Here is a 288,358-nt window from a genome sequence, read left to right as displayed (position 1 = left end):
TATCTTCTTAAATGAAGAATTATTAGACACAAAAAAAGTTTAATACGTAATATTTAAATGAGTAATACAAATATGTAGTTATATAGCTACAAAACATATACATAAGTAAAGGATAAAATGACTTTAGTAAGCGTGACCTAAAAATATGGGTTTATTACGCATCGGTTAGAAAAAAAATCGGGGATTACTTAAAATAAAAATCCATTAAACAAGGTTAACCTAAATAAAACTTTTTGCATTGTCTATAGGTGAATGTCTAAGTCTAAATCTTAATTCTCATCGAATCCCTGAAACGTCACCCTCATCCAATTCCTTTTGTAATTTATAAATTCTAATATTTCATTGGGTCAACCCGCTCGTTATTCGCTGCGCAGAATCAAAAAAAAAACCCCTTCACAAATCAATAATTCACATTACGTTACAAATTATGAAAAATTAAATTTTTTTGTATTATTTCTTATGGAACTCGTCAATGCATAGTTTGCAGCTCCACGAACCTTCAGGTGGTGTAATAAGTGGCGGCGAAAGGCAATACATATGATAACCCCTGTCGCAATCATCGCAGAAAAGTAACTGGTCATCATTGTCTGAGGTTCCACAAATAGAACAGTATTTGCATTCAATACATTGCCATCTATAGCGTTTTACTGATATTATCATGTTTTCTGTAAACTGAAGGCATGATGGATGACCAGAACGACCACAGTCTGAGCATGAAACTAGCTCTTCCGGCATACTAGTTTTTTTGTTTTCACGCTGATCACCAAGACAGAAATCGCAGTAAGGAGATGGTTGAGCCACTTCGCGCTCTGTTCGTGTTTTGACCTTTTTTGGGCTAGCACCTGTGGCTGCAGCGTTATTATTTGTTGAATATATAGGAGGGGTGCAAACAACATTGGTCGTTCCTGCTAAGTTTAGGCCAATTCCTGTTATTCCAGCCATCGTTGCTAACGGAATAGAGTCATTGGAAGCCCCAGCATCGCTCGACGCCTTTTCATAAGATGACGCTGGAATGACTAGTGCTGATTGTGAAGTGTCATCGTTTGGAGGAACAGGTGACGCTGAATTGGAATGCGTTGCATAAAGACCTGTGGCAGCTGCTGCGGCTGCGGCAGTGCTTGCAGCATGAGCTACGGCTGCAGCTGCCGCTGCAGCAGCTGCAGATGTATTCGCACCGTTTCCACATCCACGACGTCTGCGATCCGATTCTCCCTCGATGCCATTTCTACGTCGATTTCCTAAATATAATATAAAACAATATATTGAAAACAGTAAAAAATATTTTAATTTATCATCACCTTTGCGGCCACGTTTTGGTGTACTTTCTGCGTGTGAATTGGACCGACGCGGTCGAGTCCCTCTCTTGCGTTTCCCCCTGCTTGTGTATGACTCGTCAAAATCATTATCTGAATCGAAATCATCATCATAATCATCACCATGATGATAATGTGATACATCCATTTCTTCATGAAACCATTCTTTTTCCGCATTTACATGGGAATCCTTACTATCATTGTCTCCGGACGCTCCCAAAGAGTTTCCATCAGCAGCCACGATTACTAAAAATTATTATTTACGAAACTACTAAATTAACATACATATATAATATTTAATTCAAATTAATGTTTACCGCAATAAATATTATTATTTTTATTTTTTAATGAGTTATTAGGAAGTAAATGAGATCGTCGAGAAACAATTTACATATTTACATTTATTAAACATGAAAAAATTCTTAAATAACCATAAGTTTAATAAAAAAAAGATTGATGCACTTTAACAGTCAATACGTAAATGCGTAGTATATTTTTGTTAATTTTAATTATATGTCGATTTAGGGGTGAAAAAGCCGTGAAGGTGAAAAGCCGTGTCGATTTAGGTGAAAAAAAACACGGGAGCAAGTAACTTTTACTTTTTTCGGAAACAAGTAATTCACTTCAAAAAGCAAACACCGGGGCCTGCTTGATGGTATTTAAATATTTTGTAATATGTAAATAATGACAAATTGATAGAAATATTACAAGCACCTTAGATGTAAAGAAATTATTTTACCTGCGCTCTCCATTTGATGAAGATCTCGAGTCCCCACAGCGACAGGTGCTGCTGGATGGTGGTGGTGATGCTGGTGTTGATGATGAATGTGCTGATGGGGCTCCCGATATTGATAAGCTCGATAGCTCTGATTTGAGTTAAGCAAATATTGGCGTTTGGGCTTTCGCCATCGTGATGATGGGTACGTGTATATCTGCCCATGGCGAAATCCTGGCATACGCTGTTTTTTTTTCATAAAAAGGGCACAGTGTGTTTGCGCTACTCCAGTTTGGGGGTCCAAAAAAGGCATGCGAAGTCGTCGTTCAATGCATAACCGGGTATTAAAGTTTTCGCTGTTTTCTAAAATTTCCTTGTATTTTTCCTTATCATTTAGAAAGCTTTGAATCTTTTCAAAATTTCCAATATTTACTACCATCGTTTTCTCAAATTCAGACGAAGAAGCCATATTGTTGCAGACAGTATACATATGTAAATATGTATGTATGAAAGAATCGACTAATAACAATTCAGCAACAATTATTTTCAAAGTTTGCAGTTTGCAAAGTTTTTTTTAAAACGATTAAAAAGTTTTGTTATTTTTATTAAACAAATCATGACTGTTTAATTAGAAACGAACCTGAAATTAAAATCCTAGTCTGTATGTTGATGAAAAAAAGTATCGTTTTAATTGGTTTGCCTGTATTCTACATTTTCCACCCTTAGATTGGTAAGTCAAGTTACCGTCATTTGTTGATCCGTCGTATAGGAATTAAGAATTGTTTGCGGTATAGCGTAGTACTCATCGAAAAACATGATTGACGAATATTTTCAAGTTACGCACTACAGTCATACCGAATTTGAATGTTAATTTGAACATTGACAATGTTGGAAACAGCTGATTTAAATAGATCTTTTATTATCAGAGAAGTCCTTTATTGTTTTTGTATCTATTTGTATCTAAATCCAATAGATGTCATTAATAATGATTTTTAATCACTTTTTTATGGAAACAAAATTTGGTTTGTCCCACAAATATAAAATGACGAGAAGAAATTCTACTTATTCGACTATATGTATCTATAATTTTTAAGTCATCGAATTCATTAACTTGACCTTCGAAAACATTAGAATTTATTTTCTACATTATTAATACAACAAAAAAACACAAAATTGTTTTGCAATCTTATTACTGACCCTGTCAAACGGGATTAAAATTAAAATAAACGAAAAGATTAAAATTTTTAATCTTTTACTAAGGCCCTGTATACGTTCGTTGGTACTGGTTGACATGCCCATATAAATTTCCGGAATTTTTTTCGTTCTGAGTACGGGGTGACGATAAGCCCCTCGAAAATGTTTTTCACCTATTTGCATCTCGCTCAATCCCATAGCTGAAAAAAAGTAATTGAAGATCTGAGTCAGTGGTGGGAAAACTCTTGTTTTCCAAAACTCTTGCAAAGGCTCGAAAATTCGGCCGCAGCTCTGCCGGCACATTGAGAGCTCTGCCGGAACTCTAATTTCTTAAATTCTCAGCCCAAAACTTAAGCAAAATATACTTTCACTGAAATGTTCTCAAAGTATTAAGAGGAAAAAGTTTTCTCTATAGTAAATATAGAAAAGGAAGCGTCTACTTTCATTTATTGAAGAAATAATGGTAAAAAAAAACTTTCTTTACAAAAATACAAAAATACAAATAGACACTACTTAAGTGCGCATTAAAACTTTTAAATTTGCAAAAAACGAAATAAAGAAACTTTGTTTTTACTCAGTGAATTACCTGCTCTCTTTTTTTTTGCTGCCTACGCACTCACTCAAATTTTAAGAATGTTTGCGTTTCGCACACCACTGATCTAAGTTAAAATTTTTATTAAAAAAAAAAAATTCAAGGTGCGAAAAAGTAAATTTTGATTAAATATTAGCTGTTAAAATCGCCAAAATTAACGCTTTTCAAACTTAATGTGTTCACATATTCTATTTCAAGAGTTTTAGACCTAAAGCATAGTACTGAGTTGACGAAAATCCGCTGTTGAAATTCTGATAGCGATTTTGCACTTTATTCAACTACCGAGCTAGTGTGACCAAAAAAATGAAGAAATAAGGTAATACTGAACAGCTGTTGTTTGTAAACAAAAAACAATTAAGCAAAAATGAATTCAAAACGATTGGATGTTGGTGTTTTGTTTATGTATTTCGCCGCTAAGGAGCTGATTAAGAAATAGAAAACTGGGTCTAAATCAAAATCCAAATCAATTGCCCCTTGTGGGTCAAGTCCCATATTATGGGCTTCGTCTTGACCACAGAAATTAATTTTAATTTGTCCTGGCGCGTCGAAAATTTTTCGGGCCGACTATTTTTTTGTTTGGTCAATTGACCCTCCATGTCACACCTATAGAAATAAATTGAAATATTTCTTTTAACTCCCCGAGAGCAGCTGTTTATTGTTTTTGATCCGGCAACACGATTAAAATCGATAACAAAAATTTTCGTCAACTCAGTACCCGCAAAATCTAGAAGGCAAAAATGTCTTCTTCTTTCCTTTTTTACACCGTTTTTTTTTTTATATGGAGTTTGACAGCTGTCACTCGTTGTACAGCGGATTTTCGTCAACTCAGTACTATGCTTAATGTGGTACTCAGATTATATTGTTTGAAAAAATATTATTGAAAATACATGACGAGCCAAACGGTGTATTCTCTGTTGTGTGAATTTTTTTGAATTTAATCCGAGTTACGTCTCTTAAATTACTTTAAACGTTAAGCACCATTTAAATTAAAAAATAGGCAAAATAGGAATATTTATTTTCTGTAAAACGCACCTTATAGTAACAGAAAGCACAATAAATTGAGCGTAAACAACGCATAATATCTTCGCATGAAATAGCCAATGAGGTGGGCTGGACACCATCACCAACAGCCTAAACATTTAACGATCATAGAACCAGGTCTTCTATGAGAGCTAGACAGAACTATCTCTACAGAGCTTGAGTGATAGGCATATATAAAAGCTCGCACAAAGCGAACAATATAATTTTAAACAGAACCGAGAATAGCGCATCTCCGAATTAAAAAAAAAAACAGACAATAAAAAACACAGTTTACAGTATTTTCCAAAAAATAACCTTAAAGAGTACTGCTAGGCGAGCCAAACTTAAATAAGTTTGTAGTGTAGTTATTAAATCAGTTGGTGTAATAAGACTTTTGGAGTAGTTGGTGTAGTACGAAGGCTACTTTTAATGCAGACCTCCGCCATCCTTTGAGTTTTCTGAAGCCTTTCCCTACACAAAGAGTCCCCGCAGAACAAGGTAGGTCCAATGACCGTCGTGTAAAGCCATCTTACAATTTTCGGAGACTCATCCCATTGCTCCCCATGACCTTACGACAGGTGTACAGCGCGATAGCTGCTGCTCTATCCATGGTGTTGTGCTTCTAGTCCAGTTTCCTGTCTAGCGTAATTCCGAGGTACTTGGAATTACCACTAAGTGTAACAGTTGCCCCTGATAGCTTTGGAAGTATTATAGCTTTGGTAGTTTGTACTTTGTAGTGATTAGGACAATTCCTATCTGAAATTTCCTCTCCTTTTACCCCTCCCCTCCTTTTGGAGTGCCTCCCCTAAAAAATATTTGAATAGACTCTACTCCTAGTGTCGCCTCGACGGGCGTGTCTTGGGTCTCTCCAAACTTGTTTTACGTGGCGTGTTCGACACTGAAGGGGTTACAACCACGGCACTCGAATATACCTACAAGAGGCATATGGGCACGAATGGTACGCCTGCCAGCGCCCCAGAATATAAGCCATAGCTGTGTACATAGCGACCAGCCTGGTACCTTTAAAGTATGTGCTTGTCGGGCAGCATACTCTGGATAAGAGGCGACGTGTATATATCACCTGTACTGATTTATGGGACACAGCACCCGAGTTGTACAACGCAACTCCACGTCGGTTTCGAAGACTCTTCCCGCGATATGGCGGCCTACCTCAATGGTAATGCTAGGACACTATCCAACCCGTGGCACCGAAGTTTGTAGGCTCGGTGACCCATTCCTTTAGTTCTGACAAGCTCGGATGGGGCGCCCTGCCATCTTAGTCGCCTTCTACGACAAGCCATGGCGAACTGTGGCAAAGTTCTTCGCCGCTAGTCACACGGCACGAAAAGACCTGCTCTGCCAGTCCGAGGGCGGAAACCCCAGTCATCGCACGGAATCATCTGATCATTTGATCATAAAAAAGTTCATGCGTTCGCTGACCGTGATGCCAAGGTATCAGCAGCTGCGTACGTATGGGAGACTTGCTCCTGAAGATCTCACACACGGGGTGCGTGCGAAAGACCTTTTCAGCAGCACTATTACCGTCTTGCCGTCTATTAACGTCATTATGGAAATGATGACACCTATTTCCGTACCCCTTTTCCGTACCCCTTTCTGGGGACATGTGTTTTTTTTTATACTTTGTTTTATTAATCTCAACAACAATTAACATACTTAACATAAATATTACCATAGTAATAAGGGGGGGGGGGGGGAGGTGTTTGTTCATGGATGATGGATAGTGGGGGCTTGAGAGCGGGTGTGTGTGTGGGGAAACCTACAGGTTAGCTGGGAAAATATCAAAACGCTAGGTGAGTAACAAAAGTTTTTTAAGCAGAATTCTGAAGGAAAGGGCCAGGAAAAGACACCGGCGAGCGAAAAGTACCCTTGGCGACCCAGAAGTATCAAGTGAAGCACAATCACGCGTTAACAATCCTTGATCAGCAACACACCTCGATCAGTCCCTAAACCTGCACGGAACCGGAGCAGGCTCAAGCCGCAGCATCAGATACGTGTGCGTGATTTGGGCCTCGTGTCTACCTATCCTCACATTGGCCATTGGGGAAGCTAAATTCTTATGTTCGTCCATAGTGACGATACTTAATAACAACATCAACCACCACAACAAGAAAGAGCGTACCGAAGCGGAAGAAGAACTAAGTATAACTTAAATAAGAACTTAAGAAAATAAGTAGAACTGAATACTTAATTTTTTTTTTTGGCTTAGTTTAAAGGCTTTGTTGTATTAAACCAGTACCAACCGCCTCAAGATTTGCACCAGGTTACACCGTTCCTTGACGCTACCCTGATACCAGTCTGGTATCTCCATGAAGCTCCATGCAGCTGACCTTACGCTATAGGTTTTTGGGGATAAGCCCATATTTGGATCTCCTATCAATGACTCCAATGAGTGTTCGGCCCTTTGTGACCTCGGCGAAAGATCTGTTAGCCGGCTGTGGGTCGGCCATGTATAAGTCGGATTTTTCTTTGCCTGGTGCGCTCCACCTTTTCCCAACCTCTGCCTATTCGCACTCTGCGCGATCTCTTTTCTAGAATTGCTAACTCCTGCCGGCTTTATCGGCTCTAGCCACACTCTAGCCTTTGTCGGTTAAAAATGGGTCCAAATTTCCTTTGCCCATCTTATAATCTCGGCTTGGTCCGGGATGAATTCCGCCGATGGTTTCACCCTCTTTAAAATTAAGGCTTCTCTCCTTCTATCCTTATGGGAGCATTTGCCTTGCGTCTAGGAAGACATTGCCGGAGGTTTTTCTTTAGAGGCCCCCCTCTTGGTAGAGAGGTTGACTTTCAAGTCTTCTGTGAAACGCCGTTCGGTGTTCCCATCGCTAGCCCCGCTTTGGAGGAAGATGCCCAGCGTGTACTGCCTCTTGATGTTGTCCCTTTGTGGGGAGCTTCGACATCCCAGCGACTTCTTGGCCTTTGACAACCCTGGAGTCTTGGATCATTGATCCCATTTTCGGACTTTTTAAGGGAGTTGCGATCTCTCGGCATATGCACTTCCACCTTGGATTGGGGTAATTTGAGGATGGGAATGTTTTTCTCTCCGCCCGCCTACAATAAGCCAGCATCCATGGCAAGACATGACCTGTTTCCAGCAGCCCTCGCGTATAGTGTATAGTCGCACTCCCAGCAGTGTACACAGTTAAGGCCAGCAATTACTTGCGCTTTGGTGCCCTTGTTGAACCCATTAGCTGATCTGAACCAATTTGTCTTTATTTTCTAAACTGCGTATCCATTCACATCCACAATAACTTTTTTCTAAATTGTGTTATGCGAAAACATCGGCAATATTTTGCCTGCCATACTTCATAATTCTGTTTTTGCCAATACTATTCAATCGATTCTTTTTACAATGTCGAAACCTTGTAAAGGAAAGTCTTCGCTGGAAAGAGTCCAAGTTTCGGCAAAACATAGAAAATTTGCAGAACAAATAATAAGGTCGTTGAAAATATCTTCGCAACGGCTTCGAAGAGACTCAACATTATTGTAATATAGGGAGATTTCTTTATCTCTGCTGACCAAAATCTCATAATGCGTAGCAAAAACATTTCCTCTCTTAACTTTTGAAGTTCGTCTTGGGCATTTGGAGGTCCAAATTTTGTTGCAATGCATGTGCATAATATTGTCTTTATTAGTAGTTGAGGGTCTCAAGCCCCACAGTCTTGACCGGTCGTGCCCCACAGTCTTAACAAGGTCGTGTTGGCGACCAAAGGTCATCATTGGAAGCTAACCGAGGAGTCTAATCAATTGAAGTTCTTCATCTTCAGGGCTTTTTATCGCATTATTATGCCAAAGCTATAAAATCTTCGTCTAAAAATTAGGAGGCTAGTTCTTCCGCATCCGCCGGATTCTGATCTCCTCTATCCTCTTTCAAATGTTAGAGAACTCTTTCAAATCCATAGCATCAAACACATAATAGTTCGTTTTTATTAGCTTAATAGATTCATGATGAATTCTGAATGTGTTTTCAATTTCGTTGGAAAGAAGGTCAGTTTCTTCATTTCGCCAAGGATAGAAGAGCAATAGCTCTCGGATTTTCGAATATTTAATCGTAATGAGAAGAGGTAATGCCAAACCGAACCCAAATTATAATCAGAGGATGCCTGCGTTTCTTAACGTTTCTTAACCACACAAATTCATTATTCTACTTCCACTTGATTTGCTTTATCATATTCTCCCTTATGGATCGTACATCCCGCTTCACAAATAGAATATGATCAGAATATGATGAAGTGCTAAATCTGCTAAGCAAATTTCATCCAACAGCTTATGCCTTTGCACATTTCGGGCAAGAATAAAAAACGCTTTAAAAAATATCCACCGAGTTGTTTAGAAGTCTCTTTAATTCTTCATATGAGTGAGCCAATCAAACTAGTTTTTTTACCTGGATGGCAAGTGTTTATAAAAATAGTACAATATTTTTCCCTTGCCCCAGACATACGCAAACGCAAAATATAATAAGCTGCTTTTTGGACCGACATTTCTTTAGCGTTTTTTAACGAAGCAACTTCGATACTAGCTCTAGCTCTCATATTAGCTCTGTGTAAGCCGAGAATATCTCTATTATAAACATTGAGCAGTCGCTCAAAAAAATTATCTGTGAGGGAAAAATTTGTGGTTTTTTTCAATCTGAAACTTAAGGCTAGTTTTTAGTCTTAAAAAGTATCAAGGGGGGACAGAAAATAGTTAAAATTATTATATATTCTATTTATATAAATGTTGGGAAATGGTGGTCGTTTTCCTCTGCCATTTTGTTTTTCACCACGCGCAGCGAGTCGCAACGATCTTCTTGTACGTCGGTTCACTTCAGAGGGCTATTCTTGATTGCCTTCCTCCTCCTTTTCCTCCTTTCCATTATTGCGTCACGCTCAGCAGGGCTTTACTCTCCTTTCCCACCGCGCTCTCATTCACAAAGCTTGTCTCTCTTCATTGGCAATGCTTATTTATTTCGTCTTAGACTATACAGTTAAGTTATAATTAATCAGTAAATACGGTATTTGAAATTAAATCTAACTTGTCTCCGACATAAATATATATTTATATATATATATACATTATAAATAAATATATATTTTTATATTTTTGTATATAATTATTATAGTTATTTGGGAAAAAACCAAATTGTCGAATCATAGCATCAACTTTATTTTTCTTTGCTACGCAATGAGCTGGTGCAGACCAAAATCCTTTCAGGATGTGAAAAGCATCCGTCAACAAATAATTTATCCCGCGCATTGCCAGAGCTAACCGTTTTGGACTTCCTGCGTAAAGCAACGTAAATATTGCTTAAATATTATTTTTTATATACTGTTTAATAATATTTATACACTATACAAGTCAATGGCGGCGATTTTTTTATGACGAATTCGATGACAAGCCTCCACATACGAGAAACTGGGTGAGTAATCTTGTTGTCGTAGCTCCAAAGCCGCTCTTCTTTCATAAGTGACAGAGTCCAGTTCCTGCCCGGCAACTTATCCTAGGTGAAGTGGGCAGCGACGAAGACGGTCTATCGCAACTCGCTTCCAATCCTCTATCTTTCCGGGGATGGCCTGAAAGCTATTGAACATAACGACTATTTGTCTGTGAAGCAGACCATTGAAATTAACTGAAAGAATTCTTTCATCCCTTCTATGTTAAATCCAGATCAGAGCTGGAGTGGGCCGATCTGATAAGGTCAACAGAGCTGATAAAGGATAAAAAAAATAATTTTTGTACATAAATGCAGAAAAATCAATATAAGCAAAGATTAATTTGCATGTGACAAACATGACTTGTCCCACTGTGCGCTCAAGAACCGTACCGGAATTGAAGAACATATATCACTGTGGAAGGCAGTACACAAGGTACGGATTACACAAGGTAGCGCAAGGCGCTAAGGCTACAGAACACAAGGTAACGCAAGCCTTAGCGTGGGCTTAAAAACCCTATATAGCCGCAAAATTAAAAATTGGCTGTGTGCGCCGGATTTGAATGAATCCTTTACCAATCAAAAGGTATATCTCTAATTTACTAATTAAAAAAAAAACGTTTTGACATTTTTCAGTTTGGGAGGAATTTGCGTAAATGTGAAATGATTTTAATTTACTAAATTGGGACTATTTGGGACATTGACAAAAATATCCCGAAAAAATATTTTTCTCTAATACCATTCTAGTTTGGAAAACGCGTCAATTGACACCTTAATAATCAAACCGACTCGTTTAGAATTTATTCAATAAAACTATACATATTTTCTTCTTTCAAAATTAAACCTAAAACCTTAAACCTGTGTGTTTTTTGTTGGTCAGTTGGTAATCCTGAAATATATTGGAGATGTTAGTTAATAACATTCGTTTAAAAGTTGAGCAAAGTTCTCAAATGATGCATAACTTTATAACTATAAGGCTCTCCAGACATGCTTTCTATAATATCTTTATAATATCTTTTTTAATAGATACAACAAACGTGTAAATTGAAAAAAAGAATACACTGAAATTAAATTTTTTTAAATTACGTTTCGTTTTGGAGATAGTCCTTGAGAATCAGTTTTGGTACATTGCTTATATCTGCGACAACTCTTAAAGTCAAAATGCAGTCCTATAAGTTGAGTTACCATAGGCCATGTTAAGAAACGGACACATGTACATACATTAGACACATACGTGCATATATATATTGTGTGCTCAAGTAAGATTAAAAATGTTGTGTTTTAGAGTTTGTGCTTGTACTGGAAGTGTTTTTGTCAACTGTGTTAATCGGCTATCAGAAGGAGGGTAATTTTCATCTTCTATATATCTGTAATTGGTGTATTTTAGATGTTGGGATGAGTTGGTATTTTCTATGGATTGTATTTTTGGCAAATTGATCGTTGTACTATAACTATAACCTATAGCTGCCATATAACTGGTTAAATAATTATATTCTATAATTTGATTGGTGCGATCAATTTGCATGTAAAGATATACATTTGTTAACCCTGTTACCTCCCCCGCGTAGAAGTGCACCAGGTCGGAAGTAAACTGTACGTCTGTAGCGGGCTCAAAAAAAGACGCAGCAGATTAAAAGGGGCTAAATGGATTAACGGCGGGATTGGTTGTTACATTTTTTCTCAATTCTGTCATTTATTCAAAATATAGGCAACACGTGAGTTGTGTGTATGATATGGATGTTGCGACGTCACTAATACTGGATGGAACTGGAACTGAGGGGACGTATTTCGTTGAAGTCCGGGAAGACGTAAAGAAAGTTTAAAAGAATTTTAGTTAACTAAACCAAAAATCTGGGGTAGCTCAAGATAAGCGAAAATATGCTGAACTAATAAAAGCTATAGACAAGCTTAATCTTATAAAAAATATGTGATAAAACAAAACTGGTCATAATTTTTTTCAACAAATAAGAGCAACGTTGAAGAGCAAAGATCAAAAGAATTACCATTATATCAAAGAACCGGCTTCTACTCTTTCTTTTTAACACGCGACACCGAAATAGAAAGACCCCCCCTCCAATGGCGGAAACCAATTTTACATCAACAACAAGCAGTGCTACAATTTCAGCAACCGCAGCGACAAATACTGCAATACGAAATACCGCGACGTCAACGGCGAGTACAAAAACGACAACTTCGGAAAGTGCTAAAGCGGTTCCGGGTACAAGGTCAAGGTAGACTTTGAGCCAGATATCAGAACGTTAAAGAATACCAACCAATCTACAAGCTACAATACCTCGAAGAATCACTGTGGAAAAGACATAAACGCAACGGTGCAGTAAGAGAAACTATGGCATACTGCACACTTCGGGCTGTCTGTATGGTCTGCGGGGACGCTCACAACTCAGCTTACTGCACTACAAACGAGGAAGATGTTACCTTAAAAAAATGTAAAAACTGCGACCCAGGAAAACCAAACATCAAAAAGAAAGCTATGATGTTTACCCTCCAACAAGGTATAATGGTGTTAATTTTATTCATGAAAACGACCATGCAAACACTTGTTCCAAACCACAACATGGTTATACAGTTGCTCGTGGCAAAACAGTTCAATTCTATCCAGGCTTTACGAATATCAAAGTGCAAACTTAATGGCGTTTAACGGCATAAACTAGAATTGTTGCAATTCCCGTACGAAAACCATATTGATGTTATTGCTAGTGATGGAAACGCATCTTACAAGCAAATAAAACATTCAAATAAGGCTATACAATCCACCGCACAGATCAACCGGATGCTAAAGCCCACGTCGAAACCGAAGTTCTAATCAGAGAACGCATCCATTTTCAGAAAAGGTTTGAAAAAAACTTCCTGCAGGCCACATCGCTACAAATTCACTCAGGTAATGGAAGCCTTTATGAACTTCTTAATTCACTTGGAGATCACCGCATAAGATTACAATGTAAAACATATCCACTGGGGATCACTTCTCGAGATTCCCAAATAAAGGCAATTTTACAATGCATTTATAAATATGAGAAATGAACTGAACTATTTTTCCCCTGGAACCGCCACATACTGCCTAACATACCCCCGAACGCTCTACGAAAGCCCAGATCTACTTGCTATCAAAATAACCTAAAACTAAAAAAGCTAAAAATGTGATTCCGACATCGACTACACTACGAGCGCCCTGGAAGAAGTATTCGTTGCGGCAACTAAAATCTCTATTCCTCAAGGGAAGAAATTAGACCCAAACAAATACTATAAATCCAACAGGTTGTGCGAGAAATGAGCCGCACGCATCCTGATTTGCAAAACGGAAGATGACCAGCTTCAAAGCAACGCCATAAGGTAGGCACCCGCTCAATCAATCAGGCTCTTCAGCAACAGGAAGAAAATGCAAATCTGCAGTACATTCAAAGTACAGAGTATCCCCTGTGGAGGGCGACCACCCTGATTAGAAACTCCTAGGTATGCTGGGCACGCAGAGATCAAAACAGAGCTGAAACATTCGCTATACATGTTGGCCGATTGCTTGAATCGGTTTTCAATAACTCCGGGCCCGTTATCCAGGTCTCTTGCTGTGTTTCGCCAAACGTCTCTTGTTTGGTAGCTCTGTCTGCTAAATGCAGATTCGAAGCGATCCATCGCCATTTCTTAACCAGAGTTTTTTTTCTTGAATTTCGGCTACTTTCATCACGAACTGGTGAAAGTCGCGGTGTCCATAGTTTTAAGTCCGACCAGTGTGTGACGATGTCGATTCGCAGGTTGCGCTCAAGGGTGCTCATCATGTTGTGGCCTAATTGTGCCTCCCATAAGCTTGCAACTTTGTAATCCCTTACCAGGCGCAAATAGCAGACTGCAGAATATTTTTGCTCGCTGGCGTCTAAAAATCTGTGAAGCCCAATTTGACATGGCTCCGATGTGGCTGGGAAAAATCATCTAGGTACCTCAAAAGTCCTTAACTGTTTTAAAATGGTTTTCCATTGGCGCCATTCTTTCTTAATTTCTTCGGATAGCTCCTATTCCCATTTAATATTTAGCCACCATTTACGCTGAAAAAGTAGCCCAATCGACTGGCATAATAAAAATCCTTATGGATCGAAGATCGACATAAGGACTTGTAGAACTTCTCGATTGTTGGGGACAGAGTTTTCTTGACGTAGGTTTCGACTGATGTAAACACATTGGCACTGCATGGCCTTGTATTCTCAGTCTTTGGAATACATCTTTAACAGTAGTTAATTCTGGGTTCTATTGATTAGTGTATAGACTGCTTGCGCTTTGTCGTACTGTAAGGGGGTAGCCATTGCGACTTAACGTGTTTGTTTGCTGTACTGTTGACCATAATGCTGAATGGTGCAATATCGCTGCAACCCTTTTTCTTAGTGTCGTCTTCGTCGCCGTCACAACTCGAAGTGCTCAACTCGATCTAGCTCTAAAGGGACGCGTCGCCTTTGCTTGGCTTTATCGCACACTAGGTAATCCGCAGGTAACAAAGTTTTTATGAAATGTTTTAAGAAAAACTTCGTCTTTGTCTGAAATGTTCATCTTTTTCTTGCTTGCTATCTTCACATTCTTCTTCCTTCTCGCGGTAGCTTTCTCTAGACGACTTATTCTTATAAGCTGTTACAAAATTTATCGATAAGGTTGTATGCGCATTTTAACATTTATCAACACTTGTCTCAAAATTAAAATCTGACGCTAAATCTATGACGGTGGTAACTGCTATTTTTCTCGTATCAGAAACTTTCGACCTAGTTTGGCTAAATGGAGTCATGCAAAACATGAAACCCATTTCTAAAAATTCAAACAAAAAGGCACTTGAGTCTTTAGTAGCTTCAGTAGCCAAATCCGAGCAACCAACCAACTCACTGATAATCTTACAGTAGTGGAAAGGTGGCTGTCTGGGTGGCGTAATAACATAAACGAACAGAAGTGTTAACATGTAACGTTTCTTTTAATATATAAAAACCCCCTCCGCTTGCACTAAGCAGTTTGGAGATCCCCCAAGATAACGAAGTTACCTGTTACTGTTTTTTCTAATCATCCGAATTTTCTTGCTCAGGGATTGTTAGTCTTGCAGAAAAAAGAAATAAAATGTAATACCAAAATTAAAAAATACCAATAACAAAATTTTTATTTTATTATTAATTTTTTGTTAATTTTATCACATATAAAATAAAATATTTTGTTTTATATTTATATGTATATAATATAGGAGTTTCACATTTACCTTGTTCCAAATCGCTGCATCATAGTCGTTTTTTTGTCAATATCAAAATCATCCCTGATCAGAGGTTCAACAATATAAGCCGTCCCTTTACCACAATGATTATCATATAAATTTGATTTGTAAAACTAATTAAATTCGGAGAACAATGAACTCAGATGTAGACCCTAACCATTCAATCCGCCGGAATTTACGTCAAAGGCAGAGAAAAAAGGGCGATTGTATCGATGATCCAATATCCGATTTGGAAAAGAATAAACGTAAAGGAAAGAGGAAAGGTCTTTATTATGGAAAATACAGTGCCTATGACGAGTACGGAAATATTAGAAGCAATGGATTGGATGTTTGTAAGAAAAAATACAAAATGTATATTAGATAATTTGAGTTAAAAGGAAGAAACATTCAAAAAAAAAGTCGCCCTGTTATTAAAAAAACACCAACGCCATAAAATATCAATTCCATAAATCAGTAATATGGGAGCTATAGGCAGTTCCGACCTTCGTATGCATGTCTGTAAATATATGTATGTACAATGCGCGTAAAGGAAAGTAGAATGTGTAAGGTTAATAGCTTTTTATACCCTTGCAGAGGGTATTATAATTTTGGTCAAAAGTGTGCAACGCAGTGAAGGAGACATCTCCGACCCCATAAAGTGTATATATTCTTGGTCAGGATCACCTCCTGAGTTGATATGAGCATGTCCGTCTGTCCTTCTGTCTGTCTGTTTCTACGCGAACTAGTCTCTCAGTTTTAAAGGTATCGTCTTGAAACTTTGCACACACCCTTCTTTCCTTTGCACGCAGTATATAAGTCGGATCGGCCGACTATATCCTATAGCTCCCATATAACTGATTGATCGGAAATGGTATAACTCCGGTGTTTTTAGCGTTAGAGAGTTCAAATTTTACATGAGAGCTATTTTTGGCCAAAGAATACGACATGCAAAATTTTGTAAGAACCGGCCGACTATATCCTATAGCTGCCATATAACTGAACGATCGGAAATGTTTTTTGGTAGAAATACCAACTTTGGTATTTTTAAAGATAGAAGTTAGTCCCATATAACTGAACGACCAGAAATGGTATTTGGTAAAAATACCCACTTTGGTGTTCTTGAAGATAGAAGTTTGGAATTTTTTTTAGATTTTGTGTTGTAATGAATTGGTTATTGCGATTTTAGCAATATATATCGGGTTTTAACTGCAAGCGTATATCAACTTCGGCTCCAATCGAAGTTTCCTTTCCTTTTTTGTTTAAATAACCTTTTTGTACTGACATTTAAGAAATTCGTACTTTTCGGAAGCGGGAGGGGCGTGGCAAAATTTAAAAAAAAACTTGAACATCGTGAGCATTGTAGGAGTATTATGTATTATACATACATACATAATACATACATACTTATGTACATATTATGTATAACCAAAGATGATCAATACGTACATACATAGGACATTAGGGCTTGAAACGGTCAACTCTATTCGTTGAACTTGTTGGTGAGGGGGGAACGGACATGCATACGATTCTATTTTTAGAACTTTTTACATGTATGTTTCACTGCTCGCACGACGGCGTAAAAATGTTTTGGCTTCCAAATTTTGTTTCGAATCATTTTTTTCAATTATTTTTTTATTTAAAGTTCAGTCTAACAATTAATAAAGAGTTAAGGTTTTGAGTATTTATTGAACTCCGTTGTTTTCTCAACAGAGTAGCCGAGATTGCCAAGACAAAATATTTTTTTTTTTTTTTTGTTATAGCAGGATAACGCTTATTTAAAACTGTCCTTTAGGGACTACCATTAAATGTTATCACATGAGCTTCACTTATAGATAATTTTACATATTAATATTGGAGGACTAAATTAGAGTAGTAAGTTAGCTTAGCTTATGGTATTTAAAGATTATGGTAAGGATATCCAGGGAGGTCCAGCGGGTGCGTCCTTTTTAGTCTTCTGCGCTGCTCGCTGTTGCCAACAGGTTCGGGTGAATATGGAGCCTCTGCATGTAGCGTGCGCTGCTTCTTTGGATCTCGTCCTTGACCCAAGGAAATTGAGAACCTCGTGGATGGTGCGATTGTCATGATAGACGTGGGCCCCAGTGGCGATTCGAAGGGCTGTATTTTCAAACGTTTGTATAGTTCGGACAAAAAATAAAAATTAAAAATAATGGTTAAATAAAAAATCTTTCTAACCAAATAACACGCCAGAACACGCCTTAAAATAACAATTAAAACAAAAAAAATTGCAAGTTGCATAACTTTAGTGCAGTGGTCGGCACGGCCCTATCCCGAGGGCATAGGAAATTTCTCTGCCCGAGCTCTGCCACACACATACAGTATAAATGTCTGAAACGTCATGCTCACAGCCTTCTTTCTGCTATTCGTTACTAACACTAATGCATTAAAACAGAGGTCGGCACGGCCCTATCTCGGGGGCATAGGAAATTTCTCTGCCGAGCTCTGCCACACACACACAGTATAAATGTGTGAAACGTCATGATCAAAGCCTACTTTCTGCTATTCGTTACTAACACTAATGCGGTAAAATCATATGAATGTATTGGGGTGCCGACCACTGCATTGAAATCATATCAATGTATTGGGGTGCCGACCACTGCTTTAGTGTTTTTTTTGTGAGTTTTGAGTTGAGTTTTTTTTCCTAACTCTAACACAACATTATTTTCAGAAAGATCAGCCGGCTATGTCCTATACCTGCCATATTACTGAACGATTTTAGTAGCGACACATGGATGCCAAAACATTTTTATGGCTGCCAAACGATTTATACGGCTAATTTAAATCTGGTAACCAAAAAGCATCCAAATCGGTCAAACTTTTAGAGTTATAGACATTTATATACCGATTCCTAAACTAATGTGTAAAAATGTTGCCACGCAATCTACACCTACAAATCAAAATTCCAATGGGACAATTTTTATATGTTTTATTTTATTTTAAGAGCAGATATACCGATAAATAAGAGAAGATATTTTAATTATTAATATTATAGATTATTTAATTATTAAAAATGAGTTTTATAATGTTCCTAATAGTTGGATTGCCCATTACAAACTGATTTTATCATTTCAATATTCTTATACACTGCTCGCCACTTGAATAGAACACCTCTAGACTAAATTTTCTAAAGTTAATTGCTGCCAAACAAAGCCATCTAGGAATAAAATTTGTAAGTATAGAACAAAATTGTTCAAAAAATAAGTAACAAATTTTGGAGTCTTCATTTTGCACCACTTTAATAGGACTTAAACTAAAAATCATTTCAGAATTTTCCACCTCCTTTCGGATGTAATTATGACTTGAAGTAGAATATATTAACATATTTTATAATAAAAAAAAAAGTTTTTAATAGTGTGTTTGATATTAAAAACTTGATTTGATAGCTGCATTAAGCTTTGAATATTGCTGTCCGGATCCATATATGTACTTGATGAGCCATCCTCACACATTCTCAATGATATTCAAGTCCGATGAATATGGTGGCCACATTAATAATTCCATGTCTGTTGGCTAGTTTTATACGATTTAACAACCATGGCCGTATGTATGGGGGCATTATTTTGTTAATAAATCAATTGTAGATTTCCAAAAAGGGTTTGGAAGTGTGGAAAGACCTCTTTCAATATACCATTATTGCAAAATGCATTTATAGTAATTTCTTAAACACAACAATTTAAGAAATTTCTTAAACACAACATTAGGTGGGGAATAGTGTTAACTCGTAAAAAAACTTTTAAAAAGGTCCCATTTTTATAATTTTGATAAAAGTGAAATGATTTGTGAAATGATCACTAAATATTGGGGGATGATGGGCATTGAAGTAATTGAATTTGATGAAATTAATGCATTTATTAAATTGAAGAAATGGAAACTTATATGGTAAAAATTTTTAAATGTTGAATACGTGACGATTGACCTCAACCATTTCAGTCCCACATTTCGTTCAAAAGTTATTAAAGAAATACCGTTTTTTTCTTTATGAAAATTTGTCGACATTGTCCATATGTTTGTGGCTTCGTGGGTTGCTTAACTTTGTCTTTAAAAATGAAAATACATAATTTGAAGACTAATTTTAACCAATTGTTATACCCTTGCAGAGGGTATTACAATTTGGCTTAAAAGTGTGCAACGCAGTGAAGGGGATATATAATCGACCCTATAAAGTATATTCCTATATTTTTTATCAGGATTACCTCCTGAATTGATGTAAGCATGTCCTTTGCACGCAGTATATAAGTCGGAACGGCTGAGATCGGCCGACTATATCCTATAGCTGCCATATAACTGAACGATCGAAAATGGTTTTTAGTAGATATATCAACTTTGGTATTTTTGAAGATAGAAGCTTTGGACTTTTTATACCCTTGCAGAGGGTATTATAATTTTGTCCAAAAGTGTGCAACGCAGTGAAGGAGACATCTCCGACCCTATAAAGTATATATATTCTTGATCAGGATCACCTCCTGAGTTGATATGAGCATGTCTGTCTGTCCGTCTGTCCGTCTGTCCTTCTGTCTGTCTGTTTCTACGCGAACTAGTCTCTCAGTTTTAAAGCTATCGACTTGAAACTTTGCAAACACCCTTCTATCCCTTGCACGCAGTATAAAGTCGGAACGACCGGGATCGGCCGACTATATCCTATAGCTGCCATATAACTGATTGATCGGAAATGGTATGACTTTGGTTTTTTTTAGAGTTAGAGAGTTCAAATTTGACATGAGAGCTATTTTTGGCAAAATAATACGACATGCCAAATTTCATAAGGATCGGCCGACTATATCCTATAGCTGCCATATAACTGATTGATCGGAAATGGTATAACTTTGATGTTTTTAGAGTTAGAGAGTTCAAATTTTACTTGAGAGATACGTTAGGCAAAATAATACGACATGCCAAATTTCATCGGCCGACTATGTTCTATAGCTGCCATATAACTAAACGATCGGAAATAACCTAACTTTCGTGTTTTTGAAGATAGAAAGCTGGAATTTAGTACAAATTCTACTTTTGGTGAGTTGATCCAACCTACCAAATTCCATTAGGATCGGCCGACTATATCATATAGCTGGCATATAGCTGAACGATCGGAAATGACCCAACTTTTGTGTTTTTGAAGATAGAAAGCTGGAAAGATTATATTTTTGGTCAGTTGATACAACCTACCAAATTTCATAAGGATCGGCCAACTATATCCGATGTTTGCGATATATATCCGGTTTTAGCTGCAAGGGTATATAAACTTCGGCTCCGCCCGAAGTTAGCTTTCCTTTCTTGTTTTTAGATATTTTATTGTAATTAATTGGTTTTATTATGATATTCTCATAAGGAGTGGTTAACTATATCCGATGTTTGCGATATATATCAAGTTTTTATCAACTTTGGTTCCGCCCGAAGTAGCTGCGTTGCATCTCACTGAGAATACCCTATTGTAGAGGTATGATTCCAGTAGCTTGTGGGTGTATGTTGTTAAATACGTTTTAATTTTGTGCATGAGTCCAATGAGCCAAACTCGGTCGAAAGCTTGAGATACGTCGAGGAAAATAGCGCTGCAGTATCCTCGCTGTTCGAAGGCTGAGCGTATTTCGGATGTTACGGATGGTTTCGGACGGATTTCGGACGGATGGTTCCGTGGTATCTTCGGAAGCCAAATTGGTGTGGCAGTGTGTGGCAGTTCTGGGGCCTGTTGAGCGCTTTGAGAGTTAGGCTGAATTGGAATTTCCCTTCCAGATCGTAGAGCATCGGCATGGGAGAAGCTGTTGGTGGTGTTAAGTGGACCGAATGAGGACCTCGCAGCTTTGGCGAAGAAGACGTCTGGCGTAGTTTTTGACGCAATGTACGCATTCTGTGGATTTTAGTTGCGCGTTGCGGTCGCTCGACGCATGCGACTCTTTAACTCCTTGTACACCATATATCCTCTATAGTTTTCCGTATGGTTGCCTCCGCAGTTTCCACATTTCTTCACGATACTGTCCTAGTTTGTAGTGCAGTAAGCGGAGTTTTGGGCGTCTCTGCATACTGCAGTATGACCTGGTGTGTCCATACTCTTGGCAATAAGTGCATTTCACTGGACCGTTGCGTTTATGTGGCTCTTCAACAGTGATTCTCCGATCCAAAGGATATGCAGCTTGTAGATTGGGTGGGTTTCGTTCTTCTTCAGCGACCTGCTTTCTGGCTCGATCTCGACCTTGAAGAGGGGTTGTGGCTTATTATATTTATTTAGAATGTTAATAACATTCTTGGCGGCAAAGCCCTTTTCTTTAAGGGCGGTTTTTATTTCCGCGGCAGTAACATCGGGTTCGATTCACTTTACTAACACTTGTAGGCCCTTACTGCTTTTCAGCTGGTACGGGTAATAGTTTTTCTGACCACTGTCCAGATAATTGGATACGATTCGGAAGTGCTCTTCAGTCTTGGTTTGTACCTTTGTTTCATGGATGTTCCCTTTGATAAGCGGGACAACATGAAAGTTGTCACCGTTCCCGATCAACGCCGCAATTCGGATAACCAGGGCACTCGAGCTTTTCTCCCTGATATAAATTGGAGGGGGCTTGGGTTATTTTGCGGTGTCTTGGGCTGGTTGGTTTTCCTCAACCTCCGCCAGTAGGGCAAATCTGTTACTAGTGGATCTGTCTCGATCTTCAGGACACGGTTAATTGTTGTTTCATTGCCTGCCGGATTACTCTGCGGGCTAAGCTTGTGCCTTATTAGGATGTAGCGACCCATTCCAGTCTGTGTGGCCGGGGCCGCTCTGGCACTTTCCGAAGTTGTTGTTTTTGTACTCGCTGTAGTTGTTGACGTCGCGGTACATTGAATTGCAGTGGTTGTCGCTGTGATTAAAGAAATTGTAGCACTGCTACTTTTTGGTGCGAAATTTGTTTCCGATATAAAGACCGTGTCCTTTGGGAAGCTTGAAGCTTGGGAGTTTTTTTTGTATTTTTTATTGTAATAATTTGGTTATATTATGATATTCTCATAAGGATCGGCAGACTATATTTAATGTTTGCGATATATTTCCGGCCTTAACTGCAAGGGTCCGAAGATAGCTTTTATTTAATATTAAAATTTTTTTAAATTCTGTAAGTAATACGTTAAAGAATTAAAAAAATTTTGTATTGAAAAACTTAACCTTAAAGCCAATGAAGCTATCTAAACATGCCAACATCAGTTGGAGGCGCTTTTTAAGTATCAAGATATCGTTAAAAAGTAAGAAAAAGTAAATAGACAGAAATAAAAGTTGTTTTCAATAGTCCTTGAGATGACCATTTTTTGATATATCTTTCATATCTCGGACAATCTGGTTTCTAAAAACCAAATCATGACGGTACATAAACATGTTCGGTTTCAATTGATTTTTTTTAGTTTCGACATAAAATAAACAATATAATAAACCCTGTCTGCATTTATTAATTTTAAATAAGAAGTTCTCTGTAAGAAAGTTGTATGGGCGGTGCGCTTAGTGGACTCCAAAATTAGTATTTTGGAGTGACATCCGAGCTCGTCCCCGGTGTTTTACTTTGTCAAGACGTTCAAGAGACGATTCAAAATATTAGCAAATGTGGCAAGCATAAATTTTTTTAAGCGCCTAAAAGTAAAAAAGTTTTGCGGTGGCCACATCTTTTGTCCACAAATGCTATAGCTGTATCTCTTATTGTTCATGAGATCCACGCCTTCATACGGACAAAGGAACGATAGCCACGTTCCTGAACGATAGCCACGTTCCTGAACGATAGCCACGATAGCCACGGCTGTTGTGGCGTCGGCTGTTGTTGCTGATCAAAAATAGAAGTATATACTTTATGTCAGTAAGTTTATAAGGTCGAAGATGAATGTTACCTCTATGTTACATACATTCACACGAATACAATATACATAATATACATAAATAATATTTTAATAATATAATATTAAAATATTATAATAAGTATTAAAATTGTTATATTGCTATTAGTATTATTTTTTATTATTTTTATAGTTTTTTTATTTTTAATATATTAAATATTTAATAATAATAATATTTAATATTATTTATATTTTATTATCATTAATATTATTATATATTTTCGGTACGTTGATGAAAAAATGATAAAATATGTATTTATAATATACTTATTATTATTCATTTCAGGTGACTGCATGAATGAAGAATGTGAAGGTTGTTGGTACGAATGCCGCAATTGTGGCTCTCTCAAATGCGGCCCTCAATGTAGAACAAATCGAAAGTTTTTTTATGAAGGCATTATATACGATGGAAAGGACTTATCTTTAATTAATAAATACTGCGGTTCAAAATAAATAACGGCTTTGAATTAGAATGAAAACACCGCCGTTGAACTTGAAAAAGTTGTTTTTAATAATTATTCGAAAGTACTCTTTTGTTTCTAAATTTCCGTGCATTTTGACGTCGAGCTGTCGATATATAGGGAATGTCACCACAGTCATTTAAACAAGAAAGGACGACTATAGTTGCGATTCTTAACTGCATATATGCCAATACTTTTTAAACTGACCCTGCGAAATAGTTTTAGTTTCGGGGGCTGGAGTGGACAAGAAAAAATTCTAACCCAAAGTTGATCTAAGTGGACAAACAGGAATATTCGCGCGAAATCGATTAGTTTTTCTCTTTAAGTAGCCGAAATCCATGCGCTCAAAAATTTATCAATACAGTATGGAAATTTGAATATAAACAATTATAAACCTTTTCTAAATTTTTTCACATACCATTTATTTATTTATTATTTATACATTCGATTATGTTTAAATAAATTATAATTTGGTTAAGATCTTTTGAGCATTATTTCTTTATAGATTTTTTCAGGTAACGCTCAACGCTCAATACAAGGGTATATTGTATTCGTGTGAATGTATGTAGCATAGAGAAAGACTAGGAGAAGTAAAAATCAGCCGCTGCAATAAAGGTGCAGTGGAACAATAACACAGTGTGACAAAAAAAAATTGGAGGAACTTTTGAAGAGACCTAGTAGGAATGGTTTATTAGGTCGAATATAGTATAAACCCGTATTTAAAATTTTTCTAACACCCTAAAAATCTTGATTTATTTAGAAAAACCGGTTTTCGGGACTTTTAAGCTCTTAAAAATTCCTAAGTGCGTAATTTTAAACCGATTTTAAAATTTTTGACGTTTTTCAATGGTTAAATGTTGCAGCTTTTGAAAAAAGTAGATAAAAATATCTTTAATTTATTTCAACAAAAAGGATAAAATTTATCCACAAGAAACTGATATTTTTGAAATTTTGTCGTGTTTTTTGGACTTTGACGCCATTTTTTCGGTAAAACTTCCAAGAAATGGTATCATTTTTGACACATATCAATATTGTCTCGTTAATTCTGAATAAAACGAGACCAATTTCCCCAATAGCTATAACTGCTTTTGACATGCTGCTTGAAACATGCTACAGTGCACTATGGGGAATTTGGCCGATTTCATGGTATTAATTAATAACTTTTAAACTAAGTAAGATTTTTCGAAACGGTTTTTTTATTATTGTCATAGACACCGATAGGAATGTTTTTAGAAAAATGGGCGTGTCTCCGCCCCTTCCCTGACGAAATATTATTTGTTAACTTTTAAACTAAACAAGATTTTTCGAAACGCTTTTTTTTATTAGGCTTATGAAGATCGTTGGAAATATTTTTTGGTAAAATGGGCGTGGTTCCGCCCTCCCATTTGGATAAATTAATCAATAACTTTTTAAACAAATAAGATTTTTCAAAACGTTTTTTTTTATTATTCGCCCTCCCAGGACTAGAAACAATTTTTTTTATTTCATATAAAAAAATTGATAAAGTGAAAACCAAATAATACACTAATAAGTTAATAAAATATTTTCATTCTCAAGGTCTTCGTCAGACATAAAATAAAAATCGTCAATTTCATCTCCAATTTTCTCATTTTGATCCTGGCCTTCAAAATTGCACAATAAAAGGCTTAAAACTTCTGAAGGAAGTTCCATACTTTTACGCTTCCGAATTTGTTTCATAGAGTTCGTTGAAGAAATAACAGGATCAGAAGTATCTAAGGCTCTGTTGAAAACATCCATGAAATTATTAACACGACTATGCTTCCGTGCGTGATGCAGTCTATCTGCTTTATAAATTTTTATACCCTTGCAGAGGGTATTATAATTTTGTCCAAAAGTGTGCAACGCAGTGAAGGAGACATCTCCGACCCTATAAAGTATATATATTCTTGATCAGGATCACCTCCTGAGTTGATATGAGCATGTCCGTCTGTCCGTCTGTCCGTCTGTCCGTCTGTCTGTCCGTCTGTCTGTCTGTCCGTTTCTACGCGAACTAGTCTCTCAGTTTTAAAGCTATCGTCCTGAAACTTTGCACACACCCTTCTTTCCTTTGCACGCAGTATATAAGTCGGAACGGCCGGGATCGGCCGACTATATCCTATAGCTGCCATATAACTGATTGATCGGAAATGGTATAACTTTTGTGTTTTTAGAGTTAGAGAGTTCAAATTTGACATGACAGCTATTTTTGGCAAAACATTATGACATGCCAAATTTCGTAAGGATCGGCCGACTATATCCTATAGCTGTCATATAACTGAACGATCGGAAATGACCCAACTTTCGTGTTTTTGAAGATAGAAAGCTGGAACTTGGTACAGATTATATTCTTAATCAGTTAATCCGACCTACCAAATTTCATAACGATCGGCCGACTATATCTTATAGCTGCCATATAACTGAACGATCAGAAATGGTTTTTGGTAGAAATACCAACTTTGGTATTTTTGAAGATAGAAGCTTGAGACTTTTTTTAGATTTTGTATTGTAATAAATTGGATTATATATTCCTATTCTCATAAGGATCGGCCTACTATATCCGATGTTTGCGATATATATCCGGTTTTAGCTGCAAGGGTATATCAACTTCGGCTCCGCCCGAAGTTAGCTTTGCTTTCTTGTTTTGCGTGCTTCCGACGCTTCTTCTCCGAAATAGCCAACGGGAAGTATTGTATTTTCCAAATTTTGCCTTGAGTGGACAATAATTTTGTGAAAAGTTGCCGTCATTGGCAACCATGGATAACAATCCATAATTTGTTCCCTAGTTTTAAAACAAAATTGTTCAAATGAAGCAAATTAATATAACTTAAATTCCGAATTTGCAGCCAATTTGCAAACTTCTTCTCAAAATATTTTCTATTTTTTTTCACTATTTATTTTCTTGCATATCTTCCATTTATCATTTATATTTAAGTTTCTACTTATTTTGCTCGAAATAAAATCAAGAATTGATCTTTCTTGGTTTGAGTTATCCGTCTCCTTACGCCATACTTCAACAAGCTCCGCGTTCGAAAACTCGAAGACACCTGACAAAAAACGAAATAACGCAGATTGTGCGCATTTTTGCACATTGAGACAAATTGCCTTTTATTCATAATTAATGGCTCTACGACATAGATCAAACTTACACTGTTGCAACGATATGTTTTTTTTTGTAAGTCTAGGTAAAGTTAATTTTTTTTTAAAAAATTACTCTTTAGACCTGTTTTAAAATTGGCTAAATATTATTAAGACAGGCACATAGCAAAATATTAGTAAACCCAACATATAATACAAGCCAGTATGATTGTTTTCCATCATAAATTGAATTAATAACTTGTTTAACTTTTAAGTATCGCACTTTCAAAGTAGCTAACCAAAAACTGCCTCTTCTCAAACACGTGCCTTTTGGCTGCAACAGCTGACTTTAACAGTGCGAAGCTTTAAAAAGGCACTGTTTAGGCATGAGGCAAGGGCACTGGATACCGCTATGTCTTTTCCATTTTGAAGAGCCTTTATGCCCTCCAAAAAATGCACACGCTGAACTAGTCGCAATAACAGCTGTGTTCCAGATTTTATATCGCTTGCCGTAACACCGCTGTGGTGAATTCGTTGAGAGAACTTGTATACGTAAGCAAATACCCTCTGCAGTGCTGGAAACGAATTAGCGTACTTAGAAACCACTGTTATATCCACGTACGGAGACTGAATGAGCAGGACCCTTGCACGTAACTCCAGGGTTGATCTCTCAGATGGGACCGCGGGTGGCCACGCCTCTTGGGATCCAATGAGAAACGGAGGACCGTGAGACCACAGCTTATTCCCAACCAAATCATTGGGGAGAGCACCACGCGACAGGATATCTGCTGGGTTCAAAGAAGTGGGAACATACCGCCACTCCATTTCTCTAGTTAGCTTCTGAATGGTCGAAACTCGATTAACGACGAAAAAATTAAACCGAGAGGGTTCTTCTCGAATCCAAGACAGAGCCACAGCAGAATCGCACCAGCAAAAATACTTTCCAACGTAGACCTTCAACTGCTCTACTTCCGACATAAGTCGAGCCAACAACTCGGCTCCCGATAACTCCAGCTTCGGCACCGTAACAGTCTTTAACGGCGCAACTCGGGACTTCGAACAGAGTAAACGCATGCCCCATACGCCTCAATGCTGGCGTCACAGAATCCATGGACCTCCACCTCGGATTTCGATGTTAGCACCCATCTAAGGAATTCGGCGCGCTGCGTACTAACAAAGCTGCTACAAATCATATACCAGTCGCAGTGAAGAGCTTGAGGAAGACTTTCATCCTAGGACAACTTCTCACGGCACAGTTTCTCGAGAAAGATCTTTGCCTTTGAAATTACAGGACCAACAAGGCCTAAGGGGTCATAAAGCCGAGCGACTGAAGAAAGCACAATGCGCCTAGTGGGCTTTGAGATTAACTGAATCCCCTCAAAAGAAAATAGCAAGCGGTCAGTTGCAGGATCCCAAGCAAGACCCAGTGTTTTTGTGAAGTTACTGCCATCATCAAACCTTAGGAAAGACTCCCGAGCTTCTTCAGGCACCTTATCCAGCACGTCAGCAACATTGGAGCACCACTTCCTTAACCGAAAATGGCCTTGGCAAGGATCGCGGATGTTTGCTGCATTATGCTAATAGCTTCATCTATAGAGTCGCCTCCGGAAAGCAGATCATCCACATAAAAGTCGCGACGCAGAATTTCGGCCCCCTTTGGAAACATTAATTGCTCATCATCTGCCAACTGATGCATTGTCCGAACTGCTAAAAATGAGGCATGCTTCGTTCCATAGGTGACCGTTTCCAGCTTAAAAACCTGTAACTCATCCTGGGTGGAATCCCGCCAAAGAATACACTGAAGATAGCTGTCCTCAGGAAAAACCCTGACGCAACGATACATTTTACAAATATCTCCAGTAATGGCCACCCGATGGCATCGGAACCTAAAGAGAATATGTAGTAACTTTGGGCCAGACATCAACACGTCATTCAATGAATATCCAGAAGTGGTGATAGCATATCCATCAAAAACCACCCTGAGCTTGGTTGTTGAACTGTCCTCCTTTAAAACACAATGGTGTGGAAGAAAGTATTGACCAGTGACGCTCGCATCAGAAGGAACTGGAGACATGTGACCCAACTCCAAATATTCCTTTATGAAGGCAGCATATTGCTCCTTTAATTGAGGACGGCGACAGAGCTTCCTTTCGAGGGAAAGAAATCGCCGAACGGCTTGGGGGTACGACTCTCCCAGCAGCTTAGAAACGCATTTTAACGGAAGCCTCACAGCGTAAGCCGGAATCCAGCCGAGCAACATGTTGCACGAAATGCGCATCGCAATCTAGCTCTTCCTTCGTCCGCTTCACAATAGGCTCGGAGCAGTCTTCGATTTCCCAAAACCGGCGGAGCAGAGAATCGAGCTGATCATCCAGCATTATTGCGCTCTCCGGAACATCCTTGTGGGCAGTGGAAACGAGTGATCTTCTCTGGACATGTGAACAGCCTGCAGCAATGGCAGGCCGGCTGAGAGCTTAATTTGCCCAACACACAACAGCTCATAAAACAGACTGGCTCCGATAAGAAGGTCGATGCGCTGTGGGCGGAAAAATTCAGGATCAGCCAAAGAAAGATTGCCAGGAATATTCCAGCTGGAGACATCCAAACTGAAGCTAGGCTGCAGGTCCGTGATATTGGCGGCGATGACGGTGTTAACCAGGGCCGAGTACTCGGAACAGTGGGAACGTAGGAGAACATCAACAGAGAATCCATCTGTCGCAAAGCCGGTATCTCCAATACCAGACACCGCCATGAATGATTTGTACCTCCGGAGCTGCAGCTGACTTGCCAGACGGGAATTGATCACGTGCACCTGAGATCCAGAATCCAACAGAGCTCGGCATGGAACAAGGGATCCAGCGCGACTACGAACAAAAATGTTCGCTGTAGCACGCAGCGATATATCGCCGCTGTGACCTTGAGCAACTAGTGCATTAGCAGTGGACGGCGAAGAGGCTACAGGCTCGGCGACCTCGGTTATGGCTGACGTGGGAGGACCAACCAAAGGCTGGCCGCTAGATGCCGGCGGCTCCAGGAAATGCAGCAGGCTGTGATGCCTCCTTCCACAACTGCGACAACTAGCAGCGAGGCACTCACGCATGAGATGGCCCGTTTGCAGACACTTCCGACAAAGACCGAGTCGCCTGGCCTCACCAAGGCGAATCTCAGGGGGCATTGATAGAAATCGGGGGCATCCAGACATTATATGGGACCATCCACCGCATAGAGCACAGGTAGAGGGAAGCGAATTAGTAACAATAAAGGATGATCTACTATTATTTGCACTTCGACGCCTTCCCACATGAGCGCCCGGGGCGTATGCAGCCATGGCCACGTCCATAGCCTCCAGCGTCCTACACCGCTGTTCCAAAAATTCGGCCATCGACTCCCAAGTAGGGATGGCGTCTGAACCTGAGGAGTTTTGACTCCTCCCACTTGGCCTGGGTAGCTGGGTCCAACCTTTGAAGCAGAACTTGGACGATGATGCAGCTGGCGATCTGAACTGAAGTACCCAAATTCTGTAAGGCTCGCATATGGGCATTGAATTTGTCCGAAAGACCTCGAAGAGCTGCTATTGAGCCACTTTCCAATAGACTGAGGCCCAGAATCTGGTTCACGTGTGCCTGAAATATTAAGCGACGGTTATTAAATCGTTTCTCCAATAAATTCAGCGCAACATCATAGTTCTCGTCGGAGACTTCCAAGGAACGAACTGCTTCGAAAGCGGACTCCCGAAGGCAAGATCGCAACCTTTGCAACTGTTCCACCTTACTAATACGAGGATTGCTGCCGACGATGGTAGAGAAGATCGAGTAAAATTCAGCGCATTCCGAGTATCCATCGCTGAACGTAGGGAGCGGCAAAGGAGGCAGCACTTGAAAACTTTGACCTAACCCTGGGTCAGCCTGCATGGTGGACATTCCGTTGGCAAGGGTGGAGTGGGCAGCAATTCGAGATGAGCGAAGCGTCTTCTCGTGCTCAATTTCCGCCTGCATCGTCGCTACGAGCTCCGAAACAGTCCATCGAAGGTCACTGCTGATCTGCAAAATCGCTGAACATGGTGGCTATCTGACCATGTCGCACGTGTAGCATGGCATCATCCACCTTGGAAATAGGCTGAAGAGCTCCTTGGATCCTCTGTAAGTCCTGGAGAATACCCAGGGCCTTGCACTTTAAAATAGCACTCCGGGTTGGAGTGGGTGCCCCTGTGACGGCGCCGCTGGAGTTCATGATTTATTATATTGAGTTCCGAACGACCCGAAATAAATTTTATTTGCTCGCGGCGAACACGATCTGTCCACTGTGCGCTCAGAACCGTAGCGGAATTGTGGAATGTATATATATATGAAGCTAGAAGGCTATGCGCGGGCGAATGCACTTGCGTTGTGGATTGTAAATATGTATGTGTGCTTGTGAACTAACGCTTATGTTTATGCCTGTATGTATGTATAATATAATAATATATTATAATTTGTTTATTAATGTAAACAAACTTATTAGCCACGTATGATAATTTTTCACATAACACTGTTTACAAAATTGTTTTGTTTTGTTTTAGTAATTTTTTTATGTGTATATAAATATATTAACGATCACGTCGGGGTTCACCAATGTTTGGTCATTGATGATTTTCAATGCCAGTAAAAAAAAATTAGAATTTAATTAAGTTCAACGTTATAAACTTTATTCAGGCCGCATATGAAATTAGGATTTATGAACAATATGGGAAATCCAATTTAGGATGCGAGCGCAGTAAGAAGACGAACGAGAGTAGCGCCAACCTTCCAGAATAGGCTGAGAGGATGCTCGCTAACTTTAAACGCCGAATTAGCAAAGCCGAGCGGCCGAAAGAGAGTCGGCTTGCGACCAACAAAACATCAGTTACTAATTAATTATTATGTTTAAATTAGTTGCTTGCGGCTTGACCCGACATTCTCCCCCCAGTTGGGGCTTCTACTCCAACTTCATCCTTAAGGGGCAAAAGGCACAGCTTAGTCAATGCTCGCTTGGTAATTCCAGATGAGGTTTTTATCACCGCCACTCGAAAGATACCATCCCGATCAGGGATTAGCTCCATTATTCTCGCAAGCGGCCATTTCATCGGAAGTAAATTCTCGTCCTTTACTAGCACCACATCATTGGGGCCAAGGCAGGACCGGAGGCGCGCTGCTGGAGAAGGCTTAGGTACTCCTCCTTCCATCGGGACCAGAAAGACTGCTGCAGGAAAGACACGCGCTGCCAGCTGTCCAACCGGTTGAAGTTCAGCTTTGAAGCTGACTGACGGACCACCAGTTAAAAAATGAGCCGGGGTCAGAACATCAAGGTCTGCAGGATTTTCTGAAAGAGACAATAAGGGTCGTGAATTTATAACAGCCCCAATATGGCACAGCAGCGTTCGCAGCTCCTCGAATCCAAGAACTGCAGATCCGACAGCTCGGTAAAAATGGTGCTTGGCGGTTTTAACAGCCGCTTCCCACAGATCACCGAAATGCGGAGATCGAGGAGAATTAAAATGCCAATCGATGGACTCCATAGAGCAAAACTCCAGCAGTGCCCGTTGATGCTTTTCGCTTAGAAATAATCGGCGCAGCTCCTTTAGCTCGTTTTTGGCTCCAACAAAGTTGGTTGCGTTGTCAGATTAAATATGTTGAGGCCTTTGCGGGTGCATATAAACCGCTTCAAAGCCTGAAAAAAAGACATTATGGACAGATCCCTTACAAGCTCCAGGTGGACGGCTTTGGTAGCAAAACAAATGAAAATGCTAATGTAACATTTTACTGGAGCCTTATTACGCACTTCCGGCTTATAATAGAACGGTCCACAAAAATCCACACCAGTGACTCCGAAGACCTGGAGACCACACCAACTCTTTGCTCCGGGAGATCAGCCATAATGTGCTCCAACAGCCGAGGTTTAGTCCGGAAGCATCGGATGCATTTGTGTAATGCCTTTGTCACGGTTTTTCTCCCCCCAATTGGCCAATATTGGGACCGAATAAATGCCAACAGTGCGCGAGGTCCGGTATGTAAATTTCGCTTATGGAAGTCAACAATTATAGCCTGCGTAACTGGATGGCTTCTTGGAAGTTTAACTGGATGCTGACTATCAAAATCCAACGACGAATTTTTTAGCCGACCGTCTACGCGCAACAGTCCAAATTTGTCCAAGAAGGGAGAGGATGAGGCAAGGGCACTGGATACCGCTATGTCTTTTCCATTTTGAAGAGCCTTTATGTCCTCCCAAAAATGCACACGCTGAACTAGTCGCAATAACAGCTGTGTTCCAGATTTTATATCGCTTGCCGTAACACCGCTGTGGTGAATTCGTTGAGAGAACTTGTATACATAAGCAAAAACTCTCTGCAGTGCTGGAAACTAATTAGCGTACTTAGAAACCGCTGTTATATCCACGTACGGAGACTGAATGAGCAGGACCCTTGCACGTAACTCCAGGGTTGATCTCTCAGATGGGACCTTGGGTGGCCACGCCTCTTGGGATCCAATGAGAAACGGAGGACCGTGAGACCACAGCTTATTCCCCACCAATTCATTGGGAAGAGCACCACGCAACAGGATATCTGCTGGGTTCAAAGAAGTGGGAACATACCGCCACTCCATATCTCTAGTTAGCTTTTGAATGGTCGAAACTCGATTGGCGACGAAAACATTCAACCGAGATGGTTCTTCTCGAATCCAAGACAGAGCCACAGCAGAATCGCACCAGCAAAAATACTTTCCAACGTAGACCTTCAACTGCTCTACTTCCGACATAAGTCGAGCCAACAACTCGGCTCCCGATAACTCCAGCTTCGGCACCGTAACAGTCTTTAACGGCGCAACTCGGGACTTCGAACAGAGTAAATAGCTTGCAGATCCTGCGCCCTTGGACACGACATAAACGCATGCCCCATACGCCTCAATGCTGGCGTCACAGAATCAATGGACCTCCACCTCGGATTTCGATGTTAGCACCCATCTAGGGAATTCGGCGCGCTGCGTACTAACAAAGCTGCTACAAATTATATTCCAATTGCAGTGAAGAGCTTGAGGAAGACACTCATCCCAGGACAATTTCTCACGGCACATTTTCTCGAGAAAGATCTATAATACTATCGTGTTATAGCGGTAAGATCAAGTAAGCCAAAATAATATCTGTACGAAGTTTCATCTTTCTGTCTTCAAAAACACGAAAGTTGGGTCATTTCCAGTTATATGGCAGCTACAAGTTATAGTCGACCGATCCACATAAAATTTGGTGATCGTATTATTTTGTCAAAAACAGCATTCGTACAAGATCCGAACTCTCAAACTCTAACACCAAAGTTATACCATTTCCGATCAATCAGTTATATGGCAGCTATAGGATTTAGTCGGTCGTTCCCGTCCGTTCCGAAAGGAAAGAAGGGTGTGTGCAAAGTTTCAAGTTGATAGCTTTAAAACTGAGAGACTAGTTTGCGTAGAAACAGACAGACGGACAGACAGTCAGACGGACATGCTCATATCAACTCAGAGGTGGTCATGACCAAGAATATATATACTTTATAGGGAGATGTCTCCTTTACTGCGTTGTACACTTTTGGCCAAAATTATAATACCCTCTTCAAGGGTATAAAAATGTATCACAATATTTTAAAAATATATTATTCTTTTTTTATTTTACCTAAATATATACAATGTATACATACATATGTTCTATTTCAATTTTTGCATATATATCGACAATGTACTGATGAAACAACTGACGACATTTCAATATATAATTGTCATCGGTCCTCCGAACCATTAATCGGTATGAGTAAAAGTTCATCGCGCTGCACTTTTTATTCGTTTCTACACCATTGACTGGATCTACCATCCTCACATTGAAATGATATCCATCGGCACCATCCTAGAAGATGAGTGGATACTGCAAAGCATCGTAACAACGGTGAGTTTCTGCGACGTTTACCAATAGATCGTTTCGTCGATGGAGAACAATATCTCGAGGTTTGAACTGATCCCCGATTATGACAATTGCCACTTCGTCTATAGTTGGAGCATTGTATCTCCTGATATGTTCTCCAGCAGGCGTTTTGTCTGCATGAATGACAATTTTATGGGTATACGAAGGCATCAGATAGATTGCTGTTTTGAACAAACGCACCAAATGGTTCCGTTCGTTAAAAAGCTTCTGTAGCTGCGAAATAATTCTTCAGCGAGGTATTGATTCCATAACGTGCATCGACTTCAGCTCCATCATCACCAATGAAGTACATTTGAAGAAATTTGTGTTCGCTGTCTGAGAACGGAAGCAGGGAACCGGCTTTGTGATAGATTTGTCCTTTGATTTTAAAAGTTGGCATGAATTGCACCAAATGACGTCATTTGGAAGCAAGAGTTGTATTTCCTAATGTTCGACAGGAAATGCTTCGATTCAGCAGTAGATCCAGCTAATAGAGAGTGCAGAGGCTCTGGTGGTGCTTCAAGTTGAGGCAATTTCACTTACCCGGAAGCGCAACACAATCCTTTTGGTTCGTTGTTGAATTTGAGAGCCTGACAGTGTGTGCAGACCTGATTCATCCGACCAGTAACGACATTGCGATTCGAGCTGTAATCAACAGTTGGAATATATCAGAATGCAAGACGATTGTATTGCAGGTTTCGATCTGTTGCAAGCTGTAAACGCGCTTCAGCTACCCTTGCCCTGTCGCGTTCATTATTTTGAGACCGAATCAAATCGATTGCTGCAGAACGCGACTGCCTAACTCTCAATCGTGTTCGCTCAAGCCTAGCTGCTCGCGTTTCTGCTGTCTCCGCGTTGTGCATCCGCATGGCTCTCAGCCGCTCAGTCTCTCGAATGGAGGCCCGCTCTTCGTCAGTCCTATTCGAAATGTTACGTCTTTTTGCTTTTGTATTGCGAGTAAGACGACCAAAATTCGACTTCTGAGTGGCATGACTTCGTTTCTAATGACTTCGTTTCTGACATTTTGACATTTTCATTTGACATTTTCTTCTTAGCTGTCTGTCTAAATAGAAAAGTAGGGGCACGGGGAAACGCGAAAAAAACTGATATATTCGCAAACGCAGATAAGCTATCAACATCAAAAGTAGACATAAACCGAGCTGGAACCTCAACGCATTTCTTAGCTTAAATATTAAAATCTCCTAATAACTAATTTGCCATTATTTTCTAGGATGTGCATCCTTTCCACGTCCGACATTACTTCATTACGAAATCGTGCTATAGGAAACGTTGATTTTCTATAAACATCTATAAAGGATGTATTATGATATTTGAAGGCAATTGATTGCTAGATAGTTCGTGAGCTCGAAGACTTTAGATTTGTCTCATACAAAAAAACTACATTTACGGCAATATATACTCCATAATTACATTTTTGCCAATACGTAATCGATTGCGATCAATTCTTCTTATTATGTAGAAACTCTGTAAAAAAAGTCTTCGCTGCGAAGAGTCCAAGTTTCGACAAGACAAAGAAAATTTCCAGAACAAATAATAGGGTCGTTAAAAATTTCTTCGCGATGCCTTCAAAGAGACCTTGCCTTCAACATTATGGTAATAAAGGGAATTGTCTTCGTTTCTATTAACCACAAACTCAAAATGCGTAGTCAAAAACTTTTCGACTCTTAACTTTTGGACATTGGAGCTCCAAATCTTGTTGGAAAAACAAAGTCACCTAGTACAATAGGAAAAGTCCTGATTCCCTAGTGGCTCTGCTGAATCAAACATATAGCGAAGCTGACTTGATGCCTCTTTTAAGGTGCACGGCGACTTTGCTAAAAGTTGCTCCTTGGCTTTTGTGGATGATCATAGCCTAAGCCGGAACAATTGGAAATTTGTTTTCGGTCAACAAAAACATGCTCGTATTTTCCACATCAAAAAACTCGAAAGGCTTCCAATATTGGAGTCCATTCGGGATCGGGACTGTTCCGAACTTTTGATCTAGCTATAGTGCAACCGTGGGTTGAATAAATTGCAAAAATCCAAAGTCGCTTTACTAAAATTGATCTAAACAATGATCAATTTGCATCAGCCGACCAGTTGCTCCATTTACATGTCCGTTTTTTGTGGGTATATTGGCGGTTACCATATAATAGTGGTTGTTTTGAGATGAAGAACATTTGGAAAACCCTGTTTTTCAGATGTCATATTTTAAGGGGTCACGCCACCCTGAAATTTTCAAAAAATCGATTTTTTTTTTTTTACTTAATTTAAAAGACTATATTCTTACGCGTATTTTAAGACGTCCCCGAAGACAATATCTTGATAATTATGGAAGTTATGTTTATTTGAAGGCGGCACTGCAGGAGGGCACCTAAGACACTTGTTTTTCTTCTTTTGCGTTTTTCTCGAAACTACTTTTTTCAAGACGGTGGGCATGATAACTCAAAAACTGTTCAACCGATTGACTTGAAAATTGAAACACATCTTCTTACATAGATTTTCCACAGAGTGACGTAGGATTTTTTTGATCCAATGGATAGAAATTTTTTTATGCAATTTTTAGTACGAAATTTTTTGCCCAAAACATTGAGTCAAGTTTTGAAGTGCTCTCATTTGCGTAATTTTTCTTCTTTTCTAAAACGGCTACGTCACTCTGTTCCAAATTTATCACTTTTTAAAAAAAAATGTTGTTTACTTTTTTCTGATGAAAATTGACACGTGAATCATGCCCACCATCAAGGAGCACTCCGGAAAAACCCATGATCGCCGATGTTCATATCTCCGCCATTTTGAATTGAAAACAAATTTTTTTTTAGAATTTATAAAGCTCATTAGTTGTATTAAATAGAAATAAAAGTGGAAAAATCCTATCTCAACTAGTTTAGTCACAAGAAATTCCTGAAAAACCGTCCCGTTTCCACGCGGTCAGGGTGGCGTAACCCCTTAAGCATATCTTAACGTGTTTTCTTTGTTTCGTGCAGTAGAAACCAACTCTTCTAAATTTTAATTGTTAACTTCTTCGTTAGAAGAAAATAATAAATGACATCACCAAAAGGTTCGCTGGGTGAAACAACTCTTTTTTTATGGAGCTTTTTTATTTGCAACTGTCATGCAAGCCACAGATAAATGGTTTAGAGTTTGAGCATAAGCATCGTCGCCTTTGTGACGCATTATTTCGGTGTGCTAAAAATATTTAATGCTATTTCCTGCTAAAACGCTTTTAAACGCTAAGGATAAATTGTCCTCTCTGAAAAAATCCAACTATTTCCAACTGCCACCAAAACTTAAGTCAGGACTTCGGAAAATTTGATGAAGACGTTGCACAGTGGTCGATTTGGCCTCGCTAGCGGCATTTAATTATGATTTTCAAATTTAAATAAACGTTAATATAAGCTTACCTATCGATAATATAAACATTGATTAGATGCTAATTGATATTTTCTAAGCTCATCAATAAGCTGATGATCAGCTGTGAACTGTCAAAGTCAACATATGTTTCAGCAGTTGATATATACAATTTTGGCACCCTTTTAGTTATTGGTTGCATATTTGAATAAATAGTGCAATTTACGATTATTCTAGTGCAATTTTGGTTTTTAACAACTATTAAGGTGTCAGTATATGACGTGTATCAGTATACTGACGTGTCAGTATATGTGTTACTTATAAATTGTAGTGGATTTCGAGTGTATTAACAATGTGCGGAATAGAGCGCACACCAGTCTTTCGTGAAGTAGAACTTAACAGATTCACCTGGGCTCACCCTGGTTGTCCGAAATGTCAAAAAGGAAGTGCGTCGTCCTGCGTATCTACAAGTAATTTCACTTTTTAGGAAGAATGTAAGTGTCGAAGCGCGCACTTTTCTTAGTATGGCACGGCGAAGCGATCCCTACTAAAAAGTTCTTCGAAATGCATTTGCATTAGAAGAAGTTTGTAGAAAATATGATTGTAACGAAAAGCAGCTTTGCAAAATTGGGAAAAAACTTCTATTAAAAAACAATTTTAATAGAAGGCTTGTCCAGTAGTGGAAGAAATGCGATATAAATAAGGCAGCGTTTGAAAAATTAATAAAGAATGGCTAGACACGCCTCAGGTATTGATGGAAAGATCACCATTTAGAAATGTTGGACGCCCAGAGAAAGGTATTTCAGAGTGTTGCAGAATAACTCAAATCAACAAACTATCAGGCATTTCGGAGAAAGTCTCGACGGATGCATTGTTGTTGGCTGCAAGTAGCCGCTTGTATAAAGACGGAAATACATCAAGAATTGTGTCGAAGCTAAATGCTGATGAGAGGCTTACCGGGGATATTATAAGAACTGAAAGTACGGTCGGTACTGGAAGTACTAACAATGGAAACACTGCACGAAGATTTTTTCAGCAACCAAATTTAGCTGCGCGCATAACAAGAGTAACCAAATTGTAATATTCCGATTTAGTGTTGTCCTGCGAGCATTGTCCTGTGGACCCTATTTAAACACCAATGCATTCGGATCGTACGCTATGAAAACTGCCGCATTTTTTGTTAATAAATACAAAAATTTTAATTTTTTTAAATTTAATTTTAATTTTAAAATTTAATTAACGAAGGGAAGAACCCTAATTGGAGTCCTGGACAAGGGTTCCAAAGATGGGCTCATCCCCAAGGACCTTTGGCGACGAGTGGTTAACGAGTTGCATGGACGCTTCGTGGAGGAGATGCTACAGAGCCGAGGACCCCCACCCGAATGCGAAGACGCAAGATGGTATCAGGGTAGCGACAAGGTAATTGCCTGCCAAGTCGCGCGATCGGTAGAGACCTACAAGCGAATGGTAGCATCGCTTGGAGAGGTCTACCCCGGGGCTAAGCTGGTGGCGGTTGACTGGGGGGAGATCCCAAGTAAGCCGAGGGCGCGAGTGTGACTCACAGAAAAGCCAGCCGACCCTAAGACCATCCTGACAATGCTTAGGATGTGCAATCCGACGCTTCCCACGGCGGACTGGAGTGTCGCAAAGGTCGAGGAGGCGGTAGAACTGTGTATTTACTTGAGTCCCTGCATGCACCATAAGCTGGTCTATCGTCTGATCATCCGGCTTCATCTGCATGCAGGAATAAACATTTGTAACGTTTTAAATATAATTATAATTAAATTAATTATAATTTAATAGATTTATAATTTATAAAAATAATTATAATAATATAATTAAATATAAATTCGTTTTATTTTACTGGCATTGAAAACCCTCAATGACCAAACACTCGGTTTTGAATGGGTTTACACCAAGTCCATTCCTAACTGCCCATGTTGAGAGAACCCTAAGTTTGTCCGTCATGCGGTCCCAGAGAAGAAAAATTTCCCAGAGAAGTCAATTGCGACATCATCCGCATAAGCAATAACTTTGAACCACCACCTTCTAGGGATCGTAGTAGGCTATTAACCGTCATGTTCCACAGTAGGGGTTAGAGTAAGCTTCCCTGCGGAGTGCCTCTTCTGTCGTATCTATGAATAGATTCTCCTCCTAGTGACGCCTCAACAGTCCTGTTTACCAGGATCTGCTTTATAAGGCGCACGGATTCATCGTCTATTCCTAGTCCCGTCAGCGCATTGATTATCAATGTTGTTGAGGTAGGATGCATGGTAGGATGTCGTTGAACGCACCTTATATGTCTAGACAAGCTATGAGTACGTATTCCATGTCACTAATTGCCTTTTCGACAAAAGTAGTGATCTCGTGGAGTGCCGTCTCCGTGGATCGGCCCTTCCTATACGCATGCTGTGATCCCGAGATATCATCTGGGTTAATGGTAAGATTAATGTGGAGGCTAATTAGTCTCTCCATTGTCTTGAGAAAGAAGGACGACAGGCTTATAGGTCTGAAGTCCTTAGGGGTGCAGTGCAATGGTTTTCCCGCTTTGGGTACGAATACGACCTTCGTCCGCAACAACATTGCGGGTACGATGCCTTTTTGAAAATTGCTGAGAAAGCTTTCCTGACCCAAGACCTAAGAGTGTTTCTCTAGGACTCCCCATTTAACAATCTTGTCAGCTAGGAAGTCAGAGTAAAGAGTAATGTCAAGTTCTTCCCTTCTGTTCTTGACTATGAAGATGGGTTCTGTACCTCTATTATCCACCAGAAGATAAGAGCCGAGGATAAAATCGAAGATTGACCCACCCCTCGCGTTGGCATCGCAACCTATGATCAGGACGATCCTGTGCTTCCTGCTATTTTCCACCAACTGTTTGAGTAGCGGGTGCAGGAGGAGAGCCTCCTGGTCGTGGCACATATACGCCAAACACACCCTTAAAAGGCTATTTGGGCTCTCTATGGCTGCGGCTACGTTGTCTTCATTACTGAAATTGGGTAGCAAAAAGAGGTGCAGATTCGGCTCGCCTTTTACCTGTTGTATCGGCTTTGCAGAGCCTATACTCAGACGCCCCCAACCCACGAATCCTCTCCAAGGATCCAGGGTTCCTGGATGAGGGCCACATCAGCTCCACTCTCGGCGAGGTAGAGTAGGATGCCAGCTGACGCTGATTTACTGTGATGGAGGTTTATCTGCAAGATTGTCAGGGACATTCTTACAATTCTCCACCACAGTAACTTCTGCCTCCGTCTCGGAGCCCAGCAGAGAGTCCTCCTCCATTCCGACTCCACTAAGTGCCCTCGCCAAGTCGCTCTCCTCTGAGGTGTACCCTTCCAGGATGTCCTCCTCCTCATCTGACATTCCTTCCGGGTGCCCCTCTTCGGTCGGCTTCTCCAAGTCTGGCTTTTGTGCGTCTGCCTCCAGCCCGGTAACTTCTGTTTTGCTCTTCGCATCGGATTTATAAATACGGACCGTCACATGCTCAAATCCATACTTTAACCGGTGCTCCTACCTTTCCAGGGCTTTCACGGTCCCCTCGTTGAGTGTGAGGACGACCTGCCTCCGCAGTTCTACCGCCTCCTCGAGCTTTGCGACACTCCAGTCCGCCGTGGGAAGCGTCGGATTGCACATCCTAAGCATTGTCAGGATGGTCTTAGGGTCGGCTGGCTTTTCTGTGAGTCACACTCGCGCCCTCGGCTTACTTGGGATCTCCCCCCAGTCAACCGCCACCAGCTTAGACCCGGGGTAGACCTCTCCAAGCGATGCTACCATTCGCTTGTAGGTCTCTACCGATCGCGCGACTTCGCAGGCAATTACCTTGTCGCTACCCTGATACCATCCTGCGTCTTCGCATTCTGGTGGGGGTCCTCGGCTCTGTAGCATCTCCTCCACGAAGCGTCCATGCAACTCGTTAACCACTCGTCGCCAAAGGTCCTTGGGGATGAGCCCATCTTTGGAACCCTTGTCCAGGACTCCAATTAGGGTTCTTCCCTTCGTCACTTCGGCGAACGAGCGTTCTTGCCTTTTCACGCTTTGCGCGATCTCCTTGGCAGGATCTGACCCAGCACGATTTATGGGATTCAGCCTTTTCCGGTTGGAAGTCCTCCCTTGTCCACTTAACAATCTCGGCCTGGTCCGGGTTGGCTTCGGGCGATGGGTCCGCCCTCATTAAAATGAAGGCTGCTCTTCTCCTATCTTTATAAGAGCACTTTCGCTACGTCGAGTGAGACGCTCCAGGACCAATGTTCGCCTTAGGGGCCCCGCCGGTCTTCCTCTCCACGCCGTTTGGTTGTCCCATGGCTAGCCCCGCTTGGCGCGTCCCGCGTTTGGGTCCGGCTTTAATTAGTTGAGCCGGGACAATGCCATTTGGGCCTGGGGATTTGAAAGGCTTGAAGCTGTTTATCGCCCAGCTGAGATACCTGTCACTCAATAGGTATTCGAGTTGGTTAGGGAGGGAGGGGCTGACTCCCTGTCTCTGCGTTTCCAGGATTGTTTCTTCTAGAGAGCATCCCGGGAAATGTGCCTCTGTGAGAGTCTCTAGGGTTTCTTTGCTGGACGTTGACCAGTTACCTTCCGAGATTTTAATGTATCCTACGTTTGGTGCAGTTGTTGCGAGGACCTTTCAGAGTCGGGTGGCCTCTGATGTTTGTTGTATGTTCGTGCAGAACTTGGTCGAGGCATTCCTTTTTGCCCTACGCAGTTCTTTGTTGTACTGCCTAAGGTTCGCTTTGTACGTCTCCCAGGCTGTCTCCGTATTCTCCTTACTGGCGAAATTAAAGGCTTTGCGGGCCCTGGTCTTAAATGCGCAAGTTTTTGCGACGACTATGGCGGTTCCTTTGACTTGCTACTGCCCGATCTGCTTTTCGGACAATCTTTATTGAATAGCCTGGCGCATGCCGCCGTTAGCGTATCCACCATGGCATCCAGGATGCCTATTACCCACCAGAAGATTAGAGTCTAGGATAAAATCGAAGATTGACTAGCCCCTCTCGGTCGTGTCAGTGCTTCCCCACTGATAATGATGGGCGTTGGCATCGCAACCTAAGATCAGGTCGATCTTGTGCTTCCTGCTATTTTTCACCAGCTGTTTGAGTAGAGGGTGCAGGGGGAGTACCTCTTGGTCGTGGCACAAATACGCCGAACACACCCTTAAAGGGCCCTTTGGGCTCTCTATGGCTGCGGCTACGTGGTCCTCATTACTGAAATTGGGTAGCAAAAAGAGGTTAAGGTTCTTTTTTGCGAGTATGCAGGTTCGCCTTTTACCGCCTTTGTTGTATCGGCTTTACAGAGCCTATACTCCGACGCCCTCAACCCACGAATCCTGTCTCCAAGGATCCACGGTTCCTGGATGAGGGCCACATCAGCTCCACTCTCGGCGAGATAGAATAGGAGGGAAGCTGACGCCGATTTACTGTGATGGAGGTTTATCCTCCTCCAGATGTTGCCCTTCTGTGGAGGGCTTCTCCATCGCTGCAACTTCTTGGCTTTTGAGGGCCTTGGACTTTGACGGTTTTTAGGGAGTTTGGTTCTCCGCTTTGGTTTTATTTGGTTAGGTAGTATTTATGTTTTGGTTCCACAAGTAGTTGGGAAGGGGTTCGTCCATCATGACATAGCCCGCTTGTCACGATAAGCCTGGTTAAAACTGGGAGGTCGGCCGGTCCCCCTGAGTTCGCATATTAGGTAATAACCTTACCAGGACCTGTTACCAGCCGCTCTCTCGTGGAGAGGCTGACGGCCCTAAGTGGATTCTTGATTTTCAGTTTCTTTAGGTGTGGAGCATTATCGATGACAGGACGCTTGATTGTCAAATTAACGTCACATTTTTGTGCGATTTTTGTTTTTGTTTGTCACATTATAAGTCGCTTTTCCGCGCACTTGTCCAGTAAGCACACTGTAAATGCGGCCCTTCAAGTTTTTGCCCTCATATCCTGACTATTTAAAAATTGGTTACCTTGTGACGGGTCCTGTAGTTTTTTGTTGCTATTTTCGCAATAGGCCAGAAATCTTGTAGGCTTGAATTTTTCCTTTCCCCGCCTCGGATAATGAAGTGCCACGCCCCATTTTAATTTTTATTTACTTTTTAAATAATAATAAATTATTTACTTTTTCTCGCCTTATGCCGAATCCTCTTTTGATGATGTCAGGAGCCACCTGTTAAACCATCTTAAGGTAGCTCCTAATGAAATACCTTTTTTTTAAGTTTACCTTTAAACATAAGCGTTCTATATTAGAGGTCTGCATGATTGCACTCAAAATTTTCGGTTATTTGAGTACAATAAGTTTAAGTCGCAATTGAGCGTGCCAAACCATTTCAACAAAGTGAATTGCGGATTGGTAAGGGTTGTTTTCGTTGTATGTGAAATGAGTGAAATTCAAACCAATGTGGAATGGATAGAATGAGTGAATGCAGAGTAAATGCTTCGAGTACTCGGATAAAATTTTGGCATTCTCGTCATTCATGGAAGGTAGAGCAGAAGCTAAAACTAGTTGCACATTTTTTTGTATACCTGCAAGCAGCTACCTGCAAAGAGCCTTTTCAGATGCTAGAAATTTAATTTCTGAAAAGCGATGTATTATTGCTAACAATGCAGATACAATAAAAAAAATTATGTTTTTGCATTCTGTTATAAAAAATTAAATAAATGACATATATATGTATATACATATTATAATTAATCCATGCCTTTATATTTTTCTATTTCTTGTATTGAAAAGCAACACAAAAACAAAAACAAAAAATAAATTTGACGTCACAAATGCGACGCACAACTAACCGAGTACTCGGTTACAAAACTCATTTGGTTATTGCGTCGCCGTTCGGATAGAGTAAATTTTTTACTCATGCCTTTACCACATTTGCCAAATCCGTTTTACTCAATGTCTCACTCAGTCAGTCAGAACTTTGAGTGAGAGTGCCAAATGCTGCTTTGACTGTATTAATGCAGACCTCTATTCTATATCTTCTTTTAAAATAGTCCTACCTGATTCCTATCACGAAAAATTCCTACCTCCTAATTCCTACCTTGGTACATTCCTCCTAATTCCATTGGTACCCAGCTGAATAGTATGAAAGAAAAAAAATCACAATAAAGAATTAAATAAAATCATTGGAATAAAGTACATTGAACCAAATATTGTAATAACATATAAGAAGTATAGAATTCACTACTTCAAAAGCTATAAACGAAAATAAAATTGTATTATCAAGCTCGAGAACGCTGGCTTGATGTTTTTCGCGAAAGCCGAATTGATGTGTGATACGTATGATACAGGTTAGAGGAAATTTTCAAAAAGTGTCGATAGACACAAAATATCGGTATGAGGAGGTGAGCGTGTGGTCTTTTCCAGGTTTTGCTACCATTATGATAATTCATTTTCCACCTCTTTGGGAAGCAGCTTAGACTTGGCGTTGAACAGCTAGAATACCTATTGTACCAACAGCGCATAGTGGAAGTTTGAAAAGCATATTTGAAGTTATTTTATTGCTTGTGTGTGTCCGTATTCCTGGAAATTTGCGCACAGGACTGGGCCATTGAGTTTTTGCGGCTCTTTAACCGTGATACTGCATTGCAATAGATACTGGAGATTGTAGATGGGATGGACATCGTTTTTCAGAGTCGCCCCAGAGTCAGGTACATGTTTCACTTAAATGAGAGGTTGCGGTTGTTTGTTTTGTATGTTTGAAACGGTAAAAACCTTTATCTTTTAGTGCCCGACAACTTGTTGTCCTTTCCTACTTTTTGCTGGTTGGTATAGTAGTTATTTTTCTTGGCGTCTAAGATATCCTTCAAGTTTCAAAAGTTTTCTTCGCTTTTGACTTGGACCTTTTTTCGCTTTATATTCGAGAGAAAAAAACCAACAACCTTGTAAGTAATAATATTCGATAGAAAAGCTCTAACAACCATGTTAATAATAATATTAAGAATAATGTTGGAGTTTTTCTCTCGAATATAAAGCGCAGGCGGTCCTCTTTTTTTTTAGTCTGTATCCATGACTGTAATAGGGATTTCGTCGGACGTGTCAGCCAGAAAATTTCAAATAAATTTGCAGTGTTAGAGTTTTTCACAGTTCCTGAAGGAAGCCGGGTGTCCTGTTAACTTAGTTTTCTGTTAATGTTTATATAGCGACCCATTCCAGTCTGTATGGTCGAATCTTGCTTTTTACTTGAAGCATTTGTCAGTGCTGCGCTAGCTGGAGTCGTTAAATCCGCTGGAAAAGCAGGTAGAACGATCGACAGAACCGGGCATACAGAAGAAAACTGATGATGTTGTCGTGGCATTTACTGGACTTTGTTACCGAAAGGCCAGGAAGAGGGGAAATTCATTTATCGCTTACCTGATCGCGGTAGATCTGCAGAAGCTTTTGTTGTTGCTGCTTCGACTGTCGTTACGAAAAAGAAGTATGCATTGCTTAACAGCGAAAGCCGACGAAATTCCTTTTATATCACGTTTTAATTATTGCGAGTGCCAGTGCTATATCTGATACAGACCTACATATATATTCTTTATAAATATTATATATAAATAATCATGTTTTATAAACTATTGGTATGTATTTAATATTTTGGTTTGATTTATGTTTATCATAAATAAATATTTAATAGTAGAGTGCCATTGCTGGAAGTAATGGGGACTATGCTAATTTGTTGAGCCGTTATTAATGGTAATGTTACGCATGTTGCTATTATTATCAGTTTCAATATTCAAATCAGAACTTTAAATGTACCTGATATAACAAGATAAATGGCGATTTTTTGAATTTAGTAAAATTTAGTTTGATGTTTTATTATTGTGTGACCCTTATTAGTCTCCTCCCAGTTTTTTTTATTTTTTTGTTTTAATATTTCGGTCTTTTTAAACTTACGCTTTGGCTTACGTTTCATATCTTTTTCAACTTTTGTAAAATTTAAATCTAAATAATATGATTCCCATTTTTTATTATTTTATCAATTTTTTCTTTGTTGTACATTATAATGGGTTTCAAACCAAGAACATGAAAGAACGGCTATAGTCGAGTTTCCCGACTATATATCTGGTACTCATCTCTTCCACCCACAATTTAACTAACGTATAAAGTTTTAACTTTAACGGTACGGATTCTCCGCAACAAATTTGGTTGCATACTTTTGCGCTTGGGCAAAACAACAACAATAAACCTACGGCCATACTACCGATTCAGTAGGAAATCAGTCTAAAAAGTCTATAACTTCTCTAAAAACTATCCGATTTGGTTGCTTTTTGATTTGTAGATGTAGATTAGCCATTGGAACAGTGCGGCATCAAAACATTTTCCAAAAACATTAAGGAATTGGCGTAACATCCAATTTTTACCTTGGGTGCGGGAGTAGGTGTGTCAAAAGTTTGAAAGGGCACTAAAATAGTGTATTTTAAAGAAAGCTTTTCTAGCAACAATTCTATGGAGAAATGGAACCTATGGAGAAATCTTGTTCCAAACCCATTTTTTGTTTCAAGAAAATTTTTCTCAGTGGAAACATTTTTTTCTTATGTTTGGGCTGTCAAATGAACTGAAATGGGAGCAAATGAGGGAGCTTCTAAAAAAATTTGAGTGCTCCCTCTGTGTGTCACTGTGTCAGCAGCGTTGCGGCAGAATTTCCGACTCGATGCACGCGAGCTATGGAAAATTAAAGTTTGCCCCCACTGTGATAAACATAGGTGGCTTTCTCAATATTTATTAATAAATTTATGATTATTAATGACTACTTCCTTTTAAGCGAACGGTCGGGTTTTTTTTTTGGCACTGCGTTTATAATAAGTAAAGCCGAAACTTCCGTTTTAACTTAAACCGCATCGCTTCGCGCAATAGAGATTATTGTGTCTATTTCTGCACTTTTGCTTTGCGGACTCCAATCGCTCTCCCCAAAGCTCCCGTTTCGGCTCCTATTGGGCATAGTGGTTCAAGGCACAGTGTTTTTAAACTTTTTATGTAGTTTTTATATTTTTGATTATTTAAAAGTAATTTAAGGTGTTATATACAGTTGTACCGCGAATAAAAATTGGAATTTTAACGGTTTTTTTTTGACCCCATAGAAAATACCTATGAAAAATGTTTTACCGACGTTGTTTAGTACATGTTTCTGGGTACTTAATTAAATTTTTTCATAAAAAAATATTACATAACAAAAATGTTATAGCCGAATTCCCGGATCGTCTTTTTTCCATGGTGTCTTGCGGTGGACATGATTTCTCGAAAACGGTTCATCCGAAATCCAAAATTCAAAAAAGTTTAGTTAGTATATTGTATTGTCTAGTCCGTGAATGAGGGATTTTTAAAAATTTTGATTAAAAAAAAATGGCGACGTTTTTAACAAAAAATGTAATTTTTCAAGGTATAAGATTTTCGTTTTTTGTGCTTTAAAAAAGGAGTTTTCAAAAAAATGCACTCGTTCACGGACTAGCTAATATCATAATAAATAAGTGGTCAAAATTTGGTGTTGATCGGATTAGTAGTTTTTTAGTAATCGTGTACACCGCAAAGGTAATTTCCCAAAAAAAAGATTCTGAGATAATTGCGTTTAAAATTTCCAGTTTGTTTAAGTTTGATGTGCAGGTAGTGTGCTATAAATAGCTATAACTTCGGTTTTAATGCTCCGATCGTTATGAATTTTTGTGAGAGTATTCTCAACAGTATATACTTAAAGAATATGCAATAAAAAGGTTAGTCACTAATGAAAAGAGTAAATAGTAACGGGCTATGATTACTGCCTTGAGGAACGCCATGTAAAATGTATATTTTTAAATAAGACTCTTTGTGCCCTTCCATCTAAGTAGCTGGAGATCCACGTTAGGGGGTCTGTAGGAAATCCGAGCATATTCAGTTTACTCAACAAGAGTGAGTGATTGACTCACTTTAATAAAAATAAAATGCTTTACTTTAGTCTGTATAAATTATATCCCTTACGAAATCGGTTTGATATTCCTTAGGAAAGCCATCTATGACAAAGGATGTCAACTCCAATAACTTCGTTGTGGTGGAGCGACGCTAAATAAAGCCATTCTGACAAGAAGAGATGATCCAAGAGCAAAAGTGTTGCAGATGGGGAGTAAATAATTTATCAAATAACTTTGGACTTGCCGACTTTGGATGCCTCCGTAATTGTCAGCATCGGACTTTTTCCTTTTTGTAAGGGAATTATATAAGATTCCTTCCACTTTGGGGGAATAATAGAGGTTTCATAGATAAGTTGAAAAGTCTTAGAAGAGGTTTGCACAGAGCCCTGGCACAGTATTTAAGCACACAGCGTAGTACTCCATCGGAAAGATACATGTTTACGCTTTGTGATTACCAAATTATAAAACTGCATCGGATCCTGAATAAATTGTATCCGGCAGCGGCGAATATAATTCCTGTAACATTCAGCGTTATATACGGTAAAATTTGACCAAGCTAGTAGATATCTTGAGAAATCAATACTACTGCAAGTTTTTTTATATTTTAGTAAGAGCCAATTTTTGGTTTTTTTTTTTTATGTTAGTGAGGAACCTTGTAAACCTAGGAGGATTTGTTGAAGCGGACGGATATTTCCATGGCACACAGAAGTCAAAAAATGTATTTAAAGTACATTAAATTTTTCTAAGGTGACATTAAGATCGGTGCATGCCAGAATATCAGACCAATCATAAGTATCGATAAGGCTATTAAGGTTGTGGAAATCAGCTTTATGGAAGCAGCGAATCTTATTTGCCACGCATGGGGGCATCTGACCGATACCAGGAATGGTTTCGATTGAGAGCTCCAGCGTGGGGTGATATGGATCCTCTGGGGTTAAAAGGGGGAAAGCGCTGGAGAGAGCGGTACCATCGGGATCAGATACAAAGCATAAGTCTAAAAGCCGATATAACGAATTTCTATCATGGTTAATTTGACCTTGGGACATGTCAAACATGCTCGCGGTGAAGTCATGGTGAGTGATAAGTGATAAAGATGGTGAGGTATCGACGTTGGACCACTTTAATTCTGGGATATTAAAGTCGCTCACAGCGACGAGCTGGTCACGATCAGCCATAAGATCAAAAACGGATTGAATAGCGGACAAATGCTGCCAATATGTGGGCGGTTCATTCGAAAGCGGTATTATGAACATGTAATGTATAAAGATTTCGCGGACGAAAATGATTTTTATGCAAATAAATTCTATGTCACCAAACTCTTGTGATTTCACCTCTTCAGAAGCGAGAGGGGAGTCTACCGAAATGAGGACTCCACCCCCCCTTCGCTGAGGTCGATCACGTCTAAAAGTGGTGTACTTGGAAAAACTTCGGAGCTAAAGATCTCCTGCTTTAACTAAGTCTGTAAAGGCTATAATATAGGATGCAAAGAAAGAACTATCAGAATATAGTTTGGGGAGTTTGCTACGTAGCCCCTAGTATTATGATAGGTAAGTGTTAGTGAAGAAACTAGTTTTTTGTATTAGTGGATAAAGAAGAGGTGGAAGGTTGGCCAGTGGTTCTAATATGGCGAAATTTCACACGTGCGCCTTACATAACTATAATTAAATTTCGCTATGTTCTCCACCTTTATATCGGCTTTAGTTTTGGCTTTGGCTTCAATCTCTGAAGTATTAGGGGCAAGCCGAGAAACAAATATATGTTTCGATGGAGGAATCACCTGTAATGGTTGTGGTGTCGCAGGTAAGAGAACTGCAGCATCAGCCAGTGCCGGTGGTCCGGACTGTGGAATACCCTTTTGGGTGACCCTGACTGGGGTTTCATTTACTAGGACCTGTGGTATCACTCGAAGGGCAATGAAAAAAATGAGTCTGCTCTATGGCACGCCAAAAGCGATGCATATAAATACAAGCATATGCGTAATAATGCATGCCTCACGCATTTGTGTGTCCTGTCTTCGTATTTCAGGCTCTACTAAATTTAACGGTTTTTTATATGTAGAACTGTCCATTCGAAGAAAGTTTTTTAAACCCATAGGAGACGTTTCATGCAACTCCTTTAAAAGCTTCGTATGGTGAACCAATATTTATCATAAACGCAGTGCGCACAAAAAAAACATGACCGTTCGCTTAAGAGGAAGAGAGAGAAGTGAGAGAAGAGAAGTAAGAAGTAATAAAAGAAGTAAGAAGAAGAGGGAAGTAATAAATTAAATCTAGATAATAATTCAGCAAACACTGTACTATTTTCAAGAGTATTACGTTATCTAATAGCAACCGTAATTCATATATCCCTAGGAAGATGTGATATATCAAGTCCAACTGAATTAAAACAAGCAGCTTAAGCTGTAGGTCTTTCTGATTATAAAAAACCTAAAAAAAAACTCTCAAGTTTTGATAATAAGTTAATCAATAGTTTCACCATCTGCTATTTATAATACTTATCAGTCTAATACCAATCAATGGGACAGAAATCCATATTCCAATCCAAATGAAACAATCAATGGGAATCAAAATTCTAATTATCGTGGTTCAAATATTGCGCTCACATTTTCGTTGTAGATTTTAAATCCACTCGTGTGCTAGCGATTTTTTGTTTCACTCTAAATTGTTCGGCTCGTGTTCAGCATAATGAATTCGGTCGCTACTCATTCGGTTCATTCATTTTTTATACCCTTGCAGAGGGTATTATAATTTTCAAATCAGGGTATTATAGGAGGGTATTATAATTTTCATTTTCAAATCTGACATGAGAGCTATTTTTGGCAACACATTACGACATGCCAAATTTCATAAGGATCGGCCGACTATATCTTATAGCTGCTATATAACTGAACGATCGGAAATGACCCAACTTTCGTGTTTTTGAAGATAGAAAGCTGGAACTTGGTACAGATTATATTTTTGGTCAGTTAATCCGACCTACGGATTTCATTAGGATCGGCCGACTATATCCTATAGCTGCCATGTAACTGAACGATCGGAAATGGTATTTGGTAGAAATATCAACTTTCGTATTTTTGAAGATAGAAGCTTGGAACTTTTTTTTAGATTTTTCATTGTAATTAATTGGTTTTATTATGATGTAATCATAAGGATCGGCCAACTATATCCGATGTTTGCGATATATATCCGGTTTTAACTGCAAGGGTATATAAACTTCGGCTCCGCCCGAAGTTAGCTTTCCTTTCTTGTTTGAACTAGAATAGCACTCAACTCAAAAAAAATCAACTCGCACATTTCATCTGCACAGATGGAAGAAGTGGCTCGTGCATCAATTAGTGCATCAGCTAGCATTTCTGCATTCATCATAAAGCTTAGCGGCCCAGACGATCGAGGGGTAAAGGACAGGAAAGAGATATTATAGAGTAGAGACTATTGGCTAAGGGATAGAGTGCTAAAGTTTATAGTCCTTCTATTGGGAAAATAAAAATTTAAGCATCCCCATTGATCAGGTTATGTAGAAAAGCCAGGGACCGTAATTGTTATAATTTTTAAAATACAAATTTTTTTAAAATAAAAATTTTAACATAAAAATTGTTTGTTTCTTTTTATGACAAAAATTAAAATATAACTCTTATTTTCAATTTTTATAATAATAATAAAGAATAAGAATTATTTTTCAATTTTCATAAAAAAAAAACAAAAATAAACATTATGATTCAATTTTTATTAAAAAGATTGAAAATAAATGTTACGATTCAATTTTTATTATAAAAATTGAAAATAAAAATTGAGTGCGAATAACTTCTGAACCGAGTGGACTATTAAAAAACTGAGAAAAGCTACACCCAGCATTGTTCTACGACAAGTGAAGGTTGGTAAGTTTATTAGTGGGAGTCTGCTACTGTGTGATAGAAGATGAAGCTTTGCATCCCAGTTAAGACCTCTATGTGCAAAAAACCAAGGAAACCTTCAGCCGTATTAACCATTTTAGAAATTTAGTTGACAAATTCATGTTTGGAGTCTAATAGAATGCCAAGATCATTATTCTGAGTACATTTTTCTAAGGCAATCCCAGAAAGAAAAAAGACAAGCTTGCATTTTGATCCGCTAAACACCATTTTTAAAAATTTTCGAGATTGGACTTAAGATTGCATTGGGCAGAGACGAATTTGTACTGAAGACAAAGCTTAACATCATCTGCGTACATAAGAACTATAGATCTAGAACTAGAAGAGTAAACAGATCAAGCGGGAATGTATATTTTTAAATCAGATTCTTTGTGTTCTTTCATCTAAGTGGATGGAGATCCATGTTGAAGGTCTGTAATTTAGAGATGCCTCTGCAGTTGGCAGCATAGGACTATTTTCCGTTTTCATGTACGGGAATTAAGAAAATTAATTCCAAAGGAGGTTTCCAAAGATAAGTTGAAACGTCTATGTAGAGGTTTGCACGGATCAAAAATTTCTGGTACCTGGCACAGTATTTTAGCAAAACCCGAATAAACGGGTTTGACCCGTAGAAGATCAGAAAATAAGCTATTCTCGGAGAAAGTCGGACAGAAAATAAAATTTTTAAACACAAGAAGATGAGAAGAGAAGAAGAGGGCGGAGCCGAAGTTGATATACCCTTGCAGTTAAACCCGTATATAAATCGCCAAACTCGGATATAGTTGGCCGATCCTTATGATAATATGAATATCACCTTATGAATATAACCAATTAATTACAAAACACAATCTAAAAAAAGTCCCAAACTTTTATCTTCAAGAACACCAAAGTTGGTATTTTTACCCAACTTTGACCTGAAATTTGTCAGGTCGGATAAACTAACCAAATATAGAACTACTAGCAGTACCCTGCCACGTTTCGCTGTGGCATACTGTGGTTGCACGCATAAGAAATAAGTCAAACAAAAAAGTATAATTTTCAAATTAATTTAATTTTGTAATACTTGTGGGTATACAATATTCTTCGTTTCTCCATTCTCCGCGTAAATATAAAGATTATTTGGTTTTCCGACACTGGAACACGCAACATATAATTGTCCGTGTGAAAAACAATCTTCATCCAAATCCAAACCGCAAAACTCCAGAGATTGACCTTGAGTTTTATTTATGGTCGTTGCGAACGCCAAACGAATGGGAAACTGCAATCTCTTGAACTGGAACGGTGTATCAGTCGGGAACATAGGATCCTAGGAACCTTTAAAAGAACCACTTATGATCGTTGCTTCCACAAGGTTGTTCATCAATTTCTTGACTGCGAGTCGCGTACCGTTGCAGAGTTTCGGCTGATTCATATTCCGGAGCATGATAATCGGCACACCTATTTTTAATTTCAATATGTGTGGTGGCATTCCAGGCAGATCAAGTGAGTTTAGAAACTCCGTAGGGTAATTAACTGCTTCCTCTGCCTCCACAACCGTGTCTATCGACTTATATGTAATTTCGTCAGTTTCTATGCTGGATTGGATTACATGATTGAGCTGGTAGACATCTTTCTTCTTGGCAGCGAGAACCGCTCGTCCACTGAGCCAATCGTGATTCCTATAATTTATTCTGATATCGGGGAACACTTTTTGGATAAGTCCTTCCTTCGATGTAACTAAATTACAGAAATTTTCGGGCAATGCTATTTTTTTCGACGTCTCATTGACTGGCAGCTTTCCGTCGATTGTATTGCAGGTTTCGATCTGTTGCAAACTGTAAACGCGCTTCAGCTACCCATGCCCTGTCGCGTTCATTATTTTGAGACCGAATCAAATCGATTGCTGCAGAACGCGACTGCCTAACTCTCAATCGTGTTCGCTCTAGCTTAGCTGCTCGCGTTTCTGCTGTCTCCGCATTGTGCATCCGCATGGCTCTCAGCCGCTCAGTCTCTCGAATGGAGGCCCGCTCTTCGTCAGTCCTATTCGAAATGTTACGTCTTTTTGCTTTTGTATTGCGAGTAAGACGACCAAAATAACGACGAGGGACGACGGGAAAATAAGACGACGAGGGAGATAAGCATCATTAATAAGCATCATAAAGCATCATTTTTCTGGAGCGGATGGGCGATATCATGCGTGAATCTGTATATTCACTTGCCGTACCCGGACGTGTTTCTTCGATCGCTCTTGCCAGTTTGCAATTATTTTCGATCATGAACTCAAGCTTTCTCCTTCTGCGAAAAGTTGAATAATAACAATTAATCCCTAAAAATAAATTCGACTTAATAAGTTCATTGAACTATTTATTTCCAATTTATACATTTAATCGGTTAAAGTTATCTCTGTTGCGCTTTAACTATATTCTCCAACATAAGTCTCTCCGAGCTGTACTCTCCGGACGTAACCCGTTACATTCATAGTTACTGTGGAGTTTGTTGTTCTTCACGACGCCGAACCTTCGTTGCACATCTCTTTTGTAACGTCATCTCTTACATCCGATCTGATCGTCCACTCTCGGCTACAGAGTGCTTCAGAGAGCCTAAATTCTTTACACGCTATTACAGTGGTCCGCATTCCGTCAAAAAGAAGCCAAAAATGAGTCTTACTTGCACAGCAAAAAAATGTGAATTTGGTGCAACCATCACGGGTGACTCATACCTGTCTTGTTGGCTCTGCAATAACTGCTCACATATTAAATGTGCTGGAGGAGGACACAATGGACGGATAAGTGACCTTATCAACAAGAAAATTGGCCTGACATGGTCTTGCATCGCTTGTAGAGAAATTGAGTCAGAGATGCGGACTTTTATGAAACAGACGAGAAATGGTTTCCTAGATGCCCGCAAGCAATTCTCGGCCCTTAATGAGCAATTCCTCGCTCTTGAAACTCAATTCCTTGGGCTAAAGTTGTTAAGTGAATCCCCCAGACGAAAAATTCCGAACAACAACCTGCTGACTTCTAAATTATTGAATACCCCTACATCCCATGCTGTACAAGTCGATGAATTTTCAACACCAAACATTTTACCGTCGCCTACTAGTCTACCTACTTATGCTGTTCCGGTACCAAGGGACTTGATGAGCCTTCCTTCAGGGCACTCTAATATTCATCCCTTGCAAGAAGCGATCAGCGTACCAAGTACAAATCTCGAGCCACCTCTCATCTTGGAGCCTCCATCGTTGGACATCGTTGGACAACCCCCATCGTTGGACAACCTACCCTCTGCTCTAGCTGTGATGTCTCCAAGGCCTCTGGTTGGTGTGGCGCCTGAAGTTAGATCTTCTGGACTTACGCTGAGGGCGGTTGCTCCTCGTAAGGCCATTTTTGTCTCTCGGCTTATGCCGGATGCTACTGTTGATGATGTCAAGAGTCACCTGTTAAACCATCTTAAGGTAGCTCCTAATGAAATAGATGTTTTTAAGTTTAACTTTAAGCATAAGCGTTCTATATCTTCTTTTAAAATAGTTCTACCTGATTCCTACCTAAAAAGCACTTGATCCTGTAGCTTGGCCTGACCACAATATCGTTCATGAATTCCTAGCAAAAGACGCTCAGAATCCTATCCCTGCAGAAACTGCTTCAAAAAACTGAATAACATAGTATTTTCCTGCTGCTATCAAAACGTTAGAAGTATTCTGGGTAAGCTGAGCCAGTTTTTTACAAAGAGTGCTTCTTTTGATTTTGATGCTATCGTGCTTACTGAAACTTGGCTTAACTCCTCTGTCTCCGATTATGAAATTCTTGTTTCCAATTTCATAGTGTTTCGATTGGATCGTCCAACTTTTGCAGGTGGTGTCCTCATTGCTGTTACTAATGAGTACCCTTCTGAAATTATTCCTTTCACGAACGAGTTCGGAATTGAGTTCATTGCGGTGATTTAACTGGCTCGTCTCATATTTTCCTGACCTGTTCCTACATTCCTCCCATGGCTGAAGATATTGTGTACTTTCACCATCTTGATGCCATTAGGTCTGTTTTTTCATTGGCCAAGGACCGTGATTTAATCCATGGGAGATTGCAACCTTCCCATCATTTCCTGGATCCCGTCTGAGGTAGACAATTCCTTGCTTTCCAGTTGTCATAACGACTTTATTGATGGCTTAACCGATCTTGCCCTGCTCCAAATTAATCCAATTCATAACACGCATGGCAGATTTCTGGACCTTATTTTTTCCAATGTGTCATCCTCTGTGACAGTCATTCGGTCCACTATCGCTTCCTGAAGACTTTCACCACCCTACACTATTAGCATTGGTGTTAATTTATGTGCCTCACAATGATGCTTGCTTTAATGCTTAACCTCGTTTCAAATGCTTCAGAAAGACTGATTTTATGGCCCTTCGGAATCATTTAGCTGAAATCGATTGGAATGTTCTTTCATCTATAAACACAATTGAAGCAGCTACGGATTCGTTTTACGAAATAATTAATAATGCCTTGAACAAATTTGTTCCGGCAGTCCCAGTATCATTGTCTACAAAACCACCTTGCTATAATAAACACCTTTCTCGTCTTAAGAACAGGAAATCCAGAGCTTACAAAAAGTTTCTTAAGTCAGGATCGATGTGCCACCAGTCAAACATTCTATCTGTTCGCAACCAGTTTATTAATCTCAACGATATACTCTATAAGCATTATATCAGGAATTGTAAAGTAAACTTTCGTAATGATCCAAGCTCCTTATACTCTTTTGTCAATATGAAACGTAAATCAAATCTTTTTCCTCCTTCCCTATCATATAAAAATATTTCACATTCTTCTGAGCAAGGTATTGCTAATTTCTTTGTGTCATTTTTTTAAACCCCCTATTCGTCCGATTCATATAACCACAATTCTTCTTATCCTTATAAATTACCACATATAAACAACATTCACTTTACAAAATTTCGAATTCAGGATCTGTTCGAAGCTCTTTCAACAATAGTTATATCATTCTCTGCTGGTCCTGACAATGTTCCTAGCTGTGTTCTAAGGTACTGTTCTGATATCCTTTGCTTTCCTCTCACTATCTTATTTATCTTATCCTTGGAGCTGGCATGTCTCCCCAAGAGATGGAATGAATCTTTTATTATTCCGCTTCATAAGAAAGGCTCTAAAGCACTTATTGAGAACTACCGGGGGATTGCTAAGCTATCTGCGATTCCCAAACTGCTTGAGAAACTGGTTACTTTCCAACTGCAACATTTTTGTAAAAGTATTATTTCCACTTCACAGCATGGTTTTGTCAAACATCGCTCTACCACGACTAACCTTCTTGAATTCACTTCGTTTATCCACAGAGGTTTTCTGAGCCGCATGCAAACTGATGTGGTGTACACTGACTTTAGTAAAGCGTTTGACTCTGTGAACCACCATCTCCTCCTTCATAAGCTGTGTCTTTTGGGGTTTTCTCCTCATATAGTACAGTGGTTGACCTCTTATCTATCGAACCGCACGCAGCGTGTTTTGTTTAAAAACAGTTCATCACAGATTATAAATGTTTCATCTGGTGTCCCACAAGGTAGTCACTTAGGACCTCTTCTGTTTGTTCTTTTTGTCAACGATTTACCTAGTGTTATAAACTATGCTACTACATTTATGTATGCTGATGATGTCAAGTTATGTCTTTCTTTCTCAGACCATTTCCTTCATAGACACTTGCAACTAGACCTTAACGAAGTCTTCTTGTGGTGCTCAAACAATCTCCTTTTGCTTAACTGCTCTAAGTGTAAGGTTATGACGTTCAATCGCAGTGTGCCTCACATCGTTTCGTACTCTCTTGGGAATAACGTCTTAGATCGTGTTTTCCTAATTAACGATCTTGGAGTAATTTTTGACAATAAGTTGTCCTTCAACGACCACATATCACTAAAAGTCAATAAAGCCAGAGGCGTGCTAGCTTTTATCAAACGTTGGTCTAAAGAATTTGATGATCCTTTCACAACTAAAACTCTATACGTATCGTTGGTTCGTCCTATCTTGGAATACTGTTCTAGCGTTTGGAGTCCGCAATTCTTTGTTCACCAAAGGAGGATTGAATCAGTCCAAAAGCAGTTTCTGCTATTTGCGTTAAAAGGCTTAAGCTGGGATACTGCCACTTCCCTCCCGTCGTACAATTGCCGGTTAAAACTACTAAACCTACCTCCTTTAAAAGAGCGCCGTACTTGTGCTGGGGTTATGCTGCTTCATGTGCTTATTCTTGGACAGGTTGACTCACAAGTACTTCTTGAAAAATTAATGTTTTCTGTGCCTAATAGAGTAACTAGATCATTTCGACCCCTTTGGTTACCGATTTCTAGATCTAATTTTGCGGAACACGATCCATTCCGCGTTATCTGTAAAAATTATAACTCGTTATCCCATTTAATGTCCCCTGAACTATCCCTAGATGTAATTAAATCCAAAATTATGGAATATCTTTTAACTTAATTTATCCTTACTCTTAGTTATAATAATATAGAAATAACAGTTCATTGTTAATAAATAAATAAATAAAATTTCTGTAGTTCTGGAGACCCTACATTGCTCTCTCATTGCTACCAGATCGCAGTGATCCCTGCAATTCAGCCTACACGTTGCTAAGGGAACTTAATTCTTTCTTTTTGCGTCCTAGTTCTTTCTCCGGGAGAAACCGTCAAGGGTTTAGAGTGCCACTTGTTTCACAATTTGAAATTGTTCTTGTTATTTCACAAAATCACAAGAAACACAAATTGTTTCTTGATTGCCAATAAGTGCTTCCCCAATAGCTATAACTTCTGCTTGAAACATGCTACAGTGGTCAGCGAGTCTGAAGGACTCATTGAGACACAGCCGCTCGCAGTGATAACCGCCACCTGGCCATTCAACTTTGAACCGTCTGTGTAAATATGAAGGGAGCCGGCTGGTCCCGGGATTTGTATGGCCTATTCCTCCCTCGTTGGAATAGATACCTTATATTTTAAGGTGGGATGATCGACAGGTATGCAGTTGTCTGTAGCCCCCGTTGGCATGCAATGATGTAGGTCCAACTTGGTATGTCCATAGTCGGTCCTTTTCCATATGCTCGTCTATTAACCGCCACGTTCCACAAGAGGAAGGAGAGTACCCTTCCTTGCGGAGTGCCTCTCCTGACGAATTTTTTAATAGACTGTCCTCCTAGTGTCGCCTCAACGTCGTCAACCCGTAAATTCACACCTTAAGTGTCGCCCTGTGTATTAGTTATCAATTGGCTTACCTAATTCCATTGCTCCTTTGAGATACACATAAAATTAACAAACTGCTCCGGAGCTAGTAGTGACCCAACGCTGGTACGATACCTCCTACAGTTGCATAGAATGTTCTTTGGGCCCTCGTCTGCTCCTGGGTAGTTTGGACACTCAGGGCTTTTATCATGTCCGAATCTGTGGAAGTATTTTCTGTACCTCCCGTCGCCTGAAATAAACTGGGAAAGTTGATAGCTTACCTGACCATTGTCTCTTCCGATCCAATCCTGGATGCTGGGGATTAGCCTGTGCGTCTACGTACTTTTGGTTGTTGAGTCCCACCTCTCCTGCCATGTGGATAATGTCGCTTGTCGGGCTGACCTCTTGATGGCCTCCCGGGATGAGTTCCGTCCCCGTTGTTGATTGGATGCGTAGATTTCATCCACTTCATTAGCCAGAATATCGATTGGGGTCATTCCGGCTAAAACGAGGGCGGTTCTGTTTCTGGCTATAAGGCCTTGCTATAAGGCGTCTCCTGCCGTTCTTTGGGCCTCCCACGTTTGGCAGCATTCTTGAGAGTGCTCCGTGAATCTTGCTACTCGGCGTGCGATCCGTATGACATTCTGTTGTTCTGCATTACCCCTAGCTATTTAATTGCCTCCTTTGACGTATTGGAGCAGTTGCCCATCTGGATAACAATTTCATCCACCTTTATCCTGTTCCTGAATAGAGCCGCCTCCGTTTTATGAGCTGTCAGGTTCAGTCCGGGGTCAGAAATCCGTGTTGATATTGGTCTTTACGGTCTTGGTCTTGGTTTCCATGTCCCTTATTTCCTTGGCCACCACGAGCAGGGCCAGGTGGTCAACGAAGCAAATAAGTTTGCAGACAATTTCTAGGAGACATATGGGCCTGTATCATGATGGGTCGTCTGGTGCTTTGTTCCCTTACGGCAGCAGAATGTTTTGCCTCTTCCCTTTTTTTGGAAAAGTGCCGTGCTGGATACACTTGTTGAATGTCCCAGCGAAGACCTCCGCTTTCTCCTGCATGGCTTGCCTGAGGACGGCATTTGGCACTTCGTCTGGTATTGGAGTTTTTCTAGTTTTTCTTCGTCCTTAACTGGCCTGAACGCCTCCTCATCGTCAGCTGGTATAATTTCCCTTTTTGGCGTGTGCCTCGGGAGCAGAGACTCCTTAGTAAGGAAGGGGATGTTGACCCTTTCTTGCTTTTTTATCTTTCTCATGACGACGTTGTAGGCTGCACCCTATGGCTCCACCTCCGCCTCGTCACTGATTTTTCTAAAACATTCGCGTTTGCTGGCTTTTATAGCCAGTATCAGGGCCCTCTTTGTTGCCTTGAACTCATCCGTTCTGGTGGTCAGTTCCTCTGTGCCTCTTCCCCTTTCAAAACTTCTTCTTGCACGTTTCCATGTCCTAAGACTCCTGTCTCCAAGGATCAAGGGTTCCTGGATAAGGGCCACAACAGCTCCTCTCTCGGCTAGGTGGAGTAGGAGGGCAGCTGACACCGCCTTCATTTGGGGGAGGCTTATTGTCAGGAAAATCCTTAAGATTCTCTACCGCAGTAAGCTCTGCCTTCCTCCCGGAGCTCAGCAGAGAGTCCTCCTCGATTCCGACGCGTCCCGTTGTTCTTTTCCATAATGTCCGCCTCCTTATCCGATATTCCTTCCGGGTGCCTCTCCTAGCTTGAATTGTATACCCCGACCGTAACGTGTTCAAAGCCGTTCTTTATCCGGTGCCCCGTCTCCTCCAGGATCTTCGTAGCCTCGATATTCAGAGTTAGGACAACCCGCCCCCACAGTGACGACTCTCCATTCCGCCATGGGAAGCGTCAGGTTGCACATCTTCAGCATCGCCAGGATGGTGTTAGAGTCGGCCGGGTTTTCGGTGAGCCATACATGCGCCTTCGGCTTGCTTGGGATCTCAGCCTAATCAACCGCCTCCAGCTTTTCACCAGAGTAAACTTCTCCAAGCGAGGCTATCATTCGCTTGTATAGTTCTACCTAACGCATGTTATCACCTTGACGCTACTCTGATACCATCCTGCGTCTTTGTATTCTTCACCTTTCGTCAAAGGTCCATATTAATCAGTCCATCCTTGGATCCCCCGTCCAGGACTCCAATGAGCGGACTTCTTCTCGCTTAGGACGCTCCTTCTTTCGTAGGCTTCTGCCTTTTGGCACTCTGACCGAATTCTTGGTAGAGCCTACTCCAGCCTAGTGCTGCCAGAATCTCTGGAGCAAAAATTGCTAGAATTTCAAAAAAAAGTTGCCAAAAAATGCTAAAAAAAAAAAACTTGAAAACTTCCAACAAAAATGCTAAATTATCAAAATTTTTATTTTTTATGTAATTAAGAAAATCAAGCTAAATGTGGCTTTTAAAAACATAAATTATATTTCTTTATGAAAGGAAAATTTCAATTAACATAAACGTACTTAAATACTATATTATATTATATTAACAATATTATATTAACATTCCCAGGAATTTCTAATCAAGTATTTCTAAGGAAGAGTGTAATTACGACAGCATTTTTCGTGTCTGCGTAGTCCGTACCTGTTAAAAATAATGCAGTTTATTAATTAATTTTATAAATTAATTTTATAATTAAGTTTTTAATTAAGTTTATAAATTAATTTTGTATAAAACATACCTTATATAAGTCGTTTAATGTTTGCGACAATCGCACTCACGTGCTTGGCGCAAAAAGCTTGGCGAAAATTCTGTATTTATAATAGGCAAAATAGGCACTATGGGAATCTAAGGAATCCTTGCGAATCCACTCTTTAAATTCAGTATCCTGTAGTCAGGCATCGCGGAAATTTTGTTTATAAACTTTTGGCATCTTTTATACCCAAAAAAAATGTAAGGATGACTAAACGTTCTCAAATTATTCATACTTCACTAAGTGAAGTACCAGATTTGATATCTTTGTCAATTTTTTTTTTATCAAAAATTGCTCTGTCAATGCAAAATTGTGTAAAAATGATGAGAATTTTAAAGAAAATAAAAATTGCTAAAGTTGCTAAAACAAAAAGAAAATTGCTAGAATTTAGATAAGTTGCAAACTTATAAACAAGTTGCCAGAAATAGCAACTAAATTGCTAAACTGGCAGCACTGCTCCAGCCTGGTTTTTTGGCTTCAGCCTCACTCCCGCCTTTCCCGTCTTTCTCCCCGCCGCACAGTGTGGGAAAATCAAAATTTAGCGGGATTTAATTGTTTCGATATTTATTTGAATGAAATACATTATTTTTTAACTTAAACGTTAGTTTTTATCAATTTTATTTTATTATTACATTATGTTATATTATATTTTATACAAAATTATTATATTGGAGTCATATGGAAAATTAAAATTTAATCCAAAACAACTAAAACTAAAAAAAAATAATTATAAAACAATAAAAAGTATTTATTAATTTGCGATTCGTAGGGCCAATAATACTAAAACGTCGTGTTCTAGTGGACTCTGACTTTTTTTGGGAACATTTCGCAAGCTGGCAAGGAATGGATCCGAAGATACTAACAATCTATTCATAAGATCTGTGTTGGTATCTATTCTTGATGTTTTCCGGGTGAACATTTCCCGGTATCTTCTCACATCCTTATTCCTTGCCTCTTGAGCTTATTCTGATAGCTGTCCAATTGGGAGAATGCATGAGGCTATGACATCTTTTCCATGGTATAAAACTTTATGGACAGACGAGCATGTTGTACCAAGAGTATTCTTTAAGGTACAATTTCCTGGTTTCCTTTGTGTATTCATTAAATGCAGCTAAATTTATAGGAAACCCTGACCCTAAAGTTTCTAAAATTATGTGGAACTTGTGAATAAGTTCCAGATTAAGACCTGTTATCTCAGCAGTAATCTTGGAATTTCTGAAAAAACGTCTTGCGGTATTCCCGTCATTTGTGTTTCCTGCCTGTGGGGTTGGGACGTCTATCAATAAACCTAGTTTCTCTTTGAATTTATTTTGAATAAATTCCTTTCTGGCTTTCACCTGTTGTTGTATTTCGAAACCTCTGGCTTGCCATACTTTTACATCAAGCCTATACGCTACATGAAGTAAACATTCCATGAATCTAATCCATGAATGCAGAGGAGATAATCTAAAGCTCATGGCTTGATCATTTAAAGGCTTATTTAAAATTAATTCGGGCCTGTTCATTTCCGAAGGCTTGGCGCCACATATGTAACATGTTTGAGTTGACGCTACGTTAGATAAAGCACTGCAAATTTTGCCGTCTATCATGGTCAGCATAAACACTGGTTTCACCATTACATAGAAATTGTCTACTTTAATTTTAACAGGTTGAAGCATTTCAATTTCTTTTTTCACCAAAGTCACTTCTTCGTTTATCAACTCTGTGGTTTCTTTTTTAAAGTTCAGCCTAATTGGGCGGCAGTATCTTGTAGATGAAGGTGCTGGATTTTGCCAAACTATGATTTTTTTACCTCCATTAGCATTATAATTCATTTGAATGGGCACCATACAAGTGCTAAATAAGTTTTCATTGATGATGAAAATTTCTGTTTATACTTTTTCTGCTGCGCTCCAACCCCATTTTATTAACAACGATAGCTCCTTTCCACCCATTTTAAGCTGTTCTATTGAGTTCAGTGCTTCTCTTTGAGCTAGGCATAATCGCTGGATAGTATTATCAACCAAGGATTGAACCTTACATGCTACTAAGGACTCTGTTACTGTCACTTCAGCATAACATTTTTTTTTACACTCCTTAATTTTATCATAGGAAGGCAAAAGATTTTTAACGATTTTATTAATTCTTTGACGTGTTGTGTCATATTGATGAACCGATAAATTGGCATCTAGAATCATACCCAACGCTTCTTCAGTAGGTATAGATGATTCAGTAAAATTTTGATTTTGAACATTTTTTATTTGGGTTCCTTTATTTTGAGAATCCAATGTCAATTCTTTAACCATTGCAGCAGAGTTGCGTTGACCTTCCTTAAATAGGTTAACCTGGTTTGCAACTGCAATTTCTTCAGGGCTAGTGAAATCAATAAGATCTTGTACCTTTCTTCGTTTGGTGCGATCGCAGCAATCCTCGAATTTTTTTTGTGGTCTCCCAGGCTTAGATGAAAGATAAATTTCTTGCAATACCGTGTATGGTAAATTCAAATTACTATTCAACCAGATTTTATTTTTTTTTAAAAACCTTTCCTCATAACGATAGCATTGATTCCATTTTATTTCAAATTGTAAACGCAGATTTTTTAGAAAAGCCTTTAAGTCTTTTTTAGAGCCTTCAGAAAATGTAACTAAACGATGATTATTCAAAAAAAAATCACAAACCGCATCCAAACGCTTGTTTTTATCACTTGCAATCCAAATATCATAAATTTGTTTTTTCGGTAGTTCGGTAGACATTTTGAAAAATAAAAAAAAATGCTGCAAAAATACGCACGATGTTTCAACTGAATGTGAAAGCCAGCACTGCAATCTACTTATACTGAAAGTTTTGAGCTCAAACTTTAATAAGAAACAAAATTTGTTCTCCTCTCAACACAAAAGTCAATTGAAAATAACCAACGAAAAAGATCTGTTGCTTAGATAAGGATTGGGCTTAAAGTACCGTTTAAATAAAGCTCTAATTTTGTTTATCGTACCTTAACGAAACTATGAACAAAAGAAAAGCAGAAAAAAACAATTCGATTTCGAACTTCGCAGAATATCAGTACTTGAATAAAGCGGAATTTCACTGTTCTCCAAAGAGTGAGAAACAGATTTCGCTAAGTACCGTCTTTTAATTTTTTTATTTTATTTCTAGTGCGACGACTAGAAAAATAGTTTATATAATAATTATATACATTTAATAAGGCATTAAAAAAAAATTATTCGTGCGAATTTGGTGAAAGTTGAAAAATTTACTTTTGTACAGTTAAATTGTAAGATTCCCACACTGTGCGCCGGTTGGAAGTCGGGCAGGATCTCTCTTGCCCACCTTTTGATCTTAGCCTGGTCCGGGTTGGCTTCTGCCGATGGGTCCGCCCCCATGAGAATGTCTCCTGTTTTTGTAGGAGCTTTTGCGATGCGTCGACTGAGACAAGGAGTAAGACCAGAGGGTTTGACTTGGGGGCCCCGCCGGTTGGTATAGAGATTAACCCTAAGGATCTTCCTCTCTACGCCTATCGGTGGTCCCATGGCTAGCCCGGCTTTAAAGGAAGGCTTGTCGCCTTAGCACCATCCCCCGCTCTTGCGCGTCCCGCCTCCGGATGTTGCCCCTCTGAGCATGATTAAAACTGGAAGGCATATTAGCGTCCGACCCCCCCTCGGATACGCATCCTTTGGCATATGCTGTTCCACCTTGAATTGGGGTAATTTATGGAAGGAAGTGTTCTTTCCCCCCGTCCGGCTATAATTATCCAGCATCCTCGGCAGAGACATAAACTGACCGGGACCTGTTACCAGCCGCCCTCACGTGAACACAGTTACGCTGCACACAGTTACGGCAAGAAATTGCTTGCGTGTAGGTCCCCCTGTTGTACCCGTTATCTGACGACCCAGCCCCACTATACTATTAGTAATATTTTGTTGTTAAGACTCGTAAAATTATTATTAGTTTCAAAATTAAGAAAAGATTCAATAAATAAAAGCAATGTTAAAAAAAAATTTTTTCCCATCTTGGGTCACATTTCTGAGTTAAATCATGCGTGCTGGTCAAACGATTAGTTACTGAATGGCTCCTTGGCTGATTTCATTTTGATTTGGGAGTTGGTTTGGTTTTGTATTTGTGGATTAAGTTTTCAACGCCATTGCCATTATTATAAAATATAATGGTAAACACATTATATCACCATCAAATTTTAAATGCATGAATAAATGGCTCATGCTGCTGTCAGACAAGGGTTGTCTTACTGCATCTGATGTAGATGCTGATTCACCTTCCATTTTATTATTTCTGTTTGGTCATTGAGAATTTTCAAGGATTGTAAAATAAAAACCAAATTGGATTAAATGGAAACGTTATAAATCTTTATTTTGTCTTTAATAATAAGAGTGGCGCCATCCTTCAAAACTAGGCTGAGCGGATGCTCGCTGGCTTTGGATGCCGAATCAGTTGAAGCCGAGCGGCCGAACGGGAGTCGGCTTGCGACCAACAATGCCTAACTTATTAATTAATTATTTGAATTTGCAACTAGGTCCTTGACCCGAAAATTTCTTTTTGGCTTCTTTAAAGAAGGGCGATGTTATATATTTGTGTTTGTTTTTTGTGTTTGCAACGCAAAAGACTCCAGAAATGGGGATGAAATGAAAAGTCGGGGGCGTCTTCAATAATTTCCAAAAGAAGCGCGTTCAGCTTTATTGGCTGCGTACATCGAATTAAAAACTTAACTTAGAAAGAAAACAGGCAACGGTAATAGAAAAGAATACGATCAATGACGACCGACGATGGAGCGAGAGCGCAAAGAGGGGCGAGCGCGGATGCGCTCTTCAGCGCGGGTGCGCTCTTCAATGCTGGTGCGCTCTTCAGCGCGGGTGCGCTCTTAAAGTTGCGGCACAACGGCCCCTCACGTAAACATCCTCCCCCCCCTTGCAATCGCTCGGGTTGCAACAGAGGGCGTACACGGGTCGATGAAGGCCCCCGTGTCGAAGATCCGGGTCCCGGTGTTGTCGCTGTTCCGGTTCAGCAGCGACGATAGGGTGGGCGCAGCGACTGCGTCCTGCGAGGGCCCTCGAGGAGAGGCGGAAAATTGCCTAGGCGCGGATGACGTGGCGGACGGGCGGTGGACGGCACCCGATGGGTGGCGGACGAATGCAGTGGAGCACTTGACGGCTGCCAGCCAGTGGCGGAAAAATGCCGAGGAGTTGCCGACGAGCGCCGGGAAGTCGATGGCCGTGGATCGGCTTGTGAGTGCCGGAAAATGGCGGACGCAGGGCGAGAAGCACCCGAAACGCGCGGGGAGTTGGCGGATGACGGCCGACGAGAGGGCGAGACACCCCGTGTACTGTCTCCCGTGGCCGGTGACCGGTGCTCCTTGGTCCCGGGGTGCAGCAGCGTGTGGTGATCCTGACCACACGTCTTATAGCCGTCCCCACGCCGACAGGATCCGTCGGAGTGCTCGTGGGCCAGGCAGCTCGAGCAATAGCGGTTCACGAGAACCGCTCGGAGCCGCTCCTCGGCACTAAGGCGTAGGAAGCGCCGACACTTCTTCAACGGATGGATCCCATTGCAGACTCGGCATCGGTAGGATTGTATACCTCGAGTACATCTGCTCTCCAGTGACTGGGCGTTGCGTGGGCGTGGCGACATCGTGCTGAATATGATCTTGGAATCCAATGAGTCACTGAGGCTGCGAGCAACTCGTGCGGAAAAAACAGACACGCTGCGGGGGTTAGCTGGAGACAATGGGCCTGTCAGCACCCATCCAAAAATGGTCTCCTGACCGAGAAGCGACCCGCAGATGTTAGCCTTGGAATTACAGAGGAGAATGGACGGAAGAATGTCAGCTCCTAATAACACATCGATTTGGGAGCTCTCAAAAAAGTTGGGGTCCGCCAGGGGCATGTCGGGCAGCCCCTTGAGAAGATCTCGCGAAAACGGATATGATGGCAGATTTCCTGCCAACTGCGGAAGAACGTAAGCCGCTGTCTCTAATTGTAGCCCGGGTCTAGACGGCGACCGAATGGAAAAATGGCACAATTTAGTAGACTGCGCGGAAATGGTCTGATTGAGGCCGGAAACTTGGGCTTGAATCGTCTTGAAGGGAGGCTTGACGAGGTTGAACAGTCGTTCCGTTATGAACGTCGCTTCGGAGCCTGAGTCTATCAGTGCTCGTGCCTGGACGGTGCACCCCAAATGGCACACGTTGATAAGGGCCGTTCCCAGTAGGACGGCTCCTGACCCGGAAGCGAAACACACCTGCACATTCGACTGATCCTCTGAGCCGTTTGTTGACGTAGGCGGACTTGGAGCGGTAAGCTGCGTAGGCGGACTTGGAGCGGTTGCGAATGGATTGCCGCGGTGCAAGAGGGTGTGGTGTCTGCTGTGGCATGTGAAGCAGGTATGGGCGCTCGTGCAGTCTCGCTGCTGGTGCCCTCGGGCAAAACAGTTTAAACACAACTGCTTTCTCCTTATGTAGTCAGAGCGCCCATTTACATCCATTTCTAGGAAACGCGGACATAAGCGAATGGGGTGGTCCTCCCTCGAACAGAGATCGCAGCCCTTTTGGCCCGGAACCACTCGAGTCTCGTATGAAGTGAGCCTCCGAGCAGGGGCAGTAGGAAGTCCCGAACTTGGCGGAAATTGCACAGAGCCACTAGGCCTGACGTCGTCGATGGCCTCCAGAGTGCGATGGCGCTCTATCAGGAAGTTATCTAATTCCTTCCATGTTGGAATCTCGGCCTTATTATGTACGGATTGCTCCCACATAGAAAGTGTGACTTTGGGGAGCTTTGACGAAATCATAAATACAAGGAGACAGTCCCAAGCCTCAACATTAACGGAGGACATTTCTAGGGCTGTCAGACAACTCTGAATGGTAGCTTGCAGCTCCTTTAGCGCGACCCCGGACTCTTGAGAAATAGCCTGGATGTTGAAAAGGATCTTCAACTGGCTGTTGACCAATAGCCGCCGGTTCTCAAAGCGGTCTGAGAGGCTTTGCCATGCGGCGACAAACCCCTCATGGGTAAGCGGAGCCTTGGAAACAATGGCGTGGGCGTCACCACTTGTTTTGGACAGTAAGTGGAACAACCTCTCTGCCGGGGTGAGCCGCGAGTTTTGGATGTAAATGGCCGTAAACAAGTCTCTGAAGGTGGGCCACCGAAGATAATCACCCGCGAAGACCTCGGTATCCACCGGAGGTAACCGGCAGCCTGTAGACGCGGGCGTGTGGACATTGACGGGAGCCTGAGTGGATTGGGAAGCAATTTTCTCCCGAAGCTGGGCAATGCATCTCGAATAGACGGAGTAACAGTAGCTGTACTTCGCTTCCAGCACTGTCGAGGCGGCCGCATTGTCGTCGGACACGGCTAGCAAATCGGAGCAGCTCTCATAGCTCTTCTCCACCTTCTCCCATAGTGCCCGAATTTGGTCCCGATGGACTTCGCACATGTATTGGGAGCCTATTTCCGTTTCTGGGGCGCCCGAAGTACTTATGTTAGCCTCAAATTGGATAATTCGATCTGTTGTGGCGATTAACTTTTTCAACGCCACTTCGACCGCACTTGGAGCCATTTTTGCAACGGAGTGAGTCTGCCTCTGTGAAGGACCGGGGGTTGTATTGACGGATTCGTCACTCCTTGCCCTTGGACTGGCACTGGTAGCCTTAGGCGTCCGCGGAGATGCGGATTGAGATCTGTCCAAACGGATGGCTGGGATCGAACGCGGCTTTTTGTCGTCTCCCGTGGGCATTCTCAGCTTGTCGACTGGTGCCTCGTACGAAGTGGTGGCCGGTCGCACTAATGTGATGAGAACGGTGAGATCGCGGATGAAAGGCAATTACAAGGAGCAAGTGCGAACTAGTGGCGCCGACGTGGAAAGGAAAGTCGTGTGCGGCACGATTCGAATATGGAAAGAAAAACTTCAGGCACCAGAAAAAACCCAAAAGGAGACGAGGTTTGCTCGGATTGTAGGCGGATGTTGCCAGATGCGGAGTAGAAGCAGCGTTAGGAAAATGACGGAACGGAAAATGGACAAGGACCGGAAAATTCGTGATCGTTCGGAAAAATAATTGATGACTGTCTATATATGAATGTATATTTCGACCAGTATGGCTCGTACGTAAATATTTAATTACTAACTATGTTCGAATTTGCGGAGCCGGAAAGGTGGACTTGACCTTGGCTTGGATTGAACACAGAGAAAAAAATAAATAATTAATTTTTGCCTAATTGTCGGATTTAATTATTATGGAAACAGACAGGTGGAGTTGAAAATTTCAATTTTTAATCAATGGAGGTTAAGTAACCCGAAGCTGGAACGGTGGAATTGAAACCGCGGCTAGGTTCAGAAAGAAGATCGACAATTAAAATATTTAATTATAATTTTTTTTCGATAATTAAATTTTCGACTTTAATTATTGAGTGGCCGGAAAGGTGAATTAAAAACCCTGGCCCTTTGCTCGGACGGAAAATACGAATTAAATAAATTTTTGTAGTTATAATTATAAATAAATAAATTTATAATTAATTGATTTTTTTTTTTTTAATTTGTTCGCTTATATATTTCTTGAAATTGGAGGCAGAATGTTGAGAAATATATGGGCATGCATGCAAGTAGGTCAAGGGTATGTGGGGCATATGATGGCACAGTGGAACGTCGATAAGTGGACTGTATAGGTTAAATTTTATCGGTTATATATTTCCTGAAATTGGAGGCAGAAAATATATGGACATGCATGCAGGTACGGATATATGTAAGGGCATGTAGGCATATGTTGGCACAGTGGAGCTTTGATAAGTGGACTGTATAATTGGGGGAACAGGAAAAGTTATGTGGTGTAAAAAATGACACTGATTGAGGAAGATAAAAACAAATATTACGACAGCGGCGGACGGTTCGGTGAATTTGGAAATTCCGAAACTAATTCACACCGGTGACCAATATTAATTATGCCTTCTTTTTATCACCACACAATTTCACTGTTCACTTGCGAATTTTTCGCGGATTAATGCACCAAAAAACAAGAAAGGAAAGCTAACTTCGGGCGGAGCCGAAGTTTATATACCCTTGCAGTTAAAACCGGATATATATCGCAAACATCGGATATAGTTGGCCGATCCTTATGAGAATATGATAATATTACCCAATTTATTATAATACAAAAACCAAACCTAAAATTGTCCCAAACTTCTATCTTCAAAAACACAAGAGTTGGGTCATTTCCGATCGTTCAGTTATATAGCAGCTATAGGATAGAGTCGGCCGATCCTAATGAAATTTGGTAGGTTGGATCATCTGGCCAAAAATATAATCTGTATTAAGTTTCAGCTTTCTATCTTCAAAAACACGAAAGTTGGGTCATTTCCGATCGTTCAGTTATATGGCAGCTATAAGATATAGTCGGCCGATCCTTATGAAATTTGGCATGGTTTGCCAAAAATAGCTCTCTTGTCAAATTTGAACTCTCGAACTCTAAAAACACTAAAGTTATACCATTTCCGATCAATCAGTTATATGGCAGCTATAGGATATAGTCGGCCGATCCGGGCCGTTCCGACTTATATACTGCGTGCAAAGAAGGAAGGGTGTGTGCAAAGTTTCAAGACGATAGCTTCATAACTGAGAGACTAGTTCGCGTAGAAACGGACAGACGGACAGACAGACGGACAGACGAACAGACGGACAGACGGACATGCTCATATCAACTCAGGAGGTGATCCTGATCAAGAATATATATACTTTATAGGGTCGGAGATGTCTCCTTCACTGCGTTTCACACTTTTGGACAAAATTATAATACCCTCTGCAAGGGTATAAATATGTATGTGCGTATGTATGTATGTGGATGCACATATGCCTCGACCGTTGGCAAGCGAATGGATAACGGAGAGGCCGAAAACGGCGAGGAATATGGGCAGCACACAAAACGGAGACGGATGGAAAAATTTGCAGAATTTTAAAATTATTATAGATTATTAGAAAATCTCAACCTGCCGTTGTGTCGGAGAACTCGGACTTGGAGTTGACACGGAGGGAAAAACAATCTTGCAGCAGTGTGAACGAAATTGAATGTTCGGATCACTGCTGAAGACCGGCAGAGAGGTGGAGACGGAAAAATGTACTTATCTTTTGGCGGAACAATGCCGAGAACTGCTGGCAGAAGAAAATCCAGTAATTATCCGGCTCGAAGGACCAATGTTTGTAGGGGGGCGTTGTTTCCGCAAAAGACTCCAGAAATGGGGATGAAATGAAAAGTCGGGGGCGTCTTCAATAATTTCCAAAAAAGCGCGTTCAGCTTTATTGGCTGCGTACATCGAATTAAAAACTTAACTTAGAAAGAAAACAGGCAACGGTAATAGAAAAGAATACGATCAATGACGACCGACGAAGAAGCGAGAGCGCAAAGAGGGGCGAGCGCGGATGGGCTCTTCAGCGCGGGTGCGCTCTTCAATGCTGGTGCGCTCTTCAGCGCGGGTGCGCTCTTAAAGTTGCGGCACAACGGCCCCTCACGTAAACAGTGTTTTATTAACTTATGTTGGGCTCACTTGTTTCAAAGTGATTTGTTTAATTCAGCCCGGTCGGCACAGCCCTATCCCGAGGGTATAGGAAATTTCTCTGCCCGAGCTCTGCCACACACATACAGTATAAATGTGTGAAACGTCACGCTTGCAGCCTACTTTCTGCTATTCGTTACTAATACTAATACGTCAAAAACATATCAACGTATTGCGGTGCCGACCACTGGTTTAATTGTTTGTTTTAATTAACATTACAAATCCTCATTCGTGATTTTACTAATGTTTTGTTTTCAAATCATTTGTAGATTCGTTTTGCTGATACAAGATCGCGGTATTTTATTTTCCCAAATTACAATAATTCCATCCTACCGACAGCGCAATTTTCGTATTTTAATTCCCGATAAAATGAAAATATTAAAATTAAGATTTTAAAAAATTTAGAGTTTTATAATGTTCTTAATAGTTGGATTGCCAAAAACAAAGTGATTTTATGATTTGTACGGGCACTATTAACAACACTGTCGTCATCATTCGCTGTTGTGAACCCTTCCAAGTTTTAACTCTATATTTACAATCGAGGTATTTGTTGTTCTACAGGCCTGCCGATTCGCTTCCAAATCCTAAGGGAAATTTGCCATTTGCTCGGAAAGCCTTTCCCCTACTTCTGCTCTGGAGAACCACAGGCACTCAGACCCAACAATATTCGAAATATAGAAGATTATCGCTAAATACAAAACAAAGATAATTACCATTGTTTGGGCTCCTAGCCACCAAGAAATTCTTTGAAACAAACACGCCGACGTGGCTGCCCGATACATGAACACGGCACAAACTATCCGATTTTTCCCCACTAACACCAAAGATATCAAAAGGCTTGCTTTGCCACTGAACAAAAGCAACTAATGGATTGGAGTGTCTATAACAGTGGGGGGCAAACTCTCAATTTCCATATTCCGCGTGCATAGGGTCGGAAATTCTGTCACAGCACTGCCGGCACACTGACAGTGTAAACACTTTAAAAGCTTTCTCATTTGCTCTCATTTTGACTCATTTGACAGCCCAAACATTACCAAAAAATAGTTCCACTGAGAAAATTTTCTCAGAAATTGGGTTGGAAGTTTTCTCCATAGAAAATAAAGGTAGGGAAGCGTAGTTTTTCAGTTGTTTAAGATATGTTGCTAGCAAATCTTTCTTTAAAATAAAATACACTATTTTAGTGCTCATTTTTGAATTAACGAAAAATGAAATAAAAAACTACGTTTTTTTCGCTCATTCAATGCTCTGCTCTCTATGTTTTTGGCTGCTATGCATACACTCAAATTTTTAACATGTGTATGTTTTGCCCCCCACTGGTCTATAACCACAGATACAAATCCATAAACCCATCCCGCGAAACAACCTTACTTCCTCCTGAAATTAGCAAACACGAGTGCACACTACACACCCGTCTACGTATAGGACACATCCAGGAAACTCACGAACACCTTCTACAAGATTGCGCTCGACCGGCATGCCAGTTCTCTCCATCGATCATCTGTTAGACTCCTGTCCGATATTCGAAAGTTCTCTGTGTAACTGTGCAGTCAGAGTCATCTCTGGCTTCCGTACAATATCCGAGGATGTGGCCCTAGCTATCGCGGGTACCTTCCCAGTTAAAAAACTCGCAAAGGCAAGCCAAATTGTATACCTCCATAAAGGGAAACTGAACATACAAGATCATTCCAGACGTCGAACTATGATCAAAACAAAGCATGGCGAGGTAAATTTTACCTTGAAAAAATTCCTAAACGGTATTACCTGTTTCAGCTACCTGCATAAAATTGTAACCGAGCGGACTCCTATTGCTTCTGCTGTGGCGTCAATAAAAGGGCGAAGCATGTCCCGGTTGTCTGCGCACGATTCCGCGATAGCAGGGAACGACTTAGGTTGACCTTCGAGGACGCTGTCTGTTGGGAAAATTTATGCTGCGTTGTGACAATTTTAATGCCGGAGAGGAGAGTCTGGAGAGGTCGAAAGCGAACGAGCCTACCGAAGAGCGCTGAATCGATAAAGGCTCTACTATAACGAAGACACGCTAAATTTTAACCCAGGTGAAGCAATGCTTAGTGGCATACCGGTAGGTGGCTTTGGTTAAAATTGTTTTTCTTCCCCTTACACCGTACATCCCCAAAACTACCATGATAATTTTTTACTTATCCAATTAAAACGTTTTTTAATATTGAACAACAAAAAACATTTCGAATATTAATGAAAAAATTCTTATCAGGTTCGCTTGCATTACTTGTCGGTTGTTCCTAATGCTTACGGTATCCAAGGAACAAGCATCTCCACCCGACAGGTTTAGGTTTTTTTCATGGGGGGAGATATGAGGCACTCCAAATTTAATGTTATAAATTTTAATTACCTATTATGACAATTATTAATTACAGATAATATACGCACATATACAGAAATAGATGCTACTTCAAAAATGTAAACATTCTTTTTCAGTGTTTTTTCGATAACTCTTCAATAAGTTCCTCAGTTGTGATTCCGATATGATGAAGAAGTGCTAGAGCAGCCAAACCATTCAAACGGTTCTAGAATTACAAAGAAATTGATAAAAATATGTAATTGTACTTTCGCAATCGAGCCGATGGGATGAAGGAATCACTGAAGACTTGAAATCACAACGATCGTTAGTCACAGTCACATATCTGTATATTTTATACGGATTAATATACCGTTGTTCTAAGTCAGTATTATTTTATATCACGACTCCTTCACCGTAATGAAAATCAAAAGTACCAGAAAATAAAAAAAAATTTTTTTTATCGTATTTCTCTGAATTTTTTCTATCCATTTCAAACTCAAAAACGTTTTTTTTTGGAATGGATGAGAGGCTGGCAATGTAGCTAATATTTTGAGCATCATATAAATGTTTGAATTGACTTCTGGACAATCATTCAGTTCTTCGGGAGAAAAATCACAGGAAGATATTTCCCGCTGCTCGAGCATTTTATGGGCGAGAATATTTAAATCTGTTTTAATTTACAGTCGTCAAAATAATAATTACTCTTTTATGATTAAAAAATTATATAACCTGCCACTTTTAGATAATTGCACAGACCGCCATAGATACAGAGATCTTCATATGAGTTTATGTTTTCTGGACGCCCTATCTAAGCCACTGCCACCCGACTTTTGAATAGGTTTGTGTCCAATATGTTGGAAAACAGCGTAATTTTTTACTGAAGATGAAAAGATGAATTGAAAGCCCAATTGCGTAAACATCTCAAAACTTTTGCCATAAAACATATCAAAATTCAAGGTAAATGTATGAAGCAGGCTGGAGTACGTTGGTGTATGGTGTTTGGTATTTGGTAAAAATACCCACTTTGGTTTTTTTTTTAAGGTAGATTTATTTATTGTAATAAATTGGTTATATTACGATATTCTCATAATCATTGGCCAACTTTATCCGGTTTATATCCGGACATATATACCCGGTTTTAACTGCAAGGGTATATTAACTTCAGCTCCGCCCTAAGTTAGCTTTCCTTTTTGTTAGTTCTGATGTTCTGTCCATGGGAACAAAGATTTTTTCCAAATCGACTGAATAAAGTTCGTACCACACTACCATTCTCATTGTTCTAAGACTTTCGTGGTTGTGCCATGGCTAGTGAGAACAGCTACATAAATGCTAGAATTATGGGTATTGGTGACAGACATCCCCTTTTGCGTTGTATAGGCCTACTGGTGACGTTCAATGAACGCTTGTTATTGATTCCTTCTGGAAACAGGGAAGATAACTGGTCACTGGTCTTTTGAAAATTCCAGATTAAGTTTTGATGTCGACTACCCGGACGAAATTGTTGGGTCCAGGATACGTTTCGATAACTCGTCCCAAAAGCATAATCAGTACAAGTACATTTCTTTTCTTATGAGGACTAGCAATCCCTTTTTGATATTTTGAGATGCAAGTTATCCAACCCCTAAATACAGGCCACTTATGGCTTTTATAAACAATATCTTCAATCTCTGCATTTGCCTTTGGCTTGATCTTTGGCTCAATTATCCAACCCATAAATCCAGGCCATTTATGGCTTTCCACTTATGAATTTTATAAACAATATTTTCAAACTCTGCATTTGCCTTCGGCTTTGTCTTTGGCTCTGAGGTCCGATCTCGGTTCCCCATAAACAAATCAAATCAAAAGTAAACATCAGCTTCCCTCCGAAGCCCAATCAATTACGCCTTTTGCGTTTCAAGTACCCACCAAATTGCATCGATCAGCTTAATCGAATTTCACAATAAGATGCGACAGTTTCGTCTTAAGCCTCTAATCTAAACACAACTGATGGCCGAGGTTCTTTGGATCAGATTTAGAATTAAGAAGGCAGTCCCTTTTTGACCGAGACCGCGAACGGTTGACAAAAAATATTTAAGAGAAATCAAAAGTGTCTTGTAATAATTACGTTTAATAAATAAAGGTTTAACACCAAGTTGTAAAATTAAAAAATGAAACTGACATTTTTTTAATTCACCGAACTACAAACAATTTAACTTGCATGCTTCCATTGGAGAAGACTTTGCAGCTCTTTTGCTGCAATAAAATTTGTAGCATTATTGCAATACGCATTTTCCTCGACGTCAGAAGAAGCGGCGGAGAGCGGCCAGAAAGGTATCTGTGGTGATATCACTTACCAACACTAAATAAACCACCTTTTTAGAGAAACAACAAAAAACTGCGATGTATACCGTGTCCGGTCGTTTGCCTCGAATTTTGTGATGAATCCATATAGGACCATTATAGACTATGCCAGTATTGAAGAATGGACGATCCTGCGTGGCCCTTTCGGCGGTTAGATTTCCCATGATTTGGCTCATAAATTTCGGCTTAACTCTGCTGCATGGTACGCAGTTGTGGATAAGGCATCTTGCCATTTTTTTTTGTCATAGACGATCCAATATTGTTGACGAACCATGCAACTAAAGCTGGGGCACCAAAATATACGTTGTTATAAGCAAACACTAATCTAGAATGCTTGTTAAGAGGAGCCCTAAATAAATAGGTCTTACTCCAATGAGCTCCTTATGGAAACTGATTTTCTTCGTCAAAGTTCTCTTATAAGTACGATACATGAGAATCTTAAATCTATGTAAAACTACTTGTCAACGCACTGCACGCTGACCTGCTATGCGACCCTTTCTCAAGTGCGATAAGCGCACCACTTATGTATGTGTTTATGTTAGGCTGCAGGATCCCATGATGGGGGCCAGCGATACAAGAGTACTTTTTTTTCTACGGTTTTGTATTGTTTTAACTTTTTGAGTTCTGCATTGCATTGTTAAATTCAATCTGCTGAATTGTGCGCTGGATGATTCGCCTAGGCAAAGAGCTTTCGATAGCGCCCTGTTAGATTTATACCAGAATCGGACCATATATGTAACAATCCTTTGCAATATGTGGAACGAGTTCCTGTGCTAGCATACAAAAATTTGTATGAGTTTTGCCATACTTGCACTCGTGATTTTGTGCCTGTGTGTCTTAAGAGCAAAACACCCAGGTATTTGAGCTTGTGTCGCTTGTGCAGATCATACCTGCCACACTTAATTATTTAATTATTTTTGTATTCCAATGCGACACATTAAGGTGACTTGTAAGAAAAAAAGATCGTAAGCCAAATAAAATCCTTTTTTCTTTTTCTTTCTAACTACCTAAGCGTCTAGACTTGGTGCCATATAGGCAGTAACTCAAAAAGGCACGGGTACCTAGAACATACACAAGTAAAAACAAGAAAGGAAAGCTAACTTCGGGCGGAGCCGAAGTTTATATACCCTTGCAGTTAAAACCGGATATATATCGCAAACATCGGATATAGTTGGCCGATCCTTATGATTACATCATAATAAAACCAATTAATTACAATAAAAAATCTAAAAAAAAGTTCCAAGCTTCTATCTTCAAAAATACGAAAGTTGATATTTCTACCAAGTACCATTTCCGATCGTTCAGTTATATGGCAGCTATAGGATATAGTCGGCCGATCCTAATGAAATTTGGTAGGTCGGATCAACTGGCCAATAATAGAATCTGTATTAAGTTTTAGCTTTCTATCTTCAAAAACACGAAAGTTAGGTCATTTCCGATCGTTCAGTTATATGGCAGCTATAAGATATAGTCGGCCGATCCTTATGAAATTTGGCATGGTTTGCCAAAAATAGCTCTCTTGTCAAATTTGAACTCTCTAACTCTAAAAACACTAAAGTTATACCATTTCCGATCAATCAGTTATATGGCAGCTATAGGATATAGTCGGCCGATCCGGGCCGATCCGGGCCGTTCCGACTTATATACTGCGTGCAAAGGAAAGAAGGGTGTGTGCAAAGTTTCAAGACGATAGCTTCAAAACTGAGAGACTAGTTCGCGTAGAAACGGACAGACAGACAGACGGACAGACAGACGGACAGACGAACAGACGGACAGACGGACATGCTCATATCAACTCAGGAGGTGATCCTGATCAAGAATATATATACTTAATAGGGTCGGAGATGTCTCCATCACTGCGTTGCACACTTTTGGACAAAATTATAATACCCTCTGCAAGGGTATAACAACCAGTGTTTGAAAAGCTACGCTACTCGCGTAGTTTACGCAATGAGTAGTTTACGCGAGTAAACTAGCGTAGCGTAAAAGCGTAGCCTTTCGTTTTGCTATTGCTACGGCTGTCACTTTTTCCGAGAGCGGGAGCAGAGCCGTAGCAAAAAAACGAAAATTGTCTGCTCTGCTCTGCTCTGCTCTCGCTCTCGCTCTCGATTTTTGGCTACGCGGAGCACAGAATATATTTTTATGCTATTGCAATAGCTACAGCTGCTATTACTTGCGCTCGTGACCCAAAAGTAGATCGGGCAGTAGCAAGTCAAAGAAATCAACATGGTGGTCGCAAACACTTCCGCCCTTTAAGACCAAGACCCGCAAGGCCTTTAGTTTCGTCAGTATCCTGGAAATACAGAAGTAGCCTGGGAGGCGTACAAAACGGATCTCAAGCAGTACAATAAAGAACTGCGAGGGCAAAAAGGAATGCCTGTACCAAGTCCTGTACGAACTGTACATTCAACAGACATCGGAGGCCTCCAGACTCAGGAGGATCCTCGCAACAACAGCTCCCCCCTCCCAAACCAACTCGAACACCTATTGAGTAATAGGTATAGGATAGGTTGAGTATATCTCAGCTGGACGATAAACAGCTTTAAACCCTTTAAATCCCCAGGCCCAGATGGCATTCTCCCGACACAATATATATTAAAACCGGCGGTCAAGGCCATCATGGAACACTGGTTAATAGGAGCACACGCGGCTAGACTTGCGGTGCCACCCTATGATTACTGCAAGAGCTGCGGGGATGTAGAAGAGGAAGAGACAGTCGCACACCTCTGTGTTATTGCCCTACTCTGGGGCGCAGCCGACTCAAATTCCTGGGTGCAGCAGCACTAATGGACCTAACAGACCTCGTGGAGATCGCTCCACGCAGATTGCTTTCATCCGGAAAGCTGAATGGGACCGCGAGCCGCCGCAGGAAAGATAGTACTCCCTCGGGCACATTAGTAGATAGGAGGGGAGAGGTCCCTTTGTAGGACGTCTTGCCTGTGTGGTATCAAGTGGATGGGGTCTCAACCTAACCTATCCTATAGCTACAGCTATGAACTTTTCGGAGCAGAGCAGAGCATACAATTTTAGTTTTTCGGCTACGGCTCTGCTCCCGCTCTTGGAAAAAGTGACAGCGGTAGCAATAGCAGAGTAATATTTATATGCATCTCGCTGCTACAGAGTAGTAAATACAAACCCTGAAAAAAACAAAACCTTTTCCTAAGATCGTTTTATGATCTTCTTTTTGTGCTTTGCTATCCACCCATCCGTTTTTTGTATGTGCCTCCGATCCACAATCAAGAATCTTACCGAGTAAAAAAAAGGCATGCACCCAAAATCATGGGTGTTTGTACACACCCGCACTTTTTTGCTTGGTAAATACTTATACCCCAAACTTCGTGCATGAATGACACTCGGATGCCTAAATTACTCTGTGTTTGTGGTGTGTACTCATTGTGCGAGTCGCATGCTGCCGTTCTCTTATGTGTATTTCTTGGTTAACTGGAACCTTTCCATCAAATATGTGCCTTGGGATGTGCAATTTGTTCAATGCTTGAAGGTCGGAACGATCATTTCATTTCATGTCGCTCACAGTATTTTTCTAAGGTACTTCCTGCAGCAAGTCAGCATTGTTGGAGCACCATTTTCGAATCTTGAAGCCATGTGGACGTAATATTTTGTTGAGTTCCCTTTGGATTTTCACTGCTTTTGCGACTGAAATAGCACCCGTCAATCGTCTACATAGAAGGCGTTTTCGAGTGCTGTCGATTGCTAGACGGAATCGTTTTCCTGTTACCGGATTGCTAGATGATTTAGGCATTTTGTTACCAGGAATGGGGCTATTTTCGTGCCGTAGGTGACTATTTTAAGTCTGTAGTTTCTAAAGTCTTCCGATCTAAAGTTTCTCCAAATTTGAGTAGATTAAATTGATCATCCGGGTTGATCCATACTTGGCGGTACATCTTCTTTATGTCCGATTGAGTTCTAGACTTTATTCTTCCTGCGACAATTCATCAAAGTTTTGTAATTTGGAGCATGGGACCATCTCTTCAAATTTTTTTTTATTTGGAGGGAGTAACGAATAGTAGTGTTCGGTTTTTATTAGTAGATCAATTCTTCCAGGTTTGTCGAACTGGGGATCTGCTAATGCACACTCATTGGGTATTTCTGACTTGCAATGAACAAGTGATTGAGCTGTTTGGTCAGCTGGTTATACAGAGTTTCTTTTAGTTTCCTAAAATAGACCCCAGTTGGTGATATTGAGCTTGTAAGTAAGAAAGGCAAGACAACCAGGAACGCATCCATTTGGATAAGTTGATGCCTAGTTCCTAGTTCCAAGCATGTAAATAGTTTTCCTCGTTTGGCTCAATATCAGCCTCTCCTCATGGTCAGCGCAGACTTGAGGTACCACATTTTCTTCACCGTTGGCATGTTAGTTTTATGAACCATGCAGGAAATTAGATCGTGGAATTGCTTCCACTTCCTTACATCCCCGTCAAACTTTGAAATATTTATCCGGGCTATTTGAACATCACTGTGATTCAGCGACAGGGGCGTTCTGCACCTCTGCTTGTAGCTTAAAGTATGCCTGCTAAATGTATCCACTGTCTATTTGATCTTTATATTTCTCGTAGACTGTCAGGTGGATTTCCTGGACTTGACTCTATAACAATTTGCGAATGTCGCTAGGGGAATCCTCGGATGCCTTGAACTCTCGTAGTGCGCCTCTTACAGACTCTTCTAGTTCTCCTTACCGACGACATAATCCTGCTTATCTTTTGTCCATGTGGATAAAGGTGCGGGATTGCTCCTGACACTGACCTTTGACTCATGCTTTTCTTTGAAGATGTCGTAATATTTATCGAAGGTGTTCCGGAGGTCCTCCACAAATCTAAGGTAGCATTTGGTTCTGGCCGTTTCTAGGAAAACTGTATAATTTTTTAGAAATAAGTCCCAAGCTTCTTCAAATACTTTTAGTCGGTCGAGTTTTGGACTTTTGGTCGAGTTTATTTCAATTTTGGTAGGTTTGTCTAAAATGGTCGCTTTTATGGTGGCTATTGGTGTTGATGGATTGGTACCATTGGCTACAGTGTATTATGTTTTGGTTTTTTCTTGCCTTGAGTTCAGATTTGAGTTGGCTTTTTATATCTGTAGGATTTACATTTAATGTCAAGATTAGTGGGCTTTTGTTGGTCGACTCTGGTTGGCCAGGAATCCAAATTAATTTGATTTTTTGGGCTGACTGGGTTATTAATGATCTTATCTTATAATTAATTATAATTATACTTTCGATAGCTTCGAGAATGGCGATGTCTTCGGCTGTGAGAGAAGAGAAATATGGTGGCAGGATACCACATTTTAGGATGTTTGTTTCCGTTGTAATGGCGTATGTTATAATGTCGGTTATTTTTGATTCGTCAGTGAATATAAAGTTGTGTGATTTAAGGTTTGATATTGTGGCTTCGTAAAGTTTCTGGAATATTTCTTTTGGTGTGTTGTTTTTTTATGTAATCGTATACTTGTGTCTATAAGAGGTTCAAGAGGTTGCTGACAGAGGTTTATTATACAGTCTATAATTGGTACAGACTTCTTTTTAAGTTTACTTTGTTTTACAAATTGGTGTAGTGTCGTGTCTTTGAAATAAATGAGGTTTTTACTTAGTTTGGTTGTTTACAGATCTCGTTTTAATTATATTGGGGGAATATTGGCTTCTTGTAGGAGGTTATTTGTTGGAGTAGAGCGGAAGGCTCCGAGAGCCAGGCGAAGAGCAGAGTCTAGGGGCGGTTTTATTTTGTTTAGTGTGGTTTTGGGCGCGTGCCCTTATAGGAATAGGCCATATTCTATTTTTGCGACAAAAATAGCTTGTACCACGTTGATTTATGGTATGTAATGCAGTTAAACTTGAGACTGGATAGGCATTTTATTATATTTTGTTTTTTGTGAAGTGCAGGTATAAGTTTATCTATGTGTGTGTTCCATTTTTTATTTTCTGTCTATATTTATTCATAAGATTTTTAACGAGCTTACTGTGGGTTTTGCATACTATGGAATGCTACGACACAGGTGCAGTTGTGTTTTTTGCAAATGTGAAGATGTTGACACTTTGATAGGGATAGGGCTGCCCCAAAATATGAACTATGATCATATGAATATATGAAATATAAACCAGTTCTCTAAGTCATTTAAAAGGTTACCTAGGCTAAAGTTAATTTTTTCTTTTTATTAAAGTTAATTATGAGAAAATAGTCATCAGCGTATTCATAAAATTTGATTTCCTTTTGCAAAGATATTACATTAGACAATTTATTAAAAGCTATGAGGAATAGTATAACGGGATCCTTGAGGGATTCCATTGAATATGGGTAGTGAGTTGGATCTGTGTTGACCGACACGTATAATAATTTTTCTACTAAGCATGAAATTTCTGACGTAATTTATTATTTTCGGCCCTGTTTTTCATTCCTGAAGTTGGCCAAATATGGAATGCACACCTATTTGGTCGCAGGCTTTTGAAAAATCAAAGAGTGACGAGTGAGCTGTTCTAGTGTGACTTTGATATGAGAAAGACTACGTAAAGTAGACTGTCCGAAGTCGATTTGCCTTTTTTAAATCCAAATTGTTTTTTGTTTAGCAGAATATTGTATATTACAAACCACCAAAGTCTTTTGACTATGATTTTATCTAATGTTTTTGCTAGGCAACAGTTGAGGGAGATGGGTCTGTAAGAGGGTGTTTTGCTCAGGATGGGAATTATAAGGCTAGTTTTTTAGGCTTGTGGTATGTGAGTATCGAATATTTTGTTAATTAGGACTATTATTCTGTGTAGTATTGGAGCTATTTTTTATCATTTGGTAGGAGATTCTGTTGAGTCCTGGGGCAGATCCTTTGAGGGTTTGTAGTGCTGACGCTAGTTCGAGGTTTCAAATATGTAAATGTCTATGGTTTGAGCTGATGGGGAGGGTGTGTAACCTGTCTACTGTCTGTCTACTCTACTGAGAGTCTACTGTATTGTTTCTGTATTTGTTGTTTCGAAATTATTTTGGGAAATTCACGTAGTCTGACAAGTTTGTAAAATGTTTAGCGAGGATATTGGGAATTTCGTTATTAGTTGTAGTTACTTTGTTGTTGTCTGGGTTTGTTATGGCGTGGATTTGCTTAACTGGGTTAAGTCCGCAGAAGCGTCTTACTACTCTGTCAAATAAGTATCCGGAAATTTGAAATAAAACACAAACAAGTTATCAATCATCCAAATTTATTATACCCCCTTCAAAATAGGCCCCTTCTGAGGCAACACACTTCTTCCAACGAACAATCCAATCATCGAAACACTTTTTAAAACTATATTCTGGGATGGCCTTCAGTTCTCGTTGCGAATTAGTTTTGATGTCTTCAATGCTCCCAAAACGGTTTCCACGAAGTGGTAATTTGAGTTTTGAAAACAGGAAAAAGTCACACGGGGCCATATCTGGAGAGTACGGTGGTTGTTCGATGATATTTGTTGAATTTTTGTTCAAAAACTCGTTCTTAATGATCGTTTTGTGCGCTGGTGCCTTATCGTGGTGCAAAATCCAACTGTGGTTCCGCCACAAATCTGGTCTTTTGCGACGAACATTCTCTGTCAAACGCTTCATAACGCAAAGATAATATTCTTTATTGACGGTTTGGTCCTCCGGTAAGAATTCCGAATGAACAACACCAGGAATATCGAAAAAAAAAGGTCGGTCGAGTTTTGGACTTTTGGTCGAGTTTATTTCAATTTTGGTAGGTTTGTCTAAAATGGTCGCTTTTATGGTGGCTATTGGTGTTGATGGATTGGTACCATTGGCTACAGTGTATTATGTTTTGGTTTTTTCTTGCCTTGAGTTCAGATTTGAGTTGGCTTTTTATATCTGTAGGATTTACATTTAAAGTCAAGATTAGTGGGCTTTTGTTGGTCGACTCTGGTTGGCCAGGAATCCAAATTAATTTGATTTTTTGGGCTGACTGGGTTATTAATGATCTTATTTTATAATTAATTATAATTATACTTTCGATAGCTTCGAGAATGGCGATGTCTTCGGCTGTGAGAGAAGAGAAATATGGTGGCAGGATACCACATTTTAGGATGTTTGTTTCCGTTGTAATGGCGTATGTTATAATGTCGGTTATTTTTGATTCGTCAGTGAATATAAAGTTGTGTGATTTAAGGTTTGATATTGTGGCTTCGTAAAGTTTCTGGAATATTTCTTTTGGTGTGTTGTTTTTTTATGTAATCGTATACTTGTGTCTATAAGAGGTTCAAGAGGTTGCTGACAGAGGTTTATTATACAGTCTATAATTGGTACAGACTTCTTTTTAAGTTTACTTTGTTTTACAAATTGGTGTAGTGTCGTGTCTTTGAAATAAATGAGGTTTTTACTTAGTTTGGTTGTTTACAGATCTCGTTTTAATTATATTGGGGGAATATTGGCTTCTTGTAGGAGGTTATTTGTTGGAGTAGAGCGGAAGGCTCCGAGAGCCAGGCGAAGAGCAGAGTCTAGGGGCGGTTTTATTTTGTTTAGTGTGGTTTTGGGCGCGTGCCCTTATAGGAATAGGCCATATTCTATTTTTGCGACAAAAATAGCTTGTACCACGTTGATTTATGGTATGTAATGCAGTTAAACTTGAGACTGGATAGGCATTTTATTATATTTTGTTTTTTGTGAAGTGCAGGTATAAGTTTATCTATGTGTGTGTTCCATTTTTTATTTGCTGTCTATATTTATTCATAAGATTTTTAACGAGCTTACTGTGGGTTTTGCATACTATGGAATGCTACGACACAGGTGCAGTTGTGTTTTTTGCAAATGTGAAGATGTTGACACTTTGATAGGGATAGGGCTGCCCCAAAATATGAACTATGATCATATGAATATATGAAATATAAACCAGTTCTCTAAGTCATTTAAAAGGTTACCTAGGCTAAAGTTAATTTTTTCTTTTTATTAAAGTTAATTATGAGAAAATAGTCATCAGCGTATTCATAAAATTTGATTTCCTTTTGCAAAGATATTACATTAGACAATTTATTAAAAGCTATGAGGAATAGTATAGCGGGATCCTTGAGGGATTCCATTGAATATGGGTAGTGAGTTGGATCTGTGTTGACCGACACGTATAATAATTTTTCTACTAAGCATGAAATTTCTGACGTAATTTATTATTTTCGGCCCTGTTTTTCATTCCTGAAGTTGGCCAAATATGGAATGCACACCTATTTGGTCGCAGGCTTTTGAAAAATCAAAGAGTGACGAGTGAGCTGTGCTAGTGTGACTTTGATATGAGAAAGACTACGTAAAGTAGACTGTCCGAAGTCGATTTGCCTTTTTTAGATCCAAATTGTTTTTTGTTTAGCAGAATATTGTATATTACAAACCACCAAAGTCTTTTGACTATGATTTTATCTAATGTTTTTGCTAGGCAACAGTTGAGGGAGATGGGTCTGTAAGAGGGTGTTTTGCTCAGGATGGGAATTATAAGGCTAGTTTTTTAGGCTTGTGGTATGTGAGTATCGAATATTTTGTTAATTAGGACTATTATTCTGTGTAGTATTGGAGCTATTTTTTATCATTTGGTAGGAGATTCTGTTGAGTCCTGGGGCAGATCCTTTGAGGGTTTGTAGTGCTGACGCTAGTTCGAGGTTTCAAATATGTAAATGTCTATGGTTTGAGCTGATGGGGAGGGTGTGTAACCTGTCTACTGTCTGTCTACTCTACTGAGAGTCTACTGTATTGTTTCTGTATTTGTTGTTTCGAAATTATTTTGGGAAATTCACGTAGTCTGACAAGTTTGAAAAATGTTTAGCGAGGATATTGGGAATTTCGTTATTAGTTGTAGTTACTTTGTTGTTGTCTGGGTTTGTTATGGCGTGGATTTGCTTAACTGGGTTAAGTCCGCAGAAGCGTCTTACTTCTCTGTCAAATAAGTATCCGGAAATTTGAAATAAAACACAAACAAGTTATCAATCATCCAAATTTATTATACCCCCTTCAAAATAGGCCCCTTCTGAGGCAACACACTTCTTCCAACGAACAATCCAATCATCGAAACACTTTTTAAAACTATATTCTGGGATGGCCTTCAGTTCTCGTTGCGAATTAGTTTTGATGTCTTCAATGCTCCCAAAACGGTTTCCACGAAGTGGTAATTTGAGTTTTGAAAACAGGAAAAAGTCACACGGGGCCATATCTGGAGAGTACGGTGGTTGTTCGATGATATTTGTTGAATTTTTGTTCAAAAACTCGTTCTTAATGATCGTTTTGTGCGCTGGTGCCTTATCGTGGTGCAAAATCCAACTGTGGTTCCGCCACAAATCTGGTCTTTTGCGACGAACATTCTCTGTCAAACGCTTCATAACGCAAAGATAATATTCTTTATTGACGGTTTGGTCCTCCGGTAAGAATTCCGAATGAACAACACCAGGAATATCGAAAAAAAACGGTCAGCATCACCTTGATTTTCGATTTGCTTTGGCGTGGTTTTTCGGTTTCGGCTCTTCTTCGGAGCGCCGTTCTGATGATTGTTGACTAGTTTGCATGTCGTACTAGAAAACCCATGTCTTGTCACCAGTTATGATGCGTTTGATGAACGTTGGATCGGAATTTACGCTTTCAAGCATGTCTTTAGCCACCTTACTGCGATTCACTTTTTGAAGAAAATTCTGATCTTTTGGCACCAATCGCGCTGCGACTTTCCGCATACCCAAAACATCAACAAAATTGTGACGAGCGGTCTCATGAGACATGTTCATTTCTTGGGCTATCTATCGCAAACTATAATGACGATTTTCGAGCACCATTTCCTTTATTTTGTCGACATTTTCTTCAGTTGAAGAGATCGAAGGCCGTCCTGAACGTGGCAAATCGTTCACTTCTTCTCGCCCCTCTTTGGACGATTTATACCAACCGTAAACTTGAGCTTTCGGCATGGTTGAATCACCAAATGTTTTTTTTAACATTTCAGACGTTTTGGCACAAGAAATTTCGTTGGAAACACAAAATTTCACACAAACTTTTTGTTCGATATTTTTTTCCATAGTAAAAATGGCAACGCATACAAAAGGTTGACTTGTTGCTAATGGCGCAGTGAGCAAAACTAAATAACACATAGCAATAAAAAATGACAGAATTGTGGCTGACAGTGGTGCCAACCTGGGGAAAAAATTTTATCGAAATATTCTCAGCGGGAAAATTTGCGCTATATAAAATGATTTTCTTAACTTAAGCTGGTTTTTTATTTAAATATTGGGAAGGTGTAAAGTTTTCGTTTATATTATGGGTAAGTGTATTATACTTTTCCCAATAAGCCTCTTTTAATTTAAAAACTGGTCTATTGTATTTTGGTGGGTCCGTTGTTTGGATTAAATAAATAATTATGGGGAAATGGTCCATGGAGATCATTAAGAATTTCCCACTTGGCGTGGGGGGCAAGCGATGCTGTGCAGAGAGTAAGGTCTATGTGTGTGTATGTGTTTTGTGTGGAGAAGTGTGTGGAAGATTTGTCATTTAAAAAAAATAGTTGTGTGTTGTAAGTCCCCCGTGATTAGGGTGTTTGTTGGGTTCTAAAAGTGTTTTGAAGTGATTGGCTTGTGATGATTTTGTTTGGGGAGATGTAAGTTGAAAATATGTTTAAATTTAAATTAGTGTGTATGTGTATTGCTAGTGCTTCAAGGCTGTTTGGGATGTTAATTGTAGTATGTTGGATTGATTAATGTATAGTAGGCTACGCCTCCAAATCTGTAGGTTGCAATATTTGTTAGTAGAATAAAGTTGATTGGGGTTGGTATATTGTTAATGACACGTATGTGTGTTTCTTGTAGTTATATTATATGTGGGGAGTATTTTTTAATTAGTATGAGTAAGTTGTTGTAGTTATTCATATAACCTTTTATGTTCCATTGGATTGTGATAAGTGAAATTCTATAGATATATTTCTGTGATTCTATAGATATATATATAAGTATTTTTAATAAGCTTGACTTTAGGGTGGAGTAAAGAAAACTGATTAGGTTTTTTAGTTTTAATTAGAACATTTGTCATGATGGACGAACCTTTTCCCGCCTACTCGTGGGACCAAAACATGAATACTACCTTACCAAATAAAAATCAAAGCGGAGAACGGAACGCCCTAAAAAAGTCCGGAAATCCGGTCAAACTAAAAGGCCCTCACAAACTAGAAGCTTAGGAGTTGCTGAGATGGAGAAGCCCCCCACAGAGGGGCAACATCAGGAAGCGGGCTGCACCGGTGCGGAGGAGGTTGCCAAGGCTTCTTTTTCCAAAGCGGGGCTAGCCATGGGAGCACCGAACAGCGTGGAGAGGAAGACACCAGCGTCAACCTCTAAACCAACCGGCGGGGCCCCTAAGGCGAACCCTGGTCGGGGAGCGTCTCACTCGACGCAGCGAAAGTGCTCTTATAAAGATAGGAGAAGATTGAAAAGATTTGCTGTCGCTGTGGTTAGTGTGTTTGTTTCTATTACTATTTTTGTCTTTTTGTTTGGGGGGCTTAAAGCTGGCACCTAGGGTGTTAGACTTATCCTTGGGAAATATTCTTTTTTTTTAGGTCTCCCGTGAGTTCTGATGTATGAGGTGTAATCTTTGATGTATGAGGTAAGTGTAGTCTGTGTCCATTTCTTCTATGCCCTGAGTGTGGCAATGCTGGTGCTTTTTAGGTTGGTTTAATGGTGTTGTTGAATTGGTTGGTCCGGACGTGATTGTCTTTTGGGGGTTGGTGTCTCGGGGTTCAGGTGTAGTGAGTAAATTTTGATGTTGCAGTATGGTTTTGGTTGGGTTTGATTTTGGTGGTTGGGTGTTTGTTGTGTTTAGAGTAGTGGCGCTTGTAAGTGTTTTAGCGTAGGTTCCTCGTATTTGGTAGTCATGTCGTTCAAAGTATATGCGTTGGGCGGTTTTATGGTCGACTTTTTCTTTTGTTCTTATAGCTGCCAGCTTCTGTTGTTTTAAAAAGGTTGGGTATTTTCGGTTTTGCGATTTCTAGGTTATTTTTACAGTTTAAACAGTTTTTTTTTCATTGGAACATATATCTCCAACGTTTGTGAGTTTCGCGTCTAAATAGTTTGCACTTGATTCTGTACTTTTGCATATGATTGTTGGGTGTCCGAATCGAAGGCATTTTTTGCATCGAAGTGTTAGTGGTATATAGTCTCTTACGCGGACAGATTCGTAAGCAATTCTTATTTTTTCTGGAAGCTTGGTGGTTTTGAATGTAATTATGACTACGCCAGTTTCAACCAATGTGTTGTCCACAAGGTTGGTGTTGTTTTGCCTTTTTATTATTTTCCTGACTTCGGTAACTTTTTGTGATTTTAGTTCTTGCAGGATTGTGGCTTCGTCGATGTATCGTAGTTCGTTGCAATAAATTATTCCTTTTCAGAAGCTCAATGTCTTGTGTTCGGTTGCTGTTACTTCCATGTCTTCAATTTTGGTTAGTTTTAGGAGTTTTCTGCCTTGTAGCTCGTTTTTTGTTTTAATCAAAATTGATCCGTCTCTGAGGTTTTTCAGTGATTAAATTTCTCCTCCGCATGCATAATAGACTGATTTTTCTGATTGATTCGGACGCTAATATGCGAACTCTGGGGGACCGGCCGACCTCCCAGCTTTAACCAGGCTTATCGTGCCAAGCGGGCTATGTCATGATGGACGAACCCCTTTTCGCCTACTCGTGGGACCAAAACATGAATACTACCTTACCAAATAAAAACCAAAGCGGAGGACGGAACTCCCTAAATAAGTCCAGGAATGGGGTCAGTGACCCGTCAAACTATAAGGCCCTCAAAAGCCTAGGAGTTGCTGAGATGGAGAAGCCCCCCACAGAGGGGCAACATCTGAAGGCGGGCTGCGCCAAACGGCGTGAAGACACCAGCGTCAACCTCTAAACCAACTGGCTGGGCCCCTAAGGCGAACCCTGGTCGGGGAGCGTCTCACTCGACGCAGCTAAAGTGCTCTTTTAAAGATAGGAGAAGAGCAGCCTTCATTTTAATGAGGGCGGACCGAAGCCAACCCGGACCAGGCCGAGATTATTAAGTGGGCAAGGGAGGACTTCCAACCGGAAAAGGCGGGTGTGAGGCTGGATCCCAAAAATCGTGCTGGGTCAGATCCTGCCAAGGAGATCGCGCAAAGCGTGAAAAGGCAAGAAGAGGAAGGCCAAGCCGCAGCCGTCCAACCGCTCGTTCGCCGAAGTGACGAAGGGAAGAACCCTAATTGGAGTCCTGGACAAGGGTTCCAAAGATGGGCTCATCCCCAAGGACCTTTGGCGACGAGTGGTTAACGAGTTGCATGGACGCTTCGTGGAGGAGATGCTACAGAGCCGAGGACCCCCACCAGAATGCGAAGACGCAGGATGCTTTCAGGGTAGCGACAAGGTAATTGCCTAAGAAGTCGCGCGATCGGTAGAGACCTACAAGCGAATGGTAGCATCGCTTGGAGAGGTCTACCCCGGGGCTAAGCTGGTGGCGGTTAACTGGGGGGAGATCCCAAGTAAGCCGAGGGCGCGAGTGTGACTCACAGAAAAGCCAGCCGACCCTAAGACCATCCTGACAATGCTTAGGATGTGCAATCCGACGCTTCCCACGGCGGACTGGAGAGTCGCAAAGGTCGAGGAGGCGGTAGAAATGCGGAGGCAGGTCGTCCTCACACTCAACGAGGGGACCGTGAAAGCCCTGGAAAGGTAGGAGCACCGGTTAAAGTATGGATTTGAGCATGTGACGGTCCGTATTTATAAATCCGATGCGAAGAGCAAAACAGAAGGTACCGGGCTGGAGGCAGACGCACAAAAGCCAGACTTGGAGAAGCCGACCGAAGAGGGGCACCCGGAAGGAATGTCAGATGAGGAGGAGGACATCCTGGAAGGGTACACCTCAGAGGAGAGCGACTTGGCGAGGGCACTTAGTGGAGTCGGAATGGAGGAGGACTCTCTGCTGGGCTCCGAGACGGAGGCAGAAGTTACTGTGGTGGAGAATTGTAAGAATGTCCCTGACAATCTTGCAGATAAACCTCCATCACAGTAAATCAGCGTCAGCTGGCATCCAACTCCACCTCGCCGACAGTGGAGCTGATGTGGCCCTCATCCAGGAACCCTGGATCCTTGGAGAGGATTCTTGGGTTGGGGGCGTCGGAATTTAGGCTCTGCAAAGCCGATAATACAGGTAAAAGGCGAGCCTGCATCCTCGCAAAAAAGAACCTTAACCTCTTTTTGCTACACAATTTCAGCAATGAAGACCACGTAGCCGCAGCCATAGAGAGCCCAAATGGCCCTCTAAGGATATGTTGGGCGTATATGGGCCACGACCAGGAGGCCCTTCCCCGCACCCGCTAATCAAACAGCTGGTGGAAGACAGCAGGAAGCACAAGATCGACCTGATCATAGGTTGCGATGCTAACGCCCATCATCATTAGTGGGGAAGCATTGACACGAACGAGAGGGGTGAGTCAATCTTCGATTTTATCCTAGGCTCCAATCTTTTGGTGGGTAAAAGGGGTACAGAACCCACTTTCATAGTCAAGAACAGAAGGGAAGTACTTGACGTCACTCTTTACTCTGAATCCCTAGCAGACAGGATTGTTAGTTGGGGAGTCCTAGAGAAACACTCTTTCTCGGACCACCGATACATAGAATTAGTGGTCAATTTAGAGAACTTTAATCAACTAACAGTACGCAATCCAAGAAAAGCGAACTGGGAGCTAAACAAGAAAAAACTAGAAAGATCCTTGGGGAAACCTCCAACAAGGGACGTTGACAGTAGGAAAGTCCTGGATGCCATGTTGGACACAATAACGGCGGCGTGCGACAGGCCTTTCAATAAAGATTGTCCGAAAAGAAGATCGGGTAGTAGCAAGTCAAAGAAACCGCCATAGTGGTCGCAAACACTTGCGACATTTAAAGCCAGGACCCTCCCTCCATAACCAACTCGAATAGCTATTGAGTGACAAGTATCTCATCTGGGCGATAAACAGCTTCAAGCCCTTCAGATCCCCAGGCCTAACTAATCAGGCTCAACTAATCAAAGTCGGACCCAAGGTAAGGTCTAGGGTCAGGAAAGCTTTCTCAGCAATCCGTACGCCTATAAAGCAGATCCTGGTAAACAGGACTGTTGAGGCCTCATTAGGAGTCGAATCTATTCATAGATACTTCAGAAGACTCCGCAAGAAGGCGTACTCTCACCCCTACTGTGGAACGTTGCGGTTAATAGCCTACTGCGATCCCTAGAAGTTGGTGGTTGCAAAGCTATTGCTTATGCGGATGATGTCGCAATTAACTTCTCATGTCCGCATGACGGACAAACTTAGGGTCCTCTCAACATGGGCAGTTAGGAATGAACTAGGTGTAAGCCCATCCAAAACCGAGCTTGTCCTCTTTACCAGGAAGTACAAAGTACCAAGTTTAATGCTTCCAAAACTATCAGGAGAAACACTCTCCCTCAGCGGTAGCGCCAAGTACCTAGGGATTATGCTAGACCAGAGACTGGACTGGAAGTCAAACACCAGGGATAGAGCTAACAAGGCAACAATCGCGCTCTATACTTGCAGGAAAGCCATTGGCCTTAAATGGGAAATGTCTCCAAAGATAGTCAGATGGCGGTCATAATACCCATCCTTTTCTGGTGGTGGTCTGGTGGCCTGCTCTCACAACCTCCACAATTAGAGAGAAACTTAGGAAAACGCAAAGGATCGCGGAGGTCTGTATCACAGGCAGCCTACGTACCACACCGACGGATGCCCTAGACTTCATACTCGACTTATTACCGGTAGAGATAATGGGGGTCAAGATAGCCACGCTATCGGCAATCAGGCTACGAGAGACGGGCACATGGAAATGGTCTGACTATAGACATACCAAGTTAGTTCTACACCACTGCACGCCAACGGGGTCTACAGACTACTGCGTACCTGTCGATCATCCCACCTTAAATTACAAGGTCTACATTCCAACAAGGGAGGAATGGGCCACACAAATCCCGGGACCAGCCGGTTCCCTCCATATCTACACAGACGGTTCAAAATTGAATGGCCAGGTGGGAGGCGGTTTCCATTGCGAACGGCTGTGTCTAAATGAGTACTTCAGACTCCCCGACCCCTGTAGTGTTTTCCAAGCAGAAGTAATAGCTATCGGAGAAGCACTCAGATCCCCAGCACTTTTCAGACAGTCAAGCGGCCCTCAAAACCTTTGACGGATTTTCCTCCAACTCCAGGACAGTAAAAGACTGCCGCAGATCTCTTAACGAGATGGCAGAGCAGCATCCACCTCATATGGGTGCCCGGGCATAGGGACCACGAGGGTAATTGCGCCGCCGACGAACTGGCAAGAGCAGGTACTACCAATCCTCTCCTACCGGAGAAGGAACCAGTAGGTATCCCCTTAGCTACGTGTAGGCTAAAATGCAGGGATCACTTTGACCGCGCATCACTGAGGAAATGGAGAAATCTCCAAAACTGCAGGAACTCCCGCATGATATGGCCCATCCGATCTAGGAAGAAGTCAATGATGCTTATCGAGCTTAATAGGCAGGACTGTAGTCTTGCGATCAAGGCCATTACCGGTCATTGGTTAATAGGATCACACGCGGCTAAACTAGCGGTGCCACATTATGACTACTGCAGGAGCTGTGGGGACGAAGAAGAGGAAGAGACAGTCGCACACCTCCTGTGTCAATGCCCTGCGCTGGGGCGCATCCGACTCAAATTCTTGGGCGCAGCAATACTCACAGACCTAACGACCTCGCGGAGGTCACTCCACACAGACTCGTAGCTTTCATCCGAAAATCGGGATGGGACTGCGAGCCGCCGCAGGAAGGATAGAACACCGTTGGGCACATAAGTAATGGGAAGGGAGAGGTCCTCTTGTAGGATCCTTGCCTGTGCGGTATCACAAGGAGCCCCAGCGGCTCAAGTGGATGGGGGTCAGACCCGGCCCCTCATCGCCGCCTCAACCTAACCTAACTTTAGTCTAGAAGGAAACAATTAGGGTGTATACCAGAGGTCGGCACGGCCCTATCTCGGGGCATAGGAAATTTCTCTGCCCGAGCTCTGCCACACACACACAGTATAAATGTGTGAAACGTCATGCTCACAGCCTACTTTCTGCTATTCGTTACTAACACTAATGCTGTTTTTTTTTATATACTTTGTTTTATTAATCTCAACAACAATTAACATACTTAATATAACCATAATAATAATAATAAGGGGGGGGGGGGGGGAAAGGTGGTTGTTTATGGATGATGGATAGTGAGGGCTTGAGAGCGGGCGGGACGACCGCTAGGCATTGCTTCGCCCGCCACAGGCCCCAACTCTCCACCCTACCGCCTCTCCTGCTCGATGCTCCTGAGCCTCTGCATTAAAGCTGCAGCAAAAGTTGCTACTGCGTCCCACAGCATCTGGTTCTCCAGCATTACCTCCACTAGGTTTCCCGGGTGGATTGATCGGCCCGCCGTCGTCTCCAGTCGGTGGCGCTCTCGTGCAAACCGGCGGCACTCAAAGACAACGTGCCTGACGTCCTCGATTATCGAACTCCCGCACTCCGGGCACCAATCATCCTCCGTGTGGCCAAAACGCTGCCGGAAGCAGCCATGTCCACTCAGGACCTGGGTCAGGTAAAAGTCGACCTGCCCGTGGCTTTGCAGCACCCACCTTCTAAGGTTAGGAATGAGGGTGTGTGTCCATCGTCCCTTCGTCGACGCGTCCCAGCAATCCTGCCAGGCTGTGAGCGACCTCTCCTTGGCGTCCTTCTTTGCAGCTGTATTGGGGGTGCCGCCGGCACCCTCATTGCAAGCACGGGTTTCCTTTAGCTCCTTGAGCTCACGAGCGCGCTCCTTCAGCGGGACCATCCCCGCAATGACCAGAATGGCGTCGTCGGAGACTGTCCTGAAGCCGGACGCGACTCTTATAGCACCCAGCCTGTACACTGCATCTACCCCTCTCATGTAGCTGGGCGTATTCATCGCCTCAGCCCAGATGGGTGCTGCATACAAAATTTGCGCCGAGGCAACGCTCACGAGGAGCCTTCTCCTGTTCTGCTTGGGTCCTCTGGTGTTTAGAAGGATCCTGGCAAGGCCTCTGGTAGTGGCTGCAGCCTTGCCCTGGATATAATCAAGGTGCTCGCGGAAGGAGAGCCGGGCGTCGATCATCACGCCCAGGTACTTTATGGCCCGCTGGGAGGTTATGGCTATACCACCAACTCGGATTGTCGCCGTTTCCAGCACCTTGCGGCTGCTGACCAGCACCGCTTCGGTCTTTTGCGGGGCTAGGCTTAGACCGGCATTTTGGAGCCACAACTCCATTGTCTCGATAGCCTTGTTCGCCGCTCTCTCCGCTTCCTCCCTGTGCTTGGCCACTATCACCAACGCTACGTCGTCTGCGAAGCCGACGACGTCGCATCCCGCTGGGAGCTGCAGCCTCAGGATTCCGTCGTACATGGTGTTCCACAGCAGCGGTCCTAGGACCGATCCTTGGGGCACCCCCGCCGTAACGTTGTAGGACTCCGTGCCCATGTCCGTGTCGATCAGTAGCACTCTGCAGCTAAAGTAGCTACTGACGACGTTCATCATTGCACTGGGAACGTTGAACCGCCGTAGGGCTGCCAATGTTTTGCTCCAGTCCGCCGTGTTGAAGGCGTTCCTGATGTCCAGGGTGACTATCAGGCAGTATTGCTTGGAGCCACCTTTCCACCTGGTTCCCGCTATTGCGTTGCGAGCAATGCCGACCACCTCTGCTATGGCATCCACCGTTGACCTTCCCTTCCGGAACCCATACTGCTTGGGGGACAGCCCTCCCGCCTCCTCTATGGCAGCTTCGAGCCTCACCGCGATCACCCTCTCGAAGACCTTGCCCGTAGTGTCCAGCAGGCAGATCGGCCTATAGGACGACGCCTCCTCCCTTGGTTTCCCTGGTTTGAGGAGCAGCAGGAGCTTCTGTACCTTCCACCTGGTGGGAAAAGTGCCTTCGCGGATACATTTATTGTAGAGCTCCGCAAAGCTGCCCGGCTGCAGAGCTAGAGCCAGCTTCAGGGCTCGGTTAGGAACCGAGTCCGGGCCGGGTGCTTTGTTCGGGGCCAGGCCTCTCCCTATGGCCAGTACTTCCTCTTCCGTTACCTCCTCAGTCGCTTCATTGTCTGCTGGGGGGGTGGGAAGCTGGGTGACCTGGTTGCCGGCTGGAAACAGTGCTTGCACTATGGTCCTAAGCACGTTCGGGTCCGTGGGGCAGCCTCTTCACCACTATCCGGTACGCGTTGCCCCATGGATTTTCCTCCGCTGAGTCACACAACTCCAGGAAGCATTTCCTTTTACTATCTCGGATGGCCACCTTCAATGCTTTGCGACGGTCCTTGAAGGCATGATGCCGCTCCTCAAAGGCGTCGTTGCCTCTCGCTCGCTGCATAAGCCTCCTTGCTCTCACGCACTCAGCTCGGATGGAGCCAATCTCCTCGCTCCACCAGTAAACAGGAGCGTGGTTTCTGCGGTAGCGGCTTCTCCGCTGCATGCTCGCCATGCTCGGACGTCAGAACGGCCTCTGATGTCAATTCCTAGGCAGTCCATCATGCGCTCAAACTCAATGGTGGTTAGGCTAGGTGCCATGTAGCAGCTGTACAGCCATGCCCCACCTATCCGAGCCCTTACAAATCCCTCCGCACTATGCACTGAGTGCATTGTCGCGCCGGTTGCGCCGCAGCTCCAGATGGCGGCCTTCCCCGATAGGTCAACTGCCCAGCGGTTGTCTGAGCCAGTCCTATGGGGCTCGCTTAGGAGCGCTATGTCCGCCTTCGTCTCCCTCGCCGTCTGCGACAGCACATCTTGGGCCGCCCTACAGTGGTTCAGGTTCAGCTGAAGCACTAACATCCTGTCGTCCTAGGTCCACCTCCTTTCGCTGACATGGGGCAACTTCTGCTTCCAGTCTGATGCCTCACATCCTTCCGGCCCTTATCTTCGCACGAGAAGCATCGAGGGTCCTTTTTGCAGGTGGCCGCCCTGTGGTCCGAGTCTCCGCAGCGGAAGCAACAGCCGCTTCTGTTCTTCGAGCTCTTGCAAGCGCTTGCGATGTGCCCCATCCCAAGACACCTGTAGCAGCGAGCCACGGCCTCCTTTTCCCTCATATGGCATACTGTCCACCCAACCTTCACCTTGCCCACAGCAATGATGGCCTTGGCAAGGCTCGCGGGGAAAGCCACGATAGCGGTCTGCGACTCGCCATAACTGCTTCTCAGCTTCTTTACTTTTAAGACGCCTTGGTCCACCGCTGCCTGCTGCGCGATAGCCGCGATGATGTCCTCTGAAGTAGCTAGTGCGTCGAGTCCTCTTAGCTCGACGAGTGACTCCTTGGTCTCCTCCGAGTACGCCCGCACCTCTGCCTTGCTCCCTAGGACCTCCTCGATGCAACCTTTGAGGGCCTGTGTGGAGCTCTCCTTCTTCCTGGCCAATTCCAGTAGCAGTCCGCCCTTGGCTGTCTTCCTCACTTTCTTGACGCAAGGGCCAAGGTCGTCTAGCTTCCCGTCCTCCCTGCGAGTTACCATGCTTAGGATCTGACTGTACGTCATGCCTGCAGCTTGGATTACTATGGCGTCGGGTCTGGCTCGTCTCCTCTCGGGATTTCTAGGCTTGGCCTTCGTCCATTCAGACGTTCTCCTGCTTGCTTCGCCGTCGCTTCCTTTGTCGGCAGCCGGGTTTGCAACTGCTGGCTTGGGCCTTGCCGCCGTGTTGGCCGTTGCTACTTTGGCCCCCGAGTCCCGGTGTGCACTCTTGGGGCCCGTGCTGTTAGGGATGCTGCCGGTCTCCACAGCCTGGTCCTGGGTCCAGACCCCCGTCGGAAGGGTCTGCTGCTCCTTCTCCGCGGTATCGATGCCGGCCCTCTCGCATCTGGGGCACACTGGCTTGGGCATGATGGCCGGTCGCGCATGCTCCTCCGGAACACTTCCGACCAGAATGGAGTGGATGTCCTTCAATCTGGTTATCAGGCTCCTTTGCATTGCGGAAATATGCCTCTTATTTTTTTCTGTGACCCACGATAGCAGCTCGTTCACTATCGTGCCCAGCTCCGTCAGGCATTCTTCGCTTTTTGCCGGTGGGCTGCCAGCCTTATTTTTCTTCGGGGGAGCCGCCCTCTGGTCCTTGTCCGGGCTAAGCATCTCCCGTGGCCTCTTTGGCGTTTCCTTCTCTACCGCTGCTGGGCTGCCAGTGCCGGTTGAGCTGCCAGCCTGTGGCGCGAATAGCGGCGAGCGCCGCATTTTGTTGCTCTTTTTGAACGGGTCACCCGTTTTGGCACTCTTTAGCTCTTCTGCACTTGTAGTGTTCCTTTCCAGGGCGCCCAAGTGAGGCACCGCCTTGTCAGGTATGATTGGGATGTTATTTAGGGCCTTCAGAATCCTTGCCCTAGCCGTGGTCTCTCCCACGGGTGGATTTCCACTTCTGTATTTGCGTTGTTTAACATCATTCTTCAGGTTGTGCTTTTTATACCTACAGCCAGGTTTGCATTTTATACCTTCTGACAGGAATGAGGATCGCTGCCGGCCACTGTGGCTCAGACGCAGACCCCGTAGCCGCCCAATATGGGTCAGGGAATCCTGTAAAGAGCAGTGCCGCGCCAGCCCGGCGAGATACTTGCTCGGAATCTTCGTCGATTTTAAAGGAGCGTTCGACAATGTTGATTGCGCTTTTAGCGCGTATGTGGATGACCTGCTGCTCCTTGTCGAAGAAAAATCCCGAGCAGTGCTGCGAAAAAAAAGAAGCGCAACTGATGTCCATCGTTGGCGCGTGGGGTACGGAAATTAATGTCACCATTTGCACCAGTAAGACGGTAATAAACCCCATGTGTGAGATCTGCAGGAGCAAGTCTTCCATGCATATCGCATTTTTGCATCAGCGAATGAACATTGGTTGACTGGAGGTGCTGCGAGTTGACTGGGGCTTCAGACTTCGCGCAAGGCGGACCATTTATGACGGACTCATGGTGCCCTGTCCACTATTTGGAGATTCGGTGTGGTATGTCGTTACGACGCGAAAAATTGTATCCGACTTCTTGTCTGCCAGAGGCTCGGTATGCCGAACAGTGCCAACCCTGGCACTGCAGGTGCTTGCTGGAGCCCCGTCTTTTGATTTGGCTGCTATAAAATATAAGGGTTCCAATTATGCCACATAGGCACGATCGTTAATCTCAGACCTCTTGTCAATTTCCGAAATTCCCGCTGACCTAGATGTGCTAACTTCGGTTCATTTTCTAAGTGGCAGCCCTCCTTCAACATTCATCGAACCGGACCTTGCGCCCCTTGGCTTTAGCCGTCTGGTTTGGTGGCAGAGAAGCTCCTTTTTGCAAAAAGTGTTCTGGTTACCTTGGAAGGAATGTCTCACTTTGTTGCAGCAGCGTTCCAAATGGATCACCCCTGGCCCCGTAGTGTCTGTTGGTGACATAGTCCTGGTGAAGGATGAAAATCTACCCCCCATGAAGTGGCCTATAACGACAAAACGTGCTGAGTCAAGTTTGTGTCTGCCCCTCAAGGACTCTATTGAAGGGCCAGCCTTCAACGGGGGAGGATGTCTTGCCAAGCTGCCAAAAAAAAGGACGAATAGTCTAAAAGATTTTAAATACGGATAAGCAGTATCGGGCTTATTAGAAGTTTCTATTTTGTTTTGTTTCTCCCAACTTCGTATGCGCTTTGCGGATATTTGTAGCGCAAGTTACATTGTACGCATGGTCACTTCCTTGTGTATTCGGCGCTGATTTGGCTGCAGATTTTAAGTTAATACCCCCTAGAAAATATTGAAAATTAAACTGCAACGTTTTTATTTATTCGGCCGCAATTCAAAACCATTAATTTTGTAACAAAATGTATTAAACTTCATTCATTAATTTACTTTCTAATTACTTCAGGTTTGTTTATATTGGATAAGTTATAATTGTTAACTTTTGAATGGGCCGGCTTGAATCCCTCGTAGTTTGTACCTTCCTCTTGTCTTCTTTCTTTGTGTTTTTGGTTTTTTTTTTTACTCTTTTGGCTAAGAGTAAGTGGTCTAAGGCCACCAATTTTCATCTTTCCGCAGCCAATCGGGACCAAACCACAACAGGTCATTCCTGGCTTGCTGGATAAGACCCCTTTAAATGCAATCGGCTCAAGGGCGCTCTAGACGTTTATGTGTAGGCGAATCGGGACGAGTTTTTTTAGAAAACTTGTAGCGTTGATTTGGAGGACTGTTCAGAGGTGGTCTCCAGAGAGAGTCCGACCGCCCAAGAGGAGTAGAGTGTATAAAAATGAGACGAGCGAAGAAGAACCCGTGGCAGGACGGTTCTGAAGTGAATTCCAGGGGCTACGAGTCCAGTTGGCCCATTCACGACCACGACAGGTAAACTTTCCATTAAGTGGAAACAAACAGGGCTAGCGAGCGCCTTAATCTAATTCGCCATGAACAAGCGTTATCCTGCGAGACAAGGTTAGGTTGACTGGTTTAGGCCGGTTAGGCCTTGTCCGGCTTTCAGGGACCAAGACAGCGGATCCTCCCCAGCGTATGCCTGGGCGGTGAGCCTATTGGAAGCCAACCCGGATTAGGTGCCGACCATCAAAATGGGATTAGTCAGTAGAACCACCACCAGGGCTCGAACAGAAACAGCAACGAAAGTAACCATCGACTGCGACGAAGCAGCAGCAGCGACCACAGCAACCGGAGTGGCCATCAACCCGAAGCGAGTAACGCAACGGCGGCAGAGGCACCCAGCGCCATCGAAGTGCCATCGAAGTGAGCCACGACCCGAACTGGCAGCCAAGCTCGAAGATAGCAGATCCTCCCTGGCGTACGCTTGGCCGGTGTGCTTAATGCTGAGGATCTATATCATCCCACTCTTGCGGTTTTATTAAAAACCAATACTTCTATCGACCATAAGTCTCCACTTAAAACTCAGACAGTTCGTTTGTTCTTTTTTTTTTTTTTTTTTTACTTTTATTTCTTGATTCTTCTCTTTGCGAGACTAACAAGAGGTGTATCAAATCTTATATTTTTAACTTAACTAACAGTCATATTGACTGATACGGAGTTAGACGGCCCTAAAAATCGATTGCTGGGTTGGGAGGTCGTTGCGTCTAAGGCGGGATACGCTAGAAACCCGAGTCAATCCCCGAGCGAGAAAATTTGGGTGCGAAGACAGTTTTTCTTTGTATGACTCTTTTTGCTTCTGGATTTCGTCTTTCACTGCGAGGATGCCCAGATCCCGGTGGATGTTTTCGTTGCGAACATACCAAGGTGCCCCTGTGATAGTTCTCAGGATTTTTGATTGTGCGCGCTGTATGATGTCTATGTTGCTGCTGCTCGCGTTCCCCCACAGCTGGGAGCCATACGTCCAGATTGGCTTTAGGACTGAATTGTACAGTAGTAACTTGTAGTCTAGGCACAGTGGCGATCGTGAGTTTATGATCCAGTGGAGGCTGCTGGCTTTCAGTTTTAGATGCATCTCTTTGCATTCGATGTGCTTACGCCAGGTAAGTCGTCTATCAAGGTGAACGCCAAGGTACGTTACGTCGTTAGCTTGAGGGATCTGCATACCGTTTAGTAAAAGCGGAGGGCATGTTTGTCTATTAAGAGTAAACGTTATATGTTTACACTTTTGTTCGTTTATTTTAATGCGCCAGTCGGACAGCCACCTTTCCACTATTGTGAGATGATTAGCCAGTTGGGTTGTTGCCTGCGTTGGGCATCTGGAGCGACTAAGGATAGCGGTATCATCGGCGAACGTTGACGTTGTTAGTTGTGCGCTCGTAGGAATATCCGCAGTATACAAAACATATAGACACGGCACGAGTGCGCTTCCCTGTGGAACTCCAGCTTCGATGGTGTAGTCGCCCGAAGTAGCTGCGTTGCATCTCACTGAGAATACCCTATTGAAGAGGTATGATTCCAGTAGCTTGTGGGTGTATGTTGGCAAATACGTTTTAATTTTGTGCATGAGTCCGATGAGCCAAACTCGGTCGAAAGCTTGAGATACGTCGAGGAAAATAGCGCTGCAGTATTCTCGTTGTTCGAAGGCTGAGCGTATTTCGGATGTTAATCTGTTCACTTGTTCGATGGTTCCATGGTTTCTTCGAAAGCCAAATTGGTGTGCCGGGATGATATTGCAAGCTTCCAAATGTGGTATTATGCGAGTTAACAAGCATTTTTCAAACAGTTTAGACAAACAAGATAGAAGGCTTATTGGTCTGTATGATGACGGAATTGTGTGGTCTTTTCCAGGCTTCGGAATCATTATAATAATGGATTTCTTCCACTTTTTTGGGAAATAGCCAAGATTAATGATTCCATTAAATAGTTTGCAGACGACCTCTATAGCGCATTTTGGAAGTTCGATCAGCATCTTTGGGGTCAATAGGTCACCACCGGGAGCTTTTTTTGGTTTTAGCCCTCTTATGACTTTTTCGATTTCGTTCGGCCGGAATGGAGGTGCGGCTGGCTGAGGGGAGGACTCTGGCTGAATTACTGGCAGGAGGAATGAATTTGAGGCTGGGTTTGGCTGGAAGACACTTTGGAGATGTGTGGCGAATGTTTCAGCTCGGTCTTCGTTGCTGCGAGCCCAGCATCCCGAAGAGTTTCTTATCGGGGTGGTCGTTTCAATTGGGGCACTAAGATTTGGGTGGGCCCTCCACAGGGGGTACTTTGTGCTTGTTGGCGAGAGATTCTGGATGTACCTCAGCTGTGCATTTTCTTCCTGTTGGTGAAGAGCCTGGTCGAGTGATCGGGTTGCTTCCTTAAGGCGTTGTTTTGAAGCTGGTGATCTGCTGTTTTGCCAATCACGACGCGTGCGCCTCTTTTCTCGCACGAGCTGTTCGATTTGCTGATTAGATTTGAAGTGTTTGTTTCGGTCTACTTCTTTCCTATGAGGAGTAGAGATTTTAGCTGCCGCAACGAGTACTTCTTCCAGGGCGCTCGTAGTGTAGTCGATGTCCGATTCCATGTTAAAATCCGGGGCGAGTTCTATGTGGGCACTCACGTACTTTTTGTATTTTAGCCAGTTTGTTTTTGTCGTCGTCAGACTGAAGGGGTGTTCGGTTATTTCTGGGCTTTGAAGAAGCGTTAGAAGCACAGGCGAGTGGTCTGATGATAAGTCCGAGACTGCTTTGGCACTTATTAGATTGCGAGGTATGTTTTTTGTCACTGCAAAATCAATAAGGTCTGGGAGCTTTCGTGAGTCTGTTGGCCAGTATGTGGGACTTCCAGGGGAAACGTAGTCCAGTTTATTTTTCACATTTATAATTGCATTGTACAATTGTCTTCCTTTGGGAGTCACTAGACGTGATCCCCAGTGCGTATGTTTGGCGTTGTAGTCTCCTGCGGCTATAAATCGATCCCCAAGTGAATTGTAGAAGTCCATAAATTGTCCTTCCGAGATTGAGAAGCGAGGAGGGCAGTAAACGGCAGCAATTGAAAGGATTCCGTTGCTTGACTGAATTTGTATCGATGTGGCCTGCAAGAAGTTTGTTGCAAACCGTTGGTGGTGTTTAGTGGACCGAATGAGGATCTCGCAGCTTTGGCGAAGAAGACGTCTGGCGTGGTTTTTGACGAAACGTACGCATTCTGTGGATTTTGGTTGCGCGTTGCGGTCGCTTGACGCATGCGACTCTTTAACTCCTTATACACAATACATCCTCTATAGTTTGCCGTATGGCTGCCTCCGCAGTTTCCACATTTCTTCACGGTACTGTTCGTTTGTTCTGTAATGAAACTTTATTTTCGGAATTAGATCCCATCTACTAGCATGTGAAGAAAAAAATATTGCCTTCCATAAATTTTAAATCAATTTAAATTTACTCCCTATTGACTCCTGCGAGCCATGGAACTATCCGTCAGTCGCAAGAAATCCTCCTGGTATACAAGGCACTATTAATTTTAAAAAACATTAAAATTAAATTTTTAAATAAACATATCAAAACCAGCTGTACAATTAGTAACTCAAGATACTTAGTAGCTCGGTCTTACTTCACCATGAATAACTCGGAATGTTATAAAAGTTGTATTCGCAGCTGCTGGATTCAGTTTACTCAGGATCCGAAGCAGTTTTATAACTTTGTAAATACTAAGCGTAAACATGTAACTTTTCCACTTCTGCTTACGTTTGCGACCTTACGTTGCGAATTCATCTGCGACCTCCATTCAGGCTATTTTTGATATATTCTCAAAATTTTGTTGAACAACATACTCTCCACTTAAAATTACAGATCAGCCGTACGCATACAACATTCAATCAGATAATCTTATTTTCTGTTCGTTTTTCTGTTCTCTGTCCGAGAATAGCTTATAATCTGATATTCTCAGGGTCAAACCCATTTATTCGCCAGGCAGCGATGTCTTCATCTGTGTGCTGTATTCTAAAATACTGTGGCAGAGCTCTGTGCAAACCTCTTCATAGACTTTTTAACTTATCTTTGGAAACCATTTTCGATTTTCGAAACGATTTTCCCCTTAAGTGGAAGGAATCTTTCATAATTTCATTACATAAACAAGAAAGTAAAGCTAACTTCGGGCGGAGCCGAAGTTTATATACCCTTGCAGTTAAAACCGGATATATATCGCAAACATCGGATATAGTTGGCCGATCCTTATGGGAATAGGAATATATAATCCAAATTATTACAATACAAAATCTAAAAAAAGTCCAAACTTCTATCTTAAAAAATACGAAAGTTGATATTTTTACCAAATACCATTTCCGATCGTTCAGTTATATGGCAGCTATAAGATATAGTCGGCCGATCGTTATGAAATTTGGTAGGTCGGATCAACTGACCAAAAATATAATCTGTACCAAGTTCCAGGTTTCTATCTTTAAAATCACGAAAGTTGGGTCATTTCCGATCGTTCAGTTATATGGCAGCTATAGGATATAGTCGGCCGATCCGGGCCATTCCGACTTATATACTGCGTGCAAAGGAAAGAAGGGTGCGTGCAAAGGAAAGAAGGGTGTGTGCAAAGTTTCAAGACGATAGCTTTAAAACTGAGAGACTAGTTTGCGTAGAAACAGACAGACGGACAGACGGACATGCTCATATCAACTCAGGAGGTGATCCTGATCAAGAACATATATACTTTATAGGGTCGGAGATGTCTCCTTCACTGCGTTGCACACTTTTGACCAAAATTATAATACCCTCTGCAAGGGTATAAAAAGGGGAAAAGTCGGTTGCTGCCGGATGACATCCTTTGTCACTTTTGAAAGGGATTTCAAACTTATGCTATTTACACAGACTGTAACAAAGCATTTGATTAAGTCAATCACTCGTTCTTGTTGAGTAAACTGAATATGCTGGTATTTCCTACAGACCTCATAACGTGAATCTCCAGCTACATAGATGGCAGAACACACATAGTCTTATTTGATATATACATTCTCGCTTGGTCCGTGCTAAACTTGGAGTCTCACAAGAAAGTCATCTTGGCCCGTTACTGTTTAGTCTCTTTATTAATAACTTGCCCCTGTTTTGACCCTGTTTTGATAAATTCCCTAATACTTATGTATGCAGATGATAATAAGCTTTGTCTTCAATACAAATTCGCTTCTGCCCAATGCAAACATCAGTTCGATCTCAAAACATTTTCAAAAATAGTGTGAGGAGATTAAGTCTTTCCCACACGCCAAGACACGTGACCTGGTGCAAAGTCAAGAAAGAGTAGTTGAGGGAATGCGAAAGCTGTAAGACACCGGTCAAGCGCAGGATGTATTACAATGGTAGGCACGGGCGGATGGGGGTAAAGCAAAACCAACGGGAGTGTGGAAAGCTGGATTAAAAGCAGAAGCAGAATATAGAAGAATTAACGTATATAAGGAGGCACATTAGAATTAATCATAAAGATTTTTTATTAGAAAGCTTAGAGGACCGCCTTTGGAGAGTCCGACATTCAAGTGTTAGAGCGTTTCTAAATGTAGCTGGTAGTTTGAGCTAAAGGACGCCCGCTGAAGTGTCCAACGACCCAAGAGGAGTAGAGAGTACAAGTGAAAAAAGGACCAGTATCCTGACTAAGACAGGTAACTTTGCCACGAAGCGAGTAAACGGGCAAGTCTGGCGGCCTTACTGACTCCTGAATCGCGATGAACAGGCGTGATCCTGCGAGACAAGGTTAGGCCGACTTGTGAACTCGAGCCCAGCCAAGAAACCGATCGGGGACACCCCGGTCACCAGCCAAGAGACTCCTGATCTCTTGACTAGCACTCCTCTTGACTAGCGGTAACTCCCTGGTGTAGCGGAGGCGCGACGTCTAGTCGTTGCTGGCTATACGCGCAATACGCGCGGACGAAAGCCCTCGTGCCCATATCGGATATACATAATTGATCGATCCGTATAGGAATTTAAGTATCAGATCAATGTAAATTGATTGATAGTATCGAGCAGGGGTGCTCAACGCCTATACACTGAGTGCACTTTTGTTTTTGTAGATGCTCTGTGCTTATGGCTGGTGCGCCCATAAGCACCGTGCATATGGGCTTCGATTACCATGCGAAACAAAAACAATTTTGCTTGTTTCTTCATTACATCTCTATCCGTCGTCACGCTTCGCTGAACGCAGTGTATTTTGTTTTTGTTTTTTCCTCGAGCACATGCACTGGAACTTATTCTTCTGTCTGCTTTGGCTTTTGATTTATTTCGTGGGACTAAATAATAATAATCTGGAAGCTCAATTAAAATTTTAAACCACTAAAATTAATATAAATATTGAATCTTTTTTAAGCCAAATATAAAAAAAAAAAAAATAAATAAATATTTAAAACTGCTTTTTTTTCTCTCAGTGCACAGTTGCGCCCCAACTCTAAAGCGCCGCTACATATGTACACGTTTCCTTGTGTCTGTGTTAGTAAACGCACTGCCATAAGACGAATTTGAGCACCCCTGGTATCGAGTATCGATTCAATTAGAATTGGATAAAATGACTTAAATCAGCATGCATGAAATTCCAAACCTTTTAAAAGATTATGGAGAAGATGATTTTTAACATGGAGAAGCATTCCATTCGAAATTAATGAAAAAAAAAATACATAAAATTTGTCCTTCTTTCAAATAAGACAAGAAAGGACAAATGTCATCAATGTTCCCCCATTCAAATCCCCCATCAACAAATGTTCCCCCATCTGTAAAAAATTCTTTTGACAAAATAATAGGAAAAAACTTTAAAGCCTTCGCTGATCCAAATGAGGCTTAAGAAATTTTCTAAAGAAATATAAACAGAATATTGGAAATGGCTAGTGCACCAATCATTGCACCAGATAGCATTCCTGCATTCATCACAAAGCTTAGAGTCCAAGACGACCGAGGGCGCTCGGAAAATGAGTTATTAACTAAATAGAAAAGTCAGAATAATATCTAAGAAGGATTCCAGGCCTTTTAATGTCTACAGGAGGTATATTTCACTTACGAGGTTCTTCTGAGGGAAAGATCTCAAAGTCGAGTTCTTGACTCTCACCTATAAAAAAATTGTCAACCAATTCCACGTGAGATGGAGGAAGGTGGCTGCAGGCATTACCATTATGTTCTCTTTTGACGGCGACACTGCATATCCTAGACAAGGACTAGCAGATACGGCCTGGATGTAAATCTGAAAAAACAACTTTTTTGGAAGGGCAGAGAGTAAAGTTTAGCTACATAATTGTCGCGAACATCCAACTTCATAGTGGAAAGGTTATCGTCCTTCACCAGCTCCACATCGTTGGTTTCAACGGTAGGGCCGCAGGTACGCAATTTAGAGGTTTGCTGAATAAAGTTCAAGCACTCCTGCTTCCATCAGGCCCAGAAAAACTGCTGCAGAAAAATCCCGTGTTGCCATACCTGCCTTTCTATCTTCAAAAACACGAAGGTTGGGTCATTTCCGATTGTTCAGTTATATGGCAGGTATAGGATAAAGTCGGTCAATCCTAATGAAATTTAATATGTCGTATTTACTAAAAACAGCACTCATGGAAAATCTGAACTCTCTAACTCTAATACAATGGGGGAAATATTCTGATTTTTAAGTTTGGGCTGGCAAATGAGTCCAATGAGATAAAATGAAAGAGCTTCTGAAAAAATTTGAGATTGCTCACACTGTCCATTGACACGGCACCCTGCCGGCAGTGATGCAGTAGAATTTGCGACCCTGTGCTCACCCCTTCTAAAACCAGTGGTTTCAATAAACTGATTAATCGGAAATGGTATAACTTTGGTGTTTTTTACAGTAAGAGAGTACAAATTTTGAATGAGAGCTATTTTGGCAAAATTACTCGACCTACCAAATTTTATATCGTTCGGCCGACTATATGTTATAGCTGTTTCTTAAACCGCAAATGAACGATCGTAAATGGTTTTTGGTAGAAATACCAACCTTTGTATTTTTGAAGATAGAAGCTTGGGGCAAACATCCGATGTTTGCGATATATATCCGGGTTTAACTGCAAGGGCATATCAACTTCGGCTCCGAAAGAAGTTAGCTTTCCTTTCTTGTTTAAATTATTTCCATATTGCCCTTGCAAAAAAAAATTAACTGTTTTATTTATTTTAATTTTTATTGTATTTTATAAGAACGTATATAAATGGTAATTACAGCCAAGGATGCCAAGCTGGGTCCATTCGACACAGATTATCGATGTTTGTTGCAGATTGTATAAGCATAGATATTTTTTTATTTTCAATACTATCAAAATATGAAATTTTATTGAACCGTGCCATTATTATATCCACGGCAGAATTAACTACGTTTATAGTACGGTCCATAGAATTTCCTTCACTGTAGCGTTCTTCTATTCCATCTGCCAGTTTAGTTTCTCTTAATCCTTTTTTTTGCAAGGCTATAAATTCATCTCTTAAAATAGTTTGTAGTATGGAACAAAGCTTATAATTTGGTTGAATAAAACACCGCGCTGTAGCTACAATTGCTGCCGATAGGGGTCCAGATATTCCAATAGGTGTAATGAATTCATCAATATTTGGAGTTAGACGAAATGGAACAGGGCGACGTTGATTAAGCTGACCTTTATCATCATTTACATCAAACTTAAAATAGGAAACATTCATAAGTCCGGAATCCTGATGAAGGTAAATCATATCGGTGTTAAGGCGTGTTAAATTTAACGCATGCTCACAAAGATAAGCCAATGCCAATTGCAGCGTAAGCTGAAAAAAAAATCATGAGAGTAAGTAAGTATTACTTCTATTCGATTAAAAATATTAATAATAATAATAAGATTAGTTAACAGGTCTAATTACTGAATATAAAATATTTGGTGCATTTGGTAAACATTTTGTATATATAATATATTTTTGTACTAGCTGACCCGGCAAACGTTGTTTTGCCATTAGATGACTTTATAATTTCTGTACAAAATTTACTCAGTTCTAGACTTACGCATTATAAAGTCATCTGGAGTTGGTTAACTGTGAACCATGAGGGAATACAAAAATAAGAAAAGGCAAACATTATTTTTAAGTTATTATTTGATTGTAATTCAGCAAGTCAATCTCTTAGCGCTATAGCGGGACCAATATTTTTTGTGACGATAGCGTGATTATCGCTTTGTAATTGGTGCATATGTGCATATATTTTCAACAATTAATTGTGCTCGTTTAATAGAGCATCTAGCTCGCTGACGATACGTCTGGCATAAAATGAATCGAGGATATTATAATCACAACGTGCATTCACGCGATTGGCAAGTGCGCTTCCGGAATTCTCGCCGCCCATAAAGTAGATTTTTAAGAATTTATGTGGATCGCAGATAAACTTGGCCTCTGATTTTGAATGTAGAATTGTAATGTTGACCATTTGCATTTGTGTTTTGAACTATTTCTGTTGCTCCGAACGATGTCATTTGAAAGCATGAATTGAATGTTCGAATTGACTTCAGGAACACGTTAGAATCTGGATCCGTGCCGATAAGTAAGCCGTTCAATGGTTCAGGAGGTATTTCAATTTCTGATAGTTGCACTACATAGGTTTTTTTTGCTGGATTTGTTCTTCGGTTCTTTCGGATCTTCTATTTTGCATGTTTGGAGATCTACTTCTATCACGGTTCAAATCACTGAACCGTTTACTTGCCATTCCTTTGCGTTGTAGGGGGGCGTTGGTTCCGCAAAAGATTCCAGGAGTAGAAATGTTGAATAAAAAGTCGGGGGCGTCTTCCAGTGGATATAACGCGGTCAGCTTTATTGGGCTGCTTACATCGAATTAATTGCTTAAAAACTAGTGCAAAAAGTAATAGAAAAACTACGATCGACGACGGCCGGCGAAGGAGCGAGAGCGCAAAGAGGGGCGAGCGCGGATGCGCTCTTCAGCGCGGGTGCGCTCTTCAGTGCTGGTGCGCTCTTCAGCGCGGGTGCGCTCTTAAAGCTGCGGCACACCGGCCCCTCACGTAAACATCCTCCCCCCCTTGCAATCGCTCGGGTTGCAACATATCCCTCGTCGCTAGCTATGCGTCACTGCAGCTAGAGGGCGTGCACGGTCGATGAAGGCCCCCGTGTCGAAAATCCGGGTCCCGATGTTGACACTGTTCCGTCTCAGCAGCGACGATAGGGTGGGCGCAGCGAGCGCGTCCTGCGGGGGCCCTCGAGGAGAGGCGGAAAGTTGCCTAGGCGCGGATGACGCGGGCGGAAGAGCGGTGGACGGCACCCGATGAGTGGCGGACGAAAGCAGTGGAGCGCTTGACGACTGCCAGCCAGTGGCGGAAGAATGCCGAGGAGTTGCCGACGAGCGCCGGGAAGTCGATGGCCGTGGATCGGCTTGTGAGTGCCGGAAAATGGCGGACGCAGGGCGAGAAGCACCCGAACCGCGCCGGGAGTTGGCGGATGACGGCCGACGAGAGAGCGAGACACCAGGTGTACTGTCTCCCGTGGGCGGTGTACGGTGCTCCTTGGTCCCGGGGTGCAGCAGCGTGTGGTGATCCTGACCACACGTCTTACAGCCGTCCCCACGCCGACAGGATCCGTCGGAGTGCTCGTGGGCCAGGCAGCTCGAGCAATAGCGGTTCACGAGCACCACTCGGAGCCGCTCCTCGGCACTAAGGCGTAGGAAGCGCCGACACTTCTTCAACGGATGACTCCCATTGCAGACTCGGCATCGGTAGGATAGTGTACCTCGAGTACATCTGCTTTCCAGTGACGGGGCGTTGCGTGGGCGTGGCGACATCGTGCTGAATATGACCTTGGAATCTAGAATTAGACCCGGACCAGTCGGATCATCAGCTGATTGCCACCGTGCAGCGTGATGCGATGTGTAAATCGAAGAAGGAGTCGTAACAGAATTATGCTCGCATCCGGAATCGAAACCCTGAACCAGTGAGTCACCGAGGCTGCGGGCAACTCGTGCGGAAAAAACAGACACGCTGCGGGGGTTGGCTGGAGATAATGGGCCTGTCAGCACCCATCCGAAAATGGTCTCCTGACCGAGAAGCGACCCGCAGATATTAGCCTTGGAATTACCGAGGAGAATGGACGGAAGAATGTCAGCTCCTAATAACACATCGACTTGGGAGCTCTCAAAGAAGTTGGGGTCCGCCAGGGTAATATTGGGCAGCCCCTTGAAACGATCTCGCGAAATCGGATATGATGGCAGATTTCCTGCCAACTGCGGAAGAACGTAAGCCGCAGTCTCTAATTGTAGCCCGGGTCTTGACGGCGACCGAATAGAGAAATGGCACAATTTAGTAGACTGCGCGGAAATGGTTTGATTAAGGCCGGAAACTTGGGCTTGAATCGTCTTGAAGGGAGGCTTGACGAGGTTGAACAGTCGCTCCGTTATGAACGTCGCTTCGGAGCCTGAGTCTATCAGTGCTCGTGCTTGGACGGTGCACCCCAAATGGCACACGTTGATAAGGGCCGTGCCCAGTAGGACGGCTCCTGACCCGGAAGCGAAACACACCTGCACATTCGACTGATCCTCGGAGCCGTTTGTTGACGTAGGCGGACTTGGAGCGGTAAGCTGCGTAGGCGGACTTGGAGCGGTTGCGAATGGATTGCCGCGGTGCAAGAGGGTGTGGTGTCTGCTGTGGCATGTGGAGCAGGTATGAGCGCTCGTGCAGTCTCGTTGCTGGTGCCCTCGGGCAAAACAGTTTAAACATAACTGCTTCCTCCTTATGTAGTCAGAGCGACCATTTACATCCATTTCTAGGAAACGCGGACATAAGCGAATGGGGTGGTCCTCCCTCGAACAGAGATCGCAGCTCTTTTGGCCCGGAACCACTCGAGTCTCGTATGAAGTGAGCCTCCGAGCAGGGGCAGTAGGAAGTCCCGACCTTGGCGGAAATTGCACGGAGCCACTAGGCCTGACGTCGTCGATGGCCTCCAGAGTGCGATGGCGCTCTGTCAGGAAGTTATCTAATTCCTTCCATGTTGGAATCTCGGCCTTATTATGTACGGATTGCTGCCACATGGAAAGTGTGACTTTAGGGAGCTTTGACGAAATCATAAATACCAGGAGACAGTCCCAAGCCTCAACATTTATGGCGGACATTGCTAGGGCTGTCAGACAACTCTGAATGGTGGCTTGCAGCTCCTTCAGCGCGACCCCGGACTCTTGTGAAATAGCCTGGAGGTTGAAAAGGATTTTCAACTGGCTATTGACCAGTAGCCGCCGGTTCTCAAAGCGGTCTGTGAGGCTTTGCCAAGCGACGGCAAACCCCTCATGGGTAAGGGGAGCCTTGGAAACAATAGCGTGGGCGTCACCACTTGTTTTGGACAACAAGTGGAACAACCGCTCTACCGGGGTGAGCCGCGAGTTTTGAATGTAAATGGCCGTGAACAAGTCTCGGAAGGTGGGCCACCGAAGATAATCACCCGCGAAGACCTCGGTATCCACCGGAGGTAACCGGCAGCCTGTAGACGCGGGCGTGTGAACGTTGACGGAAGCCGGAGTGGTATGGGAAGCAATTCTCTCTCGAAGCTGGGCAATACACCTCGAATAGACGGAGTAGCAGTAGCTGTACTTTGATTCCAGCACTGTCGAGATGGCCGCATTGTCGTCGGACTCAGCTAGCAAATCGGAGCAGCTCTCATAGCTTTTCTCCACCTTCTCCCACAGTGCCCGAATTTGGTCCCGGTGGACTTCGCACATGTATTGGGAGCCCACTTCCGTTTCTCTGGCGGCCGGAGTATTTATGTTGGCCTCAAATTGGCTAACTCGATCTGAAGTGGCGATGAACTTCTTCAGCGCCACGTCGACCGCACTTTGAGCCATTTTTGCAACGGAACGAGTCTGCCTCTGTGAAGGACCGGAGCTCGTGTTGACGGATTCGTCACTCTTCGCCCTTGGAATGGCACTGTACGCCTTAGGCTTTAAAAGAGGCGTCCGCGGAGAAGCGGATCGAGATCTCTCCAAACGGATGGTTGGGATCGGACGTGGCTTTTGGTCGTCTCCCGTGGGCATTCTCAGACACCAATTCGCTGATCAGCGCTTGTCGAATGACTTGCGCAATAGGTGGCTCGTACGAAGCGGTAGCCGGTCACTAATGTGATGAGCCCGGTGAGATCTCGGACGAAATGCGATTGCAAAGCCAAGTGGGAATTATTAGCGCCGATGTCGAGAGGAACGTCGGAAACGGCACAATTCGGATGTGGGAGAAACTTCAGGAAGCCAAAAAACCCAGATGGGCCAAGGTTTGTCGAGATTCTAGGCGGATGTTGCCAGATGCAGAGTAGGAGTAAGGTTAGGAAAAATGCCGGAGCGGAAAATGGAAAAGGACCGGAAAATTCGTGCTCGTTCGGAAAAATAATTGATGACTGTCGATATATGTATATTTCGACCAGTATGGCTCGTACGTAAATATTTAATTCCTAACTATTTTCGAATTTGCGAAATTTAACACAGAGAGAAAATAAATAATTAATTTTTGCCTAATTGTCGGATTTAATTATTTTGGAAACAGACTGGTGGAGTTGAGAATTTCAATTTTTAATCAATGGCGGTTAAGTAACCCGAAGCTGGAACGGTGGAATTGAAACCGCGGCTAGGTCCAGAAAGCCGATTGACAATTAAATTATTTAATTATAATTTTTTTCTCTTTCGATAATTAAATTTTTGACCTTAATTATTGAGTGGCCGGAAAGGGAAATTAAAAAACTTTGGCCCTTTGCTCGGACGGAAAAATACGAATTAAATAAATTTTGTAGTTATAAATATAAATAAATAAATTTATAATCAATTGATTTTTTTTTTTTTATTTGTTTGGTTATATATTTCCTGGAACTGGAGGCAGAAAATATTGAGAAATATATGGGCATACATGCAAGTAGGGCAAGGGCATGTGGGCATACGATGGTACAGTGGAACGTCGAGAAGTGGACTGTATGGTTAAATTTTATCGGTTATATATTTCCTGGAATTGAAGGCAGAAAATATATGGACATGCATGCAGGTACGGATATATGTAAGGGCATGTGGGCATATGTTGGCACAGTGGAGCTTTGATAAGTGGACTGTATAATTGGGGGAACAGAAAAGTTATGTGGTGTAAAAAATGACACTGATTGAGGAAGATAAAAACAAATATTACGACAGCGGCGGACTGTTCGGTGAATTTGGAAATTCCGGAACTAATTCACACCGGTGGCCAATATTAATTATGCCTTCTTTTTGTCACCACACAATTTCACTGTTCACTTGCGAATTTTTCGCGGATTAATTGCACCATAAAAATATGTATGTGCGTATGTATGTATGCGGATGCACATATGCCTCGACCGTTGGCAAGCGAATGGATAACGGAGAGGCCGAAAACGGCGAGGAATATGGGCAGCACACAAAACGGAGACGGATAGAAAAATTTGCCGAATTTTAAGATTATTATAAATTATTAGAAAATCTCAACCTGCCGTTGTGTCGGAAAACTCGGACTTGGAGTTGACACGGAGGGAAAAACAATCTTGCAGCAGTGTGAACGAAATTTAATGTTCGGATCACTGCTGAAGACCGGCAGAGAGATGGGGACGGAAAAATGTACTTATCTTTTGGCGGAACAATGCCGAGAACTGCTGGCAGAAGAAAATCCAGTATTTATCCGGCTCGAAGGACCAATGTTTTGTAGGGGGGCGTTGGTTCCGCAAAAGATTCCAGGAGTAGAAATGTTGAATAAAAAGTCGGGGGCGTCTTCCAGTGGATATAACGCGGTCAGCTTTATTGGGCTGCTTACATCGAATTAATTGCTTAAAAACTAGTGCAAAAAGTAATAGAAAAACTACGATCGACTACGGCCGGCGAAGGAGCGAGAGCGCAAAGAGGGGCGAGCGCGGATGCGCTCTTCAGCGCGGGTGCGCTCTTCAGTGCTGGTGCGCTCTTCAGCGCGGGTGCGCTCTTAAAGCTGCGGCACACCGGCCCCTCACGTAAACACTTTCCATTGCTCACTGTACAAAACACTCATAAATAGAATTAATGTATTAACTTAATAATGAAAGAATTTTGCCCCAGTTTAAATTGAGTTAAAATGCTATGGTAGCGTGAGTTTGTCAGTGTGATGAGGTAATAACTCACTTTATATGCGATTTTTTGGTATGCCGAACAGGAAAAAAAATAGATTTTGGCGGATTCTCAGACCTACTCAATACTCAGAAAACTACTCGAAAACTGGGACACGAAAATTGTACATATATAGATTTTTTATATTCTAAGGAAATCTCGCTATATTAAAGTAAAAAATTTATATTTTTCATAAATCAGATTCTCCATACAAACCACTGCCACTTCCTCGAATTCCTTTTCCTTTTCTTTAATTTTACTTTAAGTAGCCCCATATGCCTGTTTTGAGTGATGACCAAATCACGAATAACACAGCGACAAAAAAAGTGGAGGAACTTTTAACGTGACATAGTAGTAATTTTTTATTAGGTCGAATATAGCACAAAACCGTGTTTTAAATATTTGTAACACCCTAAAAATCTGGATTTATTACAAACCAAAAACCGTTTTTCGGGACTTATTTTTCCCTAAAAAATCCTAAACGCGTAATTTTAAACCGATTTACAAATTTCCGACGTTTTTCAATAGTTTAATGTTATACCTTTTTAAAAAAAATAGATCTTCAATTTATTTAAACAAAATGGATAAAATTTTTATACAAGAAACTGAAATTTTGGCTTTTCTGTCGAGTTTTTCCGACTTTGACGCCATTTTTTTGGTAAAACTTACAAGAAATTGTGTCATTTTTGATTCATATCAATATTGTCTCATTATTCATAAATACGATTAAACGATCGTATTAGCGAGCCTAGTCGATATAACCATTTCCATCTGTCTGTATGAATCTGTAGCAAACTATTTCTTTAGTTAATTTATAAGGTTGTCAAAAAAGTCTTGCGGTATTATCATTGAATTTTCAATTGTTTACAAAATTGTTTTTAATAATATAATTTTAGTCAAATATGTGCCGTTTTGTTTGAAATCGAGTTTCCAACGAGATGCCAACTTCATAATGCCCCTCTTATAGAAACTCGCTTCCCTATTGACAAAAAACTCGGAGAGCCAATTTTCAAAGGACTGCCAACTTGTGGCTAACTTGTCTCTTGTGGCCAACTTCTGACTTCCAAGCTCGTTTGAAATGGACAGAAATAAGTGTTGCGATTTAGAAGCGATTGGCATGCATCCATACGGTCAAAAATATTTTTTTACGTCAAGTCGTGTACCACCCATATATTGAGCTTCTTTTTGAATCCAAGCTTTTAGAAATGGTTTATAACGGTTCGATGACTCATGCCAAGCTCTTGACTAAACTGGCATTGACGAGCGAGCGGGTCTAAGGCAAAGAAGAAGGCGAGCGAGCCCACCTACCAGGCCAATACCGCTAAGCAGAGTTAGGTAGGTCCCCGTTCCAAACTGGGGATAGCTTGAAAGCAAGCCATCCATTGCTGCCACCATGGTACCATCTGCCGGCCCCAAAGCCATAATGCCACCTTCAGGTGCGGTGAAGATGGTGGGCCTCCAGCGGCTAGTAAGGTCTCATAAGCTGAAAAAAGAGGCCAAATACAAGGAAGCCATGAAAGAGCCAAAACCTCTAAAGCTCAGAGTAGGGGCTGAAAAAGGTAAAGTGGGCGAATTGGGAAGCGTTCTCCCGGCATATGGCACGACGCCAAAGCAATCCGTCCCTTCGCAGAAGCCCAAAAAGGAGCCACCTTAACCTAAGCGGGAACGCTCCCAAGACGTTCAAGGAGGACCTTCAGCAAAGCGGCTGCGCACTCAGCCGAAACGGTCATTTGCGGAAATTGTGAAGAGCCGTTCCTAGGAGTAGTCGACCGAGGCAAACCGCCCTAGCCACGAAATGTTTTGGAAGAGAACCAGAACCTGCCTCAGTTTGCAAATACTTGGGATGGTTCCAGAGTGGTAAGTGGTGTTGGTGGTACCAGTTAATGTCTGGAGAATCTGACCCGAACTCCATCAAGGAACTGGCCCAGGCACTCTTTTTCACAACGAACTGGCGAGTGGCGAAGGTGGAGCAAATGTTAGATCCTCATCATAAATAAATTCTTCTTAACTCCCCTAGAGGCCGCTTACGGGAAGCTGAACTTCGAGTTCAGCTCGATCATCGAAAGGTGTATCGATCTGCCCCAGAAGGCAATGCAACAGTAGCCAAGATCACGGAGGAGCTGGCCTCCGGGATAGAGGCTTCAGATGCTGAAGACGAAAACACTACGGATGCCTCTTTGCTGCACCGCATGGCAGCCAGTCGGATGAATAACGACATCACTTACGATGAAGAGGCGGAAGTTACAGTGGTGAAGGGGAATTAAGCAGATGTTCCTGTGGATTCTTCACATAAACCTTCATCACTGTAAAGCAGCTTCTCGACTGCTCAATTGCTCCATCTGGCTGAGGATGGAACCGACATTTTCCTAGTCTAAAAACCCTGGGGGATGGGTCTCAGGAGTATAATCCAAGAACTGCAACTTGTTAACAGCATATACAGAATATAAAACTAGAGCTTGTATTCTCACTAAGAAGCACATAAGCATATTTTTGTACCATAATTTCAGTGATGCAAACAACGTGACAGTCACAGTGGAGTGTCAGTCAACTCCAATAGATGGTGCTGTCTGCATACATGGCCTATGAAAAACCGGAGCCCCCAGAAAAGCTAGTGGCAAAGCTAGCAGAAGACATCGAGAATCTCAACATAGGCCTCCTAATAGGATGTGATTCTAACGCTCACCACATCTAGTGGGCGAGCTCAAATACAAACCGAGACCGGTTGAGACCGAGGAGAGAAAACCGAAGAGACCGAGGTTAGTCTCTTTTTAATTTTATACTGAGGTCAAACCTGTTCCTATGCAAAAGATGACCCCACCTTCATTATTAATCATCGCAAGGGATCAATAGATTTAACCCTAGTATTAAAGCAGTTAAGCACCTTAAGGGGTTATATACCTTTTTTATTTTCAAAAAATCGAAAATTTTTGTATTGCTTTATCTTGAAGAACAACTCCTTGAGAACATTTTCCCAAATTTTCATAGAGATTGGAGCTGTAGAGAAAAGATACAGCGCTCCTAACCGCGCGCTTCTTGAAAGATGATTTCTGTTTCTTGAAAAATGACTTTGCGGTGACATGGATTGGCGGAAAACTACTAACCGATTTACTTCAAATTTTTTTTTTAAATGTTCGTAGTTAAATTCTTTTGTGCTTGAACGATTGACTTTTCACGCACAAACCCGTATGCATACAAAAAAAAATCGCATACAAATCGCTACATTCCTAAAAAAAATCCAAACTTTCCTCTTTTTCTTCGACAAAGAAGGTATATAACCCCTTAAAGTCAGAAGTTTTTCAAAACCCAAAGAAAACTAACTGGACCAAATATTCTCAAACCCTTGAGAATAATATCACACCAAAACCACTAGACTATCGGCAAACCATGGAAAGTCTGAACTCCCAGGTGCAACAATTAACCCAAGCCTGCAAAAACAAAACCAACAATGCGAATTAAACCTCCATAGTGGTCGCAAGAACTAGCCTCTCTCCAATCGGCAAGTAGAACCCTGTTCAACAGGCCAAAGGCCAGAGACGAGGAAAGCCTCTGGACTGAATACAAGGCCTTCCTGGCCACTTATAAAAAAAACCATCCGCATAGAGAAACGCTTCTCATGGAAATCTTTCTGCTCGGACATTGAAGCTCAAGCTTGGAAAATCCTATGTAAATAAGCCACAACACCAGCACATGTGAGGAATCTCTAGCAGTCTGACTGGAGACTCACTTCCCCGGATGCTCTGCAGAATTAGGCACCTCGCCAAACGAATAAGTTCCTCTTACAAACTTTATCTCAAGCTTTGACCTAAAAACCTTACACTGGGCAATACACAGCTTCAGCCCTTACAAATCGGCTGGTCCTCACGGAATCATACCAGCGCAAATCCAACACGCGGGCGATATCGCCACGAACTGGCTCTCAAACATTTTCAAAGGAACACTCCCTGGAAAAACTTCGACAGTTGTGACTTAAGGATGTAGTCTCATGTTCCGTCCTAATTTGTAGAGGTTATTTCAAAAAATCTTTTTTTGGAATAAAAAATAATGCGATTCTTTTAATTTTCAAATATGTTTTTATAGGCATCATAAACTATTTGAAAATATTTTGGTTTAATTTATTCTTGTGTAGTTTAATACACTTTATAGCATTCCAAAGTATGCATATAAAAAAAAAGGTAGGTCCCTGGCGCAGGTGATTTCGACTGCTAGAGTCATCCGAAACAAAAAATTAGAAAAGATTATTGTTTTGTAAGCTTATGGCTCTGTCCCGTACTAGAATGAAATATTTTCACCAATAAACAACAAAATGGCGAACTCACAAAACAAAAAATTAAAAAAAATTTATCTTAAATTAATGATAAAAAAAAAACTAATCATTAAAAATAAATGATTCTAGTACGGGACAGAGGTGTTACTTTTTAGAACAACATATCCAAATTTCAGCTAGATCGGCACCATAGAATTTTGTGAATCACCTGCGCCGCACACAAAAATGTCGTTCCGTGAAAAACGCGTTTAAAGTTTAGACGCTACCGAGTAACTCATACTATTCGGTGTAGGCACGCTCTCGATTATGGGCTGTATCTCTGTCAATTTTTGATATTTTTATTTGAAACTTTAAAAGTACATTCTTAATAAACAGTACTTTCGAAATATGTGAAAAAAAAATCCATTTTTTCAACCTCACACATGAGACTACATTCTTAAGTTACTTATGTATTGTGTTTATACCCAAAGCGAGTAAACCGTCTCACACGACCCTAAAAGATTTAAGAACAATTAGTCTGACATATTTTTTGCCTAAGACCCTGGAAAGAGTCATAGGCTTCCACCTAAGAACCTCTCTTATCCCATCCCTCATAACCAACCAAAACACATGCATACCATAGGGCAAATCCACTGAAGCTGCCCTTGATTCGCATGTCTCTAAGATTTAAAAATCACTCTCGCAGATAGAATACGCCCTCGTAGCCTTTTTAGACACAGAAAGGGGCTTCAACGAAGTCCAAACACCATAACCAAAGCCTTGACGTCCCTTGGGGTAGATGGGCGCTTGGTGGGACTTATTGATCCATTTCTAACAATCAGGAGAGTGATGTCTTCACTAGGCTCATCAACCCTTTCAAGGGCCATCTGTAGAGAAACCCAGCATAGATGAGTCCTCTCCCCTCTTCTTTGGAGCATAGCAGTCATTTTGATTCGACGTGGCAAATATGTTTTCGGGAAAATATCCTCAAACACTCTATGACCTCATGAGCGAAAAACTACAAACCCTAACCAACTGGACAAGCATCAACATCGCAGAAAACAGAGTTAGTTGTCTTCAGCAGAAGATACATATTCCCTCTTCTCATGTCTCAAACACTAATTAACTGGTATGGAGCAGCCGTAACTGGCGGCAATTCGACTAAGAGAAACACATCAGTGAAATCCCAATATCACGGGACACTCCACCCTTTTAGCACAGACAACTGTACTCCTAGGGAACACGTAAAATTCCACTTCAGCACCAACATTCAAAAACGGGAGGAATGGAACGCACAAACCCCAGGCCCAGAGAACACGGTAAGTTTCTCCACAGAGGTGTTCCGGAGGAGGAGGTCCCATTTTTCCGTGTGGCTAGTCCAATTTTGCCAAGAATAGCTTGCCGTAGAAGGCGACTAACATGGCAGGGCGCCCCAACCGAGCTTGTCGGAGCTAAAGAGGTTTCTCACCAAACCCACAAACTTCGGTGCCACGGGTTGGATAGTGTCCAAACACTACCATTGAGGTAGACCCCCTTGTAGGAGTATCGTCGGATTCGACGTGGAGTTGCGTTTGCCAACTTGCGTGCTGTGACCCATAGATCAGAGAGGTAACAGATACGTTTCGCCTCTGATCCAGAGGGATTATGCTGCCCGGCAAGCACAAATATGTGCTATAGCGACAATATATACATAGCGACCAGGGTGGTCGCTATGTACATAGCTATAGCTTCTAGTCTGTCTTCTAGTCTTCTAGTTTAGTCTTCTAAAAACGCCACGTTAAACAAGACATGTTTGTTGATGCTAATCAAGAATATATATACTGTATGGGCTCGGAGATAATTCCTTCTCTATGTTCCATTCATACATTCCCACGACTATACGAGTACCTGGTATTATAATATTAAAATTATACTTAATTTCCACAGCTTATCTTTTTTTTCTCCAAACAACATGTGCTGGAATATTTATAGTTCAAAATAATTTAAATTTTTTATAATTAATGTGTTAACGAGCAAAACCAATTGAAGCTGGCTTAATTAAAAAAAATTTTTGTATAGCCATCTAGCTGTTCTACTTACTGGCCTTATGTGCCCTACCCAAATTTGTAAAAATTGTTGGTTAAAAGTAAACTTACGATTTTTCTGAAATGCCAAAAGTCAGTAGCTGCAAAAAACGTATTCAGGGCCCAAAGTTTAAGTAAGGTTTTAGGTACCATTTTCCTTTGTATTTCGGTAAATATGTCTCTTAATATTGAATGTGTAGTTTGTGTTCCCCTGGCCTGGACTTCAGAAAGACGTTCGTAGTATTTAACTACAGGGGTATCGTAGTCCAACTGCATTTTTTGGCAACATTTTTTAAAAATTTTAAGTAATGATGCACTGTTGGGATTGTCTTCAGCCAAACGCATTTGCGGCGAGATAGGTACTACCCGGGGTACTGTTATATTTAAAAATCGTCGACTTGTTTCCTTTTGTTTTTCCAAGTAATAGTTTAACATTCTTTTTAATTGTAGTACTCGTTCTTCTCGACGAGCATCCCCCAACCCGGAATCTAAAACAACAAGATAAGGGTATATTTTTCCATTTGTGCCTCTTATATATAGCCGTCTTGCTGCTGTATTATTTTTTTGTACAATTTCCACTCTTGGCATAAATCTGGCAATTCTAACATAATAATGAGAAGACGAAGGAATTAACAATTCTCCAGGAAGTTCCACTTCAGCTGTTTTTTGACTAAAATTTGATAGAAATCTGCATTTATCTTCGATTAAAAATGATGTTGGTAGTTTCTTGACTTTTGTTTCTAAAACTTTTATCCATGTTTTTAACTTTGATATTAAATTGTGCAGTTTCATTGCTCCTGGCTTTGAGAAATCAAAGTCACTGGTAAACTGTTCCTTCATTTTTTGAAAAACGGGATCCTGAAATGTAACTTGCGCTCGTCGTGCAAGAGATTCTGATGCTGCAGAATTAGATATTGACGATGTTACAGATCCTGGCACATTCTCTATTCCAATGCCAAATGTGGAGCCAAGTTTTTTAACAAAATGTAACGTATGAGGTGTGATAGTGGCTTGAATAACTGTATTTCTGTTTTCAAATGCAATCGCGTAGCATTTGATCAAGCCTTGACGAAGTTGTCGAAGAACTTCCTCAGTCCAGCTTTCTCGAAACCAAACCATTTGGTCTACTATTCCCTCTAAGGAACTTAAAATCGTGGGATGCACTTCTCGTTGCAGTTGCATAACCTTAGAGCATCTCCACATGGGAGGCGTCGCTTTAATAGGATTAACCGATGAAGGGTTTCCATGGTTTACTCTTCCACAATTTGATGCTTCCAAACTCTAAAAGGAAAAAAAATATATACGTTAAAAGAAATTAAATTTTGTTTTTTTATTTATGATTTTTATCCATACAACAGTGGTCGGCAAGGCCAAGGCCACAAACAGTATAAATGTGTGAAACGTCATGCTCACAGCCTACTTTTGCTATTCGTTACTAATACTAATGGGTTAAAATCATATCAATGTTTTGGGTGCCGACCACTGCCACCATAAAACCTTACCAATAAATTCTAATTTATTTTATTTAATTAGAGAAGGTCATTACCAAGTTACTGAATTAATTACTTGATTAACCCTCGTACACGCACATATTTTAAAACCTTATTCCACGCACATGGTGCCTGGCCAGACCCCTATACGTTTAAATGCATTTGTATGGGAATTAGAGTTGCATGCGGTCGAATCTTGAATAGGTAAATATTTTTATTTCTGACCAGTTTATTTTATTTTGACTTAGATAAGAGTACCTATGTGAGGAAAAATAAACTTGCAAAAATATCCGGAATGTGAGAGAAAACAACTTTTTTCTTTTGTTCATTTTTACCATTTATTATGAGCCAAAACAAAGTTTTTAATACAAAAGAAATGGAATAGTAATGAGTTTTGTAGTTAAACATAACGTCAAATTTCTTCATGTCTTCTGAGGAAGGCATGCGAAGCATATATATTCGATTTTCGAATGTTGTCGACACACCGGATTCGAACATTTACAGCAGTAAATGCGAGTTTTTCGACACCTCTGATAAACGGTCATGAAAATCCGTACTTTGATATTTGTAACGCGATCGCATATTATAAACGAATTCCACTTCATCACTCATGATTGACAAAAATGAAACAAGCAAACGAAAAATTGCAGCAAAAAAAGTTTTTCAGCTCTAACAGTAGTTGTTTTCTGTTCAGCGTTTTATCGAAAAATGACTCACAAATAGAAACAAAACAAGAAAGAGAAATAAAAGAATAAGCAATAAGCTCGTTAATAGGCCGTACAGCCAACGGGTACAACAGGGGGACCTACGCGCAAGCAATTGCGTGCCGTAACTGTGTACACCGCTGGTAATGCGACAATACTCTCTCTTCTCTCCGGTAAGGTCATGTCTCTGCCGAGGATGCTGGCTAATGGTAGTCGGGCGGGGAGAAGAACACTCCCTTCCTTAAATCACCCCAATCCAAGGTGGAACAGCATATGCCGAAGGATGCGTGTCCGAGGGGGGGGCTCGGACGCTAATATGCGAATTCTGGGGGACCGGCCGACCTCCCAGTTTTAACCAGGCTTATTGTGACAAGCGGGCTATGTCATGATGGACGAACCCCTTCCCGCCTACTCGTGGGACCAAAATATGAATTCTACTAAACTAACCAAAAACCAAAGTGGAGAACGGAACTCCCTAAAAAAGTCCGGAAATGGGGTCAATGACCCGTCAAACTCCAAGGCCCTAAAAAGGCCAAGGAGTTGCTGAGATGGAGAAGCCCCCCACAGAGGGGCAACATCTGGAGGCGGGCTGCGCCGGTGCGAAGGAGGTTGCCAAGGCTTCTTCTTCCAAAGCGGGGCTAGCCATGAGACCACCAAACGGCGTGAAGAGGAACCCACCAGCGTCAACCTCTAAACCAACTGGCTGGGCCCCTAAGGCGAACCCTGGTCCTGGAGCGTCTCACTCGACGCAGCTAAAGTGCTCTTTTAAAGATAGGAGAAGAGCAGCCTTCATTTTAATGAGGGCGGACCGAAGCCAACCCGGACCAGGCCGAGATTATTAAGTGGGCAAGGGAGGACTTCCAACCGGAAAAGGCGGGTGTGAGGCTGGATCCCAAAAATCGTGCTGGGTCAGATCCTGCCAAGGAGATCGCGCAAAGCGTGAAAAGGCAAGAAGAGGAAGGCCAAGCCGCAGCCGTCCAACCGCTCGTTCGCCGAAGTGACGAAGGGAAGAACCCTAATTGGAGTCCTGGACAAGGGTTCCAAAGATGGGCTCATCCCCAAGGACCTTTGGCGACGAGTGGTTAACGAGTTGCATGGACGCTTCGTGGAGGAGATGCTACAGAGCCGAGGACCCCCACCAGAATGCGAAGACGCAGGATGCTTTCAGGGTAGCGACAAGGTAATTGCCTAAGAAGTCGCGCGATCGGTAGAGACCTACAAGCGAATGGTAGCATCGCTTGGAGAGGTCTACCCCGGGGCTAAGCTGGTGGCGGTTGACTGGGGGGAGATCCCAAGTAAGCCGAGGGCGCGAGTGTGACTCACAGAAAAGCCAGCCGACCCTAAGACCATCCTGACAATGCTTAGGATGTGCAATCCGACGCTTCCCACGGCGGACTGGAGAGTCGCAAAGGTCGAGGAGGCGGTAGAAATGCGGAGGCAGGTCGTCCTCACACTCAACGAGGGGACCGTGAAAGCCCTGGAAAGGTAGGAGCACCGATTAAAGTATGGATTTGAGCATGTGACGGTCCGTATTTATAAATCCGATGCGAAGAGCAAAACAGAAGGTACCGGGCTGGAGGCAGATGCACAAAAGCCAGACTTGGAGAAGCCGACCGAGGAGGGGCACCCGGAAGGAATGTCAGATGAGGAGGAGGACATCCTGGAAGGGTACACCTCAGAGGAGAGCGACTTGGCGAGGGCACTTAGTGGAGTCGGAATGGAGGAGGACTCTCTGCTGGGCTCCGAGACGGAGGCAGAAGTTACTGTGGTGGAGAATTGTAAGAATGTCCCTGACAATCTTGCAGATAAACCTCCATCACAGTAAATCAGCGTCAGCTGGCATCCAACTCCACCTCGCCGAGAGTGGAGCTGATGTGGCCCTCATCCAGGAACCCTGGATCCTTGGAGAGGATTCTTGGGTTGGGGGCGTCGGAGTTTAGGCTCTGCAAAGCCGATAATACAGGTAAAAGGCGAGCCTGCATCCTCGCAAAAAAGAACCTTAACCTCTTTTTGCTACACAATTTCAGCAATGAAGACCACGTAGCCGCAGCCATAGAGAGCCCAAATGGCCCTCTAAGGATATGTTGGGCGTATATGGGCCACGACCAGGAGGCCCTCCCCCGCACCCGCTAATCAAACAGCTGGTGGAAGACAGCAGGAAGCACAAGATCGACCTGATCATAGGTTGCGATGCTAACGCCCATCATCATTAGTGGGGAACTAATGATTGACACGAACGAGAGGGGTGAGTCAATCTTCGATTTTATCCTAGGCTCCAATCTTTTGGTGGGTAAAAGGGGTACAGAACCCTTTTTCATAGTCAAGAACAGAGGGGAAGTACTTGACGTCACTCTTTACTCTGAATCCCTAGCAGACAGGATTGTTAGTTGGGGAGTCCTAGAGAAACACTCTTTCTCGGACCACCGATACATAGAATTAGTGGTCAAAAAAAAACTAGATAGTTCCTTGGGGAAACCTCCAACAGGGGACGTTGAAAGTAGGGAAGCCCTGAATGCCATGGTGGACACGCTCACGGTAGCGTGCGCCAGGGCATTCAATAAAGCTTGTCCCCAAAACAGATCGGGCAATAGCAAGTCAAAGAAACCACCATGGTGGTCGCAAACACTTGCGCCCTTTAAAACCAAGGCCCGCAAGGCCTTTAATTTTGCCAGCAAAACAAACTTGGAGACAGCCTGGGAGTCGTATAAAGCGGACCTTAGGCGATATAACAGAGAACTTTTGCAAGCAAAAAGGAATGCCTGGGCCAAGTTCTGCACGAACATTCATCAAACATCAGAGGCCTCCCGACTCAGGAAGGTCCTCGCCACTACTGCACCAAATGTAGGATACATTAAAACCTCAGAAGGTAACTGGACATCGTCCAGCAGAGAAACCCTAGAGGCTCTCATAGAGACACATTTCCCGGGATGCTTTCGAGAAGACACAAACCTGGAAATGCAGACACAGGAGAATAGCCCCTCCCCCCCCTAACCAACTTGAATACCTATTGAGTGACAGGTATCTCAGCTGGGCAATAAATAGCTTCAAGCCTTTCAAATCCTCAGGCCCAGATGGCATTGTCCCGGCTCAACTAATTAAAGCCGGTCCCAATCTGAGGTCTTGGGTCAAGAAGGCTTTCTCAGCAATTTTCAGGCATCGTACCCGCAATGTGGTTGCGGACGAAAATCGTATTTATACCCAAGGCGGGAAAGCCATCTCACTGCACCCCTAAGGACTTCAGACCAATAAGCCTGTCGTCCTTCCTTCTCAAGACAATGCACATTGGGATGAAATGCCTTTATTTTGGCCAAAACCTAATAAGTTCGTGTATAAATAATGTTACAATTATTTTAATATATATAAATATATATATATAAATATATAAATAATGTTACAATTATTTTAAGCTAAGAAATGTCCCTAGACATCGAAAATATTTAATTTGTAGCCCTCGTCTTGCACCAGCTGTTCTTGCACGTGGTGCATGCAAGCTTGCTGATTAGTGAAGTTCCTAAATTTTGGCGTTCTCGTATTTTTAAACAGTTTGACCAATTGAAATACCTTAAATTGGAAAATATTTTGTCATGTTTTTAAGGTAAAACGTAAACAGTAATTTTGTTGATTCTAACCTAAAAATATTTGTGTTTCGTGGAGCATATCTAGCAAGATACAACAGGATTCAAATAACAACTTATGTGGTAGTATGAGTTATTATATGTATATTCAGATGGCATTTAAATAATTTGCGGAAACTTGCGGGGGCGGGTTAAATATTTCAACAGATTCAAACAAGGTTGCTATTCGTCGAGGTGACCTACTAGAAGTTTGGCTGGATAAAAATCGCAATGTCAATGCTACTTTTGACTGGGTTTGCGTCGAAGTAATTCCAAATGATTTTCCGGAAAACGATTTGGAGGTGATTAAAAACAAAATAAAAAACTTTCTGTCTCTTATGACGAAGGAAGTTTACGGCATAAAAGAAGACTTGCTTCCGAACTTGCAAAGGAAAATTCAACAGTTCTACTTGTTGAAGCAGATGCTATGTCTGCTAAGAAGGCCAAAAAAACGGATATTTCTCACATATTAAAAACGACAATAAATAGTCCTAATAGACACATAATAAAACACACATAGACAATAAATAGTAAATAGTTCAAAATTAAGGCAACAACTTTCATTGAAAGAGCCTATACCATTATCACCTGATGAGGCCCTAGCATTTATTATGCTCGTTTTCCAAGCAGCAATATATTAACATACGCTTAAAAAGTATCGAAAAAAACTGCAACGAAAAGGTGAGAGAAGCTAAGGAAAAGTGTCGGCCTATAGATATAATCGTATCCGATACTATTGCCGAAGTGCCAATGCAGAACTTACTGAACCATACAGCATCTCGGATCATTTTATATCAAAAGCCTGTTTTCCAACAATTTATTGATATAAATAAAGTAAAGCTAATAGTAAGCTATGGTTTTGACGGTTCAACCGGACAGAGCGTTTATAAGCAAAGGTTTAATGCAGAGGTCGGCACGGCCCTATCTCGGGGGCATAGGAAATTTCTCTGCCCGAGCTCTGCCACACACACACAGTATAAATGTGTGAAACGTCATGCTCACAGCCTACTTTCTGCTATTCGTTACTAACACTAATGCGGTAAAATCATATCAATGTATTGGGGTGCCGACCACTGGTTTAATGATACCGAACCCATTTGCCTGGACCAATCTTTGTTTGTCACTACCATAATTCCCCTTCAAATGGTGGATCAAATTGGGAGAATTATTTGGAGAAACAGATATCCACAATCCGTTAAATACTGCAGGCCGCTAAAAATTGAGTTTGCTAAAGAAAGCCGGGATCATATTTTGAATTCCAAATTTCTTTTGATTCGCAAATAAAAGACTTAAAGCCATTTATGTATGAGGCGGAACAATTGAGAGTGGAAGTTCTATTCGAAGTACACATGACGCTCATCGATGGAAAGGTTTTGAATATATTAACGGGCACTAATTCAACACAATCCTGTCCAATTTGTGGTGCCAGTCCGAAGGACTTTTTAAATGAAACAGAGGTTAACAGTCAAAAGTTCAAGCCTAAACCAAATTCTTATCAGTACGGAGTTAGTCCTCTCCACGCATGGACTAGGTTTTTGGAATACGTTCTCAACATCTCATATCGTGTAAGTATTCAAAAGTGGAGAATTAGTACGGACTCTGACAAAGAAATAATGATGGTACGCAAGAAGGACATTGAGCGAAAGCTTTGGTCTGAAATGGGGTTACATATTAACAAACCAAGTCAGAATGGTTCTGGAAATTCCAACGATGGCAATACAGCACGAAGAGCATTTTCGGATGTTAAATGATTTGCCTCAATATTAGAACTGGATGAAGAGCTTTTAAACAAACTACATATCGTTTTAATAGTTTTATCATGCGAATATGACGTTTGTTTTAATAAGTTTAAGAAATTTTGTGAAGAAACGCTTCGTTTGCATTTAATTAAATATCCGTGGTATCCAATGACCGCTACGGTCCACAAAATTTTATGGTTCATGGTCCAGAAATAATTAATTCATCTGTACTTCCTGTTGGTTGCTTAGGCGAAAACGCATCTGAGGCTCGCAACAAATATTACAAGCGCGATAGGATTTTGCATGCCAGGAAAAAAAGCCGAGTAAACAATTTAACAGACGTATTTCACCGAGCTTTGGATTCCTCTGATCCTTACTTATCAAGCATCGCTCAAAATCACACCCATTGCCAAGTGAAGTTATTGCACTTTTAGTCCCTCCAAAACCGGAAGATGCTGCCCAAAAATATAGTGTTGAAGACGAGTTTGAAAGTATACTATATTTTGATCTTGATTAAGAAGAAGAACGTTTAAATTAATACAAGTTTATGTACATATTTTTAAGTTTTCGTTAATTAATATATGTTATAATATGCAAAAATAAAAAATATAAAAATTTTCTAACAATTGTGGATAAAAAATAAGGAAGAGAAAAGTATAACTAATATGAAAGTGTAATTAATATGAATTTTATAAATACTGCAGTTCAATTATGTGGGAGGCAAGGCTGTGGGGTTAAACAAAAAAAATCCGAAATTCAAAAATAATATAAGCAGCAAATTTCAACTTTCTAGCTTTAATATTACGGTTATGGCATATCATCCCAATTTGCAATGGAGAGACTAATCAGCCTCCATATTAATCTTACTTTAAACCCAGATGATATCTCGGGATCACAGCATGCGTATAGGAAGGGCCGATCCACGGATACGGCACTCCACAAGATCACTACTTTCGTCGAAAAGGCACTTAGTGACAAGGAGTACGCACTCATAGCTTTTCTAGACATAGAAGGTGCTTTCGACAACATCCTACCAAGCTCGATAATCAATGCGCTGACGGGACTAGGAATAGACAATCCTATACGCCTTATAAAGCAGATCCTGGTAAACAGGACTGTTGAGGCGTCACTAGGAGGAGAATCTATTCATAGATACGTCAAAAGAGGCACTCCGCAAGGAGGCATACTCTCACCCCTACTGTGGAACGTGGCGGTTAATAGCCTCCTACGATCCCTAGAAGGTGGTGGTTGCAAAGTTATCGCTTACGCGGATGATGTCGCAATTGCCTTCTCTGGGAAGTTTCCCCTGACTCTATGTGACCGCATGACGGACAAACTTAGGGTCCTCTCAACATGGGCAGTTAGGAATGAACTAGGTGTAAGCCCATCCAAAACCGAGCTTGTCCTCTTTACCAGGAAGTACAAAGTACCAAATTTAATGCTTCCAAAACTATCAGGAGAAACACTCTCCCTCAGCGGTAGCGTCAAGTACCTAGGGATTATGCTAGACAGGAGACTGGACTGGAAGTCAAACACCAGGGATAGAGCTAACAAGGCAACAATCGCGCTCTATAAATGCCGAAAAGCCATTGGCCTTAAATGGGAAATGTCTCCAAAGATAGTCAGATGGAGGTCATAAGACCCATCCTTTTCTGGTGGTGGTCCTGTGGCCTGCTCTCACAAACTCCACAATTAGAGAGAAACTTAGGAAAACGCAAAGGATGGCGGAGGTCTGTATCATAGGCCGCCTACGTACAACACCGACTGATGCCCTAGACTTCATACTTGACCTATTACCTGTAAAGATAATGGGCTGTTAGGCTACGCGAGACGGGCATATGGAAAAGGACCGACTATTAACCTACCAAGTTGGACCTACACCATTGCACTATGGGGTTTTTGACCACTTTATGTGGCATTTAATCATTTTTTGAAAGTTTTCTGATTTAAAAAAAATTAATGGGAATGTATTAAAAAAACATCAAACTATTATGCCTCATACTCAAAATATTAATTATTAGCACCATATGTTAGCATAACAGCTGCAAAGTCAGCTGTTGCATCCGAAAGCACGTGCGCTAAGTTTGCAATTTTCACATAGTGATTTGTGAAATTAGATTATTTGTTTAAAACTCCATTTAAAAAGAAAAATAGTAATGGACACTGATTTCACAGGTTTGTACTACATGGTAAATGTATTAACTGTTTAAATTGTGCGTGTCTATACTAAAATTTTGTCATTTTATAGATGCACCTTAAGCTGAATTTTGGGAAACAAATTTCAACTTTGGGAAGAGTTTTGAAATAGAAGGAATAGAAAGTTTTCAATGCGTCCAAGCGTATGTTGTAGCGTTGTCAATACTGAGAAAAGGCTGTTAGTCTTATTGTGCACTTCTCTCCACTATTGGTGCAATTTGAATTTTTCTTAGATAACCTCACTTTCTCCAAAGCCGATTTGGTCGTTGCTTGGAACAGCGAAAGGGGCCGGGCTGAGCAACAAATGGCTGTACAATGTTTTTTTAAACGCCATAAAAATAACAATGTGGATAATGCCGTTTTGATAAAAAAAAAAGCCACTAGTTTTTAATGGAAGTAATGGAAAATACGGTGCTTCCAGTCGGCTATTTTGGAGAAGAAGCATCTGAGTCCTGAAACAAGCTGTATAAATCAGACAGGCGTCATCATTCAAAAAAGCACAACCGAGCTATGGATACATCAGATCCAATTATTTCGTCCTTAATTTATCGAGATGCATAAAAAACTAAAGAGTCTTTTACTTCCAATTGAGGTAATTCAGATGCTTTCGTACGAATTCGAATATAATGTTTGTCTCGAAAATGACGAATTTAACAATTCCAGCTTGTTTTCTTAGATAATATTGATATATTGTAGAAAATGAAAAAAAAAAAAAAAAAGAATAATAAGATTAATACTACTGTATGAAGGAATTTTTCTTTTTTTAACTTTTATATGAATTTGTATGGAAGAACACTGAAATCCGGTATTTTAAACTGATAGTTCCCAGGGAAAGCGTTATCCGATTTGGTTCAAAATTGCTATATCCTATTAAAATAGCAACAAATATCAGCTCCTCAAATTTCATTATTTTATCTTAACTTTTACCAAATCGTTTCTATGGGAGCTACAGGATATAGGATAACGATTGTGCAAATAATATATGTGCAAATAATAACGATTGGTAAAGTTTCATGTCGGTATCTCCAAAACTGACCGAGTAATTAATTAATGCCACAAAAACAGGTCAAAAACCCAATAGTGCACTGCACGCCAATGGAGGCTAAAGACTACTGCGTACCTGTTGACCATCCCACCTTAAAATACCTTAAAATATAAGGTATCCATTTCAACAAGAGAGGAATGGGACACACAAATCCCGGGACCAGACGGTTTTCTTTATATTTACACAGACGGTTCAAAATTGAATGGCCAGGTGGGAGGCGGTTTACATTGCGAACGGCTGTGTCTAAATGAGTCCTTCAGACTCCCCGACCACTGTAGTGGGTTCTAAGCAGAAGTAATAGCTATCGGGGAAGCACTTAGATCCCCAGCACTTACTGGAAATCCAGACACAATCTGTATCTTCTCAGACAGTCAAGCGGCACTCAAAGCCCTTTACGGATTCTCATCTAACTCCAGGACAGTGAATGACTTTATGGCAGAGCAGTATGACATCCACCTCATATGGGTGCCCGGACATAGGGACCACGAGGGAAATTGCGCCGCTGACGAACTAGCAAGGGCAGGTAGTACCAATCCTCTCCTCCCGGAGAAGGAACCAGTAGGCATCCTCTTAGCTACGTGTATGCTAAAATGCAGGGATCACTTTGATCACGCAGCACTGAGAAAATGGAGAAATCTGCAGGAATTTACGCATGATATGGCCTATCCGCTCTAGGAAGAGATCAATGATGCTTATCGCCCTTAATAGGCAGGACTGTAGTCTGGCAGTCAAGGCCATTACGGGACACTGGTTAATTGGAGCTCACGCGGCTAGACTAGCGGTGCCACATTATGACTACTGCAGGAGCTGTGGGGATGTAGAAGAGGAAGAGACAGTCGCACACCTCCTATGTCAATGCTCTGCGCTGGGGCGCAGCAGCACTCACGGATCTAACAGACCTCGCTCCACGCAGACTCGTAGCCTTCATCCGTAAATCTGGATGGGACCGCGAGCCGCCGCAGGAAGGATAGCATACTCTTGGGCACATCAGTAGATAGGAGGGGAAAGGTCCCCTTTTTGGGACCTTAGTGCTTTAGGGTATAGTGTTTTTTTAACCTTATATATATTTTTATATTCTTAATTATTAAAATGGAATTTAAACTCGTCTGTTTAATGAAGTCTTGTAACAAGACAATGTCCTCATCCCAGCCTACCATCCATTGCTGTATGTATGGTATGGATCTTTTTATGTATTTTAATTTTTAAAATAGGCCACCGATTTTGAATCGGATAGAAATCAGGACTACTGCCTGGCCAGTCTAATGTTGATATTCGATTTTTCTGCAAATAATTTATTACCTAAATTAAAAAAAAAAATACTAGAAATTTAATACTTTAAAGGGACCTTCACCTGAATTTTTTTGAAAAAATCGATTTTTTTTTTTTTTAATTAAATGAAAGTTCTATATGTCTAGAATATATGTACCAAAGGATATTTCGATACGACGCGTATTTCTTGAGCTAGAGCGTTTCAAATATACCCATGATAACAAGAAAGCTATCTAAAGGCAAAGTTTCTTAAAACTTTAAACGCGTTTTTCTCGAAACCATGTTTTCTAAACTCATGTCAAGCACAGGGCTCGTTCTATTGATTTATTTCCTTCATTCAAGAAGCGTTTGAAAGTATATACTTTTTTGTATGGCTTATACCTAAAATTGACATGAAAAATGGTTTATTTATAATTGTTAAAAAAGATCAAAATAAAAAAAAGGGAAAAAATGCCAATTTTTTTTCAAACGCCCATAAAATTGGTTTATTTTCACCAAAATTGATTGTCGTTAGGTATAAGCCATAGGAAATTTCATAAATTTTAATAATTTATATACATTTCTAATTTCACTTCACTACCAGAGGCCCGACACTTGACAAAGCGGAAAAAACGAGGTCGACGAGATCCGCCATTTTGAAGGCGCCATTTTGAATTTCCTAAATATTGAATACTTTTTTTTATCGTAAATAAACAACGAATCAAAGTTCAAAAGCTCAACTTCGTATGTCTTTTCATTTTCCCGCAATCCATTCTCAAATTTTGCTTCATTTTCGGCCAAATCCAGGTGAAGGTCCCCTTAATTTTTCTTTAAACAACTCTTTAAAGAATAAAAAAAATACATCCCTTTTTCTTGCACGATAGCAAGGACCTGAGTCGTCCTGAAAGATTATGTTTGGGGCATGAGAAAGTTGCTCCTTCATTGAGGGTAGAAGGCACAAAAAATTGTGTCATAGTGCCCGTGGGCGCTATGACACTGGGCGTTATACCATGTACCCGTATTGTAAGCCAAATAGATTATTTTGGTTTCGTTAGAAAAAATGACGTTTTGCCAATCATGTACAGTCCAATTTTCGTGCATTTTCACCAACAAGCTTAATATTTTCGATTTTAAGGCCAGTATGGCTTTTTGGACATTTTCAACATATTTAATATTTTTTCGACATATTCAAAAAACTATATTTTTAAAACTAAATCGACATATTTAGAATATGGATTTGGTGGAGTATACAAAATTTGGAAGTATTTATTTTATTGACGTACTCACCGAATTGGTCATTTTTCCAGCAAAAACAGCCTGCTCAGCGGATTTATGCTTCTCACGCTGTTCGATTTTTAAAGTTAAATATAAGGTCCGTATTGGAAAATAAACTGCTTGGGGATAAAGACGTCCAATCTGCATTAAAAATAAAAATAATCAAATAGATTTTTAATTTTCGAACGCCAAGTTAAAGCTTAAATATATGTTCTTCATTGGAATGTCATTCCAAACGAATAAAGTTTTTAATTTGCCATTACTATTGTAAGTCACAAGGATAATCAATATAGATTTTTCGGTTTGTAGAAAATATGTTTTTTTACATAGTCAATAAGATATAGAGCGTTTTTGCGTTAAGAGCCTACAGCCTTTCTAGCTTCTCTCGAATCACGGAGAGATTGAAAGAAAAATAACTATGAAGAATAATTTTGGTCAGAAACTATTTAAAAAATGTATGCTTTTAAATTTAAGAAAAGAAGGTCGAGGATGGGTCAGGACGTCAGCACCAGAAGTGGAGAGACGGAAATTTAATGAAACATTGGTTAAATAATCAAAATACAAGGGGCGATAACAAAACCATTTTAGAAAAAGATAGGCATAAATTATGTTTGGCTGTCTGGATATTATAAGTATAAGGCTGAGCCGGAATGGTAGAAGGCTAATACGTAGTTTGAAAAAACTGTGCGAAAAGATCGGCAATCGCCTGATCGCAACGGAGATAAAAAATACACTAAGCTCTTAAAACATTCCGCGTTATTTACGGTGAAGTTAGACCGAGCGACTAAAAATCTTTAGTAACGAAGAATCAAAGTACTGTACGAATTGTAAAACCTGTTTTTTTATGTTTATTTAAAAGTCTAACTTTAATATTCTTTTAATTTAATATATGCCTTACCAAAGCGAGTACCTAACACAAGTCTAGCAGTCAACCTAATGACTGCCAAACATGCCCTCGGTATTGACCCGTTTTGCCAAAAGCTCTGCCTAATTGAAAGTCCGTACGTTTTTTTGAAAAATTTGATTTTCATAGACTTTCAGTTTTTAATGCTTATTTACTTCCGCTCGCTGAGGTGTTTGCAAATCTTTGTTATTTTGGACATCCAATTTTGCCTGCTTTCCTATAGGCCGCCGTGTGAGTAGTCCAGTGGGTTCGCAATAAAGCGCTGCGCGTCTGCCCGTCCTTCGCTAGTCGAAGCTCGTAAATTATTCCGTTCTTCCAGAGCTTCTTGTTCGCCTAGTTTGCCTGTGTATCAAACTTCGGAATCTGTCTGCGATCTGACCTACAATTCAAAAACCCTTACCAAGTAGAGTACCAATGTTTTCGAGTACCCAATCATGGTTACCCATGATAATCGTCATGGGTTGCTCCTGTCGCCAGTTGCTCCTGGTAACAAACGTCTCTTGCACTAGCATAAATGCATCTGTGGATAGAGAGTGGCTCTACTCTAGGTGTACGGCTCGGACTGTCAAGCACGTAAAGAGTACTCCCAATCGCTTGGGATGGGTCCAAAGAAGTCGATTACTGTGTTTGTAAACGTAGCTCGTTGTTTACCATATCGTTGACTTCCACCTCGTTCAGTTGGAGTTGGAATTGCCGATTAAAATAGTCTATTAGAAGATCCGCGATAACATTGAGTGAGAACGAGCGAAACCTACACCACAGAAACCTTTTTCATATGCAATAGCTCGAAAGATGTCAGAGTGAGAGCGAGTTGGGAGTTCCAACGTTTTAGCGAGAACAAAACGAGAGTGCAGTTTGCAACCTGCTTTATCGCTTCAACTCGCTCTCAGCGTACGAGTGTTTATTTTCATTACCGCATTAATAAATAAAAAATATAACACTGTAGCTAGCTTCTCCCAAAGCTCCATACTCCATACGTGTGACTCCATACGTAATTAGGCGACTGCTTTAGGCGACCAGGCGACACAATTTAATATCTTATGTTCAATGTGTTAAACTATATTTAAGGAAATGCGAAGTCCCCCGATGTGTTGAAGCTGAATGGCCAAACTGCCTGCAGAATTAGTTTCGCCTGTGTAATGTAAAATCCAAGTAAACCGAGCGGATCAAATATAGGCATGACCAAACTCAAAATAGTTCTTTTCATCAGCGCCCGGTTAACATGTAGTTTGTTGGTTCATGGAATCTAGTCTGGGTCTACTGGGCACTCGGGCTCGTCGAAGTTTCCCATTAAAGCTTGCCTCACCTTTATGGAATTCGAAATCCATCCTCTCATCGTAAAGACTCGTTCTCGTTCGTATTTTTCGCACCTTTACTGCTAAGCGTGTCATTCCGGCTTCAGATTTGCTGCTTTGAAGCCTGTCGTCTACGAAGGAATTTCGTAATATATACAGTTTCCTGCTTGTCATACGATTATCGATTTGGCTTTTTTTAGATTAGTAACAACATCTATCGACAAATACCGGTATGTCGGTTATTTCAACTTTGCATTAGTATTTTTCATTAACTGAATAGTTTGAATGGGCACTCAAATAGTTTTTTTTTTTTAAAGAAAGCTTTGCAACATTTCTTTAACAAATGAAAAACTACGCTTCCTTATCTATATTTCCTATGGAGAAAACTTGTTCCAACCCAATTTCGGGTTGTTCCAACCCGAAACATTTTTTTTAAGTTTGAGACAAAATGGGAGCAAAAACGAGAGCTAAACAAATTTGAGTGCTTACACTGTCAGTGTGCCGGCAGCGATGCAGTAGAATTTGCAACCCTGTTTACCCCACCTTCCCCTGTTCACCCCTTCTAAAACCTGTGGTCTCAATACGTATAACTCTTGCGTAAGCACATTAACATTTACAGTCCGTACAGTACAGACCAATCAAATGTATCGATAATGCTTTTATGTTTGTGAAAATCAACTTTACAGAAACAGCGAATCTTATTTGCCACGCATTGAAAGTTCTGATCGATACCAGAAATGGTTTCGATTGAAACCTCAAACGTGGGATGATATGGATCCTCTGGGGTTGAAAACTGTGGAAAAAATGGTAGCATCAGACGAACTTTCGAATTTCTAAACTATTTATTCTAACCTAATTAACCTAGTTTTCTAACCTAACCAAGTTTTTATTAATATTGTAGTATTATTTTTTAGTTTGTAAGTTAATATTATGTAACTGTCGGGTCAAGTAGCAAGCAACTAATTTATACACAACAATTAATTAGTAACTGATGTTTTGCTGGTCGCAAGCCGACTCTCTTTCGGCCGCTCGGCTTTGCTACTTCGGCGTTTATAGTTAGCGAGCATCCACTCAGCCTATTCTGAAAGGTTGGCGCCACTCTTGTTCATCTCCTTACTGCGCTCGCATCCTAAATTGGATTTCCCATATTCTCCATAAATCCTCATAAATCCTAATTTCATATGCGGCCTGAATAAAGTTATAACGTTGAACCTAATTAAATTCTGATTTTTTATTTACGGCATTGAAAACGCTCAATGACCAAACATTGGTGAACCCCGACGTGATCGTTAATATATTTATATACACATAAACAAATTACTAAAACAAAACAAAACAATTTTGTAAACAGTGTGATGTGAAAAATTACACAGCCACACAAAAAAAAAAAAGTGTCCGGGTTGGGAGATCAGAGTACCTTATCCCTATGTATTTTGGACCGCTGAACACGAATCTGAAGTCCGTTTTGGTCCTGCACGTGTACGTTTCTTCCTAACCTCAAAAAAAGTTTTACATTTTTGGAGGTATGCGACTTTATTTTTAACTTATTGGATTTTCATGAAACTGGGTACCCAGGGGTTTTTGCGGTCGCTGATTACGAATTTGAAGTCAGTTTTTAAAATTCAATATGGCGGATCCAATATGGCGGACGAATTTATGAACAATTTTTGGATTTTCATGAAATTGGGTACTTAGGGGTTTTTGGGGTCGCTGATTACGAATCTAAAGTCAGATTTCCCAAATTCAATATGGCGGATTCAATATGGCGGACGAATTTTCAACAATGAAAATCCACGAATTTTTTGAAAATTCGTCCGCCATATTGAATTTTGAAAATCTGACTTCAAATTCGTAATCAGCAACCCCAAAAACCCCTGGGTACCCAGTTTCATAAAAATCCAATAAATTAAAAAAAAAGTCGCATACCTCCAAAAATGTAAAACTTTTTTTGAGGTTAGGAAGAAACGTACACGTGCAGGACCAAAACGGACTTCAGATTCGTGTTCAGCGGTCCAAAATACATGGGGATAGGGTACTCTGATCTCCCAACCCGGACACTTTTTTTTTTTTGTGTGGCTGTGTTATCATACGTGGCTAATAAGTTGTTTACAATAATAAACAAATTATAATATATTATTATATTATACATACATACAGGCATAAAAATAATCGTTAGTTCACAAGCACACATACATATTTACGATCCACAACGCAAGTGCATTCGCCCGCGCATAGACTTCATACAAACATACGATCCACAACGCAAGAGCATTCGCTCGCACATACTCTTCATACAAACATACGATCCACAACGCAAGTGCATTCGCTCGCACATAGCTTCATATATATATACATTCCACAATTCCGCTACGGTTCTGAGCGCACACCTGACCTGTCCCACGTCGTGTTCGCCGCGAGCAAATAAAATTTATTTCGGGTCGTTCGGAACTCAATATAATAAATCATGAACTCCAGCGGCGCCGTCACAGGGGCACCCACTCCAACCCGGAGTGCTATTTTAAATTGCAAGGCCCTGGATATTCTCCAGGACTTACAGAGGATCCAAGGAGCTATTCAGCCTATTTCCAAGGTGGATGATGCCATGCTACACGTGCGACATGGTCAGATAGCCACCATGTTCAGCGACTTCAAGGCCATCCACGGGGAGATTGAGGATTTGGACATTTTGCAGATCAGCAGTGACCTTCGATGGACTGTTTCGGAGCTCGTAGCGACGATGCAGGCGGAAATTGAGCACGAGACGACCCTTTGCTCATCTCAAATTGCTGCCCACTCCAACCTTGCCAACGGAGTGTCCACCAGGCAGGCTGACCCAGGGTTAGGTCAAAGTTTTCAAGTGCTGCCTCCTTTGCCGCTCCCTACGTTCAGCGGTGGATACTCGGAATAGGCTGAATTTTACTCGATCTTCTCTACCATCGTCGGCAGCAATCCTCGTATTAGTAAGGTGGAAAAGTTGCAAAGGTTGCGATCTTGCCTTCGGGAGTCCGCTTTCGAAGCAGTTCGTTCCTTGGAAGTCTCCGACGAGAACTATGATGTTGCGCTGAATTTATTGGAGAAACGATTTAATAACCGTCGCTTAATATTTCAGGCACACGTGAACCAGATTCTGGGCCTCAGTCTATTGGAAAGTGGCTCAATAGCAGCTCTTCGAGGTCTTTCGGACAAATTCAATGCCCATATGCGAGCCTTACAGAATTTGGGTACTTCAGTTCAGATCGCCAGCTGCATCATCGTCCAAGTTCTGCTTCAAAGGTTGGACCCAGCTACCCAGGCCAAGTGGGAGGAGTCAAAACTCCTCAGGTTCAGACGCCATCCCTACTTGGGAGTCGATGGCCGAATTTTTGGAACAGCGGTGTAGGACGCTGGAGGCTATGGACGTGGCCATGGCTGCATACGCCCCGGGCGCTCATGTGGGAAGGCGTCGAAGTGCAAATAATAGTAGATCATCCTTTATTGTTACTAATTCGCTTCCCTCTACCTGTGCTCTACCTGTGCGACCTACCTGTTTTCCGCCCACAGCGCATCGACCTTCTTATCGGAGCCAGTCTGTTTTATGAGCTGTTGTGTGTTGGGCAAATTAAGCTCTCAGCCGGCCTGCCATTGCTGCAGAAAACTCGACTTGGATGGGTCGTGTGTGGAGGCTGTTCACATGTCCAGAGAAGATCACTCGTTTCCACTGCCCACAAGGATGTTCCGGAGAGCGCAATAATGCTGGATGATCAGCTCGATTCTCTGCTCCGCCGGTTTTGGGAAATCGAAGACTGCTCCGAGCCTATTGTGAAGCGGACGAAGGAAGAGCTAGATTGCGATGCGCATTTCGTGCAACATGTTGCTCGGCTGGATTCCGGCGCTTACGCTGTGCGGCTTCCGTTAAAATGTGGCTCTAAGCTGCTGGGAGAGTCGTACCCCCAAGCCGTTCGACGATTTCTTTCCCTCGAAAGGAAGCTCTGTCGCCGTCCTCAATTAAAGGAGCAATATGCTGCCTTCATAAAGGAGTATCTGGAGTTGGGTCACATGTCTCCAGTCCCTTCTGATGCGAGCGTCACTGGCCAATACTTTCTTCCACACCATTGTGTTTTAAAGGAGGACAGTTCAACAACCAAGCTCAGGGTTGTCTTTGATGGATCTGCTGTCACAACTTCTGGGTATTCATTGAATGACGTGTTGATGTCTGGCCCAGTTATTCAGCCAAAGTTACTGCATATTCTGTTAAGGTTCCGATGCCATCGGGTGGCCCTTACTGGAGATATTTGTAAAATGTATCGTTGCGTCAGGGTTTTTCCTGAGGACAGCTATCTTCAGTGTATTCTTTGGCGGGATTCCACCCAGGATGAGTTACAGGTTTTTAAGCTGGACACGGTCACCTACGGAACGAAGCCTGCCTCATTTTTAGCAGTTCGGACAATGCATCAGTTGGCAGATGATGAGCAAATAATGTTTCCAAAGGGGGCCGAAATTCTGCGTCGCGACTTTTATGTGGATGATCTGCTTTCCGGAGGCGACTCTATAGATGAAGCTATTAGCATAATGCACCAAACATCCGCGATTCTTGCCAAAGGCCATTTTCGGTTAAGGAAGTGGTGCTCCAATGTTGCTGACGTTCTGGATAAGGTGCCTGAAGAAGATCGGGAGTCTTTCCTAAAGTTTGATGATGGTAGCAACTTCACAAAGACACTGGGTCTTGCTTGGGATCCTGCAACTGACCGCTTACTATTTTCTTTTGAAGGTATTCAGTCAATCTCAAAGCCCACTAGGCGCATTGTGCTTTCTTCAGTCGCTCGGCTTTATGACCTTGTTGGTCCTGTAATTTCAAAGGCAAAGATCTTTCTCCAGAAGCTGTGCCCTGAGTAGTTGTCCTATGATGAAAGTCTTCCTCAAGCTCTTCACTGCGACTGGTATTTGTAGCAGCTTTGTTAGTACGCAGCGCGCCGAATTCCCTAGATGGGTGCTAACATCGAAATCCGAGGTGGAGGTCCATAGATTCTGTGACGCCAGCATTGAGGCGTATGGGGCATGCGTTTATGTCGTGTCCAAGGGCGCAGGATCTGCAAGCTATTTACTCTGTTCGAAGTCCCGAGTTGCGCCGTTAAAGACTGTTACGGTGCCGAAGCTGGAGTTATCGGGAGCCGAGTTGTTGGCTCGACTTATGTCGGAAGTAGAGCAGTTGAAGGTCTACGTTGGAAAGTATTTTTGCTGGTGCGATTCTGCTGTGGCTCTGTCTTGGATTCGAGAAGAACCATCTCGGTTGAATGTTTTCGTCGCCAATCGAGTTTCGACCATTCAAAAGCTAACTAGAGATATGGAGTGGCGGTATGTTCCCACTTCTTTGAACCCAGCAGATATCCTGTTGCGTGGTGCTCTTCCCAATGAATTGGTGGGGAATAAGCTGTGGTCTCACGGTCATCCGTTTCTCATTGGATCCCAAGAGGCGTGGCCACCCAAGGTCCCATCTGAGAGATCAACCCTGGAGTTACGTGCAAGGGTCCTGCTCATTCAGTCTCCGTACGTGGATATAACAGCGGTTTCTAAGTACGCTAATTAGTTTCCAGCACTGCAGAGAGTTTTTGCTTACGTATACAAGTTCTCTCAACGAATTCACCACAGCGGTGTTACGGCAAGCGATATAAAATCTGGAACACAGCTGTTAGTGCGACTAGTTCAGCGTGTGCATTTTTGGGAGGACATAAAGGCTCTTCAAAATGGAAAAGACATAGCGGTATCCAGTGCCCTTGCCTCATCCTCTCCCTTCTTGGACAAATTTGGACTGTTGCGCGTAGACGGTCCAAGAAGACCAAGAAGCCATCCAGTTACGCAGGCTATAATTGTTGACTTCCATGAGCGAAATTTACATACCGGACCTCGCGCACTGTTGGCAATTATTCGGTCCCAATATTGGCCAATTGGGGGGAGAAAAACCGTGACGAAGGCATTACACAAATGCATCCGATGCTTCCGGACTAAACCTCGGCTGTTGGAGCACATTATGGCTGATCTCCCGGAGCACAGCTATCTTCAGTGTATTCTTTGGCGGGATTCCACCCAGGATGAGTTACAGGTTTTTAAGCTGGACACGGTCACCTATGGAACGAAGCATGCCTCATTTTTAGCAGTTCGGACAATGCATCAGTTGGCAGATGATGAGCAATTAATGTTTCCAAAGGGGGCCGAAATTCTGCGTCGCGACTTTTATGTGGATGATCTGCTTTCCGGAGGCGACTCTATAGATGAAGCTATTAGCATAATGCACCAAACATCCGTGATCCTTGCCAAGGCCATTTTCGGTTAAGGAAGTGGTGCTCCAATGTTGCTGACGTGCTGGATAAGGTGCCTGAAGAAGCTCGGGAGTCTTTCCTAAGGTTTGATGATGGCAGCAACTTCACAAAGACACTGGGTCTTGCTTGGGATCCTGCAACTGACCGCTTGCTATTTTCTTTTGAAGGGATCCAGTCAATCTCAAAGCCCACTAGGCGCATTGTGCTTTCTTCAGTCGCTCGGCTTCATGACCTCTTAGGCCTTGTTGGTCCTGTAATTTCAAAGGCAAAGATCTTTCTCCAGAAGCTGTGCCCTGAGTAGTTGTCCTATGATGAAAGTCTTCCTCAAGCTCTTCACTGCGACTGGTATTTGTAGCAGCTTTGTTAGTACGCAGCGAGCCGAATTCCCTAGATGGGTGCTAACATCGAAATCCGAGGTGGACGTCCATAGATTCTGTGACGCCAGCATTGAGGCGTATGGGGCATGCGTTTATGTCGTGTCCAAGGGCGCAGGATCTGCAAGCTATTTACTCTGTTCGAAGTCCCGAGTTGCGCCGTTAAAGACTGTTACGGTGCCGAAGCTGGAGTTATCGGGAGCCGAGTTGTTGGCTCGACTTATGTCGGAAGTAGAGCAGTTGAAGGTCTACGTTGGAAAGTATTTTTGCTGGTGCGATTCTGCTGTGGCTCTGTCTTGGATTCGAGAAGAACCCTCTCGGTTCAATTTTTTCGTCGCCAATCGAGTTTCGACCATTCAAAAGCTAACTAGAGATATGGAGTGGCGGTATGTTCCCACTTCTTTGAACCCAGCAGATATCCTGTCGTATGGTGCTCTTCCCAATGAATTGGTTGGGAATAAGCTGTGGTCTCACGGTCCTCCGTTTCTCATTGGATCCCAAGAGGCGTGGCCAACCGCGGTCCCATCTGAGAGATCAACCCTGGAGTTACGTGCAAGGGTCCTGCTCATTCAGTCTCCGTACGTGGATATAACAGCGGTTTCTAAGTACGCTAATTCGTTTCCAGCACTGCAGAGAGTATTTGCTTACGTATACAAGTTCTCTCAACGAATTCACCACAGCAGTGTTACGGCAAGCGATATAAAATCTGGAACACAGCTGTTAGTGCGACTAGTTCAGCGTGTGCATTTTTGGGAGGACATAAAGGCTCTTCAAAATGGAAAAGACATAGCGGTATCCAGTGCCCTTGCCTCATCCTCTCCCTTCTTGGACAAATTTGGACTGTTGCGCGTAGACGGTCGGCTAAAAAATTCGTCGTTGGATTTTGATAGTCAGCATCCAATTATACTTCCAAGAAGCCATCCAGTTATGCAGGCTATAATTGTTGACTTCCATGAGCGAAATTTACATACCGGACCTCGCGCACTGTTGGCAATTATTCGGTCCCAATATTGGCCAATTGGGGGGAGAAAAACCGTGACGAAGGCATTACACAAATGCATCCGATGCTTCCGGACGAAACCTCGGCTGTTGGAGCACATTATGGCTGATCTCCCGGAGCAAAGAGTTAGCATTTTCATTTGTTTTGCTACCAAAGCCGTCCACCTGGAACTTGTAAGGAATCTGTCCACAAGGTCTTTTTTGCAGGCTTTGAAGCGTTTTATATGCACCCGCCGAAGGCCTCAACATATTTGGTCTGACAACGCAACCAACTTTGTTGGAGCCAAAAACGAGCTAAAGGAGTTGCGCCGATTATTTCTAAGCGAAAAGCATCAACGGGCACTGCTGGAGTTCTGCTCTATGGAGTCCATCGATTGGCATTTTAATTCTCCTCGATCTCCGCATTTCGGTGGTCTGTGGGAAGCGGCTGTTAAAACCGCCAAGCACCATTTTTACCGAGCTGTCGGATCTGCAGTTCTTGGATTCGAGGAGCTGCGAACGCTGCTGTGCCATATTGGGGCTGTTATAAATTCACGACCCTTATTGTCCCTTTCAGAAAATCCTGCAGACCTTGATGTTCTGACCCCGGCTCATTTTTTAACTGGTGGTCCGTCAGTCAGCTTCAAAGCTGAACTTCAACCGGTTGGACAGCTGGCAGCGCGTGTCTTTCCTGCAGCAGTCTTTCTGGTCCCGATGGAAGGAGGAGTACCTAAGCCTTCTCCAGCAGCGCGCCAAATGGCGCGCCTCCGGTCCTGCCTTGGCCCCAATGATGTGGTGCTAGTAAAGGACGAGAATTTACCTCCGATGAAATGGCCGCTTGCGAGAATAATGGAGCTAATCCCTGATCGGGATGGTATCTTTCGAGTGGCGGTGATAAAAACCTCATCTGGAATTACCAAGCGAGCATTGACTAAGCTGTGCCTTTTGCCCCTTAAGGATGAAGTTGGAGTAGAAGCCCCAACTGGGGGGAGAATGTCGGGTCAAGCCGCAAGCAACTAATTTAAACATAATAATTAATTAGTAATTGATGTTTTGTTGGTCGCAAGCCGACTCTCTTTCGGCCGCTCGGCTTTGCTAATTCGGCGTTTAAAGTTAGCGAGCATCCACTCAGCCTATTCTGAAAGGTTGGCGCCACTCTTGTTCATCTCCTTACTGCGCTCGCATCCTAAATTGGATTTCCCATATTCTCCATAAATCCTCATAAATCCTAATTTCATATGCGGCCTGAATAAAGTTATAACGTTGAACCTAATTAAATTCTGATTTTTTATTTACGGCATTGAAAACGCTCAATGACCAAACAGTAACCATGTAAGGATTTATCCGTTGGCGAAATAAATAATTAAGATCGGGAGTTATCGACATTAGACCACTTAAATTCTGGGATATTAAAGTCACTATGAGCTACAAGCTGGTCACGACCGGTCATAAGATTGAAAACGGATTAAATAGCGTACAAATGATGCTAGTATGTGGGCGGTTCAGACGAAGGCGGTATATATGAACATGTAATGTATAAAGATTTAGCGGACAAAATGATTTTAATGCAAATAATTTCTAAATCACAACCCTCTTTTGATTTTACCCTTTTTAGAAGTAAGTTGGGAGTCTATCGAAATGAGGACGCTACCCTCTCTTCGCAGAGGTCGATCACGTCTAAAAGTGGTGTACTTACTTGGAAAAACTTCGGAACAAAAGATCCGGCTTAAACCAACTTTACGTAAAGGCTATAATATGCAAAGAGAGAACTATTATAATATTGTTAGGGACTTTTCTACGTAGCCCCCTTGTATTCTGACAGAGGTGAAAGGTTGGTCAGTGGTTCTCATATGCGGAAGTTTCATTCCCACTGGTTTTAAACTTTTTTATTTACGGTACTGGGCTGATGTTCTTGGACGAAAATGTTCTCGGGCGAAAATTTGGATAAACAAATCGTCATGAATATAAGCGGGGGCTTGAAAATCTTAAAAGATGGCGTCCGCCTTATATGTCTATATTCATATTTAGTTATGTCCTCCAAAAGTTAAAAAGCTAGTAACAAATTAACTAGAAGTTTGTAATTGACAATGCCATCGATATGAAGCTCCTCTTCAAAACTTATCTTACTGACGTAAATCACAATTCATTTTTCAAGTCTGCGATCTATACAACAAATCACATATGAACACAAAGGGCAGGATCTATACAACGCCATAATGCGCTATAATAAATTGACTTCGCAATGACTAGGAAAACTCCACGTCCAGCATTCCCGCTAAGCCTAAATAACTTATAACTAATCATCAGAACATTCACAAATAATTCTCCCGCTCTCCCAATAGAGCAAAAGCTATTTGCCAACAATTCTGTGTTTTTTGGTTTCTGAAAAGTACAAAATACTCCATCTAATTCCATTTATGTAGTATGTTATGATTATCTAGTTTTAAAGACGTAAAAAATTCTTAGATTCTTGGATTAAAATGAATGTACTATCTGATGGACGTAATAATTCCTTTTTTTTTTTTGTTACTTACTTGACTCAACAGGTTTAATATTACATCGCCATCAAATTGTTCCAAGCAACACAATAATTGAGGAATCCACGGTAACCAGTAAGATGGTTGAATTCCAGACACATATTTTTCCAAAGTGCTTATTAGAATGTTAGTTTGGGTATCATATGACAAGAACCATAAAACTTTTGCAATGTATTTTCGTGTTTTGCTCTCATTTTGATTACGACATGCATGCAAATAACATATTAAAGCATTTGTCGCTAATGGTATTTGTTTTTCTTTAAGAAACATTTGTTCCATATAATCTCCCCACATAGCCCAGGCTTTGGTAAGACCATCATGAAGCTGCACTGCTGCACTAAAAGACTTTCCAGCTTCTTCAGCGCGTCCGATTTGCGACAATAACAGTCCTTTTAATGCATAAAATTCTGAATTCATTTCACCAGTGAAATACTTTAAGTTGGTGGATTCTATAACCTCCAGGGCTTCATTTATTTCGTTTCTTCCAGATGTCGATGGCATTTGAAGATAACATTTTACTTGTTGGCGAATTTTCTAAAAACGTGTAACGAATACAATTTTAGTAGTTATATTATATTATATTATATTATTTCTTCTTATTATATTATTCATATGTTTATGTTATATATTTATTTGTATATTAATTTTTATTTATACCATTTATTTATTAAAAAAATTTCTTTAAGTGTATAACAGTAAATTTTGTAAACAGAAGCTGAAGCTGGCAGCTATAGGATATAGTCGGCCGATCCTTACAAAACTTGGCATGTCGTATTATTTTGCCAAAAATAGCGCTCATGTAAATTTGAACTCTCTAACTCTAAAAACACCGAAGTTATACCATTTCCGATTAATCAGTTATATGGCAGCTATAGTATGTAGTTGGCCGATCCCGGTCGTTCCGACTTATATACTGCGTGCAAGGGATAGAGTGTGTGCAAAGTTTCAAGTCGATAGCTTTAAAACTGAGAGACTAGTTCGCGTAGAAACAGACAGACAGAAGGACAGACGGACAGACAGACATGCTCATATCAACTCAGGAGGTGATCCTGATCAAGAATATATATACTTTATAGGGTCGGAGATGTCTCCTTCACTGCGTTGCACACTTTTGGTCAAAATTATAATACCCTCTGCATAGTATAATAATTAAGAATAAGAATTAGTTCTCAATTTTAATAAAATAAATAAAAATAAAAATTATGATTCAATTTTTATTAAAAAAAATAAAAATAAGTGTTAAGATCAATTTTTATTATAAAAATTGAAAATAAAAATTGCATGCGAATAACTTCTTAACCGAGTGGACTATTAAAAAACCGATTACATATTTATTATCTGTGGCGCAGTACCTTTCAAATGATTTATGTCAAATGTCCCTAAAGGACATAATCAAGGATTCCTTAATAGTTCAATAAATAACAGTGTTCATTACAAAAGGAAGACTCGATTATGTGAATTATGTGAAGACAAATTTTTTAATCGGCATCGGTAATGGCAATATTACTCTTTATTAAAAAAAAAACAGGTCCTAAAAATGTTTTAATTAAGGATTCCTCAATTATTCAATTTATTTAGTTATATTTTTACTAGAAATTTTCAAGTGTGGGCCAACCATGTAAAATTCTTTCGATTATATTGAAATATTTGTTGTATGAACTTCGTTTCAAGCCAAAGCTTAAAAAATCGCCGAAATATAATTGTTCGCTTTGCAATTTTTGAGTGGCTATAAAAATCGGTTCTTGTGCCGCTAACAGCAAGTTAATTTCCTCCCAATTTGATTCTGTTAACTGCAATGTATCACTAAGGTTTTCTTCTGAAAACTCCTTGTATACGCATACGTTTTTCAACATAGTGTACGTTGAGATCCACCTTGTTGGCACATCCAGTAGAGGTTGGGGATGTATCCATAATTTTAAAATAGTATTGTAATTTTTAAGTGTAATGTTATGCATTTTATTTGTTTACCTATGAGTCGGAGTTCGCAATGTTTTCATTATGGATCGTGCGCTGCCGACAAGGAATCTCCGACTCCTCTCTTTTAGCAGGTCATGAACAGCTAATTGCATGGAATGGGCGGCACATCTAATCGAATGTATAGAGTGAACGCGAATATTTTTCATAAGGTCGTCACAATATTCAGAATTCAATTCTTGGTTCAAGAAGTCGATCGCGGTAATGACATTCTTGCCATTGTCTGAAGTGAAGACTTGCTACTTTCTTATTAAAAACTCGTTCAGCACATTTTCAATTTTCATGCTTAAATTCAGTCCCGTATGCCTTTTATGCTGCTGAATCACACCAAGAGCCTTTACTTCAATGCGGTGGCCTCGATAGTATTGGACATTGATTTTCAATATACCCCTGATGACCCACACTAGAAATATAACTAAATAAATATAATAATTGAGGAATCCTGGATTATTTCCTTTAAGTGGTACCTTTATACAGGTACTGCCCCACAGATCATAAATGTGTAAGCGGTTTTTTAATAGTCCACTCGGTTATTATTAGAAGTTATTAGCATTCAATTTTTCGTAAAAAATTGAATAGTAACACTTATTTTCAATTTTTTTTTTTAAATTGAATCATAATTTTTATTTTTTTTTTATAAAAATTGAAAAATAATTCGTATTCTTAATAATTATTATAAAAATTGAAAATAAGAGTTATATTTCAATTTTTGTCATAAAAATCAACAAATAATTTTCATTTTATAATTTTTATTTTAAAAATTATAATAGTTACGGTCCCTGCATTTAATTATTCCAATTCGGCTGAAAATAGCCTCATTTCAGATTTCCAATTTCTTAGAGTCGCTTCAGATTGAAAACCAAAACAATATTTGGGTAAACAGAAATCCAGACTCAAATCCTATGAATTATCAACAGCCAACATCTTTACAAGGTACTAATTATAACAAACCAGTGAAAGGATAGCGTGAATATTCAAGCGATCAATCTAAAATGGAAATGGAAAATTTTTATCAAATAGCCTCGGATCCAAAAGAAGAAATACAAATCCTTACATCAGAATAACTATTACCAATCGCCCATTTAAATGTTTAATAGATACAGGAAGTTCAATCAACCTAATAAAAGAAAATTATTTTAATTTCCCACAAACATTAAAAACGTCAGAAGTGCACACAATTAATGGTGTAATTAAATTAAATAAGTCCGTAAATTTCAAGTCAAGTAAACTTTGTCCGATCGACCAACCATTTTGGGTTCACAATTTTTCCCAAAAATATGATATATTGATAGGAAGAGAGTATTTAGAAGCATGTGAAGCTATAATTAATTATAAACAGGAAACAGCCACTTTGAGCGGATTTGAAGAAAATAATAAATTTCAAATAATGAATATCGAAGTCTACATGAAATAACTATTGATGATAAGTATCCGATACCAGTTATGGATGAAATACTTGACAAACTTGGAAAGTGTCACTATTTTACAACAATTGACATTGCCAAGGGTTTTCATCAAATTCAAATGGATGAAAATTCTATTTCAAAAACAGCTTTTTCAACTAAAAATGGACATTACGAATACAAACGAATGCCATTTGGTCTGAAAAGTGCGCCTGCAACTTTCCAACGTTGCATGAACAATTTATTAGAAGATTTAATATACCAGCATTGCCTTGTTTATACGGATGACATAATTATATTTTCTACTTCATTAGAGGAACACATATTGTCTATAAAAAAGTTGTTTTCAAAACTTCTAGAAGCTAATCCTAAACTTCAACTTGACAAATGTGAGTTTTTGAAAAAGGAAACCGAATTCCTTATAATAACAACAGAAAGAATAAAGCCAAACCCCAAAAAATTGAGGCAATAAAAGAATCAATACCAAAAACCCAAAAAGAAATGTCGGCAATGTCGCCCTAGGCGCAGTATTATCACAAAATCATAAACCTATTTGTTATGCTAGTAGAAATCTTAATGAACACGAAATTAATTATTCAGCAATAGAAAAATATCTTCTGGCTATAGTCTGGCCCACTAAATATTTTAGGGTTATCTCTTTGGTAGAAAATTCGAAATTCTTAGCGATCATAGACCATTAGTTTGACTTCATAATATAAAGGAACCAAATATGAAACTACATAGATGGAGAATAAAGATGGAGAAGATGTAGAATAAAATTAAACGAGTTTGACTTCACTATTAAATATATGCCGGGAAAGGAAAATCAGGTAGTTGATGCTTTGTCAAGAGCAAAGCTAGAAGAAAATTTTTTAGGAGAATCACCGGATAGTACCCAGTAATTACCCACAATAGCAACAGTACATAGTGCACAAGAAGACAATCAGCATTATATAGAAATATAGGAAAGACCTTTAAACTATAACAATAGACAAATTGAATTTCACAGAGGAAATTCAAATGAAGTTAAATTGACTCAATACTTTCATAAAACCAACCTTAAAATAATGTATAAAGAAATGACCCATGAATATGAAAAAGAATTAATTAAAGAATATTTATGCTCCAAAAAAGTGTTATCTATTTTCCTTGTGAAATGGACTTAATAATATCTCAAAATGCTTATATAGAGATTATCAGTCCAAATAACTTAACCAAAGTTATGAAACCCAGTACAATATTAACAGATGTCCAAACATTCGCCGAATTCAAGGAAATTGTCCTTAAAGCTCACGTAGAATTATTACATCCAGGAATAGAAAAAGAAACAAGCCTATTTAATAAAAAATATTGTTTTCCCGATTATCAGAGATTAATTAAAAATATTATAAATGAGTGTGAAATTTGTAGCCTTGCTAAAACAGAACACAGAGATACAAAACTTACATTTGAATTAACCGCAGAAACCTTTAACCCCAGAGAAAAATATGTTATAGATTGTTACTTGATCAATAATAAACAATTCTTATCTTGCATTGATATTTATTCCAAATATGCTGCTATAATAAATGTCAACAGTAGGGATTGGTTAGAAGCAAAAATTTAATGGATATGTAATGAAATGGGTAAACCAAAAAAAATAAAAGCCGACAAAGACTCCGCATTTATGTGCTCAGCATTGCAACTTTGGCTGCAATCAGAAGATGTAAGAATAACTATAACCACAAGTAACTGAACTGAAGTAACTGACAAAATCACTCACTAGAAATCGAAATTACAAGATTAGGCATATTCAACCCAAAGCTCCTAAAACATAACCCGCTTAAACGTATTAATTCAGAAAAATTGTTAAATATCAACACATCCGTTTGGTTACAAGTTAATACTAACGAAATATTGATCATTTCTCATATTCCTCGTACTATTATTAAAACCCCCATTTATAAAATTTTACCGTATCCGGATCAGAATCAGAATATAATAACCGAAACATTGCATCATAAATATTACATATAAAATCAGCAAGTCTCTAAAGTAAAAACAAAAGAAATAGTAAATGATAAATGCATAAAAGGTCTCATAAAACAAACAAATACAGAATGTAGATATACAAAAATGTACAAGAACTTCGAATTAAATTATATTGAACCCAACATAATAATAACATGGAATTTGCAAAAACTTTGTTAAATCAGAATTGTATAAATAAAGATCTAATAGCAGAAGGAAACATTATAATAAAATCATTCAACTGTTCTATACAAATAGAAGTTGTAACAATAACAAATACTGTGCTTGATTACACCCGAACTATTTATGTAAACAACAACATAACTAAACTCGAACCTTTATCCTATATCGTAGCCAAAGAAATATGCCAAAACCATTCAAAACAATATTTTACAACCCAAACAATTTTATTAATACTACTAGCAATAATAATTATTATTATAATCATATATTTGATTTATAAATTTAAGATCATCGCAAAAAGGATAATAATTAATTATAAAAAACAAAAGGTTATTAGTCCCGAAGAAGAAACTAAAAGTATAGAAAATGAAGAAAATGACCTACAGTCATACGCCAAACTAAGCGTCTGAGGACAGGCTAAATTCTTAAGGATGGGGAAGTAACATATCAACAAAATTTCTTTAAGAGTATATCAGTAAATTTTGTAAACCGAAGCTGAAGGCTTTTGTATTGAAATTCGTAACCCAGCTGCAAATAGCCTCATTCCAATTTTTGTAAAAACATACAAATTTAATTATTCCAATTTGGCTGAAAACAGCCTCATTTCAGATTTCCAATTTCTAAGAGTCACTTTAGATTGAAAACCAAAACAATATTTGGATAAACAGAAATCCCGACTCAAATCTTTCTCACTCCTTTTAAGTGAATTAAAACTAAACAGCTCAAACCAGCCTTAAATGGAAACCCACTTCACAGGAAATTTCACATTTTCTTGTCACCTCGATTAATTGAGACCCAAAGCCTTCCATGTCAACTGACACCTCAAGTAAAAGGTTCCGACTCAATCTATTCTCTTCAGAAAACAAAGCCTCTCAGAGAGAAAAGCTTCTTTCGAGCTTTGATCTGCAAAAAGCTTCAGCAAGGGTAGCTATAAAAAGGACTTAGAGCCCCAAAGATAAGTTAGTTCTGAAATTCTAAAATTCTAAGCAGTTGTTCTGAAATTCTAAGCAGTTTTAAAGAATCAAAACCGGAACTCAAATAAAAATATATTTTTTCAAACTATTTTGAAGAAGATATTTAATTATATTTATATCCTTGAAGAGGATATTATAATTTTGTTCAAAAGTATTCAAAGCAGTGAAGGAGACATCTACGACCCTATAAAGTATTTTTATGACCAACTTGGGGTCCTACGGTCCGTCTATGGGCATGGGTCTGACTTAAGCTAATTCAACCAGAGCCTTGGCTACCATGACCCCAACAATACCGCTGTTATTGTTAGACCGCTAACAATAATTTTTTTTTTCCTTTTTGTTAGCTAATTATCCTTAGCAGAACGCTGGCCTTTAAGCACTCCCTCCCTAAATTGAAACGACTCAATCTTCCTTTACTTCCCCATTATTCTTTCCTCATGAGTAACGAATTAGCGCCAAATATGATAAATACCGAATAAAATGCTAAGTCCAGCCAGACGCGCAATGCTCTTACAAAAAAGAATCGACAAAGCTTAAGCAACCACCCGTTTACACCACGCTCCGAACGTTACAAGATACCGTGCGAACAAAAAGAGTCTCACGGCACGGAAAGACTCGTGCGCAAAATTACTGGCGCTGGTTACGCGAGAGATCGTGGGAAATCCAAACGAAAGAAACATAATGCACTTGCACTGACCAATTAGAAGCCAAGAAATGCACTTCTGCTACAACAACAAAACCAGATACTAATGACATAGACCAGCTACTAATGATATAGGTTTAGATTTAATCGTAACAATCACAATTGTATGATCTAATTAAAAACCCAAACAATTAACAGTATGGTATGTTTATATAATTTTTTAACTTGCGCCCAGGTGAAAGAAAAGCTAACGAACTAGAACTAGATCGCCAACGAACAAAATTGAAATCTTATCTTCGAGGAAATGCGTAGAAAGAGTTGTAAAAATGTATGACAATAAAAATGGGTCCCCATGCCTTGGCGTTCGACAAGCAAATGATGTCCTAGAATCATATAACACATGTTTATATTGGGTTTATAGGATAGAAATTTAGGCACTAGCTCTTAACCACAGCACCAGCTCGATAGTTGAATTCTACCAGGCCCTTTTACCACTTTAATTTTGAAACAAATTGAGAGTTTCAGGAATCCATGCAATTTTTAACAGCACTGTATAGAGAAAAATCACTAGATACGTTCGTAAGAGGCCTAAGACGGCAATCATTCCCCAATTTTAGCTATCAAAGAGCCCCACGATATGGCCCGTGCACTACATTTTTGCAACACAATAGAGATCCAGAACACTCGGAAGCGCACCATAAACTTCGGAAGAAATAATTTAGTACCCGCAAGCTCCACCACGAATGACCAAACAAAATTTTTGACCAAAGCTTTACTACCATCCAAAAAAAAAATAAAAATCCGCCACTCCACCCCAACCCCACGGCACGAACCAAATACTATGGGGAACGGCCAAGCCCTGAAATCCTTTATCGACACGGGCCTAAACCCATATTACATTCAAGCACAAGACGTAGGGACCACGCGGAAGTGTTTCGGAAGTTTAGAGAATAATTATGACATTACGGAAAAAACAATTTTTTAACCAATTTTTAAATTTCAGGCCTATGTCAGCGAAGTTCTCTGATAAATCTGGAAAAATTTTGGGCGTTTCACCAAATATCGTTCAACAAATTATACCGTAAAGGACGTACCCAGCCATCCAGAAAATGTTGGAGGAAAGCCAGAATACCTCTTCTGGGACCTTATTCCTAATTCGGCGTCGATGTAAATAATGGAATTATGTAAAATCTCAATGACCAAACATAGTCATTAAAATTTATTTAGACATGTCGGTACACTAAAAAAAAAAATTATAGTAACTGTCGGGTCAGGCAGCAGCACAGCGGTTTAATGTTAATGTTTAGTGTAATGTTTATTTATTTAGGCTTAAGTTTGTACAAAGCGCTAAGTCACAAGCCGAATCTCTCGCGGCCGCTCGACTCAACGGGCCTTTCTTTAGAGAGTTTTAGCTCCGCAATATCTAGGTCGGGCCGCTTCGCGTATGACTAGTCGGGCCGCCCTCTCTGTACAATTACTTAAGTCCCTGCTTGCACCATAAGCTGGTATATCTGCTGATCAACCGGCTTCATCTGCATCTAGGAATAAACATTTATAACGTTTTAAAATTACATAAATTCGACCTTTTATTTTGATGCGGCATCATCTAGGCGGTTCCGAAAAAAGGAAGTAGGAAAAGTTTGAATTCGATAGATTTAAAACTAACTACTCCGCGTAGAAACAGACAGACGGACAGAGTTATATCGACTTAGGATGTGATCGTGATCAAGAATATAAATACTTTATATCGCTTTTGACCAAAAGTATATAAATCCCCTGCAAACTGGCGCAACTAATTCTTCCAAGGAGCCATGGCAAATTTGTGCATACTTCATATGTCTGGGGGTAGAGACTCTTGAATTCAGAGAATAACAAGAACCATGGGCTTATAGAGACAGATTGACAATGCTTTATGGTTTCTGTTAGTCTCGAGAACATACATACATACTTTTTAAGGTCGAAGACCCCCTTCTCCCTATTACACACATTCTCACGAATATTATCCTGAATACCCATAAAAAGCCAAAAATTTATAGAAAAAAAGGTGTCATAAAAGAAAAGTGTCATAGTGTCATAAAAATCTAGTATTTCTTAAGGGTTTACCTGAAAGCAATCCACAATAGGAACAGATGGAATTGTATATATCCTGGATAACGTTTCCTGGCATACACCAGTTAGGTTGTGCTTCCTAGCAATTTTTCCAAAAGAAATTATAGCTTGTGCAGACGCGTGAACTCCCAACATTGTGCTCCCTTGGTCAGATTGTTGTTCCAGGTGTTGCGTTATTATTTGATAATGATGTTGTCGCCAAGTAAATATATCGCTCCAATGTGACAAATCATCAGAAATAATTGGAAGCCGATTTCGCCATGTTTTCACAATTGCTTTCATATCATGCAATGAATTATTGCGCGATTGGGTGAGCCCTTGGTGTATTTGACTTGCTTCATGAAGTTCCATAATTTGTTGTGAAGCTTGAAGAAATGGCAAATGAATATGGGAAACAATGTGGGGCAACCGACGCCACTCCCGAATGCACAAGCTCGACGCAATCTCCACATACCGCTCTACACTTCCAGTTTGTCTTTCATCTGGGTGAAGAAGGCACAAATATCCTTTGTAAAGATTTACCTTGAATCCATATTGTTTTATATAGCATTGTTCTGTTTTTGATAAAGCTGTTTTCATTAAATTCCAATCAGGTACGCGCCAAGAGCTCTCAAGAATAAGAAACATATTTTTATCTTTATTGGTCTGGGCATAGTCTAACAAAATGTCCCACTGGTTCAATTCTTTAGCACACCGCATCCAATGGTTTTCCCACAACGACAACTCGCTATTAAAATTCATATTAACGAGGCCGTTGTTTAAATCTTGCTTAAATTTCGTCATTGCCAAATCATAAGCTCCTTGGGCTTCTTCGAAAAATCCCATTTGTTCATATGAAACCGCTATATTTGTTTCTGGATAGTGTGCGCATTTGAGCCAAAGTCCTGCCCATAAATCTTCCTCATACATGGCAGAATACATATTTGAAAGTGCGTCAAATATACTACTTGAGTGTTCTGTGTCCAATTCTGTACAATTGATATCTACATCTTCACGGTTGTCTTTATTACGCTTGGATTGATTTACTGTCATATCTTCCATTACTAATATTGCTCTGTGCCATAAATTATGAGATTTTCCTAAATAAGCCAGTACGTTTGGTGGAATATATATCGGTGGTACGCATTTAGTCAAACTCTCAACAAATGTATTTAGTGTACTTGGGGAACAGTCCTTCTGATTGACATTAGTTCCTGACGATAGAAAAGGAATTATTTCCTTCGTAATGTTATACCTTTGATCTTCTGTAAAAATACTCCAAATTCGAGGAAATACAGATAACCAAATACTTTGGGCCAACTGACTATCAACGTGGCACAGTTGAGATGTCGCGACAAGAAGCTGATCAGTCCTAATGTTGCGATTAGCTTCTAAAAATTCTGCTTGTTTATACACTAATTCAACCAAAGTTTCACGTCTGGTTGGCAATATTTGATGGCTATCCTCTTGTCGGTCAGCAGTAAACTCCAGTTTTAAATCAATGTCGAATACATCATCTTTGTCATCCACATTTTGAACAATCTCAAAAGATTCCGATTGAGATGAGAGAAATGATACAAATGAATTATCTTGGTTTTCAGTTGTATTTGCGGGAATAACTGAAGTTATGCTAGGAATTTTATACGCCTCATTTGAACATTGGATTTGGGACATAGTATTGGCAGTTAAAATTAGTAATTCAATGCATTGCTTAATCCAATAATGTGAACCTATTGTATCCCATGCTTGAGAACAAATTATATACAATAATCTATCATGAAGTCTGCGACGCATGGATGAATCTAAAATTTCAAAAAATTTTGACCGTATCTGAGGGTTTTGAAAACGTAAACCGTTTAGAAATGCACCTTCGAGTTTGCTTGTTAATTCCGTTTGCTTCAAAATTTCATCTCTGTATATGAAATTAATTATTTCTAGAAATTGCACGTTTAGTTCGTTTTCATCAGAAAATTTTTTTTCTACATTTTGCATTAGCTTAACCAACAATGCCGATTTTTCTCGTAAAGATGGCACGTGCGAAACAATATTCGATTCTTTAGTTTTGATCCAATCATCCAACATTTTAATAACGCATTTTATAACTTTTACTTCTGAACTTTTTTCGATGAGGCTCACCAAAATTGTTCCTATGAAAAGCTTCCTTATTTCTACACTCATTATAAAAATGCGATTTTTGATTAATTCCAAAGAAAGTACCAAGAGCTCCAACGCCAAAGAATTCGAATCTGCTTGTTGGGAATTAACATTATTGCCATTAATGCTATTGATATGATCTTTTGTAAGACGATTTAAAACTCTTATGAATTGTACTAAAATTCGGTCGATATAGGTGGGATTATTTGTGCTACATGCTTTTAATATCATTAAAGTACCGAACAATGAAGATGCGTTTGGTTGGGGACTTTTTTCATAGAATGTTAAGTTATCAGTTATCATTTTGCTAATTGCGCTGTACAAGATATCAAGATCGTCATATTTATGTTGCGCATCTGGCGGGAAAATACCCATCAATCGTGTTAGAAAAATATGTATTAATCGAACGATACGTGTATTTTGATGTATAATACATAATGAAAGACCACGTTGAACTGGTCGTATTATTGACACTAACTGTTCCGAATTTAATATTGTAGTTAAAAATGTTAAAAAGTCTATTCCTGTACATATGTTATTTAAATTGTGATGAGGTGTTTCTACTGATGCGAGAACTTTATCAAGCCAGTTCAATTTTATATCGAAAGGTTGGGGCCAAATTTCTGGTCGCATTGCCATTTTTAAAAGCATAATACACCTGCAATAGAAATAAAAAAGGATAGCAATGTAAAAGGTGTAAAATATTTTTACTTAAAATTAAAGGTAAATTAAAAAAACTGGAGTACATCCAGGGTAAGGCCTCAGCCTGTACCAGGGGCCTAGCTAAGATTCTCCTGAACACTAGAGGTCCGATGCAGAACAGGAGAAGGCTTTGCTCCGGTCCGGTCCGGATTGCTGTCCGGCCCCCTAAAAATCATCCATCGGTAGGGAATGCAAGCACAATTCATATGCAGAACCACAAAAACTAAAACGCTATCGGCGTTTTAAGTGATGTCGCTGAAATATACCCTGCTCCTTTCTCATTATATTGTTTTTAATGATTCGTAAAAATATGTACATATATGCAAAACATTTTACTGCTAACACCTAATCTCATTCATAAATAAATTTAAAATGTACGCTGAAATATTAAAAATTTAATATAATTTCTTTAGTTATTTCACTTTATAACGAATACCCGAATTTCCTTAGGGTAGCAAGCATTAAAAGTTAGAAAAATCAAAAATTGTAATAGGCTACGAAACGAGAGCGCACGCACACCGTGTATGTGTGTTTGTGAATTTATGACACGCATACATACAAAGATCAATCGAAGCGCAACCTTCTTCATCGTGCTCCTTTCAGAGACTGAAAAGCAGAAAGCGGTTAATGACAATATGAGCGTAAGATGAACGCTCACGAAAGGTGAGCGTAAAAATAGAGTAAGATCTCGCTCTGGAGCCTGTCGCAAGAAATTTTTGCGTCTATTTTCGTTTTATGAAATGGGTAGTCTATACGCTATATGGTTAGTGCTATAAGTTAGTATCGAACAACGATCGAACATGGTTTGTTACTCATTATAATAAATAAGGTATGGTACTACGGTAACTACGGTAGGATTACCAGCAGGATCCCCTTAACCAAATATCCTAAGCGTGCTGCTCCCGCCACAAGAACCAGCAGCAAGTTTTTACCCACAGGACAATCTATCAAAACATATGGCAGGCTTTCAATATGTACTTACCATTTTTTTTTTACTTTGACCCCAGTTATTTTCGTTACCTATCAGCTAATTAATTTTACCTTCAGGGTAAAATTATAATACCCGACAATGCTGGCAGTTGTTCGTCAACTCGAATGTTGATAGTATTTTTATCCGCCCTTAAACTTCCTATTTTGTTTCTTTTCTCTAGAGAAAATCCTCTTTAAATTAAAATTCAAACAATTTAAAAGCGCATGCGCTGCAATGCCTAATATAATTTGGGAATATTCTTTGACATTTATAAGACAACGTCATTATATATCGATTATCATGATCAATTTTTAATAATAAATATATTTAAAACTACAATAAAAATTAAAATTAAGCTACATTATAAGTCATGGATTTTTTGTTGTATATAATTTTACTTTACCTTCTAGATAAACTTTCTCCAGGGGAAATAACTCCAGGTTGAGGATCGTTAACCTGACAAGCCAACCGAATTAAAAAATTTAATACAGTATCACAATAGGACTTATCAATAGATCGAAGAATGTCTTCAGTTTTAGAATAAGTCCCAGAACCTGTTAGAATAAATAAAAAAAACCAAACGAAATAAATAAGTTAATTTTAGTAACTAACTTAAGGCACATATATCGAATATGGTTAAAAAACAAGAAAGGAGAGCTAACTTTGGGCGGAGTTAACACGTAGTTAAGATCGGATATGAATCACAAATGTCGGATATGGTTGGCCGATGTTATGAGAACTTTATTATAAAACCAATTTATTACGAGTAGAATACAAAATTGAACAAGAAGGGTAAGCTAACTTCGAGCGAAGCCGAGGTTAATAAACCCTTGATATACCAAAATACAAATTAAAACCGAACATATATCGCAAGCATCGGATATATGTAGATGGCAGATCCTTATAAGAAACTAATTTATAACAATACAAAATTAAAAAAAAAAAAGTCACGAGGTTCTAACTTTTTACCAATACCAAATACCATTTCCAATCGTTTAGTTATACGGCCACTATTAGATATCGGTTGAAATTTGAGAGCTCGGATGAACTGACCGAAAATAGAATCTGTACGAAGTACCATCTTTCTATATAAAAAATACGAAAGTTGGTTCATTTCCGATCGTTCAGTTATGTGGCAGCTATAGGATTTAGTCGGCCGATCCTTATGAAATTGGGTACGTCATATTATTTTGCCAAATATAGCATTCATATAAAATCCGACAAAACAAAAATACAAAATTAGCATTCATACTCTCTAATTCTTAAAATACCAAATTTATACTATTTCCGATCAATCAGTTATATGGCAGCTATATGATATAGTCGGCCGATCCTTGCCGTTCCGACTTTTATACTGCGTGCAAAGGAAAGGTGTGAGCAAAGTTTCAAGCCGATAGCTTTAAAACTGAGAGGATGGGAAAAAAATTCTCGCACCAATGTATAGATGATTTTTGCATTGGTATGGGAGTTTGGTCTTCCGTATGCAGAGCTTGGGCATCACTGCTCTAAAGCAGTGGTCGGCACCCTAATACACTGATATGATTTTAACGCTTCAGTATTATTAAAGAATTGCAGAAGATTCTGCTGAACACTAGAGGTCCGATGCAGAACAGGAGAAGGCTTTGCTCCGGTCCGGTCCGGATTGCTGTCCGGTCCCCTAAAAATCATCCATCGGTAGGGTATGCAAGCACAATTCATATGCAGAACCACAAAAACTAAAACGCTAATAAATAATTTCTTTAGTTATTTCACTTTATAACGAATACCCGAATTTCCTTAGGGTAGCAAGCATTAAAAGTTAGAAAAATCAAAAATTGTAATAGGCTACGAAACGAGAGCGCACGCACACCGTGTATGTGTGTTTGTGAATTTATGACACGCATACATACAAAGATCAATCGAAGCGCAACCTTCTTCATCGTGCTCCTTTCAGAGACTGAAAAACAGAAAGCGTTTAATGACAATATGAGCGTAAGATGAACGCTCACGAAAGGTGAGCGTAAAAATAGAGTAAGATCTCGCTCTGGAGCCTGACGCAAGAAATTTTTGCGTCTATTTTCGTTTTATGAAATGGGTAGTCTATACGCTATATGGTTAGTGCTATAAGTTAGTATCGAACAACGATCGAACATGGTTTGTTACTCAGTATAATAAATAAGGTATGGTACTACGGTAACTACGGTAGGATTCCAGCAGGATCCCCTTAACCAAATATCCTAAGCGTGCTGCTCCCGCCACAAGAACCAGCAGCAGGTTTTTACCCACAGGACAATCTATCAAAACATTAGGCAGGCTTTCAATATGTACTTACCATTTTTTTTTTACTTTGACCCCGGTTATTTTCGTTACCTATCAGGTAATTAATTTTACCTTCAGGGTAAAATTATACCCGACAAGGCTGGCAGTTGTTCGTCAACTGTGGTCAAGCAGTGGTCGACACCCTAGTACACTGATATGATTTTAACGCTTCAGTATTATTAAAGAATTGCAGAAAGTGAGCATGACGTTTCACACATTTAGCCTGTGTGTGTTTGGTATGGGAGCTCATGCTCACAGCCTACTTTCTGCTTTCTGCTATACTAATACTGATGCGACCACTGTTCTAAAGCAACCCTTCAGTACCATACCTCAAGGATTACTGAAGGAAACGTCTAGGTACTAGTATTGCCACCCAAGGAATCCTCGGGGTATGTTTCATACAAACCATCAAGGAATTTCCATAGAAGAGTTCCTCGCATCGAGGAATTCGAACAACTCAAGGAATACTGCAGGATTCCTGCAGTTATTCGAAGAGCATTTGGAAGTAAATACCCCAGGGAATCCCTGGGGTATACTCTCAGGAATCTTTAAGGAAATACCCCAAGGAATCCATGGGGTATACTCTCAGGAATCTTTGAGGAAATACCCTAAGGAATCCCTGGTGTATACTCTCAGGAATCTTTGAGGAAATACCCCAAGGAATCCCTGGGGTATACCGTGAGGAATCTGTAAGGAATTTCACCCCCCCCCCCCTTTTTCCCATTCAATAAAAAAGAATTCAAAAAAATTAAAAATTATTATTAATTTTATTATTATTAATATTACAAATTATTTTTATTATTTATTTATTATTACTAATTACTAATTATTTATTTTTTTTTGTTTTTTATTGTTATTATTTTTTATAAAAGTCAAAGCGTGCCCCAACACTTTCTCCGGCGATTTCCCCGGATCCACCATAGATATACTATCTGTAAATAAAATAAATAGAAATTAGATATTGCTTACATTATTTGTAATTAAAATACATACCAATCTAAACTCAATAAAAATTTGGAAACGCCTTTAATCTCTTCTTCCCACTTACTCTGTCAATATTGTACTGGACGATCAGGTCCACCACGAAAATATATTTTAACGACTTGGTAAGGGGTCCGCGCTTCAATATATTCGTCACTGCGGTGCACAGTGGTTGCGCCCGTAGGCCATAAATCGAAAAAAAGACTTGAAAATAATTATTCAAAATGTAAATAATTTGTCTCTAAATTGACCACATTTTGTCATTGCAAGCTATTTTTTTCCGGAAATCTAACGGGACATTCTAAAAATAGAATGCAAAGTGTGAACACGTGTTCAATTTTGCTGCTGCAGCTACGTTAGTGAGCTTTTTGTCAAAACAAAAGTTAAGTTCAAAGTGGTCGGACGTTCGCAAAAATTCACCAAATTTAATTATTTAAAATGCATTTTAAAGTTGAATGTATTATCTTTAATAAATGGGTTTTATGAAATTTATCTGACTAATTAAATTTTTTGTTCTGTATTTTACATCTATTTACCCTTTTTTGTCTTTTTTGTGAACGTCTTTTTTATGTTTAGATAAAGTTTTAGTTGTGGTCCCACGAAATCCCACAAATAGTATGTATGTTAATGTGTTCGTCTGACTTTTAGGGTACTGTATGCCTAAAATCAGCTGCAGAAATTTGCAGATGTTAATATAATCGGAAAAATACTGATGCTATCTAGCATTTGCCAAGGGGAAGTTTTTCCTTATTGTGCTTTTGTTTTGTTCTCGTTGCTCGTGTTTGTAATGTTTTTGAAATATTTCTATTTACTTATATCACTTTTTAGGAGTTTCCCATAAGTGTGCATTTACACGACTATATATTTTTAATCTTTGGTGTGCAGAAGGTGGCACCAACGCTGGAAGATTAAAAAAAAATATTGAAGTTATGCAAGAGCAAATGGAAAACAACGGATACATTCCCGAGCTAAGCCAACTACCAAAACGAATTGATTGCATATGCAAAAGAATTGCTACTTTTTGAAATAGATACAAACGGAAGAAAACTACAATTATGCAATATTAATCAAGTTGATTATCAGACTACTTTTGTCTTCTGATCCATTTATTACAGGACTAAGGAAATTACCTTGCAAATTTAAGTCCAATTTAAAGAAATCAACTTTAGATTTGTTAGAAGAATTTGATTAACTATTATGTTTTCTTTGTTTTTTTGATTTAATTTATGTTTTTTTATTTTATTTGATATGTCGTCTAATTTGTTTACAAAAGTGTATTATTATTAAAGTATTTGAATATTACTTGAAACTGGTACTTAATTAAGTTTACAATTTTTGCTGTGACAGCTGTATGATATAGTTTTCCGATTTGGACTATGTTTGGCAAGCATATATAAAACTGGCCACACGCATAAAATTTGTAAGTTTGGTTTACATATCTTGAAAATCAAAAAAGTTTTCTATCCTATCGTTCCTATGGCAGCTATATGATATAGTCGTACGATATGGCCAATTTTTTTACTAAGCATTTCAAATATTTTTTTAGATTTTTGGTGTAAATTTCGTTACAATATCTGAACTAGAAGTACTTATGGCCGCGGCTTAATACAAGCCCAACCACTGTGCGGTGGTCTGCAAAAATTAATAGGTATTAAACATTTTTTTATATTTAATTTATAAATATTATACTTACACATTCTTGCTTCATGCCGCGGCCTAAGGCGAATTCTAACGCTGCCAATGCCTCGTCGGTGGGTATTGGGAATTCCATAATGACAGCATTGCTGGTGGCCTTGCTAATAAATAAGTTTATTATATGCACTACTCACCAGAATTAGTTATTATCACCAGTTCACTTAAATGTTTTTTTTTAAAATTTAACTTCAAACGCAACAAACAAACGCGTGTAGCTTTTATGCAAATTGAACATCAAATGCAAAGAGAAGGGGAGAGGCAAGACGAAACCGAAAATTGACAACCGATAGTTCTGGCGCGTGCCAGGGTATAGTCGACCAACGCAATGCCTTGTAATTAGAATCGCACAAGGAAAATAATCAAACATGAACATTTTGGCTTTGCCTAAAGCCAATTATTAATACATTTCAATATACCATTTGATTAGATAAGAAAAATTAATTAAATATAATATATATAAATATTTCAACATATTTTAAAAAGGGTATTCTGACGTCGCTTCCATTCATTTGGTTTTCGACACCGATTTTTTTTCTCTCCCTTCCCTCCATCTACATCTCTCTAATTGTCTCTCTATCGCGTGCCTCTGCTCCGAAACTATGACGTAGAAGCTGCGAAAATTATTGTCGAAAACCGAAAGCAGGTAGAAGTTTCGTTTCCCTTTTCGTTTCGGACTTGAGTAAACGAAGCCCAAATTGTTTTTGTTTTTCGAACATGTCGCCAGGAAACGTCGGGGTAAGGAATTTTGGTACTGAAGGGAATAGGGGGCAACACGCACACATGTTTAAAATTTAAATGTATGCGTAGCAGAAAAAAACAATGAGAGAAGTGCATTCACTGAACGAAAAAACGTAGTTTTTGATTTAATTTTTCGTTAATTAAAAAGTTGAAATGGGCACTAAAATAGTGTTTTTTATTTTAAAGAAAGTTTTTTTAGCAACAGTTCTTAAACAAGTGGAAATCTGCGCTTCCCTAACTATATTTTCTATGGAGAAACTCAATTTCTGAGAAAATTTTTCTCAGTGGGAACATTTAGATTTTTCAGTTTGGGCTTTCAAATGAGGCAAAATGGGAGCAAATGAGAAAGTGCTCACACTATCAGGGAGCCGGCAGCGCTTCCGACCCGATGCACACGTGCTATGCGAAAGGAAAGTTTTCCCACCACTGCTCTAAACTAAAGAGTCTAAAGTTAAAAATATATGTACAGTGACCATTTAAACATTTTCCTTGCCAGTGGTGCTACTTTTTTCGCAGCTACTTTATATTAGGGTGACCAGGCGTCCGTATTAATACGGACATGTCCGTATTTTCAGCTCTGTGTCCGTTAGTCCGTATTTTTTTGTAAAATCTCCGTATTTTTCGCGTTTTTGACGAAAAAACAGGTTGCACCTGCAATTTTTCCGAAATGAGTTTCTAGACTTAAACATTCGAAAGCGCCCGCGCTCACAGTTGACGTAGAGGACGCGCAATCAGTTTAGCACGCGTTATACGGTAAAATTCCCTAGAAATATGGGACGATTGCGTCTGGTTATTCGGACTGTCGCGTACATATGTACATTGCTTATAGTGTTGTTTTGTGTATTTCTGTAACAGCTGACTTTTTTATTCTCAATCAGTCAATCTGTAACAAAACAACCAACTCGTAAGTATTCTGAATGTTTTATAAACGCTAATTACGATTAGATTAGTTGAGAGCTTTATTGTAAAAAAAAAGTGTTCTTGTTGTTGCAGATTTTGGAAGTTCAGGTTTCAAGTAATCGAATGGTCTGAATGTTTTCAACGCGAAATTCGGTAAAGCAAAATCTAACGTGATACCCGACGGGGACAACAAGCTTGTGACAATTAACACGGCATAATGTCCGAGTCACCCGATCACAAACGCTTGAAAACCACGCCGAATTCAACCAAACGCAAGTGAACATTTACAGAGGAGTTGAGAAAAACTTATTCTCGTAGTTTTTTAAATAAATCTGCATATTTTGCTGATTGCATTGTTTGTGATTGTAAGGTGTCAGTTGCAAATAGTGGTTTTTATTTTTTCTTTTTTCATGAAATATCGCCTGATTGCTCTTGTGAAATTGTAGGAACACGTGATCTGGAAAAATATCTCGCTACACCAAAACATTCAAAAAAAAGTGCAAGACGCATCTACTTCGCGTTCCATTTTGGACTTCACTTATCAAAAATCAGCAACAGAGGCACATGCAGTTTGGGCGGCTGAAGGAACTTTGGCATACCACACCATAAAACATCATCAAAGCTACATATCCATGGACTGCACAAGTCAACTCATTCGCTCACTCTTTGGCGATTCTCATGCAGGAAAAAATGTTTCTTGCGGACGTACAAAAACCGAAGCTATTGTAAATCAGGTTCTATCTGTTCATTCCATTGAAATGGTAGTGCAAGATTTGTAAAAGACACCTTTCTTTAGTATAGGCACTGATTCGAGTAATCATGGTAATTTGAAAATGTTCCCATTGATAGTCCAATATTTTGATCCTGCTGAAGGAGGGATAGTTGTCAAATTGTTAAATATCAAAGAAAAGTTTGATGAAAAACCTCAAACTATTGCTAACATGATAAAAAGTGAATTGGATAAACATGTTTTGACTGAGAAACAAATAAGGAGAAAACGTATTGAATTATTTAAGGCGTGAAATCAACCAAAATATCATTGGCATTGGGTGTTCAGGCCATGTCATGAACAATTCAGCTCACCATGGTATAGATCGGTTTTCAATCACTTCTCGATTTACACTGTTCGGACAAATCAATTAAAGAATTTTTGCGATTTCGTTGACGTGGAGTACAGGAAACTGCTATCTCACAGCAAAACACGATGGCAAACCCTCAAGCCAAGCGTTGATGGAATTTCACAAATTTATCCAGCTCTGAAATCATTTTTTTTATCCACTGACCATCCGCCAATTATTTTAGGGAGTTTTTTCAAAGATGATTTTGCGGAATTGAAATTGCTGTTTATAAGTTCACTTATGAATGTCTTTCACAATAGAATCAAAAGCATCGAACGCGAAGACAATTCTGTTCTAGAAGTTTTGCAAATCATAGACGAAGTATCGGAGACTTTGACTGAAAGACTTAATTCGAAATTTATACCATTCGCAGTCAAGCAGAAAATGCAAAAGCTAACAAATGAAGGTAAAGAAACTGAGTGTCAAAACTTTACAGAATCCATGCTTGTAGTGTATGAAAGATCTTGTGATTATTTGCTGAAATGGAGCCAGTCATTCCGTCGTTTGGAAGACTTCGAATGGTTAAATTTCAAGCCAGGAAAAGATTTGAGGTATGAATCTGTTGAAAAATCTGTTGCATTTCTCGCATCCAAAAATATTCAAATTGATGATTCAAAATTATTTGACCAGTTTGTTAATTTAAAAAAATGTATGAATGAAAAAGAAAAGCAAGAAAAAGAAGCAAGAGATAATTTTTTCAAAAAAAGTAGCAATGAAAAAGTCATATTTTTTTTCTGCTAACAGTTGTCTTGAATCATGTTCTGAAATACTCAAAATTGCTCAATATTTCTTTGCGATTCCCTGTCACAACGCAAATTGCGAACGCGTTTTTTTACCTTTTTAATATTCAATGGAGCAAGGAACTGAACAATTTTGTTTTCGAAAACTTGAAAAGTATGGAAACGAGAAAACGGTGGTGTCCGTATTTTCCACCTCAGCTATCTGGTCACCCTACTTTATATCTGCTTATTTATGAAATTCCAGATCTAAAATTTCTTCAATAAAATACCTTATACGCTTTTATATGTCGGTCCGTTTCGAACAGACGGACATGCTTACATTCACATAGGAGCAGATTCTGATATATATCCCTGAAAAATATACATACATCTTTCCAAGCGTTTCACGTTTATGACCAAAATATTGTAATTTCTAATTCAAGTATATACAAATTAAACAACTTTTTTTTATTTAATAAACGCTTTCAAAATATTATCTCTTCAATGGCTCGTGAAGGGTGTATGTGTTAATTCAACTAATCGACGCGAACTGAATATGAGAAGATAAATGTGTTCTGTCGAACTGATATAATTTAGAACATATAAGACCAACTAGACCTAATCAATCACTCTCTTGTTCTCGACTCTGAATTCTTTTTCATCCCAAGTCATTTTCAACGGTGCCATTCCAAATTCGGTATTTTGTCATTATGGCATCTATTTGAAACTCTCACTCTCAAAACATATAATACTTTTGATTACCTTGCGGAACAGTTTCTCTAATGTTATCAGAGGACTTCTTTCGCTGCTCAGCCGCATCAATTCCAGATCGTTTAATGGAACTTTCTTCTTCAGATAAAACTTTCGCTTCTCGTTCATCTTCTTTGATTCGATGAAGTTCCCACTTTATTATTACTTCGGCTAAGTCCACAGCTAATTTTTTATGTTCAATAGATGCAGTAGGAGGAAATCCTAAGCGTTGCATATAATTAATCAAATGCTGCACAAGTTGATGTCTGACCGGAAAATAAACCTACAAAGTAAAATTATAATTTATTATAAATTATTAATTTTTAAGCAAAAACTTGATTCTTACTTTATAATGACGAATTATAAGTTGCAAAATGTGAAATAATTGTTGCATGGCGTGACCTTCTTCCACAATAATTTTTTTAGTCCAATGCGTCAGCATAGTATTTCCGTCTTCCATTCGTAAAGGCATTGCTGGGGTTAAAACATCTAAGGCTTGTTTAACTATAGACCGGGCCTCTAAAGCATGTCCTTTTAATAAGGAATGAAATACTTGCAAGACTATTTTTTTGTGAATTGCCAATCGAGCAATTATATGAGCAAGTAATAGGTGTCCATGATATCTGGCAGTTGGGTCAACCGAGTTTTTACTTAGTAAGCAAGGCCAAGCAAAAGTCATCAGTCGTCTAAGCTTATTACCTTGCCTTTTATTATTAGCATCTCCATCATGTATATGTTGGGAGGCACGCTCCACCAATAAACACGCAAGTTGTAAAAGAGCAATTCTAACAGAGTCCTCATATTGTTTGTCAGGGTCAAATACTTTATTAATAAATACAGAAACAATATTTTTTTCATCTTCCTGATATGGGGTTGGAGGGGCGCCAATAAGTTTATTTCCTTCACCTTTATCAAAGCTTACTGTAAAACATGGAATTATCACTGATGTAATAATTTTGGCTTTTAATTCTTCTGAGATTGCATTATTATTAAAGTTTTCAACAAAGTGGAAAAATGCATTTCGTTTCCAACTGACTGTAAAACTTTGTGCAACTGTGTTTTGTAAAAAATCTCTTAAGAAATGAACATCAGGTATAAATCGAAAACAAAGTGCCCTTAATAATTGAAAAAGTAAATCAATTTCATTTGTATTGTTTGAAAAATATAGCAACAGAATTTTTCCAATTAAATGCCATAAATCACAAACTACGTTGTCAGCGCATGTGGAAGATAAATGGCCTTGCCACGTTGTTTTTAAAACGTCTACGATGTCTTGTCGTGTTGGAATCCACTGATCATCCAATTCCATTAAAGTGAAAATAATTAAAACTGATTGGTGTTGTATTTCATATTTTTGTGGTATTTGAATTTCCGAACTGCATTTCAAATAAGTTATTAATATATTATACTTATTATTTTTTATAACCGTTCGAAATGACGCCCCGTTTTCGTGCTTTAAGATATATATAAAAAATCTATTCCATTGTGCATCAGTCATAATGGATTCCATTAAAAATAAATCCACAGTTTCCGCAGGAAACCTTAGAAGAAATTTAACCAGAGCTCCTCGATATGGACTTGATGCTTCAATCATTAAAACATATTCTGTTTTGAGTACAAGCTGACACAACTTTTCAATATATTTTGGTGATACCGATATATGACAAAACATGTCGATTAAGGTCACAATTTTTTGCTCATATTCTCCACCTCTCGATGATGAAAAAAAATTCACAATAGAATTTGAACTCTTATAATCTCCAAGAAATAATTCTATAATTTTTGTACAATGTTGAAAAATTTGCTCACTGAGTTTTTCATTAAACATTTGTGGAAATAGTTGCGTAAAGTAGGATAAGCGCTTTATTGCCGGTATGGATAAATTTCTGTGGTCTCCTAGTTTTAACAGAAGCGGTCGCAACGCAGATTGAATCTGAAAATAAAATAAAAAAGATTTGAGTACAATCTTACGTAATAAATTTTTTGTAGGGGGCACCAATTTTACTCCTGAGCATTTAACCTTTTTATAATAGACAATAAAACATTTTATTTTGAATTGAAACAAGAAAGGAAAGCTAGCTCCGGGCGGAGCCGAGGTTTATATGACCTGGAGTTAAGATCCGATATACATCGCAAATATCAGATAAAACAGTGGTCGGCACTTAATACATTGATATGACTTTAATGCATTAGTATTAGTAACGAAAAGCAGAAAGTAGGCTGCTGTTTATACTGTTTGTAAGAGGAAGAGCTCGGGTTTTATTTATGCCACTGGAATAAGTCCCTGCCGACCACTGTTATAAAGCTTCAATCATAGATGCTTACTTACCTGAATGGCTTAAAGAGGGGGCTAAAGAGGGACTAAAAGTGTGCAAATTTTTACCAATGCAGTATGGTTCCCGAGGTCGATTTTTGTGGCATTAATTCTAAAAATAGAGTTAAAGACCTCAATTGTGTTTTGCACCTTGTGGTTTTTTAGAAAGATAAGTATGTAAAAAAAACGTGGAGTCTGCGCGACCACGCCTTCTATTGCCTCCCATACAAACCCATTCGTAGAACGAGGGGTATTCAAAAAGTAAGTTTCCCTGTGTTGGGGGAAAAATATAAAACAAGTTTTAGGCAGTAAAAGTAAATTTATTTTATTCTTTGACTCTTAAACTATTTTTCTACATAGTCGCCTTGGACTACAATACATTTTTGGTATCCGTGTGAAAGCTTAAGTAAACCTTCCTTAAAAAATTCCGTGCTCTGTTTTTTGATCCACGATTTGACGACTTGTTTGATTTCGTCATTTGAAACGAAGTGCTGGACTGAAGTTCGGTGAATTTGACATTTAGGAGGCATCATTTCCAAAATATAGTCAATAGTCCATCGTCTGTCCTCCTGAATAATGTTTTCAACCGCTGCAATCGCATCGTCCGTAATGGCGCTTTTTGGGCGTCCGGCACGCTGCGTGCACTTCTGCGCGTCCGTTGAGAAAATCTGTGCGCCATCTTCGCACCTTCTGCACACTCATACAGTCTTCACCATAAATAGACACCAATTCACTGTGAATTTCATTACCGTTTAACCCTTTTGCAGTTAAAAAACGAATAACCGAACGTAATTCACAATCGGACACGCTTTGCACTGGTAACTCCATGATTATTGAGCTCGTACTGCTGAAAAAAGTATTCTTGGCCAACAAAACCAATTCCGCTCTTATCGGTAGAATCTACACTGAAACTATGTTCAGCTAGAGTCCGGTAGGTGGCGTCTGAGAGAAACGCCAGACTAGGGAAACTTACTTTTTGAATACCCCTCGTATTATTAGTAGAAATTACGTAGGACGCTGAATTTAAAAAATAGATTTACATTTACTTCAGGAATGACTTAAATATCTATATATACATGTGTATTTGTTATATATTATTATTAAGTAGGTATATAGATATACTATACTAATTTTATTCGCTATCTTCGTCAGTATCTGTGTCGCTGTACGTATTTGATGCGTCCATTATTTTCGGCTCTTATAGTAGGCTTAATACTTCTTTAGGTAACATCTTTACTTTATTTGGTTCAGCAATGCAAAGCTGGATAACAAAGGATCCGATGAGTCCAAAGCTCTGTTAAACACATCTGTTATGCTATGAATTCTACTGTCTTTCCTGGAATGGGATAGGCGATCTGTCTTGTATGATTTGCGCGATTCTGAAGCATTTTCACCCAAAGAATCACCCGGAACCACAGAAGCTTCAATAATTTGTGATCCTTGAGCCAGCATATTTCTCCTGCTGCCCTATTGGAGAAATTTTGAAATTTTTCGACAGAAATTTTATATTTACTTGACAAAACTATAAGTATGATATGGAAATTGTGAAGAACTTCATGATTGAAATCTAAAATAGAGCCAAAAACTACAGCATTTGAGAACGCTCTGCGGGCCGTGTGGCCATCGTTGGAATTCCCGCTTCCATTTTGTTTTGCCATACCAACAACAATTCCAATTTCAACAAATAATTTCTTCTTTATGTTCAGTTTGCGGGCTGCCATACATTTTTTGTGCTTCGTATCTTTAATGTGCCATTTATTTATTCCAACTCTGTATGACACATTTAAAACATGTTCGAAAAGTCTGATCCATGCGGTGACTTATACCGTATTGAAGAGAACATGGTTTTAATTTGAAGGTATTTGATTTCAAATTTTTGTCCGTTAAAAATCGTGTTGGTGTTGATCCACATAATGGACAGCATTGTGTGGATTTTGTTTCCGTTAAAACGTTTAGAACTTTGCCATTTATTAAAGTTATACATAGTTCATAAGTAATTGTGACTTTTTTATTGCTATCAATTTCGTATTCGAAAGGAATTAAAGCCTTTGTTTGTCTGTCAAGACCCGACTTTTCGGCAACTATATGAGTTGGCGTTTCTTTGGTGAATTCTATTGTCACGAGCCTGCAAAATCGAACAGACTGTGGTGTAGCATTTACCCATACATTTCTTTCAAATAAGTCTATAATACTTATCTATAAGTTTAATAGGTATTAGCGACGTGACAAACAATGATTGATCAATAATGGGATCTTGATGTTCTTTGAAGCTTTGCATGTGAATTGTCTGTCCAGTAGACCCATCGAAGCCATTATTATTTATTATATGGCCATGACAACACTTTTATCGGGTCTCGGCCTGAAGCGCATTGTGCCTCCACGCGTCTCTGTCCTGAGCGCGCCTTCGCCAGTTGATAACCCCAAGTGTGAACAAGGTTTCCATCACATGGTCTTGCCAACACGTTCGGGGTCGTCCTCTCCTTCGTGTCCCAACAATCACCGCATCAAACGCCTTACGAGCCGGAGCGTCTTCATCCATACGGGCAACGTGGCCCAGCCAGCGAAGTCTTTGAGATTTCACTCGACTGGCTACGTCAACATCACCGTACAGCTCATACAGCTCGTGGTTGTATCGGATGCGATAAACATCGTCTACGCAGATTGGACCAAAGATTTTTTGAAGAATTTTCCTCTCGAACACTCCAAGAGCAGCTGCATCTGTCTGCGTCACTGTCCAGCACTCCGCACCATATAGGAGTTCTGGAAGAATGAGCGTCTTGTAGAGTGTGGTTTTTGTGCGTCGAGAGAGAGCTCTACTATTGAACTGTCTACTGAGCCCAAAGTAACACCTGTTGGCAAGTGTTGTTCTCCGCTTAATCTCCAGACTGACATCATTTGTGCTTGTTATAGCAGGGCCTAGGTAGATAAACTCCTTGACGGACCCAAAGCTATAGGTTGCAGTCAGCTGAGAATCAAGACGCCGCGATTCTCTGTTAGAACACACCATAAACTTTGTTTTCTCCATATTCCCTGCCCATCAAAGCCATAGCTAGCAATTAATTTCAGCTCATTCATGTCCGGATACTGTTCTAAAACATCTTTCTGCAATAAAATTAAACAACTTTCTGTGTGATCCAATAAACATTGCAGTGGTACTTGCGCAACCGTTTCAGTTATATTTATTCCATTTGGCCGACATTAATCCTTAGCCTCTACTAATTTCTTGTAGCTTGGAAATACGTTGAAGCTACGACTATTGGCTAGCAAAGCAGTATTAATATATTGCCTTTTTGTCAGAGAATTTTATAGGAGATATGCCAGAGCTTCATCTGGAGATATCTTAGATGTTGTCTCTTCGGATTGGGTGACGAAATTTTTTAGCGGCAACAGCTGCAGCATGAAGTAGAAGGTCTCTCTCATGTCCAACACTTTCTGCTGCAATGATGCCAACTTTCTTTTTAACCGAGCTCCAGCCTCATTATAGCTAAGAGTAGGACGACCTTCTTTAGGCGGTGATGGAGTCCCAGTTACCGCATTGTCCAGTACAATTATTATATTCTGTGAGAGCCAGTGTGCGTGGACTAGCAATCGATTGTACTTTGGCAGGTATTTTTTAATATGTCCAATAAAATGTTTAACCGCATTAATAACTTTTTCCTTTAAGGGGTTATACATATACAGTTGTACCGCGCAAAATAATGAAATTTTATCGATTTTTTTTGACACCATAAAAAATATTTATTAAAAATGTTATACTGACGTTGTTTAGTACATGTTTCTGGGTACTTATTTAAATTTTTTCATAAAAATATTAAATAATAAAAATGTTATAGCCGAATTCCAAGATCGTTTTTTTTTCGATTGTGTCTTGCGGTGGACCGGTAAACGGTTCATCCGAAATCGAAATCGATTTAAAAAATTTCGTTGGTATATTGTATTGACTAGCTAATATCATAATAAATAAGTGGTCAAAATTTGTTGTTGATCGGATTAATAGTTTTTTAGTAATCGTGTCCACCGCGAAGGTAATTTTGAAAAAACAATCTGAGATAATCGCGTTTAAAGTTTCAAGTTTGTTCAAGTTTGATGTGCAGGTAGTGCGCTATAAATAGCTACAACTTCGGTTCTAATGCTCCGGATATTGCCCAATTTTTCTAAAATGAAATCGTTTACTGCAGCATTACATCGATTGTTTTTGGACCATATTTCCAGAAGCTCAGAACGCATAAATTCATATGACACTGAAAAGTACCGTTTTTTCGAAAACGAGCAAAAGCCAGCAAAGAAGACCAATTAAATTCGAATTCCTATATATTTATAAGTAACTTCACCTGGTTAAAAACACAACTACTTTTGTTACACATTTCTGCACATTTAAAAAATCTTTATTTGGCCGCATATGAAATTGGGATCTATATATATGTGTGAAATCCAATTTAGGTTGCGAGCGCAATAAGACAACGAACGTGAGTGACGCCAAACTTCTATAATAGGCAAAACAGATGCTCGCTAGCTTTAGATGCCGAATTAGTTAAAGCCGAGCGGCCGAAAGGGAGGCGGCTTGCGACCAACAATGCTTAAGTTAATAATTAATTATTTAATTAGCAATAAGACAACGAACGTGAGTGACGTCAACCTTCTATAATAGGCAGAACGGATGCTCGCTAGCTTCAGATGCCGAATTAGTTAAAGCCGAGCGGCCGAAAGGGAGGCGGCTTGCGACCAACAATGCTTAAGTTAATAATTAATTAATTATTTAAACTAGTTGCTTGCTGCTTGACCCGACAAACTTCCTATTATACATTAATTAATATATATTCACAGTTATGGATTGCGACGGGATTGTATTAAATGTTGCCACAATTTCGAAGTGCCTTTTAAAAGTACTGCCTCAGAAGAACGTGTAAGGGAACAGGGAAGGAAGACTGGAGAACACCGGCAGCGACAAACGCTGTATCCCTTTGGAGCAACCAAGAGAAAAACGGATTAACTAATCACAACGCCTGAAATTTTCCGTTATTATTGGAGAATCGAATTCAAGCACAGAGGATCTCCGCATTCTCATGGCATGTACTGACTTGCTAGTGCTCCAAATCTCCAATAAATTTTATTGATAAGCTTATTACTAACAAGAAAGGTTAAGTTAAAACCGGATATATATCGCAAACATCGGATATAGTTGGCCGATCCTTATGGGAATAGGAATATATAATCCAATTTATTACAATACAAAATCTAAAAAAAAGTCCCAAACTTCTATCTTCAAAAATACGAAAGTTGATATTTCTACCAAATACCATTTCCGATCGTTCAGTTATATGGCAGATATGGGATATAGTCGGCCGATCCTAATAATATTCGGTAGGTTGGATCAACTGACCAAAAATAGAATCTGTATTAAATTCCAGCTTTCTATATTCAAAAACACGAAAGTTGGGTCATTTCCGATCGTTCAGTTATATAGCAGCTATAGGATATAGTCGGCCGATCCTTATGATATTTGGCATGACGTAATGTTTTGCTGTCCGTCTGTCTGTCTGTCCGTCTGTCTGTTTCTACGCGAACTAGTCTCTCAGTTTTAAAGCTATCGTCTTGAAACTTTGCACACACTCTTCTTTCCTTTGCACGCAGTATATAAGTCGGAACGGCCGGGATCGGCCGACTATATCCTATAGCTGCCATATAACTGATTGATCGGAAATGGTATAACTTTGGTGTTTTTAGAGTTAGAGAGTTCAAATTTAACACGAAAGCTATTTTTGGCAAAACATTACGACGTGCCAAATTTCATAAGGATCGGCCGACTATATCCTATAGCTGCCATATAACTGAACGATCGGAAATGACCCAACTTTCGTGTTTTTGAAGATAGAAAGCTGGAATTCAATACAGATTCTATTTTTGGTAAATTGATCCAACCTACCAAATTTCATAAGGATCGGCCAACTATATCCTATAGCTGCCATAGAACTGAAAGATCGGAATTGACGCAACTTTTGTGTTTTTAAAGATAGAAAGCTGGACCTTGGTACAGATTTTAGATTTGGTCAGTTCATCCAACCTACCAAATTTCATAAGGATCGGCCAACTATATCCGATGTTTGCGATATATATCCGGTTTTAACTGCAAGGGTATATCAACTTCGGCTCCGCCCGAAGTTAGCATTCCTTTCTTGTTTTTCTTATATATATATACATATATATATATTTTTTTTTTTTTTGCCTTATTACTCCTCTCGGGAGCTTAGGGCCTCTACAAGGGCTCTCCACGTAACTTTATTTGCCGCTGTTTGCTTTATTGTGTCCCAGCTGATGTTCTTCCGGGATATTTCTAGGAGTGCTGTACGGCGCCAGGTCATCTTTGGGCGACCCACTCTTCTGCTTCCTTGTGGGTTCCATTCCAGAGCCATCCTTACGATGCTTCCTGGTTCCTTCCTCAGAGCGTGGCCAATCCATTTCCATTTCCGTTTCTTTATTTGTTCCTGGATTGGGACCTCTCCTGTGCAGTGCCATAAGTCCTCATTGGATATTCTATCTGGCCAGAATACCCCAAGTATTATTCTTAGGCACTTATTGATGTAAGCCTGCAGCTTCATAAATATCCTTTGAGTGGTTAGCCACGTCTCCAATCCGTATAGCAGTATGGATTTTACACACGAGTTGAATATGCGCAGCTTTGTTTTTCTGTTTATCTGCTGCTTTCTCCATACTCGGTGTAGTCTTCCAAATGCAGACCTCGCTTTGCGCAGTCGGTTCTCCACAACACTTTCCACTCCACCATTTGATGTTATGATAGTACCGAGGTAGGTGAAGCTGTCGACGAATTCGAGGGTATTATCTCCGATTGTGATGTTGTTTGTGTTGGAGTTGTCGATCCGCATAGCTTTCGTTTTTGATGCGTTGATCTTTAAGCCTACTGCGCTGGCTCGGATCTCGAGGTCCCTAGCTTTGGCTTGAATGTCTTGAATGTCACAAATTTGTGAGCCAAGAGACATAGGTCATCCGCGTTATCCAAGTCTTCAAGATGTCGGGTGAAGTTTCAGGTGATTCCGCGTCTGTTCATGCATACTTCTCTCATAATTTCGTCGAACTGGTGATAGAGGACATCCTTGCTTTACGCCTGTGTTCGTCCGGAAGGGTGCACTAATTTTCCCGTTGTGCAGTACCGCCAGCTCAGCATCATCATACATAGCTTTCACTATATTTATGATTTTCACTGGCACTCCCTTTCTTAGGGAGGGCAAGTGCCCTCCATATCGCTGCTCTGTCTACCGAATCGAATGCCTTCTGGAAATCTATGAAAAGGAGGTACAGCGGCGAGCGCCATTCCACAGTTTGTTCGGTTATTGCGCGAAGTGTGTTTGCCTGGTCTACGCAGCTCCTGTGTGGTCTGAAACCTCCTTGTTCATCTCGTATTGTTGGCTCTATTTTTTCCTGAAGACGTTCGTTTAGTAGAGTGGCTAGTAACTTGTGTTCAACAGGGTAATGCCTCGCCAGTTGTTGCAGTCACTGAGGTCTCCTTTCTTCGGTAGCTTTATGATGATTCCTTTTTTCCAGGATGTTGGGATCCGCTCACTTTCCCATATATTATTGAAATGTGGATGCAGTGTTTCGGCCATTAGTTGCGTGTTAATCTGGAGAAGTTCGGCCGGTATGCCGTCATCTCCAGCCGCTTTGTTGCGTTTTAATTTCCTGATCGCATCCTTTATTTCTCTAATTGATGGTGCCGTGGGTGATATTCTGAGGTTATTGCTTGGTACAATACTCCTGAAGTTATCTTGCGTGCTGCTCGGTTGTTCTGTGCAGCTGGTCGCCATCTCTGGAGTTGTGCCTCATCATCAGTAAGGAGTCTTCCATCTGGGTCCCGCACTGGTTGGGTTCGCCTATGGCAGCTTCCGGTCAGTTGACTAATTATCTGGTACAGTGAGCGCATGTTGTTCGAGTTGGCTGCGCTTTCTGCATTTTCAGCGAGCCTGTCCAGAAATTTTCTTTTGTCGTTTCTTGCTGACTTCTTCACCATCTCGCGAGCTCGCAGTCATGATCTGCTTTCGACTTTAGGCTGTTCCGTTTGCTGATAAGTTCCCAAGTGTGCGCTGATATCCAATCCGTGCGCCTGCGTTGTCGGGTGCCAAGCATCTCCTCCGCGGTGCTCCTCAGTATACTGCATGTTTGTTCCCATGAGTGATTCAATGGTTGCGTTGTCATCTGTTCAGGCAACGTTGTGGCCATTCTGGTGGATAGGTTGGAGTCATTCAGCCGTTTTACGTTAATGGGAGGCGGTCTTCTTGTGGTCCTGTTGACAGTGTTGCTATTTCGTCTGAGCTTGATTAAAAGCTCTCCGATTATCAGCTCGTGGTCACTGTCGATAGACGCACTTCTCCTATTTCTAACATCCATTATCGAGCGTCTCCATTTCCTACTTATGCAGATGTGGTCGATTTGGTTGCGAGTATGTCCATTCGGAGAGGTCCATGTGTATTTATGGATTTCCTTGTGTTGGAATACAGTGCCACCAATAACCAGTTGGAAGGTCTGACATAAGTCGATTAGCCTGTCACCATTATTGCTGCGTGTGCCAACACCATGTCGGCCCATGTTTGTTTCCAATCCGTTGTTGTTGGGGCCGATTTTCGCATTGAAGTCTCCCATGAAAATTTTTATGTCACCTCTTTCGATCCTAGTGAGTGAGGATGTGAGGAGTCGTCTAGAAGTCGTTGTAAAAGTCGTGTTTGATGTCATCGCTGGCGTCTTCTGTTGGGGCATAGCACTGCACGATGGTGATGAGTCTAGCATTGCATCGGAATCTGGCAATGATGATTCTGTCGGAGGAAATTAGTGTCTGTTTGTACTGTTTGGACACATATATCCCGACTCCGCTCCTGCCTCCATCATTGGTCCCGCTGTGCATCACTAGATTGCCGCTTGATGTTGTTGTTGTCCCGTTGCCTCTCCATCTCATCTCACTGATGCCTGCGATTGCGATCTGCATTTTCTCCATTTCTCCTTCAAACTGCGCCAGTCTGGTTGGTTCCATTAAAGTCCTCACGTTCCATTGTCCAATTCGTGTCCGTTTTGATATGCGAATGGTCGTCAACGGGTTGGGGGGGGTGGTTGGTTTCTTCTCTTCTTGTATTAGTTTCGTTAATCAGTTGTTTTTCAGTTGATCCGGTGATTAGCCAGGTGAAACCTATCCCAGAGGTGGGGCTGCCACCTGTCGATATCTGGGAATACGGTTTTTCGACCTCACATGTTTAGTAGCATCGGAAAAGAGACCACTAAGCATAATGAAGCCGAAAATTTTTGGAGGTCATGATTGCCATGAGTGGGGTTCTAACCCACGACCCAACGCTTAGCGTGCAGCTACACTACCCACTAGGCTATGGGCCCCCCTCACTAGCAGTAATCTACCAAAATTCTAACCTAATCTACTTTGGTTACCTTTCAATATTGGCACTTAGCAAATTTCAGAAACGGCGATCGATCTAGTCGTCGCTACGTCGCTATTTCTTTATGGGTGCGCCCTAAATTGATTTACAAAGGTTAACGATCTGGGTGTCTTATTATTTATTAGATTTGAATCTTAAGATACCCTAGTATCATATAAAACTTCAAACTCCTTGCCAATTTCTAACTGACCTACCCAGAGGGCCAAATGTTAAACGAAACTTTCGTACAATTCTCGTAAACGGACCTAAGACAGAAATCAGCGGGAAATGACAAAAAAAATCTCGCAAAATTTTTGGAAATATATAATATAACAGCGGGAGCGGTACAGTTTTTGACTGATGTGTGAAGGAGACTGGCTTCAAGCCAAGCTGAGACCTCTTCTTTATATACCCTTGAAGGGGGTATTATAATTTTGGTCAAAAGTGTGCAACGCAGTGAAGGAGACATCTTCGACCCTATAAAGTACATATATTCTTCTATATAGATCAGGATCACCTTCTTAGTTGATATGAGCATGTCCGTCTGTCCGTCTGTCTGTTTCTACGCAAACTAGTCTCTCAGTTTTAAAGCTATCGTCTTGAAACTTTGCACACACCCTTCTTTCCTTTGCACGCAGTATATAAGTCGGAACGGCCCGGATCGGCCGACTATATCCTATAGCTGCCATATAACTGAACGATCGGAAATGACCCAACTTTCGTGATTTTAAAGATAGAAACCTGGAACTTGGTACAGATTATATTTTTGGTCAGTTGATCCGACCTACCAAATTTCATAACGATCGGCCGACTATATCTTATAGCTGCCATATAACTGAACGATCGGAAATGGTATAACTTTGGTGTTTTTAGAGTTAGAGATTTCGGATCTTGTACGAATGCTATTTTTGACAAAATAATACGACCACCAAATTTTATATGGATCGGTCGACTATAACTTGTAGCTGCCATATAACTGGAAATGACCCAACTTTCGTGTTTTTGAAGACAGAAAGATGAAACTTCATACAGATATTATTTTGGCTTACTTGATCTTACCGCTATAACAAAACCCCGCTATATAAATTGGGTTATATTAGGATACTCTCATAAGGATCGGCTAACTATGTCCGATTTTAGCGGTATATACCCGGTTTTAGCTGCAAGGGTATATCAACTTCAGCTCTGCCCGAAGTTAGCTTTCCTTTCTTGGTTAATTTTGTCATGAAAAATATTCATAATTTAATTTTTGCTGCAGTGTAACCACGGTGAAAAGTAACATAACTTTGGCGCACAGACTGCGACTAACCCGATTTTTTTTGTCGCGAGTTTAAATTTTACACTTTGAGAGAGTTTTGTGTGCTGTCAGTGTGAAAAATACTTCTTCAGTAGTCAGCGGCGCAGGCTAAGTTTACACAGGCGTGGCTTAGATAAAACAAATATGTATTTCAAAATCTTCCACGCTGACGAATATCAAAGTGACGATTTTGTTTTGCATTTTCTCATAACAACCGCGATTTGGTCATATTTTGGCGGATTTATAAAACGTTTGCGCATCAACATTTTTTTTTTTTTTTAATTTTTTTTTATTTATAAATAAGGTTTTGTTCAGGTATAATTCAAAATTATTATTATAACTGGATTTTTTTAAGAAATATCTTACCTTCTCTTTTTCAAGTGTAACACCAGAAATGAACTGTTTCATACAAAGGTACGCTGTTTTCTGAAGTTCTGGTTTATCATTTTCCATCACTTTAAAAATTATGTTTATAATTTTTTCTTTGTATCCTATGTCACTTATATAGTGACATGCTGCTAGAGCACGCAACGCGCTGGTTCTAAGAGGTATAAGATTCGTAACGTTTTTATAGCAGTCCAACTTGGCTAAAGTGGCATCTTCAGCTTCACTTAACGTAAGCAACTCATGAAAAAATAGTTTGTGATAAGTGTTCGTCAAATCTGAAAAAAAAAATGTTTTTTTAATAATTTAAGATGGTTTTAATAATTTAAGTAATAAGTTATAAGTTAATTATTTAATATTTTTTTTTAATCATTTAAGGGTATATGTTACACAAAACCCTGTGGTCAAAAGTTTTCAACGCAGTGAAGGAGACATATTTCACTCTATTATATATACATATGTGTATATATTCTTCATCAAAAATCACCTTTCACCTTTACATTCACCTTACATATATGCCTTATATATTTCTGTCGTGTATACTTTTCTGTTAATGCGGATTCTGCAAGCCGCAGTATGAGTCGCAGTTTTTGTATACATGATAAGCTTATTAATGAAATTATTGAAAACATATGATTATTCCACTTTATTTTATTTCCAAAGTAAGTTTTGATGGTCGTCCTGCTAAAACACAAACACCTTGAAATCACTCTGAAAACTCTAAAGGCCTACTGTATAAAAGGCAAGAGATTTCATTAGTATTTACAAAAATATTTATTTTACCAATTATGTCAACAAAATGCTTTATTTATTAACGCAAATAAGTCAAAAACTGATTAATTACTGTTACTATTAATTAATTACTATACTATTAATAATTACTATTAATTACGAATTTTTCCAAACCATATCGGTGTTTTTGAAATCACTCAAAACAGGCATGTTTGTCACCTTAAAGCAGTGGTCGGCTCGGCCCTATCCCGAGGGCTTAGGAAATTTCTCTGCTCGAGCTCTGCTTCACACACACAGTATAAATGTGTGAAACGTCATGCTCACAGCCTTCTTTCTGCTATTCGTTACTAACACCAAAGATTATAAAGTACATAGATGGGACATCAGGGCCCAAAACGGTCATTTTTTTGCGTCGAGCTTGTTGGTGAGGGGGGAACGCACATGCATACGATTCTATTTTTAGAACTCTTTACATGTATCCGTCAACTACAATGTGAGCCTTTGTATGTATGTGTGACTGCTCGCACGAAGGCGTAAAAAGGTTTTGGCTTCCAAATTTCAATTTCAATTTCTCGTTTCTGTTTTCGATGCGCCGATGTGGTAGTTGGTAGAACAAATAGTATTTTGATCGCCGCAGATCGATACAGGATGGTAGCGTAATGCATAAAGTAGTTACTCTATGTGTAATTTTTCTGTGTTCAAATCCTCGTAAGGACTTTGAACTTTTTCTTTCTTGTATAAATATTATAATTTTTTTTTTCATTAATTGTAATATTTTTCTTTAATAATAATAGTAATATTTTTTCTTTTACAATTGTAAAATTGTTTTATTCTTCATTATGTCCCGCTAATAAAAATGCTAATAAAATTTCAAGAAAGTCCTTCCGGTATTTTGGCATCCGACACGTCCGTCACTTATTTTTACAACAACTGTAAAATAATGCAATTAAAAAAAATAATAATAAAAAAATAAAAGTAAATATAAAAATAATCATAAAACTAAAACTTCATCAATGTTGAAACTAACTCCCGCTAATGGAATCGAACCCAGGACCCCATGAGTAAGGACCACGCACTATCCATCTAGGCTACCCTCGAAGTTGGTTTTATGATACTTAAAATTGGTGTTAAAGGAGGCGCTAGAATCTATACCAAAAACACAGTTGACGAGTAAGGATAGTAAAAGATATTTCTGATCTCTTTACTCTCACAGTGGTTCGGTTACAACGTTTCAAACTTTCATCGTTCCAAAGATGTTACGATCTAAAAATAGAATTCTCTCTCTCCCTATCTCATCTGCCAGCCGTTTGTCATGGAACCCGCTCTCAAATGTTTTCATTATTACAGCGGGTTCCACGACGGAAAAAATGAAAACATTTGAGAGCGGGTTCCATGACGCGGCCTACCAAAATGTCGTAGAACCCGCACTTATAGACATTTTTACAGCGGGTTCCATTATGAACTGAGACGATGTTAAGGTGATTTTACAATTTTGTATTTTTTTTTATTGGATTAAAAATTTAGGAAAACACATTAAAATAATAAAACAATAATATAAATAGATTTAAAATAAAAAAAAAAAGGGACTTCCCGAGCCTGGTTTGAACTCGTTTTACTTTGCACACCAGCCAAGCACTCTACCACTCGGCTATTCCTCATTCTTTGTCGCGCGAAAAATTTCTCAAACTTAACTTGTCGCGCAATGGAACCCGCTCGTTCCAGCGGGTTCCACTGCTGGAACCCGCCATAGAAAATTTTTCTTTGTATGAGATGTCCCATCTATGTACTGTATAATCTTTGCTAACACTAATACCTTAAGGGGTTATATACCTTTTTTATTTTCACAAAATCGAAAATTTTTTTATTGCTTTATCTTGAAGAAAAACTCCTTAAGAACATTTTCCAAAATTTTCATAGAGATTGGAGCAGTAGAAAAAAGTTACAGCGCTCCTAACCGCGCGCCTCATTGCGGCTTTGAACTGAACTTGAAACTTTAAACGCGAATATCTCGAAATGGTGTTTCTTGAAAAATGACTTTGCGGTGACATGGATTGGCGGAAAACTACTGAACCGATTTACTTCAAATTTTTTTTTAAATGTTCGTAATGAAATTCTTCTGTGCTTGAAAGATCGACTTTTCACGCACAAACTTTTTTTTCGCCGAAATGAATTTTTTAGTGAAATTTATCTGAAATTTAGTGAAATATTTTTAAATCGATCGTTCAAGCACAAGGAAATACACTAAACTAATGAAATTTTTTTACTTTTATGGTTTAAGTTGACCTGTTTGACCTGGGGAACTGTCACCGCAAGGCAATAAAAAAAGCCTCTTAAGGAAACAGCCACCCCTTAAAAACTATTTAATATTTTTCCACCAAATTTTGCACAAACATTGTTAATAAAGTGTACTATCAAAAAATTAAAACACCCCTGTTATTATATCATTGCTACATACCTAAAAAAAATCCGAACTTTGCTTTTTTCTTCGACAAAGAAGGTATATAACCCCTTAAAATCATATCAATGTATTGGGGTGCCGACCACTGCCTTAAAGCCGTGGGGGGCAAAATTCACACATGTTAAAAATATGAGTGTATGAGTAGCAGCAAAGAACATTATTCATTATTCATTATTCATTATTCATAAAGAACATTAGAACAAGAGTATTCGCTGAGCGAAAAAAAGTAGTTTTATTTCATTTTTCGTTAAATTGAAGGTTGAAATGGACTCTAAAATAGTCTATTTTATTTAAAAGAAAGCTTTTCTCATTTTTCTCGAAAAAGTTCTTAAAAAATAAAAAACTACGCTTTCCTGTTTATATTTTCCTATAGAAAAAAATGTTTCCAACCCAATTTTTTAACAAATTTTTCTCAGTATAAACTTTTTTTTTAAGGTTTTTTTTTAGGTTTAAGTTTGCGATGCCAATAACGCAAAATGGCAGCAAATGAAAAAGCTTCTAAAAAAATTTGTGAGTGCTCACACTGCCAGAGTGCTGGCAGCTGTGCGGCAACATTTACGAAAACATCTTAATTGACGCATCTTATATATTATTTAAATAAATTAAACCAACAAAACTCTTCGAAAAGCCAGTATAATAAAAAGACATACAAAATATACAGTGAATTGCGAAAACTTTGCAAATCTCTTTCTAAAACTGACTTAATGTTATTAAATAAAGGTAGCAGCCAGAGACAACAACGGCCACAGCGGCTTCTCCCTTACTTCAACCACATAGTTTCCATAAAATAAAAAATACTAAAAAAGTATAAAATAGCATTAACACTTCAGAACCTATTTAAATAAGAAAATATTGTTCAATTCAATATAAGCAATTCATTCATTTAATATTAATTTTCTTAATTCATTTTAAGTATTACGAATATTGAATGATTCCAATATCTCACATTCCTTATTATTTTATTAATTATGCAAAGAGAATTGACGACAAAAACACATAAGCGACAGTAAAATCATTATGGACGACCTCTTGGTAAGTTTGAATAAGTGGTCAGTGCATCAGGAAAGGCAGTTAGACAAAGCAAAGGAAAAAACTCGTCAGGAAATAATTGGTGGTCAAGAAACAAATAGAGGTAGCGAAATGATGTTAAGTAAAGCTCTGTCGATCGTAGCGATCGTAGAAAGTGCTGTTGCTAGTGCGCTCGCAGTTCAAAAACAATCATTTGAAACACAATTACAGGAGATTAGTGAGCAGTTAAAAAAATGTACAGTTGAAACCTCAGAGGTGGACACTTACACAGATGCCGAGATCATTGAATGTGTTGTGTTGTGTGTAAGGTACCTGTTTGGGGACTATCGCTTAGTTATTGAGTTTTGGCGCATTTTGCCATCTTAATATTTTCTTTATCCATTAGACCTACGATCCTTCCAATATATACACACTAAGAATAAGTACCACATATGGCAAAATTTCAAATTTTCTTCAGTACCAATAAGACAGCGAAACAGTTAAGAACAAAAAAATATACAGTTCACTGCCAAAAGGCTCTACGCATTTAGGATCATTGTTTGGCCCTTCGAGCCGGATGTTTTTGTTGTTTGCTGTGCATTGGTTCTTACGGTAATTGTTCTTCAATGGAGCAATTAAAAGCATTGGTGAAGGGACGCGCCAGACTCAAGGCCAATATCACACGGACCTTGGCTTGGGCTAAGGACGCGCACCAATCAGACGCCACATCAGCGGAAGTGCCTTGGCGGCTGGAGCATCTTAACACAACATGGAAGGAATTCATTCAATTCATGAAATAGCTATTCTAGACGAAGTAGATGTCTATGTGGATCCGGAGCATGACAACGCTTTCTACGAGAGAAATACACGCATTCATTACTTTCGGCGATGGGAGGTGCAAGACATAGCCCATCAACTGTGAACAGCGAAAACGGCAGCAGCGGGCTGCAAATCAATAACGCAATTATCAGTTCGCTACAACAACAACAACGAGCAGTTTGTGGGAGGGACTAAATAAAAGATATAATCCTCCACGGAACATAGTGAATTCATTTATGGAGCAGTTTATGAAGTTGCCAACAACAAAAAGGTCTAATGCAGCAACCCTGCGGAAGGAGTCAGACTCACCCACATAAGAGGAATTCTTCAAATTCTTCACGCATCCAAGCGCGTTGCGAGGAGCTGGAGCTAAGCAAACGCGAAACAACTGGAAGTAAAACGGCAGCTTCTGTTGGTGGCAAAACAAAGAAGCTCACTCATTCGTCCCATACTACAGAACATCGATTGTATGGATGTCCACAATTTTTGAGTATGTCTGCAGGACAGAGAATCTCGTTTGCCGAGAATCTCATATAGGAGATACCCCTATGCTACAATTGTCTGAAACCTGGTCATGGGGTCAGAAAATGCATATCGACGTTCAACTGCAGACAATGGTCAACACCATACACTATTGCATCTGCAAGGTACGCAATAGAGGTCTGCAGGAATACATTCTTATTGCATCAGCCATAGAATACATCCGAATGGAATAGAATGAATGAGTGCAAGAGACACAACGAATTGAGTGAGAAGGAGTGAGAGAGTGAGAGAGCATTGTAACTCATGGGCATTCTCTTGCTTTGAAACCGAGTGGGCTGGGTGGGAAGTAAAAAGAGTGCTTTTGGAATGGAAATGCAGCCGAATGTCTCGAATGGTTTTTGAAACACACTATGCATTTATTTATTTTCTTCTGTTGCGCAAAACTCTTCTTTAATACTTCTTTAATAATGATTGAGGGTGAATTATGATGAAAGTGTTTTTTAACTTATGGTTATAACTGTTATTATTATTTTCTTAGTGTTTTTTGTTTAGTTTTCTTAAGTTTTTCCAAATTAAATTATTTTACAAAATTTTTAGCGGCAAAATTGTGCTGGAAAGTTATTTATTAATAAATATTGAAAATATTTTTCAATCCATATAAGTAAAATATGAAAAATAAAATATACAGCTTAATAATGAATATTTTTGAAAACAAAACAATGACTTACTTCCACTTTTGAATTATTTTATTATCAGCGTCTAAAAATAAAGACCAATATGCATAGCTGTATCGTACATTCTAGAATGCATTCGAAACAATTTGAATGAGAACTGTAACTCTAACTCTTTCAATTTGGTTTTCATCCCCCGAATGTTGTGCGAGTGAGATCATCCCCAGTCGCACTCACTCATTCATTAATTTTCGTCTCAGCATTCTATCTCACTCAATTTATTTTCGAGGTTGTGCATTTGAATCTCTTTTTTTATCTATTCATGCAGACCTCTAGTACGCAACACGCAACTGGTACAGTAGCTCAAACTGGCGAGGATCAGGATGATCCTAACGCACACATCTCACCGGTGACTATTAGTCACGTCGCACAAACAGAAGGCGCCCCTGCAATTGTATGTGCACAAGGCACTGCAAGTTCAACACAATCAAATGGATGGAACAGAAGCACCCTGCCCACGGTCAACGTTCTGACACTAAGGGGGATTTGGTAGGATGCCTACTCCTTTTGGACACAGGCTCAGAACTGTCATATGTATATGAACGCTGTATACACGCACTTGGTTTGGCTCGTACGCCATCCCGCATATTGGGCACGAGAATTTCATCAATTAAAGCAGACACAACAAGGGAATGCAGCACCCTACGCATCCAATCCCGTATTTCAGAGAATCAACTGGTAGGCCAGAGGCTTTTCGAGACTCTATCAAGCACTACCAACTTTGCATTGTGACGTATGGAACGTATGGACGTATGGAACAACATTCCACATTGGGAGGAAACGCCCATTTTGAGGCATGAGGTTATTGATTGAGGTGAAAACCATATAAGTAATTTCGAAGGTTTTTAAAAGCCCTTACTATGGCTAAAAGTTCCTTTTTATTTTTCGCGTATAATTGTTCAGTTTTGGTTTTGGTTTGGTTTTGAAATAAATGAAATTGGTTTTCCTTACTGAGAAAGCACCGCACCAATCATATCCTTGATGATTTTTAATTTTTAATTGTTAAATTTATACTTCTATTGTTAAACATTATTTTTGATCGAAATATAATGCAGTACTATAAACGAAAATAGAATTATATATAAACGCCCAGAATACGCAAAAATGCCCAGAATTGGGAAACGCTGTCTCATATGCATAGACCTGGTAGACTAAGATAAGCGCTACTAAAAATATATCTAAGCGCGTGCGCTTCGGCTGTCTTCCTTCGTTTTCTCTTCTCGTACGCTTTCGGCCTCTTCTCGTACGCTTTCGGCTCGGTAAGCTTTATCACATTGATCATTATGATGATTATCGTTATTATCATAGTTTTGGTAATTGTGTATATCTGTATGCTGCTGCTCTGTATGTTGACCTTATATTAAATAATTGCAACAACACAGGTAAAATACATTTTTTGTTGTTGTTTTTGTTGTCAATTATTGCTCTAGGGACCCTTTATAAGGACATAGGACAATATTGGCAATATCCTTAAAGGATCAAAAGTTGTGTTATGGTGAGTTTTATTTTGATAAAAAAAAAAATAAACATCACGAATAACACAGTGCGACAAAAAAAGTAAAATTGGAGGAACTTTTGAAGAGACCTAGTAGGAATTGTTCATTAGGTCGAGTATAATATAAAACCGAATTTGAAATTTTTCATACACCCTCAAATCTTGATTTATTTTGAAAAAACGGTTTTTCGAAAGTGTTTTGCTCTTAAAAATTCCTGAACGCGTAATTTTAGGCCGATTTTCAATTTACTTTCAAGTTTACTACGCTCCGGAGTAAAAGTGTGTGAAAGAAAGGAATGGGCGGAATGGAATGGCACACTATTGCTCCGGAAATCTATGAAGATTGGACTGACTTGTTTTGGGAAAAGCGTTATAACTTCAACAATTTTCATAATTTCGAAATGAAATTGGTCTCGTTTTATTCAAAATTAACGAGACAATATTGATATGTGTCAAAAATGATACCATTTCTTGGAAATTGTACCGAAAAAATGACGTCAAAGTTTGAAAAACATGACAAAAATTCAAAAATGTCAGTTTCTTTTGTAAAATTTGTATCCTTTCTGTTTAAATAAATTAAAGATGTATTTTTTTTTCAAAAGCTACAACATTTTACTATTGAAAAACGTAAAAAAATTGAAAATCGGCCTAAAATTACGCGTTCAGCAATTTTTAAGAGCAACACTTTCGAAAAACAGCTTTTTCGAAATAAATCAAGATTTGAAGGTGTATGAAAAATTTCAAACATGGTTTTATACTATAATCGACCTCATGAACAATTCCTACTAGGTCTCTTCAAAAGTTCCAAATCACTGTCGCACTGTGTAATCATTATTTTTGAGTTTTATTTTTTTTGTTCAAGCTTAATGATTATTTGTAATTTTTGTTTTTTTCGATCAAAAATAATTATTAGTCTTGATTGAAAAAATTAAAAATCGATAAGTAATCATTACAAAGTAATTTTTACAGTATTACTTATAATGATTACGGTCCCTGGTTTGCTGTAAATATCCGTATCAATTTCGGTGTTTATGAAATAATATACATCCGCGTATACTTATTTGTTCTAAATGGAATCTGCATATTAGTTTTTGAATGCTCTTTAATAATAATATTTAATATTTCGTTTTCCAGATCTTTTCTTTGATCTGCAGAAGATATTTATACCCTTGCAGGGGGTATTATAATTTTGTCCAAAAGTGTGCAACGCAGTGAAGGAGACATCTCCGACCCTATAAAGTATATATATTCTTGATCAGGATCACCTCCTGAGTTGATATGAGCATGTCCGTCTGTCTGTTTCTACGCGAACTAGTCTCTCAGTTTTAAAACTATCGTCTTGAAACTTTGCACACACCCTTCTTTCCTTTGCACGCAGTATATAAGTCGGAACGGCCGGGATCGGCCGACTATATCCTATAGCTGCCATATAACTGATTGATCGGAAATGGTATAACTTTGCTGTTTTTAGAGTTAGAGAGTTAAAATTTTAAACGAGAAATATTTTTGGCAAAATATTACGACGTGCCAAATTTTATAAGGATCGGTCGACTATATCCTATAGCTGCCATATAACTGAACGATCGAAAATGACCCAACTTTGTTTTTGAAAATAGAAAGCTGAAACTTAGTACAGATTCTATTTTTGATCAGTTGATCCAACCTACCAAATTTCATTAGGATCGGCCGACTATATCCTATAGCTGCCATATAATTGAACGATCGGTAATGGTTTTTGGTAGAAATACCAACTTTGGTATTGTTAAAGATAGAAGTTTGGGACTTGTTTTAAATTTTGTAAATAATAATAATAAATTGGGTTATATTATCATATTCTCATAAGGATCGGCCAACTATATCCGATGTTTGCGATATATATCTGGTTTTAACTGCAAGGGTATATCAACTTCGGCTCCGCCCGAAGTTAGCTTTCCTTTCTTTTTTTAATATAAATTCTTTTAATGGAAGAATGGTGCTTTCTTCTGTTAAATGTAGGTTTAAGTTGTTTCCGTTACCATTATTTAATTTTTCTTCTTTTCCATTTCATTTAATAACTCCCTTAGCTGTATCAATTACAGCTTCTATTTTTTTTAATTGGTTATAGCCGACCAGATCTGAGTCTAGCTCTTCTATTTCAAAAAAACTATATCGCGTATCAAAAATACTTATCATATGATAATATTTAATTATTTAATGTCTATTCACTGAGAATGCTCTTTTGTATATTGGAAGCTCACATTTATTTTTAATAATTCCTGTTCTAATATTATTATGTTTTTTTTCGCGGTCTTTCAGAATTTGGAAATGGCTTGTGCATCAATAAGAGCGTCAGCTAGCATTCCTGTATTCATCATAAAGCTTAGAGGCCCAGACGACCGAGGGGCGCTCGAGAAACGATTTTTTAGTACATATTAAGCTATTTGAAATTTGTTAAGCTAAGAGGAGTTAGTAAGGAAATTTTAAATTCTATATTTTAAATTAGAGGGACAGGAAAGAGATGTAATAAAGTAGAGATCATTGTAGTTTGAACATAATACCCTAAAAGGGTCATGCAGTGCATATGTCGAACTACAATGGCTAAGGAACAGAGGACTAAAGTTTCGACTCCTTCTATTAGGAATGTTAAATTTTAAACGTGTTAGTAAATGCTGGCTATCTACATCCCCGTTAATAAGGTTATGCAGAAAAACTACACCGAGCATTGTCCTACGATTTGTTAAGCTAGGTAACTTTATAAGTAAAAATCTGCTACTGTAGGATGGAAGCTGAAGATTTGCATCCCAGTATAGACCTCTAAGTGCAAATATTAAAAAGTTCTTTTGTACGGATTCTATGCGGTCCTTATGTACTCCATATTGGGGACTCCAGACACATAAACCGTACTCTAGTATAGGAAGGACCAAAGAAATAAATAATGTTTTGGTTATATAGGGGTCATTAAATTCTTTTGACCACCTTTTGATAAAACCAAGGACTCCTATAGCCTTATTAACCATTAATATGGTCGGCAAATTTAAGTTTGATGTCTAATAGAATGCCGAGATCATTAACCTGGGTTAATTTTTCTAAGGCAATCCCATTAATAGAATAAGTAGCTTGCAGAGGGCAAGAACGATAATAAGACATATTTACGCTTGCATTTTGATCCATTAAGTATTAGATCATGAGCACCATTTTTGAAAGTTATCAAGTTCAGACTGAAGACTGCATTGGGCAGAAATGGATTTGTACTGAAGACAAAGCTTTATATCATCTGCTCATCTGCTATCTGCTAGTTGTTCTCAGAAAAAAACGGACAGAAAATAAGATTTGCTGCTTGAATGTTATATGCGTATGGCTGATCTGTCAATTTAGGCGGAGAATAAGTTGTTTGAAAAATTTCTGCGAATAGATCGGCAATGGCCTGATCAGAGGTCGCAGAGGAATTTTTAAACGTAAGCAGTGGTGGAAAAGATACATGTTTACGGTTAGTGTTTACACAATTAAAAAACTGCTTCGGATTCTGAGTAAATTTTATCCGGCAGCAACGAATATAATTCCTGTAACATTCCGCGTTATGCACGGTAAAATTCGACCGAGCTAGTAGGTATCTTGAAAAATCAACACTACTACAGGTTTTTTTGTATTTTAGTAAGAGCCTATTTTTAATATTTTTTAGGTTAGTGAGGCACCAAGGAGGATTTGTTGAAGCGGACGGATATTTCCATGGCACACAGGAGTCAAAAAATGTATTTAAAGTACAATACAATTTTTCTAAAGTGACGTTAAGATCAGTACACGCCAGAATATCGGACCAATCGTATGTATCAATAAGGCTATTAAGTTTCTGAAAATCAGCTTTACGAAAGCAGCGAATCTTTTTTGCCACGCATAGAGACATCTGATCAATACCAGGAATAGTTTCGATAGAGACCTCCAGCGTGGGGTGATAAGGATCCTCTGGGGTTGAAAGGGGAAAAGCTCTGGAGAGAGCAGTACCATGAGGATCAGATACAAAACATAAGTCTAAAAGCCGACCTAACGTATTTCTAACATGGTTAATCTGACCTAGGGACATGTCAAACATGCCCGCGGTGAAGTCATGGTGAGTGATAAGTGACAAAGATGGTGAGTTATACACGTTGGACCCCTTTAATTCTGGTATATTAAAGTCACCCACCGCGACGAGCTGGTCACGATCCGTCATAAGATTAAAGACGTGTCGAATAGCGGACAAATGCTGCCAATATGTGGGCGGTTCAGACATAGGCGGTATATATGAACATGTAATGTATAAAGATTTCACGGACATAGTGATTTTAACGCAAATAAATTCTATGTCACCAAACTCTTGGGATTTCACCTCTTCAGAAGCAAGAGTAGAGTCTACCGAAATGAGCACTCCACCCCCCCTTCGCTGAGGTCGATCCCGTCTAAAAGTGGTGTACTTACTTGGAAAACTTCGGAGCTAAAGATCTCCGGCTATAACCAAGTTTCTGTGAAGGCTATAATATGGGATGCAAAGGAAGAACTATCAGAATATAGGTTAGGGAGTTTGCTACGTAGCCCCCTAGTGTTCTGATAGGTAAGTGTTAGTGACGATACTAGTTTTTTGGGTTAGTGGACAAGCAAGAGGTGGAAGGTTGGTCAGTGGTTCCGATATTGGGAAGTCTCACTCCCACTGGTTTTATAACTTTTTTCATTACGGAACTAGGCTGATGTTCTTGGACGAAAAGATTCTCTGGACAAAAACTGGAAAAACAAATCGTCTTCAACATCAGCGCGGGCTGATTCAATATTCAATATTTAAATTTAGTTATGTCCTCCATCTTTATATCGGCTTTTGTTTTGTCCTTGATATAAGCCGAGATATCAATCTCTGTAGTATCAGGGGCAAGCCGAGAAACAAATATATGTTTCGATGGAGGAATCACCTGTAAGGGTTTTGGTGTCGCAGGTACGAGAACTGCAGCATCAGTCGGTGCCGGTGGTCCGGACTTTGGAATACCCTTTTGGGTGACTCTGGCGGGGGTTTCATTTACCAGGACCTGTGGTATCACTTGAAGGGATATCACAGAGGACATTTGCTCAGACAATTGCTCATTTTCCTTGATAAAGTCGGACGGCGAATTGTTCTCAGTTCTAGCCCTTGGGGTGGCCAAAGATATGAGCGGCTGCGGTATTGATGGCTAAGTAGACTGAGGCGGATCACAAACAGCGGATTTCTTACGCTTAGAAGACTCCGTTAGTAGCTGAAGGCTGCTAAACTGAGTGTCAAGCGCACAGAGTTGGTCATTGACTTTACGAAAACCAGTGATCAACTCTTTAAATCCATTTTTGGTCTGTCTCATGAACGACCTCTTTTCGCCTTGGACAGCACGACAATTTTCACAACAATAGTGTATGCCCGACCTACGGGAAATGGCATCCGAAACTGAGGCAGTAAATCCGGCACTTGGCGTGCACGACGTTTTCACATAACCAGCAATGGATGGTAGGCTGGGATGTGGAAGTTGTCTTGTTACAAGACTTCATAGCGCAGAAAAGTTTAAATTCCATATTTTTTTAATAAATAAAACTAAAATTAATAAATACGTTAAAAAACACAATACCTTGAACCACTGTGCCAAATATGTAGGAAGCCGAAGCGGGAGCTTTGGAGAGTGCAAAAGAGAAATGCAGAAATAGAGATAAGCCGGGGAAGAAGCAGAGCTGAACTATGCTTGGAATGGAAAATATTCAATTTATTAATTCAACCCCAAATATACCACAGCACTCGCGAAGCGATACGGTTTAAGCTTAAGATTCTTAAGATTCACAATATATGCAGTTGATTAAGTGAGTAAACACCGGTTTATCAATATTTATAATAAAACGCAGTGCGCACAAAATAAACACGACCGTTCGCTTAAGAGAAAGAGAGGAAAGTGACATGAGGTTGTTAATTAAATAGGGTAAGCCTACTCGTGGCTTTCTTCTAAAACATGGTTCTCCTCAAATTTGTTTAGTTTCATCGTCTTATTAGCCGGTTGGTTAACAGTTCCAGTTGTTAGCCTTTTATTTTGGGCTTGACCTTGGTGAGTATTCTGGGACTCCCATTTTTTAGATTGATCCCACTTGTTCTGGCTGTAATTATTATTTTATTTATTAATGCTCTGATTATAGCCGTTGTTAGACCTGTTTTGAACCTGGATAGACTCGTCTACCTCCATTGGTTCCTGCTTATTTTTTGGCTGCCTATTAGTGTTCCACCGATTTTGTTGGTTATTATTATACCTACCCTAGATCCAGGAGTTATTCTTATTCTGATTATAATAACCAAATGTATTATAATGTAACCAAATGTTTTGTTGTGGTTGTTATCATCATAAGATGTGTCGCACTTGATATTTGGATCTATAATTTCTATCTGATAATCCTCAATCGATTTTATTGTATGAGAAAGCTGCGATTTAAGGTTTACGATCTCCTCCTTTTTTGGTTTTCATTCAATATTTACAATCTGTTTAATTAAATCTCCTACATATAAAATTGTATTGTTTGTTATTGCCTGATGGTTTGTATGTTCTTGAGGCGGATTCATTTGGAGTATTTTATTTGCTCCAGTCTGCCTTCATGAAGGTTCTGACATTTTGAGAATGTTTTTAATATCGGAAATTAAGTCTTCCACTTTGTATTTTTGTATTTTTACTTTTTCCAAATTTCTTTAAAAATAATAAAAAACAAGAAAGGAAAGCTTACTTCGGGCGGAGGCGAAGTTAATATACCCTTGCAGTTAAAAGGGGATATATGGTAAATCGTAAATATCGGATATAGTTGGCCAATCCTTATGAGAATATCATAATATAACCAATTAATTACAATAAAATATCTATAAAAAAGCCTCAAGCTTCTATCTTCAAAAATACAAAAGTTGGTATTTTTACTAAACACCAAATACCATTTCTGACCGTTCAGTTATATGGCAGCTGTAAGATATAGTCGGCCGATCTTTATGAAATTTGGTAGGTCGGATCAACTGACCAAAAATAGAATCCACAGTTCCAACTTTCTATCTTCAAAAACGCGAAAGTTGCTTCGTTTCCGATCGTTATATTGCAGCTATAGGATATAGTCGCCCGATCCTTATGAAATGGGGCATGTCGTATTGTTTTGCCAATAGCATTAATGTAAAGTCAGTACTCTCTAACAATAAAAACACTGAAGTTATAGCATTTCGGATCAATCAGTTATATGGACGCTATAGGATATAGTCGGTCGATCCCGGTCGTCACGACTAATATACTGCGTGCAAAGGAATGAAGGGTATGTGCAAAGTTTCAAGTCGATAGCTTCAAAACTGAGAGACTAGTTTGCGTAGAAACAGACAGACGGACGGACATGCTCATATCAACTCAGGAGGTGAATCTGATATGGGTAAGACTCCGTCAAAAAAAAAATGATTTGCAAGTGGTCTTCCGATTTTTTTGAAACTGTGGGAAATAATAGTCTTAGGTAAGATAGTTTAAACCCCAAAAGGATTTTGAAAAATTTTCAAAATGGCGCCCGCTACGCCATGTTGAAAATCAGTGCAGTGTTTTTTTAGAAAATTTATATTTCTGAAAGTATTTATTGGATTTTAATGAAAATTACAAAATTTTGTAAATTTTTTTCAAATTACAAATATTAAAATTTTGACCAAAAAAAAAATAAAAAAAATTTTTGAACTGATTTTAAAGTTGAACAATTCTCACAACTGTTATTCTCGTCAGACAATCGCATACAAAGCGAAATCAAAACCTACTGCCCAGCTGCTCAGGTAACTGTCACGACGGACAATCCTTTCGATAAACTTCTAAATCGCCACTCATCTTTGCTGAAGCTTATACACAAACTTTTTTATGTTTTGCGATTCATTCATCGCATGAAACACCCATCTTCGAAACGAACACCAACTTCTCTCACCTTTGATAAGATCAAATCGGACAGAATTCGATGGCTGCAACATGCTCAAGCTGGGTTTCTACTCTCTCGAATGGCACATTTATCCAGCGTACAAACACTTATATTTGTAAACACTGGATGCGACTATGCAGGACCCATTCTTCTGAAGGACGCTTAGGTGCGCAAACCCCGCATCAGCAAGGGATACATATGCCTACTCGTATGTATGGTTACGTCGGCGACCCATCTAGAACTAGCTACCGACTTATTTACAGAAACATTGACTCGATTTTTCTCTATACGAGGCAAATGTACACGTATGTACAGGGACAACGGAACAAATTTTATCGGAGCGGGGCGATCCCTCGATGAAATGCAGTAGCTACTGAGCTCAACACAACACAAGGATCACGTAGCGAACTCTCTAGCAGACGAAGGTATCCAATGTTCCTTCATCCCACTGCGTGCTTCACATTGGGGAGGAAAGTGGGAATCAGCAGTGTGTCAAACTGCATCTTCGACGAGTCATTGGCAGCAGCTCACTAACACATGAGCAAATGCGACCTTGCTGGCGCAGATCAATGCGGTTGTCAACTCAACCCCTTGTCACTCAACTTGTCAACCCCATTGCTCACGTCGGATACAGATAGCAACTATCTGTCGGGCGACTGTTTACGGCGCTCCCGAAGGCGGATCTTGGCCGAATTTCCTGTGGCCCGTTTGGGATACTGGCAGAGTATCCAATCAATGTACCAAGGTTTCTGGAAACAATGGCACCATAAGTACCTGACTAGTCTTCAGCAGCGACCAAAGTGGACCAAGGCAACGCCCAACATCAAGATCGGCAGCATTGTGCTCATCAAGGAGTCCAACCCACCACCAGTGTTGGATGGCACCTATCAAGGGTTATCGATACCTACCCAGGAAAGGACAACGTCGTGCGAGCAGAAAGCCTCAAGATGGCATCAGGAGAATGGACCCGGCAAATAGAGCAAATTTCAGAACTACCTCATTCAGAAACGGTGTTTCGGGGTGGGCCGAGATCGAGATGTTTGGGAACTTAGTTATTAAGTTTTGGCTCATATTGCCTTCTTTATTTTTCTATATCCATTAGACATAAGATCCAACCAATGTATAAAGGTTGTCAAATATCTCCCTTCCGCTTTTTTGCTCTTTATTCAATGCTTTATAAAAAGTGTTACAGTGATCCGATTTAGTTGAAATATGCGCCGTTTTGTTCGATAATCCGTTTCCATCTAGACGGCAACTTCATAATACCTCCCTCGTAGAAGCCCCCCTCCTTATTTGCGAAGAACTCGGACAGCCACTTTTCACAAGCCTCTTTTGAGTTCAACTTTACACCACCAAGGGCGTTCGTCATGGACAGGAACAGGTGGTAATCACTTGGCGCTATGTCCGGGCTATATGGTGGATGCGATAAAACCTCCCATCCGAGCTCCCGTAGCTTCTGACGAGTCATCAACGAAGTGTGTGGTCTGGCGTTGTCCTGGTGGAACACTACACCCTTCCTGTTGGCCAATTCTGGACGCTTCTGGTCGATCGCCTGCTTCAAGCGGTCCAATTGTTCGCAGTAGATGGTAGAATTAAGCGTCTGGCCATATGGGAGCAGCTCATAGTGGATGATTCCCTTCCAATCCCACCAAACACACAGCAAAACCTTCCTGGCCGTCAATCCCGGCTTGGCCACTGTTTGGGACGATTCACCGGCCTTCGACCACGACCGTTTTCGTTTGATATTGTCGTATGTGATCCATTTTTCGTCGCCAGTCACCATCCGCTTCAAGAATGGGTCGAGTTCGTTCCGTTTCCGCAGCATATCGCAGGCGTTGATTCGGTCCACAAGGTTTTTTTGCGTCAAATCATGCGGCACCCAAACATCAAGCTTTTTTTTGTATCCAGCCTTCTGCAGATGGTTTAAAATGGTTTGGTGACTAACTCCCATCTCCTGGGCGATGTCACGAGAAGCCACATGCCGGTCTAACTCGATGTATTCCATGATTTGATCGGTATTTGTCGTCACAGGTCTTCCGCCGGCTGGCTTATCCATGGTGTCGTTTTCACCGGCTCTGAATCGTCGAAACCATTCCTCCGCGGTTCGAAGTGATAGAGTACCATCCCCCAAAACCCCATTAATCTCACGGAACGTTTCTCTAGCGGATTTGCCTTTAACGAAGGAAAACTTTAAAATAGCGCGAATTTCGGCGTTAGTGAACTCCATGTTTACACGTCTATAACTGGTGAACGCAATATCCAAACTAATCATGCATAGCGTCGTTTTGTAGGTTATGTCAAGACCTTTTAAATTATGTATAGTGTTGCCAGATACGAGCTCTGTAGCGCTTTGTACATAGCCGCGAAATTCAAAAGACAAAAAGGCGGAAGGGAGATATTTGACAACCTTAAAACATACCTAAAAAAAATCCGAACTTTGCTTTTTTCTTCGACAAAGAAGGTATATAACCCCTTAAAATCATATCAATGTATTGGGGTGCCGACCACTGCCTTAAAGCCGTGGGGGGCAAAATTCACACATGTTAAAAATATGAGTGTATGAGTAGCAGCAAAGAACATTATTCATTATTCATTATTCATTATTCATAAAGAACATTAGAACAAGAGTATTCGCTGAGCGAAAAAAAGTAGTTTTATTTCATTTTTCGTTAAATTGAAGGTTGAAATGGACTCTAAAATAGTCTATTTTATTTAAAAGAAAGCTTTTCTCATTTTTCTCGAAAAAGTTCTTAAAAAATAAAAAACTACGCTTTCCTGTTTATATTTTCCTATAGAAAAAAATGTTTCCAACCCAATTTTTTAACAAATTTTTCTCAGTATAAACTTTTTTTTTAAGGTTTTTTTTTAGGTTTAAGTTTGCGATGCCAATAACGCAAAATGGCAGCAAATGAAAAAGCTTCTAAAAAAATTTGTGAGTGCTCACACTGCCAGAGTGCTGGCAGCTGTGCGGCAACATTTACGAAAACATCTTAATTGACGCATCTTATATATTATTTAAATAAATTAAACCAACAAAACTCTTCGAAAAGCCAGTATAATAAAAAGACATACAAAATATACAGTGAATTGCGAAAACTTTGCAAATCTCTTTCTAAAACTGACTTAATGTTATTAAATAAAGGTAGCAGCCAGAGACAACAACGGCCACAGCGGCTTCTCCCTTACTTCAACCACATAGTTTCCATAAAATAAAAAATACTAAAAAAGTATAAAATAGCATTAACACTTCAGAACCTATTTAAATAAGAAAATATTGTTCAATTCAATATAAGCAATTCATTCATTTAATATTAATTTTCTTAATTCATTTTAAGTATTACGAATATTGAATGATTCCAATATCTCACATTCCTTATTATTTTATTAATTATGCAAAGAGAATTGACGACAAAAACACATAAGCGACAGTAAAATCATTATGGACGACCTCTTGGTAAGTTTGAATAAGTGGTCAGTGCATCAGGAAAGGCAGTTAGACAAAGCAAAGGAAAAAACTCGTCAGGAAATAATTGGTGGTCAAGAAACAAATAGAGGTAGCGAAATGATGTTAAGTAAAGCTCTGTCGATCGTAGCGATCGTAGAAAGTGCTGTTGCTAGTGCGCTCGCAGTTCAAAAACAATCATTTGAAACACAATTACAGGAGATTAGTGAGCAGTTAAAAAAATGTACAGTTGAAACCTCAGAGGTGGACACTTACACAGATGCCGAGATCATTGAATGTGTTGTGTTGTGTGTAAGGTACCTGTTTGGGGACTATCGCTTAGTTATTGAGTTTTGGCGCATTTTGCCATCTTAATATTTTCTTTATCCATTAGACCTACGATCCTTCCAATATATACACACTAGAGATAAGTACCACCTATGGCAACATTGCAAATTTTCTTCAGTACCAATTAGGCAGCGAAACAGTCCAGAACAATAAAATAGAACAAAGGCTGTGCGCAGGTAGACTCTACCATATGAGTCATATGTGAAACATATGAGTCGTAAAGGAAAGCGGCTCATGTCGCTTTTAAAGTTTTTGAAAAATACGAGGGCAGTTTAACATACTACCAAGCTCTAGCCATTATGCAAAATAAAATAAAAGGCTCAGCAAACACGGTGTTTGCTTCTTTTAATACACTGTTAAACTTTAAAGCAAAGATCAGCCGTCTTGATTTTACATATGTCGACAAAAAACCGGTCTACCTAAACGAACAGGAGCTTTCAACTTTACGGCAGGGTGACATGACGCTTACGGAATTATACGACGAGGTCGAAAAAAAACAAGACAATTGTGACATTCGATAATGCCTTGGCGATGTCACTAAATGAAAAATACAGTGTGTTTATAACTAGAGTAAGGAAAACGTTGAGGTATATTCCTTTTGCTAAAAGCCCAAAAGATCTACCGACAGCTCTTGCTTTGGCGCAAGTAGTCGAGTCTAACCATGAGCGTTACCAATTTGCCCTTAATTACTCAAGACAAGAAAGGAAACCTAACTTCGGGCGGAGCCGAAGTTGATATACCCTTGCAGTTAAAACCGGATATATATCGCAAATATCGGATATAGTTGTTCCAAAAAGAAGTCGCAAACTTCTATCTTCAAAAATACCAAAGTTCTACCAAATACCATTTCCGATCGTTCAGTTATATGGTAGCTATGGGATATAGTCGGCCGATCCTAATGAAATTTGATAGGTTGGATCAACTGACCAAAAATAGAATCTGTATTAAATTCCAGCTTTCTATCTTCAAAAACACGAAAGTTGGGTCATTTCCGATCGTTCAGTTATATGGCAGCTAAAGGATATAGTCGGCCGATCCTAATGAAATTTGGCATGACGTAATGTTTTGCCAAAAATAGCTCTCATGTCAAATTTGAACTCTCTAACTCTAAAAACACCAAAGTTATACCATTTCCGATCAATCAGTTATATGGCAGCTATAGGATATAGTCGGCCGATCCAGGCCGTTCCGACTTATATACTGCGTGCAAAGGAAAGAAGAGTGTGTGCAAAGTTTCAAGACGATAGCTTTAAAACTGAGAGACTAGTTCGCGTAGAAACAGACAGACGGACAGACAGACAGACGGACAGACGGACATGCTCATATCAACTCAGGAGGTGATCCTGATCAAGAATATATATACTTTATAGGGTCGGAGATGTCTCCTTCACTGCGTTGCACACTTTTGGACAAAATTATAATACCCTCTGCAAGGGTATAAAAATTAACAGACAGAGGTCAAAGGACCGATCATAGACACATCGATAGGGATGTAAATTCACTTATGCCCATTAAAAACAAAAACCCTTGTTTTACTTACGGTACCCAGGAAGGTCAAGATCGCATCCAGTCAATGAATTATGGAAATGTTTGGCCACCTCCGCAACAAAATGTTTCGCCATCTGAACAAAAAAATACATGGCCACCAGACAATCAACACACATGGCAACCTCAACCACAGAACGCACGTCAGGCTTAAGCACTCACTGGTTATGCGCAGGAATCAAAGAGACCAAATAGTGGCAACGCAAGGTTTCAGGTCCAAAACAACACAGGATCATGTTCATTTTTAAAGTCACAAGCCCTTGCTACCGTACATAGAAAGAAAGATAGCAGGTCAAACCATAAAACTTTTGATCCACACCGGGGCTTCAAAAAACTATATACAGCCCCTTTCTGAACTAAAATACACCACGCCGGTACAAAAAGAATTCACAGTGAAATCGTTACATGGTTGCAATACCGTAAAATATAAATGCTTCATTAATCTTTTTAAGGGGTTATATACAGTTGTACCGCGCAAAAAAATGAAATTTTATGGATTTTTTTTTGACACCATAGAAAATATTTATTAAAAATTTTTACCAACGTTGTTTAGTACATGTTTCTGGGTACTTATTTAAATTTTTTCATAAAAAAATATTATATAATTAAAATGTTATAGCCGAATTCCAAGATCGTCTTTTTTCGATGGTGTCTTGCGGTGGACATCATATCCCGATAACGGTTCATCCGAAATCAAAAATTCAAAAAAATTTCGTTAGTATATTGTATTGCCTAGTCCGTGAACAAAGCATTTGTAAAAATTTTAATTTTAAAAAAATGGCGACGGTTTTAACAAAAAATTTACTTTTTCAAGGTATATTCACTTGCCGTACCCGGACGTGTTTCTTCGATCGCTCTTGCCAGTTTGCAATTATTTTCGATCTTGAACTCAAGCTTTCTCCTTCTGCGACAAGTTGAAATATAACAATTAATCCCTAAAAATAAATTCGACTTATTAAGTTCATTGAACTATTTATTTCCAATTTATACATTTAATCGGTTAAAGTTATCTCTGTTGCGCTTTAACTATATTCTCCAACATAAGTCTCTCCGAGCTGTACTCTCCGGACGTAACCCGTTACATTCATAGTTACTGTGGAATTTGTTGTTCTTCACGACGCCGAACCTTCGTTGCACATCTCTTTTGTAACGTCATCTCTTACATCCGATCTGAATCTGATCGTCCACTCTCGGCTACAGAGTGCTTCAGAGAGCCTAAATTCTTTACACGTTATTACAGTGGTCTGCATTCCGTCAAAAAGAAGCCAAAAATGAGTCTTACTTGCACAGCAAAAAAATGTGAATTTGGTGGAACCATCACGGGTGACTCATACCTGTCTTGTTGGCTCTGCAATAACTGCTCACATATTAAATGTGCTGGAGGAGGACACAATGGACGGATAAGTGACCTTATCAACAAGAAAATTGGCCTGACATGGTCTTGCATCGCTTGTAGAGAAATTGAGTCAGAGATGCGGACTTTTATGAAACAGACGAGAAATGGTTTCCTAGATGTCCGCAAGCAATTCTCGGCCCTTAATGAGCAATTCCTCGCTCTTGAAACTCAATTCCTTGGGCTAAAGTTGTTAAGTGAATCCCCCAGACGAAAAATTCCGAACAACAACCTGCTGACTGCTAAATTATTGAATACCCCTACATCCCATGCTGTACAAGTCGATGAATTTTCAACACCAAACATTTTACCGTCGCCTACTAGTCTACCTACTTATGCTGTTCCAGTACCAAGGGACTTGATGAGCCTTCCTTCAGGGCACTCTAATATTCATCCCTTGCAAGAAGCGATCAGCGTACCAAGTACAAATCTCGAGCCACCTCTCATCTTGGAGCCTCCATCGTTGGACATCGTTGGACAACCCCCATCGTTGGACAACCTACCCTCTGCTCTAGCTGTGATGTCTCCAAGGCCTCTGGTTGGTGTGGCGCCTGAAGTTAGATCTTCTGGACTTACGTTGAGGGCGGTTGCTCCTCGTAAGGCCATTTTTGTCTCTCGGCTTATGCCGGATGCTACTGTTGATGATGTCAAGAGTCACCTGTTAAACCATCTTAAGGTAGCTCCTAATGAAATAGCTATTTTTAAGTTTAACTTTAAGCATAAGCGTTCTATATCTTCTTTTAAAATAGTTCTACCTGATTCCTACCTTGAAAAAGCACTTGATCCTGTAGCCTGGCCTGAGCACAGTATCGTTCATGAATTCCTAGCAAAAGACGCTCAGAATCCTATCCCTGCAGAAACTGCTTCAAAAAACTGAATAACATAGTATTTTCCTGCTGCTATCAAAACGTTAGAAGTATTCTGGGTAAGCTGAGCCAGTTTTTTACAAAGAGTGCTTCTTTTGATTTTGATGCTATCGTGCTTACTGAATCTTGGCTTAACTCCTCTGTCTCCGATTATGAAATTCTTGTTTCCAAATTCATAGTGTTTCGATTGGATCGTCCAACTTTTGCAGGTGGTGTCCTCATTGCTGTTACTAATAAGTACCCTTCTGAAATTATTCCTTTCACGAACGAGTTCGGAATTGAGTTCATTGCGGTGAAAATTTTAATTGGCTCGTCTCATATTTTTCTGACCTGTTCCTACATTCCTCCCATGGCTGAAGATATTGTGTACTTTCACCATCTTGATGCCATTAGGTCTATCTCTTCGTTGGCCAAGGACCGTGATTTAATCCTAATCATGGGAGATTTCAACCTTCCCATCATTTCCTGGATCCCGTCTGAGGTAGACAATTCCTTGCTTTCCAGTTGTCATAACGACTTTATCGATGGCTTAACCGATCTTGCCCTGCTCCAAATTAATCCAATTCATAACACTCATGGCAGATTTCTCGACCTTATTTTTTCTAATGTGTCATCCTCTGTGACAGTCATTCGGTCCCCGCCGCTATCGCTTCCTGAAGACATTCACCACCCTACATTATTAGCATCGGTGTTAATTGATGTGCCTCACAATGATGCTTGCTTTAATGCTAAACCTCGTTTCAAATGCTTCAGAAAGACTGATTTTATTGCCCTTCGGAATCATTTAGCTGAAATCGATTGGAATTTTCTTTCATCTATAAACACAATTGAAGCAGCTACGGATTCGTTTTACGAAATAATTCATAATGCCTTGAACAAATTTGTTCCGGAAGTCCCTGTATCATTGTCTACAAAACCACCTTGGTATAATAAACACCTTTCTCGTCTTAAGAACAGGAAATCCAGAGCTTACAAAAAGTTTCTTAAGTCAGGATCGATGTGCCACCAGTCAAACTTTCTTTATGTTCGCAACCAGTTTATTATTCTCAACGATCTACTCTATAAGCAGTATATCAGGAATTGTAAGGTAAACTTTCGAAATGATCCAAGCTCCTTCTACTCTTTTGTCAATATGAAACGTAAATCAAATCTTTTTCCTCCTTCCCTATCATATAAAAATATTTCACATTCTTCTGAGCAAGGTATTGCTAATCTCTTTGCGTCATTTTTTCAAACCACCTATTCGTCCGATTCATATAACCACAATTCTACTTATCCTTATAAATTACCACATATAAACAACATTCACTTTACAAAATTTCGAATTCAGGATCTGTTCGAAGCTCTTTCAACAATAGATATATCATTCTCTGCTGGTCCTGACAATGTTCCTAGCTGTGTTCTAAGGTACTGTTCTGATATCCTTTGCTATCCTCTCACTATCTTATTCAACTTATCCTTGGAGCTGGCATGTCTCCCCAAGAGATGGAATGAATCTTTTATTATTCCGCTTCATAAGAAAGGCTCTAAAGCACTTATTGAGAACTACCGGGGGATTGCTAAGCTATCTGCGATTCCCAAACTGCTTGAGAAACTGGTTACTTTCCAACTGCAACATTTTTGTAAAAGTATTATTTCCACTTCACAGCATGGTTTTGTCAAGCATCGCTCTACCACAACTAACCTTCTTGAATTCACTTCGTTTATCCACAGAGGTTTTCTGAGCCGCATGCAAACTGATGTGGTGTACACTGACTTTAGTAAAGCGTTTGACTCTGTTAACCACCATCTCCTCCTTCATAAGCTGTGTCTTTTGGGGTTTTCTCCTCATATAGTACAGTGGTTGTCTATCTATCTTATCTATCGAACCGCACGCAGCGTGTTTTGTTTAAAAACAGTTCATCACAGATTATAAATGTTTCATCTGGTGTCCCACAAGGTAGTCACTTAGGACCTCTTCTGTTTGTTCTTTTTGTCAACGATTTACCTAGTGTTGTAAACTATGCTACTACATTTATGTATGCTGATGATGTCAAGTTATGTCTTTCTTTCTCAGACCATTTCCTTCATAGACACTTGCAACTAGACCTTAACGAAGTCTTCTTGTGGTGCTCAAACAATCTCCTTTTGCTTAACTGCTCTAAGTGTAAGGTTATGACGTTCAATCGCAGTGTGCCTCACATCGTTTCGTACTCTCTTGGGAATAACGTCTTAGATCGTGTTTTCCTAATTAACGATCTTGGAGTAATTTTTGACAATAAGTTGTCCTTCAACGACCACATATCACTAACAGTGAATAAAGCCAGAGGCGTGCTAGCTTTTATCAAACGTTGGTCTAAAGAATTTGATGATCCTTTCACAACTAAAACTCTATACGTATCGTTGGTTCGTCCTATCTTAGAATACTGTTCTAGCGTTTGGAGTCCGCAATACTTTGTTCACCAAAGGAGGATTGAATCAGTCCAAAAGCAGTTTCTGCTATTTGCGTTAAAAGGCTTAAACTGGGATACTGCCACTTCCCTCCCGTCGTATAATTGCCGGTTAAAATTACTAAACCTACCTCCTTTAAAAGAACGCCGTACTTGTGCTGGGGTTATGCTGCTTCATGTGCTTATTCTTGGACAGGTTGACTCACAAGTACTTCTTGAAAAATTATTGTTTTCTGTGCCTAATAGAGTAACTAGATCATTCCGACCCCTTTGGTTACCAATTTATAGATCTAATTTTGCGGAACACGATCCATTCCGCGTTATTTGTAAAAATTATAACTCGTTATCCCATTTAATGTCCCCTGAACTATCCCTAGTTGTAATTAAATCCAAAATTATGGAATATCTTTTAACTTAATTTATCCTTACTCTTAGTTATAATAATATAGAAATAACAGTTCATTGTTAATAATAATAAATAAAAAAAAAAAAAAATAGGATTTTCGATTGTTATGCTCTAAAAAAGGAGTTTTCAAAAAAAATTGAAAATCCGTCGTTCACGGACTAGCTATTATTATAATAAATAAGTGGTCAAAATTTGGCGTTTGGTGTTGAATTACCGCAAAGGTAATTTCAAAAAAACAAGATTCTGAGATAATCGCGTTTAAAGTTTCAAGTTTGTTCAAGATTGATGTGCAGGTAGTGCACTATAAATAGCTAAAACTTCGGTTGTAATGCTCCAATCGTTATGAATTTTTGTCAGAGTATTCTCAATATGCAATAAAAATTTTTGTATCTATCATAACTGTATATAACCCCTTAATAAAGATGTCCATTCTCCATCTCCATCCATCTTCATTCTCCCAGACCTTCCTAATTTTGACGCCATAATAGAACTTGACTTAGTGACGCAGACAAACGCAATCCTAGATTTTAAAACCAAAACTCTTAAAATCAAAAATGAAGTCGAGGCAATTAAATTTTTAAGGTGTAATAGTGTAAATTTCACCAATATCAATAACATTGTGGTACCAAACCAGATATCCAAAAAATTTCACACAAAACTTATTCGTACCCCTTAGGCGTAACAGATTTTGTAAATGAGGAGACAAAACATTTGTTAAAAGACGGAATTACCAGGCCACCTTACCATACCTCGACGTCCCCATACAATAATCCAGTTTGGGTAATCGATAAAAAAAAAGGTACAGATGAAAAGGGAAATACGAAGAAGAAGTTGGTCATTGATTTTAGGAAGCTTAACTTAAAAACAGTCGACGACATGTACCCTATACCAAATGTAGTATCCATCCTGTTAAACTTGGGAAGCCAAGTTTTTTAAAACCCTGGACCTTAATTCGGGATTCCATTAAATCCTGCTGGAGGAAATGGAAAATATGAGTTTTGCAGATTGCTGTTTCGCCTAAAAAATGGTCCAAATATTTTTCAATGCAAGAAAAAATATTTTTCTTAGGGACCAAATAGGGAAATCACGCTATGTTTATGTTGATGACGTGAAATTTTTTTGAAATATATGGAGAACCACGTGAATAACATTGTTTGGGTACTAAATAAACTGTTTGAGGGCAACAGAGATAAATCTTTGGATTTAATCTCTTTAATAAATCTTGGATTTACGGTATCTAGCGGAGGTATTACAACCAGTTATAGTAAGGTAGATGCTATAAAAAACCAAAAGCAACCCACAAATTTGTTCAGTGTTCGATCATTCTTAGGGTTGGCAAGCTATAACCGCTGCTTTATTAAGGACTTCGCTTCGGTTGCTAAACCCCTGACTGATATTTTGAAGGGAGAAAGCGGAAAAATTTCCGCCAGCCAGCCCAGCTTTGATGAAAAACAATGTTATTCTTTTGAGAAGCTTAAGAATGTCCTTGAGTCTGAAAATGTAATGTACGCCGATTACAAGAAACCCTTTGATATAACTTCGGACGCTTCAGCTCTTGGCCTAGGTGCAGCCCTTCTCAGGATGGCAAGCCTATTACAATGATTTCGAGAACGTTACAGGATATAGAGCTTAATTTCTCTCGTTTAATTTTTCATCGTTTAGCCTTAAAGTCTCTTAGGAACTATCTTTATGGTGTCAAAAACTTAAACATTTATACAGATCACCAACCGTTACAATTCGCCGTATAGACACTATCCAGGCAGGCCATACATGTTTAAGAAAACGACCCCCAGTCAGACAACGCAACAATACATAACAATATATAACATCGAAACAATTGACGAGCCTGTTAACTGTTTCAGGAACCAGATAGTTATAGAAGAAGGTACAGCAGACTTAAGCCGCCCTTTTCTTTTTTTTGGAAGAAAGTCAAGCCATATTATACAATTTTTGAACAAGGAAACTTTACTAGGGAGAATTTGTGATGTGGTCAAGCGTTGCTGAGCTCCCAGCAATAACTTTTCGACAAACAAAAAAAATGGTCATTGACATTTCAAATAACGCAGAAGAAAAGAAATAGTAGCTACGGAGCACAACAGAGCGCACAGGACCGCACAGGATAATGTCAAGCAAATTCTTTAGTGTTACTTTTTCCCTAAAATGTCACAATTAGCCACTTGTTTTGTAGCTAACTTCTTGGTTTGTCAAAAAGCGAAATACGCCATTCGCAGAAGCAAATCCTTGGCACAACACCTATTCCTTCAACACCTTCAAGGAGGAGATAGTGGCAGCTATCAAAGCTTGTACGAACGGTCAGGAGGAGGCCATCAGGGTGAAGTTTCTCCGCCCAGGCTACTCTGGCACCCAGGTCGCCCTTTTGGGAGTGGAGTCGAGCCTGGCATCGAAGATCCTGTCCGAAAGCAGGATCAGGATAGGATGGACCATGTGCAGGGTCAGGGAGTGCACGGCTCTGCGCCGCTGCTTCAGATGCCTCAGTTTTGGGCACATCCCCGCTTTCCGCAAAGAGCGGACAGATAGAAGCGACTGGTGTTTCAGATGCGGTAAGCCAGGCCACAAAGTGGCTTCCTGCACAAACGCGGCTGAGTGGAGGAATGGGGCATCGCGCACCAACGCCAGGGGTCGCACCCTCTAGGAGACCTTCGCGACTCTCGACGTCGCCCTGCTGAACAGCGGCTCCCAAAACACGTTCAGCAAGGCGGGGTATGTATCAATCGTGGACCTTACCTTCTGCAGCAGCGGCCTGTTTCGGAGGACAAGGTGGTCCCTCAGTGATGACTATACTGCGAGCGACCACAAATATATAGTCTGTGACATCAAGGACAGAGCGCAAGCATCCACAACAGCGAAACCACCTAGGTTCAATCCGGCTACGTTGCAACCGCAATTATTCGCGCAGGAACTAAGTATCCCGGATCCTCCCGGAACTAAGCGACACTGAGCGCGACGTCCAAAACACCATGTCTGCGGTTCTTCAGGCCTGCCGAGTCAGCATGAGGTGTAGCCGTGGGCACTCAAGGCACCATGAACCGGTGTCTCCGTTCCAGAAGGCTGCATCAAAGAGCCAGAGGAAGGCCGGACTTCGAGCAAAAAAGAGAGATCTTGATAAGGGACTTGATAAGGGAGGCGAAAACGAGGTGCTTCCTTGAGATGTGCGATGCTGCAGAGCAAGATCCGTGGGGATCGGCCTACCGGACCGTAGTCAAGAAAGCGAAGCAGGCAAAGCCGATCGCTCCAAAAGAAGCCGCCACAATGAGAGCCATTGTAGATCACCTTTTCCCGACGCAGACACACCCTGTGCCGAGTATAGCAAGTGAACCTGCACGCTCTACGCCGGTTCAGGAAATAGGCCCCCGTGAAATAGTGAAAATCGCTAAATCTATACAAGTCGGAAAACTGGCGATGACTGCGAGCCCTGACCGGTTTGCCAGCGTCTTTAACGCATGTTTAATTTAGGGCGTATGCCCTAAAAGGTGGAAATTACAAAGCATGGTCTTACTCCCAAAGCCAGGCAAGCCGCTGGAGATTCCGTCGTCGTTAAGGACGATTTGACTCATCGATCACGCCGGCAAAGCCCTAGAGCGCTGCATATGCCGGAGGCTCCAAGAGGAAGTAATCCGCGCGGGGGATCTCTCCTCATTACAATACGGGTTCAGGGAACACGGTCCAGGCAATTTCCCTGGTCAGGAGGATAGCTGCCAAGGCAATCAAGGGGACCAGATGGGCGGGCGGAAGCAAGGAGTACTGCCTGATCGCCACTCTGGACATCAAAAACGCCTTTAATACTGCCAGGTGGGATGCCATAGTGGAGGCGCTGCGCAATCTCCGAGTGCCGACTGGCATAGTGGAGGTCATAAGGTCATACCTCAGCGACCGTACTATTAGGTACGAGACGACCTCAGGCATCAGAGAACACGCGGCCCCCTGCGGCGTCCCTAAAGGCTAAGTCTTAGGCCCAGCCCTTTGGAACGTGATGTACGACGGGGTCCTCAGACTTGAGCTCCCGGAACGGACACATCTTGTCGGATTCGCGGATGGCATCGCGGTAGTGGTCGTCGGCAAGACTATCCAGCAAGCTGAGGAGTACTGCAATGCTGCAATTGTGAAGGTCATCGGCTGGCTCGAACAGGCAGGGCTAAGCCTTGCCCACCACAAGACGGAGGCTGTCCTGATTTCAAGCAGGAAGCGGGTGGAGACGGCCACAATCAATATACGCGGACATGTGGTCACATCAACCAGGGCCATCAGGTATCTGGGAGTAACGCTGGACACGAGGCTTAGCTTCAGGGAGCACTTCGAAGAAGCCAATCGCAAGGCAGCGAATGTCGCCAGAGCACTATCGAGGATCATGCTCAATTGTAGGGGCCCGAAGCAAGGTCGTAGACTACTGCTCCAGACCGTCTGCAGTACAACAATGCTCTACGCAGCCCTAGTGTGGGCGGAGGCAGCCACAAAAAGGTCGTAAACCAATGGATTGACCAGCACATACAGGCTTTGCGCTTTAAGGGTGTGCTCGAGCTTCCGCACGATATCGGAGGACGCAGCTCTCGTCATCGCAGGCATGGTTCCAATCGACCTGCTCGCGGCGGAGTGGCAAGAGCTACACCAGGCCCTAGTAGCGCTAAGCGGGCAAGCTCCGGCAGCGACACGCCGCCGGCAAAAAGAGAGCTCGAGAGCTACGAGCATACAGAAGTGGCAACAACGATGGGACGAGTCGACCAAGGGACGCTGGACCTACAAACTAGTCCCCGACCTTAAGAAATGGCTCAAAAGAAGTCACGGGGAGGTAAACTTCTGGCTCACGCAGGTTATCAGCGGCCACGGATGCTTCAGGAGCTATCTTTACAAATTTGGACACGACGACGACCCAAGGTGCCCTGAATGCGGGGTGGACGAGACGGCGGAACATGTGGTTCTGGACTGCCCACGCTTTTCAGTCCCCAGGCGGAGACTATTAGGGGAAGTATCGACGGTGGACCTCATTGGAAGGAGGTTGCTGGAGGACGCCCAGTTCTGGGCAGGCATGAGCAGCTTTTCCGCCTTAACGATGAAGGAGCTGAGACGACTTGAAGGGAACCGAGCGGAGGCTAGGCTAGCCTAGACAAACAAAAGTAGTTGGGCGCTTAGGCACGCCAATCCTGGCCCTGCGAGACAAAGCCTAACGGCATTACCGCAGGGGTACAGGAACTTAGGAGACACCTCATTCTTAGAGCCTACTTTTAAGCAGGGACCGTAATTGTTATAATTTTTAAAATAAAAATTTTAAAATAAAAATTATTTGTTGATTTTTTTGACAAAAATTGAAATATAACTCTTATTTTCAATTTTTATAACAATAATTAAGAATAAGAATTATTTTTCAATTTTTACAAAAAAAATAAAAATAAAAATTATGATTCAATTAAAAAGTTTATTCAATCAATTAGAGTTCTCCAAATACCGCTAAAACAAATTTAATATAATCGTTTTTATATTTTCGTAGATATAATTTTTAATTTAAAGGTTAAAATATCTAATATTGAAGAAGGGTCTTCAACCTATAAACTTAAAAATCGCCACAGACATAACAATGCGACATCAAGGTTCTTGCGTTTAAGTTTTGCAACGCTGGGATAATGCTGTACTGCATTACTGCTTTTATGCAAGATGCTTACAAAAACTACACTTCAGTGGTATCGAAAACAGAGTCCTAAACATTTTCAAGTCAAGCAGTAAAATCGACAATCGCACCATGATCATAGACATGGAGACAGTTACAATAAAGGTGGGTGTTGACTTCGATACCCAGGACCTTGCGTCTTAGCTACAACTACGAGCTTCAGCGATGAAACCGAAACCCAAGGATCACCATTCTTTTGATGGCTAGACGCAATATCAGTACGGAATTAATCAGCAAAGAAGAAATCAAAATACGTCACCTATGCTATCCAGAGGAACAGTTTCCAATTAGATCATCGTTTAAGTCATCACAGTCAATTTTAAGAAATGTTTGGACAGCATAATCACCCGGCGGCAAATTTAGTTAATATAAAATTTGATAATATAATAATACATATAACAAATTTGGACATATAGTCGTAAGACCGTAATTTCTTGGTTAGTAGTAAGGCGAGCTTTAGAGATCGTAAGGCGTAAACATATCGGTACTTTGTTTTCGTTAGAAGATTTAGCATAAGAGATAACAACATTTTCTGTACCTAAGTCAGTCCATTTTTGGAGATCCACGCATCGGTCATAGCCGCGTAAGCCTCGTAATATAAATCTCAACTCACAAAAACATCATGGATAAGCATTTTATAATTAATAGACAGCGGACCGAATAAAAAAAACTTCTTAACAAAACATAAACTAAAACATCTTAGATTATCTTCTTGTTCAGCATCAACAACCCAGTCAATATAGCCAGGACTTTCTGTTTGCACACGTCATGTTCCATTACACTACGAAATGTATACATTACAGACTTTTTTTAAATATCCATTTCTTTTAAATTTTTGTCATATTAAAAATGACTTCTATGGAAAGAAAGGCATAGTGGAGAAGAAATGGTTCACATAGGCAAAAAACATGACTTCACGTCCAAAAAAAAAACCTTTCCCTTGTGAGGAGTTTTTTGTATACCATAATGTTAATTTATTTTTTGTTAGCTAATTGAAACTTACCAATCGTAAATAATCGCGGTTCTAGCGTAGTGCAGAAAGTATTTCCATCCATCAATCCTATTTGTGCGTTGGCAGGCTGATGTCTCAACAAATGTTTTTTTGGTGGTATTATGTCCGCCAGAACATCCTTATGCGGATCCATCACTTCAGATACTGTTTTTGCCTGAATGGTACCAATATGTTTTAAAAGAATCATTGATTCTTCTCTGACTATGGTATTAGGACTTGTTATATGCCTTACTAACTCATGAATAACTTCATATGTAGCTTTTGTTTGTAAATCATTTATATCCTCATTTCTATTTAATTCACTTAAGGGGCTTAAACAAATTTCCAACATTGCTTTCATATTATTTTTCGTAATTTCTATCGCTCCGTTTGATACATCTCCCTCTAGATCCATTAGTACAAACATGAAAGCTTTTAAAAAATTAAAAAGATGTTGGTATAAAGCTCGAAGAGACATATGTTTACATAAAAATTGAATTGCTTGGCAACCACCCACTTTTGAATACCAAGGGCGATCATAACACAAAGATATCATTTTTTCAGCCAAATATTGTATTATAGGTAATTTACAGGCTCTTTCTTTGTTTCCCATTATATTGGTGGCTGTATCAAGTATAATACCCATACAGGCTATTCCAGGTTTACATAACTCCTTTTCTTCGTGGCCCATGCAGGAGGCTAAAGCATCAACTAATACCATAGGGTCGATTCCTATCGTAGTTGAATAAACCTTTTGCGGAAACGGTCCCGCTTGTTGGGCTATCGCTACCATAGTGTAATGTCTAACAACCGCCGCCATTACCGGGCACACAGAATCCCGCAAGTCTTTTGTGGCTGATGCCACCAGCATTCCAATTAAAGCTTTTTGGTGAGTTTCCCGCACTCTTAAATCTTTAACTTTGTGTTGAAATACAGATGAATTTATAATATTACTTTCAATAAAATCTACATGTGTGAAAAGTTTCAGTAATGTGTGTTTTTCGTCATCCAAACTAATAAATGCAGCTAAAAAGCATCGGATTATTTCCCAACTCTGCCGCCTATAGAACTGGTCAGTAGAATTTGACCCAAGCGCTCTAAAGGCAGATTCAATAGCTTCATCAACTGGAAATTCCACCGGAACATCATATTCTTGAAAATATGTTATAATCGATATGGATGGCTTTTCATTCTGATTGTATTGTAATTTTTGAGGTTCTACCATCATTTTACGATTTCCACCGCCAAATTTTCCAAGAACTCGAAAGGCAACTAAAGCAGCATTATCTTGGTTTCTTAAAGTTTTCCAAAGAGCTTGCATCAGAGACGCTCTTACTGGTTGGATGTGATCATATAAAAAGTCCGGTTGCAAGTTGTCAACGCAAAGTTCCAAAGTTCGGAGTCCCTAAAATATACAAAAATAATTTGAATAAAACAGGAAAGCTAACTTCGAAAAAAGCCGATATTGGTAGAACCTTGCAGCAAAATGACAGCTTATATTATAAAGCATGTACGTATCGGATTGAAAAAAAAATATCACAAATATCCATTGCGGATGATTCTTAAAATAATTTTAATATAAGCCCAATTTTTATAATACAAAAGCGTAAACGAAAAGAACATTGGCTATTTAAGTCTAGTCACACTTTCACAAAACGTAAAAAAAACCAAGCAATAAATAAACCTAAATTCATCATTTACAATCGGCAAAGAAGAACCCGGTAGCCACCTGATTTGAATAGCGTTAAGTTGGTTTTGCATTACTCATTCATGCATTGGGGCTCAAATCATAGTCAACTTTCGTGTGTTGCCGACTTCACGAAAAAAAGTTATGGTCTCACGAATCGACTGAAATCGTGAATTCGGCATCGCATAAACACATTTCATTTTCATAATATTGGCAAAAAACATGAGGTCGCGAACGTAAGTTTCGCGTACATGTTTGAAGATGTTTTTTTTTTTTTTCTTGTGACACTAATTGCGTTCGCGACCCCAGGAAATGCCCATATACATATATTCTTGATCAGCATTTACAGCCGATATAGCCATGACCAACTGAGATAGAGCTATATACACAAAATTTGACAACGAACACTACCATCCACAGGAAAAATTTCGTCGAGCACAACATGTTCGCACAACATGCTCGCCTGTGGATGGGCCCCTTAAGCTCCAGCTTTCTATCTTTAAAAACACGAAAGCTCAGTTATATGGCAGCTATAGGATATAGTCGGCCGATCCGTAGGAAATTTGGTGGTCGTATTATTTTGCCAAAAATAGCTCTCACGTAAAATTTGAACGTAAACGTAAACTCTAAAACACCAAAGTTATACCATTTGCGATCAATCCGTTATATGGCAGCTATAGGATATAGTCGACCGATCCCGGCCGTTCCAGCTTATACACTGCGTGCAAAGGAAAGAATGGTGTGTGAAATGTTTCAAGTCGATGGGTAGAAGGATGTGTGCAATGTTAAAACAGAGATACTAGTTCGCGTAGAAACAGACAGACGGACATGTTCACTTTAACTCAGGAGGTTATTCTGTTCAAGAATATATATACTTTTTAGGGTCGGAGATGTCTCCTTCACTGCGTTTCACACTATTGGACAAAGTTACAATACCCTCTGCAAGTGTACAATACAAGTTTTTTGCTCTGAGCAGAACTCTTTTAGAAAAAAAAACATTTAAAAAGTGTTCTTCATGATTTTAAAATGTCCCGAATTTATCGTTTTTTTTAGACACTTTGAAATTGCAATTTTTATTTTTGAGCATTGCTTTGAAATGTCTTAACACTAAAAAGTTATTCGCAATATAACTTACCTGACTTATTAAAGTTGGTGATCCATTTAAAGCCGATACTAGAGGATCCATTAACATTGGTAAATAAGGAAGTAATGATGATAAACGAACCGGAACTGTTAGGCAAAGTTCAACAAATAGATCACGCATATGTTGTTTATGGAAACCACTTTGAAGCCGATTTAGACCTTCCAAAAGATTGGGTAAAAGTGGTAAGAACTCTTGATAAAGTAGATCATGGCTACCACCGCCAATCGATCTAAACAATGCCCTTAATAGTAAAAAGTAGTTATACGGTTCATCGGATATTAAAGCCAACTCCATTGAACGTGTAACGATTTTGTGAAGATGTGGTCGTAACATTTGTTCATTTTCAACTGGAAAAAGGCTCACACTTCCAAAAACCAATTTAAATAGCCGAAGATATAAATTGGAGCGGTCAAGATTGGATCCCATATCTTCCATTTTATCCAGTAAATATTCAACCAAAACGGTGGCAAAAAGCGGTGACGTTGTTGGGTTTGCCAAAAAGGAATTGGCTATCACTTGTAATGACTGATTTTTATAGATCCTTTCGACTAAAAAATTTATTGTAGTCGAAAATATCTCTTGAAAGTTTTGAGAATGCATCATCAAAAACTGTACAAATAGAGAGAAAGAAAATGTAAGACATTTTTTATTAAGGAAGGACAAATTTTTATATATTTGTAGTATGCTTTAGACTAAAAAACAAGAAAAGAAAGCTAACTTCGGGCGGAGCCGAAGTTGATATACCCGTGCAGTTGAACCCGAATATATATCGTATATAGTTTCCAAACATCGGATATAGTTTGCCGATCCTATCCTTGAGAATATCATAATATCGACGCATTTCCGCGAAAGTATCGTAAGTCGCTTTTTTTCGAAATTGAGATTGTAATGCTAAATTGTTAGGCACCTAATGTCTCACTACCCTGTGAAATATTATAACTGAAAACCCTACAGTTCCGATAAAAATTAAGTTTCAATTTTATCGTATGTTACAGTGCTTTTCAAAGTCCGCGCGAAATTATCGTATGTCCATACAAATTTTTTGCATCAAATACTTCAAACGCACAAAAATAAAGAAATACAATAACAATCGTTTCTAATCGCTTAAACATCTTAAGATTTTCCGGAAACTTACGATACTTTCGCGGAAATGCGTCGATATAACGAATTTTTTACAATACAAAATATAAAAAATGCCCCAATTTTCTATCTTCAAAAACACGAAAGTTTGATCATTTCAGATTGTTTAGTTATATGACTGCTAAAATATATTGTAGGCCGACCCTTATTAAATACAAAATCCGAACTCTTTAACTCTAAAAACACTGAAGTTTTAGCATTTCCATTATATATATTTTATATTAAAAAATTTAGTAAATCCAGTGGATGCTTCCTCTTGAGTCTTCTGATGGTGGTGCTGCTGCAAATTGGTGGCACATGTGTTGGGATGATGTGTTAGTCTGTCCTTGTATTTAGCGGCGAATCTTCTAACTTCAGCGCTGACTGTAAGGATGCCCAGTTGAGCATGAATAGTTAAATTGTCATGGTAAGAATGAGCCCCAGACAGCGTCCTGAGAGCTCTGTTCTGTGCCATGACTGAATGACTGAATGCTGAATGACTTTCATATCGCTTGGACTCGCTGTGCCCCACAGTTGGATACCATACGTGCAAACTGGCTTCACTATTGACTTATATATTAGTTGTTTTACCCTCAGCTTCAGGGTTGACTTTCGTCCAATCAACCAGTAAAGCCGCCGCAGCTTTTCCTGTACTTACTTTCGTTTGCGCAGTGGATGGGTCCTCCATGTTAGACGCCATGTTAGATGTTCCATCTTTAAAGCCACGGGTCAAGGGCATCGAGCATCCTGTGGCAAGCTTGCCGAAGCTAGGAAAGCTGTGTCGTCTGCATATGTTGCGGCTAGCAAACCTTCATCTATAACAGGCATATCTGCTGTGTAGAGTGTGTAGAGAATTGGACCAAGGACACTACCCTGCAGAACGCCTGCCTTAATGGCCCTATAATCTGACCTTGCGTCTCAAGTATTTTGGATAGTACTGGTAATAAGCTTATCGGCCTGTATGAGGCAAGATCAGCTTCAGGCTTTCCTGGCTTCGGAATGAGGATGACCTCCGCCTTTTTCCAGTCAGAGGGGAAGTGGCCGATCTCCAAGCACGCGTTGAATATGCTCGTATCCTAATGGATACGATAGCCTTTGGATACCTAATGGGGGGAGAAGTTTAATGGCAAGTGCTTCAAGGCCATCCGCATCCGTGGATTTTTTTGGTGTTGAGGCCAGAGACCTCCTCTGGAACCTCCTCTTCCGAGACTGACATGGGCTCCAATTGACAGAGACAGGAGCCTCTCAGTCTCAGCTTGGTCCACCTCCGAGCATCCATTTAATGGAGTGAAGGCGTCCTCCAAATGAGCAGCAAATGCGTCCGCCCTCTCCCTCTCCGCCCTTTCTTACAATAAGAAATCTAAAAAAAAACCCAAGCCCAAGATTTCCGATCGGTCAGTTATATGGCAGCTATGGGATATAGTCGGCCGATCCTTATGAATTTTGGTAGGTTCGAGCAACTGACCAACTGAAAATATAAACTGTACTAAGTTTCAGCCCAAGTTTCAACCCAAGCCCAAGATTTCCGATCGGTCAGTTATATGGCAGCTTTGGGATATAGTCGGCCGATCCTTATGAATTTTGGTAGGTTCGATCAACTGAACAACTGAAAATATAAACTGTACTAAGTTTCAGCTTTCTATCTTCAAAAACACGAAAGTTGGGTCATTTCCGATCGTTCAGTTATATGGCAGCTATAAGATTTTTATGAAATTCGGCATGTCGTATAATTTTGCCAAAAATAGCTCTCATGTAAAATTGGAACTCTCTAATTTAAAAAGACCGAAGTTATACCATATCTGATCAATCAGTTATATGGCAGCTATAGGATATAGTCGGCCGATCCTTATGAATATTTGGCATGTCGTATTATTTTGCCAAAAATAGCTTTCATGTAAAATTTGAACTCTCTAATTTTAAAAACACCGAAGTTATACCATTTCCGATCAATCAGTTATGTGGCTATAGGATATAGTCAGCCGATCCGGGCCGTTCCCACTTATATAGTGTGTGCAAAAGAAAAAAGGATGTGTGCAAAGTTTCAAATCGATAGCTTTAAAACTGAGAGGCTAGTTTGGGCAGAAACAGTCACACGGACATGCTCATATCAACTCAGGAGGTGGTCCTGATCAAGAATATATATACTTTTTGGGTCGGAGGTGTCTCTTTCACTGCGTTGCACACTTTTGACCAAAATTATAATACCCTCTGCAAGGGTATAGAACAGTGGGCGGCAGGGACCTATTCCAAGGGCATACGAAATTTCTAGTAACGATTTGGCCACCAATAAAGAGTGATATTACATAAAATTTATGGAAAAAATATTTTGTCTTGTTTTTTGTCCTTTTTTTTTCTAATTTTTGTCCTTTTCTATCCTTTTTTTATAATCAATCTAGCCTTTTTCTGTAACGAGCTGACGGCAACACTGGTCCCGAGCTCTGCCGCTCGGCAGAAATTATAAACCGCATTATAAACGTATGAGGAAACGTCATGCTCTCAGCCTACTTTCTGCTATTCGTTACTAATACTAATGCATTATAATTATAACAATAAATTGAGCGCCGACCACTGATTTAGACATATTTTAAAAATGTTCAAATTAATTTTAAACTATTGTGAGTGCATAAAGGAAACCTCAAACTATGATGCCTCAACCCTAAAATAATTTATGTATTTAAGGGGTTATATACAGTTGTGATAGATGAAAAAATCGATTGCGTTTTGTATTGCATATTCTTTAAGTATATACTGTTGAGAGTACTCTCACATAATGATCGGAGCATTAGAACCGATGTTGTAGCTCGGTTATCATTGTAGCTCGGCTCGGTTGGATATCATTTTTCAGTTCTCCAGGACATCATTTTTCCGTCAGGACCATTCAAGTTGAAGGGAAAAATGATGTCCTGGAGAGATATCCACCGTGAACGCAAGTCCTGCTAGACTCGCAATTTCGGAGGTGCTTCACTGATGGTATGGGCCGCATTTGGACACGCCGGAAGATCCTCTATGTGTTTTTTATTAACACGAAAGAATTGTCAGATGTACATAAGACTAATGGACGACGTTTTGATACCGTTTGGCGAAACTTATTTTGAGAAAAAGTTAATTTTTCAACAGGATAACGCCGCCATCCACGTATCCAAAGTGTCAAAGCAGTTTTTTGAGGATTAAAAAATTGAACTTTTGGGGTGGCCAGCTTGTAGTCCCGACCTAAACCCGATTTAGAATGTGTGGGGTATACTCTCAAATAGAGTATACAGCAATGGACGACAGTTTGAAAATTTGGCAAAGCTCAAGAAGGGTTTTGTTGAAGAATAGGCCAAAATCGACGAAAAACATTGCAGGATTTGGCTAATTTAATGTCTAAACGCTTGGCTGAAATCATTTCAAAGCACGCAGGCAATACCCACTATTAGGTGAGAAAATACATTTTTTTTCTACAATTATGAATTTTTTAAAAATTATTTTCTATACAGTGTACCAATAATTATTTCTAAGGGAGCTAACATAACAATACAAATTTTCGTGAAAAGGATCAGTAAAACAAAAAAGTTTTATCTGTTTTCAATGCATTTCTTCTCTATATTTACAAATAAAATAAAAACAAAAAAAATTAAAAATCATTTACGAATTTATTAAAAAAAAATAAAGTGTCCCAATATTTATTTCGACCAGGTAGTGGGTGTCTATACTAACATTTGTTTATTTTATTAAAGTTTTTTAGCGCGTTTTTTATTTTTAATTATTTTTTTACACCTAAATTCTTGTGTTATTTAGGTGTAAGTCTAAATGTATTTTGTAGCTTGTTCAATTCTGAATCAATATCAGTTAGTCTCATTTTCCGCACTACTGGAGTAATTCGCATTTTTCTTATATAACCTTACCTTTTACAACGTCTAGGTGTTTGCTAGGTGGAGTTTTTGGAAGGGGAGGGAAGTTCTTTATTGAATAACTTACGTGTTTTTTGTATAATATGGATAAAATTTTATGGTGTGCAAAATATAACACTTATTTAAACATTTTTAATAATATTAATTTTTTTTAATTTTTGGGGGCAAAATTCAAAGCTTAGATTCATTTGACGGCAACAAAAACGCGAGTTGCTGCGAAAAAATTGGTATTTCTAGCTTTAAAAATGCCAGTTATATAACTGTAATTTTTACTGTAAAAAATGCTACTGTAATTTTTTAGTAATATTTTTTTTATTTATTTGTGGGCAGTTGGGGTGTTGACACACTTACTCTTACAAAGTATTTTTCTAAAGCCTAGACCAACATAATACAAATAACGGCATTCAAAAAGCTCTATTGGTTCACCTGTAATATTTAATGCGAAAAAACGTGTTAATTTACCCCATAGTGCACTGGTTTTAAACAAATCGATTGAACATGCGCCAAAATAATTTTATACCTGGTACTCCAATCCCATAAAGTAAATATAAGTTAACACGCGCAGAATGAATTTAGGAAAAGTGCCAAATTTTACACCGGATCCGGTGGCCCGCACGCGTAACGAACCACGCATTCCAAGGGCAACTGTCCGCGGACCGCCTCGAGCCCTTGCGCAACAAGTGATCGTTGCTGGCCGGATACGGAATGCTGACACTGCAACTGGGCCACTGCGCCGCAGCTCAGAGAAGGCTTCAAAATACAGCCAGGGTAGTATTTTATTTCCGTCATAAGTATAACTCAGCAGCCGTAGCTGTGTAATATCTCCAAAGTAGCCTATCCCAACGGGTTTGAGCGAAATTAGGAATAAATAAAGAACATAATAAACTTAAGACCAAATATTAAGACTTGGTGAAAACCATAAAAAATCCCTAACATGCAAAAGTAGATACTTTCACTTTTTTTTAATACAAATTCATATAAAAAATATAAGAAACTTGTTACTTAAATATTTTTACCTTTTTTAGAGTTAAAAAAAAAAGATCTCTATGAAAAAATTTAAGGCGACCAATAAAAACATTTACGTATTTTATACGCTTTGTATATATACGAATCGCATCGCAATGCGGGGAAAATATTTCTCCGCTTCGATAAACACTCTTTGTTTTACAAGGTGACTTATAAAATACGAAATACGATACGAACTTTTAAAATAATAATAAACAGGATTTTACCTAATTATAAATAAGTTGCAGTATCTGGGACTTTTCAAGATATCTGCTAGCTTTTTTACCGTAGAATGATATAGAAATTATATTTGCCCCTGTATATTTGGTATTTGGTGAAAATACCAACTTTGGTATTTTGGAAGATAGAAGCTTCGGACTTTTTTGCAACTTTATTGTAATAAATTGGTTATATTATGATATTCTCATATAGATCGAGCAACTATATCCGATGTTTCCGGTTCAAACTGCAAGGGTATATCAACTTCGGCCTCGCCCGAAGTTAGCTTTTTTTTCTTGTTTTTTTGTTTAAATGTCATTTGGCACTACTAATAAAAGATATTTTAAAATGACTTACAATTCCGCTGAAATGTTCCAAAACTTCTTTTTCCTCTTTACTTCTAGATATTAATCCTGACGTTCGTTGTTGGCTTGGATTGACATTAATGGTATAAATATCCAAAGCCTCCATCGCAAAATAAACCAAGTCAATGTACGAACTTAAAATATCGGGTGAAAAGAGCTTTTCATGGTTTAGCAGATTAGTGTCAGAAACCTGAAACTTTACAAAGTGCAAAACAATTATTTTTTATTATTTGTTTATTTAAGCACATAAACGTAAGCACATTAAGCACATAAGCAATAATAAACGGTTATTTTATTTTAAAAACGTACCTTTGAGTTAAAAAATCCCCATGTTATGGTTTTAACTCCGCCAACAAGTGTTTTAACCAAACTTCGAAATTCTGCCACATTTACGGAATACACCCATTGGGATCCATTTGCAAATGTTTTGGAATGTTCATTTCCTAATTGATCCTAGATGTTTATAAAATTATTTAGTTAGTTATAAACTAAAATTATATTTCATACGTACGTCTTTTAGTTCGGATACATTTATAACTGGTAATGTAATGTGAGCTCCCGTCGTACTTAAAGGTGTTCCAGAATTAAACTGCCCTTTGCTAAAATGAAATTGTAAATTATTGTCGGTGTATTTGGGTATGGTTGCATAATTTCATTATAATCAGTACAAATCAGTACTCACTAAGCTATAGCTAAGCTACTCGGTATCGAACAAATTCTCTCGACTTTGGCGCTCTAGGTGCGCATACGCTTTACTTCACGCGTATCGCTTTTGAGCTTTTAAAGAGTTTCTGCACACACGCTTATCTACGCCAAGGACCAAAAATTATAAAATTTATAGATGAAGGTCTCATAGAAACAAAAGTATTGTTATGGCGGGTATCGGCGCTACAACGAGGGCGCGGATTCCACGGAGGTCAAGATGGAAAATGGAGACTTTTAATATACACGGTACTCGTAAAGTACATGTTTATATTGTATGTGACATAGAGTAATAATTATCTCCGACCCCATAAAGTATATAAATTCTTGATCAGACCAACAGTGGAGTCGATATAGCCATGTTCGTCTGTTCCTATGAACGCATAGATCTCAGAGTCTATTAGAGATGGAGCTATAGGTTTTGGCATAGAGAGTCCTACAATGCAGTTCGTTTCAAAATATTTCCACGCCGTCTTCCGTCCGAAATTCCGCCTTCCGCACTAGTCCCGATTTTCTGTATCGAAAGTACTGGAAGGTTTTTAAGGATTGGATTGGCGCAATTTACTGTTTATATTCCAAAGCTTTTTAGCCAGAAAATAAAGTTGGAACTATATAAGTCGGAACGACCGACTATATCCTGTAGCTGCCATATAACTGATGATCGGAAATACCCCAATTGGCGTTTTTTTTGAAGATAGAGGGCTGAAACTAAGTAAAGATTATATTTTTTATTAGGTTATTCCGATAACTGAACGATCGGAAATGACCCAACTTTCATGTTTTTGAAGATACAAATCTGGAACTTAGTACAGATTATATTTTCAGTTGGTCAGTTGATCGAAATGGTTTGGGGAGGAATATGCGCCACTGGAAAAACACCCCTTGTTTTTATCGATCAAGGGGTCAAAATCAATCAAGTGTACCGCCGGGACATTTTGGAAACTGTTGTGCATTGGCGATTTCCTTGTTGAAACAGTTTTAAAATTTCACAACGATTGTTAGACATCCCGAAAGAAATATCAAATTGATGGGAATCACAAAAATGTAAATATATTTGTTTTAGAAAAGTACAAGCTATCGATAAATGCATTTATTTAAGGGCTGCATCATAATACATTTATAATAGATTGCTTCAAAGTTTGTCCGGGTTATTTATTGTCACCCTGTATATCCGGTTTTAACTGCAAGGGTATATCAACTTCGGCTCCGCCCGAAGTTAGCTTTCCTTTCTTGTTTAAATATGTAATGCAGAGGTCTAGCTCTGTTTAATTGACGTTTCCGACATTTTTTTAGGGTAATAAACTTATACAATATACAAGTTATTTTTTACTCACCATTTTTGAATAATTAGAGGAAGCTGAATTTTTGCAATAGTTTCAAACTTTTTGACAAAAACTTTTAATAATTTTGAAAGTATTTTCCTGGATCGTTGAGGCTCTAATTCACTATGGTGCCGTAAACAGTCCACTAAGTTCAATAAAAGCTTGCAAGACATGGTTTGTATTCCCACAGCAAGGGTTTCATCATGAACATTTTTTGAAAACAAGTTAACTGCTTTTACTAATATATCCAAGCTTAAACTTTGACGAACATGATGGGCAAGATCTGCCAATGTAGAATAGGCCAAGGGGCGAATAGAGTCCAATGTTACACCTTTCCCAATAAGTAACTCTTCATCGAAAAGTTTATCTATCGTTGGAATGAATCCTAAAATTTGAGAAGAAAAACATATATTTATATATATATATATAAATTAGCGAATGTTATCACAAGTAATTTTGTTGGACCTGGACAACACAAATCAATGGGAGTAAAATAGAAAAAATATTTTTAAGTAAAATTTGTTCGTTTTACGTTAGGTTGTTATTTTTAAAGGCCAACCTCAATTTTCTTTACATTTTAAATCCATTTTTAATTTGTTCCTATGGTAGTTGGTTTTTTCGATACTTAAATCGATACTTTTCGATAGGTATAAATCAGTGGTGTACAAAACGCACACATAGACGTTGATTTTTATACCTGGTTCTAGTAGAGTACAAGGATATATTGTAGTCGTGTAAATTTGTGTAACAGAGAGAATGAATCATCTCTGACCCTTGATTCTTGAACAGCATCAACAACAAATTGATAGAGCCATGTCCGTCTGTCCGTCCGTCCGACTATAATAATAGAGACTCAAATAATGCCTAATGCAAGTTTATTTTAAATTTTTCTTACGCCCTCCTTTTGCAACGCACCATAAACAGCAAATTTCTTTACAGAAAGTACAGAAAGGTTTATAAAAACAACTTTTGATGCCAAACCATTTCTATAGTTTTTTGTGTATCTGAAATAAAAATTTTGTAGAAGAAATCTATTGAAGAAACCGATCTTTAGAAGAGATATACCCATTCATATATACCATTTCCTATACAAACGAGGTAAAATTTTGAATGCGTGGATCTTAAGCGCCCTCAAAACGAAGATCTCGGTGTAGCTCCAGCTCATTCATATTTTTGGGAAATGTTTCAATGTCAAACTTTTCCAATGTGTAATCTACACCTAAAAATCAAAATTCTGCTTAATCGGACCATTTTTGAGGATTTATAGATTTTTTATTCTGTTAAAAATCTTTATAGACTAAATTGATTCGTTTGTTTTTTTTTCAAGCGGAAAAGTATATAACAAAAATATTTTGCTGAGAATCTATACCTTTAAACTTTAAAGGTTAGTTAAAATAGGAGTGGAAGATATGAGCTGGGTACTAGATATAATATATTTCTTGTACATTTTTGTGTTCAAATAAATTGTTTTTATAATAAAACGTTTTTACTGATTATACCCGAGAAAAAAGCGTGATTAGCTAAATTGCGGCTAGCGGAAACAAAGATTATAAAGTACATTATGGGTACAGATTGTACGTAGATGGGACATCTCATAAAAACACCAACCGTTATAAACCATTTGAAGATGTTGGCCACTAGAGAGTCCTGTGAAAATTGGCTCTCCGAGTTTTTTGCCAATAGGGAAGCGAGCTTCTATGAGAGGGGCATTATGAAGTTGGCATCTGGTTGGGAACGCGTCATCGAACAAAACGGCGCATATTTGACTTGCATCGCATTATTGTAACCAATTTTATGAACAATTGAAAATTCAATAAAAATACCGCGACTTTTTTGAAAACCTAATATTTTAAACTTAACTAACAGTTTTAACTTAACTAATATTTTTAGCTAAACTTAATTCAATAACTAATATTGACTGATACAGAGTTAAACGGCCCTAACCGATTGCTGGGTTGGGAGGTCGTTCCGTCACCGGCGGGATACGCTAGAAACCAGAGTCAATCCCCAAGCGAGAAAATTTGGGTGCGAAGACAGTTTTTCTTTGCACTATGGTCCCAGTGCGGCATAAAATCGAAAAAATTATGAAACTATTTTTTGAATATGAACAAAATTTTGATGAATTGACATCCCAAATAAATATAAATATACATTTTTTTGAGCTTTATTGCAACCCTGTTAATTTAGCGCGGTCATTTAACCAGCTGATTCATTGCAACCCGGAAACTTGCAAATTGGCGGCAACTTTTAATTGTGTTACAATTGGATTAAATTGAGTGAAAATACCAGATTAAATATGGAAAACAAAGATCAAGGTATGAAAAATCAATAATTAAACTATTTCGTGTTATCATTATATTTGTGTCTGTGTTGTCAAATGTTTTGTAAGTGTCTATTTAGCAGGAATGTGTAACAAAAGTAGTTGCGTTTTGTAGTGTGTTACTTTTTCCAGGCCAGGTGGCCTTTTTTTTTCTAGCCAGGTGAAGTTACTTATAAATATATAGGAATTCAAATTTAAATAAATAATTATTTAAATAATTTAAACATTATAGCTAATAGAACCATATTTAGTAAAAGTTGTAGTTCTTTTTATGAAAAACTTAAGTTTATGTAAAAATTAATTTAAAAGAAAGTATGGCCAACTTTTGATGTAGGCGGCGGCCATAGGCGTGGTCAATAAAAATCGAAATTCGAAAAAAATAGTTCAAGCATATATGCAAAATTTTAGCCCAGTATATCTAAAATTGGAGTAGCAAAAAAAATTCCAAAAAAAAAAAAACAGCTTGTTTTGTTTATATACAAATTTTTTGTTTATAAAAATTTATAAAACAAAAAATTTCGAAATTCGACCAAAAAGTTAAGAGGTATGTGCAAAATTTGTGGCCCGTATCTCTAAAACTGGAGTTTCTACCAAAAAAAAAAAAAAGGGCGTTTCGGCCCATAGTGCTTTGTATGACTCTTTTTGCTTCTGGATTTCGTCTTTCACTGTGAGGATGCCCAGATACCGGTGGATGTTTACGTTGCGAACATAGTGATAGTGCCCCAGTGATAGTTCTCAAGATTTTTGATTGTGCGCGCTGTATGATGTCTATGTTGCTGCTGATCGCGTTCCCCCACAGGAATGAATTGTAGAGTAGTAACTTGTAGTACAGGCACAGTGGCGATCGTGAGTTTATCATCTAGTAGAGGTGGCTGGCTTTCAGTTTTAGGTGCATTCTTGCATTTAATGTGCTTACGCCAAGTAAATTGTCTATCAAGGTGGACCCCAAGGTACGTTACTTCGATAGCTTGAGGGATCTGCATACCGATTAGTGAAAGCGGAGGGCATGTTTGTCTATTAAGAGTAAACGTTATACTTTTTGTAACGTATACACTTTTGTTCGTATATTTTAATGCGCCAGTCGGACAGCCACCTTTCCACTACTATAAGATGATTATGCAGTTTGGTTGTTGCTTGCGTTGCGTTGCACTAAGAATAAGAGCGGTATCGTCTGCGAACGTTGACGTTATTAGTTGTGCCTTCCTAGAATTATACGCAGTATACAAAACATATAGACACGGGCCGAGTGCGCTTCCCTGTGGAACTCCAGCTTCGATGATGTAGTCGCCCGAAGTAGCTGCGGTGCATCTCACTGAGTATACCCTATTGTAGGGGTATAAGTAGCTTGTGGGTGTATTTTGGCAAATACGTTTTAATTTTGTGCATGAGTCCAATGCGACAAACTCGGTCGAAAGCTTGAGATACGACGAGGAAAATAGCGCTGCAGTATTCTCGCTGTTCGAAGGCTGAGCGTATTTCGGATGTTAATCTGTTCACTTGCTCGATGGTTCCGTAGTTTCTTCGGAAGCAAAATTGGTGTGCCGGGATAATATTGCAAGCTTCCAGATGTGGTATTATGCGAGTTAACAAACATTTTTCAAACAAAATAGAAGGCTTATTGGTCTGTATGATAGCGGAATTGTGAGGTCTTTTCCAGGCTTCGGTATCATTACAATGATGGATTTCTTCCACTTTTTTGGGAAATAGTCGATAAATGATCGCATTCAATAGTTTGCAGACTATCTCTATAGCGCATTTTGAGAGTTTGCTCAGCATCTTTGCAATCCTTTTGTGAAAATGGTGTTTAATGCCTTCTCTGATTAGAACTCCAGTTCCGCCGTGGGCTTTCCCATCTGGATGAAAGTTGTATTTGCTTGTAAGATGCGTTTCCACCAGTAGCAGAACGTCAATATGGTTTTCGGTCAAGAATTGTGAGAATTCTAGTTTATGCCACGAGACACCATTGGCGTTCCACATTGTTATTCGTAGCGCCTGCACAGATTATTTAGACTGTTGTGCAACGAGCAGCTGTATCACCATTTTCTGGTTCGAACCTTGGCTACTTTGACTCCATGCACCTTGACTCGATCGGCGCTGAACTATGGTAAAGGGCTATTTGTTCTACTACCACATCGGCGCATCGTAAACAGAAATATTGTGAAATTGAAATTTGGAAGCCACAATATTTTTACGCCAACGCACTAAGAGGCCGACGACCATTTTTTGTGGCCGAGATTAACATCTCGAAAACGAAACGAGATATTTTGGTTTGGTTTTCGGATTAATTTTTATAATAAAAAAATCAATATGTTTTGAGAAAATGGGCGTTGGGACGCCTTTGTTTTGAAGATATACCTATTTTAGTATAAAAATTTAGTATAGTAGTATAACCTATTTTAGTATAAAATTTTAGTATAGTAGTATAACCTATTTTAGTATAAAATTTTAGTATAGTAGTATAACCTATTTTAGTATAAAATTAAAAAAATATATATTTTTTTGTGTATATTTATTTTTATTGAACAATTAAAAAGAAAGTAGTACGCTTTAAAATATCCATTAACGTAAATCACAGGCTTGTAAATTAGCTTTAAATAGTTGTTTTTATGCCCTTGCAAAAGGGTATTATACAAGGTGCGTTTCAAAGTAATCAAGACTTAAAAAAAAACGACAAAACAAATAGTTGTTTCGGCAAAATCAATTTATTTTATTCAAAATAGTTTCCTTTTGCTTTAATACAGCTTTTTTACGGTCCAAAAGCATATCGAACGAGTGTTGTAGCTCTTTGCCCGGTATGGCCGCCAGTATGCCGGTGCAAGCCTTTTGAATGGCATCAACGCCTGCATAACGCTTTCTTTTAATCGGCAAATGCATTTTTCCCAAAAAGGTAGAAGTCGCACGGTGCCATATCAGGTGAATACAGTTGATGCTTAAAATGTGATTTTTGGTCAAATAGTCTGTCACAAGCGACGATCGGTGAGAGACGCATTATCGTGCAACAAACATCAACTTCCATCTTCGCGGTATTCGGGCCGAACACGTCGAATAGGCGCACCAAACGCTTCAAAACTCCAAAGTAGAATACCGCATTAACGTTTTGGCCGGGTGGAACAATTTCTTTGTGGACAATACTCTTGGAATCATAAAAACAAATCAGCATTGTCTTCCTTCACTTTTAACTTCTCCAGGCGCGATTTTTTAAGTTTCGGCTCGTGCGGCGCATTCCATTTAGCACTCTGGAGTTTCGTTTCGGGTATCATATTGAAAATACCACGTTTCGTCACCAGTCACAATTTTGTAAAGGAAGTTCGGGTCTTTGTTTGCCTCTTTAATGATATCTTTCAAATGTTGAATTCTGAGCAATTCTATTTCCATGAATTTCAATCATGATTTCGGCTGATTTTTTATGAATTGACGCACAGTTTCGATGGAATTTTAGGTGATCACGGATTTTGGTTGGCCCACATTTTCATCGTCATTTATGTCCTCACGACCACTTTGAAAACGTTGAAACCACTGGTGCACTCTGCTACTGGATATGCAATCATCGCCATAAACTTGTTTCATCAATTGAAACGTTTCGGTAAAAGTTGCACCAATTTTAAAACAAAATTTAATGTTGACTCTTTGTTCGAAGCTTACTTTTGCACCGATGACAAAAACATACTGACAATAACCTCACATACGCAATAACCTCAGTTCCAATAGATGAAATGTCATGCAATTTTTACTGGAAGTCGATAACAGATAGCAGATTCTAACGCACCAGTTGACATATAGATGGCGCCACTAGAGGGCGCTAGATTCCAAAAGTCCTGTTTACTTTGGAACGCACCTTATAGTTTTGTCCAAAAGTGTGCAACGCAGTGATCTTATCGCAGACATATAATTGAACGATCGGAAATGGTATTTAGTGTTTAGTACATACACCAACTTAGCTTGGGACTTTTTTTTTTAGATATGTTATTGTAATTTATTGGTTTATTATGATATATAAAGTATATAAACTTTGGCTCCGTCCGAAGTTAACTTTCCTTTCTTGTTAAAATACATGTAGAATAATTAAAATATTATGTTTAAGTACATCATTTCTATTGTCATTGTATTTGTTTTTCGGTTTGTAGTTCCATATCAGAGAAATATTTAAATTGAAAAACTGAAATGTAGTGTAAATTTGTAGCCGAAGTAGAACTTACATACGCCATCAAGCAATTCAGATACTTTTAATGGTAGGCTGAATTGGTTGTGAGTCCGAATACGCTTTGATAAGTTAACAGAAGAAATGAGTGGATCGGATGTGACCGATCTGATACTATTATTTCAGATGGATGGCAGTCTTTTTTTTTTTTCTTATGCAAATAAAAAAAAATATGTATTATGTTTAGCTAGCTCCCTTATTGAACTGTTTTTTTACTATATTCCAATTTAACTTTTACCTTTTCAGGGGGTACACAAATACAACCATTTCAAAACCAACACGATTAATTTCTACAATTGACACCCACAAACACTAAGTACAGGGTGCGGCAAGAAAACTTGCTGATTTTAGGTTATAACAAAAAAAAGTTGACATACCATTCCACGTTTGTTTTACTCTTGTAACACACATGCTGAAGTTTTCATTACACAATACTGAAGATTACATCGGAAAAATGATGGCCGCCGTTTTCAATGCACTGAGATACGCGATTTTCGAAGCTCAGCTGAACTCTCTCAATGTTTTTCTGTGCTCTGACTCTCCGATAAGCTGGATGGGATTTTGTCACATTCCCGCTCTCCCTGAATGTTTTCACCTAAATGATTTTGAATGTTTTAAACAATCGACTGCCGGCCAGGAACGCGACCTGCAGGATGTATGTTAAAGCGAGTACGGAAGGCACGTTGAGTACTGAAGACCGTTGGAAAAGTAAGCCTCGCAGGCAAATGCGCGCTGCTCTTTCGTCCAATGCATGATGTCGACTGACTGCGGAGTAGACGAAACTTCAGGAAGTCCCCTAAAACATGAGGCACTCCCCACCCTTACCCACCCCTCCCCGCTTGAAGCCAAAAACATATCAGCAAGTTTTCGTGCCGCACGCTGTACAAGCCCCTCTGGTTCGATGCAGTCTCAAACATTTAAGTTTTAAATCATTTTAGTCCACTAAAAACCCTTTTGAAGAATGCAAATATTTATCCTATCGAACCATGTTTTTTTTTATCGGCAATAACTGTGGACCTTAACAGCTTATAACTTAACAGTTATGTTCACTGTTAACCTTTCTGTTATGGATCATTGGAGCTTGATGTTATCTTAAGGTTATGACATCATTAGATCCCTATTTTAAGGACTTTTAAAACAGTGGTGCCCAAGCTATGCATACGGGAGAGCAAACTCCTATACCAATGCAAAAAATCATCAACACATTGGTGCGAGAATTTTTTTCCCATCCATGTGGGGGTGTCTGGGGGTGCACTGAAAAATAAAATTGTTGTAACATTCACAAGGGGTTTAAAAATATCAAAATAATAAAAAATACATTTTAATACAGCACTTAAAAAAGGCCCTACATTTTATTATTATACTATGATAAATAATGCAGATCTTCTTACTTAAAAAAAAAAATGTTCTGCGAAGAAGAAATTCATCGCTTCAGGTCGCCCATTTTGGCCGAAACAAAAACAAGAATTAATTTCTTGCAGTGAAAAGTTTTCGGAACTCCAACAACAAAACTCATTCGGATTAGCACGATCGAGGAGAATAGGGAAAACACGAAAAATTTTTATTGTAATTGCCGTTTGCCTATTCTGGGACCAACGAAGATTGTGGCGTGAGCAACGGAACCTTATGGCGTGAGCAGTCACACACAACTCCGTATGCATGAGCATTTGCAAAAACAAATGAGCAGCGAGAGAAATGGGATGAGCAACACTGTTTTAAAAGGACATAAAAGGTGGTCGATTGTGCGATTTATCGAAAGGCACACATTTTTTTAAGCATACATGTAAAGAGTTCTAAAAATAGAATCGTATGCATGTGCGTATCCCTCTCACCAACAAGCTCGACGAAAAAAGTTGACCGTTTTGGGCCCTGATGTCCCATCTACATATGCACTTTATAATCTTTGGTGGATGTCAAAGGTTAATTAAGGCACATTGTGAATTAATCAAATATCAAATTATTCGCCTAAAATAATCAAATAATCACGCCTAAAAATAAAGGGGATTTAGGGGTTCATCTTCAGAAATTAATAAAATCATAATAATTTCAATAGGTCTTACCGTTAGATAATCGATTTGGACATAATTTAAACCAGTGGTGGGCACAAAATCTAACGGTCGGAGCCGCAGCTTGGCCAAACAACAAGTTACAACAACAACCACCTCCGTCGCGATGCGTCGCTGCCACGAGCCAGACAGAATGTGCGAGCAAAAAGAATACACTGACAAAAACAGTTTCAGTACATTTAATTTTTTATTATTTTGTAACTTATTTATTATTGTCTTGAATTCACTGCACAGAATGACTTCCAAACTTTTTTGGCTGTGCAGAAGTCGACGACAACTGCGCAGCTCGCTTTAAAATTGTTTTTGTTTTAAGTTGCTTGTGCGCAAACCCACCCTTATTTTTTGTTGTTGCAAACTCGGGACCGAGGAGTCGGGTCCGCACCTGTTTCGAAATTTGTGTAGCATTGTTTTTGTAAATCTCCACGACTCACTGGCCGCGTGACCCGACCGTCTGGACCGATTTGCTGACGCCAAAAATTACGAATAACGGAGGGAGCCTTGAGAGCCCGAAGAGCCATGGGCTTGCCCACCCCTGATTTAAACAGATGTAATGTTCGAAATTTAAAAACAATCTGTACAGTAGTTTTGGCGCAAACTTTTAAAACTTGTGTTAAGGGAAAAACGATTTAAAGTTTTGAATACCTACTAATAAACCCCAAAAACACATCTAGAAATAGTCATAGGTTCTTCGACTATGCCCATATTTGACTTGCTATTTGGATATATATCGCAAAAATCGAATTTAGTGATCAACATAAGTATATAAGAATATAACCAATTTATTACAATACAAAACCTTAAAAAAAAAAGCCTCAAGCTTCTATCTTCAAAAATACAAATGTTGGTATTTTTACCAAATACCATTTCCGATCGTTCAGTTATATGGCAGCTATAAGATATAGTTGGCTGATCGTTATGATCGTTGTAGTTCGGATCAACTGACCGAAATAGTATCTGTACTAAGTCCCAGCCCTCTATCTTCAAAAACAAGCAAATTGGGTTATTTCCGATCACTAAGTTATATGGCTGCTATAGGATACAGTCTGTCGATCCCGGTCGTTCCGACTTATATAGTGCGTGCAAAGGAAAGAAAAGTGTGTGAAGATTATATCAACTCAGGAGGTGATCCTTGCAAGAATATATATACTTTATAGGGTCGGAGATGCCTTCGTTGCAAGGGTATAAAAAAGATGGATAATATAAAAATTAACTCAATATGTTATCTTAGAGTAATTAAATGAGTTGTCTTATAAAATTAAAGATTGTGGCCAAAAGATTGTACTTACTTTGACGCAAATCAGTGGCAAATATATGTCGAGCTGCTATTAATAACTCTTTTCTCAAGTGAGCAGCTTCTTTAGGGCAGTTTTCCATTAGGTTCAGTAAACCACTTGTTACAGACAATGAATTAGCGACTACTATTTCCTGAAAGCATCAAATACAAATAATAAATAATATTTACACGTTTAAATGTATAATTTGGTCAAAAACTTATAATATGAATAATATTAAATATTAGTTATGGGACTAGTGAAAACTTCTTCCACAATTACTATACTAATATCTTACTACCTATTAGTGTCACCCTAGTAAAAGGTATTATAATAAAAAACAAGAAAGGAAAGCTAACTTCGGGCGGAGCCGAAGTTTATATACCCTTGCAGTTAAAACCGGATATATATCGAAAACATCAGATATAGTTGTCCGATCCTTATGATTACATCATAATAAAACCAATTAATTACAATAAAAAATCTAAAAAAAAGTTCCAAGCTTCTATCTTCAAAAATACGAAAGTTGATATTTCTACCAAGTACCATTTCCGATCGTTCAGTTATATGGCAGCTATAGGATATAGTCCACCGATCCTAATGAACTTTGGTAGGTCGGATCAACTGGCCAATAATAGAATCTGTATTAAGTTTTAGCTTTCTATCTTCAAAAACACGAAAGTTGGGTCATTTCCGATCGTTCAGTTATATGGCAGCTATAAGATATAGTCGGCCGATCCTTATGAAATTTGGCATGTCGTAATAATTTGCCAAAAATAGCTCTAGTGTCAAATTTGAACTCTCTAACTCTAAAAACACCAAAGTTATACCATTTCCGATCAATCAGTTATATGGCAGCTATAGGATATAGTCGGCCGATCCGGGCCGTTCCGACTTATATACTGCGTACAAAGGAAAGAAGGGTGTGTGCAAAGTTTCAAGACGATAGCATCAAAACTGAGAGACTAGTTCGCGTAGAAACGGACAGACAGACGGACATGCTCATATCAACTCAGGAGGTGATCCTGATCAAGAATATATATACTTTATAGGGTCGGAGATGTCTCCTTCACTGCGTTGCACACTTTTGACCAAAATTATAATACCCTCTGCAAGGGTATAAAAACCGGATATATAAACCGGCAAAAATCGGATATTGTTGGCCGATACTTATGAGAATTTTATAATAAAATCAATTTATTACAATACAAAATCTAAAAAAAAGTCCCAAGCTTCTATCTTCAAAAATACTAAAGTTGGTACTTTCACCAAATACAATTTTCGTTCTGTTATATGACCGCTATAAGATATAGTCGGCCGATCGTTATGAAATTTAGTAGGTGGGATCAACTGACCAAAAATAGAGTCTGTACGAAGATTCTATCGTAAAAAACACGAAAGCTGGGTCATTTCCGATCCTTCAGTTATATGGCAGCTATAAGATATAGCCAGCCGATCATTATGAAATTTGGTACTTCATATTATTTTGACGTTAATTATATTCAATATATTCAAAATTTATACAAAATCAGAACTCTCTAACTCTAAAACAGTGCACTATGGGGTTTTTGACCACTTTATGTGGCATTTAATCATTTTTTGAAAGTTCTCTGATTTAAAAAAAATTAATGGGAATGTATTAAGAAAACATCAAACTATTATGCCTCATACTCAAAATATTAATTATTAGAACCATATGCTAGCATAACAGCTGCAAAGTCAGTCGAAAGCACGTGCGCTAAGTTTGCAATTTTCACATAGTGATTTGTGAAATTAGATTATTTGTTTAAAACTCCATTTAAAAAGAAAAATAGTAATAGACACTGATTTCACAGGTTTGTACTACATGTTAAATGTATTAACTGTTTAAATTGTGCGTGTCTATACTAAAATTTTGTCATTTTATAGATGCACCTTAAGGGGAGGGTAAGGTATTAAATTTTTTTTTTTTGTCATTTTTTTTTTTTTTTTTTTAAATTGAATGCATAATATTTGAAGAATATTGTGTCAAAATTTCAAGTCAATTAAAGCAAAATTGACGAAGTTATTAGTTATTGACGAAGTTGCTTGCAAACGTTTTACACTGGATTTTTTTGTGTTTAAAACTTTAAAGCGTTTTTCCCACAACTCACGTTTTCAAAGTCGGTGCCCCTCATAACTTCAAAACTACTGCACCGATCCTTTTGAAATTTTAAACACCATTTCTGTACATATTTTACGAGGTAACGCTGTCGAGTTTTTTTTTTTTTTGTTCATAATTTTGATTTGGCAATGACAAATTACCCGATTTTTTCCCAAAAAATTGAGTTTTTCACTTCAAAGTCTTCGAAAAAATTAAAAAATTGCAATTTTCAAAAAACCTTTACAGCGTTACCTGGGGCGAACTATTATCTAACGAATGAATTTTCATTTTTTGATTACAAATGATCCAGCACCGAGTTATGAGGGGCACCGCAATTCAACTTTTTTTGGCGACACGTCCGGACAATTGCTACCATTGCCATATTTTTAAATATTTTTTTGTAAAAATTTTATTAAACATTCTTCTAATGTCATACATTAATATACCGTTGGTTGAATAAATAAATTTTAACTGTGTCGTCAGGAAAAAAATCACAAAAACATGGCTTTTTTCGCATGATTTGACCTTACCCTCCCCTTAAGCTGAATTTTGGGAAACAAATTTCAACTTTAGGAAGAGTTTTGAAATAGAAGGAATAATCCTTATATAATCCTTATATAATAATCCTACAAGTGTAGCGTTGTCAATACTGAGCAAAGGCTGTTAGTCTTATTGTGCACTTTTCTCCACTATTGGTGCAATTTGAATTTTTCTTAGATAACCTCACTTTCTCCAAAAGCCGACTTGGTCGCTGCTTGGAACAGCGAAAGGGGCCGGGCTGAGCATCAAATGGCTGTACAATGTTTTTTTTTAACGCCATGCAAATAACAATGTGGATAATGCCGTTTTGAAAAAAAGCCACCAGTTTTTAATGGAAGTAATGGAAAATACGGTGCTTTCAGTCGGCTATTTTGGAGAAGAAGCGTCTGAGTCCTGAAACAAGCTGTATAAATCAGACAGGCGTCACCATTTAAGAAAACACTACCGATTACATTCCATCGCTGATATGTTCAACAGAGCTATGGATACATAAGATCCAATTATTTCGTCCTTAATTTATCGAAATGCATAAAAAACTAAAGAGTCTTTTACTTCCAATTGAGGTAATTCAGATGCTTTCGTACGAATACGAAAATAATGTTTGTCTCGAAGATGACGAATTTAACGATTTCAGCTTTTTATTTTTAGATAATATTGATATATTATAGAAAATGAAAAAAAAAAAAAAGAATAATAAGATTAATACTACTGTATGAAGGAATTTTTCTTTTTCAACTTTTATATGCATTTGTATGGAAGAACACTGAAATCCGGTATTTTAAACTGACAGTTCCCAGGGAAAGCGTTGTCCCATTTGGTTTAAAATTACTATATCGTATTAAAATAGCAACAAATATCAGCTCCTTAAATTTCATTAATTTATCTTTACTTTTACCAAAACGTTCCTAAGGGAGCTATAGGATATAGTTTCCTGATCCGAACGATTTTCATACTATATGTGCCTAGGATCAAATAATAACGATTGGTAAAGTTTCATGTCGATATCTCCAAAACTGACCGAGTTCCTAATTAATACCACAAAAACAGGTCAAAAACCCCATAGTGCAGTGGGGGGCAAAACGCACACAAGTTTACAATTTGACTGTATGCGTCAAAGCAAAAAACAATGTGAGCCGAAAATTTACTATATTTATTAATTATACAAGTGTATTTTATTTAAAAAAACAAATGAAAAACTACGCTTTCCTATCTGTTCAAGCATTGAACACAATTGTAGATATAAATTCCAAAGATAGACTTTCAAGGGATCGGACCCATGGAAATACGAGACAAACAGCATGGTCTAAAACCGATCCCCTGCAGCCTAACACAAATACAGACATAAGTGGTGCGTTTATCGCACTTGAGAAAGGGTCGCATAGCATGTCAGCGTGCAGTGCGTTGGTAAGTAGTTTTAAATAGATTTAAGATTTTCATGTATCTTACTTATACGAGAACTTTACCAAATAAAATCATTTTCTAAACGGAATTCATTGAAGTACGAACTTATTATTTGGGGCTCCTCTTAACACTATCTATATTTTTGTATGGAAAAAACTTGTTCCAACCCAATTTCAGAGAAAATTTTTCACAGAGGAAACATTTTTTTGTTTTAAGTTTGGGACAATGTGCCGAAGAAAGGAAAGAAAGGTGAGTGGAAAGTTTTAAGTCTATAGCTTTGAAACTGAAAGACAACATGAACAATTTCATAAGGATCGGCCGACTATATCGTATAGCTGACATATAACTGAATGATCGAAAATGGTACTTGGTAAAAATACCAACTTTGGCATTTCTAAAAAGCTTGGGGCTTTTTTTATTTTTTGTATTGTATTAAATTGTTTATATTATATTATGATATTCTCATAAGGGTCGGTTGCGATGAAACCAAAAGTTACGATGAATATCTGATGTATCTGCTATAGTATATATATATATATAGTATATATGCTATATGAATATCTGATGTATCTGCTGGCAGTAGAAATGGCATTCGGATAAAAAGCGTTTTAACTTGGATGGATCTGATGGTTTTTCATATTATTTTCATGATATACAAAAAGAAGATCACATTTTTTGTCCCGTCACCATAACTGTGACGAGGGTTAAGTGTGCGAAAGAAAGGTGTGCGAGGGTTGCTATATATACCTTCTGTCAAAAAAAGTACCGGGACTGGATTAATTAAAACGCCCGTGCTAAACCGATTTCGGAAATTCTTTTTTCGTTTTGTTGCTAACACTGTTCTGCATTACTAAGTAAAGTTTGAGCGAGATCTGTAAAGTAGTTTGTTTACAGTCGCTGGTTACGTCAGTCTATGTTCTGATTGCTTGCCGAATTTCATAATTTCGGTTTTGGAGCATCTTTCGGTCGCCATTCGGACGATTGTTGACTTGTAAGCGTGTCGTATTCATACATCCACGTCTCATCTCACCACGGAAATAGCGCGATCCAGCATGTCAGCAGACACCTGCTTTCGGTATTCTCTTTGAAGAAAATTCAGCTCTTTTGGAACAAGCCGTGCAGCGACTCGTTTCACACCCAAACGGTCAGTCAAAATGGTACGAAATGACTCATGAGAGATGTTCAGGACTTGTGCTATCTCTCGTAAGCTGACATGATGATTTTCAGAAATAAATTCCTTCACTGCATCGATGTTAGTGTCGGTGAGAGAGGTGGGTGGTCGTTCTGACGAGGCATGTCTTCGACAATCTCACGACCCTCTTGGAATGCTTTGTACCACTCAAAAGCACGTGTTCTCGATAAAACTGCATCACCATAAGCGTCAGTACAAGAAATTTTAGACAAATTCTTTGTTCAATATAGTTGTTCATTATGAAATTCGGCAAGCAATCAGAACATATGTAGATTGACGTAACCAGCGACTGTAAACAAACTACTCACAGATTGCGCTCAAACTTTACTTAGTAATGTAGAACAGTGTTAGCAACAAAACAAAAAAAGAATTTTTTCTAATAATGAAAATGCGAATATTTACGATTAAAAATGGTTTTCAAGTCTCCAGAAAGACTTGACAGACTTTTGCATGCGCTCAAACCAATTGTCGAAGCTTTTTGTCCACTCCGATTGAGACACACTCCGACCAAAACATGGTTTTTGAACGCTTCAGCAGAATCTTCTGGCGTCGAAATTCGTTGACCACGCATTTTTATCTTGATGTGCGGGAATAAAAATAAGTAATTGGGTGCCAAATATGAGCTGTATGGCGGATGACCCATCAATTCGACATTTTGGACGGTCGAAAAGGCGCTGGTTTGAGCTGATGTGTGAGAGCTCGCATTGTCATGGTGCAGAATAAGCGGTCCTCTCTTGTTTGTTTTTCGAATTTCTCCGAAGATTTCAGGCAAACAAATTGTAGTGTACCACTCAGAATTGAGTGGTGCCGTCCTACGTTGCTCAAGCGGAACAGTCGCCACATGACCTGTTTTACCGAAGAAAAAGGCCACCGTTGCTTTGAAGTGCTTCTTCCACGAACAACTTTCGTTGGATTTGGCTCGTCTTCGAAGACCCACACGATTGCTGTTTTGTTTTGATTGCTGCTGTTTGTTGATTCGTAACCTGTGACGATCTTTTAAACGTCTTTTGAAACACCTCCACTGTATTTTTTCAAATTTTTTTTTCAGTAATCCACACGAGTCTTTTTTTGAGCGATTGTCAAATTGTGCGGGATCCAACGAGAACAAAACTTTTTTACGACCAAGTGTTCATGCAACATCGAATGTATGGTGGAAGAAATGCCCAAGGATGCCTCTATCTCACGGTATGTCCCATGACGATCTTGCATTATCAGTTCATGCACGGCGTCAATGTTCTCTGGAACAGGGACTGTTTTTGGACGATCTTCATGACCTTCGTCTTCGAGAGAGCGTCGGGCACGATTGAATTTATTACACCAGTTTTTCACGGTGCTCCATCGCCATACAAAGAATCGAAACACTCTTGTCGTGTTAATTCAAGTCGAAAGCAGTGAAAAATGATTGCGCTAAAATTTTCACGAGATAATTCCATTTTCTGCCAAATTGAATTTTTCAAGTCACTGCAAACAACCCAAATTATGGCCGTACGTCAAAACTTTCTGAGCACGTTTCTGCTAAAACATGTCAAACTTCCCAATGAAAACGTCAGACGGCGCCAGGCAACACTTAGTATGGCCTAGGCCAGAAATATATACAGTCAGCGCCACAAAAAAAGCCGCACTTGAAAAAATTTGGAAATTGTGCAATCACTATGCTGGTGTTCCCCTAAATTTTAGTCTTTGGGCATTATTTTTTTAGGGGGGTTTCACTTGACTATTTTCGACATAATTTCGTCATTTGAAGAGCGCTGTTGGTTACGTTGCTTTTGGTAGAATTTTTTTTCGTAAAGACTCCTGTAAAATCATGCCAAAGCAAAAGCAGTTCACTGATCGCGATAAAGAAAAAATTATTTTATTGGCTGAACAAAATGTGTCAAATCGGCAAATAGCGGCTGAAACACATTTCAATGAAAGCTCAGTGCGTCGCTTTTTAAAAAAATATCGTAAGACAGGTGAAATAAAAAGGAAAGAAGGAACAGGTAAAAAAAAATGCACCACGTCACGAGAAGATCGCTTTATTATGAGGACGAGCCTGCAGGATCGATTCAAAACTGCAGTGCAGATAAGATCTGAGGTTCAGGAACAGTTTTCAAAAGATATTTCGGAGCGATCTGTTCAACGTCGGCTTAACTGTATGGGAATGCTCGCAAGATCACCTGCAAAAAAGCCACTTTTGAATCCGCGAATGAAAAAAAATCGTCTAAACTGGGCCAAGGACAAGGAAAATTGGACTGCTTCTGAATTGTCAAAATTTAATCTCATTGGGTCTGATGGAATCCTCAAGGTGCGCCGTAGACGTGGGGAACGCTATTCTGAAAATTGCTGCATAACCACAGTAAAGCATTCACCGTATGTTATGGTATGGGGATGCATATCCAAATATAAAACGGAAACAATTTTAATGGTTCAGGGTATGGTCAATGCAGAAAAATACAAAGAAATAATTTTAAGTGGAGTTGTGCCTAGCATTGAGTCCATAAGTGAAGAAGAACAAGAACCCATTTTTCAGGATGATTCTGCACCTTGCCATCGAGCGCGATCTGTGAGTTACTCAATGTCCGATTGTTATCAAAACAACTTATTCAGTTAAATTTATCATTTTTCTATCTAAAGATAACAAATTAGAAGGAAGAATTGGGCATTAAGTCCTTAGATTGGCCAGGAAACAGCCCAGACCTTAATCCAATCGAAAATGTTTGGGCCTATATGGGTGCCAAAATAAGAAAGCGAAAGCCCAAAACTATGTAGGATAACGAAGGAATATTTGTGTTCCATTTACGATTCTATGCCCAATAGGGTAAAATCTGTAATTAAGGCCAAAGGCGGAATTACTAAGTATTAAGGTAAATTTAAAAAATATTTCTATTGTTAAATTGCCTAGATTTAAATTTTTGTTATAGTTAGTAAGGTGTTCAATTGCAAATAAATAGTTTTTGTTGAATTTTTTCATTATTATAACTTATATGAATTTTTTCCTTAAGGGGGGATATACAATTAAAAATTGATTTTTTTCGAAAAATTTTTTTTTGTCGTAATGTACTCTAAATATGTCTGGGAATAAGCCTTTAAAAGCATAAAGCTGTCCGGTACTTATTTTCAAAGTAATACGCAATTTAGTGAGTGCGTGTCAGTGGCAAACTTTAGTGAGTGGTAAACTTTAAACGCTTCTACTGAAAAGTCGTGTTTTCAAAGTCGCCGTGCAATGTACAGGTCAGAGATTTCATTTCAATCGAATGCGGTTTTTTGCTTTATGTTTAAAATGAAATTCTCCACAACATGAATGAAATGATTTTTCATATTTATTTGTTATAACATGTTTTTTTGACGAACAAAGTCGAAAAAAAGTGTGTTTTTTTAAACATTTTTTTCAATTTCAAATTTTTTAATGGAAAAACCATTTTTTTACATATGAAATAATTCATGTTGTGCGCTGTACCTCTAAGTTTAATGCCCAGTTGCTGTTTTTTGTTTTAGACGTGATCCTGGGCCTGGGGACTGCACGGCGCAAAGTTTATCCCCCAAAACACGACTCCATATTATTGATCATAAATGGGCTTAATTACAATATTTTTCGAAAAACTTGACCTATTTTCATTGCCCAATAATTTCCTAATAACATGCAAAAAGAATCGCTAAGATTTATTCAATTCCCTACTTGCAATTCACTCCCAAAGATAGGCCTCATTTTGGGCCTTTTAATTGTATTTCCCCCCTTAAGAGTGCCATAATAGTGAAAAGTCGTTAAAACCAGGGTGAAACCAAAAAGCAACATTTTTTTAATATTAAAAACAAATTTAAACTAAAAATTGGTATGCACTTTTATTAAGATACCATCAGTTAACTTATTAAAAAAAAACTTGGGCGAATTCGCAATCACATAAAGAAACCACAGGCCCGGAAAGTTAAAAAACTCGTAAACCTTCAAAGTGCGGCTTTTTTTGTGGCGCTGACTGTATAGCAGCCCTTAGTTTGGGGTGCCATAACATACTATGGGACATGCTATGGGACATGCAAGCTGCAGCACGAGTGGAAAAAGCTTTGATGCAGGCGGCAGGTGGCATCACTCCCTATTAAAATAGTTTAATTTAACACATTTTTAATAAGCCTTAAAATGAAACAAATGTTATATATAATTCCTTAAACACCAATTTTTACTTCCTGTCCCTATTCAAGTAAATGCAAAAATGTACAGCTTTCTAGGAATAGTTAAAGCAAAAACGGAAAAAATGACGGTAAATTGTTGGAAACTCTCTCTTATTTCCATTGTTAGCCTATGTTCTGTTCTTTTGAAATCAGCAATGCATATGCCAATAGCTACAGTAGATTAGGAGAAAAATAACACAAAAAATAAAAAAAAAATGAGTCAATCAGGCTCTGAAAAAAAAAACGGTGTGTCAGACTCACGCACGGCAGAAGTGAAACTTCTAAGTTGGTTGTTCCCTGCATGCGAGCCCCGGTTTAGATCTCTCCTCCCTCTCTCGTGTTAAATTCAGGTTTCCATATTTTTTTTGGATTGCCATGTATTTTATCAGGCGTATTGGAGACAACTATCTGTTGTCGCATCTGATGCGCAAGTTTGCGTCACATCAGTCTCACTCGGACTCATTTTGCCCCTAACTTAATTGTTCACCAACGCACACTGAATTTCCTCTAAATCTTTCCCGAGAGTGGGAATGAGCAGCTGCTCCTTGGCCCCGCCCATTTGACCGATTTCGGTAACGCTCCATCAGTCTCATCAGTCTCACTCGGACTCATTTTGCCCCTAACTTAATTGTTCACCAACGCACACTGAATTTCCTCTAAATCTTTCCCGAGAGTGGGAAAGAGCAGCTGCTCCTTGGCCCCGCCCATTTGACCGATTTCGGTAACGCTCCGAACTTACCGTTTTACTCGCCTATTTTCAATCTGCCTTGGGGCCCCGACGCGCCTAAAGAAGTTTCACTTCAAAAAAAATTTAAGAAAAAAAAATACTTTAAGGTTTTTTGTAGGCTAATCTTTAGTAGATGAAGTTGGGTTTTCCGAATTAGATGCAGCTATGCTTTTTACAGTTTCGCTTGGACAATCAACCGCAGCGGTATTGGAGCTGGCTCTCGAACACTCACATCTCAGCAACAGTAGATCCGCAGGCGCACATTTTTTTCTAATACCCATACGTGTGTTTCGATTTGTATATAGAAAATCGACATTGTTGGTCAGACTGAAGAGGTTAAATAAGAGGCTTTGTTAAACGAAGGGCATCGGAGTTTCGGCTCACTGGCTTCGCATTCTGAATCTCACCTGAATGAAGCAGAACAAAAAACTAAAACAGCACGCCGGAGAAAAAAGAGCTGAGGCCAGCTTTTTGGTACTTTTTTTTTTGTTTCCGATAGCATTTGGTGAGTTCTTTTCTTAGTGTAAATTAAGGTTCTAATGGATTTTTCATTTTCAAAATATTGGCAAATAACATAAGGTCGCGAACGTGCGCGAAATGGAAGTTTGTTTTTTTTTCTTGCTCTAGCAAAATCAATAAAACTGCGAATTGGAATGGAATATTTTAATATTTTCCTTTACTTTTTTTAGTACGAACATAAGACCCTAAAAGGGTCATGCTGTGCATATGTCGAACTACAATGGCTAGGAATAGAGGACAAAAGTTTCTAGTTCTTCTATTAGGAATGTTAAAATTTAAGCGTGTTAGTAAATGCTGGTTATCTACATCCCCATTCATTAAGTTATGCAGAAAAACTATACCGAGCATTGTCATATGATTTGTTAAGCTAGGTAAGTTTATTAGTAAGAGTCCACTATTATAAGATGGAAGGTGAAGATTTGCATCCCAGTTTAGACCTCTAAGCGAAAAAGTTAAGAAGATCTTTTGTACGAATTGCGGTCCTGATGTACTCCAGGCACATGGAACCAAAAAAATGTATAAGATATCACGGATATAGTGATTTTAACGCAAATAAATTCAATGTCACCAAACTCTTGGGATTTCACCTCTTCAGAAGCAAGAGTAGAGTCTACCGAAATGAGGACTCCAGTTTCATCTGCTTGCAGAATATATATTCTTAAAACGTCTTTAAATAATTAATTTATTTAGGAGCCGATTAATGTCAGTGAAAAACCTCAATGAGCAAACAGTTAGTATACATACATTTCAAAAATGATATGACTAAAAACCATTAAAATTATCAACGCAAGGTGTAAGGTCTCTAAGGTGTACCGCAGAAACTGTGGGTGATGGCAGTGGCTTGGCAGTTTTAAATCAACTTATTCTGTCTCTTTAATGTCTCTTTAAATCTAAGCTATGGTCGGGGGCCCGACCGCGCATAACCGGGATGTGCTGAGTCAGCAGAAGGCTGGACCTAAATTGAAGTATTTACGGATGGTGCCTATTTCATTGGGTCTTTTATGTTTTAATTTTATTTATTATTTATTTTAATATAGTGTATATTGTTAACTGTTAACCTATATATATATATATATATATATACAATATAATAAATTTATATAAATTAAAATTTTGTATAGCCAAAAACCAAAAAGGATAGCAAAAAAGTTTCGAACTCCGATGAAGATCTACCAGATGATATATATGATAGTCAAAGTGGTGTAATGTCGGTAACAAATGATTGGTGGCGACGATACCTAACAAAAAAAGACTTAAATACCATTATACCAAGTAATAAGCTCCGTGTAATGTTTTCCATTCTGCGAATGTGTGAAGCAAAAGGGGAAAAGTGGTGAGTTATTAACTCTTTTTAATTACGAAATGAAATTTTTCAACAAACTGATCTTAAAGTTTCCAATTTTCTTAACCCCAAAATGTCAATTTTCTAGAACATTCAGGGAGAGAATGAATATGGAATGGGGAATATGACTGAGTTGATCTCTGAAAAAACATTAAAATTAACAAACAAAATTAACAAAAAAGGTCAAAATTCTCCTAAGTTTCAATGTTCCGTTGAACTAACAGATACTTTTTTTTTTATTTAAACGTTGCAGGTGGGATACGCTAGAAACCCGATTCCATCACCGAGCGAGAAAATTTGGGTGCGAAGACAGTTTTTCTTTGTAAGACTCTTTTTGCTTCTGGATTTCGTCTTTCACTGCGATGATGCCCAGATCCTGGTAGATGTTTTCGTTGCGAACATAGTGATAGTGCCCCAGTGTTAGTTCTCAAGATTTCAGATTGTGCGCGCTGTATGATGTCTATGTTGCTGCTGATCGCGTTCCCCCACAGGAATGAATTGTAGAGTAGTAACTTGTAGTCCAGGCACAGTGGCGATCGTGAGTTTATGATCCAGTGGAGGATGCTGGCTTTCAGTTTTAGGTGCATCTTTTTGCATTCAATATGCTTACGCCAAGTAAATTGTCTATCAAGGTGGACCCCAAGGTACGTTACTTCGATAGCTTGAGGGATCTGCATACCGTTTAGTGAAAGCGGAGGGCATGTTTGTCTATTAAGAGTAGACGTTATACTTTTTGTAACGTTTGTTCGTTTATTTTAATGCGCCAGTCGGACAGCCACCTTTCCACTACTATAAGATGATTATGCAGTTTGGTTGTTGCTTGCGTTGCGTTGCACTAAGAATAAGAGCGGTATCGTCTGCGAACGTTGACGTTATTAGTTGTGCCTTCCTAGAATTATACGCAGTATACAAAACATATAGACACGGGCCGAGTGCGCTTCCCTGTGGAACTCCAGCTTCGATGATGTAGTCGCCCGAAGTAGCTGCGGTGCATCTCACTGAGTATACCCTATTGTAGGGGTATAAGTAGCTTGTGGGTGTATTTTGGCAAATACGTTTTAATTTTGTGCATGAGTCCAATGCGACAAACTCGGTCGAAAGCTTGAGATACGACGAGGAAAATAGCGCTGCAGTATTCTCGCTGTTCGAAGGCTGAGCGTATTTCGGATGTTAATCTGTTCACTTGCTCGATGGTTCCGTAGTTTCTTCGGAAGCCAAATTGGTGTGCCGGGATGATATTGCAAGCTTCCAGATGTGGTATTATGCGAGTTAACAAGCATTTTTCAAACAATTTAGACAAACAAGATAGAAGGCTTATTGGTCTGTATGATGACGGAATTGTGTGGTCTTTCCAGGCTTCGGTATCATTATAATGATGGATTTCTTCCACTTTATTGGGAAATAGCCAAGATTAATGATTCATTTCTCCTGCCAGTATTTCAGCCAGAGTCCTCCCCTCAGCCAGCCGCACCTTCATTCCGGCCGAACGAAATCGAAAAAGTCATAAGAGGGCTTAAACCAAAAAAGGCTCCCGGTGGTGACCTATTGACCCCAAAGATGCTGATCGAACTTCCAAAATGGGCTATAGAGGTTAGAGGTTGTCTGCAAACTATTTAAGGCTGGGTTTGGCTGGAAGAAACTTTGGAGATGTGTGGCGAATGTTTAAGCTCGGTCTTCGTCGCTGCGAGCCCAGAATCCCGAAGAGTTATTATCGGGGTGTTCGTTTCAATTGGGGCGCTAAGATTTGGGTGGGCCCTCCACAGGGGGTACTTTGTGCTTGTTGGCCAGAGATTCTGGATGTAAATCAGCTGTGCATTTTCTTCCTGCTGGTGAAGAGCCTGGTCGAGTGATCGGGTTGCTTCCTTAAGGCGTTGTTTTGAAGCTGGTGATCTGCTGTTTTGCCAATCACGACGCGTGCGCCTCTTTTCTGGCTCGAGCTGTTTGATTTGCTGATTAGATTTGTAGTATTTGTTTCGGTCTACTTCCTTTCCTTCAGGAATAGAGATTTTAGCTGACGCAACGAGTACTTCTTCAAGAGCGCTCGTAGTGAAGTCGATGTCCCATTCCATGTTGAGCTCCGGGTCGAGTTTTATGTGGGCACTCACGTACTTTTTGTATTTAAGCCAGTTCGTTTTTGGCGTCGTCAGGCTGAAGGGATGTTCGGTTATTTCTGGGCTTTGAAGAAGCGTTAGAAGCACAGGCGAGTGGTCTGATGATAAGTCCGACACTGCTTTGGCACTTATTAGATTGCGAGGTATGTTTTTTGTCACCGCAAAATCAATAAGGTCTGGGAGATTGCGTGAGTGTGTTGACCAATATGTGAGACTTCCAGGGGAAACATAGTCTAGTTTATTTTTCACATTTATAATTACATTGTACATTGGCCTCCCTTTGGGAGTCACTAGACGTGATCTCCAGTGCGTATGTTTGGCGTTGTAGTCTCCTGCGGCTATAAATCGATCCCCAAGTGAATTGTAGAAGTCCATAAATTGTCCTTCCAAAATTAAGAAACGGGGAGGGCAGTAAACGGCTGCGATTGAAAGCCTTCCGTTGCTTGACTGAATTTGTATGGATGTGGCCTGCAAGAAGTTCGTTGCAAACCTTTTGTGAAAGTGGTGTTTAATGCGTTCTTTGAATAGAACTCCAGTTCCGCCGTGGACTTTCCCATCTGGATGCGGTAGATTGTGCGGTAGATTGTATAGCCTCTTATTTGAAAGTTGTATTTGCTTGTAAGATGCGTATCCACCCGTAGCATAATGTCAATATGGTTTTCGGTTAAGAATTGTGACAATTCTAATTTATGCCGTGAGACACCATTGGCGTTCCACATTGATATTCGTGGAGCCTACATAGATTATTTAGATTGTTGTGCTTCGAGCAGCTGTAACACCATGTTTTGGTTTTGAACAAGTGTTTGCATGGTCGTTTTCATGAATGACATAAGATCCATCTAACTTTTTTGGAGGGTAAGCATCATAGTTTCCGTTGGGCTGTGTGACTGTTCTGGGGCCTGTTGAGCGCTTTGTGAGTTGGGCTGAATTGGAATTTCCCTTCCAGATCGTAGAGCATGGTGTTTAGTGGGCCTCGCAGCTTTGGCGAAGTTTTTGACGCAATGTACACATTCTGTGGATTTTGGTTGCGCGTTGCGCTCGCTTGACGCATGCGACTCTTTAACTCCTTGTACACCATATACCATATCCACTATAGTTTTCCGTATGGTTGCCTCCGCAGTTTCCACATTTCTTCACGATACTGTCCTTGTTTGTAGTGCAGTGAGTGTAGTTGTGGGCGTCCCTGCAGACTACAAAGACAGCCCGAAGTGTGCAGTATGACCTGGTGTGTCCATATTCTTGGTGTGTCCAATTAGTGCATTGCACTGGACCGTTGCGTTTATGTGGCTCTTCAATAGTGATTCTCTGATGAAAAAGATATTGCAGATTGTAGGGTGGGTGGACTTCGTTTTTCTTCAGCGACCTGCTTTCTGGCTCGAGCTCGACCTTGAAGAGGGGTTGTGGCTTTTTATTTTTATTTAGAATGTTAAAAACATTCTTGGCGGCAAAGCCCTTTCTTTAAGGGTTCGATTCTCTTTACTACCACTTGTAGGCCCTTACTGCTTTTCAACTGGGACGTGTAATAGTGTTTCCGAGCACTGTCCAGATATTTGGTTTGCACCTTTGTTTCATGGATGTTCCCTTTGATAAGCGGGACAACATATAAGTTGTCACCGTTCCCGATCAACGCCGCAATTCGGTTGACCAGGGCACTCGAGCTTTTCTCCCTTATATAGATTGGAGGGGGCTTGGGTTTTTTTACGGTGTCTTGGGCTGGTTGGTTTTCCTTAACCTCCGCCAGTAGGGCAAATCTGTTACTAGTGGATCTGTCTGGATCTTCGTCGATATTCAAGACACGTTTCCTGCCGGATTACTCTGCGGGCTAAGCTTGAGCTTAATTTGGATGTAGAGATCCATTCCAGTCTGTGTGGCCGGAGCCGCTTAGGCACTTTTCGAAGTTGTTGTTTTTGTATTCGCTGTAGTCGTGTTGACGTCGCGGTACTTTGAATTGCAGTGGTTGTCGCTGTGATTGCAGAAATTGTAGCACTGCTAGTTGTTGGTGCGAAATTCGTTTTCTATATTGGAGGGGGGGTTTCAGCGGTGAGTACAGTCGGGTTGCTCTTAATCGCCGATTTTTCCACTTCGGTATCGCGGGTTGAAAAGTAAGAATAGAAGCCGTTTCTTTGGTTCACTGAACTTCTACGCTCGTTCTTTTGATCGTTGCTCAATGAGCTTATTGCGTGGCGCTTATTTATTTAAAACAATTGGTTTAACACATCAAAACTGTTATAAAAAGCTTGTCTATTGCTCTTAATAATTTTTGGTTTAGCGTCTTTTCGCTTATATTGGGTTACCCCAATTTTTCTTTTGTGTTGCAGAAAGAAACGTCCAGAATTGTGGAAAACGAATTCATGACTTTTGCATCAAGATAATGCACCTGCTCACTCAACTTTGCTTGTGAGAAATTTTTGGCCAAAAAAACACCACAATATTGCCTCAGCCACCATATTCATCGGATTAGGCCCTTTTTCTTGTTCCCAAAACTAAAGAGACCTTTGACAGGACGGAGATTTGCAACGATGGAAGAGATAAAGACTGCATCGCTGGATAAGCTCAAGGCTATAGGGGGCCTCATTAATATTGATAAATAAATTAATAGTGATCCTTGAATATACGAAGTCACCTTACTTTTTGAACACACCTCAAAATTGGTGGTATTAAGTTATATAAAAGCAGTTTCGAATTTTCAAACAATTTTCTTGTAACACTCATATTTCAATAAACAGTAAAAAGCTTGTGATGCATTGCAAACATATAAAAGAAAAAAAAAAATAAAATAAAATAAAAAACGAAGTAAATCGTATATGGTTTTTAAGTTTTTTAAACTGTATATTCCATTTTACTATAAAAAAAAAAGAAGACAAAGCTAACTTCGGGCGGATCCGAAGTTGATATACCCTTGCAGTTAAAACCGGACATATATCGCAAACATCGGATATAGTTGGCCTATGACTTATGATTACATCATAATATAACCAATTAATTACAATACAAAAATCTAAAAAAAAAAAAAAAAAAAAAAAAGTCCCAAGCTTCTATCTTCAAAAATACGAAAGTTGATATTTCTACCAAATACCTTTTCCGATCGTTCAGTTATATGGCAGCTATAGGATATAATCGGCCGATCCTAATGAAATTTCGTAGGTTGGATAAACTGACCTTGGATCTGTACTAAGTTCCAGCTTTCTATCTTCAAAAACACGAAAGTTGGGTCATTTCCGATCGTTCAGTTATATGGCAGCTACACGATATAGTCGGCCGATACTTATGAAATTTGGCATGTCGGATTATTTTGCCAAAATAAGCTCTCATGTCAAATTTTAAAACACTAAAGTGTTAGTAAACACTAACACTAAAACTTTAAAAACACTAAAGTTATACCATTTCCGATCAATCAGTTATATGGCAGCTATAGGATATAGTCGGCCGATCCCGGCCGTTCCGACTTATATACTGCGTGCAAAGGAAAGAAGGGTGTGTGCAAAGTTTCAAGACGATAGCTTTAAAACTCAGAGACTAGTTTGCGTAGAAACAGACAGACGGGCAGACGGACATGCTCATATCAACTCAGGAGGTGATCCTGATCAAGAATATATATACTTTATAGGGTCGGAGATGTCTCCTTCACTGCGTTGCACACTTTTGGACAACATTATAATACCCTCTGCAAGGGTATAAATATCTGGTAAAAGCACGAAAAATTAACAAAACCCGTTTAATTTTTTTGATGCTGTGGCTTTGTTATTTTTATGAACACAGCTGCACATACATATGTATATACATACATAAAAAAATGAGAAATTCCACTCATTACCACGTTTCTTATTAAAGAGAACACTATGAAAACTTGTTTTTCGAATATTTTTTGTTTTTATCGAATATATACCGCTACTGTGGATATACTTTGAAATTCTCAAATCATTTACATAATATGAATCTATATATATAAAAGTCTCTTCTCACAGTTTTTGTTACTATTCTCCTCCGAATCGGCTATACCGATTCTCATGATATTTTGTGAGCGTATAGAATAGGTCAGAAAATCCACCAACGTCTATTTTTCATCCTCTTAAATCCTGTTAGACATATCAAAAATTGCATATAAAGTGAGTTACTACCTCATCACACTGACAAACTCATGCTACCATAGCATTCTTAAACTGGGGCAAAAATCTTTCATCATTTAGTAAATACATTAATTATATTTATGAGTATTTTGTACAGTGAGCAATGCCAAGAAACCGCAAAGGGGGTGATTTGAGCCGCGATACAAGTAGATCTCGAAACATGCGAAATAGAAGATCCGACAGAACCGAAGAACAAATCCAGCAACAAAATACTGATGTATGTGTTAGAATAGCGCAGTTCCACCAAGAAGAGCCAGAAGATACACGAGCTGAACGCAATAAACTCAGATGATTAGATAGACGCAGATAGATGATTAGATAGACGCAGATAGATGTACAATAGACGCAGAACAAGTGACCAACAACGACAATAGGTACATCGAGCATTTATATCCGATCCATTCCTGCGTCTAGTATTCCAGTATGAGCCTGATATTGAGTATTATGCTCACTCAAAAGTGGTAATTGGTGCTATGGACAAGGAATGTCCGCATTGTCATACTCTGAAATTAGAAAATGAGCCAGCGGGGATGTGTTGCGCGTCAGGAAAAGCGACGACAGCGAAGCAGTACATTTTCCCACAGAGTTTTTAAACTCATTGGATTCGCAAGGCATTCCAACGCATTATGTACAATTAAAGGTTGGATCTCCAATTATCATACTTCGTAATTTGAACCCGCCCCAACTGTGCAATAGTACGCGATTAGACATTCAATAATTAATGAAAAACGAGATCGAAGCCAGCATTTTAAATGAAAAGTTCAGAGGTGAAAATATACTAATACCACGGATTCCTATTATACTTACAGATGCGCCAATTCAATTCAAACGTATTCATTCAAACGTAATAAACGATGTTTATTTGTGGCTTAGATTTAAGAACACCGTGTTTTTCACACGGAAAATTATACGTGGCATGCTCTCGAGTGGGTAAACCATTCAGTTTGTTTGTTTTAGCTAAAGATGGACTAACAAAAAATACTGTTCACGCTATAGCACTAAGAGATTGACTTGCTGAATTACGATCAAATAATAACTTAAAAATAATGTTTCCCTTTTGTTATTTTTATATTCCCGCATGGTTCACAGCCTTCCAGATGACTTTATAATACATAAGTCTAGAACTGAGTACATTTTGTACAAAAATTTTAGAGTCATTTAGTGGCAAAACAACGTTTGCCGGGTCAGCTAGTATAAAATAAATATAAAGACCAAGTTGTGTTATTTTTTAAAAGTTTAGGTACAAGGAACCAAAATGCCGATCCAGACCGTCCTGGATGGACAGTCAAGGAACTCAGAGTGTGAATTTGTAGGCATTTGAACTGTACCCATCAAAAAAGGAAATCTTACCTGAAAAATGCGTACTATATACGCCAAAAATGATAATGTTTTTATTTGTGCCCCCATAAAATCAACGAAAATTTCCTTTTGTGTTAGGTTTCTGAAATTAAAGGTTAAGTAAATATGTAAGTTTAGGCAAATGAATAAAGTTTTCTGTAATGATTATAATATACACGGAAATTATTTATTTATTTATAAATTTACGAATGCAAATTTAGAATCTTACGGGGCTATAATATAACAACATTACTCACTAAAAACATACGAACAAAACAGAAACAGAAGTAACGTTTTTTTGTACCTTATTTTCTATTTTATGTATAATGATATAAACCTTAATATTTTTTTATTTTTATATAATTTTAATATTTTTTTAAAATGAAAGAATGGATTTTTTTTTTTTTTTTTAATATATTTTAAAATAATAGAAAGATGAATATAAAAACATATTTTAACAGTATATTGAAAATATATATTAAACAAATGTGAAAAAGAAAAGATAACATAAAATATCTCGGAAATTTTTAGAAAGCGAAAGCATTCTAAATGTTTTAGCAGTGCTCTGAAGTGGTGCCCAAAAACATTCTCACATGTGGTTAGAAATTTCCCGGCCCGGCCTCTCTACTTGTACAAATACACCAACACTGTAAAACAACTCAAAAAAAAAAAAATTTGAAAAAAAAAAAATGCAACTCTAACATATGAAAGTATTTGTGCGGGGTCCACTGCACTATAGAGCATTTGAGCATGTGTGAACCGTCTTGCACTCAGCCACTCAGCCAGTCTTGCACTTTGGCCTTGGGTGGCAATATTCCTGATGTGCAAATAATGGAAGTTAAATTTCATTAGTTGTTCAAATAGTGGGTGTCTAAAATTTTTTCATTTTATAAAAGCTTTTTTAGCGCGTTTTTTATTATACCCTTGTAGAGGGTATTATAATTTTGTCCAAAAGTGTGCAACGCAGTGAAGGAGACATCTCCGACCCTATAAAGTATATATATTCTTGATCAGGATCAACTCCTGAGTTGATATGAGCATGACCGTGTGATACAAAATTTAAAACAAGTCCCAAACTTCTATCTTTAACAATACCAAAGTTGGTATTTCTACCAAAAACCATTTCCGATCATTTAGTTATATGTCAGCTATAAGATGTAGTCGGCCGATCGTTATGAAATTTGGTAGGTCGGATTATCTACCAAAAATAGAATCTGTATGAAGTTCCAGATTTCTATCTTCAAAAAAACGAAAGTTGGGTCATTTCCGATCGTTCAGTTATATGGCAGCTATAGGATTTAGTCGGCCGATCCTTTGAAATTCGACGTGTTATATTATTTTGCAAAAAATAGCTCTCACATAAAATTTGAACTCTCTAACTTTAAAAAAACCAAAGTTATACCATTTCCGATCAATCAGTTATATGGCAGCTATAAGATATAGTCGACCGATTCGGGCCATTCCGACTTATATACTGCGTGCAAAGGAAAGAAGGGTGTGTGCAAAGTTTCAAGACGATAGCTTTAAAACTGAGCGACGAGGTTGCTTAGAAACAGACAGATGGAAAGACGGATGCTCATATTAACTCAGGAGGTGATCCTGATGAAGAATATCTATACTTTATAGGGTCGGAGATGTCTCCTTCACTGCGTTGCACACTTTTGACCAAAATTATAATATCCTCTGCAAGGGTATAGAAAAAGATCTCTATGAAAATATTTGAGGCGAACAATAAAAATATTTACGTATTTTATACGCAATGCGGGGGAAATATTCCTCCGCTTCAACAAACCCTCTTTGGTTTACAATGTGACTTATAAAAAACGAAATACGATACGAACTTTTAAAATACTAAAAACAGGATTTTATCTATGTAAATATGAATAAGTTGCAGTATCTGGGACTTTTCAAGATATCTGCGAGCTTTTACCGTGCAAATACCGTCAAAATTTACCGTGCATAACGCTGAATGATATAGAAATTATATTCGCCCCTGCCGGATTCACTTTTCTCAGGATCCGAAGCAGTTTTATAACTTTGTAAACACCGAGCATAAACATTCTAAATATAGAGTTTCAAGGGATCGAACCCGTGGAAATAAAAGATAAACAGCATGGTCTAAAATCGATCCCCTGCAGCCTAAAATAAGTGGTACACAAATACATAAGTGGTGCGCTTAGCGCACTTAAGAAAAGGTCACATAGTAGGTCAGCGTGCAGTGCGTTGATTAGTAGTTTTAAATAGAATTTCAAACCATTGCCAGGCCAGACCTTTACCTTTGCCGATCTATTTGCAAAATTTTTTCTTTCTTACTTACCCCCTTAAACGACAGATCAGTCGTACGCATATAACATTCAATAAGCAAATCTCATTTTCTGTCTATCTTTCTCTGAGTATAGCTTATTATCGACAGTTGAACGATAGTTGCGGTGGTTGCGAAACGATATGCGTTGAATTCTTGGTAAAATGGTCACGAAGAACGAGTGCGACGGGGCATTATCGTGATGTATAAGCCAAGAGTTGTTGGCCTACATTTCTGGTCTAATTCGACGAATCGCTTCAGGCAAACGCCGCATATCGCTCAAATAATATTCCTTATTAACAGTTTGGCTAAATGAAAGGAATTCATAGTGCACCACACCAAGAAAATCGAAAAAAATGGCCATCATAAAGTTTATTTTTGAACGAAGTCATCAACACGTTCCCGACCCTATTTAAAGTGTTTGTACCACTTAAAAACCTTTTTCTGTTCCGCCAAAGGCGTTCCACAACATCCTCAACGTTTCCGCAGCAGAAATTTCTTTCCGCAAAGAAAATTTGATGGCACTTCTTTCCTCAATTAAATTAGACATTGTTAAAATCGAGCAATGCACTTATGATCGTTTGGTAAACAAGCTTAAATATAGTACTGACATTGACATGAAAGAACCGCCAGATGTCATCAACATTCCTACCAACTAAAAAAAAAAAATCTAATCCGCCATCTTAAGCCCGCGAATTTTAAATTGAAAATTCACCTTTCTTTTTGCTCACAGTAGTAGATGGCTTTCGAAAGGAATTTTAAACTGATGCTATTTACGCAGACTATCATAAATATCAGATCAATGAAAATTATGAAATAGTCCCGATCAATCAGTTAGAATAGGATAAAATGACTAATAATAGTATGCATGAAAGTGCAAACCTTTTAAAGTATTATACGTAGGGATTTTGGAATCATGTAAACTTGTTTTTACATTTATTTTAAACTACATAAACTCAATCAACTACTGCTAATGTCAGAGTTCGCAAAGGGAGTCGGATAACTTTAAACCAGTTTTTCTCACAACAGTGTTTTTAAATTCAGTTGTCTCAATTTATTAAAAAACTAGCAGTACCCTGCCACGTTTCTCTGTGGCATATTGTGGTTGCACGCATAAGAAATAAGTCAAACAAAAAAGAATAATTTTCGTGGACTACCTATGTATGAGGATGGAAAAATCGTGAGCTTTCCAACGTTGGTTGTATTACGGTCATTCATCACAGCATCCCGCAAATGGATATACTCCTCGGAGCGAAGTTTCGTCTGATTCAATCGGAGGAACAGCAAACGTTCTGTTTCAATTTTTGCATACATATCGACAATGTACTGATGAACCAACTGACGACATTTCAATATATGATTGTCATCGGTCCTCCGAACCATTAATCGGTATGAGTAAAAGTTCATCGCGCTGCACTTTTTATTCGTTTCTACACCATTTCCTGGATCTACTATCCTCACATTGAAATGATATCCATCGGCACCATCCCAGAAGATGAGTGGATTCTGCAAAGCATCGTAACAACGGTGAGTTTCTGCGACGTTTACCAATCGATCGTTTCGTCGATGGAGAACAATATCTCGAGGTTTGAACTGATCCCCGATTATGACAATTGCCACTTCGTCTATAGTTGGAGCATTGTATCTCCTGATATGTTCTCCAGCAGGCGTTTTGTCTGCATGAATGACAATTTTATGGGTATACGAAGGCATCATATAGATTGCTGTTTTGAACAAACGCACCAAATGGTTCCGTTCGTTAAAAAGCTTCTGTAGCTGTGAAATAATGGGCTTCTTCAGCGAGGTATTGATTCCACAACGTGCATCGACTTCAGCTCCATCATCACCAATGAAGTACCTTTGAAGAAATTTGTTTTCGCTGTCTGAGAACGGAAGCAGGGAACCGGCTTTGTGATAGATTTGTCCTTTGATTTTAAAAGTTGGCATGAATTGCGCAGTTATAATTTCCGCACCAAATGACGTCATTTGGAAGCAAGAGTTGTATTTCCTAATGTATGACAGGAAATGCTTCGATTCAGCAGTAGATCCAGCTAATAGAGAGTGCAGAGGCTCTGGTGGTGCTTCAAGTTGAGGCAATTTTACTTTCCCGGAAGCGCAACACAATCCTTTTGGTTCGTTGTTGAATTTGAGAGCCTGACAGTGTGTGCAGACCTGATTCATCCGGCCAATAACGACATTGCGATTCGAGCTGTAATCAACAGTTGGATTATATCGGAATGCAAGACGATTGTATTGCAGGTTTCGATCTGTTGCAAGCTGTAAACGCGCTTCAGCTACCCTTGCTTTGCTTTTGTATTGCGAGTAAGACGACCAAAATTCGACTTCTTGGGTGGCATGACTTCGTTTCTAATGACTTCGTTTCTGACATTTTGACATTTTCATTTGACATTTTCTTCTTAGCTGTCTGCCTAAATAGAAAAGTAGGGGCACGGGGAAACGCGAAAAACTGATATATTCGCAAACGCAGATAAGCTATCAACATCAAAAGTAGACATAAACCGAGCTGGAACCTCAACGCATGTTGGGTAAAAATTTGGGCTTAAACGGTTCAGAACTTTTCAAGTCTATAAATGACGTAGATACGAACAGAGCATTTTTATATATATAGATGAAATAAACTGATCGGCCTGGAGTGTGTTCACAATCTTTTTGGATATATTCCTTAGGTAATTTACAAAGGAATTATTTTTATTTTTTAATGTATTAATATTTTTTCTTGACAATTCAATGTAATTATTTCAAAAGTTAGGCCATGTTATCACAAAAACCTTTTTAAGCCCCATCGTTTATTACGTGCATTTTTGTATTTTTTAACAGAATCAATCAAATTTTCATTTTAGATATCCAAGCCCGCCTTAAAAAAACCTTTTACATAAAAAAAATAATTATTGTGCCCTGAAACAGTTAAGTTATGGGTTCGGAGAAGTGCTGCCAACTTTTCGGGACAATTAAATGCTAAGCTAACTTTCCAAACCTGCTAGAAAAGGCTAGATCGAATTTAAAGAAAACCAGAAAAAGCCATTTTAGTTTTGATGTAGTTTTAACGAATATTTTTGAATATATTGGTAACTGAACATTTATAGACAATTATCGAGCACAATGAAATTTATATTTCCCTCAGTAGTGTTGGAGTCGTTTGTACTAATCATGTCGTGCAATAAGTACCAAAAAAAAACTAAGAATAAAAATAAAGTATTTAATTAATAAAATTTATTTTTTAGGGTCCATTATTTTTGTGTTTGTTTTTGCAATTACAGATTGCTTGCTACAGAAGCTATCAAGGATTCGATTTCAGATGAATCCCAATAGCTGAGAACCAATAGCTCAGTAGAAAGAGCTTCCTTGGATGGTAGATCTGCTGGTTTGAATGCAGTAGGCACATAACACCATTTCCTTGGTGAGCTGAGGATAGGGCAAGCGAGGAGTCACTAACAAAAAAAATCTCCGTTATTGGTGTCGCAGTGTCCAGCTTGAAAACATTCACATCATAGCAGATAGAATCTCGCCATAGGATGCACTGCAGCAAGCTATCATCTGGAGCGACTCTTACACAGCGGTGCATCTTGCAAATTTCTTCTGTTAAAGCGACTAGGTGAGACTTAATCGTATCAAGGTATGGAAGAGCTTAGGCTGAAGAGTTAGCAGCAGAATCGTTGAACACAACAAAACCACATTGGGAGGAATCTTTCACTTGAAGGCATATATGTTCAGACGAGGTTGACGCTCTGCGATGTGAGACATGGATAGGCGGGTTTCAGGAAAAAATTATTCGATGCTCCATCTACAGTAAACTCAGCGTCCCCAAGGCCAGTCACCGTGACAGAGCATTTATACCGACGAAGCTGAAGTTGGCTGGCCAGCTTTGATGTGATGAATTTGTGAGCCGGAATCAAGTAGCGCCCGGCAGGAAAGGAAGGCTCCGGATCGGATGAGAACACTTGCACGGTTGGCAAGAACACTACCACAGCGTGGCGACCCTGGGTCACAAACGCGTTAGCTGGTGGTGCAGGATCCAAGCCGGAAGCGGGTACGGAGGCAGTGCTGGGTAATTGCTCGCAAGGATGCCAACAGGGAATAATGTCGGCGGTTACACGCTGGGCACCGGAAGGATGAGCATCCGGGGGCTAAGTGCTCAGACTTGAGGCAAACGAAGCAGAGGGCAAGACGCCGGACTTCATCGTATCGTTCCTCAACTGGCAACGCGAGGAACCTTGGGCTAGAAGGCACAACATGTGCCAGGACACCGCACGTGGCACACGGAGCCAACGGAGTATTAATGAGCATGCATGAACGATTATTAAATGGCCTACTTCGGCTCACCTAATTTGCTGGCAGATGCGGAGCTAAGGTCAAAATAAGTCTCAAGGGTGCGGCCCCTTTGTTCCAAGAACCGAGTCATAGATTAACAAGTTGTCAGCAGGCTGTCAGCATTGCTTCCTGCGAGAGAGTCTTCACACTTAGCCGTCGTCCGTCGTCCTGGAATTTATGAAGACCCGCATATGACCATCGGATCGGTCGGACAACTTTCAATATGTTGCAACGGATTCCGGCTCGACTACCCTTAGCTGGAGGATCTCGTTGATGCGAGCCTGGAATATTAACCGTCGATTACTAAAAATACTGTGCAAAAGATCAAGGGCAACATCATAGTTAGCGTCAGTAATCTCCAGCGCTCTTACAGTCTCCACCTTGGTCAAGTGAGGATGACTGTCAATCGTTGTCCTAAAAACTGCGCAGAAATCCGGGCACTAGGCATAGCCACCGCTGAATGATGGCATCGGCAACGGGGGCAATGAGAGAGCAGACCTGTATTAAGTAGGTGAAATACCAGCACCACTCATACCATACCAATTGTCTGTATTGTCTCATTAATTGTGAATAAAACGAGGCCCATTTCGTTACAAAATTATGAAAATTGTTAAACTTATAACGCTTTTCCCAAAAAAAGTCAGTGCAATTTTACTAGCGCTCCGGAGTAACAGTGTGTAAACGAAACGAATAAGCGCAATGGAAGGGCACACTATTGTTCCGGAACGCAACTTTGTAAAATGTCAAATATTAAAGAATGCGTGCAAAAGTACACATTCATGGATGATGTATTCGGAAGAGATCTAAAAACCCTACAACATGAACCAAATCTTATGGATAGATTTCTAAGATATTTCTAAGATATTCTTTTTCTTTCTTAAAAAGTCTTAGAATTAGATATATATATTTCTACTTACTATATAGCACCCTTTTTGGACTCTAATCCATAAAATTGATTTTGCACGGTGAAATTTTTTTAATACAATTTAAAAGACTTAAATCTGCTTTGCCTTACAGTGTGTCAAAATGATGTACTTTACAGGTTTGTATCTCAACAGTGCACAGTGAGAGAAACGACTGATTTAGATCCGATTTATTAATATCTTCAAGGATGATTTGTACGTATTTGTACGTTTTGGTAGAGATTCGAACCACAAATAAAAATTAATGTACAAAAAATGTTTGTATATTGCAGTTATTGTAGCGATATTGTTATTCTCTGCAGCTGGAAATTTTTTGGCACTATGCAAGTCTATATATGCCTTCTTTTGTGTAACCCCAATCAATATATAAAGCTTAGGCTTCCGCTGTTGTGTACTTAATCGGTTGATTATCAGCTGGTTGAGTAGCTAATATCATTTTTAGGTAAACTTTCAAAGTTACGTAACGTAATCATCTTATCTGCACTTCGCAACTTCGTTCCGAACCTCAAAATTCTTACGCGTACGTTTTCCTGCCATTTCAATGCCAATTTTTTAGTAATATTTTGTATTTTCTCACTTGTTTTGGTGCAGTCACTATTATTATATATGTCGGAGAATTGAAGTCTTCTCCACGCCGGCCCTCATCAGTCGCCTGATCTCTAGCTTGCTGCTCCTCCATTTCAAGTCCTGGATGGTGTTGCGAGTCTTCGTTGCCTTTGTTGCTCATAGCCGCCACTTACTCAACAGTCCTCAGCACCACGCTAAAACAGAACGTCACGCTAAAGCTCGGAACGAATAGAAGTAACGAGTGAAAAATAGAGAGACCAGATCCAGCAACACAACGAAGCCACACACGGCCTCAGTTCGCAAACTGAGTCCCCCCCATCATACCAGAACTGGAATATCCTACCACGACCTATGGTCACACCATAGTCTCGGTCTAACGAGAGACTGACTTTTCTCCTCTCCGACATATATATCTGTCGTACAATATAATGTTTTAAATGTATGTCTCCACAGCAAAAAATTTGTTGAAAGCATCATTTTCCACGAGCCATAATGAAAATAGCTCGGGCTTGGACACTGACACTGTAATAGCGCAAACATCACAGCGCAAAACATTGAAAAAAATTATTTTCATAAAAAAACATAAAAATATAAAACCCAGTCGAACCTCAAAAGTTCTGGTTTACGAAAGTTTAATTTGTTAGTAAACATTATTTTACATCTCTTATGTGCACCTCAGCTCATAAAATCACAAAGATAGGTCACAACGAACACAATCACAGGTGACAAACGTTTATTATGTAGTTAAGAGCGGTGAAATGAAACACAAATGTTTTGTTTGAATCTTTACAGCTGTGCGAATATTGAGAGAATACCGAAATGGAAAGTTTTTTTTGGCTTATCGGATATATTAGTTTTTGATTTCAAAACATTTTTGGCGAAAATAATTAAATTCAAATATAAATTAATCGCTGATAAATCAGTCATTTCTACCAACGTGCAGTAGCGCCATTTACTAAAATTTATGCTACACATCCAATTTTTTTCAAATTTCCAAAGTTTAAAAAATAAATTTTTGGCCACAAAAAATGAGTCGTCTGAACCATAATGGGACGGGGTGTCTCCCGCACAAAATTAAAATGAGGGTAAAAACTAAATTTTTTCCGTTTATAATTACCTTTGTGTAATAGTAGGTTGTAAATTAATAGTTGTCAATATCAATGGAATAAACTCGGCCACTTCTTGATGAACAGCATTTTTATATATTTGATACATAAGTACAACAATAATTGGTAGTTCTTGTAAAACTTTTAAGGACAAAACTCCTCGTGGAAGTAAATTATACTAAAAAGACACAGAATAAAATTGTATGTTTTAAATAAGTGTAAAAGGGTACGAAAGTTCTGAAGTATTTATTTATTTTAGTCTTTCGGTTTTAAAGCTAGCGCTTTATCAATTTGCATTCTTTTGCACGCAGAAGTCAGAACAGCTAAAATTGGTCGGCTATTCCTCCCTATAGCTTCTTAATAACTGAAGAATCCGAACTTTGGTGATATGATTATATTCATTTTGTTTATTTTTTACGATTAATTTTTCTTTGGGTCGAAGAGTTTGTGACATGACTCCTATAATGCCTAGCTTAGGGCTACCGAACAAGTCCCAAAGTTTCAAGTAGATAGCTTTAAAACTGAGGGAATAGCTCGCGTAGAAACAGAAAGACAGACAGACACACGGACAGACAGACGGACATGATCAAGAATATATATACTTCATAGGGTCGGAGATGTCTTCTTCACTGCGTTCCAAACTTTTGAACAAAATTTTAATACCCACTGCAAGAGTATAAAAACTATACTTACAATTTGTTGAGAATTAGAATCCAAAGGCTTTTCGACATGAATAGTTTTTACTGAATAAGCTTCAGATAAAAGCGTTTCCAAATTTAAATCTTTCAGGTCATTTATCCAAATTTCGCAGGAGGTTTCAAAAATAGATGATAGATGATTTGGCAAATTTGTGTAAATTTCTTTAACAAATCGCAAAAATATTTGAATCTGGAAAAAATAAAATATTGTTAAAAGTTACTTATGATGCATATTGATAATCTATATATGTTTGATCATTGAGAGTTTTCGATGCCAGTAAAGGGGCCCATCCACAGGCGAGCATGTTGGGCGAACATGTTGTGCTCGACGAAATTTTTCATGTGGATGGTAGTGTTCGTTGTCAAATTTTGTGTTCGTCAAAATGTTCGAATGAAATTGAAATCGTTCTATTTTGACAACGTTGGCAACAGCATGCTCGCCAATGGATGGCAATGTTGGCACGAACGTCAGTTAAAAAAACGTTTTGGTAGAGAACAATGAATAAAAAGTTTATGCTAGATTTTATTTATTGCCTAAAAAATGAGCCTGCGTTATGGCACGCCAAAAGCGATGAATATAAAAACAAGCATTTGCGTAATAATGCAATACTTCTTGAATAAGAAGTTCAACTCAAAAAATATAAAGAGTTCGATGAGCACTGTGCTTCCTTTTTTTCGCTTCATCCTTTTTTTTCTTTTTTTCTAAGCAAATACTTATTGCCATAAGTGCAATTACAGTGCCGCTGTCGTTGTCCGTTGACATGTTGATAGTTGGAAAATTTATCGAAAAATGATGTTCGCACGAATGTTGGCTCTAGTTAGTGGGGAAAATGAAATTCAAGCATGTTCGTCAACAAGCTCGGCTGTGGATGGGCCCCTTAAAAATAAAGACGAATTTAATTCTTGTACGTTATATTTTATTTATACTGCAGGCAGATGAAACTGGGATCAACCATTGTGATCATCCAGTTTAAAGTGCTAAGCAGTGACTAATAATATGAACAGCGAGTGCGGCCCGACTAGACATACGCTAAAGCTCTCGATAGCGGAGAGGGCGGCCCGACATAGTGATTGCGAAGCTAAAGCTCTCTTCAAATAGGCCCGTTGAAGTTGAGCGGCCGAGTAAGAGTCGGCTTGCGACCCACTAAGATGATATATCCATACTTTAGCTTAAACCATAATTAATCTAACGCCTGCTGCCTGACCCGACAACATAGTCTCTCAGTCTCAGCAAACTAGTCTCTCAGTTTTAAAGCTATCGACATGAAACTTTGCACATACCCTTCTTTCCTTTGCACGCAGTGTATAAGTCGGAACGGCCCGAATCGGTCGACTTTATCTTATAGCTGCCATGTAACTGATTGATCGGAAATGGCATAACTTCGGTGTTTTTAGAGTAAGAATTTTGTATGAATGCTATTTTTGGCAAAATAATATGACATGAAGAATTTCATAAGGATCGGTCTACTATATCTTATAGCTGCCATATAACTGAACAATCGGCAATGACCCAACTTTCGTGTTTTTGAAGATAGAAAGCTGAAACTTAATAAACTTCTATTTTTGGCCAGTTGATCCAACCTACCCAATTTCATTAGGATCGGCCGACTATATCCTATAGCTGCCATATAACTGAACAATCGGAAATAGTACTTGGTAGAAATATCAACTTTCGTATTTTTGAAGATAGAAGTTTGGGATTTTTTTTAGATTTTTTATTTTAGTTAATTAGTTTTATTATGATGTAATCATAATGATCGGCCAACTATATCCGATGTTTGCGATATATATCCGGTTTTAACTGCAAGGGTATATATACTTCGGCACCGCCCGAAGTTAGCTTTCCTTTCTTGTTTTGAATAAATTTGATGTAACTTTAATCTTTTCTTTGATAACAATTTTTAGTGGACTGTGGATAGTGGTGGATATATTTAGTGAGATAAATATATACCTCATATATTTAGTGGATATATGAGACGTATATCTTTTTTTGTTCTTGTATTTTGTTAATACAAAATCGTTTGTCCTTGGGATTTGTTGATAGTCATTGCAAATGCCAATCTAATCGGAAACTGAATACGTTTGAATTAAATTGGCGCATCTGTATATTTTCACCTCTGAACTTTTCATTTAAAATGCTGTTTTCGATCTCGTTTTTCATTAATTATTGAATGACTAATCGCGTACTATTGCACAGTTGGGGCGGGTTCAAGTTACGATGTATGATAATTGGAGATCCAACCTTTAATTGTACATAATGCGTTGGAATGTCTTGCAAATCCAGTGAGTTCAAAAACTCTATGGGAACATGTACTGCTTCGCTGTCGTCGCTTTTCCTGACGCGCAACACATCCCAGATGGCTCATTTTTTAATTTCAGAGTATGACAATGCGAACATTCCTTGTCCATAGCACCAATTACCACTTTTGAGTGAGCATAATACTCAATATCAGGCTCATACTGGAATACTAGACGCAGGAATGGATCAGATATAAATGCTCAATGTACCTATTGTCGTTGTTGGTTACTTGTTCTGCGTCTATTGAACATCTATCTGCGTCTATCTAATCATCTGAGTTTATTGCGTTCAGCTCGTGTATCTTCTGGCTCTTCTTGGTGGAACTGCGCTATTCTAACACATACATCAGTATTTTGTTGCTGGATTTGTTCTTCGGTTCTGTCGGATCTTCTATTTCCCATGTTTCGAGATCTAATTGTGTCACGGCTCAAATCGGGGGTGACTTGCGTTGTTTTGGCATTGCTCACTGTACAAAACACCCAATGTTTTAATTAATGATGAAGGATTTTTGCCCCAGTTTTATTTGAGTAAAAATTCTATGGTAGCGTGATTTTGTCAGTGTGATGAGGTAGTAACTCCATATGCGATTTTTGGTATGTCGAACGGGATTTAAATGGATGAAAATATATGTTGGTAGATTTTCAGACCTACCCAATACGCTCTTAATATCATGAGAATCGGTATAGCCGTTTCGGAGAGGATAAAAATAGATGTTGGTAGATTTTCAGACCTACCCAATACGCTTACAAAATATCATGAGAATCGGTACACGAGACACGAGAATTTTATATACATATATAGATTAAGCTGGCTACAATTTAAAACAGGGGTCGGCACGGCCCTATCTCGGGGGCATAGGAAATTTCTCTGCCCGAGCTCTGCCACACACACACAGTATAAATGTGTGAAACGTCATTCTCAAAGCCTACTTTCTGCTATTCGTTACTAACACTAATGCGGTAAAATCATATCAATGTATTGGGGTGCCGACCACTGATTTAACCACATTTATGCCAACCATTATTGGCAGTTGGGTTTTCTTATACGTAAAAATTTATGAAAAAGATTTACATACCTCTGGATTAAATGATGGGCGAAAGTGTTTGTGAAGTTCAATAATGATGCGAAGACTCACTAAAACATTTTCTTCATTATCAGTTTTTAATAATTTAAGCATCATAGTTATAATTGATTTGACATGTTGCCGTAAGCTCTCTGTTATTGGCAATCTATGAATCATCTCTAAAATTAGCTTGCGAATCTGAAATACAAAAATGAATAATATTGGTAAATATTGGTAAATATATAGATCACGAATATTTTAAAATATATTCATATATAATAGTATGTCAAAAAAGTCTTGCGGTTTTTCCGCTAGGTCTCTTTGCAAAGCGCAGTTTTAGTTTTATTCGTCGAATCGGCTCACGCCATAGCTTTTTGGAAAGCTCTTTTCATGCGCTAATACGTGTTTGATTTATTATTTTTTAGTCAGAGTCGTTCGTGCAAACATGGAGCAAAATAAAGAGCAAATACGGCATATTTTACAGTACTTGTGATGTCGTAAAGATAATTGGCAACGCCCGACCAATCGACAGCTGTCGCTGACCCTGTGATGACCCTGTGGCTTACCAAAAGATTGGCCACTCAGAGGAAAAGAGAGCTGAGCGGGTCGAGTCGAAAGCTGAGCAGGAATGCGTAAAAGTTTTTTAGTTGTTCTTTATAAATTACTTTTTGATAAATTTGCTCTTTCTAAATTTGCTTTTCATAGATTTACACAAATTTTCATTGTTTTACTTAGTATTAAATTCATCATTATTTACTACATCTATTTACTACATATCATCTTGTAAATTCACTGCAATATACCTGAAGTATAACTGTAACTGCTGACTATAACTACTCAAACAAGAAAGGAAAGCTAACTTCGGGCGGAGCCGAAGTTGATATACCCTTGCAGTCAAAAACAATTAACTAAAATAAAAAATCTAAAAAAATTTCCCAAGCTTCTATCTTCAAAAATACGAATTGATATTTCTACCAAATACCATTTCCGATCGTTCAGGTATATGGCTGCTATAGGATATAGTCGGCCGATCCTAATGAAATTTGGTAGGTTGGATCAACTGACCAAAAATAGAATTTGTATCAAGTTCCAGCTTTCTATCTTCAAAAACACGAAAGTTGGGTCATTTCCGATCAATCAGTTATATGACAGCTAGGATATAGTCGGCCGATCCGGGCCGTTCCGACTTATATACTGCGTGCAAAGGAAAGAAGGGTGTGTGCAAAGTTTCAAGACGATAGCTTCAAAACTGAGAGACTAGTTCGCGTAGAAACAGACAGACAGACGGACAGACAGACGGACAGACGGACATGCTCATATCAACTCAGGAGGTGATCCTGATCAAGAATATATATACTTTATAGGGTCGGAGATGTCTCCTTCACTGCGTTGCACACTTTTGGACAAAATTATAATACCCTCTGCAAGGGTATAAAAACTTAGCAGCCGTAGCATCGGCCAAGAGCTGGGCATGAGTCATCAAACCGTTATAAACCATTTCAAACAGCTTGCATTCAAAAAGAAGCTCTATGAGGAATTTGACCAGTTTTTTTGACCAAAACCCCTGTTCTGAAAGTCGAAAAATTAAAATAAGTTTCAGTGCAACGCATTTACAATTCACCAATCTTTAGTGTTGCATAACAGAAATTTTGATAGAAGATAGATTCCACAACAATGGAATCAGCTGACAAACACAGCTGTTGCATTTGCAAAGCAGGCGACTGCAATATTAAGTTTTGTTTACACAGTTTTAGCGAGAACTAAAAAAAAAGTATAAAAAAATAACAAAACAGTATTACAACATTTTTTGAAATGAATTCCAATTTGTTTGGATTCTATTCTATGTTTGTGATCGTCATTTGTAGAATAGAATCGTGTAGAAAAATTACGCTTCCCTATCTATATTTTCTATGGTTTAGGCTGTCAAATGAGTCAAAATGAGAGCAAATGAGAGAGCTTCTAAAAAAAATTTGAAAGTGCTCACACTGTGCCAGAAGCGCTGAGGAAGAATTTCCTACTCTATGCACGCGTGCTATGGAAAATGAGAGTTTTCCCCCACTGCAATAGACCGAAAAAATAAAATAATTTAGAGATCTTTAGCTTCGAAGTTTTTTAAAGTAAGTACACCACTTTTAGACGTGGTCAACATCTGCGAAGGGGGGGTGGAGTCCTAATTTCGGTTAACTCCCAACTTGCTTCTGAAGAGGTAAAATCACAAGAGGTTATTTAGAAATTATTTGCATTTAAATCATCCTGTTCTGTAAATCTTTATCCTGTTCATATATACCCCCTTTGCTAAGCCGCCCACATACTGGCATCATTTGTCCGCTATTTAATCCATTTTTAATTTTATGACCGATCGTGACCATCTTGTAGCTCTGGGTGACTTTAATATCCCAAAATTAAAGTGGTTTAAGGGGTTATATACAGTTGTGATATATGAAAAAATCAATTTTTTTTTTTATTGCATATTATTAAGTATATTCTATTGGAAATACTTGCACAAAAATTCATAACGATCGGAGCATTAGAACCGAAGCTGTAGCTATTTATAGCGCACTATCTGCATATAAAACTTGAACAAACTTGAAATTTTAAACGCGATTATCTCAGAAACTTTTTTTTGGGAAATTACCTTTGCGGTGGACACGATTACTAAAAAACTAATAATCCACTTATTACCACTTATTTATTATGATATTAGCTAGTCCGTGAACGAGGAATTTTCAATTTTTTTGAAAACTCCTTTTTTAAAGCATAAAAATTGAAAATCTTATACCTTGAAAGAGTACATTTTTTGTTAAAAACGTCGCCATTTTTTTGTTAATCAAAATTTTTAAAAATCTCTGGTTTACGGACTAGACAATACAATATACTAACTAAACTTTTTTTAATTTTGGATTTCGGATGAACCGTTTTCGAGAAATCATGTCCACCGCAAGACACCATCGGAAAAAGACGATCCGGGAATTCGGCTATAACATTTTTGTTATGTAATATTTTTTTATGAAAAAATTTAATTAAGTACCCAGAAAAATGTACTAAACAACGTCGGTAAAACATTTTTCATAAATATTTTCTATGGTGTAAAAAAAAAATCTATAAAAATCTAATTTTTGCTCGGTACAACTGTATATAACCCCTTAATGTCGATATCTCACCATCACCATCTTTATCACTTATCACGCACCATGACTTCACCGCGGACATGTTTGACATGTTCCTAGGTAAAATTAACCATGTTAGAAATTCATTAGGTTGGCTTTTAGGCTTATGATATTTATCTGATCCTGATGTTCGCACTCTTTCCAGAGCTTTGACCCTCTTAAATCCAGAGGATCCATATTACCTCACGCTTGAGGTTTTACTGGAAATCATTTCTGGGTGCAAATAAGATCTGCTGTTTCTGTAAAGCTGATTTTCACAAACTTAATAGCCTTATCGATAAGTTTGATTGGTCCGATATTCTGGCCATGATACAATGTTTACATTACAATGTTCACATTAATGTTTACAAAGGCTATAATATGGGATGCAAAGGAAGAACTATCAGAATATAGTTTAGGGAGTTTGCTACGGAGCCCCCTAGTGTTCTGATAGGTAAGTGTTAGTGACGATACTAGTTTTTTGGGTTAGTGGAAAAGGAAGAGGTGGAAGGTTGGTCAGTGGTTCTGATATGGGGAAGTTTCACTCCCACTGGTTTTATAACTTTTTTCTTTACGGAACTAGGCTGATGTTCTTGGACGAAATGATTCTCTGGCCAAAAACTGGAAGAACAAATCGTCTTGAACATCAGCGCGGGCACACGAATCTTGAAAGAAGACGTGCGCCATGTATAATTATATTAAAATTTAGTTATGTCCTCCATCTTTAAATCGGCTTTTGTTTTGGCTTTGATATAAGCCGAGATATAAATCTCTGAAGTATCAGGGGCAAGCCGAGAAACAAATATATGTTTCGATGGAGAAATCACCTGTAAGGATTTTGGTGTCGCAGGTACGAGAACTGCAGCATCAGTCGGTGCCGGAGGTCCGGACTTTGGAATACCCTTTTGGGTGACTCTGGTATCACTTGAAGGGATACCACAGAGGACATTTGCTCAGACAATTGCTTATTTTCCTTGAGAAATTCGGATGGCGAATTGTTCTCAGTTCTAGCCCTTGGGGTGGCCAAAGATATGAGCGGCTGCGGTATTGACGGCTAAGTAGACTGAGGCGGATCACAAACAGCGGATTTCTTACGCTTAGGAGACTCCGTTAGTAGCTGAAGGCTGATAAACTAAGTGTCAAGCGCACAGAGTTGGTCATTGACTTTACGAAAACCAGTGATCAACTCTTTAAATCCATTTTTGGTCTGTCTCATGAACGACCTCTTTTCGCCTTGGACAGCACGACAATTTTCACAACAATAGTGTATGCCCGACCTACGGGAAATGGCATCCGAAACTGAGGCAGTAAATCCGGCACTTGGCGTGTACGACGTTTTCACATAGCCAGCAATGGATGGTAGGCTGGGATGAGGAAATTGTCTTGTTACAAGACTTCATAGCGCAGACAAGTTTAAATTCCATATTTTTTTATAAATAAAACAAAATTAATATATAAAAAGTAAAAAAACACTATACCTTGAACCACTGAGCCAAATAAGCTTTATATTCTTAATATTCTCAATATATTCAATTCACAAGTAAACACCGGTTTACCAATACTTATCATAAACGCAGTGCGCAAAAAAAAAACACGACCGTTTGCTTAAGGAAAAAAGAGGGAAGTGACTCGTAATATTTTAATTCGTAAATATTTTATTCGTTTAGTGCAGAGGTCGGCACGGCCCTATCTCGGGGGCATAGGAAATTTCTCTGCCCGAGCTCTGCCACACACACACAGTATAAATGTGTGAAACGTCATGCTCACAGCCTACTTTCTAACACTAATGCGGTAAAATCATATCAATGTATTGGGGTGCCGACCACTGGTTTAGTGTTTTCTATCAGATGATTACTGTGAAAGTTTCATGCGGTTTTATCAACACTGGTAATTTTGGCGGGACATTTAGCGCATTGAATAAAATCGAATATCGTCATAAGATTTCCGTTTTTAAAAGAGAAATCCAACGACGATATTAAAAAGCATTTTTGACGATGATCTCCCGGGTCGTCCCAGAGAGCTGACAACACCAGAAAATGTGGATAAAGTCCATGGAATGATATTGGATGATCGCCGAATCAAGCTGCGAGAGATTGCAAATGCTCATGTGAATTTTTACACACGAGTAAGCTTTTGTCAAGATGGGTGCCGCGTTTGCGAAGCAGAGTTTGTCATTGCTTAACGCAAACAAAAACGAATTTTTTCGTCATTTTGTGACTGTTGACGAAACCTGGATTCATCACCACACACCAGAGAGTAAAGAACAGTCAAAGCAATGGATTTCATCTGGAGAAACGGCACCGAAAAAGGCAAAGATCGGTTTGTCGGCCAAGGTGATGTCAACTGTGTTCTGGGATGCCCGAGGTGTAATTCATGTGGATTATCTGGAAAAAGGCAGAACACTTACGGGAGAATACTATTCCAATCTCTTGGGACGATTTGATTCGGAGCTGAAGAAAAAAAGGTCGCATATGGCGAAGAAAAAAATTTTGTTTCACCATGACAATGCTCCCTCTCACAAGAGCGTTGTCGCCATGTCGAAATTGTGTGAAATGCACTACGAAATTCTACCCCATCCACCCTATTCTCCAGATTTAGCACCCTGTGACTATTATTTATTTCCAAACTTAAAAAAATTGCCTTGGGGGTAAGAAATTTCAGTCAAATGAACAGGTAATCTGTGAAACAAACGGCTATTTTGAGGTCCTGGATAAATCCTATTTTATGGGAAACTGAAGGATCGGTGGTCCAAGTGCATAAGTCTAAAAGGAGATTATATTAGGAAATAAAAAAGGATAATAAAAAAAAAAAATTATTTTCTAATGCCGACTTTTATCAGTCTACCCCAGAGGTCGGCACGGCCCTATCTCGGGGGCATAGGAAATTTCTCTGCCCGAGCTCTGCCACACACAGACAGTATAAATGTGTGAAACGTCATGCTCACAGCCTACTTTCTGCTATTCGTTACTAACACTAATGCGGTAAGATCATATCAATGAATTGGGATGCCGACCACTGGTCTACCCTCGTATTTACATGAAAGAACAATAAGAGTCTTATTTAAAAATGTACATTTCCGCTTGTTCCGTGCTACATCTGAAGTCACTCAATGAAGTCGTCTTAGCCCGCTACTATTAACTCTTTTTATGTACGAGTTGCCCCCTACTTTAACGAACTTTCTAGTTTTTAGGTATGAAGATGATGTTAAGCTTTGTTCTTCAGTACAAATGCATCTCTGCCCAATGCAATCTTCAAACCGATCTTGAAAATTTTCAAAAATGGTGTTTAGCGAATGATCAAATACTTATTGGATCAAAATGCAAGCTTACTATTAACTATTTTACTATATTTATTATTCAATTATAGAAAAAAGTATTTTGTTTCAAAAAGCAACGAGTAATCATTTCAAAATATTTTCCAATTCCACTTCTACAGCCATTGTAAGAAAAACTGAAACTTTTTCGAAAAACTGAAGGTTCTGAAAACTGAGTTCTCATTTTTCTGGGTTTGGAATATCCAAAATCAAAATTTTATTGATTCTTTTAAAGAATACATAAATGTAAGTACAAACAAAGAATTTAAAAAAAAAAATATTTTTGACAAAATGTCTGAACTTTGAAAAAAAATTTCGTTTTTTTCCAAACATTTGTTCATTAAACTGCCGATGAAACAAAATTTTTCCTTCATTATCTGGGGAATATATCTAAAATATGGTGTCGAATTTTTCTACAGATAAGTTGATTTTTTTTTGAGAAATCGAGAGAAGCAACTTTAGAAACTCTTTTTTGATATATATTTTTTTTATGTATGTACATATATGTAGATTATAATAAAATAAAACCCATTTTTTTTATTTTTTGAAAATTCTAAATGCGTATAACTCTTCAATAACATATTTTTTACATTTTCTCTTTATTTTTGGGGAAGGTATAGGTATGAGGTAGAAGGTAGAGTATATACCATATATTCATGATCATCCCCTCATAAGGATTAACTCATAATCAAACAATTTTAAAATAAAATATAAAATTTAATGAAATTTTTTTTCTGAATCTGGGCGTTGTTTTACAGAGAAGGTGCCAACAACATTGTTTTTTTTAACGATTCCAATTTTTCCTACTCCAATTTTTTTTTTTTATCGAAATAAAAATTGTATTTTTTTGTGGGTAAAATGTTGTCTCTGTTTGGAGCTTTAAGATGGAACCAATTTTTTGTGGGCAACAAGTACGGGGGACTTAGCATTCCGTTAAAGTTTTAAGAAAAAAAGTGAACAGAAAATTTAAAAATAATTTTAATGTAATTCACATGTATAGTCGAAAGACTATCGAATCCTAATCTTTTTCAACAAAAGTACTGATTCGAAGGTATAGAATACTTTCTGGATGTCTACACAAATTTACAATCAATGCCACTGACGAAGAAATTTCGTTCGTTAGAAATTTTCGAACTTTCTGAAATGATCATAACTGATAACAGTGAGAACTGTTGAGAATAAACCAGCAAAAATCCTTTTCATCCAAGCAATTAACGAGTTTGTGGCGTGCAAATCGAGAAAGCGGCGATTAGATTTCAGGACTATACAACATATCGAGTCCTATTTGCAATAAAACGTAAAAACAATTTTTTGTTAGAACATTTTTTTATGCAAATGAGTACATATGGGCATTTCCAAAATCGCGCACGGGACATTCGTACGCGCTCAAAGTAAAAAAACTGTAAAAAGGAAACAATTTTTTTTTTAAATTTTATGTTTAAGGATGTAGTCTCATGTGTGAGGTTGAAAAAATCAATTTTTTTTTTTTTTTATATTTTGGTAGTATTGTTTATTATGAATGTACTGTTAAAGTTTCAAATAAAAATATCAAATAATGACAGAGATACAGCCCAGAATCGAGAGCGCGCCTACACCGAAAAGTATGAGTTTCTCGGTAGCGTCTAAACTTTAAACGCGTTTTTCTCGAAACGACATTTTTGTGTGCGGCGCAGGTGATTCACAAAATTCTATGGTACCGATCTAGCTGAAATTTGGATATGTTGTTCTTAAAAGTAACACCTCTGTCCCCTACTAGAATCATTTATTTTTAATGATTAGTTTTTTTTTTATCATTAATTTAAGATAAATTTTTTAAATTTTTTTTAATTTTTTGTTTTGTGAGTTCGCCATTTTGTTGTTTATTGATGAAAATATTTCATTCTAGTACGGGACAGAGCCATTAGCTTACAAAACAATAATCTATTCTAATTTTTTGTTTCGGATGACTCTAGCAGTCGAAATCACCTGCGCCAGGGACCTATCTTTTTTTTTTATATGCATACTTTGGCATGCTATAAAGTGTATTAAACTACACAAGAATAAATTAAACGAAATATTTTCAAATAGTTTATGATGCTTATAAAAACATATGTGAAAATTGAAACGATCGCATTATTTGTTATTACAAAAAAAATTTTTTGAAATAACCTCTAAAAAGTAGGCCGGCACATGAGACTACATCCTTAATGCATAGCATTTTATTAGCTTTTTCATTGGTGCAAAGATTGATGTTGGGTATTTTTCCATTTGGAAGATAATTGCAGAAGTCGAGTGATTCGCACGGGACTCAGAACGGAAGTGGCTTAAGAGGTCAACCAATTCAAACGCCCATTTCAGCGAATCCAAATGCAATATTTTAATGCAACTAATTTTAAACTTTTGTGCATTGATGCCTCTTCAAAAAGGTTAAAAAAATTTTCAAAGATAACTTGTATTTTTTTTTTAACGTCATTTGAAGTAAATTCGCACGGGACATCGTGCACGGGACATCGTGCACGGGACATTTTTTACCACCACTATTTTCGTAATTATACCCTTGCATAGGGTATTGTAATTTTGATCAAAAGTGTCAAACGCAGTGAAGGAGACATCTCCGACCCTATAAAGTATATATATTCTTGATCAGGATCACCAGGAGTTGATATGAGCATGTCCGTCTGCTGTCTTTTTCTACGCCAACTAGTCTCTCAGTTTTAAAGTCTTGAAACTTTGCACACACCCTTCTTTCCATTGTCTGCAGTATATAAGTCGGAACGGCTGGGATCGGCCGACTATATCCTAATGCTGCCATATAACTGAACAATCGGAAATGACCCAACTTTCTGAAGATAGAAACATGTTACATGGTTGTATGATTGTATTTTTGGTTAGTTAATCCTATTAACCATATTTCATAACAATCGGTCGACTATATCTTATAGCTACCATATAACTGAACGATCGGAATTGGTATTTGATAAAAATACCAACTTTGGTGTTCTTGAAAATAGAAGCTTGGGACTTTTTTTTAAACATTTTTTATTGTAATTTTTGTATTTTTTATTGTAATTGGTTATATTATAACCGATTTTTGCGATATATGTCCGGTTTTAACTGCAAGGGTAAATCAACTTCGGGTCCGCCCGAAGTTAGGTTTCTTTTCTTGTTTGTACTTACAGTCGCGCACGGGACAAACTTCAAATGATCACCAAAAATACAAATATTTTTTTTCTCCAATTTTTTTATTAAATATTAACTGCACACTAAAACTCAGTTTGCAACAAAAATTTGATGCAATTCGAGCAAGTGCTTTGGATCTACGGATAAAAAATGTTTTTCAGTCGCGCACGGGACAATAAAATAAGCGATAATGTAAATACAAATTTTTACCGGTATTGGTGATCGCCTGTTACATTTGCGTTCCTTTTCCATTTATTTAATCTCAAAGTGATTTTAGAAAGCAAAATGGAAAGCATAATTCATTTATTTTAGAAGTTGTTATAAAAACAAAATACGGCATACAAACATCATACGGACAACAGCTGTGTTTGCGCGACTTTGCATTCGAATATTTTGAAATCTGTAAAAGATGAATGCAAAATTCTTTCAAGTTTAATAAACTTGAACATTTCCTTTCTGTGGACCTTTCTGTGGAAATGCCCATATGTATGTTATTACAAACCGCTATATATTTTTAAAAACGTACTTAGACCTGTCAAGCGACAAACGCCTATGTTAGTGGCTGATAAAATAACGCGAAAAAAACTCCTGTAAAATTTGCTTTTTGGCGTTATGGCGCAAATATACATATGTACTATATACACCGCGTCACTAAATTGGCGCAAATCAGATATTTGAGGGGAGAAGAGGGTTTTACAATTTTTTTTTCTGAACTTCAAATAAATGCCTAAAATAAATATTACCAAAAAGGTTGTGTTAAAAAAACAAGCGTGTGAAAAATGAAGCTATGACTATTTCTAGGGATTAGAGTTTCTTATTAGAAACATATAACAAAGAAGCATTTTTCTCACACGGTCAATGGCCATCATTGTTTCAAAATTACTGTACTGATTGTTTTCAAAATTCGAACATTACTTCTGTATATATTTTATCAGATAACGCTTAAATTTATTTTTTAATCAGTTTGATTTTACCACAAAACAAAATGAAAAATAAGCTTACATGCTGCATAGTATTTTCTTGAATAAATTGAGGATCACCTTCTTGCAATATACGCAAGAATATTTTAAGAGAAGATTCTAGGAATGATGGATAGGCAGGGCTTTGCATTATGATTTCAAAGTGTTCACTAAGCTCTTGGGTAGCTTTTAACTTAATTTCTTCTTTTGAAGACGAGTCGTTAAGAATATTCAAATAATTACGGAAGGTATTAACGGGAATTCCTTCATTGACCGACATTTTCGTTAATTTTTGATCTATTTCACCGGTGTAAACAAAAGCAACTCGGGGATGAATTCACGATTGTCGTAAAGACCAGGGATGCAGCTTATAGCCAAGACTACGTCGAATGCTTAACATTCAAAAAGAATGTTTATAGCACTGTTTCTATTTCAAAAGCGAACCATTAAATTAAAAAATTTTCATATAGGATTTGTAGTTTATTTTAATACATAACAAAAATTAAAGTCTTTTAAAAAATTATATGAAAACTTATGACAGCAAAGAATAATATATTTGATGAGCAAAAATGTATTCCTTCAGTGTGAACTGAATATTTCAGAGTGCTGTCAATCAGCTGTATTTTCTTAAAAATTGATTTGTATTATAAGCTAACATTACATGTGACATGAAAATTAAAGAATGAGTGAATGCGACTGTGTAGGTCTCACTCGCACAACATTCGGGGGATGAAACCCAAATTGAATGAGTTAGAGTAACAGATCGCATTCGAATTGTTTCGAATGCATTCTGGAATGTACGATACAACTATGCATATTTTCCAGTATTTTTAGACGCGGATAATAAAATAATTTAAAAGTTGAAGCAAGTCATTGTTTTTTTTCAGAAATATTCATTATAATGTTTTAGATATTTTACATATGTATATTTTACTTATACGAATGTAAAAATATGTTCAATATATGTATATTAATAAATATATTTCCAACACAAGTTTTGGCGCTAAAAAATATTGTATAATATAAATATAAAACTATATCCCATAGCTGCCATATAACTAAACGATCGGAAATAGTTTGTGGTAGAAATACCAACTTTGGTATTTTTGAAGATAGAAGCTTGGGACATTTATTTAAATATTTTATTACAATTTATTGGTTTTATAATGATATTCTCATAAGGATCGGCCAACTATATTCGATATATATCCGGTTTTAAATGCAAGGGTATATCAATATCGGCAGCGCCCGAATTTATCTTTCCTTTCTTATTTCTACTTTGTTTTTGATAAAAAAAAATCTACCCAAGCTTTTTTAATACTTTAAGGTTTGGCCTCTCATGCCTCTACATGTCCTTTTCAAGGTGATTTTGATAGCCGCAAACAAAAAATTGGTTTCGAGAAAACCTCTTTGTCGGCCGTTGAAACGCATTCCATTTCAGCGCCATAACTTTTGACGGGATAGAATATTTATATATTTATATGAATCAAAATATTGTATTTAAATATTTATTATATATTTTACACACATACGTTTATACTATTTGTTGAAACATAATTTTTTAAACCGACATGACCCTCCTAAGGTATTTAAAAAAATTTTGAACAGAAGTTGCTCATATGTAAGTAACAAATATTTCCATATATGTATTTTTTTTAGGATTGAGGGCAACGGAATATTACAAGCTAAAAGAAGAAAAAATTATCCTTTTTGGATTTTGAATTATCCTTCACTATTATATCTTTAAGGATATTTATTTATTTTTTTATTTTTTCTTTATTACGGCAATAATAAAGCCGTCCGTCTTGCCAAATAAAATATTGCCAAATAAACAATATAAACAACTCCTCTTAAGTAAACTCAGGCTTTTGGGTTTCTAATGGATCTTCTGAATAGGATTTCGAGCTACTTAACGTGCCAACGTGATTCTACTAAGCTACTAACGTGCCTCTTTTATGAATGTTTACTTGCAAGAAGTTTGTTTTACATCTGGTGTCCCTCATGGAAGCCATCGTGGACCCTCACTTTTTACACTCTTTATAAATATTAACCCCTTGCCTCAACTAGATCACTGGTATTTACAATTCACTAGCAGTTTTTTTTTTTGCTTCCTGGTTCCTTCCTCAGAGCGTGGCCAATCCATTTCCATTTCCGTTTCTTTATTTGTTCCTGGATTGGGACCTCTCCTGTGCAGTGCCATAAGTCCTCATTGGATATTCTATCTGGCCAGAATACCCCAAGTATTATTCTTAGGCACTTATTGATGTAAGCCTGCAGCTTCATCAATATCCTTTGATTGGTCAGCCACGTCTCCGATCCGTATAGCAGTATGGATTTTACACACGAGTTGAATATGCCCAGCTTTGTTTTTCTGTTTATCTGCTGGTTTCTCCATACTCGGTGTAGTCTTCCAAATGCAGACCTCGTTTTGCGCAGTCGGTTCTCCACATCACTTTCCACTCCACCATTTGATGTTATGATAGTACCGAGGTAGGTGAAGCTGTCGACGAATTCGATGGTATTATCTCCGATTGTGATGTTGTTTGTGTTGGAGTTGTTGATCCGCATAGCTTTCGTTTTTGATGCGTTGATCTTTAAGGGGTTATATACAGTTGTACCGCGCAAAAATATGGATTTTTATCGATTTGTTTTTGACACCATAGAAAATATATATGAAAAATGTTTTACCGACGTTGTTTAGTACATGTTTCTGGGTACCTAATTAAATTTTTTCATAAAAAAAATATTACATAACAAAAATGTTATAGCCGAATTCCCGGATCGTCTTTTTTCGATGGTGTCTTGCGGTGGACATGATTTCTCGAAAACGGTTCATCCGAAATCCAAAATTCAAAAAAGTTTAGTTAGTATATTGTATTGTCTAGTCCGTGAACGAGGGATTTTTAAAAATTTTGATTAAAAAAAAAATGGCGACGTTTTTAACAAAAAATGTACTTTTTCAACGTATAAGATTTTCGTTTTTTGTGCTTTAAAAAAGGAGTTTTCAAAAAAAAGTGGTCAAGTGGTTGAAAATCCCTCGTTCACGGACTAGCTAATATCATAATAAATAAGTGGTCAAAATTTGGTGTTGATCGGATTAGTAGTTTTTTAGTAATCGTGTCCACCGCAAAAGCAATTTCCCAAAAAAAAAGATTCTGAGATAATCGCGTTTAAAGTTTCAAGTTTGTTCAAGTTTTATATGCAGATAGTGCGCTATAAATAGCTACAGCTTCTGTTCCAATGCTCCGATCGTTATGAATTTTTGTGAGAGTATTCCCAATAGAATATACTTAAAGAATATGCAATAAAAAAAAAATCGATTTTTTCATATATCACAACTGTATATAACCCCTTAAGCCTACTGCGCTGGCTCGGATCTCGAGGTCCCTAGATTTGGCTTGAATGTCTTCGAATTTGTGAGCCAAGAGACATAGATCATCCGCGTTATCCAAGTCTTCTAGATGTCGGGTGAAGTTTCAGGTGATTCCGCGTCTGTTCATGCATACTTCTCTCATAATTTCGTCGAAGTGGTGATAGAGGACATCCTTGCTTTACGCCTGTGTTCGTCCGGAAGGGTGCACTAATTTTCCCGTTGTGCAGTACCGCCAGCTCAGCATCATCACACATAGCTTTCACTATGTTTATGATTTTCACTGGCACTCCCTTTCTTAGGGAGGGCAAGTGCCCTCCATATCGCTGCTCTGTCTACCGAATCGAATGCCTTCTGGAAATCTATGAAAAGGAGGTACAGCGGCGAGCGCCATTCCACAGTTTGTTCGGTTATTGCGCGTAGTGTGTTTGCCTGGTCTACGCAGCTCCTGTGTGGTCTGAAACCTCCTTGTTCATCTCGTATTGTTGGCTCTATTTTTTCCTGAAGACGTTCGTTTAGTAGAGTGGCTGGTACCTTGTAACTTGTGTTCAACAGGGTAATGCCTCGCCAGTTGTTGCAGTCACTGAGGTCTCCTTTCTTCGGTAGCTTAATGATGATTCCTTTTTTCCAGGATGTTGGGATCCGCTCACTTTCCCATATATTATTGAAATGTGGATGCAGTGTTTCGGCCATTAGTTGCGTGTTAATCTGGAGAAGTTCGGCCGGTATGCCGTCATCTCCAGCCGCTTTGTTGCGTTTTAATTTCCTGATCGCATCCTTTATTTCTCTAATTGATGGTGCCGTGGGTGATATTCTGAGGTTATTGCTTGGTACAATACTCCTGAAGTTATCTTGCGTGCTGCTCGGTTGTTCTGTGCAGCTGATCTCCATAAAGTGCTGTCGCCATCTCTGGAGTTGTGCCTCATCATCAGTAAGGAGTCTTCCATCTGGGTCCCGCACTGGTTGGGTTCGCCTATGGCAGCTTCCGGTCAGTTGACTGATAATCTGGTACAGTGAGCGCATGTTGTTCGAGTTGGCTGCGCTTTCTGCATTTTCAGCGAGCCTGTCCAGAAATTTTCTTTTGTCGTTTCTTGCTGACTTCTTCACCATCTCGCGAGCTCGCAGTCATGATCTGCTTTCGACTTTAGGCTGTTCCGTTTGCTGATAAGTTCCCAAGTGTGCGCTGATATCCAATCCGTGCGCCTGCGTTGTCGGGTGCCAAGCATCTCCTCCGCGGTGCTCCTCAGTATACTGCATGTTTGTTCCCATGAGTGATTCAATGGTTGCGTTGTCATCTGTTCACGCAACGTTGTGGCCATTCTGGTGGATAGGTTGGAGTCATTCAGCCGTTTTACGTTAATGGGAGGCGGTCTTCTTGTGGTCCTGTTGACAGTGTTGCTATTTCGTCTGAGCTTGATTAAAAGCTCTCCGATTATCAGCTCGTGGTCACTGTCGATAGACGCACTTCTCCTATTTCTAACATCCATTATCGAGCGTCTCCATTTCCTACTTATGCAGATGTGGTCGATTTGGTTGCGAGTATGTCCATTCGGAGAGGTCCATGTGTATTTATGGATTTCCTTGTGTTGGAATACAGTGCCACCAATAACCAGTTGGAAGGTCTGACATAAGTCGATTAGCCTGTCACCATTATTGCTGCGTGTGCCAACACCATGTCGGCCCATGATTGTTTCCAATCCGTTGTTGTTGGGGCCGATTTTCGCATTGAAGTCTCCCATGAGAATTTTTATGTCACCTCTTTCGATCCTAGTGAGTGAGGATGTGAGGAGTCGTCTAGAAGTCGTTGTAAAAGTCGTCTTTGAAGTCATCGCTGGCGTCTTCTGTTGGGGCATAGCATTGCACGATGGTGATGTGTCTAGCATTGCATCGGAATCTGGCAATGATGATTCTGTCGGAGGAAATTAGTGTCTGTTTGTACTGTTTGGACATATATATCCCGACTCCGCTCCTGCCTCCATCATTGGTCCCGCTGAGCATCACTAGATTGCCGCTTGATGTTGTTGTTGTCCCGTTGCCTCTCCATCTCATCTCACTGATGCCTGCGATTGCGATCTGCATTTTCTCCATTTCTCCTTCAAACTGCGCCAGTCTGGTTGGTTCCATTAAAGTCCTCACGTTCCATTGTCCAATTCGTGTCCGTTTTGATATGCGAATGGTCGTCAACGGGTTGGGGGGGTGGTTGGTTTCTTCTCTTCTTGTATTAGTTTCGTTAATCAGTTGTTTTTCAGTTGATCCGGTGATTAGCCAGGTGCAACCTATCCCAAAGGTGGGGCTGCCACCTGTCGATATCTGGGAATACCGTTTTACCGTCGTCGCTACGTCGCTATTTCTTTATGGGTGCGCCCTAAATTGATTTACAAAGGTTAACGATCTGGGTGTCCTATTATTTATTAGATTTGAATCTTAAGATACCCTAGTATCATATA

General features: G+C 39.5%; 6 protein-coding genes and 1 long non-coding RNA gene across 21 annotated transcripts in view; 2 read left to right on the top strand and 5 right to left on the bottom strand.

The window, feature by feature from the left end:
• The window catches only part of d4 (double PHD fingers d4), a 4,290-nt gene extending 1,469 nt beyond the window's left edge, over positions 1-2,821 (bottom strand). For 2 of the 4 annotated variants that reach the window (XM_043210822.2, XM_070278418.1), the window contains exons 1-3: positions 2,669-2,821; positions 2,053-2,547; positions 1-1,559 (exon numbers count right to left, since the gene is read on the bottom strand). The exon at positions 1-1,559 is cut by the window's left edge. In XM_043210822.2, coding sequence (XP_043066757.1) covers positions 451-1,559; positions 2,053-2,518 — 1,575 coding nt within the window. In that variant the 5' untranslated portion in view covers positions 2,519-2,547; positions 2,669-2,821 and the 3' untranslated portion in view covers positions 1-450. Of the gene's footprint in view, positions 1,560-1,630; positions 1,953-2,052; positions 2,548-2,668 lie in introns of those variants that run through there. The other 2 variants (XM_017232465.3, XM_070278419.1) reach the window with 2 other exon arrangements.
• Positions 2,822-15,548: 12,727 nt separating this feature from the next.
• LOC108119316 (ARL14 effector protein) lies at positions 15,549-24,285 on the top strand. Its single transcript, XM_017232467.3, has 2 exons — positions 15,549-15,842; positions 23,633-24,285. Exons 1-2 carry the CDS (start codon positions 15,644-15,646, stop codon positions 23,797-23,799), a joined length of 366 nt encoding a protein of 121 aa, XP_017087956.2. The 5' UTR covers positions 15,549-15,643; the 3' UTR covers positions 23,800-24,285.
• Positions 24,286-56,482: 32,197 nt separating this feature from the next.
• LOC138926112 (uncharacterized) lies at positions 56,483-158,114 on the top strand. Its single transcript, XR_011442474.1, has 2 exons — positions 56,483-56,584; positions 157,541-158,114. It is a non-coding gene; the product is annotated as an uncharacterized lncRNA (long non-coding RNA).
• On the bottom strand, positions 110,416-283,003 carry Nipped-A (Transcription-associated protein Nipped-A). 12 transcript variants are annotated; one of them, XM_043210464.2, is made up of 21 exons: positions 282,585-282,977; positions 271,977-272,162; positions 268,598-268,792; positions 267,916-268,082; positions 258,690-258,780; positions 239,131-239,269; positions 229,273-229,645; positions 227,748-227,835; positions 227,546-227,689; positions 227,229-227,432; positions 220,630-221,247; positions 217,820-219,212; positions 185,053-185,348; positions 171,997-173,583; positions 171,663-171,933; positions 162,855-163,005; positions 158,641-161,437; positions 149,348-149,884; positions 136,982-137,110; positions 123,731-124,939; positions 110,416-111,024 (listed from the first exon to the last, which is right to left on the bottom strand). In XM_043210464.2, exons 1-21 carry the CDS (start codon positions 282,819-282,821, stop codon positions 110,452-110,454), a joined length of 11,385 nt encoding a protein of 3,794 aa, XP_043066399.1. In that variant the 5' UTR covers positions 282,822-282,977; the 3' UTR covers positions 110,416-110,451. The 12 variants fall into 12 exon arrangements, with proteins under 12 accessions (XP_043066399.1, XP_043066400.1, XP_070134949.1 ...); XM_043210465.2 differs by having other exon boundaries at positions 227,229-227,426; XM_070278848.1 differs by having other exon boundaries at positions 282,785-282,977.
• Positions 283,004-284,629: 1,626 nt separating this feature from the next.
• On the bottom strand, positions 284,630-286,934 carry LOC138926032 (uncharacterized). The gene is made up of 2 exons (XM_070278316.1): positions 286,446-286,934; positions 284,630-285,133 (listed from the first exon to the last, which is right to left on the bottom strand). Exons 1-2 carry the CDS (start codon positions 286,932-286,934, stop codon positions 284,630-284,632), a joined length of 993 nt encoding a protein of 330 aa, XP_070134417.1.
• Positions 286,935-287,014: 80 nt separating this feature from the next.
• On the bottom strand, positions 287,015-287,650 carry LOC138926031 (craniofacial development protein 2-like). Its single transcript, XM_070278315.1, has one exon. It carries the CDS (start codon positions 287,648-287,650, stop codon positions 287,015-287,017), a length of 636 nt encoding a protein of 211 aa, XP_070134416.1.
• Positions 287,651-287,705: 55 nt separating this feature from the next.
• LOC138926030 (craniofacial development protein 2-like) lies at positions 287,706-287,999 on the bottom strand. Its single transcript, XM_070278314.1, has one exon. It carries the CDS (start codon positions 287,997-287,999, stop codon positions 287,706-287,708), a length of 294 nt encoding a protein of 97 aa, XP_070134415.1.
• Between the last annotated feature and the right edge of the window lie 359 nt (positions 288,000-288,358).

The sequence above is a fragment of the Drosophila bipectinata genome, chromosome 2R (genome assembly GCF_030179905.1).
Source record: "Drosophila bipectinata strain 14024-0381.07 chromosome 2R, DbipHiC1v2, whole genome shotgun sequence".
Lineage (NCBI taxonomy): Eukaryota > Metazoa > Arthropoda > Insecta > Diptera > Drosophilidae > Drosophila > Drosophila bipectinata.
The sequence above is the reverse complement of the archived record's forward strand: the minus strand, read 5'-3'. Positions and strand labels throughout refer to the sequence as shown.

Bases quoted from the DNA above. Each gene is read 5' to 3' on its own strand.
- Nipped-A (XM_043210464.2), bottom strand. From the start codon at position 282,821: ATGTCGGTCAATGAAGGAATTCCCGTTAATACCTTCCGTAATTATTTG. The intron at 239,270-258,689 runs GTAAGATTTCCT...TGATGCTTTCAG, and splicing joins ATATAGTACGCATTTTTCAG to GAAATAGTAGTCGCTAATTC. The intron at 219,213-220,629 runs GTAAGTTATATT...TGTATATTTTAG, and splicing joins CACCAACTTTAATAAGTCAG to GGACTCCGAACTTTGGAACT.
- LOC138926031 (XM_070278315.1), bottom strand. From the start codon at position 287,650: ATGGGAGACTTCAATGCGAAAATCGGCCCCAACAACAACGGATTGGAA.
- LOC108119316 (XM_017232467.3), top strand. From the start codon at position 15,644: ATGAACTCAGATGTAGACCCTAACCATTCAATCCGCCGGAATTTACGT. The intron at 15,843-23,632 runs GTAAGAAAAAAT...TATTCATTTCAG, and splicing joins AAGCAATGGATTGGATGTTT to GTGACTGCATGAATGAAGAA.
- LOC138926032 (XM_070278316.1), bottom strand. From the start codon at position 286,934: ATGCGCTCACTGTACCAGATTATCAGTCAACTGACCGGAAGCTGCCAT. The intron at 285,134-286,445 runs GTACCAGCCACT...AACCCCTTAAAG, and splicing joins TGTTGAACACAAGTTACAAG to ATCAACGCATCAAAAACGAA.
- LOC138926030 (XM_070278314.1), bottom strand. From the start codon at position 287,999: ATGGAGAAAATGCAGATCGCAATCGCAGGCATCAGTGAGATGAGATGG.